This window comes from Daphnia pulex, chromosome 4, assembly GCF_021134715.1.
Source record: "Daphnia pulex isolate KAP4 chromosome 4, ASM2113471v1".
Lineage (NCBI taxonomy): Eukaryota > Metazoa > Arthropoda > Branchiopoda > Diplostraca > Daphniidae > Daphnia > Daphnia pulex.
In genome coordinates, this window is record NC_060020.1 from 1,337,523 (window position 1) to 1,582,488 (window position 244,966).

The 244,966-nt window shown below is 42.7% G+C and overlaps 29 protein-coding genes and 9 long non-coding RNA genes across 56 annotated transcripts; 17 read left to right on the forward strand and 21 right to left on the reverse strand.

Annotated features, from left to right (window-relative positions):
• The first annotated feature begins 3,772 nt into the window (after positions 1 to 3,772).
• On the forward strand, positions 3,773 to 18,619 carry LOC124191979 (leucine zipper putative tumor suppressor 3-like). The gene is made up of 7 exons (XM_046585060.1): positions 3,773 to 4,163; positions 14,439 to 14,688; positions 14,888 to 15,608; positions 15,788 to 16,004; positions 16,075 to 16,795; positions 16,878 to 17,345; positions 17,448 to 18,619. The coding sequence occupies exons 2-7, from the start codon at positions 14,608 to 14,610 to the stop codon at positions 17,703 to 17,705; spliced, it is 2,466 nt and encodes an 821-aa protein (XP_046441016.1). The 5' UTR covers positions 3,773 to 4,163; positions 14,439 to 14,607; the 3' UTR covers positions 17,706 to 18,619.
• On the reverse strand, positions 18,551 to 19,396 carry LOC124191980. Its single transcript, XR_006873525.1, has 3 exons — positions 19,255 to 19,396; positions 19,053 to 19,177; positions 18,551 to 18,966 (listed from the first exon to the last, which is right to left on the reverse strand). It is a non-coding gene; the product is annotated as an uncharacterized LOC124191980 (long non-coding RNA).
• A 233-nt stretch (positions 19,397 to 19,629) lies between these two features.
• On the forward strand, positions 19,630 to 21,976 carry LOC124192239. 5 transcript variants are annotated; one of them, XM_046585441.1, is made up of 4 exons: positions 19,630 to 19,691; positions 19,773 to 19,835; positions 19,911 to 19,966; positions 20,274 to 21,976. In XM_046585441.1, the coding sequence occupies exon 4, from the start codon at positions 20,403 to 20,405 to the stop codon at positions 21,720 to 21,722; it is 1,320 nt and encodes a 439-aa protein (XP_046441397.1). In that variant the 5' UTR covers positions 19,630 to 19,691; positions 19,773 to 19,835; positions 19,911 to 19,966; positions 20,274 to 20,402; the 3' UTR covers positions 21,723 to 21,976. The 5 variants fall into 5 exon arrangements, with proteins under 5 accessions (XP_046441397.1, XP_046441401.1, XP_046441398.1 ...); XM_046585442.1 differs by having other exon boundaries at positions 19,654 to 19,835; positions 19,911 to 19,987; XM_046585445.1 differs by lacking the exons at positions 19,773 to 19,835; positions 19,911 to 19,966 and having other exon boundaries at positions 19,650 to 19,691.
• Positions 21,977 to 22,553: 577 nt separating this feature from the next.
• LOC124192079 (GTP-binding nuclear protein Ran) lies at positions 22,554 to 24,035 on the forward strand. 3 transcript variants are annotated; one of them, XM_046585225.1, is made up of 4 exons: positions 22,554 to 22,706; positions 23,121 to 23,376; positions 23,435 to 23,623; positions 23,683 to 24,035. In XM_046585225.1, exons 2-4 carry the CDS (start codon positions 23,134 to 23,136, stop codon positions 23,896 to 23,898), a joined length of 648 nt encoding a protein of 215 aa, XP_046441181.1. In that variant the 5' UTR covers positions 22,554 to 22,706; positions 23,121 to 23,133; the 3' UTR covers positions 23,899 to 24,035. The 3 variants fall into 3 exon arrangements, with proteins under 3 accessions (XP_046441181.1, XP_046441182.1, XP_046441183.1); XM_046585226.1 differs by having other exon boundaries at positions 22,616 to 22,763; XM_046585227.1 differs by lacking the exon at positions 22,554 to 22,706 and adding an exon at positions 22,892 to 22,989.
• LOC124192078 (NFATC2-interacting protein-like) lies at positions 24,027 to 25,634 on the reverse strand. The gene is made up of 4 exons (XM_046585224.1): positions 24,927 to 25,634; positions 24,762 to 24,851; positions 24,549 to 24,693; positions 24,027 to 24,395 (listed from the first exon to the last, which is right to left on the reverse strand). The coding sequence occupies exons 1-4, from the start codon at positions 25,380 to 25,382 to the stop codon at positions 24,121 to 24,123; spliced, it is 966 nt and encodes a 321-aa protein (XP_046441180.1). The 5' UTR covers positions 25,383 to 25,634; the 3' UTR covers positions 24,027 to 24,120.
• A 332-nt stretch (positions 25,635 to 25,966) lies between these two features.
• Positions 25,967 to 26,847, forward strand: LOC124192040. Its single transcript, XR_006873555.1, has 4 exons — positions 25,967 to 26,208; positions 26,409 to 26,514; positions 26,576 to 26,675; positions 26,745 to 26,847. It is a non-coding gene; the product is annotated as an uncharacterized LOC124192040 (long non-coding RNA).
• A 298-nt stretch (positions 26,848 to 27,145) lies between these two features.
• Positions 27,146 to 27,914, forward strand: LOC124192041. The gene is made up of 3 exons (XR_006873556.1): positions 27,146 to 27,267; positions 27,329 to 27,466; positions 27,690 to 27,914. It is a non-coding gene; the product is annotated as an uncharacterized LOC124192041 (long non-coding RNA).
• Positions 27,915 to 28,520: 606 nt separating this feature from the next.
• On the reverse strand, positions 28,521 to 30,068 carry LOC124193247. Of its 2 annotated transcripts, XR_006874127.1 has the most exons (4): positions 29,984 to 30,068; positions 29,442 to 29,877; positions 28,995 to 29,329; positions 28,521 to 28,936 (listed from the first exon to the last, which is right to left on the reverse strand). XR_006874127.1 is itself a non-coding variant. In XM_046586977.1 (3 exons), the coding sequence occupies exons 2-3, from the start codon at positions 29,036 to 29,038 to the stop codon at positions 28,588 to 28,590; spliced, it is 393 nt and encodes a 130-aa protein (XP_046442933.1). In that variant the 5' UTR covers positions 29,039 to 29,877; positions 29,984 to 30,065; the 3' UTR covers positions 28,521 to 28,587. The 2 variants fall into 2 exon arrangements, 1 of the variants encoding a protein (XP_046442933.1); XM_046586977.1 differs by having other exon boundaries at positions 28,995 to 29,877; positions 29,984 to 30,065.
• A 1,583-nt stretch (positions 30,069 to 31,651) lies between these two features.
• Positions 31,652 to 36,345, reverse strand: LOC124193248. 2 transcript variants are annotated; one of them, XM_046586978.1, is made up of 9 exons: positions 36,058 to 36,345; positions 35,624 to 35,960; positions 33,712 to 34,587; positions 32,989 to 33,551; positions 32,769 to 32,914; positions 32,571 to 32,689; positions 32,315 to 32,505; positions 31,972 to 32,249; positions 31,652 to 31,896 (listed from the first exon to the last, which is right to left on the reverse strand). In XM_046586978.1, the coding sequence occupies exons 1-9, from the start codon at positions 36,095 to 36,097 to the stop codon at positions 31,831 to 31,833; spliced, it is 2,616 nt and encodes an 871-aa protein (XP_046442934.1). In that variant the 5' UTR covers positions 36,098 to 36,345; the 3' UTR covers positions 31,652 to 31,830. The 2 variants fall into 2 exon arrangements, with proteins under 2 accessions (XP_046442934.1, XP_046442935.1); XM_046586979.1 differs by lacking the exons at positions 35,624 to 35,960; positions 36,058 to 36,345 and adding an exon at positions 34,665 to 35,232.
• Positions 36,346 to 37,277: 932 nt separating this feature from the next.
• Positions 37,278 to 40,267, reverse strand: LOC124193249 (UV radiation resistance-associated protein-like). The gene is made up of 10 exons (XM_046586980.1): positions 40,000 to 40,267; positions 39,726 to 39,936; positions 39,380 to 39,650; positions 39,017 to 39,312; positions 38,763 to 38,935; positions 38,468 to 38,694; positions 38,207 to 38,377; positions 37,717 to 38,141; positions 37,436 to 37,651; positions 37,278 to 37,355 (listed from the first exon to the last, which is right to left on the reverse strand). The coding sequence occupies exons 1-9, from the start codon at positions 40,054 to 40,056 to the stop codon at positions 37,437 to 37,439; spliced, it is 2,046 nt and encodes a 681-aa protein (XP_046442936.1). The 5' UTR covers positions 40,057 to 40,267; the 3' UTR covers positions 37,278 to 37,355; position 37,436.
• Positions 40,268 to 41,307: 1,040 nt separating this feature from the next.
• On the reverse strand, positions 41,308 to 45,239 carry LOC124192200. The gene is made up of 12 exons (XM_046585400.1): positions 45,089 to 45,239; positions 44,744 to 45,027; positions 44,413 to 44,658; positions 44,159 to 44,345; positions 43,953 to 44,086; positions 43,762 to 43,881; positions 43,551 to 43,684; positions 43,256 to 43,475; positions 42,174 to 43,179; positions 41,996 to 42,088; positions 41,824 to 41,930; positions 41,308 to 41,748 (listed from the first exon to the last, which is right to left on the reverse strand). The coding sequence occupies exons 1-9, from the start codon at positions 45,115 to 45,117 to the stop codon at positions 43,079 to 43,081; spliced, it is 1,455 nt and encodes a 484-aa protein (XP_046441356.1). The 5' UTR covers positions 45,118 to 45,239; the 3' UTR covers positions 41,308 to 41,748; positions 41,824 to 41,930; positions 41,996 to 42,088; positions 42,174 to 43,078.
• On the reverse strand, positions 41,470 to 42,198 carry LOC124192515. Its single transcript, XM_046585874.1, has 4 exons — positions 42,174 to 42,198; positions 41,996 to 42,088; positions 41,824 to 41,930; positions 41,470 to 41,748 (listed from the first exon to the last, which is right to left on the reverse strand). Exons 1-4 carry the CDS (start codon positions 42,196 to 42,198, stop codon positions 41,470 to 41,472), a joined length of 504 nt encoding a protein of 167 aa, XP_046441830.1.
• Positions 45,240 to 45,608: 369 nt separating the features above from the next.
• LOC124192195 (tyrosine-protein phosphatase 10D-like) lies at positions 45,609 to 54,221 on the reverse strand. The gene is made up of 32 exons (XM_046585393.1): positions 54,080 to 54,221; positions 53,729 to 53,874; positions 52,942 to 53,055; positions 52,695 to 52,851; positions 52,515 to 52,615; positions 52,244 to 52,415; positions 52,060 to 52,163; positions 51,895 to 51,997; positions 51,633 to 51,801; positions 51,388 to 51,569; positions 50,982 to 51,320; positions 50,802 to 50,924; positions 50,604 to 50,741; positions 50,422 to 50,527; positions 50,196 to 50,359; positions 49,808 to 50,131; positions 49,522 to 49,746; positions 49,299 to 49,453; positions 49,040 to 49,237; positions 48,860 to 48,976; positions 48,635 to 48,794; positions 48,452 to 48,558; positions 48,256 to 48,375; positions 47,990 to 48,191; positions 47,729 to 47,924; positions 47,399 to 47,651; positions 47,132 to 47,326; positions 47,012 to 47,074; positions 46,729 to 46,941; positions 46,526 to 46,645; positions 46,325 to 46,460; positions 45,609 to 46,257 (listed from the first exon to the last, which is right to left on the reverse strand). The coding sequence occupies exons 2-32, from the start codon at positions 53,789 to 53,791 to the stop codon at positions 46,229 to 46,231; spliced, it is 4,848 nt and encodes a 1,615-aa protein (XP_046441349.1). The 5' UTR covers positions 53,792 to 53,874; positions 54,080 to 54,221; the 3' UTR covers positions 45,609 to 46,228.
• A 388-nt stretch (positions 54,222 to 54,609) lies between these two features.
• On the forward strand, positions 54,610 to 55,341 carry LOC124192209. Its single transcript, XR_006873612.1, has 2 exons — positions 54,610 to 55,010; positions 55,080 to 55,341. It is a non-coding gene; the product is annotated as an uncharacterized LOC124192209 (long non-coding RNA).
• Positions 55,249 to 58,311, reverse strand: LOC124192197 (caprin homolog). Of its 3 annotated transcripts, none has more exons than XM_046585396.1 (7): positions 58,093 to 58,311; positions 57,565 to 57,807; positions 57,341 to 57,496; positions 57,049 to 57,279; positions 56,860 to 56,990; positions 56,288 to 56,799; positions 55,249 to 56,206 (listed from the first exon to the last, which is right to left on the reverse strand). In XM_046585396.1, exons 1-7 carry the CDS (start codon positions 58,219 to 58,221, stop codon positions 55,752 to 55,754), a joined length of 1,857 nt encoding a protein of 618 aa, XP_046441352.1. In that variant the 5' UTR covers positions 58,222 to 58,311; the 3' UTR covers positions 55,249 to 55,751. The 3 variants fall into 3 exon arrangements, with proteins under 3 accessions (XP_046441352.1, XP_046441351.1, XP_046441353.1); XM_046585395.1 differs by having other exon boundaries at positions 55,249 to 56,221; positions 58,093 to 58,287; XM_046585397.1 differs by having other exon boundaries at positions 55,249 to 56,200; positions 58,093 to 58,286.
• Positions 58,312 to 58,487: 176 nt separating this feature from the next.
• LOC124192208 (UPF0547 protein C16orf87 homolog) lies at positions 58,488 to 59,440 on the reverse strand. The gene is made up of 3 exons (XM_046585408.1): positions 59,242 to 59,440; positions 58,892 to 59,125; positions 58,488 to 58,835 (listed from the first exon to the last, which is right to left on the reverse strand). The coding sequence occupies exons 1-3, from the start codon at positions 59,299 to 59,301 to the stop codon at positions 58,572 to 58,574; spliced, it is 558 nt and encodes a 185-aa protein (XP_046441364.1). The 5' UTR covers positions 59,302 to 59,440; the 3' UTR covers positions 58,488 to 58,571.
• A 163-nt stretch (positions 59,441 to 59,603) lies between these two features.
• Positions 59,604 to 60,978, forward strand: LOC124192202. The gene has a single exon (XM_046585403.1). The coding sequence runs from the start codon at positions 59,737 to 59,739 to the stop codon at positions 60,757 to 60,759; it is 1,023 nt and encodes a 340-aa protein (XP_046441359.1). The 5' UTR covers positions 59,604 to 59,736; the 3' UTR covers positions 60,760 to 60,978.
• LOC124192201 (presenilins-associated rhomboid-like protein, mitochondrial) lies at positions 60,872 to 65,082 on the reverse strand. 2 transcript variants are annotated; one of them, XM_046585402.1, is made up of 9 exons: positions 64,736 to 65,082; positions 62,070 to 62,192; positions 61,838 to 62,006; positions 61,677 to 61,772; positions 61,491 to 61,615; positions 61,316 to 61,417; positions 61,154 to 61,251; positions 60,988 to 61,091; positions 60,872 to 60,916 (listed from the first exon to the last, which is right to left on the reverse strand). In XM_046585402.1, the coding sequence occupies exons 1-8, from the start codon at positions 64,952 to 64,954 to the stop codon at positions 60,995 to 60,997; spliced, it is 1,029 nt and encodes a 342-aa protein (XP_046441358.1). In that variant the 5' UTR covers positions 64,955 to 65,082; the 3' UTR covers positions 60,872 to 60,916; positions 60,988 to 60,994. The 2 variants fall into 2 exon arrangements, with proteins under 2 accessions (XP_046441358.1, XP_046441357.1); XM_046585401.1 differs by having other exon boundaries at positions 60,898 to 61,091.
• On the reverse strand, positions 64,158 to 64,687 carry LOC124192210. The gene is made up of 2 exons (XR_006873613.1): positions 64,515 to 64,687; positions 64,158 to 64,416 (listed from the first exon to the last, which is right to left on the reverse strand). It is a non-coding gene; the product is annotated as an uncharacterized LOC124192210 (long non-coding RNA).
• Positions 65,083 to 65,147: 65 nt separating the features above from the next.
• LOC124192206 (ubiquitin-conjugating enzyme E2-22 kDa-like) lies at positions 65,148 to 66,380 on the forward strand. Its single transcript, XM_046585407.1, has 5 exons — positions 65,148 to 65,184; positions 65,297 to 65,478; positions 65,553 to 65,780; positions 65,837 to 66,008; positions 66,079 to 66,380. Exons 2-5 carry the CDS (start codon positions 65,416 to 65,418, stop codon positions 66,213 to 66,215), a joined length of 600 nt encoding a protein of 199 aa, XP_046441363.1. The 5' UTR covers positions 65,148 to 65,184; positions 65,297 to 65,415; the 3' UTR covers positions 66,216 to 66,380.
• A 592-nt stretch (positions 66,381 to 66,972) lies between these two features.
• On the forward strand, positions 66,973 to 69,020 carry LOC124192199. Its single transcript, XM_046585398.1, has 5 exons — positions 66,973 to 67,892; positions 67,966 to 68,065; positions 68,126 to 68,298; positions 68,374 to 68,586; positions 68,650 to 69,020. Exons 1-5 carry the CDS (start codon positions 67,074 to 67,076, stop codon positions 68,980 to 68,982), a joined length of 1,638 nt encoding a protein of 545 aa, XP_046441354.1. The 5' UTR covers positions 66,973 to 67,073; the 3' UTR covers positions 68,983 to 69,020.
• On the reverse strand, positions 69,008 to 72,207 carry LOC124192204 (SIN3-HDAC complex-associated factor-like). Its single transcript, XM_046585405.1, has 6 exons — positions 72,111 to 72,207; positions 71,430 to 71,598; positions 70,616 to 70,874; positions 70,173 to 70,326; positions 69,849 to 70,105; positions 69,008 to 69,788 (listed from the first exon to the last, which is right to left on the reverse strand). The coding sequence occupies exons 3-6, from the start codon at positions 70,687 to 70,689 to the stop codon at positions 69,482 to 69,484; spliced, it is 792 nt and encodes a 263-aa protein (XP_046441361.1). The 5' UTR covers positions 70,690 to 70,874; positions 71,430 to 71,598; positions 72,111 to 72,207; the 3' UTR covers positions 69,008 to 69,481.
• A 66-nt stretch (positions 72,208 to 72,273) lies between these two features.
• LOC124192205 (ras-related protein Rab-21-like) lies at positions 72,274 to 73,676 on the reverse strand. The gene is made up of 6 exons (XM_046585406.1): positions 73,493 to 73,676; positions 73,382 to 73,434; positions 73,244 to 73,313; positions 73,064 to 73,161; positions 72,878 to 72,996; positions 72,274 to 72,804 (listed from the first exon to the last, which is right to left on the reverse strand). The coding sequence occupies exons 1-6, from the start codon at positions 73,578 to 73,580 to the stop codon at positions 72,594 to 72,596; spliced, it is 639 nt and encodes a 212-aa protein (XP_046441362.1). The 5' UTR covers positions 73,581 to 73,676; the 3' UTR covers positions 72,274 to 72,593.
• Positions 73,677 to 73,732: 56 nt separating this feature from the next.
• On the forward strand, positions 73,733 to 75,449 carry LOC124192203 (GDP-fucose transporter 1-like). The gene is made up of 5 exons (XM_046585404.1): positions 73,733 to 74,063; positions 74,122 to 74,329; positions 74,394 to 74,532; positions 74,604 to 74,690; positions 74,761 to 75,449. The coding sequence occupies exons 1-5, from the start codon at positions 73,933 to 73,935 to the stop codon at positions 75,255 to 75,257; spliced, it is 1,062 nt and encodes a 353-aa protein (XP_046441360.1). The 5' UTR covers positions 73,733 to 73,932; the 3' UTR covers positions 75,258 to 75,449.
• Positions 75,450 to 75,453: 4 nt separating this feature from the next.
• LOC124192196 (ribonucleoprotein PTB-binding 1-like) lies at positions 75,454 to 85,021 on the reverse strand. Its single transcript, XM_046585394.1, has 6 exons — positions 84,521 to 85,021; positions 78,871 to 79,201; positions 78,451 to 78,698; positions 78,070 to 78,252; positions 77,900 to 77,993; positions 75,454 to 77,724 (listed from the first exon to the last, which is right to left on the reverse strand). The coding sequence occupies exons 1-6, from the start codon at positions 84,809 to 84,811 to the stop codon at positions 76,346 to 76,348; spliced, it is 2,526 nt and encodes an 841-aa protein (XP_046441350.1). The 5' UTR covers positions 84,812 to 85,021; the 3' UTR covers positions 75,454 to 76,345.
• Positions 85,022 to 88,125: 3,104 nt separating this feature from the next.
• Positions 88,126 to 92,553, forward strand: LOC124193184. Its single transcript, XM_046586882.1, has 9 exons — positions 88,126 to 88,926; positions 90,144 to 90,240; positions 90,334 to 90,400; positions 90,717 to 90,839; positions 90,927 to 91,091; positions 91,194 to 91,638; positions 91,739 to 91,986; positions 92,217 to 92,345; positions 92,444 to 92,553. The coding sequence occupies exons 1-9, from the start codon at positions 88,764 to 88,766 to the stop codon at positions 92,540 to 92,542; spliced, it is 1,536 nt and encodes a 511-aa protein (XP_046442838.1). The 5' UTR covers positions 88,126 to 88,763; the 3' UTR covers positions 92,543 to 92,553.
• An 81-nt stretch (positions 92,554 to 92,634) lies between these two features.
• Positions 92,635 to 95,416, reverse strand: LOC124193183 (uncharacterized protein KIAA2013 homolog). The gene is made up of 10 exons (XM_046586881.1): positions 95,189 to 95,416; positions 95,023 to 95,126; positions 94,392 to 94,899; positions 94,221 to 94,335; positions 94,041 to 94,157; positions 93,695 to 93,963; positions 93,120 to 93,622; positions 92,990 to 93,006; positions 92,739 to 92,905; positions 92,635 to 92,662 (listed from the first exon to the last, which is right to left on the reverse strand). The coding sequence occupies exons 1-10, from the start codon at positions 95,266 to 95,268 to the stop codon at positions 92,644 to 92,646; spliced, it is 1,899 nt and encodes a 632-aa protein (XP_046442837.1). The 5' UTR covers positions 95,269 to 95,416; the 3' UTR covers positions 92,635 to 92,643.
• A 180-nt stretch (positions 95,417 to 95,596) lies between these two features.
• LOC124193182 lies at positions 95,597 to 101,234 on the forward strand. Its single transcript, XM_046586880.1, has 5 exons — positions 95,597 to 95,724; positions 96,018 to 97,364; positions 97,458 to 97,521; positions 97,590 to 98,076; positions 98,144 to 101,234. The coding sequence occupies exons 2-5, from the start codon at positions 96,018 to 96,020 to the stop codon at positions 100,830 to 100,832; spliced, it is 4,587 nt and encodes a 1,528-aa protein (XP_046442836.1). The 5' UTR covers positions 95,597 to 95,724; the 3' UTR covers positions 100,833 to 101,234.
• Positions 101,235 to 101,402: 168 nt separating this feature from the next.
• LOC124192212 (innexin inx2-like) lies at positions 101,403 to 103,247 on the forward strand. Of its 3 annotated transcripts, none has more exons than XM_046585411.1 (3): positions 101,403 to 102,313; positions 102,372 to 102,814; positions 102,875 to 103,247. In XM_046585411.1, the coding sequence occupies exons 1-2, from the start codon at positions 101,633 to 101,635 to the stop codon at positions 102,768 to 102,770; spliced, it is 1,080 nt and encodes a 359-aa protein (XP_046441367.1). In that variant the 5' UTR covers positions 101,403 to 101,632; the 3' UTR covers positions 102,771 to 102,814; positions 102,875 to 103,247. The 3 variants fall into 3 exon arrangements, with proteins under 3 accessions (XP_046441367.1, XP_046441369.1, XP_046441368.1); XM_046585413.1 differs by having other exon boundaries at positions 101,418 to 102,313; positions 102,372 to 102,809; positions 103,046 to 103,247; XM_046585412.1 differs by having other exon boundaries at positions 101,418 to 102,313; positions 102,372 to 102,809; positions 102,875 to 103,011.
• A 1,010-nt stretch (positions 103,248 to 104,257) lies between these two features.
• Positions 104,258 to 105,314, forward strand: LOC124192214. Its single transcript, XR_006873615.1, has 4 exons — positions 104,258 to 104,571; positions 104,635 to 104,744; positions 104,911 to 105,099; positions 105,197 to 105,314. It is a non-coding gene; the product is annotated as an uncharacterized LOC124192214 (long non-coding RNA).
• Positions 105,315 to 105,414: 100 nt separating this feature from the next.
• LOC124192213 lies at positions 105,415 to 106,253 on the forward strand. Its single transcript, XR_006873614.1, has 2 exons — positions 105,415 to 105,688; positions 105,912 to 106,253. It is a non-coding gene; the product is annotated as an uncharacterized LOC124192213 (long non-coding RNA).
• Positions 106,254 to 109,785: 3,532 nt separating this feature from the next.
• LOC124192396 (transitional endoplasmic reticulum ATPase-like) lies at positions 109,786 to 110,931 on the reverse strand. Of its 2 annotated transcripts, none has more exons than XM_046585639.1 (4): positions 110,801 to 110,931; positions 110,504 to 110,606; positions 110,092 to 110,437; positions 109,786 to 109,997 (listed from the first exon to the last, which is right to left on the reverse strand). In XM_046585639.1, the coding sequence occupies exons 1-4, from the start codon at positions 110,818 to 110,820 to the stop codon at positions 109,915 to 109,917; spliced, it is 552 nt and encodes a 183-aa protein (XP_046441595.1). In that variant the 5' UTR covers positions 110,821 to 110,931; the 3' UTR covers positions 109,786 to 109,914. The 2 variants fall into 2 exon arrangements, with proteins under 2 accessions (XP_046441595.1, XP_046441593.1); XM_046585637.1 differs by having other exon boundaries at positions 109,786 to 110,028.
• Positions 110,932 to 111,005: 74 nt separating this feature from the next.
• Positions 111,006 to 121,853, reverse strand: LOC124192393 (chitin synthase chs-2-like). 3 transcript variants are annotated; one of them, XM_046585633.1, is made up of 16 exons: positions 121,091 to 121,853; positions 119,009 to 119,100; positions 118,526 to 118,692; positions 116,512 to 116,750; positions 115,940 to 116,446; positions 115,507 to 115,877; positions 114,803 to 115,414; positions 113,583 to 114,683; positions 113,210 to 113,515; positions 112,895 to 113,145; positions 112,681 to 112,835; positions 112,454 to 112,614; positions 112,207 to 112,383; positions 111,979 to 112,140; positions 111,669 to 111,918; positions 111,006 to 111,602 (listed from the first exon to the last, which is right to left on the reverse strand). In XM_046585633.1, exons 1-16 carry the CDS (start codon positions 121,443 to 121,445, stop codon positions 111,220 to 111,222), a joined length of 5,289 nt encoding a protein of 1,762 aa, XP_046441589.1. In that variant the 5' UTR covers positions 121,446 to 121,853; the 3' UTR covers positions 111,006 to 111,219. The 3 variants fall into 3 exon arrangements, with proteins under 3 accessions (XP_046441589.1, XP_046441590.1, XP_046441591.1); XM_046585634.1 differs by lacking the exon at positions 121,091 to 121,853 and adding an exon at positions 119,179 to 119,485; XM_046585635.1 differs by lacking the exon at positions 119,009 to 119,100 and having other exon boundaries at positions 121,091 to 121,270.
• A 493-nt stretch (positions 121,854 to 122,346) lies between these two features.
• LOC124192395 (importin subunit beta-1-like) lies at positions 122,347 to 127,708 on the reverse strand. The gene is made up of 12 exons (XM_046585636.1): positions 127,461 to 127,708; positions 127,293 to 127,351; positions 126,768 to 127,151; positions 126,551 to 126,703; positions 126,339 to 126,488; positions 125,930 to 126,271; positions 125,532 to 125,864; positions 125,250 to 125,468; positions 124,616 to 125,191; positions 124,334 to 124,557; positions 124,110 to 124,277; positions 122,347 to 123,889 (listed from the first exon to the last, which is right to left on the reverse strand). Coding segments are annotated over exons 1-12 (2,667 nt in total). The 5' UTR covers positions 127,519 to 127,708; the 3' UTR covers positions 122,347 to 123,888.
• Positions 127,709 to 128,996: 1,288 nt separating this feature from the next.
• LOC124192113 (D-aspartate oxidase-like) lies at positions 128,997 to 131,140 on the forward strand. Its single transcript, XM_046585279.1, has 8 exons — positions 128,997 to 129,330; positions 129,402 to 129,453; positions 129,510 to 129,707; positions 129,781 to 130,003; positions 130,072 to 130,139; positions 130,207 to 130,324; positions 130,453 to 130,551; positions 130,666 to 131,140. Exons 1-8 carry the CDS (start codon positions 129,192 to 129,194, stop codon positions 130,786 to 130,788), a joined length of 1,020 nt encoding a protein of 339 aa, XP_046441235.1. The 5' UTR covers positions 128,997 to 129,191; the 3' UTR covers positions 130,789 to 131,140.
• On the reverse strand, positions 130,271 to 151,668 carry LOC124192114. Its single transcript, XR_006873588.1, has 4 exons — positions 151,556 to 151,668; positions 151,266 to 151,391; positions 150,828 to 151,042; positions 130,271 to 130,397 (listed from the first exon to the last, which is right to left on the reverse strand). It is a non-coding gene; the product is annotated as an uncharacterized LOC124192114 (long non-coding RNA).
• A 27,144-nt stretch (positions 151,669 to 178,812) lies between these two features.
• Positions 178,813 to 223,075, reverse strand: LOC124192011. Of its 2 annotated transcripts, XR_006873547.1 has the most exons (4): positions 222,817 to 223,075; positions 222,144 to 222,360; positions 179,238 to 180,973; positions 178,813 to 179,102 (listed from the first exon to the last, which is right to left on the reverse strand). It is a non-coding gene; the product is annotated as an uncharacterized LOC124192011 (long non-coding RNA). The 2 variants fall into 2 exon arrangements; XR_006873546.1 differs by having other exon boundaries at positions 178,813 to 180,973; positions 222,817 to 223,072.
• On the forward strand, positions 194,555 to 201,481 carry LOC124192010. Of its 2 annotated transcripts, XR_006873545.1 has the most exons (7): positions 194,555 to 194,793; positions 194,853 to 194,928; positions 195,003 to 195,085; positions 195,149 to 201,026; positions 201,086 to 201,161; positions 201,236 to 201,318; positions 201,382 to 201,481. XR_006873545.1 is itself a non-coding variant. In XM_046585134.1 (4 exons), the coding sequence occupies exon 4, from the start codon at positions 195,334 to 195,336 to the stop codon at positions 200,797 to 200,799; it is 5,466 nt and encodes a 1,821-aa protein (XP_046441090.1). In that variant the 5' UTR covers positions 194,555 to 194,793; positions 194,853 to 194,928; positions 195,003 to 195,085; positions 195,149 to 195,333; the 3' UTR covers positions 200,800 to 201,201. The 2 variants fall into 2 exon arrangements, 1 of the variants encoding a protein (XP_046441090.1); XM_046585134.1 differs by lacking the exons at positions 201,236 to 201,318; positions 201,382 to 201,481 and having other exon boundaries at positions 195,149 to 201,201.
• Positions 223,076 to 244,966: the final 21,891 nt, after the last annotated feature.

The following is a 244,966-nucleotide window of genomic DNA, read 5'->3' on the forward strand; positions in this document are numbered from 1 at the left end:
GGTGATAATACGCTGGGTCGTATACGATATCAACTTTTCATGTCAGCAGCACATGTAAAGAAAAGAGCCGAGCGCTCTATCTGTCTGTCTTAGTTTCTTCATCCGGAATGGATGGAACGGGCACGATTGGCTCGCCCAATTGAATTGTGTCGTTGCGAAGTCAAGTGCACTCGCACGTCTCTTCGCAGTTATTGGCGATTAAACCGCTTTTTCTTCGTATTTGCGGTTTGGATTTAGGGAGGAGGCTTTCAATTCAAATACAATCTCACGTTCTCGTAAGATTTCAAACCGCCCAACTCGCGGGGGCTGTCGTAAATACATCCGCCGCGAGGGATGTCGTAAGTCGAATCATTGTCGACACTGACGGCAGGCTGCTCAGCCCTACCAGCCATTTCAACAGAGGGGTCGGGGCTCTCGACCCGAAAGCGTGGGCCCGGGACGTCGCAACCTTCGGCCTGCGATCCCGTCCGCGCCAAGCACATCAATTCGTTATGTGGAATTTCCAAGCCTTGGAGTTTCCTTGGTGGCTTCTGCGGTGGATTCGGCTGATTATCGGTCGACAGAGCGCCATCTGCTCCACCCAAAGCCAATTTGAAAAAGAGCATCTAGCAGAGCATGATGAAGTGGTTCGATCCAGCGGATCAAGTCTCACGTTCTCGTAAGCTTTCGAACCGCCCAACTCGCGGGGGCAGGTAATGTTAAGGAATAATAATAATAATAATAAAGGAATAGTTGGTAATGTTGGAACAGGGAATTTTAACATGTCGGGATAACGGGAGGGGGGGGGGATTTAACATTGAAGTCGGGGGGGTCATTTAAAAAAAAATGGGGGTGGGGCAGCCAAAAGGCTAGCGAGTACTACATCAACACAGTTCGATTGATGTCGGTCGTTTAAAAAAAGAGGCACAGTAACGGCTTAAGAAGTTATGTACCATTTCACAGGCCATCTCCACCTTTTGAAGCTGAATAAAAACTTTCTCCAGCACCCAAGACCCAAGACTCTGATAAGCCAAAATCGCTTATTTTTGCCAGGCGAACAATATTGCTATGCCCAGCCCAAGCAGCTATTGCAGAAGGCCAGGAATCAATTCCGGATGTGATTTCAGCAAGAGATTGACCGTCTCAATAACGCATTTGCGGTTTGGATTTAGGGAAGGGGTCGATTTTTAAGCGGGGGGTGGGTAGGAACTGGGAACGGGGTTGACCTGCTGGTTGCCGGAAGAGTTGCCGGACGGAGCTCCGCTGGAGCTGGAGTCGGAGTGTTGGGTCCGTTGGGGTGGCGGAGGTGATTGAGAGAGGAAGAAGATGCGGAAGTCGACGTAGTCATGTTGGATGACACGCCGGAATTGTTGTTGGGACCGTTCTCGTGGTAGAGGATGGAAATGATGATCGCTGGATATTTCGTAATAATGGTAAATTACCTGGTAATAAATGACCCCCCGTTAAATAATTAGACGGGGGGGTGGATAGAGGAGGAGGAGGAATTAATAGTAAAGAGGAGGGAGTGTCGCGCAGAGCTTCCCACTTGAAACCGCATCGTCTAGAGCTGGGGGAGAGAAAAATGGTCACCGTTCGAATCAGATGATTGTCCATTTAAGTCAAACGAACGGATGGGATAAAGACGAGATAAAAGGGTGGACAAAAAAGAAGGGGGGGGGGGGGTGAAGTTTCTCTCTATAAATACTATGTCATGTCATAATAAGACGAGGAATGTGAATATAAAAAAAGGTGAAACGACCATCAAAAGCTTCTTCTCCCCATCGTATAGTCGTCTCCCGATATCTTTCACAGTAAGTTGGGCGCTTGGGCACCACATATATTCGGCATGATGATGATGGCTGCTCTCCTCGCGTGTGATGGAATTGTTTTGTTTTTTTTTGAATTCAGACGACCACACCCCATCCGGTGCAGCTTCATACTTTAACCTTCAATAGTAGGTCAAATGGCAAATGCGTAACGTAATTTTAGCACAGCCGCGAGGATAATGAATGGGGTAGTATATAGTAAGTCCGCTATATGCCGTTGTTCTTCATTTTACAGATGAAGTCTGACTTCTGGGAATGAAATTCAGACCGAGTTTTTTCTCGTATATACGATGTAGGCTACACACTCCCATTGTTTAGCGCTGCCAGGTGCATCAATAATATTCTTCTTTTTGTTTCAGACGCTGGCTGTGGATGAACATTGTGATGCAATTTCCACCTGCACTTGAGACGATGCATCATGGCAGGAGGCTGCGCTCACGGCATTTCTCATCATCAGCAGCTGAGCTCTTTTCCTTTTTTACATCATCAACCATCAGACAAGAAAAAAAAAGAAATTAAACATTGGAAGGTGTGGCCGTGTGGCCTGTTGTCGAGGCCAAAAAAAAACGGCCCGGCCGGCAGGCAACAGCCCATCAGCAGCTCGGAGGTATAAATATAAAAACCTTAAAAAAGACTCTCCGTTTCTCCGTCTGTTTCTTTTAGTTTTTGATTCCATTTCAAACTAAACTGACCATCGCAAAAAAAGGGTCTAATGACCTCCCAAGTCTCTCTAGCTCTCCTTTCCTTCTATGTGCATATCCTCTAGGATCTAAACTCTTAGAGAGAACATTTAAAAGAAATAAAGTGTACCTAGAGACATGTCCAGGAAAAAAGAAAAACGGAGAAGGGAAATGTACAAATGACAACCGGAAACGGCCGACAAGTACTACGTCGTTTCTTTCATTCTTTTATTTTTAAAAACAAAAATGACAGACATGAAAAAGAAGAAGAAGAAGGGAAATTACCGAACAAGAAAAATAGAAGCGACCGGACACGGTGGGTGGATGCGCGAATGTGTGTCTGCCAGCGGAGGGGGTCCCGGGCTTTTTTTTCTTTTTAAAATGAGGCAACAAGTACCGCGGACTTTGACGTACACGTTCTATTCTTTTTTCTTTTTCTTGTGATAGTTACGTTGGGTTAGGTTACGTGTTAGCTTATTATAGACATTGAAAATGCTCCGAGTCATCATCATCACATCAAGCCTGCAGGTAAAAATATATAAAAGAGAAAAAAAAAAAAGAAACGGAAGTCGGTCGCCCGTTTAAAGTTACCGCGCGCTCGCATTTACAAAAATAGGAGCGCCGTTTTCCAACATGGCGTAGTATATATTTCTATACCAAAACACAAACGAAAAAATTTACATATATATAAAGAGCGATTTAAAAAAAAATCCACTCAACCCCGCAAAACACAAAAGAAAGCCGAGAAAATCTCTGGTTTTTAACCTAATTTATCGATCATTACACTCGCCGTATTTATACAAGATTACAACAATATAACAATTTCTTTTTTTAACAATCTTCTACAAGCCAAGTCGAGTCCCGCTTGATTGCGTCAAAAGTTCAATGAGAACGACAAGAAGGTGAGACCGTCCAGGTGTTGATCAACTTGATTGGCAGTTGTTTCTTTTTCTTCCGTCCACATGCTCGTCCAGTTCCTGTTGGCCAGTCAAACAACGGCAGCTGGACAACCCAAAAAGTAGGTGTACACGAAAAAGATTCACCTGGGCGTTGGGGGGGTTAAAAAATCAAAAAGAGGATGTGTAAATGTTTAGGAAGAAGAAGTTGAAATCAGGCCGATTGTCTGCTCTCTCTCTCTCCCCCCTTCGCGTTTGTATGAAGCGAAGAAAAGAAAGAAGAAGAAGAAGAAAAGATAAAAGGATAGAGAAATGGGAAAAAAGGGGAGGGATCAAGGTACACACACAGGAGGAGGCAGGGAGAGAGAGAAAAAAGGAAAAAGAAAAAGCCAAGAGCCCGCCAGTTGCCTCTCGGCCACTTTCGACTCACGACGTGTAGTTCTTTTCGCTCTCTCAAAATTCGAACAGAGTCCGGCGAATTATTTAAACATTTTTTAAAACGTGCCAGACTGTTTTTTTCATTCGGATTTTAATATTTTTTTTTAAACTGCGTAAAGTGAAAATTCACGTTGGAATTTGACGGTCATCAGCACTTCGTGATTTCGTACTTATTTTCGGATTAACCACATTCAACCGGACACCAGGAAGTTTGTGCAGCAGGTGGGGCGACATCACACACAGCCTCTCTCTCCTGAGAAAAAATCGTTTTTCTTCTCTCGTTCGTGTGCGTCCAGTTAGATTCACAAGGAAGGCAATTTCACGCAAACCTCGGCGGCCATCAGGTATGTTCAAAATCTGAGTCACGCTCTCTTCTTCTTCTTCTTGTTGTATTGAATCAGATGAGGGCAATCGATCAATCTCTCGGGCGACTTATTTGGTTCAGCCACCCAAAGACTCGATGACGCAATCGCCACAATAGATTAAAATGTGTGAAGTATAGTTAGCAATTTAAATTTTGAATCATCACGACAAGCGCGTGAGTGTGACGTCGCAAAATGGTAAAATTTTCTTTTTCCCCCCTTGGTGAAATGTTTGAACAAAACGGCCGGCGAAAAAATGTGTACACACCAATTCGAATTTCCCCCTCGAGGCAAAGTTGAAACTTTTTTTTTTATTTCTTCACGCCAGTCGTGAATCTCGCCCGCACATCCTGAAATGACTCGGTCGGTTCTTCTTTTTGCGTCATCGGCGCGCGCACTATGTGTAGCAGCAGCAGACACACACACAACGTCGAAAAAATCTAACAAAAGAAGAGCAGAGAGAATATCAAATTTTTATTGCCATTTGTCAGATGGCTGCCCCAGGCGAGGTTAGCGGCAACCTTGGCGTCGCGGTCGTGCAGAATGCGCCGCAAAAAAAAAATGGCAATGAAATGCGTGGGCTAATGTCGTGATCCGTTGAAAGGAAAAACTTCAAAAGTTGCTGTTTCTTTTTTTTTCTCCTTCAGAAAATCATTAAAAGAAGTTTGATGGCGCATGAAATACTTGATATTGCATTAAGCGCGTGGGTCATCATCACCACAGCAGCAGCAGATGCTGTTGCAGAGCTTTTTTTTTTCTTTTAAGCGTATCATTCCCGCACGTTTAAAAAAACACAAAAAAAAATTTTTCTTCGTTGTTTCGTTGTTCATCATCAAAATGTATAAAATTAACAATGCACAGCAGAAGACCTCCCGCCACGTCACGCGCGCGCGAGGCTATTTTTACAATCTCTCTCCGGTTATATTTTTCTTCTTAACTTCATCGGCCGGTTTTTTTTTCTTTTTTTTTCTCCCGGAGAAGATTTTCACGAGATGAGAGCGTTAATAGCCATCCCCAAGCAATTACTCTCGTACGTATCTCGGCATACAATACACGCGGGCGGAACCCCGTTAGACCCCGAAAAAAGTTGGGGGTCTTCTTCTTCTTGGAAAATATTAGCGCCGTCGTTCAGCGTGAATATAATCTAAACGCGCTGGATCGTTAATTCCCTTTTTTAAAAGAAAAATTGTATTTTTGTTTTTCCTTCCTCGGTTTCTTTTTATAGAACGAGGATAAAGATTATGTTGCACATCAATATTTATGTGTAGCGAAGGTATATAGCAGCGGACGTGAATTCTCTCTCCGTTTCCACCTGTTGATATTATACGACTGTGTTCTTTTCTCTTTCGTTTGTTCTTCTTCTTCTTCTTGTTGGCCTTGTTTTTATAGTTTTTCTCCTCCAGGGCTTTCCTCTTAATCAATCGATCAGAGGTTCCTTTCTAGAAGAAGCGGCAGCATCTCTGTTTTGTTTGTTTTCCAGGGGTTTTTTGGGCTTTTTTTCCTGGCCAAAGATTTTGTTGGGTCTTTTTAACATTCCCGTCGCGGGCGGTCAAAAAATCTTGTGCTGGGGGAAATGTCTGGAAAGAAACTCTGTGACGTCTAGAAGGAAAGAAGAAGAAGAAGCGCTTTTTTGTCTTTCCTGGGAATATGTGTGAAAAACGGATTCCCTTATCCAAATCAATCACTCACTTTTGCCCATTTCCCTGGGAAGAAGACATGGGGACTGGTGGAATGTGTACACAACATTCAAAGCGTCACACACGTACGTACGTCGTTCAAAATCATAACCGCAGTTGTGTTACTTTGTTTTTCTTCTTCCATAGGGCTCAACCCCCCGCCGCCGATTGACTTACAAACACACACACACAGACGGAATTCGTGAAACACAAACTTTTCTCTTTCACTGGAGCTAGGAGAAAGCCATTCCCCCCTCAAAGAAAAAAAGGAAATTTTTTTTTTATTTTTATATTTTTGGGCCCCTTTTTTGGGCAAACGCCGGATAGATTTTTTTCGCTGGGCCACCACCCGAAACCCCACAAAAGGTTATAGGACGTGTGTGTCGTTAGACAGCAGCTCAGCGTTGGCTCGTTCACTTTTAAACGCGTGAGGGTAAGAACAAACTGTTGACCCTCGTCGACCCTTTTTTTTTATCGTTTCACGACTTCCTTTTTTCTTTCTCCCGAAGCTGAGCCTTTTCTTTCCCCGTTGTAGAGCGTTTCCCATTGGCTGCTCTGATAATTATCGTGACCGAGAGGGAAAACAACCGAACGCTTCAGTTGCGCGTCTTTTCAAATAGAAAAAAAGGGGGACACACAAAATGCAAAGTACATCGACGAGAAAAAGAAAACGAAAACAACTGCGTGAAAAATGCTCAACGGTCCCCAAACACGAAAAGTCTCTGATGTATTCATCACGACTTTTTTCGAAAAAAAAGAACTTTTTCTTCTACTTCTTTTTCATTTATTTATTCCTCCCGTTCCTTGTTGTGTGTGTCATTTGACGAGAGCAGCAGAGGAATGTCGTTTTTTGGTTTGTTCCAGACGTCTTTTGTTTTCCGCAAGACTTGCGACAGAAACAAAAAGTGCTGATTAGCTGATGAATATAAAATGGAGAGGGGTCGTTGGCTAAAATTTTCTTATTGGATTTTCTCTCTGATGCCCTTGGCTTTTTCGTTCATCGCTTCATCGCGCCCTGTCGTATACCCCTAATCTTATAACCCGACTGGCATTTCCTGATGATACGCTCACCATGCAAAAATCAAAAATCCTGTTTTTTGAGCTTTGTGTGTGTGGGTGTCACCGCGTGACATTGATCGCTGGATCAACCCGACCCTACCGACCAATTTTCCCCCGAATTTCGTTTGTTGTCTCCGGTTTTTCACGCGGGATTTTTGTTTCAAGTTTCGCGCTTCTCGGTTTATTCTACGGGTGGCATAGAGCACGAGACGTTGCTGGCGTGAAATGCCATGACCATTTGCAGCTTGGTGTAAGTGTTTCTTTTTTTTAGACATGGCCATGTATGTAGCCGAGAGATTTTCAATGGCTGTCTAATGGAATTATGAATACTAATATCAGGAGGACCGAAATGATGAATATTAAAGACCCCGGCGTACTATAAAAATATTCGAATGTTTTGTTGGACGGGAGGGAGGGAGGGAAGGTTTTTTTTCTTTTCTTTTGGACGGTCACGCTCCTTGGTGACGTCATCGTGCGCTGGCGTGAAATGAGGAAGAATTCAAAAGAGCCGGTCGTTATCAATTCCCCCCCTTTTTATTCTACGACGTTTTACAATTTCATGGATCTGGATCACCAGCATGGAATAGATTCAATCGTGACGTCATTGCGTGATATTTCGTGTGGCATAGCACTTTTTCTCATTTTCAAGGTCGGCCAAAGAAAAATAAAATCAAGACAACAGCGTCGACTCGATGGCGCCACTTTTGAAAAAAGAAAAAGAAACCAACTACAATTTTCGTTCGAGAGTTCACGCATACAACAACTTGCACGCACGAAAACAACCGAAGAAGAATGGTAAAGTAAAGTACAATACAATCGAGTCTAATGCGATAGTAGTTGCGCAACAAGAGCCTCATAGGCATAAAACGTGAAACATTTTTCCAGAGTTCAGTGGCGCGCTTAAATCGCCTCGAGGGGCGTAATTTATTCATCGACAGAGAGAAGCCAGTTTTTGACCTTAATAATAATAATATAAAATCAACTAACATTCAAGTCTTCTTCTTCATCATCATCTGCATGTGTGTGTGTCTTTGGGGGCCAGTCGCAGCAATTGACAAACAAATTAATTGTGCATCCGGGCGGTTCCTGTGTCGTGTGGTTTTGTTTCGTCGCGCGTCTACCTGTCGGCCATGAAAAAAAGAAATGAGAGAAAAATGAATCCAAATGGACCGGATACCCCCAAATGGGGAAGAAAAAAACAAAACAAATAAATTTAAAAAAAACCTGTTTCTCGTTGTCGGGGGGGACGACTCTTTCCACCCACCATATGGACTTTTGGTGTGGGTTTTTTAGATGGATGGATGGATGTGAACAAATTTGTTTCGGACAAGTCTTAACTCTCAACTGGCAGGCAGGCAGTCAGACGCTCAGGTATATATAACGGCCGTCAGGAGACACAATTGAACTTGAATGTCCGGTCCGGTTCAAATCAACGTTGAAATAACTGACTTCCGTTGCTGGCGTGCTTATATTTATAATACCCTTGTTATTGTTCTCTCCTGCTCAATTTTATTATAGGAGCTAGACATTTCCTACTACAAGGCGTACTTCCTTTTTCTTCCATAATCTCTCCCCTACAGCTCCGCTTATTCCCAGCACAAAATCGGGAAAAGAAAAAAAAGGGAAATGTTTTTTGGGGTTTTTATCAAATAAAAAGCAAAAGGGGACAAAGACACAAGGCCATTTTGGCAGTTTTTTCATGTTCATAGTCACAGGGACTTTCGTTTGAAAACCCACAAAAAAGGAGGTTCTTCTTTTTTATTATTGTTATTTTTCCTCCTTGGGGATATGTACAACAGACCAAAGTTTTGCGGTATTATACTATATCGAAAAAGAATTGAGCACGGCAATTTCGGGTCGGTTAACTTGGCGAATCGATACCGGAGGAAGCCAACGATTATCATTATATTCTCCTTGTGTGTGTGTGTTTTTCGTTGGCCAGAACGCTATTGAAAGTTCAGTGAACGTCCCAAGTTAGATTCTGGTGTACAGGCCAAACTAGAAGAAAAAGAAGAAGAAGAAACAGATGCATGTATCTATGTGGCTACCTTGCGTGCAGCAGTATATCTCGAGGGCTAACGGGCCCAGCAAATAACTGAACGCGGAGAATAACCGAGCTATAGCATCAGCGCCAGACTTGGTAATAGTACATAAAAAGATAAACAGATTCGAATATTATACTATATACTGGCCCTCCTATATATATACTTGTGTGTAGTAGAAGAAGTATATAACTCTATAAAAATGGAAGAACACAAACTTGAATAAAATTTCGGGGGGAAAAGAAAAGGGAGAAGAAAGTCAAAGACTCTCTTTATATATTTCTTCTTCTTCTGGATAATAAAAAAAAAAGTAAAAATACAAAACAAGAAAAAAAGGGGGAGGTGATTAGAGCCGCTGTGTTGGGTTGGCTATAGTTCGTTCAACACGTCACGAATATTCGTTTGGATACGCTTCGCCTCTTTTTTTTTTCTCGGCATCACATCATCACGATCAATCAATTAAACATTTCACGAGACTTTTTTTTTTCTCCCAAACGTTTTCTGATATGGCGCGCTGAAAACTTTCTTCTTTTTTTTTTCCTATATAAATAAAACGCAAGTGTTATTTTGATTGGTTCGTGATTTTTATTTTGGCTAAATACAGCCGCTGGCTATATAGAAGAAAAAAAGCAAACTGTGTTGACCTTCTTTGACACAATCAGGTGAAAATGACTCGGTTCTTTTATTTCTTTTTACGTGGAAGAAAAAAAGATTCGGTCTGAAGATGGGAGTGAGAAAATGGCCGCGAATCGTTTGTTGTTGGTTCAACGGTATCTCGTGCCGTTTGCCGTCCTCCTCCTCTCATCGCCGAGCTCTTCTTCCGTGTTTTCGTGTCACGAGGGCGACGGGACGCAACACTCTATGTGCGCCATCATATTATTCATGATGCGGAGGAACAGAATAATATAAGGAGAGAGAGATGCTTTGGCTTATTTGGTGACGCGATCTTTTATATATACGCTCCTTTTGGTGAATCAACCGGTACATGACTCTGGACGGACGTCTAGTAATAATAAGTGCCATATAGAAAGGAAAACATTTTTTAAAATATTTTTTCTTTTTTAAAAGAAGAAGAAGAGGCTCCCATTCTTCTTTGCCTCTATCTATCTCTATCTATCTCCTTTTTTCTTTTACGTCTATCCTCCTATCCATCTCTCTCACACTCACCTGTTGCTGTGTGTGTGTGTGTGTGAGTTCAAGCCGCTCTATAACTCCGCCCATCAACCGTGATCTTGTATATTATGTATGCGCTGTGCTGCTGCTGTTATATCCAACCCGGAAGAAAAAATAAAGCTCTCCGGGCCACTATACTGCTGGCCTACAAAAATATCTTGCGCTCACAAACGAAACGAAAAAGCTTCTCTTTATATATTTTCTTAACCAATTTCTTTTATTGGAAAATATTACATTGCCCATTTCTTTAAACATATTAGATATCGATTGATCAATCCTAACTTTGGTATCAATATAGACGGTCTTGTCCTATTTTGGGCTAGCTACAACTTTCACAACAGCAGCAGCAGCATCAGCAGCAGCTTTAATGAATCATACCCAAAAGTGTTTAATTTCCTTTTTCTTTTCTACTATACGGCCGGGTTTTTCACATTAATATCTGCTTACACATGTGCTGTACAATAGTCGTGTAGAACATACCTGCGTCTTACTTTTCAAAACGTGAAAACATATTTTTTTTTGTATCTGTAAAGAAAGGAGAACCTGCCTGATGGTGCTGCTACTTATTCAGCCCAGCCTCTCGATCTTCCCTGCCATTTCATTGCATTGAAAGAAGAATAAGGTTCTTTTTTTTCTTCTTCTTTATCGTTTTCTTCTTCTTCTTCTTTTCTTTCGGCTATATTTGATACGCGTCAGAATAGATACTATATACCTCCTCCCCCCTCATTTCACGTTCTGACGCATCAAATTTTCTATTTTTCGTGAGGCGGCATTCACCGTTCGTTCGGGGTTTTTTTTTTTTGGTCATCGCATTCGATCGGTTGGAGGAGAAGAAAAAAAACTCACACACAAATTTTGCCGACCTATAAAAAGCCGCTCCTTGGTTTTCTCTTTGATTGTAAATGAAAAATAAAATTTTGCTGAAAAATGGAGAGAAAAATGGACAATGAGAGAGACGCCTCTGATCGTGTCCTTTTGATCGTCAAAGGCTATAGCGTATAGCGCTGCTGCGTTGTTCACGATGAGAGAATATAACCGGCGTTTTTCCGCCGATAATCTCCCCGTGTTGGATATGGTCAAAGCGTGCCAGCAAAGCGTCTCGTTCACACAACAGACAGACAGACAGGCAGACACTTGACTATTCCGTGTGTAATACATACACACACACAATGACTAAATTGTGTTTTTTTTTTCTCTTCTTTTTCCCACTGGTGGTGGTCGTGTGTCGTGAGTAAAAGTACTGCGTGCGGTCGGCCAAAATTGCCAATGGGAAATGACCATATACACAGTATCATCATCACGTATGTGTGTGTGTGTGTGGGTCAGTAGTAGGCTCTCTTGAATTTTTGATTATCAACATTTTCTTGGCCACTTTACAAAAGGAAAAAAGAAAAAGTGAATATAAGAATTTCACGATTTCGATTTCTTTCCTTTCTCCAGTTCGATGAGGACATTTTCTGGAATATACACGAAAAGACCTTTTTTTTTGTTTTTTTCCCGGGAATAACAAACGGACGCTGCAACCCATGTCATAAAAGGGCAACCTTGTACGGTAGTATAGGCAGCAGCAGGAGCAGCAGCAGCGCATAGTTCAACAGTTGAACGTGACCAAACTCGCTAAAAAGCCGAGCTCTTTTCTTCTTTTTCTTCTTCTTTTGTTTAAATTTGAATTTGATGGCGGTAAGATGCAATATAATGCGCTTGTAGTCTTGTACATGCTTACATTTTTCCGTTTTCCCCCCACCACTCGCTTCTTCTTCTTCTTCTTCTCTGTATTGTTGTTTTGTTCTTTTTCTTCTTCTTTCTTCTTCCATCTGCGCTTCTCTCATTGGCCTAATCGCCCCGACAGTCCTCATTTGGTCGGTGGCTTGGCTCTCTCGCAGTTATTATGTACTTCTCTACACTATGCGCAACATCTACGACGACTACCTTAATTACTCGAAGCCAAACGTGCAGCTGCACGATTTTCTCTCTCTCTCTTGTCGGGAGAGATTCAAAATGGAGGCGATTCGAATAGAATAACTATTTTTGGTTGTGTTGTTTTGTTTTTTCATTCCTTTTAACCCCCTCCTTTGAAACGGCTCACGATTCTTCAGTTTGTTTCGTTTCTCTTTTTTTTTTTTTTTCTTCTTCTTCTCCCTTTTGGTGCGCCGCGAGTGCAGAGTTAAATTCGTGTCGTGTCAAATCATCCAAACAAAAAAGAAGAGGAGAGAAAACACCAGCAAGAGTTCATCATCATTATCGTCTATTAAAACGTCGATGTGGGTCATTCCCCGGCATCTTCTTCTTCTTTGTTGAATAACAAACCAAAAAAAAAATAAATAATTTCGTTCTGCCGTTCGTGAAAAACCCGAAATAGACATCACACGAAAAAGAGTGATGAAAAGCAAGTCTTGTAAATGGAGGAGGAAGTTAGAAATATCGACGAGTCGTGAGGTTGTTGCTGTTGTTGTGTAGGTTGTACATTCACGCCCGGACTGATGGAAAGTGGGTGGCGTCGCTGTCGTCGTCGTGCGTATGTGATTCTTCTTCTTCTGATTCAAAGAGGAAGAAGAAGAAGAATCATTTTCTTCTTTCGTTTTCGGGGTTGTTATGTTGTTGTTGAAGTGAACATTCCATATGTCAAGGGACGGCCCCCAGACCCCGGCAATGCTGCGGTTTCTTCTTCATTCTATTCCATCGCCCCATGAAAATGTTGTTGCCTCCTCAACCGCCGCCGAGTCGTCTGTGCAACTTCTTCCATAACAACACAAGACGGATGGTGGCGATGACTCACGCTCTCATATGTGGCTCTTCTCTCTTGATCGCTTCAAGGGCCATCATCTTTCGGCTGTGTTACGTGATTGAGAAAAGAATAAGAATAAGAAAAGATGGGCATCATAGCTGTGTGGCATTTGCATCATCCGTTGAGCTCTGCCGGCTATGGGGCGACTAACGAACGAAATCTAACACACGCGGACCGACCAAATGAATGAACAAAACACGTATACGAATATAGTCAAACAAAAAATAGAAAAATAGAACGAGTAATATAGTAAAGTGATGATGGAAGACGTGATGTGGTTACAAGGTTAGGTAGTGCGTGTAAAAAATCATCGGGAGCGCGCGTCGGTTCTACTTGTAAAACCCGGCCGCGCGACTTGCACATAAATTCTCTCTCCCTCCCATGAAATAGGCGTGTCTGTTATTATATCCAACTCACCGGTGGTGGTGGTGGCTGGTGGGGGACCTAGAAAAGTCTAACTGTACGGTACATTACAAGAGGAGGGAAACAACACTGGGGGGATCTCACCACCAGGTGCACCGCCGATCGTGTGACGGCCCGCAAACCCGTCGTCATCATCAGCTGTTGACCTCCTTGTATCTCTCACATGTACGCCAAGAGACCTTTATCTTCTTCTTTTCTAGTCCTATTTTCCCCCTCCAGTTAGAGGTTACAAGACCTCCCCCTGCAGTTCCTGATTCACGCGGTAATTATCGTTTCATCGGTTTACATTTATTTTTTTTGGGCATCAACGTGACATGTCGTACAACTCTTCAACCGCCTTCTTCTTTTGCCCCCCAAAAAATGTGTAAATTTCAATTGTTATTACAAATTTCTTTCAGCAGTTTAGTTTTCCCGTCCTTCGTGTGTTATATTGCGCCGGGAAAAAGGAAAAACTTTCAAAACATTCTCTTTCGTTTGAACGGAGCTTTTTTAATTTGTCGGTTGGTTGCCGAAAAAGGGATTATTTCATCGTTTTACGGCATCGCCCTTTTTGATTTAACCAATGAAAATGTTTTTGGGTTGTTGTTGTTGTTGTTTTCTTGGCCAACACTTTCTTTCGCCGTGATGTTGTTGTTTTTTGGATAATTCCCATTCTCGCCATTTTTCGATATTACAAACACTAAACAGACGACTCCTTTTCTGACTGAAAATATAAAAAGAAGAAGAAAGAGTCTGCTGGTGTATATTTTCCACATTTTTACAAGCGTGAGAACATCGTTTATTTTTTCAGAGGGGATGCGACTTTTTCAATGGATGACGCGTCTCTCGAGTGCTCGTCTCTGTCCCTCTCATCCGCATTGTTCATAAATCAAACTGGGAAAAAGAGAAAAATAAGAGAGAAGCTAATCCGTAACTTGTTTTTCTCGTTCATCGTTCCGTCTCTGCCGACTTCTCTCTCTCTCTCGTGTGTGTTAAATTCCCGATATCAACATATACCGTTTCTGTTGAATGGCTCTCCACGATATGCATATTAACAAAACATTTGCGTGCGCATTAATGACGGATGACTTTGTATTTTTCTACCGACTTTTTTTGACAGGTTCCCGCATCGTTGAAGGGAGATCCCATTCAAACTCTGGCCACCGCCACCCCACCCCATACCGGTGCTGTTGAGTTTTTCTTCTTTACTTCTCTGCTGGTTTTGATCCTCCTAGTCGATTACACACACCTGGATTGACGTCGTCGTTGTGGTCGCCGCCGCCGCCGCCATGGAAACCGCCGGTAGTGGAGCCGGTGGAACGGCCATCGCTCCGCCCAGATTGGCGCCAGTTAGCGGCGTTCTCAGTCAGGTAACTCAATCTATCTTTTATAAGAGATATTTCACCTCATTACTCACGGCACAGAGAGATACTATATTATACGTCCTCTATAAGCTCTCGGGTCATGAAAAACGTGAATGACGTATGCATGTATAGAAATCAATCAATGCCCCCCGACCCCGGAAAACTGATGATGATTGGAATCGTGTCTTTTATGTTTCCTGTCCAGGGTCAAGGTGTGATCAAACCGATCGCTTGTCGGCCGGTCGTGTCCTCGGCCAACACGACGCCCATCCTGGGTAATCGCTGTCTCAACAGCAGCAGCAGCCAATCGGCTACCAACAACCAGCAGCAACAGCAGCAGCCGGTGACGTCATCATCTGGTGGCTGCAATAACGCGACGACAAACAACAACAACATCAACAACAACAACGCCGGCCGTCACTCGTGGGGTTTGTACAACAGCACGTCCGATTTGCGCTGCTCCGCCTTGTCGGCCGGGCAACAGACGCCCCTGGCCGCCACCCCCGCCAGAGGGCAACCGCATTTGCAGCGCTTCTCTTGGAGCAAAGGACCTCATGTGGAACCGTCAGAAATGGGCACGCTCTGCGCCAGGCCGGCAGCAGCAGCCGCCCAGCAAACGGCAGCGCCACCTTCCAGCGCCCAGCGAAAGTCACTGGACGCCACTCATGGCGGCCGACCGTCGGACAGCAGCAACTTACCGCCGGCCATCCAGCATCAGAACAAGGCGGCCGCCGGCAGTATCACCAGCATCAACAGCATCAGCTCGGCAGCGGCCGGACAGACGACTGGACCTAGCGGCCGAGTGGCCGATCTAAGTCGCCGATTCGGTGGCTCCCTCTCCAGCGTCGCGGCACCGCCCAATTCTCCCACGCAGATCCGTCAGCCGCCGGCGTATCGGCCACCGCCCTCTTCGTCACGCTCCTCCGGTGAGTTGGTTTTTTTATTCATCACGAATGATTGATAGGCCGTGTGTACTTAACAATGAATAAATAATTACTGGGCGCTCGCTTCTACACAATGTCACTGGCGGACGACTAAAATTGGAATTTTTTATTTTTATTTCATTTTCTACTTCGATTTCCCGATCATTAAAAAATGGGCGCAGTCAATAAAGGAAGCGCTGGCGTATTGGGCGGATCCGGCAGCAGCAGCAGCAACAACAACAGCGTCGGCGGAGTCACGTACAGCAGTTCCGAATTGCACCTGGACAGAGTTTCGTCGCTGCAGCCGTTCAATTGCGCAAGACCGGGTGTGCCCAACGGAACTTCGACGCCGCAATGGGTCCTCGGCGGCTCTGAAGTGAACCTCAGCAGTTTGGCGAGGTACGAACGCGAGTCGTAAACATTTTTTGTTCATTTGTTTCATTTGAAAATTTTTGTGTAATTCCGTCAGGTCGACCTTGCCACGTCATTCCCAGCAGCAGCAGCAGCAACAGCAGCAGCAAGACATTGAAAATGGCGGCCTGTTGGGTTTGAGCAAGAACAGCAAAGGCGGACTTTTATTGAGCGCCTACGATCCGTTGCATCATCACTCATCGGCCGGCATCCATCACCACGGAGCCCTGATGAGCTGTAATGGCAGTCGAAGCAGCTGGGCCGGCCTGCCGTCCGTCTCCAAGGGCTCGTCTCTGATGAACAGCAGCATGAGCAGCAACGGGAGCAGCACGACTCTGCTGTCGACGTCGTTCGAGCGTCGCGGGGAAAATGACGGAGGCGCCGTCACGCCGGTGGTCGAGGAAGGAAGAATCCGATCCATCCTGGGCGGAAGCTCCGTCATCAGCAGCTACGGGCTCCAGCGGATGAGGAAGCAATCGACGGGCTCCTCGCTGGACGAGGATTTCGACTGCTGCGACGGCGGCGACAATTCGCTGGCGGACGGAACTCCGTCGCCGTCCGACTCTGGCGTGGCCGAACTGGAAGTTCTGCTCAAGGAAAAGGACTGCGAAATCGCTCTGCTCAGGGAGACCCTGGAACAGAACGAGGCCGTCATCTTCCAGGTGTACCAGGAGAAGGAAAAGAGTTGGGAGCGGGAGCTCAAGAAATTGCGGTCCATCTATGAAGAGCGAATGAGAGCCGCCCAGCAACAATCATCTCAGGCTGAACGCCAATTGCAGGTAACAATGAAATAATAATTCTTTTTTTAAAAAAGAATTGAATGAATTGACACAAATTTCGCTTCGCCTTTTCGTATTGCAGACTCAGACGCAACAATGGCAATCGGATCGGAAACAATTGAAGCAGCAGGTGCAGCAGCTCAAGGGCCAGCTGGAGCAAGTGCAGTCGAGGCTGGACGAGACGTCGTGGACGCTTTGCCAAAAGAGCGGCGAGATGGCCTTGCTCAAGTCGCAGCTGAAGGAAGCCCAAAACGAGCAGAGTCAACGCTGCCAGGAAATGGCCAAGATGCGGGCCCAGCTCAAGGAGTCTCAAGAGCTGGCCCACAATACCAGACAAAGGCTGGAACAAGCCATGACTCACCAGAAGCCGTTGGATAACAGGCGCAGTATCACTTCGCCCATCTTGTCCGGTCGCAAATTGATTGGCGAACCCGAACAACAGCAGCAGCACAACGGATCCTCATCTGCCACCAGTTTGACCGTCGCCGATGTCCAGCGGCTCCAGCGGAGAATCATGGAACAGCAGCAGAGCATCGACGCAGAGCGACAGGTATATATCGTCATTCATATTTCTTTACTTGTCAGACAATGGCCAGTGTTTAAACAATAACTAACTGTCATTTTCGTTGTTTTCCTGGGGGGAAAAATAAAGGTGTGGCACGAAGAGAAGGCCACAGTGTTGGTTTATCAACGCCATCTCCAGCAGCAGTACGTCCAGGCCATGAAGAGGAACCAGCAGTTGGAAGATGCTTTGGGTTTGCTGGGCATTACGGGTGTGCCTCCGTCCTCTATGGGCCAGCAGCAGAAACATCCGCCCATGTCGTCGCCCAAATCCAACTGCAGCGACCCCATCACCATTGACCTGGATTCATCCAGCAATAGCAGCAGCACTGGTGAAACCCACTGCTGAAACCAGGCGGTGGTTATTTTTCTCTCTAGCTCTCCTTTTTTCTTCCTTCCTTTATCACGTCAATTTTAATCGCATATATAAATACTATAGACTTAATGACATGAATAACTTTTTCCCTCCTCCAAAAAGCCAAGCTTATATATATACATAAATATATATAACGAAATCGTAACTAACCACTATATTATAATGTATACTGTACTATATCATACATAAGAAAATTCCTTATATTATTAAACCCTGTGTATTAACCCAATAATCGGGTTCGCTGATGGATACACACCTATTCCAGCAGCCAAACCCCCCCCTGTGTAATAACAGCATGACCCATAAAACACACAGTACTTTTTGAATCACGACAATCAGCAGTCATTTTCAGCTGTTTGAATGTCGTTTTTCTTTTTTCTTATTTTTTTACCCCGGATGATGTCATCACGTGAACTTAATGATTATTATAGTATAACCAGATGTGACGGTGATATATATAATGTATACTGTGTACTACATTTCGCCCGACGGACGTAATTTTTACAAACGGAAGAACGGCCGATGATGATTGTTATTAAAAAAATACCGTTCCAGTTCCCTTCGAAAAAATTACCATTTACACACTGACATTAAAAATACTATACACACACCAAACTAGCCTACATACTAAGTACTATTCAATTCAAACTACTACTACCAAGTTCGTAAACAAGCATTTGGGAGCGTATAAATGTAAGATTATAAATATTATTTACTAGCGACGTATAACCAGTTTGTTTCTTTTCTTTTTTTCTTTTCATATCAAAAGAAGAGAAGAATGTACATTTCTTTTTGAACGGATCAAGTCTATTGAAATATGAATGATGAAACTTGTATTTTGTATGCCTCCATCAGCTTTACGTGACAAATAAACGGATATGCGTGAAGTGTGTTTATTTCTATATAAGCCGAGCGATTCGATAAATCACGTACGACATGAAAAGGGTCTCCAAGAGCTTTTTTTTTTCTTTTTTCTTTATTTGAATAGCCAATTATTTATGTCTCGGCCTTCACCGGTTACAGAGTCAGAAGAGTGTGAATACAATGACAAGTAGAAAAGAGTCATGAAGAAGCGCCTTTCACCAACAACAGCGTCGTCACCGGCCATCAACGAAATGGGAGAAAAGTTGAAGGCCATCAGCCTTTTGGACACGGGCAAAAAGGCGTCGTTATTCATTGGCTGGGACGCTCCTTCTTATCCGCTGAATCCAACGCGATTGCAGTGGTCGACAGCCTGTCGTATACATCAGAATCGAATTAATTAAAGTCGAGGAAATAAATTGGGTTTATAATGATATAATTGGACAGCGTATAGCGTACCCCTTGACCGCACAGCTGGGCGTTCTGTGGGCTTGCGCACCAAAAAGCTGGGCCGAAAGTACAACGATTACCACCAACCATCGGCGGACGACCGCCAGTTAGTTGCGGGGTCTGCTCCGTCTCGACTTTGAAAACAATTACGTGATTAGTTATTAATGTTCTTTGAACGAAATAAAGAATTATAAAATTAAAGTAAATTTACCGACGAAGAAGGCAGCGATCAAGACGACGCAGAAAATGATCAACAATGAACGCATCTTGGAAGACTAATGAATATGCCGACAGGTGAACAAGGGCCTTTATATACCAAATGGTAGACAGCGATGACATGGCAACAAAACTTGGTTGGGAAATCCAACGTCGCCATACCAAGGCCAGTCTACTTTCCAATATTATTTGTGTTGATTGTGCAATGCATGTTTTGTTTAACTTTCTATCGCCAAGCGGAAGGTAAAATGATAAGCACATTAATAAGACGCACCAAAAACATTTGATTGCAGATTTGGTTATTCCTGCGGTCAGCGCCATCTATTGGTTGGTGGTGATTGGAGGGGGTGGGACTTAGGCTTGACCTAAGGTCGACTAAAACTGATGGAAAATTCGCGGGAAAATGGCATAAAGTGCACCGGTGTGTCGCATGTAAGAGCTCTCCAACTTGATTTCCTGCAATGAAATGAACTTTTAACCAAACTAAAGTTTGATTGATCTTTCTTTTAATAGAAATTTCTAGTTTCAAAGACAACTTTGATAAGTTAAATAAGCATTTGCCTTGCTTCTAAACTGGTGATAGCCATTTTTATCATTGTCAATGTTTCTCAACATAATCTCAAAATGTCTGTTCTATTGTTAATTTTTCAGCATCTACCTCGACTTTTAATTCAACTTCAACTCTACCCCTATGTAAAATTATATTGGTTAGTATTACAGCTCATTATGTAAGTGAAATTCAACATTTCAGGCAGCCTACGTTAGCTCATGTGGTTCCCAAAACAGACAAAGCAATAATATGAACACATGCAAGTACTGCTCACACACTATGTGAAATTCTTTGTCATTGATTGTTGAATATTACCATTTGATGAGATTTAGCACCATTGATTTGGATGCAGCCTTTCTCCTTGCTTTAATTTCGGTTTTCAAAAAATACTTGTCAGTTTGTTTGCTCTGCAAGTGGACACTGGACATGGAATTGTACCAAAATGTGTATTCTTTTTATTTCAGATCCCTTCTTGACATCACATGCAAAGTTTATTTCAAGAGATTCTACAGTCTACACTACGTCAGCTGTGTCCATGTGCAGCACATCTTTTACTATTCCACAAAGGCAAATAACTCATCTAATTTAAATCCATGGCATCTCAATCTCCCATCGGTTGTTCTTCTCAATCTTCCTTCTTAACTGTTGACAAAAAACATGAGATAGAGATGGATAATCTTCAATATCTGGCACCTGCTTCCATTCTAACTCCAAGTCCTAGTCCTTTATTGATGCCAGTTGATTCAAATTGGATGACACCCTCAGAATATCCTGTTCATTCATCCTCTACCCATATGAAAGCACAGTTTACTCGTGTAGCATATCCGAATTCACAGGAATCTGTTACGAATGTTCCACCAATTCGAGAAGTTGTAATGCCAGATCGTTACTCAGCAACAGCAATGGAACAAGAAGTGATGATGGAGACCACTTTCCTTGAAGACTCCATGTCCAAGAAGACCCCTGATTTATCTGATTGGCATTGCAGTCCACCTTTTCAATTTGAGGATGTGTCGGAAGATGTTGACATCTCTAACAAGGATATGCCATTTTCCCATTTCACGGAGAAACCTCAAATACCTAACGTGAAGCTCGAGTCGCCCGCTATTTGTGAAGACATTTGTTGGGAAGGCAGCGCATTTGATCCACTCGATGACAGTCGTCTTTGTTTTACCCATTTCCTGGAACCTCAAGATGTCAAAGAAATGGATCAAGAAATGGAAATGGATCCATTATTCATCACCACTGTTGCACCAATTGCACCTCCATTTCTCGTTGCTCCCGTCCTTAACCCACCGTTAGCCGCTGGGAAAATAACTGCCAATCCCTTTCTTCTTTCCGATTTTCCCGAAACAACAACACCTCTTCAAGCAAAAAAACGATTGATCGAAACCAATGTAAGCCAATCTCCCAGAAAATTAACAAAAATGGCCCCGCATGTTATGCCTGTGAAAGTTGAATTACTTCAACACAATTCGCCGGTTTGGTTGGTGAAATCTGAATTCGAGGAATCCAGTGTCATTGATCCCGACGAGATTCGACTGCTTCCCTTCGCACCTTCACATTTGGAATCACCACAAGAAGCTACTACAAAAGTCCCATTGAGTCGTCCTTCTACATCTTCGGTACCAAAGTCAAAAGTTGACATAGACGTGGATGAAGAAGGTAATTTATTCGCCACCATTCGTCTGATTGCCCCATCGCCTTCCATCACATCAAACAAACTTAAGGCATCAAAGAATGTTAACTGCAAAAACAAGAGGACTAGTAATCACTTTGGGCACTCTGGAAAAAATCCATCATCAAGGTTAAGCACAAAAAAAGAAACAAGAGCCAAAAAAGAGGACCCATTTTCTGTCAAGAGTCTGATGGCAAAGTTCATTGAAGCTGCAAAAAATAAAAAAATCTCCTAACTTTGATAACTATATATGATAAAACTTGGAGTTCCATGTTTATTTCAGATTATTTTAGTTTATTTTTATGTGTGCATGATTAGTTCGCCAATGTGGAATGTGATGACTACTGAAACCCCCTATCCCCATATTCCCCTTTGTCTTGCGTTTTTTGTTTGGATCCTCGTTCAAGTAGTCAGTTTCGCGTTGAGTTACAAACGAACCGGTATCGCATCAAAATGTTCGTCATAGCTTTATCTCCCAAGATTTTATACACTGTGATGAAACCTTCCGAAAATTATTTTGTAATAGTTCATTGATATTTTGTTTGTAAAACAAAACTCGCCATTATTTTTTGTAACCCAGAAATTCATCGTATCAATAAATACAGATGCTTGTATGAATGATCGCCTCCGTTGTTATTTTTCTTCGAACGGTTGATTTTATAACATACAATGAAATAATGACTAACAAAAAAAACAGCAATCATAACTTTGACAGAAATATTCATCATGCTGCTACCACGTCTTTTAATGTCCTATTAATTAATTTATATACAGTGATGCTTATAGGAATTTCTTTCTTCTTTTAAAAGGTAATTTCATTTGAATTAAGTGCTACTATCCTTTTTATTAACACATTTAGCATTTTAATCTCACACAAAATAAATATATTGTTGATTAAAAAATTAAAAAACATCATCCCGTTAATAGGCCTGAATGAAATTCAACATTAATAAATTACATTCAAAGCTTTAGACAGGCTTTAGAGAAATAGAGAGCTACAGCCCTGCTACAGCCTACTTTCCATTTTCAAATTCCAACCGTCTTTTTTTCAAAGAAAAGGAAAATATTCCCGCCGTTTCTCCTAGTGAAATTTGGCAACATCTCGCTAGGAATTTTTTAGAGCCACCCATTTTCAGCCAGCCTTTACGCTACCAGAATTTTTAGAGACCAGTTTGGTATTAGAACCGCGCGATTGTGAACCTAAAGCTTAAAACCGCCGGTGAGTTAGATTTATCTTCGAATATTGTCCACATCCTTCATCTTTTCGTTGTTTTAAGTAAGCAGTAATGTTTCTTTTGCCAATCTCTTTTTAATTCGGCATGGAAAGTATTTTAGTCATCATAGTTATTTTATTCTGCATTTTTCAAGTTGTAACCTCTAACAGTCATCTTCCTCCATCAAAGACAACGCACTAAGCTAGTCAGTGGCGGTAAAACTGTTCTGTGGTAGTTGTTTGAAATAGTCCCTTTTTTCTCTTGACATTAAACATTGACAGTTAACTTGTAAGTGTTCACGAGTGTGTAAATTTTTAGAAAAATATATTTTGTTGTCGTTAGATTAAGTTCCAGTAAATTCTTGTTGAATGACGCAATCAAGTCTGATCGATTCACTTATCTTTTCTCATTATTTGTAGGATTTACAACAGAATGGCTGCCGAACCTGACATGCCCACTTTCAAGCTGGTCTTGGTTGGCGATGGTGGTACCGGAAAAACCACTTTCGTTAAGCGTCACTTGACTGGTGAATTTGAAAAGAAGTATGTGGCCACACTTGGTGTGGAAGTTCACCCTTTGGTTTTCCATACAAACCGTGGAGCCATCAGATTCAACGTGTGGGACACTGCTGGTCAGGAGAAGTTTGGAGGTCTCAGAGATGGATATTACATTCAGGTAAATGTCAGCATACTTGTATTCACATGGTCTCGACTGACTTTCATTTATCTTGCAGGGCCAATGTGCTATCATCATGTTTGATGTAACCTCTCGTGTCACCTACAAAAATGTTCCAAATTGGCACAGAGATTTGGTCCGAGTTTGTGAAAACATCCCAATTGTTCTTTGTGGCAACAAAGTTGACATTAAAGATCGTAAAGTCAAGGCCAAATCCATTGTCTTTCACAGAAAGAAGAATCTCCAGGTATGTTAATTGTGCTACTAAATTGTAAATGCAATTTGCTAAATTTTGGTTTCATTTAGTACTATGACATTAGTGCCAAGTCAAACTACAACTTTGAAAAGCCTTTCCTCTGGCTAGCACGTAAGCTAATTGGAGACCCTAACCTAGAGTTTGTTGCTATGCCTGCTCTGCAGCCACCTGAGGTGCAGATGGATCCTAATTGGCAGAAGCAAATTGAAGGTGAATTGGAGGAAGCTCAACACATTGCACTACCAGAAGATGATGAAGACTTGTAACATCAACATATTAGGATTTAAGCCACTACACCCTCCCACAAATTTTTCCATCTGTGTTTTCTGCCTTCTATCTTAACCAATTTTTATTTGCGAGGTATGAAAATACATTGTGCGTCATAATACAAAAGTCTTTCGAATTTTTGTTTATTAGTGCATAATTTATTTGCGCAAGGGAAAATATACAAAGTAGTAAAGTTAAGAAAAATGTAGTGAACAAATAAACTACTCTCTAATGAAAACATCGATACACTCGCCACCTTCAAATTCCAGACTAGACGGTGTGTCATCTTCTTCCAACATTTCGCCGTCAAATTTAAACTTCAATTTGGACAAATCAATCCCGGTTGCTTCCGCATACTTCTGCATCAAAACTGCCATAGGGTCTTCGGGGCGCATTGATATAACCACTTGTGCATTCCGGTTCTGACTCTGAACCTTTAACTCCAACAATGTTTCGTTGGAGCTGACGACAACTCCTTCTTTGCAGACTGAAGCATCTGTTAAAAAAAAGCACTGTTACAACGTTCGCTAATACCAAACCCAATCGTCCAAAGTTTTTACATTGGAAAACCAATTGACTTCATGCCAGGGTTGCTAAAACCGATTTATGACGCTGAAATGGACTGTAATTTGAATGACAAGTAACATACCAATGATGTCTGATATCCCAAGTGGCACTGTTTTGAGACTGTCATAGTCATTCAGTAGTTGATCATTGAAATATAGAATTATTTGTCCAGCATCCACATCAGTGATCTCTGATAATTTCTGGCAGATGGTTTTGAAATAATCAGCCTGAATAATAGTAATAATAGTAAAAATGTAGTGGACTAGTTATTGATATGTTGGATGTTGAAGGTTACCCTTTTGATTTCTATCCTCCACACTTTTTGGGCAATGAAGCGAACTTTAACTACCACTATTTCATCACCATCAAGGGTCTGATTCAATTGCTGCACAAAAATATAGAAATATATAGGCAAGAGAATATAAAAGATTATTTACCAAAACCATTTTTCACTTCTTACCGAATCATTCAACGAAGCACAATAGAGTGGGTCCTCCTCACACTCAATTTCATCTTGTATTGCTGCAGGTACTTTACTGAGTTTACGTGATGTAAGATCTTCTGAAAATGACACTTCAGGTGATATATTGATGCAGTCTTCTATGTCTTCTAGAGTTTCCACTTGTCTGTCTGTTTCTTCGTGAACTTCTGTTTCATCTAAATCAACTTCTTGAATTTCTCTGTTTGGAACTCTAAGTACTTCTTCATCACTACTTTCATCAATCTGCTGAACAGGTGTTGGTGATACGTTTCCAGCTGAGGTAAAAATTTTGGTCTCTTTTTTGTTGGCAAGATGCGGTTTTCCTGTAGAACAAACTGCTTGCTTTTCTTTTTTAAAACGCTTACAAGCCCCCGAATATAAAGAACTAAAGTCTTCGTCTTCGTCTGAGTAGTCGGAATGTTTCGCGACAGACATGATTCAACAGCTACAACGTGGATATAACTTGCGAATTTACGATGGAAAACAATTGTTTCAACTTACTAGATAACTAGAACAAGTGAAGAGAATCAATAATTCGCTTGCAATGGGTTTGATATTCGTTGACTAAAGCGTGAATAAAAAATTTTTGTTACGTCTCTATCTTACTTCAATCTATGTTTACTCGTCCAGACTTGTTAAATTAAAAATGCAAGGACCACTTAAGTACTAGGCCGGTCATTGAGCTATTCCATGGCGTAACTTTTTTCTATCCATCCATCTGAGTTCTGTCCGAAGCTAAGAGATGGCGTATCTAGTACGTCACGTACATTTACATTAGGCAATATTTTTATGCATATCATTATTTTGGAAAAGTAACGGAATTTTATTCTATTATTATTTTGATCCAAATAAAATGAATCGCTTGAACCTTGAAATCAATCAGTTCAGAATTTCACATTTCAAGTACAATTAATTGCCGCTAGATGTCGTTTCCCCTCCAGGTGGCGCAAATCAATGGCCAAATTGACAATAGAGCAAACCAACGCCATGGCAACCTCGCGGCGGCCATATTATGTGAACTTTCACTGTGGAGTGTGGGCGATGTGGAGTGTTCTTACGGGTTTTGGTTAACTAGGATTTACTTGTTAAATAACTAAAATAAGTGTCATATGAAAGATGTTGATTTCAACATTTATGGCTGATTAGTGATTACAGTGAGAAGGGCCTTCCCGCATTCCATTTCCAGCACGTGATCGATCCTGTTCGAAATATACTACCTGGCATATTCGATCTAATGCAACTCGCCGATTCATTGGTGGAGGTTAGTATTGAAAATCTTTTGTTCAAGTGTTGAGTTTCCTTAAGTTAAGTAGTTTTCTTTCGTTCACCATCATGATTTGTATAATCTTTGGTGGATTCATAGTTACATTCAAGTTTATTTTCTGTGCAATTTGTTGGTGATGTGATTTTTTTTTTATTTGTGTTGGATCATCTTTCAAATTTCTGATTCTAACACTGTAGGAAGGCATAGGAAGGAACAGGAAACATTGGCTACAAGTACTAGCCTACCATCAATTCTTCCAGTAGAAATCATTGTTTTGCTGAATGCATCATCCAGTTAATACAGGTAAAAACCAATAATAGCTTAGTCATATGGGAACATAATCAAGGCCATGTGTAATCTTCAGGTTTATTGCAGCAACTTTGGGGAAGTCACACCATGGTCACACGAAAAGATGCAGGACACATACCAACTTGTGGTGTATTCATCTGATTTTTACTCGAGCAGTAGGTAGCAATTAACTTTATTTTATTGAATTATTAATGTTGGAATATTGATTGAAATATTTCCCTTAGATTCAACATGACTGTTTGATGCCAAAGTTAGTTGGAACTCTAACTCAAACACCAATAACCGTTGCTGCTGCTGCCTTACAGCCACAGGCAGGAAAATTATTCTTTTCTTCAGAAAATTGTAAGTTTAATTTTTATCTTTGAGATTTTTATGTTGAAAGTGAAAGAGTTAAAAATTCTGAAAAGCTAACTAAAAACTTTGTGTATTCATGTTATAGGGAAAGTTGCTGGAGTAATCTGGTGTTCATGCTCATTTGATTCATTTCCTGCCAGCTAGTGAAAGCCGAAAGGCATATCGAATTCAATTGAGCTGCTGCGTGCTGTCTCGAAGCAAGCAATCCAGCCGTTGCGTTCAGTCATTTGGAACAGGAATCTAATGGCTGTCAATAGGTGGCTGTCAATAGTTGGCTGAAATGTCCACCAGGTAGCGCGAGTGTTTCCAGGAACGCATAGCGGCCATTTTGTTCCAAGACGCAGCAGAAATTGGTTGTCGGTTGTGACGTTTTTTCACGATGAAAATTAAAAGGTATTTATTGTTAATTTCCTATTGTTATTGAATGTAAAATGTTGATGTGAAAAATTTATAGGTGATTTAGCACGTTTAACCAATTTGCCAAATCATTCAACCCAGACTTGGAAGTGCCTGTACATTGCCGAAATGGCGTGCCTCGTGTGTCTCGCTGCCTGTTCTTAGGCGTACGTCTCATCCCATGCAACAGCAAAAAGTAATTATTTTGATCAAATGTCTTGAAAAAGTACTACTACAGATTTAGTTAACATGACTAGAGAGTAGACCACTTTGTTCCGCTACTATAGAAATTTTGAATCAGACACAAAGTTATTCTGTTGGACTGCGTAGTTTTCTGTTACTCTTTGTATTCTTTTGTTAATGAGTATGCATGTGTTCACAGTTTTGTTTCTCGAAAATAATTTTCTCTTCTGAAATAGGTATAACAACAACACTTCTGTAACACTGTTGGTTACCTTGTTGCAGCCAAATGGTGAAAGGTGTGGCGAAGACAGAATGATCCATTGCATGCAGCATGGGGTTGCAGTGTAATCCAGAAGTTGCTGTGCTGTTGTAGCTGAGCTGTTCCATCTCGGTTTCTGACTTAAAAATTTTTGTGTTGTCGTTTTTGTTTTTGACTTGAAAGTTGAAAGTGTTTGATGTGTTGTCTTTTGAGTTTTCATTCAATCATGCAGTATACGACTGAGGCAGCCTGATCAATGTCAGGTTTGACACAGTCGAGAACTGCTAGATCAAACAAGCTTTCTGCGCCAAACAAATAATAATTTGCATATAACTTGCATCATGTTATTATCGCGGTAGAGAAAGCGACAGGCCCCCCCCCCTGGGGGCCACAGGAAAAATATATGTATGTGTATATTAAAAAATAAATTTTGAAAGCAAAAAAATTTTTGAATCAAATTTTTTCGCGATAATTTTTTAAAAACTTCGTGTAAGGGGGATTTTTTTAAATTTTTTTTCAAAAACAAAAGTCTGGACTTAGCAGAAATAATGGAAGGTGGACTTTGGTTTTTGAGAAAAATATTGGTTGTTGGACTTGCATTTTTATTTAAAATATTTATAAAAAGGAAGGGTTTAAATATTATTCAAATGTAAAACTGAGTTTGAATTTTTATTGATTTATTTTGCAAGATCAATTATTTGTAAGTTTACATAGAACTCAATACACACACAAGGAATACTTTCTCACATCATGCGATTATCCGTAGGAAGAAAGGTACTTAAGGAGAAAATAGACACATGTACTTGTGTTTTAAATCAATCTTGTATTTCAGCAATCTTTCAACACATCCAGAGAAATACGTCAGTCGGGAGAATTTATGTGTGAAACTCAATTTGAAGCAGGGTAATACTTAAATTCCTCGATGTAGTATACCAGGCAGGGTACGTGGTTGTGTAATAGGCGGCTTTTTCGGTGTAGTACTTGGAGGCTGCGGTGTTACAGCTAGGTGTAGCGTAGGTCGTGGTGTAGTAGACTGGCGCATCAGTGTAGTGTTTCAGTTCAACGTAGCACGGAAGAGTAGCTTTTGTGTAGCAAGTCGGGACTGCGTAATACTTGGTCGCCTCAGTTGTGGTTGTGTAGATCGGGGCAGAGTAGTACTTTGGCGCTTCGGTGTAGCATTCGACCGTTTTGGTGGAGTAATCAGCGGAAGCCTCGGTGTAGCAGCTGGGAACATAGTGGTATTTAGGAAAATCAGTGCAATAAGTAGCTGAGAGAGTAATACTTGGGAGCCTCGGTGTAGTAAGATGGGGCAGCATGCGTAGTCATGTACTACTCCGTCACCTTGGTGCTGTAGTAACTCGGGGCAGAGGAATACTTCAGAGCGTCAGTGTAGCGGCCCGGGGCATCGTAAGTTGTGGTATATAACTTCGGTGCCTTAGTGGTGTAGTGCTGGAGGTCTCGGTGCAGTAACTGGTCGTTGCGAAAGTTGTTACTGTGTAGCAAGGCGACGGCGGCGTTGCGGTTTGGTATCCGCCATACCCAGAGACTTCGGTACACCAGTGGTCGATCCAGCCATCAACGATACAACACCCAACAGCAGCACGACACCATAGTTAACTAGACAATTAATAAATTTAATTAACATTAATATTGAATAATAACAGGCATATTAACAAATAGAAAAAAAAGGGATTGATACAGAATTCATAGTAAAAAACATAATATTTACCCATAATTGCGAACTGGGTACACGATGTGGAATGCAGTGTGTGACGGATAGGCCACTGCAGATCTTACCGTGTCGGAGATCCGCACTTAGGGTGTCGTAGTAATTAGGGACCTCGGTGTAGTAGGCAGGGAAAGCATACGTAGTCGTGTAGTATTCCGATGCCTTAGTGACATAGTAGTTGGGAGCCTCGATGTAGTTCTCCAGCTCTCTGGTGATGTAGCTCGCGGCAGAGTTATACTTCGGGGCTTCGGTGTAGCAGCTCGGGGCATCAGAAGTTGTGGTGTAACACTCTGGAGCCTTGGTGGTGTAGTAACTGGCTGTTGCATAGTAAGGCGGCGGCATTACGGTTTGGTATCCGCCATACCCAGGAGACATCAGTACACTAGTGGTCGACTCAGCCATCAACGATACAACTTCCAACAGCATACGACATTAACTAGACAGTAAAAAAAATTCAAACATTAATATTAAATAATAACAAATTAACACACAGAAAATAATTGACATTAATAGAAAACTCCATGTAAAGACAGAATATTTACCCATGGCTGTGAATTGGCAATACGGTGAAGAAGGCAGAGAGTGCGCTGCAGTTGTTGCCGTGTCGGAGATACTCACTCGACTGATTCTGCTTCACGTTTTCTCTCTCCTTTTATACGATTTTTTGATCACCCTCACCTCTAAAGCCTTGCGGCTATTGTACCTGCTTGATAATGGTGCAACACGTGCTATTCTCACCCAGCCTCTACTCCACTGCATGACACGTTTTACGTAAAGATCTCCGTGACCTTCGAGTGTGACTGTCCTTTCCTTCTGTAGGTTGGCTTTGCTGGGGATGGGTCTACAACAACCAATATCAAAATGAATACCAAATGGTTAATGTAAAAGGTCTCGTTCTCACCCAACCTCTACACCATTGCATGAAAAGTTTTACATAATGATCTCCGTGACCTTCGATTGAAGAAAATGCAAACTGGCCTTTCCTTCTTTGGGCTGACGTTTCCGGGGATGGGTCTACAACAACATCAAAATGAATACAAAATGGTTTTGTAACAAATCCCGTTCTCACCCAACCTCTACACCGCTACATGACACGGTTTACGTAATGATCTCCGTGACCTTCGCGCGAGAAGGACATGCAAACCTAGTGTTTCCTTCTGCAGGTTGACTTTGGGAAAGAAGGGATCGTTGTTGGGAATTGGAATGGGTCTACAACAAATATAAAAATGAATACCAAGTGGTTATGTAACACGTCTCGTTCTCACTCAATCAAGGCAGTGTCTCCCCCTGCTTTGATTGGCTGCGACTTAAACCGTACGGTCTGTTTAATAAACAGATCTATATAAATTTGTTTGTTAATATTGATGATTATGTTTTGATGTTTATTTGTTTAATAAATTATGCATAATGTAAAAATAAAATAAATTTACAATAATTTTTAAAATATAGATTTGTTTATTAAACAGACCGTCCGGTTCAAGTCGCAGCCAATCAAGCAAGATTTACATGTAAATCTTTCAGAACTGAAACCTACATATTAAAGTCCCGCTTTTACATTTAAATGGTTTCACGGCAAAAACATGAAGCGGAAATACATTCTGCAAACCGGGAATGCTGTCACTTGATGTCGATTATTCTCAATGACAGCAGCCATCTTGAAAGTAAAACAGTAAGGTGCAACATTGCCATTTTCGATTTTGCAATTAATAATTACAAGGAGTGAAAGAGCCAATCAGCCAAAGCGGAAAAATGTCTAACAGTAAATAACTGTGAATACAAAATGTTCAGCTTAACGAGTAACGACTAATTTAAAAAAAATAAAACAAAATTGTGTTAAAATCTTGCATTAAGCAAGTGCCGTAGCAGATCCGAGATCGACCTGACAAGTCTCGAATTCCGCTCTAGCTCGTTGACACTCACTTGAAAGAAGTAGAGAACTAACAAATATATGCAAATATTTTTTATACTCACGTACTATTCCAACTGTACTATTCCAACTATAACCTACTGTACTCCCCTCCAAATTAATATCTCGTCTACAAAAAGTGCCGAACACGAAAGTGGAAATGTTGGGAATGGAAATGTTGGGAAAATGATGGAAGTTCCCGTTTTAGAACGTCAAAGTTCACAAGGGACGATTGCCTTGCGGCCGAAACCGGTTAGCTAACGCCAGACGAGATCAGATCTTCGAAATAACAAAATACACGCAGTGAGTCGGAAAAACGATTGCATTTTTCAACCACAAATACACAATCCAACAGTCAATTTTTGAGTGTCTTTAAAACTGAGAAAACTTTGATTACTTTTCTTTTTCATAGAGAGATAGAGAGAGACGATATATATTGATTAGATAGGTTTCTGTAGACAGCGACCGGTTATATACAATCTCTTAAGAAGGCCAGTAGTTATTAGGGAACCGTTCCTTGTCCGATTGTAGAGCCTGAATCAGCGATTGCTACACAAAACGTAAAAAAAAAAAATATATAATCAAAAATGAAATGTTTCGATTGCTGTGTTAATCGTTGCATACTTTGTTTTGGTAAAAACGATCTAGTGCACGCAACTGATTGTCAAGACTTTGAGCCGTCTCGGCAATGCCGTTATTTTGACTAGCGACCGATGGATTGGCATCACTTGCGGCGGAAGTGTTGGGGGCGTTAGTGGAGGATGTTGGTACTTTGGCGCGGGACGGGCTATTATTGCTGGCTACGCTGATGGCACTCCCGCGTGAGCTACTTGGTAAGCTGGATACGCCGCTACTTCCTGACCAAGCTCCTTTGACTCCGTTTGTCGTCGACGTGGCGAGATCTGCTCCATAAAATGAAATTCTTTGTAAACAAACGATTTTTACGATTTTATCGTATTTTTGTTACTCATGGCAAGATGGCTCTCAAGTTGCGGTTGACTAGACTGCTGCTGTTGGCTGGGGTATCTGTTGAGCAGCGAGACCGACTCGGGTAATCCTCTCGTGGCTCCAAATGCTATTTCACGGTCCATGGAAGCGCGCTGAAGCAAATGGATTAGCATTTCTTTTTCGCTCAGTTTCGCTTCCAAATCTCGAATTCTTTGTGGTTTTCGAAACAACGATCGGTTATCCTGTTTGCCTACGCAAGAATTGACATTTAATACCTGATTTCCATATTCGCCATTTCCCGATGCGCCGCTGGTTCCGCTTGAGCGGATGCATTAGACTCGACACCAGTTGAGGCCAAAAGATGACGCGAGTCGCCATTACACAGACGTCGGAACTGAATAACCAGAAAAAAAAAAAACAGAAAATAATGATAAGAAAATAATTCATTATCAACAACATGTTTTTATTCTAACCTCATCTTCCAGTCGATTGACGTTTTGTTGGGCCCGACCCAAGGCCGACTCCAGAATTTCGATATGCGATCTCTGTTGTTGTAGCGTTGCCTTTTGGGCACAAAGCTCGATATCCTGACGCTCTTTGTTGGTCATCAGCTCTTTATCTACAAAACAAAGAGACAATTTAATACATTTTTATGGTTACCTTTTTTTAATCAAAATAGATGTGTTTGTGTACTTTGGCTAACAAGTTGAGCGATGAGAGCGTCGCGGCGGGCAATTTGATTTTGCCAGTCAGCGGCCGATGCGGATTCGGCGGTGCTGCCAAGAGAAGCTACCGAGGCGCTCCTGAGCGCCAACTGTGATGTCAACAGCTCGACTTGATTGCGCAGCCCCGCGTTCATGTCCTGTGCGCGACGCCATTCGGCTTCGAGTCGAATTCGGGCAGATTGCTCGAGCGATTCTTTGCGCTCAGAGGAGCGCACTAGAGCCTGATGAGCGACCTGGACAGCGCTCAATTCTTTTTCGAATTTCTGCAATTTGGCGATGTGATCCTGATGATTCTGCACTTGTTGACGCAATTTGAAATTCTCCTCCAGTATGGCATCGACTAGCTCTGGCGTACTCCAAACCGCTTCAGAATCCTCTTGCCTCACCACCATTACCTTGTCTCCACTAATTGCTATTGTTGCTGGTCCGGTCGGTTCTGCTGGAACAGTTTGAATTTCAATAGGCGGATCGATCTGGCTCTTTTCGGTTTGAGTATTGAGTTCTTCGGCTGGAGCAGCAGGCTCTGTTTTACTACAGCAAGGTCAACAACATTTTTGTGTGATTAGATTAGAATTATGACGACATAGGAATTTACGATGTTCATGTTTGCCTTATCTCTAAAACGGCTGTTTGAAACATGTGTTTTGATTGCGTTTGTATTTGTTTTGATGACTTTCTTTTTCTAACTTACTTGTGACGTAACGCTCTCCACGTATTGCTGGAATCCGAGGTCCCAGCGCTGCTCTTGTTCCAGCCGAGCTCTTTACCCAATTTGGACAAATCGGGATGGGAACGGGACAACGCTCGTCGGATTTTTATTCGCCGGCAAGAAGATGACGATGACGAATTTCGGCTGCTGGCAGGAGTTCCATTTTCTGTCGCGACAGCTGCCGCCGCCGCCGTTGCTGGGGCCGCACCACTGCCGAAACTTTTATTCCGCGGATAAGCAGGTGGTGGTTTACTCAAATAAGTAAAATCTCTGGTGTAGGACGACGGTGTCTGCAACGTCTGGTGGTCGTTGAGGAGTGTGTCACTGATCGACAGGGCCGAACAGGCGCCTTCACCACTTTCCTCGATGGATAAAGGGTAGCAGCTATCGCTGGGACCGGCAGCCGTTGTCGTATTTGTTGTCGTAATGGGCAAGCTCCAGTTCATTTCACGAGCGAGACCATGGAGCATTTTCAAGTGTTTTCTACGTTCACAACATCCATTTTGGTGATCCAGCTCGGTGTTTTCTTGTTCTTCGTGGTAGAGTGAAGCCAGACTGGTCAAATGGGACGACGGGTGATGGCGCTGGTAGGTAGATAGAGCGCTGAAATCTTTGGCGGATCGTGGAAGACTCCGAGTGGTAAATCCTCCAACACCAGGTGGTGAAGGTGGCGGAGGTGGTGGATGACCTCCTCCGCGACGTCGACGCCGATTGGCGCTGCCCAATAGCAAAAGATCCTCTGCGTCGTCGTTGCAATCGGACGACGCCGGTCGAAACGGTGGCGTTTTGGGTGTGCTGGTAAGATAATGCGACGAACCGGCCATTCCCAAATCGGGTATCGATCCTGTTCCAGCCAACCTGTTGTGAAACAACGACAACGAGTCAAGGATAAATAGCACACCAACAACATCCGCCAATCTCCAACGTCAACAAACTGGGAAAAGGTTTCGCCTGGTGATGGTTAGTTGGCTTTAATCTGGCCACCCTTTGATAACCCGTGGTCTACACAAAAAAGAAAACATCACCAGTAGAATGGAAGGGAGACGAAAGAGTAGAGTGAGGACGTGTGTCGGGGGAGGCACTCGATTTTAAGTGGCTCAACAACCATCGATTAAAACAGATAAGACTGGACTGGGACTCCTTTTTTTTCTTTTTCTCTTATCACCCACGCGCGCGCACAGACACAGCAGAGCTCCACAAACGCGCCAGGCATTTGCGGAATGTGTAATTTTAGACTGTACTACCCCTCTCAAACAGTCCCAGTCGCTCATTTTTCACTCAGCTCTTCTCCCGGGATCCCCGGCAACCAACTTTGCGCTGCTGCCATCTGATGATGAGACGGTCAGAACATTATGGTTCGATGCCAACAACTCGGAATACTGTAGTATATACATCTCTCTTTCTCTACACTCGACCATTTTTTTTTTCTTTCTCCTTCCTTTTCCCTTCTTTCTCTTTTCTCTATCCTTTCCGGTGAACGATATAATAATCAGCTGAGGCTGCACACCCAATTCCCTTCGATTCCCCCACACACACATACGTAATCATCCCAGTCCGGTCTGGTCCGGCTTTTTTGGATTCTGTGCGACGAATATTATTATAAGACGACAAAACGCGCGATGAAGATGATGAAACCGTGAACGTCAACAAAAAATGGGAACGCAACAAAGAAGAAGAACTCGTCAAAAATTAAAAAAAGAGAAAAGAATGAAGACGGGAGCGGAGGTGGGGTGGGGTGTCGGATTGAATTTCACCAGCGCAACCAACCAGGGTATTACTTTACAATGAAGTGACACTGACGCCATCTTTGATGATGATGAACGTGTTTAGGTATTATGCATAGATGGAAATATGCGGGCGATGGATATTTAATACAATATATGCTCGTAACTACCTTGCCCAGCTTTCATCCGAGAGGCTTCCGTGAATGATGAGCGTTCGACAAGAGGAGGCCGGATCGGGTCCCCCGCCGCTGCTATTCATCGATTGTTCTAGCGGGTTGACGCTGCCACTGCGTTGTTGATGTTGCTGGTGCTGTGCAAGTTGCAGTCCGCTGCAGCTGCGGCAGCTGGGCCGCGATTGACGTTGTTGTTGAAGCTGTTGCCAGCTCTTGCTCTCCTGACCTTGCGGTTCCTGACGGGCAGTGTGACGCAAAACGTAGAGCTTCTCCTCCCGTGTCAAATGCTCCGTTGATGACGTCGTCGTCGCGTCAGAATCACTCCCGTCGCTTCCTGCGGATCGAAAAATCATCAATCAATTCATTGAGTTTGTATAATAAAAAGCGCGACAATGTATTTCTTTTTAAATAGGTTGAAAATGTTTTCTTACCATCGGAATGGTCCTTGCGGCTTTGGTTGGACACGCTCATTTCACAATCGCTCACTACTCACGCACAAAAACACGCAACGCACACACACACAACTATTTTCTTTCGGTTTGGCACTCAAACGACGGCACTCACGACAAACGCCATGAGAGTTAGAGAGAGAGAGCGGGCGATGCGTCAGCTACGTCTCAAGTCCGGGCAGCTACTGTGTGTATATATGTGTAGGCTGGACCCTCCTCCTTTTTCTCCTACCCCCCTAGCGCGCCCACACTCACAGACTAATGCCAGAGGAATTCTTAGACACACACACACACACACAGTCTTTTCGCATGCGTTCCCTCCCCCCCCCCTTTGCTTTCGATTCCTATGTTGGTATACTATACTCCTGACACTCTCGAATGCACATATGGGCCTCACCCCTCCTCGATCGCATTTTTGTGTGTCCACCAAACTGGAAGCAGATGCAGCTGTTGCGCTAAACCCAACCTCCCCTTTTTTCCTTTTCTTTTTTGATATGTATTTTCTCTATTGAGAAAAATAGAATCCCTCCATCATCTACCAACCGCCACAACATCACCAACAAGAGGCAGCTGCTATCGGAGACGACCAGACCTACATAATAACTGTCAAACGATATCCACCGGTTCTCGTTTTACGTTTTCTAGGTTACAGGTTCCAATCAAATTATTGGACCGGACTGAAAAGGAAAGAGGAATGTAGAATATGTCGGATGAAACCGTTTAAACCCATCAGTCACGACACGAAAAAAAAAAGAGGTTCCTTTATTTGTTTCTTAAAAGGTTCCTCGAGTGACAACGACGGCGACGCTGTCGACGCCAGGGGATGCGACACGCACACATACACTCACACGTCCGTTTCTCTTCCTTCGACCCCGCAGGCAGTTCCCATCGGAAGAGAAAAGTCTTACGAAACTGGAGGGGGGAGAGAGACAACAACAAAAATGTTAAATACCCCCCATTGGTCGCCCTTGGCAACCGGAAGCAGAAATAGATTCGTGTCGTGCATGTACCACGTTCCGGTTAGGTTTGCTTGACTTTACGTTATGCGCGGCACGTTTGCGCATCTCGAAATACTTTTAGAAAGCCAACGGTCAAAAACCCATTGGGCACGCAGAAATCGCGTGCCAAAAAATCCCCGCCATTCCTTGGCGGCCAGATTTAAAATAGAAACATCTCGACGAATAACTATGCAAACAATTTCCTTCTTTTTTGTTTTACATTTTTCAGTCTGACGGAATTTCAGTTATTGCTTTATAGGTAAAGTTATTCTCTTTTTTTTACTGTAACAATGTAACAAACAAAAAATGTAGAGTTCGACTGGAATGATGGTGAAACTCGATAGAAAGAAAAGAAACAAAACCTCAAAAGTTTCCTTGCGACGAATTCGATGTCGTTCGCCCTCTTCCACGTAGCTTGAACGTGCTCGAAATGGCCAACGCTTCAGTTCGAGATGTTACGCTATCCATTCCATCATCCATGTCCAAAGGATTCGGTTGGCTGATGGTTATAGGTGATGATGAAAGGGCTATCTTTTCTACTTCATTGGCCTCAGGTGCTGGAGGCGCCTCGAAGGTAACTACAATAAAAGAAGAGAAATTTATAGATACAATTCCGACATTTATAACGCCTTTGATTTTGTACTTGGTGGAGGGGAAGGACTGGTGGTGAGAGCTTCTGATTCGGGACTGCGTAAATCAGGTGCAGATCCATGAAGAACTGATCCGACAGATGACAGTAAAGGAGAACTGGCCGAAAATTCCAAACGATCGACGACCAAATCCAATGATAATGTTGACGACGAGTGAGTGTTCCAAATTTGCTGTTGCGGAGGGGGTTGTCTGAAATAACCCCCGGCTTGAGGTGAATCCGTCAAGTTATCCAAGCTTACTGTTGACGCCATACTAGGATCCGCCAAACTCATCTGACTTCCAGCCAAAGATCGTGAGAGTCGATGAGGTTGCCATTTCGCCGATTTGAATAAGTAGTGTGACGCTGAAGCCATACTGTGGCTACGCGGTGTAAATCCACGTTCCCGACTGTCTGATCTCTTCATTTTGCTTTCGTCACTTTACAAAAGAAATCCAATAAACTGTTAATATGCAAAAATCAAAGTGCTTTCTAAAAATGTTACCTAGAAGGAGTAATAAGATTCTGCAGTAAAGAGTAGAGATTTGGTAGAGTGGCAGCAAGATCAGTTGTGTTAAGCCCACATAGCCATCGAAGTTGCGCTATATCTTTATTAAGGAGATAGACAGCGTATTCAAAGTATAGCCTATCTTTGCCTTTTGCAAATAATGGGAACCTAAAGTCAGCCAAAACGAGTATGGAATTTACCAAATGTTGTAAGTTGTAGGTTGCAAGTTGTAAACAAATTATCAAAGTCAATTTTTACTCTTTCTGTGCATCGGCCTCCCGTTGGCTAACGTCGTCTATTATTCGGCTTCTAGAGCTAAATACGGCCACTGGATAGCGATTGGGCACTTGAAGGAAGACGGAAAGCATTTGGACCAGATGGGTTACGTGACCAAGAGCCACGCTAAGCTGAATGTCGTCACATCCAGCAAAAGAGTCAGAATTCGGTAGAATAACGTCATTAATCGAATATACACCGGGCTTAACCTAATTATGAGGAAAATAATTGGATTTAATAATGTGATTGTCACTTGCATCATTAAAGCGTAGCCAACCTGAACAATGGGAAATATTTCGACTAATTCCAGGAATAATTGCCTTCGACGAGCAACGAGCTGATGTTTTAAACGGGTATCTTGTTCTTCGGTGCTAGCGAGGCTTTTCACTAATTCTGCCAATCGATCTTTGTCCATTTGCAGGTGAAAATGCTTTTCTTTCAAATGAAGAGCTTTAGAAAGAAACAAAGAAAAACAGACAAAAATTAAAAGGTGTTGGGATAAACTTTTAGCAGACTCAAATTTCAATATACCTCTGGTATGGTTGTCCACTCGGAGATTCTTTAACGTTTCTTTTAATTGCTCTAAACTCTTTAGTTGTCTACTTCGTTCCTGCTGGAGCATTGAAACTCTTGCCAATGCCACTTGACGTTTGGCTCTCATTTCTTGCAGGGCAAGAAGATCAGTAGGCGATGCACTCAGTGAAGAAATCGAGCGCATAGACTTGTTCCGATAACGACTGGGATTTGATTGAACTGACTGAATTTCTAGCTTCAGTCGCTCTGACTCTGCCCCCTCCTTGTAGATTGCTCTCTGCATTCGGTGAATCCTGCATTTACAAACATTTACGAAAATTACGTGCTTTCATCTTCAGTAACAACTTATTTAAAACAAACCTGCACATAGATGCGACATTATAGCTTTTGCTACTTGTATTGTCTTGTTGTTGAGTTGAAGGGCAAACAATTTGAGATTTCAGAGAATTTTCAGCAGTGAAAAATCCCCAAGACATGCCGAATATTAAGGCATTCTTGGTGAAGAGGACAGCTTCTTTTGGAGGCTGTGATCCTAAGTAGACTAGACCATTAAAGTAGACAGCCCAAACAGTAACCAGTTTTGGAGAAGAATTTTCTGTGTCTTCTTTGACCCACACTCTTACTACTAAACCTGTAATAATGGGAAAAATATTAAACAAAACGAATTCAACACCTTCTGGTTAATCTCATCTTAGAATGCACATACCTGGGCAAGAATTGACAATACTTTCAGGAAATTTTCTTGTATCCAAATCATTCCAATCAATATTTACTCCAGATTGATGTTCACTAGTATAAAATGGAGCTGACATGGTGGTGATATGTAGGGTATAATAAAAAACAGCACATTCAGGATCAATTGATGGATCCAAATAAACACTTCTAAAGCAGATTTTACGCAAGTGCCTGAGTCGAATCTGATGAAAGAAAGAAAATTATATTCAAACTCATCTCTTATCAAAATATTTTTTTAACAGCACTTGATTAGTATCTGTGGGTGTCCATTCTCTCATCTTAGATTTGTTAGCCTCAGCCATAGCTGTAAATTTAACAGCTTGTCAATTAGACTTTGCTGCATTTAGAACAACCTGTAGAACAGTGGATAGTGGGCGTATAACTTTAAAAATAGACGTGTTACTTTACAACAATTGGTGCTAAACATTCGAATATCTACAGCTCGTTGATAAATTTAAACTGGATCATATATCGACGATCCCGTGCAGACGAAAATTCCAAATTTTTGACGTATGACGTGAAGAATAACGAATGCCAATTCGCCAAAAGCTTTCTTTTTCCCCTTTAATTTCGGTGCGTAGCACTATGACGGAATCGCAGTAGTAAAAAGGCGCTTAAGTATCGTACTATAGTAATTTGTATCACTAGTAAAATTGAAAATGGCTACAGTGCATCACTAGTAAAACGTATCTCAAATAATACCGTTCGGTAGAAAATCAAAATTTTCTAAATAATTTATTTATTTCATACCAACAAATGGTCAATAGTAAATTGTTTCATAATTCTTTTTCAAAATTTCGTGTGAAAAGGGAAAGTGATACAGTAGTATTTTGTAGTATAACGACAACGTCTCGTTAGTAACAGGCATCAACAGTAACACCCCCTATGATCCAGTATGATATTCACGGCTTCGCCGTGATGATCCCGAATGTAAATTTCACGGCTTCGCCGTGGATGATACCGAATTTAATTTCACGGCTTCGCCGTGGATAATAATAAAATTATGTTCACGGCTTCGCCGTGATTGATAATAACTTGACGTTCACGGCTTCGCCGTGGATGATAATAATATGATGTTCACGGCTTCGCCGTGATTGTGATTCGGGAATTACCAATTTTATAACCTAACCTAACCTAACCAAACCTAACCTAACCTAACCTAACCTAACCTAACCTAACCTAACCTAACCTAACCTAACCTAACCTGATGTTACTTGTGAACAGAAATACTAGTGAGACAATTTATCAATGCAACGAAGTTCTTATGATACAAGAACCACAAGAACTTCGTTCTTATGAGACATTTTACTTAAAGAACTAGTTATTAATGGGTACTGTTTCGAGTTACTAAACAATGAAATTATTAGTGATATATTTTACTAATGAAACACTTTACTTTCAACACTATATATTTATGAGCAAAAAAAAAAAAGCTGTTATTTATGGCCACCTTTACTAGTGCGATTCCGTCACTGTGAGATGCACCCTTTAATTTAATTTACTGAATAATCCGATAAATAAAAAAAAAATAACAACAAAACATTAAATAGTGCTTCATTTCAATTATTTTATTGACTCAGTAAATGATCAATTACTTTTTCCGTATGTATACAAAATGCTATTAATAATTGCTAACAAAACAATCACTTGACAAAGTTTAAATTTCACCGATGAGACCAGCGGTTAACACTCACACCTAATTATTATTTAAAACACTAGAACTGGATATATCTCTTGCGTAGGTTAGAATTTTTGACCAATTGCGGCGTTTCAGGATCCTTAACCAGTTGTTGCTTTTCCAGAGCACTTCGTGAAGGAGCTTTAGTGGTTTCGGGAATGATGTACAAATCCTTGTTAACATCCGAGAATTTGCTGGATTTCGTGCAATCTACGTCGTAATACCATTCGCATACTCTTCTCTCTTGAGAGTAAATGGTTCCGTTTGGACAAAGGAAGGAATCCACCAAGCCTTCGAGACTGCAATAATGCCATACCTGTGTAAACAATCGGAAAACATATGAAATGAAGTGGGCAGGCTTTTTAACGTGTGTTAAATGGGGTTAGGTTACCTGGCAGCGGGCATCAGTGTCGGCATAATAACCAGGAAGCTTGCCCGAACATCCAAAATTTGTTTGCGGGATTTCGTGAAAGATCGGATAATCTTTCCCAGCAACACCTTATTGTTTTAAAAAAGTTAATTTGGAATAAGTAAAAAATGCGCGATTGTCAATAAATTTATACCTGGAATAGAGTTAACGTCCGATTCTTCCTCCTTTGTAAATTGTGATGATGTTGGTTGATTTTGCGACAAAACGGTCGCAACACTGATTAAAACTATCGACAGATTATTTTAATAGTATAGATTTAATTTCCAATATAGCTTTCGTCAAATATAAGTAAGTGTAACATAAAAATTTACCAAAAAACAGATGAGTATGAATCATTTTTGCAAGAGAAGACACGCTGCTGACGGTTTGAAGGTACGAATACTGATGATGCGAAAAGATGCAAGTTTTATGTATATATACCTTTTCAGACAGACCTTTCTCCCCTTTGGCAGCTTTCCTTTCGATTGTACCGTATCATCCTTGGAATGGGGTAATAATACCGCACCTTAAAACATAACATGCAATCTTTATCGTTTTCACCGAGCACTATTAACTTACAAACCAAGCTTTCTCTTCCAACTTCCAAACAAACACTGAAGTTGGTTGACTCGATCATCTCTCTATTGCAAAACGAATGATGTAGCATGACTAGACTTTAAATAGTTAAAAAATTTAATAGGGCTTCCAGTTTCGAATTTCGTACGTGTCTAAATATCGGGGTTGTTGAACGACGGAGAAAGTGTCGTCTCGATCAACGATGTTTTAGCCGTTCTCCTTCTTGAAATCGACAAAACTTTCACTTATTATCTGCGGGTGAATGTGCACGAACTCATAAATACTTGAGGTAAACGCAATATTCAATTGCGCTGTCACAGTAGAAATTTCTCTAACCACGTAGACCCTTTTTCTTATTCGCCACACAGTTCCTCTGATTTCATTAATTTATTTTGTTCCCTTTCTCCACAGACACTATCGATTATTACATTTCTTTTTAGTTTTTCCCAAAGGAAAGTCCTTTGAACAAAAGAAATTAAACAGGGAAAAGTACTGGCGCAAAATCCACAACAACTTACTGGATAACATTTTCTAATGACAGGGACTGAAGTTTTTAAAAGAACACTTGAACGAAAAATAAAGTGGAAAGTTGAAGCGTTCAAATCTTAAATAACAGAATGAAATAATAAAAAGAAGAAAACAACCGAATGGTTTTTGATTTTTAACACTTCTTCTGAGTGTAAGTCAAACAGAACCCCACATTGTTGATTTCGTCTTTGCCTTCTTTTGCATCGGTGATGTAAGTAATTCGGTCAGATGAAGCTATAATAAAGAAATATTTGATTGAAATTTTTCTTTAATATAGTTGCATTATTAAGTATTTGTTCTATGCACTTACTGCAAATGGGGGCGTCGCTTGTCGTATTTTGGTTGAGGGCTGCTCCACAATAAACTGATTCGCGTACGCTTCCACCGTTTGATCCGCCCGGAATAATAAGCTGGTCTGGACAGTTGGAACCATTAGTAGCACTTGTCGCATTCTCTGCCGATTTCGTTAAAAGGAAGCCTGGGACATTTTTGAACGTTTGGCAGGGTGTGAAGCAGACTCCACAGTAACCCTGTTTTAATGGATTCATTAACAAGTTAAGTTAATACTGATAGGTATCATCAAATTCTTGTAAAAAAAAATATACTGAAGGCCTCTTGAAACAAATGTTGTAATTCTGGTCTGCAAGTTGTCGGACGGAACCTCCGTATTCTTGCTTGAAGTTGAACGATTCAAGTGATCCCGCCGTTTTGGTCAAGTATTGCAGACAGTTTGAGGGAGCTGAATTCGAAAGTTAAATGTAAAATGTTAGAAAAATGAGAGAGGGATTAAAATAGAAGCAAGAATTGCGAACAAACCGAGATCTTGAGAAGAGCAAGGGATTCTAGTAATCCTTAACTTCCAATCTTTGTTGGAGGCATCCGTCAAGAAAAATCCCAATGTGATGTCATCTTGCTCGTCGTTGAATGACAAATAAACTTGAGAAGAAAGAAAACATTTAAAGTTTTAACAAAATCACGAATTATTAATGTATGAATTGTATAATTACGATGTTGATCGGTGTATGAATCACCGCACAATTTTTGCGTTGGAGTGGTACTTCCGACCGCTGCGAAATAATCTTCGTCGCAAATGGTAGTATTCGGATTGGGTGGAGCAAGTCGGAAGTTTTCAAATTCTATCCTGAATTTTAGAAAGAAAAAGAAATGGTGTAACCATCGGACACATACAAAAAAATAAGTTGCATAATATTACTTGAGTTGACAGCTGCGGATGCTATTGCTCGATGAAGTCAATCCACCACCGATTGTAGTTCCGCCGACCCTGATACCTGGATTAGCTGGGAATGTCAATGTACAAGATTGCTTACTGGACGCCCTAGATGGAGTCATCCACATCAAAGGGCTGCGGATTGCAGTTTCTGAGCACTTTTTAATCATAACTGAAAGAGAAGACAATAACAAATGAAATAACGAATAAATTCTTTCTCGAATTAATGAGCTACTTACATGAACAGCAGACTCCGGCAGAGCGGAATAGAACCGTTCCACAATCGCCGTCTTTGATTCCGCCTTGGTTGTCACATTCACTCTGAGATAGACAGGTTCCCTCATCACCGGAATTAGTCGTACACTTGGTACCTGATACTGGGAAAAGTGACGTAAAGGACGGGAGTGTACCAAACGAGGGAATGGAACCGATGCCAAAAATTGATGTTGTTGTGGGCGCCGTCTGCGATTGTGGAACTCTGGCTTCTAAAAATAATATAATTGAACAATTTAAAATAAAATGAGTCCCTAAAGGCTAAATGAAAATGAATCAGTGAAGATTTTGTCGTACGAATTTCAGCGCCGGCTAGGTCAACGGAAGGACTCGCTGGATAAACGGAAGGATCAACGTAAGGGTATTGATCTTGATTAGGGTCGAATACGTAATAAACGGGTTCGTCAACTCTAGCTTCCAGAATATGCTTTCGGTTACATTTCCTAGGAGTTGGATTGGCGAAAGAATAGCCTATGATGGCTAACGCGATCAATACAACACTGGAAAATCTCATCTTTTTAAAGGTGATGATGAGAGCCCGACCAGTAGTATGCGTGATTTGATCCAGGAAACTTGAACAGCTATACAGAATGAAATGAGATTAATATAAATACATCGATAAATCGCAATTGAAATATTTACCGATAGAAAACGTTAGGAGAACTCGTCATGAACAACGATGATGTCGTCCGAGAATATGTTGACAGTGTGACGAGAACATGATGATTTTCGGGTTTATATATAGAAGCGACGCTGGGTTTACCCCAGAGAATGTTGAACTCGAAATTGTGTAGCGGCATCAGTCAAACGGGATTTGACCAGTAGGAAGGCAATAAATAAAAAAAAAGAAATTTATAGATCTCATCAAATCATAAACGCTATCTTATCTATAACGCTCCTATAATCATGTCTCAAGGTGGGAATATTTTATATGCAAAACGCGATTCATCATTCGGCAATAAAAACAGTCAACGGCCGCCGTATAATTTAACAATTCTATTGTATTCCAACAAGGAAGAAGAATAAGACTAATGTTTCAGACATTGGCTCAGGACTATGAACAGATCAATGACACATTTGCAACTGAAGGTCATGGATGTAAATAATATTTTACGAGCCCCGTAAAATCATTATTCGATAGGTTAACGACCTGACGAAAATATTTCGGTCCAAAATGTTAATATTTATTCGTTTCCTTATTTACGTTGTCGCAATTACAATGTATACGTAAAATGTTTAGCAACACCAGTTGAAGGATACTGTACGTAAGATTCGTTACGGTAAGTTTTATTTTAAGTCACTTGTAAAAAGGTGCAAAGTATAAGGCGAGATGATTGTTCATTTGACCTGAATACGGTCAAAATCATTGTGATGAAAACAAGGGAATGGTAGAATGCTTCTACTGCATTCAGAAATACTTAAAATTCGGGCGATTTTTACAACCCAGACAGATCCTTAAAAGTTTAATAAAAAAGGGGACGTGAACAAGTGTCAGAGAAAAAGAAACAAAAACATGGATTGCATAACTATAAAGATTCCTCAAGGCAGTTCCAGTGAGGCTGGAGACAAATACAAGCAACTTTTGTGGACGGAATACAATTCAAGAGTTGAGGTCACACATATTTTCTTTAAATGTAAAAATAATCAAAAAAAAAAAAAAAGATAAGGCTTATAAAAAAATATTTAAATATGATGGCATAAAAATATACAAGGCTCGCGTTCAATCTATATGTGTCGTACATAGCAGGCGTACAGCTGCCATTAGTTGCCAATATCTCTTCATCACATTCCTGATTCGGCGATTCCCTCATCATCTGAGTGCAGAAAGAAAAAAAGACAACAAAATGTCTGTGCAGAAAGAAACAAGCGTTTTCCTACCTTCAAATCCTTGATTATCGTGCATTTCTCTTGTTAAAATACCACCAACCATGCCCATAGATGGATGTCCAACAGCGGCAGCACCATTTGAGCCAATTGTTCCGCTGACGCCATTTGTGTCAACATATTCAAATCCCTAAACGCCAGAGGGAGAGTAGGTTGCAATAAATATTTCTTCTTTGAATCACTGAATTGAAATACCTGAAGTACAGCTAAAATACATTGATGGATACATATATATTGTTGTTCCGTCTGAACCATCCAGACACGCTCACGGCGCATTTCTTGTACCACTCCAAAAACATCAAGATGATCTTGGCACTACAAATCAAATATTAAAATTAATTTGTGTTGTCAATCATAACAATCTGGGTTAGGTTGGCTGAACGGGCAAGTTTCAATACCTGCATCTGTTGAATTAAACGATCAAGAGCTATAAATGTTCCAGACCGACCAACCCCGGCGCTGCAATGAACGACAATAGGCTTGTGAGCATCGGTAGACACACGATCGCGGAAGGATCGGACGAATCGGATCAACGTTGTTGGTGGATCAGGAACTCCGAAATCCGGCCAAGTATTGAAATGGAAATGACGAATAATTCGGCTTGATTCACCCTGGATTAAAAACAAACAAACAAACAAAAATAAAAATGTTTTCTCAGATACAAGCAAATCATTTGCTTACCCTACACACGCGGAATTCAGAAATAGACCAATCCGCGTAGTGGCTCTCATTAAGGATCGTTACCTACAAGAAATAATTCATTAGCAGATGCAAAATGATGATAATCACTGAAAATCTTACTTGGATGTCTCCATAATAAACGGGTTGAGTGTCAAACGGCCAGTATCGATCACATTTTTCGCGACCCTTTTCCACACAGCGAGTGAGCATAATAATGGCACGAGAACCCGACTCCCATGTCATACGCCAGAAATCATCACGTGTCGAATGCAAGGGTCCTTGAGTCACAATAAACTCACGTGGTGAATTGAAGCCCTAGAAATGGTAATCCAAAGAAAAGATTAAGACAGAAACCCACGCACGATTTTTTGTCAGAAATCAATATACCGGAACATAGTTGGCATTTATGTAATCCGAGCCTTCTTCGTCATCAGTTGGAAGCAATTTGAAACGCGAGTGATCGTAAGGCAAAATATTGGTGAAACGATTTTTAGGTCGGTTCACAGGCAAATCAGCTGCAACGCACGGTTGGTCTCTTCCAACATGTTTCAAGCAATCAAACTCTTCCGAAAAACGGAAATCTGAATCAGCTGCCATGCGACGGTAATGATCGGCGAAATCCTTGAGCTTAACTGGTCTCCTGTCGAGTGAAAACATGTTTTTATAGCTAATAGAACGAGTGCGAAACACATAAAACACCAAAAAGATAGGACGTACGTTGTTTCCAAACCGTCTGACAGTGAAAGGCCATCCGGACCACGATGATTTCCATGTTGGGCTTTGCCCAAACATCCGGAAGCAGCACTTCCGTTGCGTCGTCCTTTTCTTCTCATCACGATAACAGTTGCAGCACCGCAAAGAAGCAGGATGACCGGGATGGTAACGCCAGCGATTACGGTCGAATTGTCAGGGTCTTATAGAATAACAATGAGTTTTAGCACATTAAGTTTGTAAAATAATAATATTAAAAAACTTTACCAGTGATTACTGGGGCACTATATAAAGTATCGTTGTATTTATCCTTGGCGGTAAAGGCACGTATTTTGAATTTGTAGGCGGTTCCCGGTTTGAGAGGTCCGTTACAATAACCCGTCAACTGGATTCTAGATTCACAAGTTTCACTACCAACAGTAAATACCTCTGTGGTCGAATTTGTAAATGGATTGTATTGCTCAACCACCTGGACGGGAAAATCCCATGATTTTAGTATTTATCTCAAACACAGTAACAGTGTACAATATTACCTGATAAGGTGGCCAAACGTTGTAGCTTTGAACGTCCTTCCACCGCAAAAGTAATGGTGTTTCCAAAGTTGATAGATCTTTGTTATCGTCTTCACTGGCAATTAAGGTATAGCCAATCACCTAAAACAAATTTTAATAAAAATAAACACAGTAGATAAATACTCTAAGATTGGCGAATATAATCTCAATGATATACCTGTCCGTTCTCATCTGAAAAAAGGCCCTTTTTGAACTGAAGTTTGACAGACGTAGTCGTTTTGGCTAGAACCTCTGGTACTTCTTTTTTACCGGGTTTGGGCGGAGCTAAATGAACAAGATAAGATAATTGGATTAAAGCTATTGATTTCCAAACAAATCCTATTATCCAAGGATTTCTCACCCCAGATAGGCATGACTTGTTCCCACTTGGTTGAATTGCCCGAGCCGATTTTCGTTTTGGCTTGGATGCGGAACAAGTAAGTTTTACCAGGAAAAAGACCACTGATTGTGCCCGAAGAGCTACCAGGTGGAAACTCCCGAGTTATGGTGGATGTCGAACCCTGTTGGATGTTTGAGGTAAATCAATTTTCATTTCTTTTTAAAAACAATGTAATCGTTGCCATACCAGTATACCGTATGAAACGGTAAATCCAATAAGCACGCCGTTCTGGTCATGGCTAGGTAGCGTCCATTCAAATCTAATTTGACTTGGCTGGATTTCAACAGGTCTAAATGTGGGAACCTAGGATGTAGAAATACGTAAATAAAACACGTTCTCCGACAAAAAGTTGAAACACGCATTAACCTTTTCGGGGACTGATTCTCTAGTACTGAAAGAAGCACTCATTGGTAAGGAGATACTGTTCCAAGATGATCCGTTGTCACCCGATTTTGTGTAAACAGTAAAGGTATAATTCCGATGAGGCCTTAGGTTAGTGACTGTGATAAAAGTCTGTTTGGTGGATTCTTCCACCAACATATTGTTATAGTCCAGGTATTTCAACTAAAAATAAACAAATGTAAACAAAAAGATAGACTAAAACAAAACAGCAGGGGGATGAAACCTCAAAAAAATTCCAGTCTCCTTGCGGGGCTTTCCAGGACAAAGTTAATTCAGTGTCACTAATGTCTCGTGCACTTATGGCAGACGCCGGTTCCGGATAAAGTCGAACTTGACGTAGAACAGGATGAGAGGTAACACCTCCCGATACAGTCCATGCTGTCAATTAGAAAGCGAATGTCTACATGAACAAATTCAAACGTTACATCAATTTTTTAGCTGCTTACCAGAGATTTCGTATAGTCTGCCAGGTACAAGATCATCAAATATGACCTTGCGATCGGGATCGTCAACAGTCTTTTCCTTGACGTTGGTTTTCTTGGTACTATCAGTCAGCGAAAATCGATATGAATTAAAACGAGAGATGGAAGATGGTGTTGGTGTATAGCTGAGTGTCAAGGAATTCGTTTCATGGCGCTTGACGATCACGATATCCGATGTAATAAGTGGCACTGCAGGATGAAAAATTTAGAATTGACGAGTTTAGAAATATCATTAATATTTAAAGATTACGAGTTCGTAAAGTGAGTAAGGTCTTGTTGCTTTCCACGCCGTAAGAGATGGATGTCATTTCGATGATGTAAAGGGTGCCTGGAAATAGTGTGTCGATGTACGATTGGTTTGAGTCACCATTGACCACAACCGAGCGTCTTTGTGGTTGATCTGTTTGTCTCTTCCTGCGATCATCTTGTGAGTTTACAGAAGGCGAAACGGGGTCCGATTCTGCTTGGTACCATACAAGTCGGTACATATCAACCCTACCAGGGGGTCTTTCCCAACTTAGTGTCACATTTGTAGCATCAACTAAAGGTGTCAATCTAGCCACAGGATTTGGATCTAGTGATGACGCAACAAACAATTATAAAAACTGAAATAGATGATTTGCGATAGCAATACTCACAGAGAGTATGTTGCAGCTCTATAGGAGCAGCACTTTCGACTCTGTGACTGGCAGAATTAATTAAAAGGACGTAACGTTCGCCGGCAGTTAGTTGTTTCAGTTCTGTATCCGTACTGACGACTGAACTCAATTCACTCCAACTGACATTATCCGCCGTACGATAGCTATGACAGAATAGAAAATGATGAGTCTAATCTTTAAAAAATGTAGCTGAAGAACACTATACCGAATTACGTAGTTGGTGTAAATAGAGTCTACTGGGGCGGACCAGGTTAGTCGCAAAGAAGATGAACTGGTAGCTGCCACGCTGAAATTACGAGGTGAACGAGGATCTGTAAATGATGTAAATTGTATTAGGAGATTTTTAATTAACAAAAGCTGATTCCACTTCATAAAAATTATACTTACAGACGGCTTGGAAGTGGGTGTTTGGCTCACTCAACAGACCGTGACTAACAGCAAAAACCCTGATTTGATAACTGGCGCCAGGGTAAAGGTTTTCTAACAAGATTCGCGGCTCCGTTACTTCACGGGTCTTAGGATCACCTAAATTAGTTATGATATTAATAAAAGAGAAATCTCTTAATTTTGTTAAGGTTTTTGTACCAGTGTCATTCCGGATGTAAATCACTGTATAATTATCTTGTTTGGAAGTTACGTCAGACTTCCAAGAGACATTCAGACCGTTTGGTATTGGAGTTAATTCCTCAATGATTGGAGACGAAGGTCCTGACAAAAAAAATCATAATGACAAATCCTCGTAAAAGAAATTAATTAAAAAATTACTTGTGGCTTGATAAACGGCAACAGAGTCACTTTCCATTCCAGCCATTAAGGCAATGACGGATAGAGAATAATTTCGACCAGGTAAAAGAGAAGTCATGACCAGTTGATTAGCAGAAGTCACTAGAACGCCGCTTGTATCGGCTGCGTTCAGAGCTGTCACGTCACCAGCGGAGGGAGGGTTACTATCGACCTCAACAACCTCTTGATATGCGACCCGGTAGGCATCTTGCTGAGAGCGAACATCAGGCGACCAAGCGAGAACTAAATCCGATACAGATGTTACGCCCTCGGTTCCAGGAGATGGAAGTGAGGCTGTCAGGTTCTGAACAGTGAGAGGACCTGGGTAATAAAATGTAACATGTAATAGAGGTGTTGCTCATCTTAGGAATGTAAAACGTCTACTTACGAGTGGTGACATTTGCTGTTGCTGGCCACGATGCCACGTTACCCGACAGAGTTTTGACCAAAACCGGATACGTTCTTCCAGGTTCTAAACCTTCGTTAAATAAGGCCATACGAGATTCGTCACGTCGAACAATAATGGGTGGTCGTCCTGTCCCCACGGATACGTGGTATCGGTCAAATTCGCTGCAGCCAAAAAGAATTAGTTTGATGTTTTAATGGCTGTGCGATAAAACGAAGCGAAAATACCTCATGCCTTTCGGCTCTTCCCATCGGATCTGGAAGGAATCTGAGGTGACCAGACGTCGCTCAAAAGTAACATTTCGCGGTCTTAATGGCACCGTCCGATACTGTGCCGTTGTTGGTAATGATATTTCTCCATTGCTGACTGTCTGAACCGAAATGTTGTAATTCCTTCCTGTTAAAACAATTAAAAAAAAGAAAAAAACGGAATGAGGAATTTCTCTTTTGATCCGTAATGGCATCTAGCCATGAGAAACTGAAAAGAAACCTGGAAGCAGGCCATAAAATGGAGCTTGAGCTGGGCCGGGTGGCTCCCCAACTTTTTCTACCTCCAACGTGCTTTCCACCGCATCTGGTGGATCAATCGACACCTGAGCAAAGAAAAAGTATGAAATGAAATAAGAGTTCCTTAAGATTTTAGTTTAACGTATACCTTGTAATTTGAATAGATTCCAGCTGGATACGGAGGTTGCCACAAAACCAATAGAGTGGTTTCATTTCTAAACCACACGATGAACCGTCCGGGAGTATTTGGACCTAGTAATTATGTAAGTAAACATTCTAGTTAATGAAAATAAACAGTAATCGAAGATGGGGAAAGAAAAAATCACACGTACGAGTGGTAAAATTTTGGACCACTGCCACTTCACTGTCTCGGTTTTCAAACATGGAGTGCAATTCAAGCCGATAACTGGCGCCTGGAGTCAATTCCCGGAGAGGGAAAGGCGAGGCATCCGCCGACAGGACGAAGGTGCGGATACCAGTCAACGGTTCCGAGAGAGCGTGAAGCTAAACGAGAGAATAAATAAACGCGCGTAAAGCGATCGTTATTTTTGGCTAAAAAGGGGAGAAAGAGAGCAAGGGAGCGAGAAGTGTTTCTATATGCACCTTGATTTTATATCCAGTTACTCCGCCCACGGAAGGAGGGTCCCATGTGACTTGTACCGCTTTTCGGACGCGGATGGCCAGGTTCGACGGAGGCTCGGGAGCTATTTAAGAGTCATATTCCCGTTGAAAACATTTAGAACGGAAAAAAGAAGCGACTTCACATCGGTATTTAAAAGAAACCTGTGGGTAATGTGAGAGTCCAAGCCGGCCAGGCGTTGAGCGTAGCGTTCCAGAAAAGCAATTTGAAGTGATAATTTGTGCCAGGCTGTACGCCACGCAATTCAATGGGCTGTAGAAGTTCTGTAGGTAGGAGTGTGTTGTTTGGAGGTGGCACTCCCTATAACGCATCATTTTGTTGTGGGTTGTAAAAAGAAAGTTTTCAAATGAAACTGCGGAAAGATCAATGCATATTTTTTTTAATACGCACCTGGGCCGGCCAAAAATCCAAACGGTAATGGCCTGTGCCTGGAGGGACGAGAGCCAAAGATGCAGCTTCATCGGGAAACCGAACGCTTAACGAAGCTGTGCCAACTTGCTGAGCCTGTAACAACAAAAAACACAAAAGACACGAATGTCAGAAAAAATTAACGTTCCGTTTCGCAAGAATCGAACCAGTCATTGATTGATCGCAGGGTATGTACAAGAGGATAAAAAACGAAAATGTCAAGATATTTCTGGGTTCATCCGGATAGTCTTAGTCTTAGAAATAGGGTGAGAAAATCATAGCACGAGACGCGATGCCGTGTACACTAGATTTTGGACGGGGGCCAATCAACACGCGGAAAAAGAATCTTATGAAAATAAAATGGGAGACTTTATTAAAAACAAATCGCTACGCTTCTCAACGTTACCATTTGTCACTTTAATGATGAGGCGATGCGTTTGAATCGCCGACAGACGTCGTACTCACCGCCGGCCTACATTTTACCACTGGGGATTGGCTGCAACAAGTTACGAAACGAAAAAGCACATTGACAATTCCGTGCTCTGTATGAATCTACAGTGAAGTCGAGCGTGTCGTTGGCTTTATTGGAGGATTATCTACACAAACATTAACTCTGGGCTGTTGCAGCTGTTATCCTTGTCTGGCTTCAGACACACATGCAAGCACACAGATTCGAACAGTGATTTTTCTTACTGGCATTAGACTTCATGAATGAGTCTACTTGTACTAAAAATAGCTGATTACATCCCAGAAAATATATATCACTCACCAACATCAGGAAAATCACAGCTGCATTTAGGCAGCCAGCCACTAGCTTTGAAATGTTGGTCATTTTCAATGGAGGGCAATATCCAGCTAGTGAGATTTAGGTGAAACCTGAGCAACGTTGAGAACCTTCAAAGGTTCTGATGACCACTATTTAGAAGAAGATAAATACAATTAGTTTCAACACTACAAACTTACTAGATCTTTTAAGTTAATCAAGTCAAGCTGAAATATAAAAAAAAACACACACACTTCTGGGATGGTAAGCCAAAGCATGCATGACATACTTTCCCCATTGCAAATGAGGAAAGGCACCTGCCCTACTTCCACCTGGCCAAAATAGAAGGTTATTTACCTGAAGACAAAAACTTGCCAGCCTCTCCACATTTTTTAATTTTGATGAGGACAAATTAATGGCACTGCGGTCGACTGATATTCCAAAGTGAAAATAATATTCCTCCAACACCAAGGCACGAATTTCACGTCGAAAAACCGAGAAGACTTGCAGTGCACTAAGATGTGTTTTCGCTCCTACTTGTTGTGGCACCAACTTGCTTGTGTGGGCTCCATCTGGCGGCGAGTATTTACCGCTTCAGGGTAAATAAAACTATCGATACACAGCTTGTATAGCGCGATACATAAGCCAAAATGCAAAATATAGATTAAAAAAACCATTTGTCACGGAGTGTCACGGTAGAAATTCTGAAATCAACGCTGTAAGATATTGCCACACCACGAAACCACCAGGTTCTGGCCGGATCGAATCACATTTTATACGTATGACGACACTATGGAAAAATTTTCATTTAGATTGTTTCGTATTTCTCGTCAATTGCAAGGAGAGAGAGAGTGACGCAAGAAAATTGAAAGGTGTAAGTAGCTCTGACTATACCTCGTCCGGCAATCCAAATCTCCTATACACTCACAAAAAAGAACCCGTGTGTCAAGGCTGCTTCCCGACTACGCCTTTCTTTGAACAACTTCCCCCGGATAATAATATCTTGTGAAAACAAAATTTATTCTAGTTCCCGACCAGTAGTATTTTACGACTATCGTTGTTGTATTCGCTCATTCATGACGACAGAGAAAATAACATTTCTAAAAATATTAGCGAAAACTTGTGGAAAGTCGAACCAATTTTTTTGTGGCAAGGCTACCACGTCTTGAGGGATGGGTTATTTCTCAAAATGTCTCCTTGGTTCGCCTTGACTAATCTAGCGTATTTCCTATGCTAATTATACGCCAAAACCATTATCATTTGAGGAAGCGGGCATTCCAAACTGAGGGTAATTTGGGTTCTATTTTTTTAATTATATAACCCCACATACCAACGAGTGTTGTTTGGAATTGTTTAGGTGAAACAAATAACTCTTTACTGGACCTTGAATCGAACATCTTTCTCTCCTTTCAATCCAAGGCTAAAACGTGATTCATCAATATGTAACGGAAGAACTATTTTCGATGATTCACGAGAATTTTTTTTTCCTCTTCAAATTTTAATTTACAAAGTCAGAATGCATTGGCTTTCACGTCATCTTGAATGTGTATTCTCCATACAGCCAACTTTCCGGTTGTGTTATTTATTCATCACCGCTTAGGTGACTAATACAGCAGCAGCAAGGACGCAAAAAGATTAAATTCTTGGCTAATGTGCAACATGACACAAGTTTCAGAATCGGGGAAAATAATTGGGACACGTGAAGATCGACGGAAAAGAAAGTAAACAAAAGATGTAGAAAGCTTTCACGCCGTAAAAATAGTAAGGTTTTCACGCGTGCGGAATTATTTGTTCTAGACATACGAAATTGATTTCTTTTCATTCGTGGCCGAGGACAAAAGAAATGATGACGGTGATTTGACAAGAGTAAGAAGGAGAAATAAAGTTGAAAATGATGGCGAATGCCCGTTTCACTGTCAAGATGGCGGAGGAGACGTTTCCGTAAAAAAAAAAAAGCCGGCATTTGAACTTCTATTTCAAAACAAAATAAGATGGGACGATTCTGGTTTGACCGCCGCTGTCCTCTTCTTTATTCCTTGGCGTACGCTGTGTTTCTGCCATCGTAATTACCACCACTTCCTCGAGATGATCCTCTGGGAGCTCCTCGGGGTGGACCTCCACGGTATCCACCACTGTTGCCTCTTGGCGCATACGATGAGTTTCCTCTGTCGCCAGATGATCGGTAGGAACCGCCCTGGTTGTAGTTTCGTTCGCCATTGTTGCCTTGGTAGCGACCTCCACCATTGTTGCTTTGGTAGGAACGTTCGCCACCCTGATAAGAGCCGCGTTCCATTCCGTTGCGATCACCTCCATTACCTTGATGACGATCATTATTCTGATAGTTCCTTTCGCCGTTTCCTTGACGATCACCACCACCATATCCACCTCTGGAGTTGTTATAGTAGCCTGATCCGCCACCACGTGATCCTCCTCTAGGCCCACCGTTACCACGACCACGGTAGCCACCGCGACGACCATCTGTACCTAAAATAGCCCATTCTAGACCAGTTATTAAGTTTCAGAACCAGAAAACCAGTAATAAACCAAAAATTTAACCACAATTACCTTGATCGTTTGAACGGTAATTTGAATTAGTCCACGTGTTGGATTCGTTACGACTCTGATCCTGTTGGAAAGCCGGAATATCATCTTGAGGCTCTTCAGCCCATGGTGAACTTGCTGTTGCCCGGTTTTCTTGGGCTTCCACCTGAGCGGTAAGAGGAGCTGGGTTTTCTTGGATGACGGATTCGATAGGGAGATCATTAGAAGGTTGTTGCTGTTGATGCATCTGTTGTGGAGGTGGTTGTTGTTGTTGCTGATGCTGTGTGGTTGGTAGCTGCATAGATGGTGGACCAGGCACAAGTGGTGCAGCATGGGCAGCGTACATCGAAGCTGCATAGTGAGGGTACGCCAGGTGTGGCATCTGAGAATGGACCATCACAACTGCAGAGTCCATCGATGCGAGAGAAACAGGAACATGAGCAGCGGTTTGAATGGGCATGGGGACGGATGCAGGGATAGTGGGTAAAACTGGTTTAGCATCAATCATTGATTCTTGAATGAAATTGAAATCCGTGCTACAGAAAACAAAAAATAGTTAAGATTTAAACAAAATCAATTTAGTAAAGGTTCAATACTCGATGTCGACGGGGAAGTACGCTGCAGCTTGTGGGACGACTTGTGGCTGAATAGGCAAAGAGACTTGAGGCTCAATGTACTCCATTCCAGTTTCAACATAGGTTGGCTCATCTGGCATGTTTTGATAAACCTAATACAAATCTGGATATTAAAAGAGAACAAGAAAAAACTTTTGCAGTAACTGCTACCGTTTCCATGTGGGTCGTCTGGAACGCTTCTGATTTCTCCATGACAGGCTCAACAATTTCAGGTTCAACAGGCTCAGGCTCAACTTCTGGAGGAGCCTTCCAATCAAAGTATCCGTTGTTGATAATGCTAAAGACTAGGTCTTTAAGTTCGCGATATGTGCTACCTGCTACTTCTTTGTTACGTCCCTCCATTAGATGTTGAAAATGGGTGGCTGAGTTTGCAACGGCATCCTAAGAAAAAAAATTGTAACTGTGTTCAACTGACATGGAATATAATTCAACAAAATAATACATTGAATTTCTTTGGAAGATTTTGACGGTCAATGGAAATCAGGCTGTAGAAAGTATCTAGTTTTTGGAGATCAGATTCTGTAAGTTGAGGTGAACCGTGCAGTCCATTCAAGAAATCTTCACGAGCAGAGGGGGAGCACAGGCAATTGAAGATTTCCTAAGAAATAAATAACACATTGTGAAACAAATCCAACACGAAAAAATTGTTTAAAATAATATACATACTTGGATTGTGAAAAGCTCTTTAAAGCGAGATAACTCATACTGTTGCCTCTCAAAGATTTCTTTCTTCTTCCTTTTCTTCTCTTCTTTGCTTGTTTCACTCCCAATTTTCTCAAAAGCTGTCAAGAACTCTTTAGTCAACTCCAAATTGGCAACAACCTCATCATAGCGATCAGTGGCACGCTGCTGTTCTTCTGACAGACCCTTTCCTCTTGCCAACTCTTCACGATATCCATCAAGCCTTATCTGCAATCAAGAACAAAGCATTCAGTATCAAGACACGGATTGTTAATTAAATCTCAACACTTTCATTGCCAACCTTGCAATAATGTTTCACATAAAAAATTTACTTAAAAATAAAACATGTTGATGTAGTAAGGTATGAAAACTAAAGCTGACTTGACACGAACTAGAATAAAGAAAGCCATGTTGAGACACAGGGAGCCGGCGTGACGACCGCGTGTTGCCACAGCCGCCTCCTTCAGAGATTTCCAGAACAAAAAACTATCAAGTTTACTGGTGATATATTACCTTCCGTTTTTCCAAATTTCTGCATTTCTTCTCTATAACAGTATTGGCAGATTTGAAAGATTCCGGAAGGTCCAAGACCGAAACTTTCTCCACTTTTACAGATGTATTGTTAGACGCGATCGACGGCATGTTCGGTTCAGTCGAAGTAGCTCTGACTTTAATCTATCCTAACCAGCAACCAGACTACCCGAGCTTCTTTCGCTTATGGGGCCATTTGAGTTGTCGGGTTGGGCAACCGTAGGCGAGTTGCCGCAATTCCTGTGACAGAAATGAGGAAATTTAAGGTTGCCAAAACCGATTTGATTACATATCGATTTCCTCGAATTTCAGAAATTATAACAAATTTCTTCAACTGATAAAATACCTAACTCAATAAATGAAATAAAGCAACACAGTTTCTTTTTTTTTAGAAAATAGCCAAATTGTTATATGTATTAAAATGGTCCAGACATAAATCATCATTTTGCATGAGAATGAAATCAAAAGATGGGGTTGACTGCAACAAGTTTACGATTAATTTCACATAGATTAATTCCCAAGCATAATTGTTTGTGGAGAGGGAGAACGGGACCAGCTTCATCATCTTCAATCTTCTTTTCATCATTATCTCCAGCACGAGTCCTCTTTCTCCTACGCCTTCCCCTGCCTCCTTTATTTCCAACTGTCTGGTCAAATTCGTCACCCAACAGATCATCTCTGTCTTCACTAACACTTGCTGCTAGTCTCTGTCTGGATGATTTAGGCTAAAGAAAAAAAGAATTTTAAAACCAATGAGTCTAAATTTAATGGAAAATATCACCTTCCGCTGCTTGTCATATTCTGAAGCATTGTAAAAATCTGGTTTATCTCTTTTAACCCTTTCTGTGCGCCTAATTCCAGATTGAGATCTTGATGATGTTGGTTCTGGAGGAGGAGGAGGACTGACACTAGTTTTTTTGTCATTTTCCTCTTTCATTCTGGACACTAATGCAGAGGATCTTCTTGCAACAAAAAAAATATGGCCACAAAGGCAATTTTTGCAAGCAACTGCCACCTTGAAAAAAAAAAATCAAATTTAAACAAATTGGTAATTGATTATCGTTTTTTTCACACAACACATTGATAACTAGCCACTTCTTATCTTGAAATACTTGACTTGATTCTTATTACATGTTTGGAACAAGATGGGCAATTTTTGGTGATGGCTTTATTATTCCCCTTTGGAGCCATGGTTTTCTTTTAACTTAACAATACAGCTGGAGTTTTTTGTAAAGATCCACTGTAATTAACGTTCTCAATCCCAACCGATAAACGGACAATAAACCTGGATAAATTACAAACTTAGGAGTCAAACATGGATCAATGTCAAAAAATGGTCTGCTAGAATCGTATACGTAGTGCCCCAGTCGCCCAATAGGCGTATGTTTGTGAAGGATAAAATTAGACAACGCGGATCGGGGGTGGAAATTTGCTCTTATAAGGGCATTGATTTAGATTTTTTTATGGTCAAAGATTTCTACAGTAATTTAAGATAGGTCTTCCTTTACCCGCATGTCACTTCCTGTGTACTATGTACAGACTTTTCTTCTTTGAACAAGAACATGAAACTCAGTCCACAATGAAAAATAGTATTTTTTTTTTTTTTTTGCTTGGATCCCGCGCGGAATGCGAACTCGACATTTCTATGTAAGGTTACGGCATAGAGGGCTAATTATAGACTGTTTTTTCGTATTGTGTATGGACTGGACCCATATGGGCATTGCTAAGCCATCCGCCGAGGTAGACGCATCTCCCTTTACTTCTCTTGCGGTAAATTTGGTTTTCTTCGCAAAAGCGTTTAGTCTAACATTTAAATTGAGTCTAAGTATGGCTAACATTTCAAGACCACGAAGTCGAAAGCGAGCCAAGGGTGAAATCTGCCACTTAGTTTCTCCTTCATCATCAACGTCGGTATCAGGAAACAACGGCGAACAACCATTGAATTTGTGTGTTCGGGATGAATCTTTGCCAGTGTTGCTTCATGGAACAATTACAGAGGAACAAGTGATCCGGAATCCGACCATTCGAAGACGGAAAAAACGCTCCGCTATCTTTCTCCCTCCGGAGAAGCTCGCCGATAACGACGTCTGTATTTGTAAATTTAAATTTGTTGCTGGCCACACGCCACGATTGCAAGAAAAGAAAATTCTTTCCCTTGATTCTGGCGGAAACTTTCGATTCTTCCCCGAGTTACAGCACCAGCAAAATCAAGAAAAACAACATCTGCAACAACAACAGGAAAAACGGAAGCAATTAGTCATTTCTTCAGTTGCTGTCCAACAGCCGCCAAATCAGCAAGTAAAGCCAATCCCTGATTTACTTCCAATTGATACTATCCGACCAACATGGTGTCCCCCACCTTCACCTACACCCAATAGTCCTCCTCTACTTCTCGCAACAACACCACCTCCTTCTTCGTTAGGCGCCAATCACAGCAACGGAAGAAGACTTTCACGACGTCAAAAGATGGAGCAGACCTTTGGGGACAAAGGATTTCTAATCCAAACACAACACGTTCCAGCTACGGAAGGATCTGCATTCTGCAAGTTTCGTCAGCTGAAAAAGTTTACTCGTTATTTGTATCGATCATGGCGGCATTATCTACCAGATGAAAACCCAACAGCTACTTCTCCTTCGATTGACGAATAGCTTTATAAAGCATCGTTAAACGAAGTAAAAATTCGGTCGGCGGACGGGACTGAATGCATATAGATTTCGAATGTGAATCCCTTTTCTTACCTTAAGTCATATCACTGCCACATGACAGAAACTGTGTGCTTCATTCGGTTCGTAAACACTTCTGCATCTGTGTAATATTACAATTGAATATTTTTTGTTGTCAACAAAATAAACACAGGGTGATATATATATATATACGTTATCATTAATCTGATTTGAATCCAGTTCGGAAATTGTGCCACATTTGTAAGAATTGAACTCGCTGATTCCATACGTCTCTTTGCCCCCAATGGCTCCAAAATCTGAGAAATTTCACCAGAGTAAGAATAATCCGATATTTATAGAAAATACTGAGGTTACTCACAGTCCAAACATGGCGCCACCCAAATGCGCGGCATGATCAAAAAGCTTCCACCGCATTATCAAGCCTACTGTATCGAAACAAAGAAGTGCCTTCAAACCCTAGAATAATGTATTTTTGTTAGAAAACGTTTTTCGTGGAGACAACAAAGCCAATAAAACTCACCGAATCTGCAGTGAAAGTGAATCCAGGAATAAAGGCTATTTGCAATAGGGCGTCGGGGTGTTGAGAACAAAAATAAGCAAGAACACCCATAATGGCTCCTGACTATAACATTTAAGATTATAAACAAATTTTAGGGGGCGGGAATTTTTAAAAACCGATTGAGATTTTGACTTACCGCTCCAAGGGAAATTCCAGGCATTCGCAACGCTGTCTTGAAGATGTGACTGGCCAATGATGATATCACACCGGCAGAAAGATAGAAAGCTAGAAATTGTTCTTTACCCATATAATGAGTAGTGGCTAAGAAATAATGTTGTTAAAGGAGATTTCTTTTCATTATGTTGCTTGAGGCTCACTGTACCATTCATGAAAGAATAAAGAACATACATGTTGGCTCCAAAATGCAAGAAAGAGTGATGAGAGAATGTTGAAAAGACCATCGGCCAGCAAACAGCTCCTTCAGGATTAAAAAAATATTAGTTATTAAAAATTTTTGATTCAACTTAATGTTAAGCTTATTACTTGCAAATGGATTAGAACAAAAATATGATATCATAAATTGTGTCAATGCTGGAATTCTCCAAGCTAACAAAACTGTTGTGTTGGCTAACAAGATGCAATAAAATAGTTTTTGCCCCTCAGTCATATTCTGGCTGTTCCACCAATGATTCATTTGGTTTCTGAAACTCCCCTGTAAGCATCAACAAATTAAATATAAGCACTAGTTTACAAATGATTGCTGGATGTCTATAACATTTTTAATATTATTCTGTTGTCTCTCAATCCAGTTATTAGCTTTTTGTTTGAATTGCAATGCTTTGCTCCTCATATTTTCATATTCCCAAATTGCACCCAAAGCAAAGCAGGATCCTGTAAACTTCAGAAGTAAAATAGGGTGTCCCTAAACTATGGACTTGGACAGTCCATTTTGGACTACTAAACTATGGACTTCGATCGAAAACTATGGACTTCACCAGATGGCGCTGCCTGTCCGAAACTATGGACTTAGGGACCTAAAATATGGACTTTAACCTGCAGAAACTATGGACTCCATCAGATGGCGTTATATCCGAAACACTGGACTTGGCGTCTAAAGTATGGACTTTAAATGTATAAACTTGGCTTTTAGATCCGAATATTTTCGCTTAAGTTTTAAACGGTTATATGAATATATCTTTTAATTAAATTTAAGCAAACCACAAATTCATTCTGAATGGTGTATTGCGAATATTAGGGGCTGTCCATATATTACGTAACGCGATGAGGGGGGGGAGGGGGTTGCAAAAAGTGTTACGAAATGTTACAGGGGGGAGGGGGGGAGTTTTGAAAACGTTACGTAGCAAGGCCGAAAATTTTTTTCAATTAAAAAAAGTTAAAACAGTGGCAAAAATATCGATTTCCCACGCTAAAATGTAACTAAAATGGTTCTTCTGTTTAGTTTTTTGTTTCCCACGAATAAACACAGGAAATACAATTCCCCTGAGTGCTGAGCTCGAGAAGCTAATGATCGAGCAAAGCCCTCAGGGGAATGTCGAAATAGGTTTTCAATGATTGTCGTCATTGCAGTTCAGACTTTGCGTTATGCCAGTCATCATTTAGCGAGCTCTTTTTCCAAACAAAATGGATAAAAACAAATTATATACTTCTCTTTTCCAATCGTACGTTGAGGCTCACCCTAAATACATGGCTTTAATCAAGAAAATTTTGTATTTTGTATTTTTTAATTCACCGGGGGGGGTTTTGTTTTTTGTTACGTAATTAGAAGGGGGGGTGTCTGTTTTTTTGTTACGATCCGTGACAAGGGGGGGAGGGGGGGTCCAAAAAGGTGAAAAATTGCGTTACGTAATATATGGACAGCCCCTTAATACACGATTTACAAGGTACATTTTGAACATTTCAAAAAAGGTTTTATTATTCTTGATTTGACATTTGAGAAACGAAATAAAACAAAGTCATTTAACGTTTAAATGCAAGATGAGCAATACCAGAGCACTTTTTTGCACTTGATGGCAGATTCGGGTATGTTCTCGCATTCCGGATGGAAATATTCTTTGCAAATGTTGCACTGTACCATAGCGTGAAATTTTTTAGGAAGGAGTTTATGAAATCCAAAGTCGGGCATCCGACACACACAGAAGAGGGGAATGGAAATTTGTTTCTTTGGTCTCCAATTTGAACGCGTTCGGAGTCCTTCGGTTGGAAAAGGAATGATTGCGCCGTCGGAAATGCATTTCATTAGATGGCAGCGCATTTGTGACCCATCAAACCTCAATTCAGATGGATTAAATGAAAATGCCAAGGCTGTCGCAAATGCGATGGCATATAATCCGCAACTTCCGCTTTCTTTTTGGCTTTCGCATTACCCATTATACCCATTATTTTTATCCCTTTATTTTTTTAAGATATGGTAGTGGTTTTGTTAATAATGGAGCTATTGATCTTTTAGGTACACAGTATGAACACATTTCTCAAAAGAGGGAATTAATTTTAAATGTGCTGCAGAACCGCTTATGTCTCTAAAGACTGTTCTTGCCCTATACGTTGTTTTATATAAAAGCAAAAGTCAATTTAAAAAAATGAGATCTTAAGTATGAATCAAAGATATAAAAAGCATAGCTCATCATCTGATAGAAAGCTTAAACCTATTAATTAAGCAAAAAAGATATGTAGCTCATGCTTCTCTTGCAGTTGGTGCTTTACTTGGACAACCCGAATTTTCAATTTTATCTTTAGAACCGGGTAAACTTAGTGAGAGTAATGTGGATATAGGAGGAAGGAATATTAGTTAAATTCGCAAATAGAAGCTTAAAGATATATAAGAGAAAAGAGATTTGGCCTTTAATTAACACGGAAAAACATCTTGTATTTAAACCGTTTTATAGATCGGATAAAGCAAGACAGCGAATTAATAAAAAATAATACTTTAGAAGAAATTAACAAAAAAATAGAATATTTTACAAAAATATATCCTACCGCCTACGGAATTCTACCAAGCAGTGTTCTGGCATTTGATACTATTATTATAATAAAAAACTATGAACCAAACAAATTTTTGCTTTAAAAAAGTAAGTGTCCCGCCAGCTCTAGAAAGCTCGTGGCTTCTTGTAGTTTATTGAACGGACGTTAAATATATAAAACAAAAAAATGATAGAACGATTCGTAGTTTATGTTTTACGTTGAATTTGGATAAAGTCCATACTTTTCAGGAAAAGTCCATAGTTTAGTATGGCCATTGGTGGAGCGTTCAGGTTCTAAAATATGGACTTTGACAGGCAGCGCCATCTGGTGAAGTCCATAGTTTTCGATCGAAGTCCATAGTTTAGTAGTCCAAAATGGACTGTCCAAGTCCATAGTTTAGGGACACCCAGTAAAATACATGTTATTAATTATTCATAAGTAATATTTAAAGAAAGTAAATACCCCAGTTGTAAACAAAACTGGCCCAAACAAACGTCCTTTGCCTTCGGGTGATACATTCGGTTTTGAAGGTGTCAATTCTACTCGCGATTGCAATCTTGAGGAGCCTCCTCGACCAGTCCATTTACCACCTTTAAAGACAATTTGGTGTAGATTTCCCTTCTTAAAAGACAATAGAGTTCGCCTGCTAACTTCACTTTGAAACCTATGCACGGACAGCATTTTGATGAGTTTTAAATAGGAAAAATCTTCCTTATCATTATCATTCGAAAACTAACATCAACTATTTATAGTCAAGCAGACCATAGCATAGAGCCATCAGCCATAGAGTAGACCAAGCAGACGACAGCCACGAATAAATACCCCAAAAAAATTTCAGCAAAGAAAGGAAGAAATCAAGAAAGTGATTTGATCTAAAAAAGAGATAACAATTAAATCTTCCTATAATTAGGGTATGTTTCATTTTTAAATATTTTTATTAGGTTTGAAAAATGAAAACCGTACCAATTTGATTTGTGATTTCTAAAATTTTCCCGTTAGGCCTATTATACTTCTTCTCACCAGGTGGTGTGGGAGAACAAATACAGAAGAAATTATCGGTACGTAACGAAATATCTCCTGGATTGCAAATTACTGTAAAAGTCGCAAATCAAAGTTTGATTGAAGATTGAATAACCCAAGTCATGGCAAACATCGCTGTGCAACGTATTAAACGAGAGTTGAAAGAAGTTTTAAACAGTGATGAGGTAATCGTAACATTTAAAATACAATTTTTTAAAATGACTTTTAAAAACATCATTACGCATTCTATTTCTGATAGGTCGCAAGGTGTTCTATCCATGTTGAACTGGTCGGCGAAAGTTTTGCTGAATTGAAGGGAGAGATAGCTGGTCCACCTGATACTCCATATGAAGGTGCAAGATTCCAATTAGAAATCAAGATTCCTGAGACATATCCTTTTAACCCTCCCAAAGTTCGGTTTGTCACCAAAATTTGGCATCCGAATGTTTCTTCAGTAACTGGAGCTATCTGCCTTGACATTCTAAAAGTAATTTCTTAATAAATAAGTTAAAATAGTTCTTAATGCCATGTATGTCAATATAGCATCAATGGGCTGCAGCTATGACTCTACGAACTGTCCTCTTATCTTTGCAAGCATTATTGGCCTCCCCAGAACCAGATGATCCTCAAGATGCAGTAGTTGCCCGACAATGCAAAGATAAGCCTCAGATTTTTCAGCTCACAGCTCAACACTGGGCAAATGCTTATGCAGGAGGTGGGTGAACAAGAACATGTCAATTACTTTTACCTGAATGGGATTTTAGTTCCTTAATTGTCTCAACTAGGTCCTTCCGTTAATCCTGACTATGAGAACAAAATTCGGCGACTAAAAGATCTTGGTGTAACAGAAATGAACGCACGAGCATCACTTTCCTCGTGTGACTGGGATTTAGAACGCGCAACTGAACAGATCTTTAGTTAGTGATTTACATCGTTTTAAGCCCTTTTTTACGTAAGCAAAATGTTATTGCCTACAGTTTTGTGAGTGAATGGCTGAGGTGTTTGATCAATTTATGAAATTTTTTGCTTTCTATAATGGTCTTTATTGTCATATCTTTAGATTAAATATAAGTTGAACTAAATTCTACTATGCATCTACCTCTTTAATAAAAATCACTAAGCACAATACTAAACGGGAGTTACAGCTACACTATTTTCTAATGGTTGCTTGTGAAGTTGTGAGTAACATTAAATATCAGTTAAGACAGTTTTAACGGCAAGGAAACACACATTCCAGCAGGGTTAGTTTTTTGTATAAAATATGAATACAGATTTCTATAGTAATACTTCTGTTTGTGCGGTTCAATATTCGCAATAGAAACATTGACTTTATACGAAGCCAGGAGCCCGCGCTTGTTAATTAATTGTTGAAGAAATTATTTTATACCTTGTTCATGTGTTTTTAGTTTTTACATCAATGTACTAACTATCGATTCTAGATTGATTTTAGACCAAACAAATAATTGTGAATGATAAATTAATTTAAAATGCGTTATCTTTTGTAGAACGGGCTCTCACGAATAAATATTCACTGCTTCAGACTCTCAGCTCTTTGCTTGATATAATTACTAGCATATCTTATGTGAATATGAATATGTTTGTAATTAATTAACTAATTATAAGTTTTTTCGGTTTTTTGTGCCAAAAAGTAAATTTGCTTATCCGTATCCGCTGATTAGTAGCATCCTGCTAATATAACAAGTTTGAATTTTTAGTCTGCTACAATGGCGCGGAATTGACATTTCTTGTGTTTGTTTTCTAAACAGTCTTAAATTTTATAATGAAATTTCATGAGTGGAATACAACAAATTCCAAGTGCCTTTTTTATTCTAATCCTAACCACATGCAATCCTTTACTTTCTCTGGAAATTCCTATAATGTGACAAACAGCTCATTCTTGGGGAAATGTGATCAACAAGGCAAATCATCTCTCCTTGAAGCTTTGTGTAAGGTGTTCCAAACCAACACTTCCAGCCTCAACTCTCCATTTCACAAGCTAAATCAAGATGAGTTCCTTAAAGTTAAGACATCACTTTCCCACTACAAGTCATGTTTACCAGCTACAGAAACTGCCGAATGGTTTATAGAGAGTGGAGAAAGTTCAAATTGTTTAATGCCACAGGCCGAAGCAACAAAAGAAAGACTTGTTTGCTATTTCCTGACAAAACAACGCAAGGTTGTGGGAAAATTTGTAGTCAGTAATGCTGAAAACAAACTTATTATTCCAAGAAAGTCAGTTGATAAGGGAAATAGCAATCTTCAGTTGCTTAAGAACATGAACCAATTATCCAGTGCAACAATCAAAGATAGATACAAGGCTCCATTTAATCACTCTAATTTGAGTGATATTGAATTCACATCCAGCCGGTTGCAGATTTTTGGTGTTGTCACAGCTGTGAATAAACTTCCAACAAAGACAACAAGCTCCTGGCATTCTCTAATTTGCATTTCAGACCCATCTCTCATCATGATTGCATCTGGTGATGAAGAAGAAGAGGATAAAGCCCCTGGTGAGTTCAAAATGTCCCTATTCTTCAATACATTAGAAGATCATCCAGAATTCCATCGAGGTGATGTCGTTCGATTTACCAATGTCAAGGTAAGGTATTTATATTAAATTGCATTTAAGCTAGGTTGAATGTTATTTTTATCTTGCAATGATTTCACCACAGATAGAGACTCATAAAAATCGTTGTGATGGACGGGTCTTCAACAAAACAGATGTCACCGTCTATTGTCATCCTGATAGTAAAGCACCTGTTCTCCGCGAAAGTAATATCTGAGCTCTATCATTCAAGTATTTAATTAATAATGTCGTGTATCTCGTTCTAGATTTTGATGACCGAGCAGCCGTTGTTCGCGTTTTGAGCCACTGGTGGACGTTAAACCATCGGTTTTTCGACTATGTCACGCCACATCCAATTTATCATCTTCTTTCCAGATATCCAGGCATTCGTACTTTTAGGGAATTATCTGATGAACTCATCTGCGACTTGTATTGCCAAGTATATCATTCAAACCTGGATGGATTCTTTTTTTTTGAAAGAAAATTATCAATGTCAAAATTGTATTTTTTCTAGGTAGTCAGTATATCGGATGACTCTTCAGATTTAAATTTTTTGTGCGTTCGAGACGGCACTATTTTTACACTCCAAAAGCAACCCACGGCTAATCAGTCTGAACCAGAGATCGAGCAAATTAACACCGACCCAAATGAGAGAAAACCTTCTTTCGGGTTCTTAGGACTCGCCATTTTTGAACCCGAACACTGGAAAACAATCAAAACACAAAACGTAGTCCCGTTACTAAATTTTGTCCAATTCAATTCGAATTAATTACTTAATAATTCTTTACAGATTTTTGTGAACGATTACGTGATTATGCGTGAAGTAAAAGTAGTCTTTTTGACTGAGGAGACGTTGGCCAACTTACGATCCTATTACGCCTACCACCATCCGTGTGTTTTGTTCCGTCCGGCTGGCGATAAAGTAAAGAAAATTTCGGCCAATCATCACGAAGCGTACAAGATCCGTGCTCGCTTGCACCGCCTTCCCGATGAATTGGAAAAGATGGATAGCTGGAAGTTCCCTTCACAAATTGAAGAAAAAGTACCTGAAGACCCTCTTTTAGTCCGGTTAAATGACTCTTCCGTACAAATGAACATTCTGAAAAGATTGAAACGTTCTTGAAATTACAGTAATAAATAGAAGCGAATTTTGGTACGATACTTGTTCGTTTATTGCAGCATTGCATTAACAAACGTTGTAGAAAACACACAACCACGACTATTGATTAATTAAGCTGCACAGAGTACAGTGACGCGCACAGAGCCATTTTTTTTTATTTATTTTTGTTTGTCTTATTTTGTAAAGTACGTGAGACGTAAAGTGTTAATTATTAAATTTAAACATTTGAACTAATTTGTGTTTGTTCTCTTTGGGAGAGAGAAAAAAGACCAACCACACGATACTAGATGAACACTGGGATGGGTTTTGGGCATTTTTTGTTTTTGTAACGAAATTGAACTATTAAAAGCCGAATTCCTTTTTTTCTTTTTGTAAAAGAAGGAATGGCCCGTCAAAGAAATTGGGGTCTATTGTTCATTTTGGATTAAAAAATTCAGGTTTGGGTTTTTTTTCGCGTCGCGGAAGGAGGAAGCGCGCCTAAATTTAAAAATTTAAATTGTTACTAAAATGCGGCCGGTACTGCCATTTTGGAATGGCCGTTTTGGCTCTCAAACGGCTGGTCAAACTCTGCCGTTTCTGGTTCTGAATCGCATCCACTCCCCTTGTCGGTGTCCACCTTGTAATGGATTTGTGACGACGAGGCAACAGGCGAATCGCTACTAGAAGGACTGGCTCCTCCGCTGGGCGAAGATGAACTGATTGATTCTTCACGACTTGACCGACGAGCCAAACACGGTCGAAAATTATTTGTGTCGATCACGATGGCGTTCATCGGGCCACGGAAAATGGTTCCGCAACAAACAGTTTCTCTGTAAAATCATTATTACAAAATTAATTCTTGTCTTAAAATCAATTCAAGCGAAACTCACCTGTGCCACAACTGAGGGTCGAGAAAACTAGGCATCTGGTTTTCTATTTTGGTTATTATTTTACTGCGAGTGCGATTCCAGTGTTTTTCTTCTCGTTTTTCTCGACGTTTCTTGCGAATTACTTTGGAGACTAATTTTATGTCGTCATCATCATCGCCGTCGTCAACACCTCCTTCCTCTTCATCTTCAGGCTGGTTAGCCTTTTGCACTATAGATATTTTAGGACGGACTTTGGTATTGGCCCGGGCATCGACTACCTGCAACATTGAATATCCAATGAATGTAAAATTTCTTAATGCATTTTTTTAATTTGATCAAACTGACATGGCCCCAGTGCCGCAGCAATCCGGTCGGGAGCTTGCGAAAGCGTTTAACAAGTAAGACGCAAGCGTTACAAATGTCACCCGAGCGTTCCTCTTCCAGGTGAAAACAAGCTTCGAAATACGGCTGATATTTCCCAGAATCGGTAAACCTGGAACTGTTGGATTTGAAGAAATAAACATTTTTATTTTTTTCAAAATAGATGCAACTCAAATTCGGTTTTGTCCGCTAGAGTGCGTTCCAGTCGAATTCGGGTCACGAACCGTAACCATCCCCTCCGCTTCTCTTCCCCAAAAAGGGGCGGAGTGAAGGGGTGTTTTTATCGATCATAGCTGCTGGTTCGCTTCTTCTTCTTCTCTCCCTTTCACAACGGACGTAGCCACCAATCAACTTGATCGGGTCCGCGATACACAAAATGAAATCAAAATTGCGCGATCAATATTCACCTGCTGGATTTTGCACGGCAAATGCAGCAGCCCGTCCCCGAACGGTAGATTTTTGGTTTGTGAAAACTGAACATTTTCTTATTTTTCCGCGGTCGAATTGGATGATGACTGGGTTTCTTGTTCGACAAATTGTTGTCGACAGTCTCCGAAGACTCCAGCCTTGTAACGAAATTCCTTCCTAAAAATAAATTCTAAAAGTCGAATAGTTTCGGGTTCGAAACTGCTGGGTTCTGTAGTGCATCTCTCGCTTCCGGAACGCCTGAACAAAAATTTGGGGAAAGTTAAAAAAGAAAATAAAAAGTTGTTTCACCATTTTAACATGCGCTAGTAGAGGGGGGAGACATTGTCCCTAGGAGGGGAGGGAGAAAATACATAATAATGAGATTGAACGTTGGGACAAAGTGCGTGCACAGCACACACACAGTACACCACACACAAAGTCTCTCACTCCAACAGCTCGGTCTCATGACGACTTTTATTTTTCATTGGGCCTACACATACGGACCACTTCCTTGTTTTCATCCGAATTTCTTTCATTGTCTCTCTTTTCTACTACCCCAAAACAAAAATGATGAACGTAACTAACCACGACCCATTTTCAGTCGCCATATTTTATATTTTGATAGACTCTTGATTTTTCCCATCCCGTAGGGTAGGTTTCTCCGAAGCGTGTCGGACGAAAGCCATGTCAACCCTCTACTTCCTTAGTTACTGAATTTTTTGGTGGGGGAAACGATGCAGTTTTAAAACAAGCCATAACCGAATTGAAGGACGATCAATGAAAAACTATTTTTAGATGATTGTAAAATCTTACCTGTTAAAGATAAGGTCCCTTAAACCAGTTCGAGAGATGGCACACGACGAGTGAATGCGTGGAAGTTTGTTTGGTGACTGAGTTACGTGAGCAGGGTTGAACAACCCCTGAGCTCCTGCTCCTGCTAGTACACAGCTCTACCCAAGGCCGAAATGGCCTAAAAAGAACCCTACATATGGAGGGAGAGAGAGAGAGAGAGAAGGTTCTCCGGGTTGTTATAATAGTAGGAAGGGGAGGGAGGGAGGAGCTGCATACCCTCGACGCTATCTCTCCTCCGTTCACAGGGGGAGGAAGGGGAGGTTGTTGGGAGTGCCAGAGAGGCGGCCATTGAGGTTACTCGACTCAATATCGTTTAATTTCTATGAAATTAACAGAAGAATAATCAGCGGCAATTGAAAGAAGCACGTGCGGAAGTGCTTGAGCCGCGTTCAAATCGCCGCCAATTTTTCTCTATTTTGCAAACAAACCGCGAAACGCCAGATGCCAAAACAATGCCATCTAGCGATTAGTTCCCGCATGACTGGCGTAGCTATGTGTTTAGCTTTAGGGGCTGAACCTTTGCTCGACCAAGAGGGAGGGGAGAAGAAGAACGAACGAAAATATACACACACACACACCACAATATTTCTAAAAAGAGAAAACAGCCCAAGACCGGTTTCGCTTCGGTCTTGAAACCCTTACCAAATGAAACGAAGGGACGATCTGGTCTTCCTGGGCCGTAGTAATAATGACGGGCGGAGGGATCGTTCATTCACCTTTCGGACAACCTTGGCCCTGTAAACAAAACAACAAAAAAGGAAGGCAAAAGTTATTCTTAGTTTAAGAGTGCGTTATACAGAGAGCGAACTGTTATTGTATCTGTATTTGAGGTTTTCATTTTTTAAAAATAATACAACATTCCATCAGATAATTACAAAAGAAAAAAGAAATCCCGTCACAAGAGTGACTATATAACGACCTGATTGCTCATTCGCCAACAATTTTCTTGACACGGATAATGCGACACCACAATCACCATGACTCTAGAGAACATTTTTCCGAAACTCTAGTTTTTTTACAATTAACTTGAGGGGTGAAACGGAAAAAAAGAATTATAACAAGGAAACGTTCATTTAATAATAAGTAGAAGCGTGTGTGTGTGAGAGATAGAGGAATAAAACGATACTAGCAACAAGATTTTTTGGGGGCGAGACTATCGTCAACAATAACCACTTCTGGATTGCGATTACTAGTCAAGTTTGTGGAACTATTGAGTTCATTCTGACTCTCTGCCATCCTCAAAAGCTGCTGAGTTACGTCCAAGAATAATTCCTCAATGCCTCGATTCGTCTTGGCCGAAGTCTGGTAATGTGTAGCACCAACCGATTTGGAATACCTTTTTTGTATAGGCAAAGGGGTTGGAAATGTTGATTAAGTAAACTGATGATTGAATATGACATGTATCTTACTCTAAGGCTTCTTCTGCTGGAACATTTCTTTCCTTATCCAAGTCTATTTTGTTTCCAACAATTGCCAAAACTACTTTGTCTCCTAGAATCCTTCTCAGTTCTTTAACCCAGTTTTGAACCTTTCAATGAGAAAACAATTGCATTGCATACACACTCTTCATTTGAAATAATATTTGACTATACTACCTTTACAAAGGAATCTTGGTCAGTGATGTCATAAACAAGGATGGCAGCATGAGAATCTCTGTAGTAGATGGGTCCCAATGCATGAAATCTTTCTTGACCTTAATAAACAAACAAACAATCACAAGTGTTGAAGAAATTTTCTAGACTACATTTGATTGATAAGATGTCATCTGTATTTACCAGCTGTATCCCAAATGGCCAGAGTCACTCTTTGTCCTTCCAGGTTAATTTTTTTAGTCAAGAAGGAGGCCTTTGAATTGAATCCAATTAATGTTTCATTGTCATTTGAAAAACATCAAATTTTATGAAATAACTTACTTGAATTGTTGAGAAATGTTTTTCGTGAAACTTATCTTCGACATATCTGAGGACTAGTCATTCAAATTAGTCCTCGCAAAATGTCATTCAAAATATCAATTTTAAACTTACCAAGAGAAGTTTTGCCGACGCAACCTTCACCGAGAAGTACAATTTTAAAATGTAATTGACCAAGGTTTGAACGAAAGTTACTCGACATATTTAAAACCTTTCATGAAATTAGCTGGTAACAGGATTTCCTTGCTCAATCACGATTAATTACAGAAAGTGGTCTGCTATCCGTTGACCGCGCCATCTACCAAAGGGAGATTTTATTACGTAAAAGGAGCAACAGCGTCATCTGCAATCGGTTCAAAACAATGGGTCGGAACTCAGCCCATTATGCACAGATGTTTGCCACATGTACACAAAAACATAAAGACAACCATTATTCTCTGTGAACTTAACGACTGCTGTCATTCCTTCGAATTTCCCAGGAAAATCCCTAAAAAGCCTAGTAGTATCTAAAACTGGGCTGGTAAAGGGTTGGACACAAGTTCGTTCCGTTTTTGATGTATCCACGTCAGCACTCGTCTTTAACAATCAGTTCTCCTAGTTTCAAGAGAAAGATGGAAAAAGCTACAGCTGAAGAATCCCTTTTAAAGAAATACCTGAAAATATTTGCAGTTGTCTCAGCATATTGGTAAGATTAATTTTATGAATCGGGAACTGTCAGGGCTTAATTTTTCTTAATTTTCTAGGGCCGTGTCTATATCATTGGTGTTCATTAACAAGGCCTTGCTGAGCGGAAGTACAAATGGAACCACAGTTGACGCTCCTTTGTTTGTCACATGGTTTCAATGTGTCGTTACAGTTGGTCTATGTGTTTTCCTAGCATGTGGAGCCAAATTTTTCCCTAGTTTGGGTAAATTTCCAGAACTTGGTTTGGACGTACAAATTATGCTCAAGGTATTCATTGCTGTCAGACTCTTGTCTCTTTGTGGCATTTATTTGATCTCTTGTTCATATTCAGGTTCTTCCATTATCTTTGGTGTTTGTGGCCATGATTTCCTTTAACAACTTGTGCCTGAAATATGTTGGTGTAGCATTCTACTACATTGGGAGATCCCTCACCACAGTATTCAATGTTTTGATGACATGGGTTTTATTGGGTGAGATCAACTCCTGTCGTCGGTTGTTTAAAATCTAAAAGTAAAATTTTTTTATTTCTTTTGCGTTATAGGCGAAAGGACATCTTTTAGTGCCCTTGTCTGTTGTGCCATTATTGTCGGAGGTTTTTGGCTCGGTGTCGACCAAGAGGGCGTAGCCGGTGGGTCAATGAACTGTTGGAATTTCCCTTTTAAAACTTGAAAACTTGGCTAAATCATTTTATTATGCAGGATCTCTATCGATTTCGGGGACTATCTACGGGGTGCTAGCCTCTCTCTTCGTGTCGCTCAATTCCATTTACACAAAAAAAGTGTTGCCATTCGTGGATCAAAGCATTTGGTTGCTGGGTTATTACAACAATTTGAATGCCTGTCTCCTCTTTTTGCCGTTGATGCTGCTCAATGGGGAATTACCGACGTTGATATCTTTCCAAGGCTATGGCAACCTCACGTTCTGGTCCATGATGGTAGCTGGAGGTGTTTTTGGTTTTGCCATCGGCTACGTTACTGGTCTCCAGATTCAAGTGACCTCACCTCTCACACACAACATCTCCGGTACAGCCAAAGCTTGCGCACAGACGGTGCTGGCCACCTACTGGTACAGCGAAGTTAAACCTTTCCTTTGGTGGATATCCAATTGGGTGGTACTCTTCGGCAGCGCCGCCTACACCAGGGTCCGCCAGCAAGAGATGGAGAAGAATCACAAAGCTAAAGTGATTGCATCTTAATACATTTTCTATTTTGGAAGTTACTTGTTAATGAGCTTATTATTATTTTCCTTCCAATTATGACACTATTAGCCTATTGCATATTTTTTTTTTCAATGTTGACGTTCTCCGTCCCAATCAAAAAGAAAACACACGTCTAGGAGATGCTCATTAATTAATGATAATTACAAATGATTTTTTGAAACATTCTAAGATATTTGTTTGGTTTTGTTTTATTCTTTTTTCTGTATTTCCAGTTTTACATGAGGGTAAAATGACCGACGATTACGCTTTATTTCGTGTGCAGATATGTGTGGGAAAAGAAGATTCAATTTTCGAGCGCACACGCGCATCGGAGAGAAAGAGACAATTTGTTTTTCAACAGTTGAATAAAGCCATTGAAAATGAAGTTAAGAAATTTGAATTTCAATTGAATTTCAAAAAAAAAAAAGCCTGACAGAGACACGGAAGAATAGTTTCACGTACATGAAAGCCTTGTTTGGAGGATCCTGGGAGTCAACAATAAGTGTTTAATTAACTTAAATTAAAATGCAAATTGGAGGGGGGAGGGGGAACACAATAAGTGGAGGAAACCAAAAGTCGGGCGATTCAAAAGTTTTGAAGGAAAAAAATGTTTGACAAGTAAAAACGCAAGACATATTCGGGATAAGCCACCAATAGATGGAGTTATATATATAAGTAACGGGGGGGAGGGATTGGCAAGGTAATTACAAATACACCGCCTCAGCTGCTCGTTTATTTCTTTTGCTTTTTCAGTTTTTAAAAATAATTTAAAATTGAAATCGGGTAGAGCTGCCGTCTGGATTAAAAGGGCCTCGATTAATTACCTCTTACACATGAATAGAGCCGATTTTTTTTTTCTCTTTTACAATCACTATGTTCACACAAGGTTTTATAAGGCCCCGTCTTAGATTAAAAAAAAAAAATCAAAAAATGGCGCACGTAAAATAATAACGTTAAAACATTTAAAAGAGAGGGTTCGAATTGAAGATCATTAAAATGGAGATTTAAAAATGCCAAATAAATTGTCACCAATACGGTTGGTATTTTTAAAACAAGTTGTGTGTTTATAGAAGGGACAAAACTTTTCAGTTTCGCTTCTTCCTCTTAAAATAAGAGTCAGCATAGTGTCCGCCAAGGCCTTGCGAGTGCTGGCCGATATATCCGGCTTCCGGAGAAGGCTCAGGCGATGGTAAGACGTGGTTACTGTATTTCCGTTTGGTGCCCTGCTGCTGAATGGGCGTTGCGAAATTGTTGTTGTTGCCCACGCAAATAGCTGTTCCACGAGCTGGGCTTGTGCTGGGACTGGACGACGAAGTCGGAGATGAGCCCCTGGAACCGGCTGAACCCAACGAACTGGGACCGCCACTTCCTAGAGAGCGAACTTGCCCCAGAATGTGGTTCCAGGTACCGACATTCGTGGAAGCGCCCAGGGAAGATGTCGACGACAGCGACGACTGACAAGAAGACGATGATGGGCTGTGGTTGAGTGACGGAGGTGGGAGGTAGTTGGCATAAGGGCCACCGGGAGGCGCTGTCGTCAGCAGACCGCCGAGATTCCCATACGAAGCGTTCGTGTCGTGATTCAGGGTCGTCAGGCTCAGCGGAGCCAGCGGCGACGGTTGTTGTTGTTGTTGTTGCTGTGGGGGAGAATTGTTGGGCTGTTGAACCATTTGAAGGAGAAGACCGAGCAAGGCTCCAGCCGCCGTTTGTTGTTGAGTCAAAGGAGGTGCACTAGAGTTGGGCGAGAGAGACTGGACAGCCGTGCTGAGCGTTCCCAGGAGGGCCGACAGTGTTTGCTGCAGGTTGTTGACAGCCGCAGGTTCCTGCATCTGCATAGGGGGAGGTGGCGGAGGCGGCGGAGGTAGAGGTCGAGTGGGTTCTGGTGGTCGATGATAAAGAAAAGGTGGCGGCGGTACGTTGATATTCAACGGCGGAGCTTCCATCAATCCGCATGGGAATGTCTGCTGCTGCTGTTGATGTTGTTGCTGCTGCTGCTGCTGCTGCTGAGCTTGGGTGGTAGAAGTTGCTGGTCGATAACTGTTTCCATACTGCGATGGAATCATCCGGCTATTACCAGCAGCAGCTGGTGGCGGTTGGGAACAAGAATTTGGCCCTTGCTGCTGCTGCTGCTGTTGTTGTGGAGGAGGACTAACGTGACTAAGAGAACCACTGCTACCACTGCTACTGCAGCTACCGGCCGGACTCGGTTGCGTGGTCTGCTGGGCGGCCAAGAGCATCGACAGGGCCGCCTGGGCACTGGCTGCTAGCGAAGCATTGCTAGCTTGCTGCTGCTGTTGGTGGTGGTGGTGCTGGCCGGATTGCTGGTGGTGGCCAGACTGAGCCCTCTGGGCCCCAGTTAGCGCCGCCCCCGAAGTGTTGCTAGAATTGCCTGAGCTCGTACTGTTTGCCGGGTTGTTGAGATGTTGTATTTGCGTTAGGATGATATTCTGCAGACTGTGAACAACTACACAATGGGAAGAGAGAAAAAAAAAATAAATTCAATAAAATGGAGATTACCATTCGCTGCTAGGAGTAGAGAGGGGAAAAGAGAAAAATCGATGGATCGAAACTATTGTATATCGCTATAATAGTGTTTCCTCTCTCTTTTTTCACTTTTCACTGCGCGTACGTCTACTTACATGCAGGGTTCTGTTTGGTCAGGTTTTGCAATTGATGGAAGACGGTATCGCTTGGTGGTTCGGGTAACAGAGCAGCTCTGCCTTTATTCTGACACTGATGAAACGTCGAAAGAGAGAAAAACAAAATGATTAAAATGTATAGCCAGAAAAAAATAAATCAAATCAAATACCGTGTCGTTCAGAAGCTTCATGTAAATGTTGATGGCCCTAACACCGGGTATAAAGAAAGCCACCCTGATGGGTGAGTTATGAAAGAGTTTTCCGTCCAGGACTCGGAGTGTATCCTCGGCTTCCTGGGCTTGCGAGAATTCAACCAGACCCCAATCTTGAGGAGCTCCACCTTTCAGCGCAATCTATAAATAAATAATATTCGAAAATAAATGTACAAGCGCGCCATGGAGGTCTTTTGGGGAGAGAGAGAGAAATATTAGAGAATATCCATCATCTGTCGTCTGTCAGATGCAGCCTGCAAAGCACAAGTAGCAGCTGCTGCTGCAGCTGAGCGGCTGGGTAAAGTTAGTATATTAGAAATAACGTCTTAGTAGTAGTACCTGGCAGTATGGTGGATTGGCCACTTGAGAAAAGAGCGTCCTAAATTGGCTCATGTCTCGGAATCCGCCCGGGAGGCAGTCGACGTAGAGCAACTTGGAGTGGAGACCGGCGAGGGTGACGATTGAAGTGTCGAGCCAATCGCAAGCCAATGCCTGACCCTCGTAGATTCTTCCATCGAGCTGGGCTCGGGCGCGCTGGCCGCAATCTTTGCTTTGATATTCAACAAATCCGTAGCCTTTGCTCTCGCCTGTCATCCCCATCAAGGAGAATTTTAAGAAAGAAAAAAAAAGATTAGATGTGTGTCAAGTCAATTGAAAAACTAACTGTACACTTTTTTAAAATTTTAGATTATCTTTTTTTCATTGCATCAAAAGAAAATATAAATTTCAACTGGAAGGGATGAAGAAAGAAATGCGAACCGGTTTTGTCGCTGTAGAGTAGGAAGCAACGGCGAACTGGACCATACGAAGAGACGAGCTCTTTGAACTCGTCGTCGAGGAGATCGCGTGGCAGCCGGGCAACGCAGAGCAGGTTTTCAGTCGGTGATGGGCTCAGCGAGATCTTGTGCCCTCGGATTGTGCAAGCGTCCAGTTTGTCACGGATGCACAATTGTTTCCATTCTTCCCAAAAATCTGGCTGACTTTCGGCGTTCACAGGCGCTGCTCTCGCCCAGTTGGGACCCGATCCGCACGGTGATAACGTCACGCTGGAAGATTTCAGTCCTCGGGCGTTCAGCATGTCTCTGATTTCCTGTTTTATTTTAAACAAAAAAATAAAAAAGAAACACATGTCATTTTTTCTCTTTTAGTTATTATTTTTTTCATAAGTATTGTTGGGGGGGAGTGCGTGACAAAATGGAACCCAGAGCTCAATGCGTATGCATTCCAATTGTTTTCCGACTTTTTTAAATGCAAGAGAGACCAGGAAGTTATGGTGGACCGGAACGAGGTGATGGGGGGAAAAGAGGGGAAAAGGCACAGATTATTTTTAGTTTTCGACACAAACTAAGCAACAACAACAAAGGGGGCGTACATCATATAGTATATATTCTGGACGTCTATATGGCCTTCCCTCTCTCTCTCTGGAATGTTTTTGAAAAAAAAAGGCCCTAAAAAGGATCTGCCGGCCGTGGCTAACGGGTTCCGACACACGAGTTCATAAAAATTCTCTCCACAAAGTGAACTTTTTGTTCAAAGAAATTTTACGAGCAGACGAAAAGTTGAGAGAACAAGACAACAACAACAACAACAGAAAAAAAAGGTATTGATGGGTTGTGTGACAGAGCCGAAAAACGGGGCGGCATAACATGGCAATAATTGGGCAGCCAAGGAAACGTCTAAACCAATTAACTTTGTTGAACTCTTTTCGTGAACGAAATAAATGAGATATTGATTTTTTCTTTTTTTCTTTCTCCCCCCATACAGAAAAAAGTTGCTCCGCCGAGTTGTGTTCACTTTATCAACGTCGAGTGACTCAAATAATGACGACAGTCACAACAAGTAGGTCAACTATTCCATATTAATTATACTAATGATGTTTTTTTCTTCTTTTCCTTCCTTCCTCAAAGGACGTGCTGCACACAAATGGGGGGAAAACAATGAACTCTGCCTGAATAAGAAACGAGAAATGTGTTTATCTCTATTTGGTTTCGAATAAACATGTAACCAACTTGTCTCTTGATCTACGTGTGTGGGTGTGTGTGTCAATAACAAGTCTTGAAGAAGAAAAAGAAAAAAACTAAATTTTTCTGGGGTGATTGAACGGACCTGACCTCCCAAAGTTATTTTTCTTTTAAAAAAACATTTTGCAAGAGATGCGGGGTCGGGAATTCCGTCCGAGCTGCTAGACTCCACCTACGGCTTTGTCTGTGTACAACAGACTCACTTTTTTGTTGTGTGTTGTCTTGCTCCTCCTTTTGGGTTAACATTGACCAAGTTTTTATGGTTATCGGGAGATCTTAAAAAACTTGAATAAAAATTATTTACATACACGTTCTTTTTTATTCTATCCACCAGTTCCCCCTTGGTTCTCTTACGGTCATGGTGGCGGCTCGGTTGAACGACCTCTCGACAGAGGGGAAAAAGAAGGAATCAAGACGAAAAAGTAACGGAACTTGACGGGCCAGCTCGCCCGAGGGACGGCCGCAGAGTCTTACGTGTGTGTCGGCGGATAATACCCGACCGTATATAATAAATACGTGACCCCCCTCGGTTCCGTCTCTCCCCGCCAATGAACGGCTCAGAGACAAAATGTCTTCTTCACCTTCTTGTCTTCCATTCTTCTATCCCCTCTACACGCAGAGAGAGAGAGATACGGTTACAAACATATTTGCCTTCAAAGCGTGGGATGTGTTCCCTTGCATCCCCACCTGTGGACGTCGTGATGTCACGGTGGAAATGAGACGCGATCGATAACCCTCGGCATGTTAATAATACACAAGGATATGACGTGTAACAGAGCATCTCTTAAGAAAAAGTGGGGGAATAAATATGCCAATTTTGATGTGGGAGCTAGAGAAAAGTTTTCTTCGGAAAGAGTGTCAGCTGGCGTCGGCAGGCCCAAGAAAAAAGACGGTCGACATCAAACTCGAAAGAGTGGGGGGGGGACGTCCCCGTTGGCGCGTGACAAGCAAGCTGATCAACTGGGTGGTGATCATTCAACATGGAAATGCGTACAGGAAAAAGAAAGACTTTCCAACAACTAGTATCGCTTGCGAGGCTGTTTCCTTTCAGGCAAAAGAAACAACTTTTGAATCGATCCAAAGAATTTGGTAAACAACACGCCCAAAAGGGTAAAAGATGGATGCGGGCGGATGAGCTCTCATCGATCCCCCAACACACACACACACATACAACAAACAGACAGACAGAACAGCAGTAGTACATTCGGAGAGAATCAATTCCAAAGTTGACACTCTCACTAGTGTACTGCCACTCTGTGGAATGGTGCTCTTCACGCATCTGTAAACTTCGGGGCAACGTTAGGACGTACATGGCGCTGACTTCCCTCGAGAGTCATTATCATCATCTCCAAGGAAATGAAACAGCCCAAAAAATGGGAAAAAAAGGGACGGGGAGAACGTGCATGCGCAAACATATCAAATGGGAAAAAAACTGGTTAAGAACCATACGAAAAGAAAATAAAATCAGACGAGTAACACGTACCTGAAAAGATCAGGCCCTTAAAAAGTAGAGAAGAATAATAAAACAAGATCCTTTTCTCCCCCTGATAGTCTGTCGAGTGTGCAACTCGACCAAAGGTGAGTGACGAAAACAAACACGAGAAGAAAGGGGGGGTAGACTCGCTCTCATTCACAGAAAATACGACAACCAAAAGAAGAAGAAGGAGAAACATGTACAAAATAGAAGGAAAAGAAAAAGAAGATCACATTTCCTTGTGTGACGACATTGCCAGGATGAAATATCATACCCAACCTTATAATAGTGTGCCGCAGTGCGTGTGAATTGTGGACTGGCCGGGAACGAGATTTTGAACAGAAGAAGAAAGATACGAAAAATTCCAAATTTTTTATCAAGTTGATGTTGATAAAAGAGACGAGCAAAAATGTTGATCTTGGCGTCGCAGCTCTCCTCTAAATCTAGTTTGGTTTGTTTGTGTGTTGAATAAACCGGATGATGCGAGTAGTCCGGCCTCGCACACATTTATATAAAAAAAAGACAAACATTTCTCGAGGGCAACATATTAACTACACAAAGGGCAGCCGGACGAAATCAAAAAATAAATAAATATACGAGCTGCTGCCGCCACCGCCAATTCTTCTTCTTATTATTATTTTTATCTCTTTCATTCGAGCTCTACTTGTTTCCATGTTGCCTTTTGCCGCTGTCGACCGGACGGCGCATTCCCGTCACGCACGGGATTAACGTCTTCTCACGAAGGGATCAACCCCACCCACTCCAACAACATCAACAACAACAGCGAAAAAAATAAAGAAAAAATTCGAGCAGAAAAAAAAAGAAAGAAGAAACTGATCGTGTGGTTTCGCATTTGAAATCCTCATTTCGATGTTATTTTTTCGAAGCTTTTTTCTCTCCTTGAGATGGGGGGATAGAGACCAGATGTCGTCCTTCCCGGGCGCCATTTTTAAATGGACGTCATAAGAGGATTTGCTCAACATCATCTTAAAGAAAGGAAAAAAAAGGGACAGAAAATAAAGGGGTTCGAAAAAAGGAATGCAATCGAATTTCAATGTGTACAAGATCCATCATTCAATTTCCAACAAGTACGACTGCTGAATCTCTTCTACTCGGAAACGGGTGAGAGGGAAACAAGCAACCCGACAACATGCAAGAAAAGGAGGAAATAAAAGACATCTTATATCCCTTCCTGAAAAAGAGAGAGAGAGACAGGATGGGCGTGTGTGCTCCGGAAAGATTTCTCAAGACCTCCCGAATAGAAGATTGATCTCGACGCGGGAGTTGTAGCAGCGCCGGCCGCAAAAACGAGTCGAGCGAGACGCCTTTTTTACTCCCCTTCTTCTTTTTTGTTTTTGGGGATTTTTTCCCCAGTTGTTCGTTGATTTGACTAGCAGACTCTCACAGAGATCCTTTCTAGTACTTGCAGCTGTTGTAGAAGAAGAAAATTAGAAAAAAATACGAGTTCTTTTTCTCCACGTCACATATGAAAACCTTTTGTCGATATCAAATGGGAAAGAGGAGGACTGACAGGACATTGTTGTGTGTATAGTCGTGTTGGAATTTTTCCCCTTTTTCTCCATTTCTTTTGATTGTTCAATCAAGTGGAAGAGAGCGCCGCTCGTAATGAAAAATAATCTCGGGAATAGCTGGAATGTCTCCGTTATAGAGGATCATAAAAACTCTTGGGCGCGGACGGTTCACGCACACACAGGCCCAAAGTCTTTTTTTCTTCTGATTTATGAAAAAAAGATATCACTGGTATTTTTTTCGGTATAGCTCTCTCTCTCTTGGCTTGGTGTGTGTGTGTGTGCGGTAGGAGTGGCCATCTTGGGCACAACATCAAACATGGCTGCGCAATCTTTTCTGTATCATCAAGTCAGGAGGGGCATCACAAAGTGCCACGAGTCATTTCTCTCGGCAAGAAGGAAAAAGGAGGATTTTTATTTGCTTTATTTCTCTCAAGACTTGATCCTCACACTTGAAAGAACAAAAATATTCAGGAAGCAAGTTCCGTTTCCTTGTGATCCATCAGGATCCAATCAGACGAATCCCTTACAGCATTCCCCAGCGCGGGCCAAAGTCTTCCATTTCGCTGATTGAATAACATTACAAGCGGAAGAAAGAAAGAAGGAAAAAATCCTTCACAAAATTCGAGAGTAAGTTGCTTTGCAGATGGTGCAAGATATCAAAAGAGTGACGCCATTCTTGATCCGGGTTGGACGGTTTCAACAAAAAAGCGAGAAAAAATGTTGATGGATGAAAGAGGAAATCGATCCTCATTATAGGATGAATCGATACTCTCTTCTTCTTCTAGTCGGCTGACTCATGTTCGTAATTAAGGATCGGCCAAGACTTGACCGAAGCAAAAGACAAAGAACGTTCAATTCTTTTGGTAGAAAAAAAAAGAGACACACACACACACAAATTCTAATTTTAGGCGTCAACTGGAAATAGAATTTTCTTCCAATTTTCGTGCAACACACAGCTGCCGTGGCGCCGAACGACACACTCACGCGAGACAGGTTGACGTGAGTTAAAAGTTCTAATTCAGGTGCACCCATTTCGACCGGAGAGAAAAGACAACAAACATTGGTAGCCACTTAATAGCCCATAATCAACTTTGATGAATTTTACATAGAAAATTCGCCATAGGAAAAGAAGTAGAAGGTTCGTCAAGGTCAACCAGAAGAGAATCTTCTTCTGCATGTCGTGTGTGTGTGTGGCCATGAGGAGGAAGACATTTTTCTTTTATTTAAAAAAACAACTTCCCAGGTGCGCCCTGAGGGTCAAGATGGTGGCTGAGACCTTCAAGGTCGTAAACCCCACCAAACACACACGAGACAAAAGTGATGGGGGGGACTACTACACAGACATATTTTTGCACAAGGAAAAATGATTTAAATATATTTACGTGTTCGTTGACATCGCGTGGAAGATGTTTCAACAAGAGGGTCCGACCAAAGTGGAAAAGTTTCTGGCTGTTTCGTCTGCGGCGCAGCTGCACGGCCTGCTGGCCGCTTTCGACCATTTGCCAGCACAAATCCGATGGGCCATTGACGACGACGCCACCGGCACTCAAAGCTGGCACCTGGGCCGTCCAAACGGCCAACGGACTCGTACTATTGCTGCTGCTCTGATCTTCGCCACTGTAAGACTGTGATGGCATCGTCAAAGTTGCGTGAGGATGGCCACCCGACGCCATGGAAACGCTAATAATCAAAACACTTTTGAAAAACGAGTAAAACACACACGAAACTAAAACTCAAAGCTCCAACAATTTCAAACAGACACACACACGAAAACACACCAAATTCTTTATGTTCCCCCCTTCAACGGTTCTCTGTTTTGTGTTAGTAGAGAAATAAAAACGTGCAACCTATCGCCACCACCGGTCGAAAGCAACTGTCCCCCAACTGATGACGGTTACACGGATTCTCTCTGTGTGTGCGCGCCACTGCCGCCAGCGCCGCCTAGCGGATTCATTTCAAAGCGCACCCCCCTCTTCCGGTTGACCAACTGGCGCGACGGATTTTCTTTTGAAAAAAAGAATTCTCTCCCAACTAAAAAAATTACAAAACAAAAAAACAAAATTGCATTTACACACGAAAAAAAAAAAATAGTCTTTTAAGTAATGAAAATGCGTTAAAAGTTTACGGTTGGTCCGGCCATCCAACTCTCCACTCAATATTCTCTTCCGGCCACTATAATATACAACATTGGGCTATAGCGGAGAGAGCCAACATTTACGCTGAGAGCATTGCTAGTGTGTGTACACACTCTCTTTTGGTGGTGGGGGGCATGTTGGGAGCTATATAAGAACGTCGTCGACGTCTAAGGAGAAGGGGGGATGGTGGTGTCGGTTGATAGCCGTCGTATTAGTATTAGAGCATCGAGTGACCTGCTCTCCCGATGAATAATACATCACGCGCTACACACTTACTCTCTCTCGGTTGCTGCTACTCCACTGCACGGAATAAGAGTGTAGCGATATAGCTCGACTCTTCTCTGTTTCTTCTTCCGTGTCTAAAGGAGACGCGTGTCGTTTGGTTTGTCCGTCTCCATTATAAGCACACAAGGGAGGATTCTAATTTCCTTAATTCTTTTGACTGTTATTTTTATAATCAGCGCCAATAGATAGATACTGTACATTCCTCCAACGGACCGTCAAATGTTATTTTTAACTAACAAAGTAACGTGATTTTATCTTCGTTTATTTTATTATTTAGTTTTTTCTAGTTTTTTTTTTTTTCGTGATTTACCGTTGTGGAAAAACATTAGCCAGAAAAAAAAATAGCTCTACACACACACACACACACAAGAAGTAATGACATTTTCCCATCCCTATTTTCCAATATAGACAAGTGGTCGGCCGGAGCGTGAATCGATCGATTTTTTTCCAGGACCGTTCAGTCTGTTCTTTTTTTGTTTTCTTCTTGTTCTTTCTTTTCTTTCTAACCTAAAAGAAATAAACGATGCCCAGCAATTTTTCTGTCGACGACTTTTCGTTTCTTTGTGTGTGTATGGGCCCGACGGACGCTGTTATACGACTGTATGGACGATACATGTAGGCCCGCCTGTTCCCATTTAGCAGATGTCGTCGCCGACCCAGCCGCGGCCCTATATACCGTGATGCACGCAGCAGCACATGTGCCGTAGAGTTGTGCTATTTTAATAGGCCATCATACGCTTTCAACTTTGGTCGTTATGCAAAGAGGTATATCCCTACTAGTAGTGTACACAGTATTACACATATATGCAGAGGCGCATACATACAAAGGGAAGAAAAGACGACATGGCAGCTGGTATTTATATATAGAGGAGAGATAGTCCTTGTAGTATCTCATCACACATATATACACCGACGTCCGACCCGTCTATCGATTTGCGGCGACTATACGCAGCACACAGCACACAACGGCAGGAGCAGCCAAACTTTATTCGGCTCCTTTCTGATTGGCTGTTGGCCTTAAAGAGTCTCCTTTTCCTATACAACACACATCACTCCTGCTGGTACACATAATGATTCGGCCCCCTGACTTGCTGCTACTGTGCCCATACTATACATTAATAGAGATACAATATAAATAAATGCATGTATATGTTTTTGATACAAAAGAGAACAGTCGCTCCTATGCACTATACTCCTGCGTGTGTGTGTGTGTGTATATGTAAGCTTTTCCATCATCCCAAACTCAATAAAAGCTCTCGCCCGGTTGATTCGATTATTACGGAAGCGAGCAGACATGATGCACTATGTGTTTTTCACTCTGTGCGTAGAGCGCTAGACTTTGTTTCTTTTTTCTTTTACAATTAGACATTGCACTAACGAACCGACGAGCCTCTCTGTGAAACCAACCCTGGAAAAAAAAATAGGAAATCACTGGAAATAAAGAAGAAATGAGAATCGATGTGTGCTAACCGCAAAATGACAATATGATCACGTATAGTACAGAAATGCTTCTCAAGAAATTAACCGGGAATTCAAGGTGAACGATCGATTGTTTGATTCTCCTCTTTTGTCTCTACAGCAACAACAATACACGCCTTGGTCCTTTGTCCTGCTGCTGCTGTTTGGATACAACAACAACGCAGATTGTGTGTGTTGCTTCTCTCTGCTGTTGCGTGATTCTTGTTGGCTGGCTGGATCGTATAATCGTCTAATATGGCCGGGAAAACAATAAGGATTTCCCATTATATCCAGCAATGTTTAATGACGGAGAGATTTGGAGTGGGGTGGGGGAAGCGGACGCGCACACATATCGTCTTCTTCTTCTCAGCAGCGCCGGAATTCATTCATTCCGTCGTCCGCTGCCGGGCTCTAACCAATTCGGAAGTCATTTCTGCCATTCGCTGGATAGTAGTGGTGGATTCCAAACAATTCAAGTGGATCCATTATTATATATCACGCGGGCCTCGAAAGAATATAAAGAAAAAAGGAAAAGAAAAATATAACGCCAAGATCTATTATAACCAAGCACACACACAAGAGAGCGGACCAGAAGGTATATAAATCGAGTTTTGCTGGGGAGAAGGGTGAAAGGCCTGCGGATATAGGCTCCACAGTGCAATCATTTCTTGCTGCTGTTGGAGAAACGTGCAATTCCATCTCTTTCACTAATGATGCGCTAGCTGCTGCTGCTGCTGCTGCGCCATATCCTATTATTAGAGAGAATGGGATTCCTTTACCGTCGTCTATACAACAATGTGATGATGATGGCAATAAGGCATCAAATGTGAGCAACAGAGTGCGCGTCTTCATATATACACACAACCGGCGTTCCTTATTGGCGCAATAGTCGTGGCCCGCATCAGGATCGATCCCTGCCATTTTGTCAAAACAATTCCCGCTGACGCGCTTTTCTCAACAACAACAACATGTATACACAGCAGCAGCTATAGCGTCGGGTATACACACACAAGCCTCTCTAAAGTAAACCCCGCGCCGTGTTGTGTGTAATTCTATTTATATTGACCCCGGCGATTCGAGAAACAAACTCTCGGCGCTGATCGACTCACGCTCCGTCCCCTACACCACAGTCGACAAAGAGCAGACCAACGTGACTTGTGTGTGTGTTCCAGTTATACGCCGCCAGCCCCAAAATCTATGAATAGATCATCTCTCTCAGACTTCTCAGAGAGACCCAAAATCATATTCGACCGATTCTTCTCGTTTTGGTTTGTTCTAATATACCTGCTGCTCCAAAAAACAACAGACAAATCCAATTTTCCTACTTGACGCGTCAATCAATGCACTACACTACTTGAGTGAAACTATTGTTATTCATTGATTTCGGAGGCTGTGTGACGTCATACACTATCAAGAGGGAAAAGGAAAATGTGCTGTTGGTCCTATCTGCTATAAGGCGTCCAATAAAAAGTCTTTGGTGCGTGTTGTGTGTGTTGGCAGTTTTATTCAGCCCACCCCTCATCACCGACGCTCTACTATACACACAGAGAGCAGTGCTGCTGCTGCTGCTGGCTGGGATCGTAAACATTTTGGAGCCCCCTAACAAAAGCTCGTCGTCGTCTTTGTGAAACAAACATCTTAACATAACAAAACACGACAGAGGGTCGCAAATAAAAATAAAAGAAGAAATAAAAATAAAAAAGTGTGTGTGACACGTCCGGCTGCTGGGCTGCTGGGCTGGGCCATCATGCCGCGGTTGAATCAACCTTTGTCCATGAGGAAATGTGCACTGCAAAGCTTGGCTCAGCAGTTCGAAGTCGTTTGTTATGGGACCACGCCGACACATCGACTGCGCGATCTGATCGAAGACGGAACCTATTTGGATTTTCAAGGACCTTTTACCCAATGGCGTGAGTACCGGGGGGTATCTCCCGACCGACGACATGATACGTAACTAGAGCGCATATAAGGGACTATAAGACAATTATTATTTCGGGAGCAAAAGCCTTGCAGCTTCTCTATAGTTTCTCTGTGTGTGTGTGTGTGTGTCTATAGTCGAATTTATGTGGGATGTCATCAGCAGTTATTACAGGCAAACGATAAAGAACTGCATTGGCCGAGAGGCCGAATCGACCGTGAATTGTGTGGTGGTGCTGACGGCACACACAGCAGAGCAGTGCGGGATTTATTCCAGCGTGACAACAAAAGAAAAAAAAGGAATATAGTAATACAGAGAAAGAGGTTTGCGGTCCTGCGTGCTGTGTGTACAGAAACGTTATAGAGAGATATTCCCGCCCGACTGGAAGTAGATAGTAATGTCACCTGCCTGATGATGTAACGGAACTTTAATATTCCTCATCATTTCTTGCACAATTTTTTAACTTGGTGTTTTGTAACGGGAACGGCTCCGCTTAAAATATTTGAAGACTTTATTTTTTTTCCTTTTTTCCTTCTGATAGTCATAAAGTACGTGATGTATTTATTTATATACTGGGGGAGGAGTCATCGGTCCTTATCGGTTGGCTACCAGGCCACTAGGATTTTCCTCCCGGAATATAAAGTACAGCAGGCGACTTTTAGCATTTGCGAGCGTCTCCTTGTCGTCACAAGGATTAAGTGGATCGCTTATATGTGATGTGTGCATCCTTTTGTCTCGGCCCTGATATGGCAGCAGGATGGAATGGATGCATTCCGTCGCGGCCACGTCAAACATGGGGCCTCTATCCTGACGATGTGCCCCAAGGAGCGTCTTTTTCACATCACAAAAGCGACTCACTTCACCAACTCGATGATCCCAGTCGAGTGAGAGGAGCAGGTCCAGTTGCTCCCAACAACGCGACGAGATATATGTCAACCGGAATAATCCTTCAACATCTAGACGTCGTCGTCGTCTTACCAGCTGTTGCCATGAGCCTATATAGAGGAACTTTTTTAGATTTAATTGGATTTTAAGCGTCGTGCGGATGGGGGGAGGGCGAAGGCATTTAAAATTCAATTTGTACCACTCCCTTTTATACATATAACACGACAATTAACTTATGAAGCACTCAGGGATTTTTGTGCTGTATAACTTTCTTTGTCCTTTTGTTTTTTACTATTATTTTTGGGCTGTTGGGGATGAGAGAAGCTTCGGATTTACTGGAAGAATTGTTCCAAGCGGTCGCCCAGCTGCGTCCAGTCGGCCGGGCCTATCTCCACCATTTGATTCAACCTCATCTGGAAAGGTCTCATATAATATTATTCATGTATTCCACATCTATTTGATTTACCAATGATGACATTTATTGTGATTTATTTATTCTTACATGATCTGTTAGCTTCAATTTGGCGTCGGGTATCGGAGATGTCTATTTCGCCATCCAATTCCTCGGTGATCGTTGCCAAGTAAAAATCGCTCCACCGTCATTCATCGATCCATGTGTCGTCTGGCTAGCCCCTATATGTATCGCATGCAGCCCCCAGAAATCTCTTTTTTTCTCATTTTTTGATTAAAAGCGGATTGTGTGCGTGTGTGTTGTAGACAGCGGCGGATGTTGGCCATTGTTGCCCTAAACATCCGTCATTGAATCATCTAGTATAAGAAACGTGTCCAATAATTCACAATGGACTACACAACAGCAGCAATAGCAATCGCAATCTAATAATCTTCTCGTATTATTTACTAATCACATTTCTTATACGTATATACGGCCTATAACAGAATTTGCAACGCTTGGATTTATCGTACATTTCCTATTTGGGCCCCGATCTACTCAGCCAGCTCGTTGCCAAATTGCCGTCGCTCAAGTACATCAACTTCCAGATGACACCCATCACAGATTCAGTTAGATAACCTCAATGTTTTTATTGATCTATAACTCCTATACTAACAGCAGTTAACAACAGTCGTAAAAATCAATTAAAAATTTAGGTTTTGGGTCAAATCGGCCAAAGTTGCCGCCAACTCCGCAGTTTAGATGTTTCGTCGACCAGCATTTCGGATAGAGGACTGGAATTGCTCAGCCGGAAAACGGAAGGCGACCCACCTTCCCTGCTGACTCGGCTCCTTCTTACAGACACTTACACTAGCCATTATGTACTATACCGTACTACTACTATCTATCTATATAGTTATACTATACATGTGAGGGTTATTCAAGCGTCGAATGACGTCAACATTTTTTCACGTGCCATCCAGGGAATAGCGACGGCTCTGCGGAGGCTGCCGCAACTGCGCCAACTGGAATACGAGTTCATTTTCCAAGTGTTTGATCATCTGACGGAATTAGGAAGTGACGAAGCGGCTCTTGAGCTCCTGATGGAAGAGGAGCCGAGTACCCTGCAGCCGTACCGGTTGATTAGTCTCAAATCGAGCGATCCATTAAACAACTCTGAAAATCTGGTCACGGCAATTCGGCTGTGTCCGGAACTGCAGGCGATTGCCTTGACGTCTGGTGCCTCGTTCCAGGAATCTTCGCTGTGGAATCTCACCCGACTGAATCAATTGTGCGATCTGTCGTTAACTAACGGCCCATCCGCTTATCCGCTGGATTTCTACAATAGTGTCGTTCCCGTACTCGAGGCTATCGGACATCAGCTCAATAATCTCATTCTGAATCGATTCGCCATCGTCGACGTCCACGGTATTTCAGAGTATATACATAACCGGTCCTTTTGTGTTAACTGGTTTGATTCACACGTTATTCTCATTTCATTGTTGTTGTTTTTATTTAAAAAAAAAAGTTGTTGGGAAATGTTGCCCGCGTTTGAAGAATCTGGCCCTGTCGGAAATTCGCCATTTTGCGCCAGTGGACTCGATTCAACCCGAACTTTACACTCAGCTGGAAGCTCTGGAATTGTGGTCTTTAGTCGGCGTCCAGCTTCCATCTCTCGTCATCAAACAACTAACGACTCCGTGCCGACTTGTTCAAAACTTACTCTTCCGTAACTGCGACGCTCTAACCGACCAATTACTCAACGAACTGTGGATGGTAAAGGCTTCCGCCCCAAAAGAAAGAAAAAGTTATTTCTCTCTTTCACCAAGTTGAAACGATATTTCCGGTGCATGGCAACCGATAAGAGAGCCAAGACGGTTGTTTGTTGTTTACAGACGCTATGTGTTGCACACAAGGAGATGTCTGTGTGTGTGTCGGGGTGATCAATGTAACCCTATCTCTGTAGACAGTGCCCATAAATATTTTTCTCTTTTATACATTATAAGGTCAATCCGATGACGTCCTTATCGCACGCCACATTCGACGGTTGCCGCAACGTTTCGCTGACTCTGCTGGTCGAGCTTCTTTGCAGAGATAGTGACCTTAATTTACTTCGTTTGTGGAACTGCCCGCAGGCAAGTAGCAATAATGAAACAGTTTCTTTTTTTTTGTTATTTTTTGGTGTAGTTTCAATAACCAAACAACCTCTATAATAAACTGTTACAAAACACAGTTGGATCAGGACGATTACGCGCTGATGCTGGCCACAGTCAAGAGCACCAACATGGACGTCCACGTCGACTGGTATCCGTACGACGCTGAACTGATGTAAAAAACAAACACGTTACTTTTTTTATATCGATAGTCATTTTGTGGCTTTATTTCTTCATTTTGATCTTCTGGACGAAATGTTTTCATTTTAAAAACTCTTGTTTAAAGATCAGAAAATTTCCTGGAAATAAAACAAAAACAGAAACGAAATTAAAGTTTTGATGAGGGGAATGAGAATGAATAATAAATAAAGGCACCTGGAGCGCTGGGCTTTGGTTTCCGGCTGCACTCCTCCGCAATACTCGTTGTAAATGAGTTTGAAGAGAAAAAGATGGAAGAGAACGATCAGGAGTGAGAAGGTGGCCCAGAAGAAGGTGGGCAGTCCACCGAGGGCGTGGCCGTGCTTATGAAGAGCTATGACGTGCTAGACGCGCGCAAGATATAAACAACAAACAAAACATTAATCATCCATCGAGAGACATGTCGTCGTCTGTTGGCCGGATCTTACCTGCTCGTGTGCCGGAGCTAAGAAACGCAAAAACAAGAAGGGGAGAATAAACATCGTTAGTTTAAAAATAGTTTTTTAAAAGGAGACTAGTAGGCCATGCCATATTTGTGAGTTATTTATTTATTTTTACCCTCGCCAACTTCATGGACGTGAATAGTATGCTTCAAATTCTCCATGTGCTGTTTATCACTGGTGATGTACAGGACGGCGGTCCTCGGCTCGGTCAACTTGACGGGAAACTGCCTCCGCTGGGAACTCAACTGGACGGGCGAGTCTAAACAACCGCCGTCACAGCCATAATAGTCCTTGTCGTTGCGATCCAGCGCCACGTACAAGGCGGCTCTGTTGTCATCCAATACGGCCACAGTGACGTTGACGTGCGTTCCGTTGCCGTAGTTGATCCGGCGGTAGTGAAAGTCTCGATGCAAATCCTTTGGCTCCGTGTTGAATTCCAGGTGCTGATTGCTAAACTTCCACGAGCCAAAACTCAGCAGCATGGCCTGCATGACCCCCTCAGCTCCCATTTTCACCAATTTATGACATCCCTGAGACTCGAGAGTCTTGAGCCACAAACTCGTGACTTGGACCACACGATCCATGGATGTCAGATCCAGCCAAAGCTTGGCCGCTTGCCTGGAAAAAAAAGGATATAAATGATTTGCCACGCATATTCTATAATATATGAGAGTCGTCGTTTGTTTTTACAAAGTGTGATGACCACCGTAGCAGCCTTCCGTGTAGGCGAGATGGGAATGGTGCTGGTTGAGCTCCTCCTGACTCATTTCCGATTCGACTTTCTGGGCGCGGACTTGCGACAGAGTCATGTACAGCGTGGCGTTAATTCGGTCACCGTTGATGGCGCCGGTTTTTTTGGAAGTGCTTATGAACAATCCGCTGGAAAATAGGTGGTGCCACACTTCCACGTGGGCGGCTCGCAGCTGGCGTGAAGTCATCGACACTACCGAATTCATCATCTACAATAACAAATGGGTTTTCCCACTTTATTATTATTACGAGGTGACACCAAAACCAAACAAAAACGTTTTAACACCTGTAAGGCGTCCATTTCCAGACTCTCTTTAATGGCCGTATACTTCCCCATATTCAGCATTGTCGAATACGTTGTCACCGTGTACACGTGAAATGTTTCCGAAGATTTTTTCTTCACCTAGAAATTTTTTTAAGGGTCGCGATTGAATGATAATAAAGGGGATTCGTGTTAAGTTAATACCTCTAGAGTGGCAGGTAATTTGGTTGTGGTTACAGCCACAACAAATTGCTTGGCGCCGTCAGTCAGCGAACCAGTTATCACCAAACAGTCGTGGTCTTCGCTACCGACTTTGATTCTAAAATTAATAAGGGGTTATTAATGAGCAAAGTGTGGTTAAATAATTGACAATACTTGTGCGTGTAGACGACGGAAGTGTGCCATTTAGAGAGACCACCCCGTTCCAGCGACAAAACTACATCCTCATCTGTAGGATTGGTGATTTTAATATCCTGGACTAGGAGTGATGAAATGGTCCGGTGAGCGTAAATTTGATGCGTGATGGTCAGGCATGCCTTTCCGATAGGAATGCACTGTATTTTGTGGGCGAGACCGTTTACGAATTGAAGCACTGTTGCTTCTCTTTGATGATCACTTCTGTCGGCTCCTGGCAGGAAAACTCCAGTGATGGGTTGGAAAGGAACCGCCAAGGACAACACTTTTTCACTTTTTATGTAAAGTGGTGAATCTGGTTTGGTCTCTGCTCCCACCACGCCATTGCCAACAAAATGTATGAGAAAGTTTGGATTATCTGATGGTGAACCATCAGCTGCAGCAGGGGGGTATATGATGTGGGAATCTGAATTCAATGACTCGAGCACATAGGAATCAATCTTGTCATTGATGCATCTGCTTAGCGTATCTAAAACGTAAATTTGTAATCAGTACTGATATTTAGTTGTTCAAATTAGTATTTTCTGCTGATTTGTAGAACATGTTCAGTTTGAACAAAAGACAAGGAGAGATAAATTTGAAAATAAAGTACCATACGAGTTGCCTTTTGAAGTAAAGAGCCATCGGAGAAAACTAGGCCCAAAATATAAAAACAAACCGGTGCCGACGAGTACAAATATTAAAGTCTTTCTGAACCTGCAAAGAAAGAATATTGACTTCTTATATTGGGATGATTGGACATGAAGTTTGTAACTTACGAAATGCCTTTATTGTCCAATTCTCGTTTCCATTTAAATTTGCGAAGCAAGTCGGCCAAGTCTAGCGACATCGTAGACATTGCAGCAATGATTTAATAAGGCATTGAACTAGATTGAAAAAGCAAAACCCGTGTTTTCAAATGATGACACTTACCCTTCCCGTGAATTCAGACGAAATCTGTCCTCGTCACAAGGTAAATATTTTCGAAAAAGTTCATTTTCGTATCGCTAGATGACTGTAGCCATCAATGCTAACAATGAAACAAATTCATGCATAAAAAAATTAGAATTCGAAAAAAAAAACCTTAACATTTTCAAAATTGTATTCTTAATAAATTTCCTTTGTTAAATTGTGTTACGTAGACATCCTTTAAAACACTTTTGCGATTGAAGTAAACCGATGAGAGTCAAGTCTGTTTTGGCAACTGTGTCATTCATCTATGGCCTCTCTCATTTACGGTTACACTGAAAACGAACCCTGATTGATGAAATTTAAAGTTTAAGTCATTATCATTTATCGACCGCTGTCAGCCACGGTAAATATTGTTTGTTTTGTGTCAGCTTGATCTTGTTAGATTTTGTGGTCCATCTACATCAACTTTTTCTTCCCCTGATTGCTGGTCACGGCCATGATCGATCTTCTTTAAATTCTTATATATTCGTTAAGGAAAACAAGCGTATTTACCTTGATTTTGACATGGCGGGAAAAAGATTGTTTGAATTGTTCAGTGTGGGTTTGTTTTGACTTCCAGTGTTATTTTTCTTTCCCCCTCCCTCCACTTTTGCTGTACCTGGGTGCAAATAATGTTACGATGCTTTAATCATTTAGATGGATCAAGGGCCTGTAGGGGCCGTTGAGGAGTGCTTCTCCGTTGGAGCTGAGGAGATGGTGGCACATAGTGAAGAAGTTGTTACCTCCAATGAAATTATTACAAATCCACCACCAGTCCCCACCACCATCCAGCAACTGCCACCAGCACAGGCTCAGCCTTCTACAGTTTACAACATTCCAACAGTTATAGCTTCTCCTGGTCCGATCATGCAAGTTGTCACTTTACAAACAGTCCAGCAACCCTCTGCGGCTCAAGTTGGTTTAACTAATGCCTTGAGAAACATTCGTTTAATTGCAATTCAGCCAAAGCTTCCACTTAATGGAACCAACGGTCGAGCTCAACCAATCTCTCTTCAGCCCAGTCCTAAACCACAAGTTAAAATTCAACCTCAGTTAAGTGACCCTAACAAGAAGGTGACTGTCAATAGCTTCTACAGCAAGAAACCATCTCAACCTGTCATCCTGGCTCCCAAGCAGCCACAGCATGTTGTTAAGCCAAGTCCCAGCTTCTACAAAGAGCAACAAAGAGAACGAGAAATGAAGGAATTTGCTCACCTGAGTGAGGAATTGCAGAGAGGTTTGAGAATCTTCTTGGACCTCACCATTTCCTTGCACCACAACACTACTTGGCCATTCATGGAGCAAGTGGATCCTGTCAAGGATGGCGCTCCTGACTACCACCAAGTCATCAAAAAGCCTATGTGGCTTAAATTGATAAAGGAAAAATTTCGAAAGAACCAGTACAGTTCTATAAGCGATTTTGTGAGTGACATGAGATTAATATTGGAAAATTGTTATCGCTACAATGGACCAAACCATCCCATCACGAAAAAGGCTTTGCGACTCGAGCAAAGTCTTGAACAGAAGTTGGCTCTATTGCCCAGTGATTTACGCTCTAAATGTGCCCTTGCAGAAGCTGATTCTGAGCGGAAAGCTCGTCCCGGATCATCCGACGCCTATTTCTCGGTGCTGTTACACCGAGTGAGACACGAACGAGAGCAACGTGAACAATTGTTAAAGGAAAAAAGAGCAGAAGAACAACGATTGAAACGAGAAGAGAAGGAACGTCAACGCTGTCTTTGGGCAGAACGAATGATGAACCCAGAGGTGAAAGCCCAAATGAAAACTATGTGGGAAATACCACAAATAGGACATTTTCTGCATCTCGCTCGTGGAGCTCTGCACATTGGCGAAATTGCTCAGTACGAATTGGAACACATGTTCCTCATGCCCGAGGCCTCAGCTTTATTGGCTACCCTCATGACATCGTTACTCAGTTCTCCCAATCAACGGGTTAAATTAGCTGAATCACCTCCGACGCCTTACGGTGTCTGGTCCGCGAAGGTAGCAAATAATTTTAATCTTAAATAACAATTAAATAATAATTCCGAAATATTAAAATTTTCGAAAAAAATATATAAAAAATAATTTTAATAGGTCAACAGCCGAGTCGCTGAATGGTACCGGAACTACAACCGGGAAGGACGACAATTTGTGAAATGTAATTCACTTCACATGTTATGAGTTGAGATTCATCCGTTGTTAATTATTTACAAATTTTATTTTCAGTACACGAACTACTCGGTTTGGAGCCCATGTTCTGGCGGGTTTGTGGCGATACAAATCCACTAGAAGGAGGTAAGCTCTACCACCAGTTGAGCTTTTTGAAAAGGGTCTGGATCTTCAAAGGTATCTGCGATACGGTGGCCCATTCGCACAAAACCGTGCAGGAAGCCATGGTGGAAGAGGAAGGGCCAGAATCACGGCAAGTGACTCTTGGTCAAGACGCGAATGGATTTACTTATCTGCACTTTCCGGCTGTAAGTGGGTCAGATATTCGCGTCTATCGGCAAAAAGCTTATGATGTTGAAGACGATCCGATTTGGGGACCCATTGTGGCCGAACGGCGTGAAGCAGAAGAGGAGCGAATCCGTGAAGAAGAGCTTAAAGCGGCCGAACTTAAGAAACGTAAACGAGTATCAGCAGCCTCTAAACGGAACTCAAATACTCCAGCGAAAAAGTCCACCCCAGCTAAAAAGAAGCCAGCTGCAGCACGGTATGCACAAATAATTCTGTTTATGTTTAGAGTTTACTCATTTTCCCATTGCTACCGTTTCTAATAGAACGCCTGTTGTCAACACGACTCCTGCTCCTCAGCGAAAGAGAGGTTCTACAGCAGATGAACGGCCTTCTCGAATCGGTACACGTGTATCTCCGCGAACTCTACAACGTCAAACGGGCCTTACTCTTTATAAAGACACATCCAGCGAGTCCGAGGACGATGAGGATAGTAATGAAGCTAGCGAAATTTCCGAAGAACCAGCCGATGACAAGGAAATGGAAGTAGAAGAAGAGATTAGTGAACCACCAGTTGGTGTTGCTAAAGTGGCCCAAAGAAAGAAACGCGGCCGTAGAACAAGAGGCCGCAAGAAGCCAGTTAAAAAGAAACTGCAAAAAATTGTTGAGGAGCCAGAAGAAGTTGTTGACAAAGATTCCGTTGTCGAAGAAGAATCCAAGACGAAGATGGAAACAGAAGATGAATCCAAGGAGAAAATAGAAAAGGAAGATGAATCTTTAGTTAAAGAGGAAAATGAAGAAGTCGTTTTCAAACAGGAAGAGTCACCAAAATTGGAAAAAGATGTCGAAAGAGTCGAAGAATTGGGAGAATCCAAAGACAATGACGACAAAAAAGATGATGAAACAAAACGGTCTTCACCTCTTCCAGATGGTCAACCTAGCAAGATGGAAATAGAAGAAAAAGAGACGAAGGAATTGGCCATCAAAGAGGAATCAAAAGAGGAAGAGACGACAAAATCGGAAATCAACGAGGAGCCAGAAGAGGAGAAGACGGCTTTGGCTAAGGTGGAAGAAGGGGGAACTTTGGGAACAACTCAGCGATTCACCGTGTCACAGCTGCTACAAAAATTAGCACCGACGGGTGAACCAGAAGAATCTCTACCAGCCTCTGAGATCCCCTCAACCGTTGAGCCGGAATCTAAATCTATCTGCGTTCCCGATCCTGATCGAGCGTCCTACGACCCTTACTTCTTTGAACTCATCATTTCCAGCGTGGAAGAATTGCAAGAATGGATCAATCGTTTTACTGATCCCAATGAAGAGGATAAACCTCGTCCACGTTGTGAAATCAAACTCCGTGAACATCTCCAGTCTTTGCTTGAGGAGGCCCAGCCACTGGCGTCTGATCAACAACAAGCCAATCAAAAAATTAGCCAACAATTATGGAAGGAATGGGAGCGTTTTCGATGCTCGTCATCGAACCCCCGTCAATCTGCTGATGTAGCTGAACAAAGCTATCATAATGAGGACTCTGGCGCTTCAGAGTCGGATGGAACTGAACCGGAAGATGGCTCTGCTGGGTCAGACGACGGTGTCCGGCATTCACGTCGACTTAGAGTTAAACGTAATCTCCACACTGTTAATGGCTCGCATCAGAGTACGAGAAGTTCCAGTCCCATGGACGAAGAACCAGCTACCAAACAAAACCGCAAGAGCTCATACAATTTTGATCCATCGTGGGACTCTGATCCGAATTCAACTCCAGAAACGCCTGTCGGTCGCAAACGTTCTAATTATGTCCCGGAAATGAAAAATCCTGGATTTTGGATTGGAAGAAGAGTAACTAGGGCAACTGCTGAATTTGTTGGTGTTCCGGAAGAAAGCGCAAGTCCGCCTCAGCAGCCACAGAATAGCCAACCGGTAACGACATCGACGATTGAAAAATCTCCTCCGCCGGGTGTTCAGTCTGGACAGCTTGCCGATCAACTCCGCCAACTTCGTCGACAGCAGGCATTACTCAGTAGCAACGATCCCCGCCCAGGTGGATCATCTGTTAGTTCGCCTAATGGCTCGCCAGCCATTTATTTCCCATCTAAAGATGGCCAACTGATTCGGATCACGAACCCAAAAGCAGCTGGATTTCTCACTCAGCTCAAAGTGAACCGGCCTTTACAGTCAGCCCCTAGCCCAATTGCAGCTCAACCAAGAAGGATTCTCATTCAGCAAAGACCGCCGCAACACCTTCAGAAACCAGACGGTAGTCCAGTGGCACCTGTCTCTATCGATATCACACAGTTAGTTACCCAGGCAGTCCAGAGTGGGCTAATCGTGACTCACGAACCTCGCAGTTTATCGTTCGATATGGGTCATCATGGGCATTTTATGGTCACTGCTCAAATGACTCCGGCAGGACCAAAAGTCATCAGTGCCTCACCATTGCCCCGAAAAGTGAAAATCGCGACGAACGTTCCTGCTCCCGAATCCATTCCTCCTGTCCTCAATTCTCCTGACCCCGCCTCTGAAGTGCCCGCTGTTCCTGAATCGACTTCTGCTAGTTCCGCAGTTTCGGAATCAGTTCCAGCGGTTCCCACTGAATTAAATCCCCCAACTTCTGTTGCTCACGAATTGAATCCTCCTGTCGTTCCTGCTTCTACAGGTCCAACCACCATTGCAACAGATATCCCTATCGAATCAACTCCTCCTGCCGTCACACCCTCTCTTGTCACCCCTGCCATAACTCCCAAGGCAAACGGATCGCCAGCCGTTTCGAAACAAATTCTTATCACTGATCCTAGACAAAGCAACATCATCAGTGCCGATATTTTACGTTCAGTTGCTGGACCAGAAGCTGTTGGGGCAAGACTGACCATCGTGAAAGAAGGAAACGCTAAGATGCTCACGTTAATATTGTCCAATGGTGAGATTCGACGACTTACCAATTCCCAAGTCCAGCAGATCCAGGCCGCTGTACGCAACAAAACGAAACCTTCAACCGATGAAGCTGCAACTTCTTGAGTTGGTCAATCGTTTGTTTTCTCCTGATTTCTTTGCTATTTATTCATTTCACCTGCGATCAAATAAACTTTCTTATTATGAGTGATGACCCAAAGCATGTCGAACCGTATAACTTGATCGCCCGCGAATACAAAATATTTTTTTTTTCGTATTTGATACAAGCTGTGAAGCATGTGTGAAGTGTTGAACATTGAAACTTTGAAAGAAAATCAAGCGGCCTCATACGTGATGGATTCAATTATACTATGTCTCTAAATTCACAAGGTTCTGTATTTTTCGTATCTTAAAAATATACTAGGGTAAATTCACAAATGTATACATACATTTATCTCAAACAAGCTAAACACGTATTTAAACTGTTAAGCTAAAATACGTTCAAGACCTAATACATGGTGACTCATATCAGTGTAACATTTTTTATCATACTTTGTTTATTTTGACTATTTTTGCGAACAATTTTAGGATACAAGGCTCTGAATTTATACATGATTTATATCTGAAAATCGAATTAATAATTTTTAAATTCTGCAAATATTATTTTTAAAGCAATCTGGCAATGTCTAGTGCACTGTTTTACCACTTGGTGTCTGAACGTCTGAACAACACAACATCTCGCGTGGTCGGTCGCAAATTTCTATTCGTCTAAAAGTAGTCTTATTCGTCTTTTTGAATGAAGTTACGAGTAAATTGCATTGCTTCATTGTAAAAACATTCTTTCTCTCTTTCACCCGACGAATTCTAAGTGATTATTTAGAGTCTCAGTTTTTCCAAAATCATTAGACAAGACACAATCGTACAAAATGTTCGACGTCTTCGGATCGTTGAAAGGCTTGTTGAAGCTCGATTCTGTCAACATCGACAACAACATTTTCCGACTGCATTACAAAGCAACAGTGATTATTCTCATTTCTTTCTCGTTGTTGGTGACATCACGTCAGTACATAGGCGATCCTATTGACTGCATCGTTGAGGGCATACCTAGCAATGTGATGGATACATACTGTTGGATCACTTCCACTTTCACCATTCCTACTTCCAAAATTCAAGAAACAGATAATTTTCATCCAGGAGTCCGTCCACAATATGAAGGCGATCAAGTTAAATACCACCAATACTACCAGTGGGTCTGCTTTGTACTCTTCTTTCAGGCTCTTCTATTCTATTTTCCATACCACCTCTGGAAGTCTTGGGAAACAGGAAAGATGAAAATGCTCGTGCTAGACCTCAACTGTCCCATCATTGCTGAAGAAACTAAAAAAGAGCGGATAAAACTGCTAGTCAACTACTTTGCTTCCAACCTGCACAACCACAACTTCTATGCTTTCCGATTCTTCGTCTGCGAAATTCTCAATTTTATCAACGTTATTGGTCAAATATATTTCGTTGATTTTTTCCTCGGTGGAGAATTCGTCACTTACGGCAGAGATGTTATCAGCATGACCGAAATGGAGCCGGAAGATCGCATAGACCCCATGTCTAAGGTAGTATTCGTCATACAATATTAATTTTCGATGCTTGATTTTTACTTGTTAAACATAGGTGTTCCCTAAAGTTACTAAATGCACGTTCCGAAAATTTGGCCCGTCTGGTACAATAGAGAGAATTGATGGACTATGCATCCTTCCGTTGAACGTTGTCAACGAAAAAATTTACGTTTTTCTCTGGTTTTGGTTCATCTTGTTGGCTGTGTTGAGCAGCTTGGCGCTGATATATCGTTTAGCTGTTCTCTCGGGATCTCGAACCCGGATGTTTCTGTTGAGAGCACAAGCCCAATTAGCACCTTGCAACGAAGTTGAATCGGTGTTTCGAAAATGTCAAATCGGAGATTGGTTTATCCTTGTTCTTCTCAGCAAAAACATTGACCCTCTCGCCTACAAAGAACTAATCTGTGATCTAGCCTGTCGATTCGAAGGAAGGGAAGAAATTCAACCGGCATAATTCTACATTAGGGCCAATCAGCAATTACTTCTAGACTTTGTAAGGTTGTATCTTGCGATAATTCTATTTCTTTTGATCGCCATTAATTTTGTTTTTTCATTTAGCACGTGGATTGATTATGTTTTCATCCCAAAGGTGGTACAAACGTTCTGCATTTTTAACTAAAAGTAGCGCGTTACAAAAGTATAGTTTCTGAACATGAAACCCAGAAAAGCATCAACCAGGGCATCAACTGAAATCAAAATTTAAATACGGAATTTTTGTTATGTTTTTAGGTATTTTACAAATGATCCTCAAGATTCCTTTGAATTGGACCTTGGAAAACTGATCACTTGCCTCATCGAATATGGAAATAAATCCTGGAAATGCGAGATAATCATATCAATAATCTAGTAGAACTTATAAAAAAACCGTTTCTCTGTTGGTGTAAAATGAGTGTATGAATTAGAATAATTGATATCACCGTTCTATTCACAAGTAAAAGTTGATCAATTGTTCTTAAATTATCGGTAGTACTGTGTTGGAGACTGCAGTCTAGCAAACATAAACGCTAGCAGTGTAGACCGACGAAGTAAAAATCAATGGATGAAAAGTTTAAGAATGTGAAATATTTTTGTGTGGATTTAATAATTTCCACTGGTCCAAATCATCTGATGAAGTTGCCTCCATTTTTCCGATGTCATCTCTTTACAGTTTATTACTCATCTCTAATTTATTTGTGTATCTGAAGCAGTGATCAAGGTAGTGAAATTATATTGGTGCCAATCACTGCAATTCCCACCTCTCAATAGGAAACACTCAACAAACCTCCAATGACAGATAGAGGTATAAACTGGTAAAGGTGTGTTACTTATTGTTTGTGCCCTAAACATAATTGAAGTTATTTGTTTCAATAGTTAATTTCAGCAAATGCATCATCAACAATAAAGAAGTTTCAGTTATTCTTGCAGTTGTTGCTGCTACCCTTTGAATACTGCTAACTGGAGTGCAGTCCTTCCGTCGCCCGGAAGCATAGAAGGGCGTTCTAGCAGCATCATTCGACTTCTCAACCGACGGCCGGATGGTCACCCTCCATTGCCTCCTACTACCCCTGCTCTCAAACACAGCAAGTTTTGATCTTCAGATTGTTTGGCTGAATTTTGTGATAAGTGATGACGCCATGGCGGTCTCTTGGTGAAGAGGAGATGATTATGATTTTTGTTCAGGAGAATATTGCGTGAGTATCAGCTTTTTTCTGTCTTTGCTTTTATTGCTGTTCGTTCCCACCTCATCTTTCTCTACTTATGGGCATACTGTTAAATAATTTGGGATCTGGAGGTAAACATCTGTAGTAAAATGTAAAAAGTAATCAGATCGAAGGGTTGAGAAATCTGGTCAAGCGGTATCCACACATTGGCCTGCTAAACTTGAGTAATGGATTTGGTCGAAGAAGACATCTGGCGGCCAGATTTGTTTCCAATTTTGGGGCATAGGCTAACCGCTAGCCCTTTTCTTGGGCTTCTTTTTTTCTGTTATTAGTTGAAGCGTGGGTTTTGAGAGAAATCGAAGCCGTTTTCCTTTGTTGTGGGCTTTTATGTTAACAAGATTACTTCGCAGTTATATTTCTATTTCTGACGGGTTAGCGATGGGGATCGCAATTAATTTTTTTTTTGCACGTGGAATAACCCCGAAAGTGTTCAGTGTAATTTTTGCTGTTGAGGAATCTTAAGTTTATTGAAGATTTGAAAACCATGCTGCCCATCACTCTGTCTACCATGCCCTAAAAGCTGAGTAACATTTTACATGCACATTGTTCTTAATGGTAAAGTTATTGATAAAATTTATTAAAAATTTGGATAATGACATTTTAAATGTTTGATTGCAGGCACCATTATGGAACTTCACTTCAGCCATCCAATCTAAGACTTGCATCAAGTTGTGCAAATTAACATTTACCTTTGCTGCGAACATCAGTGTTATAATGGTTGTAGTCCAGTAAGATGACTAAGATGACTATCTTTCAGAACTTTTATTTATAAATTAAATTTGTTGAGTTGGAAGCAAAACTTCAGTAGGTTTCAGAAACAAAGCTTTGCTTCTGTTTAGTTTTAATATCTTGGGGGATTTCATCAAGTTAACAGCTCTTTATTTCAATCACAAGCAATCTGGACATCCGTTGCGTTCAGTCATTTGAACAGGAATCTAATGGCTGTCAATAGGTGGCTGAAATGATTAATGATGTCCACCAGGTAGCGCGAGTGTCTTCAGGAACGCATAGCGGCCATTTTGATCCAAGACGCAGCAGAAATTGGTTGTCGGTTGTGACGTTTCTCACGATGAAAATTAAAAGGTATTTATTGTTAATTTCCTATTGTTATTGAATGTAAAATGTTGATGTGAAAATTTACAGAAGTACAGATACAGATTTATTGACATATTTCCTTTAGATTCAACATGACTAACTGTTTGATGCCAAAGTTAGTTGGAACTCAGTACTCAACTCACTGTAGGTACTCTAACACAGATAACTGGTGCTGTGCCTTTCACTTTTCAGCCACAGGCAGGAAAATTATTCTTTACTTCAGAAAATTGTAAGTTTAATTTTTTTATCTTGAACTCCAATGTCCACCAGGTAGCGCGAGTGTCTTCAGTGACGCTTAGACGCCATTTTGTTCCAAGACGCAGCAGAGATGGGTTGTTGGTTGTGAGTTGTGACGTTTCTCACGATGAAAATTAAAAGGTATTTATTGTTAATTTCATATTGTTATTGAATGTAAAATGTTGATGTTAAAATTTACAGATGATTTAGCACGTAGAAACCAATTTGCCAAATCATTCAACTCAGACTTGGAAGTGCCTGTACATTTCCGAAATGGCGTGCCTCGTGCGTCTCGCTGCCTGTTCTTTGGCGTACGTCTCATCCCATTCAACAGCAAAAAGTAATTATTTTGATCAAATGTCTTGCAAAAGTACTACAGATTTAGTTAACATGACTAGAGAGTAGACCAATTTGCTCCGCCACTATAGAAATTTTGAATCACATATCAAAGTTATTCTGTTGGACTAGGTAGTTTTCTGTTACTCTTTGTATTCTTTGGTTATAATGAGTATGCATGTGTACACAGTTGTGTTTCTCGAAAATAATTTTCTTCTCTTAAACAGGTACAACAAACACTTCTTTAACGCTGGTGGTTACCTTGTTGCAGCCAAATGGTGAAAGGTGTGACGAAGACACATTGAACTGTTGTATGCAGCATGTGGTTGCAGTGTAATCCAGAAGTTGCTGTGCCGTTGTAGCTGAGCTGTTCCATCTGGGTTCCTGACTTCAAAATTTTTGTGTTGTCGTTTTCATCCATGCCATGAAATTGCTCTGTGTTAACTGCTTGCTGAAAAGTTTGATCTGTTGTCTCTCGAGTTTTCATTCAATCATGCAGTATACAACTGAGGCAGCCTGATCAATATCAGGTTTGACACAGTCGAGAACTGCTAGATTAAACAAGCTTTCTGCGCCAAACAAATAATAACTTGCATATAACTTGCATCATGTTATTATCGCGGTAGAGAAAGCGACAGGCCCCCCCCCCTGGGGGCCACAGGAAAATAAATATGTAAATATTATGAAATAAATTTTGTATGCAATAAAATATTCGATAAATAAAATAAATTTTGTTGCAATAGAATTTTTCGCGAGAATTTTAAAAACTTTTTATAAGGGGAATTTTTTTAAAAAAATTTTCAAAAACAAAAGTCTGGACTTAGCAGAACAATAGGTATTTTTAAAAATATAACTTTGAATCTTAGAAAAATATTGGTTGTTGTTCTTTTAATGATAGAAAAAAAAATTTATAAAAAGGAAAGAGTAAATATTATTGAAATGTAGACATGAGTTTGAATTTTTATTGTTGTATTTTGCAAGATCAATTATTTGTAAGTTTACATAGCACTCAGAAATATTTTCTCACATCATCATGCAATTATCAGCAGAAGGAAAGGTATTTAAGGAGAAAATTGAGACATGCACTTGTTATTTATCAATCAATCTTGTATTTCAGCAATCTTTCAACACATCCAGAGAAATACTTTAGAACTTCGGTGTATAGTTCGGAGCACCGTAAGTAGTGGTGACATAGTCGGGAGAATTGCTGATGTAATACATATGAACCTTGGTAGTAGTTTGGAGCAGGGTAATACTTAATTCCTCGATGTAGTATACTAGGCAGCGTACGTGGTTGGGTAATAGGCGGCTTCTTCGGTGTAGTACTTGGGGGCTGCGGTGTTGTAGCCAGGTGTAGAGCAAGTCGTGGTGTAGTAAACTGGAGCATCAGTGTAGTATTTCTGTTCAACGTAGCACGAAAGAGCAGCTTCTGTGTAGTAAATCGGGACTGCGTAATACTTGGCCGCCTCAGCTGTGGTTGTGTAGATCGGGGCAGAATAGTACTTTGGCGCTTCGGTGTAGTATTCGACCGTTTTGGTGGAGTAATCAGCGGGAGCTTCGGTGTAGCAGCTGGAAACAGTAGTATTTAGGAAAATCGGTGCAATAAGTAGCTGAGAACAGAGTAATACTTGGGAGCCTCGGTGTAGGAGGATGGGCAGCATACGTTGTCAAGTAGTACTCTGTCGCCTTGGTGGTGTAGTAACTCAGGGCAGAGTAATACTTTAGGGCGTCAGTGTAGTGGCTCGGGGCAGCGTAAGTTGTGGTATAAAACTCCGGTAGTTTTAGTACTTGAAGACTTCGGTACAGGAACTGGTCGTTGCGTAACTTGCTTTTGGATAGAAAGGCGGCGGCGTTGCGGTTTAGTTTCCACCATACCAAGGAGACATCACTACACCAACGGTCGACCCAGCCATCAACGATACAACACCCAACAGGAGCACGACGCCATAGTTAAATAAACAGTAAATAAATTTAAACATTAATATTAAATATTAACAGGCATATTAACAAATAGAAAAAACATAGAATTGATACAAAACTCAATGTAAAATAAGAATATTTACCCATAATTGCGAATCGATTACACGATGAGGAATGCAGTTGGTGACAGATAGGGCACTGCAGTTCGCGCACGACTTCTTTTTTTCTTTACTCCGGGACGTTGGTGTAGTAGCCCGGGGCAGCGTAGGTTGTAGTGTAGTACTTGAGCGCTTCAGTGTTGTAGTAATGCAGGGCCTTGGTGTAGTAGTTAGGGGCAGCATACATAGACGTGTAGAATTCCGGTGCCTTAGTGATGTAGTACTTGGGAGCCTCGGTGTAGTACACTGGGCAGCATACGTTGTTGTGTAATAGGCTTCTTCGGTGTAGTACTTGGGGGCTGCGGTGTTGTAGCTAGGTGTAGAGCAGGTCGTGGTGTAGTGAACTGGAGCATCAGTGTAGTATTTCTGTTCAACGTAGCACGAAAGAGCAGCTTCTGTGTAGTAAATCGGGACTGCGTAATACTTGGCCGCCTCAGTTGTGGTTGTGTAGATCGGGGCAGAATAGTACTTTACCGCTTCGGTGTAGTATTCGACCCTTTTTGGTAGAGTAATCAGCGGGAGCCTCGGTGTAGCAGCTGGGAACAGAGTAGTATTTAGGAAAATCGGTGCAATAAGTAGCTGAGAACAAAGTTATACTTAGAAGCCTCGGTGTAGTAGGATGGGGCAGCATGCGTAGTCATGTAGTAAGTACTCCGTCGCCTTGGTGGTGTAGTAACTCAGGGCAGAGTAATACTTCAGGGCGTCAGTGTAGTGGCTCGGGGCAGCGTAAGTTATGGTACAAAACTCCGGTGCCTTAGTAGTGTAGTACTGTAGACCTCGGTGCAGTAACTGGTCGTTGCGTAAGTTGCTTTTGGGTAGTAAGGCGGCGGTGTTGCAGTTTGGTATCCGCCATACCGAGGAGACATCAGTACACCAGTGGTCGACCCATCAATCAACGATACAACACTCATGAACAGCATACGACGCCTTATTAACTAGACAGTAAACAAATTCAAGATTAATATTCTATAAGAATTTGCATATTAACAAACAGAAAATAATTGGCATTAATAGAAATCTCAAATGTAACAAACAGAATATTTACCCATGGATGCGAACTGGCAATAAGGTGAAGAAGGCAGATGGTGACAAATAGTACGCTGCAGTTGTTGCCGTGTCGGAGATGCTCACTCGACTGATGTCTCTGGCCTTTTTCGTCTCCTTTTTATACGATTTTTTGATCACCCTCACCTCTTAAGCCTTGCGGGTATTGTACCTGTTTGATAATGATGAAACACGTACCTTTCTCACCCAACCTCTCCGCCGTCGCATGATACGTTTTACATAATGATCTCCGTGACCTTCGAGCGTCAAACTGGCCTTTCCTTCTGCAGTTTGAAGTTGCTGGGTGTGGGTCGACAAAAACCAATATCAAAATGAATACCAAATGGTTATGGCTTGCAGCTATTTTACCTGCTTGATAATGATGATCCCGTTCTCACCCAACCTCTACACCACTGCATAACACGTTTCACGTAATGATCTCCGTGACCTTCGAGCATGAAGGAATGGCGGACTTCCCTTTCCTTTTTTAGTTTGACGTTGCTGGGGATGGGTCTACATTTCACTCGACTGATTCTGCTTCACTTTTTCTCTCTCCTTTTATACGATTTGTTTTCTCACCCTCACCTCGAAAGCCTTGCGGCTATTGTACCTGATTGATAATGGTGCAACACGTGTCGTTCTCACCCAGCCTCTACACCACTGCATGATACGTTTTACGTAAAGATCTCCGTGACCTTCGAGTATGACTGTCCTTTCCTTCTGCAGGTTGACTTTGCTGGGGATGGGTCTACAACAACCAATATCAAAATGAATACCAAATGGTTGTAACACATCCCGTTCTCACCCAACCTCTACACCACTGCATGCCACGTTTTATCTTTTACGTAATGATCTCTGTGACCTTCGAGTGTGAAGGACATGTAAACTGGTCTTTCCTTCTGCAGGTTAACGTTGCTGGAGATTGGTTGGTTACGGTTGCGTAAGTCTAGCAACCAAATTTGGTAATAAAGTCTTGCTATTTTTAAAATTTATCTTGGTTTACTCGCATCAAGTAGTTACTCGGGCCAAAAAAGTGTAAATTAGTAAAAAAAAAAAAAAAAACTTTAAATAATCGCACAAAAACGCATTATTTCTTCGAAATTAGGTTTCATAAGTCTTTCTTCTTTTTCACGTTGAGACTGCACTTCAACGATGCATTCTGATACCGTGTCTGGAACTGGAACGACGACGCTGTTGAATAGAACAAGTTTCTTTTCATCAACTATGTGCATTTGAAAAAACGCCTTTAGTGAATATAATATAAATGGAGTTTTTAAAAATGTACCATTTTTATCCACATCAGATGTGTCACCCGAAGGACCTCCCAGCTCCAAATTTGGTAGTTCTTTCACAAGCCCATCTACATCACTAACATCAGATTTTGCAATCATCGCATAGTCTTCATTCAAAGCATGAATGATTTTGCCAAACTTGTTGTACTTCACAGGAGACAATAACACTTTATCACCCAGGCTAACACGCAAGTAGTCTCTGATACTAGAGTCCATTCTAATTTCGTTGAAATCAATAATGGCATCATCAGCATGTGGAATACTGACTGTCTCTTTATTCTGTTTTCCTTTAATAAGAACTGAGTCTCCTGAGGAGAGCTCAAGTGAATCTATTGCTTCCTAAAATTGTACATCAAAGCTAAAATAAACCACTTCATAGAAAAATGTCCTTCTAAACAGACTTACCTTAGACAAATAAACAACACCATCCTCATTAAGATCATTCTCAACCGTCAGCCAAACAGGGTCAAATTGTTTGTTTGCAATAGACATAGGCAATTTTCCACTTCTATAAAAATGAAACAGTAATTAGAATCAACAAAAACTCCTTTGAGAGTATGAGCCATTTCATGGAAATCTAATTCTATTGATGAGTCCAAAATGATAATATGCATGTGAGAACTAAAAGTTGCAGACTCTAGTTTTCACCGAATAAGGCCCCAATGTTTTCACAAGCAATTTAATCCACAAAACAAAACTTACTCAAAATAGTATTCGTCCATTACTTTAAAACTTCACAATCCCAGCAACAGTTCGACATAAATCGTAAGCCAATTCAAAGCAACATCAGACGGAACAACTGACTACACGTGTTCTGCAGACTAGCGGAAGGATTGGCAATTAAATACAAATAACCTTATCTTCATCACTGATTTATTTACGAATGTTTTTAGAAAAGAATAAAAGATTTTAAATTTTAAAATGTATTTTTTTTTGTACATGAATAGTCCATCTTTTAAAAATTACAAGTTAATAAGATGCTTATGCAAGCAATCAATCGTAAGTAAAACCCATTATGGTCGATAATCAATTTTGTAAAAAAGGGAAAGGGAGAGACAGAAGAGTAGTCGAATTCAGTCTTATAGACGGTGATTCTTCAGCATCAATTGAGCATCATCGGCTCACAACTGACTGTTACGCACTTCAGCCAGGACGGGCTGCGGCGTTGGTTGCGTATGGCGCACTGAGTTGCGGGTGACGTTTGAACGCTCGTCGTCCGAGCTCATTTCATAGCCTTCGTTGGGATTTGCGGCTCCATTACCGGTACCTACCACTTGGTTGAGTTGAGCGTTGAGTGAGTATATGCGCTCGACAGTGTTTCCGACAACGGTAGCTTTAGTACGATGCCGGGCTTTGTTACGGTTAAATTCATTGTTGGCTCCAAGTGTCTGCATGGTCGATCGTTTACGAGCCTCTCCCATAACTGTGTTTCGACGGACCTCAAGGGCCTTGATGGTCTCACGACGCATGGGGATCTTGCGCATATTGCTCATTACCGGGGTATCTGTGGAAGTGATGGAAACCGTTTAAATTATTTCATTGTAATTGACATTGGATTTTGGATGTTTACCTTCAATCTCGCCTTCGGCAGTCATTGAAAAGAAGCGCTTCTTGAAAGCCACATCCAACGTGCCAGTAACGCGTTTCTTCTGCTTCTGTTTTTCCAAGTTGTGAATCGTTCGTCGATGACCAATGCGATCGCGATAAGAACCGGATTCGTTATCCTCGTCAGCGTCGTCAATGCCTCGCAACCGTTGTAAATTACGAACAATTTCGACAGCGTTTTTGTCAATAAAAGCATCTTCGGACAAGTCGTCAACCTAATTTAAAAACAGTATAATTAAGTCAGACCATAAATACTGAAAGTCGAACAACGGTACCTTGCGACTGCAGCTAAGTTCAGTAGAGGCCAAAATGTGGGACAATGTTCCAAAACGATGGAACAACATGGCCACAAACTGGATAATAAGAATCAAGCCGAAGAAGAAGACGAAAACCAGACCAATAGGTTCGAGTTGCAAGTACTCTTTAGTGATCAAAACCTACATGAAATTAAATAAATGATGTTAAAAAAATCTTAATACAAGAATTAAATTTTCATCACGTACCTCGGAGGTTTCTTCGATGTAGGTAATGTTGGTTTTGACACCCAGAGGCCAATCAACGTGCAGAGCACCTTTGTTCAGTTGCAGCAAGAACACAATCAAGATGAAAAGAGCATTGAACATGAAGAAGAAGAAGACGGACTTGTTCCGCAGCTCAATCAAATCAGACGCAATACGAGCCTAATTAAAATATGGATGAAAAAATATTCTTTACACGGTCAATGACATGAACCAAAAACAACAAGCATACCTGTTCTTCTTTGTTCTCGTCGATGGGGTACAAATATTTGTCAAGCAAGTCTTTCCAGAATTGGATTTCAGGGCCAGACAAGTAGTCCACCTCTCCACGCTTAAGATCCTTATCTTCGATCCAGTAGGGATTGATTAGGTCGTCACGTTCAGTTTTGGGTTCTTAGAAAATGCAAAAAAAATGGGTAAGAGATTCACACGAAAAGCATTTATTACCAAGAGCCTTACCAACGCTATCACTTTCGTCATCACTGTCGTCAGAATTGGATCCACCATCATTTTCATGAACGGAAGCCAATCCATCGACACCGCCTCCTCCGCGGTGTGAAGTACGCGACATGGAGCGACGGCGAGGTGCCATCAAACCGTGCGGATCGACAGCTCTGTTTATACCAAGAATCGATATAGTTTTTGCAATATGTTAAGAATTAGATCGAATTACCTTTCAATGACGTCTAATCGTTTGTTGAGGGATTCCAAAGTGTCAGCTATGCGAAGCAACTGTTGTTTCTCGTCGACAGCTTTCTGATGGGTACAACACATGATCTTGAAAAGTCCAGCAAAGCTCAGTTCTAGCGATCCTTCCTCCGAATCCGTCATAGAACTGTTGAAAAATCCAAGTAAGCCAGATTTCTTTTGCATTTTGGCTTTTTTAGCATCTTCTTCAGCTTCTTTCTTTTCCCTTTCAATTTCCTGAATGAAAACAAGTGGAATTGTTAGTCAAAAGCTCAAAGTAGTTTACAAAACGAGTTGATACCTTTTTAGATTTTTTGGTTTGGACTTCACGTGTTCCCCATGAGACGACGTTCAAGTTGATGATGGAATAGAGAATCAACAGCAAGTACATAGAGGGAATCATCATCAAATAGAGAAGACCCGGTACGACGCACCAAAACTCTTGCGGATGGAGACAGGCTGCTATAAAGAATGAGCCCGATAAGGCTATCAAGAAAATAGCTGAAGGTGAACCGATGCCGTCCTCGCCTAACTGTAACGCTGTACCAACAATTACAGCCATCATGATTAAGGCATAACAGGCTGATAATATTTGGGCCAAAAGTAGCTGTAAAATAAATAAGACAACGTTAATTTGGTTGATCAATTTAAATAATAACGTTAAATTGTCTCACCTGAATTTCTGATTTAGCGACAAAGCAAATGAACATGAAAAGGAGAATGGGGACCAAATTGTAGATGAAGCTAGTCCAGTTGTCAATACGGAAAGCGGCGACGAAAGCACCCACCAACATGAGGAAAATGGTACCGGGTCCAAGGATCGTACCACCCATCAACATGCTCTGGTAGAAAATGTAAGGCAGCGAAATGTTGTCGTTGATTTTGATGGTTCGTTTGTAATCGCCCAGCAAATCCATAATGTTGGCCATGGTGGATGGAACCCAGCGACGACGTTGGTTATAAAATTCATTGAAACCTTCGGGACAGTGAGTGTAGGCGTCACTAGCGGCGGAGTATTCGACACGATAGCCACGCTGGAGGAGTAAGGTACAGAGCCAACGATCTTCGCCCTGATCGTACTGGACGTAATGTCTGGCTTCGTCGGAGCGGGTCGTGTACTTGCGCATAACGTTGTCATCCATAAGAGCTTTTCCTCTGAAGAGAGAGAAGCAACCAGGACTACACAAGACGCAGCCAATCATATGTTCGGTAGCCTTTTGGAGCCAATGGCCGATAGCGTATTCGAAGAGTTGGTACCACACCATAGGGCCGGATCCGACGGGATGAATGCGTCCGCAAGCGGCGCCCAGGTTACGGTTCTTTTTCATCAAATCGACCAAGAGTTGTACAGCGTTGGGCAAAAAGTCAATGTCTCCGTCAAGGGTGAGCAAGTACGTGTTCTCGGCAACAACTTCCTTACGATCGACCGAGATAGGCAACTCCATAAGTTTGTGTCCCAAAAGGTAGTACATGTACATGACTTGACTCCATCGCTTCCTGTGACGGATTTTGCCCTTGTCCTTCAAGTGAGCAATCATCTTGGTCTTGCCGGGTAGGGTCCAAACAAGGCGACCTCCATAGGGTGTTGGGTACTTTTTAGGCGGGCGAAGTCGGATGTTGGTCTGATGGACGTGTGATGCTGCCTCATCCATGACGTTCATTAGCAACTTTACGAATCGGTTAGCTACCACGTCTTCGTCACTGTGGTCACTCAACTCGAAGGCGTCATCGAAAAAGATGTGGGTTTCGTATTCGTAATAATCGGGATCGACAATCTAATTGAAATAATAAATCCATTATAGAATTATTCAGGGTCGATTAAAATTCAACGTCAGATTTTCAGACAAAACAAAAACATCCATCGGCGATTCCAGTGAAACTGGGCGTTGCTTACCTTGAGATATTTTTGAGCGACACGACGGGCAGACTGGTCCTCGTCCATATGGAAGATTGACTTCAAGAAGGTCAGAATCTCTTCAGTTGTTTCGTGCCACATAGTTGCGCAGGTGTAGATGCGAGTGATGTTATCGGAGGCCTTGATGGTTTTGGGTGTGGCTGTTGACGATTCCGTGCCAATAGATATCGTTTCGTAATATTGAGTCATGTCCGTATCGGCAACTCCGTCGCGTTCCAGTTCAATGTCTTCCGTTTTGACATCGCTTTCGTCGTCACGTCGCCGGTTCATACCCATCGACTGGTCGATTAGAAGCGAGCAATAAAAGGGATTGACGAACAATTTCTCGGTGTGAGCCAAACGTTCGCATTTCGGAGTCCAGATGTGCAACGTGATCCAAGTCTGCGACAGGAGCCAAAGGAGCCAGACCCAGGCGTATTGATTGGTGATGACTTCGGTAAGGAAATCGCCGTTGGGACAATCCCAATACAAATAAGGTGGAATAGTGTCAGAAAACATGCACGGATTGCCAATCCGCAAGCCGCAAAAGGCAATCAAGAGAGAAATTGTAACTGGAATAGTCAAGTTTACTGGAAAAGCGTAGCTGAAACCCTGGATTGGAAAAAAAAGAGAAAGGCCAGTGTCAGTAAAATAAATGGACAACTCAACCACCTTGAGCATTGATTCATTTTTTCATAACATACCTGGATGCAAATTTTGCAAGCGAATTTTCCGAGTCCAAAGCAAAGGAAAGCGGCGAATGATTGAATAACGCAAAGGTAGATGGCTGTATTGGGCCAGGATGAGATGGTTTCCGTTTCAGTCAGACGTCCAGCACCGGGAATATCCAGCTGAGCAAATTTGTTAGAAATAATCTCGGTCAAATTGACCTTGTGATCGCCGAAACCCGGTTGGAAGAACAGGAAAATGTTGTCCATTTTGCCGACAGTGAGGAGTTCGATCAAGAGCATGGAAGTAAAAAAGACCATCACTTTCCACACGCTTACAAATATGTAGGTGAAGTAACGGGTCGATTTCATCTTTTCCTTGATCTTGCCCAAATATTTGACAAACCCTAAATAAAGAAATGACAGAGTTATTGCCGTTCCGGTCCAAACAAGTTAAAACCGCACGAACCGATTGGTGAATGTTTGTCGACGTAATTCTCCCACCATCCAAACGACGTCAGAATGAGCGAAGTAGGCAACATCCAAACGTGCTGCCAGTTCGTCTTGTTCAATTCCGGAATAACCCAGAGGAAGCATCCACTGAGCTGGGCCACGATAGCTAAAATGTCGACAATCGATTTGGCGAATCGCTTCGATTCCTTGGAATTGCGCGACAGCATGCCAAGAATGCCGGGAACGAGGCAGACACAATTCGTGAGCATAGCACCCTGGACCACCTTCATGTTGGGTAAGACGGCGTAGATGAGCATGGCGACACCAACGACGTGAAATGTCTCGAAGAGAACGACGATGATAAAATCGAAGAAACGAGGCCTTTTCCATTGTCGAAAGAAACAAATACGTGACGAACGGAACCACATGAAGAATTCGGGAATGACGAAACTGAAAAGTAGCGCCCACATCCACGAGACGCGCTCCTCTTCGCTCACGTGCGCTTGAAACGATCGCCCATCTCCTAATTTGTAATAAAACCAACAGTTAGAAGATGCAGGTATTTGATGGCCGCTGAAAGAGATTTACGTCGAGTGCAGTATTCAGTTGAGCGTCCAGGTTTGATTTGAGAGGTCATAAACAAGACGGTGCCTTTGGAGATGACTCCGGCCGAAAGGACGATAATAAATGTCAACAGGTAGGCCACTACCTTGAAGATTTTGACTGTCGCCTCGACAACCTTTTGATTGGCAAGAGAACCACTCACATCTTCCGGTGGTAAATTGCGAAACACGTCCCATCCTTTCGTGTCGATTGCGCTTCTTTGGCTGCGAGTGGGAAAAAAAAATCACGTTTTAAAAAACCAAATCATTAGCAAAAACAAAGCAAACGGCTTGGAACAGTTACGAAAGTTTTCCGATTATCGTTCTTGATAAAGATCATGAAGGTCTTAAAAAAAAGTGGAAAGAACGGGTTGAAAAAGAAAGCAATTCTTTTGTTCTCTTTTGACCTCGGATTTCTTTTCGAAATGGGTGTGGTCCCACATCAGACGCAAGTCCCTCGGACATTGCCAAGCGGGTAACAACAACAACAGTCAAATAAAGAAATGACCTTAATTCATTTCAATACCCAAATAAATAACATCCCAAGTTTAGAAAGGGTTGCTACTCGGGGGAAGGAAGAAAAATAGGGCGCGGTTTGTCTGGCCGTGTTTTATTACGGCACATCATTTCAACTAGACCACCTTCTTCCCTTAAAAATTTTTTTCTTGACGTTCCGGAATTGCGACAAAAAATATACGTCACGAATGAGGGGGAATGGTTCCAGGTGAAAAGAGTCGCCAGCACGACATCGTAATGTATTGCGTACATACCTCGATGACAACAGCGTCGATAATAGTATGTACAGGTGCACGTACACAAGGTAAGCTTGAAATTCAAAAACCCCTTTAAGAGTACCCAAAGAACCAAAACCAGGGTCCCACAGCAACCCAGCAAGTCACCAAATACTAGAAGCTTTCCTTTCTAATCAAGGCGTGACGTGATTCAGTTGGAATGTTTTTGGTTCACGACCAGCCAAGGTTCGTTACTTAGAAGAAAGATAATGAAATGAAAAAAATATATATATGTTTCTTTCACGTTCTTGTCGTTTGCTAAGCTGGAAGTCGAGATATGGATGAAAATTCAATGGGTAAGACTACGTGTAGAGAGAGAGAAAGAGAGAGGAGTTTTACAAAGAAAAAGACCCATTTAGCTGCCGGGCTTATGCTTTTATTTTTGTTATTCAGTCTTCTTTTTTCGCTTCCCTTTCACTCGATTCGGCCTCGTTCTTTTCTTTTTTAGACGACAAAAATAAGAAAAAATATGAGCTAACTGCACTAGAAAACTTTCACTATGATTGCCAATTGGAAAGGACGTGCAAGGTGTGTATCTCAGGCAAAACACCTGACCTTATCCGTCTGTGCCATTCACATTTTTTTGTCCGTCTGGACACTGATATGCTTTGTCGGTGGGGGGCCAATCTTTATTTCAAAAAAGGCTATGAAGCCAGCAGTGAATAATATGATGACTCTTAAACTATACGCATGCCGTGAATTCTTAAAAATCTCTAGCTTCTTTCTGGCGGAACACGGCCAGTGATGAAACAGGACGCAAGTCTTAGGCCAACCGAAAATGAATTCAAATGTAACCAGTTCCTTACACAAAGCATTGGAATTCTTCGCCACAAATATAAAGAGGTTAGGCGATCTAGTTAAAAAAAAAACGAGAATTTCCTCAACACAAAAGTATTGAGAATCCCGTTTGAATAACCCAGACTAGCTGCAGAGAACTACTACTACCATCAAGTGCTAAGAGATGGGTTAAAACAGATGTTGTCTAACTTTTTTTCCTATATAGGCAGTGATTACGTATCCTGTTACGGCTTAAGAATCCCAGATGCGAATCTCAATTTTTCTTAAACTAACGGTGGAGTAGGGGAAACAGGTGGCACACGTTACACATTTATAACGGTAGGTGAACCAACGTGACCGTTCTCACATCTTCCTCGTGAACGGTTCCGTGAAATGATGGTTATATGAAGTCGTTAAGCGTTTTTTTCTTACCTGCCGCCATAGATATCGTTATTGGTCAACGGACTTTCTTCGTCTTCCGTGTATTCCTCATCGTCGGAGACGCCTGGGTCATTTGCCACGTTCATCAGCGGCTGTTGAGGCGCCATCGTGTTAACACTCCGCGCCCGTGCTCCTCGGCTGCTCACGCTGTGTTTTGACTATTGAAAGAAAAAAAGACAAAAGAACAATAAATTAGCAAATTAAGTCGAATAATCTAAAACAACTACACCGTCACAGCATGCAACAACTAGTCTGAAAGAGCATCATCTTCCGGCCGACCCATTTCATTCAAAAAGAGAATACACTGCGGTCGTGAGCATCAACGGTAAAAATTGGGTCAACTACTAAGGCGGAACATTCTACTTTTTTGTTTCCACCTTGCGTTCATAACAAAAAAATAATAATAATTTCACGGGAAACGGGTCAACGGTTTTATGGTATTTGAATCATCCATAAAAATAAAGGAGAACTTACATCAATATTAATATCCAAACTGACGAGCGGTTTGTTGACTGGGCTTAAATCTTCTAGGGCGCTCCTTCGACCAGAGTAAAGGGCACTGGGTCCTTCGGCAAAATGAAAATTACTGTGAATCACCCGTCCATAATCTGATATGGAAGTGTCTTGCGAGCTACTACTCCTACCAGGGGTCACTCGTTTACTATACACAGCCCGGTCCTTGTTGGCCATCCTTGATTGCTAGTAAAGTTTTCCCTTCACGATTCAAACATGAGTTTAGAAGCAAATCATTCAATCCCTACTTTTGTTTAACAGTGCACACTCACAGCACACGCATGCACAAAAACCGGTACGGGCGACGCACCTTCACTGGTGAGTGGTCAAGACACCAACTGACGCTCTCTCGGGTTGGGACACTGTCTTATTATGTATGAAACCCCTCCCGTTTGAATGCAAGTTTTTTTGTTTTTTGTCTTTCTTTCCCGTTCCGTTTGAATGGCTGCAGGGGAGAAGAACAAGTGTAACAACAGCTAACTCCCGCGGCATATCGATCAACCTTTATGTATACATAGAGAGAGAGAGAAAAAAGGGATAGGAAGGGAGTTTAAATAATAGTGAATACACCCAAAAAATGCTCGGTATTTTCTTTTCCGCGCCTCCGTCAAATAGGGGGAGCATTTTTTTATCTTTTTTGGGTTTTCCTCCATGCAAATGATCAAGTTCCGCCCGCCTATTTTTTTTTTTTTTGCCCCCGCAGCACAAAGATGGAATATGTGTCAGTCACGAAGTCTGAGACTCTACGAATAACCTCTAAAGGTGCGAGAAATCTTCCGACAAGATAAAAACGAGGTTAGCTGCATTTCCCTCTTTTTTTTCTACGGTTACTTAGAATTATGGTGGATGTTTTGGACATATCCTGCTTTTATTGATTCTTTCAGAGAAGGAGAAAACGTAACTCAGTCAAAATTACTGCATGATGTTTCTTCTTTAATTGGTGTTATTGACGAAAGATTCGTTGTCTAAATGACAACAGATTACCTTAGGTCAAAGAGTATTATTACGAAGAATGAAAATAGCGACCAAGAAATAATTGCACAAGACCTTGATGACGAAAGAGCTTCCGGTCCCCAGTTGGGTGATTCCAAACAACGCAATGACCGTATAGAATCTACAGCCTTTTCCTTTTCTTGATACTTCCATTAGACATATCCTCCTATTATGCTAAAACGACCTTCGTATTTTACTTTAGACAAGAATTCTAGGAGCTTGAGTAGTTGAGTTTGCTTTCCTCCTCCGCGAGCATACCCCGCCTACACTAGAATCAGTTCGTTTCGTTACGAAATGTTACACCAACTTTCTCCCTTTCCTCATAAAAAGAATTTGGTTACATGAATTTTTCAACAGCAAACGCCGCAGCTTTTACTTTTACCTACAGTATTTTTGTTTTCTTTTCAACCCAAATCCTGACATGTAATTGTAAGAAAGCGCGTCAAGATTTAACAAAATTGGGTGCAATTACTCTTCTGTGCTGTGCTTTATTTTTGTATATCTTAAAAAGTTGGAGCTCCATTCGTTCGTCAAAGTCGTCCATGCAATAGACACCGTTAATTTCGTCCTTTCACCATACAGAACTTAACGGCTATGTGGTAGGGTAACCATAAACGCGATTGCCGGACTGAAGAATATAAAACGGGAACTCTAATTGACATATACAAGCATCTACAGGACATGTTAAAAAAACAAAGGAATCAGATGTCTCGACAGCTTGGCTCAGCGATGAATGTATCTGAACCGCGGGCACACACACTGAAAATATGCTTGAGCAGCTAATCCGTGTCGAGAGATCTGAAAACGGGAAAGTAGGTCGTCGCTCCAACCGTAAGTTGCCGTACCTCAGTGGAAGGCACAACACCAAGAAACGGCTGGACAAAACAACACGAACACAGCATTGGCAAGGGCTCACACACTGAGGAAAGAGACCCCAAAACCGCAACTACCCAGTACCCCAGATGCCGTTCAAGAAACACCGCAATATTCACAACAACCAAGACAACAGAAAAAAACCAATGAAATCTGATCAAACAAATTTTTTCTTACCTTTGAATGTGTAAGGTATGCTGCCGAAATTAAAATCCGGTCCAAGAGGACATCCTTGTTCTTGTGATTGTTGTTGAAAACCGGGGAGAGCGAAGTGAAGGGGATTCTCAACTGCCGTAGCGACTCGACTCGACTGAATCTCTTGTAGCTGCTGCTGAATGCTGCTAGCGCCAGCCAGACCGAAATGCGCTACCAACCGATAAAGTGAAGGGGAAGAAGAAAGCGGGTGGAAAAGGAAACCGGAGGAAGAAAAGAAGGAGAAAGAGTAAGAGATGATAAAGGAGAAGAGGCTCAACAGGTAAGAGAACCCGTCAGGTAAGGGAATCGGGCAAACAGCCATGAATGTTATAACCATGAATATATACTTCCACCCTCCTCCATTCTCTCATTCTTTTGCTACTCCCCAAGCAGGGAAAACCGTCAACCAAAATCCTTTCTATTTCTGCTTAATTCCTACTCGGTTTCCTTGTTCAGGTGCCATTTCCCAAATGAAATGGAGTGGACGACCATCATCTCCGACCTTCTAATTTCCTACTCTGGCTTAGATTATTATCTCATACGGTATTTTTATGCTATACACATGTTGGAATCCGTTTCCTTTGGGGGTATTTTCTGGGTTAACTGCAGGTCCGCATAACATCCTCTAATAACATTCACTGGACCATTTAAAAGAAAAATTCACTTTGAACATAGATGATTACTCCACAAATGAAAGAATAAAATGGAGAAGATAAAAGAAATGTGTTATGTGATCGACACACTTTTTCCACAAAGTTCGCGATTGTGAACGAAGGCCAAAATTTTCTTGTACAGTTTTCCGGGATATGAATAACTGTACGGTACATACGGCCTTCGGGCTACTCCAGCTGGCCATGCCTATGCCCTATACTCACGTGTTTGTAGGCGACGCTGAGACCGAGACGGGAAAAAAGATGATGCCCTTTTTCTTAAAAAAATACGGCTTTTTCGTCCTTAACAATGCATAACAGTCCAGCGGATTCCAGCACGGTAAAATCTAACATAGCACAGAGGTGTGTATTAAATTGTTTGATATATTTACACACCTTTACCGTAAGTCGACCGATGCTGGCTTAACTGCTGCCAGCTACCTCTACTTCCTGGTTACAAAAACTTTTCACCATTAACTATTTGGATAACTGATTTAACAACCACAAAATCTAAAGCTTCATTAATCAATCGTGTGAAACGTTAAGGTTTTTCTTTTGAAACCTGTAAAAAAAAAATTAGACCGAAAATCACAACTTGAATATATTTATTTTAGAAATGACAAGAAGTAAATCACATTTACTCTCGACAAAATCAACATTGGTTTAGAGTGAAAAAATGGCAGGCATCAACACATTTTTTCCACTGAAAATAGGGATAACGATTCCCAGTAATTGAGCATTCAAATTTAAAATATCATACAAACCGAAGTAAAGAAGATTGATTCAAAACCGATTAAGTCATTTTTTGAAAGGGAAAGGAATGTCCCGTCTCTTTGATTGCTTCATCATAACTCGATCGTGTTAAAATACCGTAATGAAGGCGAGTAAATTTTGTGTTTTTAAGGGCCCGCACTTCGCACATTTATTAGTCACGTTAAGAAGTAATGTCCGTCACATTTACACAGTTTCAGATACACCGGAGAAGATCCATTCACACACTTTGCTTTCATTACATATAAACCACCCTTGTACTTTTCGTATAATTAAGCAAACTCACAATCACACCACCTGTTCCCCCCACAGCCAACCAAATATCAGATATTTAGTCATTTCAAAATATCTACCTATTCGTCCTTTCTTAAACGACGACTATTTTCTCAAGGTACTTGGTATTCTCATTTACAAAGCGAATGACTCAACCAATCGAGCGAAACCTAATTCCCATTAGAATTTCTGAATTTGTTGACAGATTTTAAAACAAATAAAAAATAAAGATTTTTAAGACTAACTTGGGACATGGAAGATATTGATTAGCAATTAATTGGAATGGTACCGAGAAGCACACATAATCCCTTTCAGTAGCTGATATCTTTCCCAATGTTAGTCGGGGGAACCTTTAAGTTTCTTGACTTGCCTCAAGAAACCTCCAAAATACACACGCACGTTCACACATACACACACACACACACACACACAGAATGTAGTCAGTATAAAGTCGTTTTTCTCGTTATCAGTCGTTGATTAAGCTAAATGTGCAAGCCCTTCCCTTTTTTCTTGGATTAAGAGGAAAACCTTAACTAGATAGAAAGGGGTTTAGGAAAGAAGTTGACAGAACAGGTTTGACACTAGGATGTCCTTGAGTGCAAGATTCCTTTTCGCTCACCCATTTACTCGCTTTTTTCCCTTTCAATCAAACAACTATTTCGTCTCATTTTCTCACATCCTTTCCAAATAGATCAATTGGCCGACAACGTCCCATTCACACACATACAAACATCATGGATACATACATACACACACTCTCTCATACATCCGTTCGGACATTCGTACAGCGTTCAACCAAAATAAATGAAAAGTGAAGGGAAAAATTAAGACTGAAATGGAAGGGCAAACAAGTGCTGGCAAGGAGGAATAGTTGGTGCGATGGTATCCGTAAAAAAAGAAGGAAAGACAGAAGAGATAAGAGGATGGAAGACTGCGTGAATGTGTACTGAAGTGAGGAATAAGTTTTGAAAAGAGATACTAGTAGGCAAAGTCCGATTCACTTTCATCCACCACTCACGCTTCATCATCAAATGTTCACGTTTTTCTCTTTTGCCTCACGCGCATGCGTACCAATCATTTGGCCAATCTGTAACAGATAATAAGACAAAGAATCGCATTCATATCCATACTCTTTCACTCTCAATCAACCTTACAACCAATATTTAACATACTGTACGTACCTAACCTAAAATAAAGTAAACTTAATCTTTTAAAATAAAGTAAGGTATTTTAAGTAGAAAAATAATAAAGAATTTTGCGTTCCTCTGATTTTAATATTTAAAAAAACTAGCAGCTAAAACACTCACCAACTCGAAGTAACGGTGGCCTTCAGTCGGCGGATTTCCTTCGTGGCCCAGTTAGACAGAGTCTTTGTCTTTCCCGTTTTAGATCGTCGTCCAATAGTCAGCATGTCGGTGATTGGTTCAGTGTCAACGAAAGGCAGCAATTGATGTCCAAAGGCAGAGCAAAGATCGCTGAGAGAGAATTATATTAAATACAAGTACTAGCTAAATAAAAAATGATCCTGTACCCAATAAGACCAGCGGCGGCAGAAATGGTGCCATCTGATTTCTCCCGGTCTCTCGCAATCGTAGTGATGAAGTTTATCATGTGGGGAACATGTGGAAGTATAAGCTGGACATCATTTCCAATAGTTTCTTTGTCTTCCCCTTTGAGACCCTGAACAATTCCAGTGTATGCTTCAAGGCAGCATTCGCGCAGTTCATTCAAATAATCCATGATATCAAAATCATTCTGCAAATAACCAAACATTAAAACCAAACACTTTCAAATTAAACGAAATTGTAATTACTCGGTTGACTTGGGCTTGAGATGCTTGGTGCAGCATGCCAATAACCAATTCAAGATACTTCTTGAATTCTGGGCCGATTGCCAAAGCCATATCTCCGAATACAGCCAAAATCTGGGGTTTGACTTTTCTATCAACTTCGTTGTTGCCAAGGGTCTCCAATAGAAGCGACATGATTGAATCACAAAAAGGCAAGATCTTGGCGCCTAGAGCTCGGCAAATGTCGCCAACCAGTCCGACGGACGCCTGGCAGATGGTAGTCTCGGCGTGGTTTCTCAATCCCATGATAAGGTAGGGACGGAAGGCTTCCATGTACTTGATGAATCCTTCGCCAAGGACTTCCGTCAATGTTGCCACTGCCATCAACGCATCTTCCTGAACACCACCAGCACGATTTGGCCCAGCGCTCGAATTGAACATCTGCAGCAAGGCCGCCATGATCGGGTCAGAGATCTTGGGAGCATCTTCTGGGGTGACTTTACGAAGCACGCTCTGTAATGTGGCGCAGAGCAGCGACTGAAGATCGTTGTATTGGACTCTATCCGAATGCGACGACACGTGGGATTCCATGTTAAGAACCTAAAAAAATTTATCCGTTTTACAATGCCAAAACATGCTTTAGAGTAAGTGATAATACCTGTTGCAATCTCTCCAAGATGACCATTGTGGTCTTCTGTACAGTAATATAGCAATCTTTGGGCGAGTTCTTGACCATTTCCATCAAAGCTTCATAGGCAGCAGCACGGAGGTTAGCTTGAGCAGCATCAGGCCGATCAGTCGTTTCCAATAGCTTTTGAACGATGGGCTCAAAATATTCAGACAGGCAGTACGAATCTGGTTCATTTCCATCGGTAGCCTATTCAACTCAAGAACATAAATTTAGGTTTATTTGAACGTAGTTACAAATTTTCAGTGTTACCTGTGAAGCAGTTTCATAGGCAGCTTCAGCCAGGCTCGAGAAAGCCCAGCAAACATTAGAAGCGACACGAGGCTCAGCAGTCAGTCCAGTAACGAGAGCCTGAAGCAGTGGCTGAAGATTGGGGGGAGCCACAGCTGCATCGGGGATGATTTCACAAACTCGTCCAATCGTCCAGGCTGCAGTGTCACGTACATTAACGCTTGTATCATGCATCAATTTGAAAAGGAAAGGCATAGCTTGTTCAACAATAGGTTTTAACTGAACAGCATCAGGTCCTTCAAGGATAGAACCAAAAGCCATTACGGCGGCGTCACGGAAACGCCAGTCTGGATTCTAAAGTTGTTGAAAAACGAAAATGTTATTGTACCAAAAATGTGATTTCAAGAACTGTATCCAACCTCAATGTTCTCCTTGACGAAAGGAAGGACGTGAGGAACGATGACATCTTCACAGCAGTTGGCTAACAACATGAGACACACACCGGCAGCCTTACAGGGATTCCAATCGTCTTCATCATCATACTCTTCTTGTTTAGTCAACGTTTGCATCAACACAGGAACTAGATATTGAAGAGCTCCCTTTGCGTAGAATTTAGACGTATGTTCAGGCGGACGGCCCATTTCAGCAGCTTCGCTGGCCTCGATAGCCAAATCCACCTCTTCGTCACAAACGTTCGACCAGAACTCAATACCTTGCAGTGCGATTTCATCAATCTCCGACCTCATCGCTTCCAGTGTAATCTATTCATAATAATGAGTAAAAACTTTAAAATTTGTATAAATTTTTTTGTCAGTTTGATTAACTCACCGCAAAAAGTGCTGGCCCCATGTAGTGCTCCATGTATTGGTAATATAGGGACATAATTTTGACCAGACATTGAAGTGCTGCAACCCGTACTTTTGTGTCGGGAGATTGCGTTGCTTCACACACAACTTGCATGATGAAGTGCCGTTCACTCTACACAATTAGAAAGCGATCAGTAATAACAAACGTAGGTATTCAAATAGTAAAATACATACTTCTTTGTCGAAGTTAGCTTTAGTGAACTCCAATGAATTCAATAGCGCAGTTGTGGCAGCCAATCTGACGTGATTGCTTGGTTCCTCACGTTTCATGCCATGTACGATAGCAGTGAGAATCTCGTTCGACTGAGTAGCTAGTACTTCAGCATCCTGCATTTTTAAAACATATTTTATAATTTTCTCATCCAAATTATGTAATACTTGAATCACTCACAATATCCTGGCAAATATATCCAATCGTTTCCAGAGTGGCTTCCCGAACCATTTCTGTGCTGTTAGCTGCAGTGACATTGGCAACAAGTACAGATATCAATTCTGGCCACTGACTGACTGGTAGTTCAGCAACTGCCATGTACGCAACACATTGAGCAGCAGAGCTAGGGCGGATGGTCTCTGTACCCAAAGCAGCTAAAATGTTCTTTTTTACATAGGTCCTTAGATCGTGTGGGAATGACAACCATCTCTGCTGGTATTCCAGCTTGACATCGGTATCTTTTGAAGTCAAGCAATTTTTCAACTGCAGACCAGCTGCCATGCGGGCAACAGGGCTATTTGCTCCATGGGCAAGAATGTCAGACAAGGCTCTGATGAACTCAACCTATGTGAGAAGTACAAGTTTAGCAAAGTAGAGACTTAGTTTGAATTTTAAATTTATCTAGCCAAACCACATTTGATACAAGTTTTGCTTAGCAACACAAAAATGGGAGAAAAGTTGGTTGAAACAAAGAAAGTTGCTTACCAGATTGCCTCTTGCTGCCTGTTCAAGATAATTTTGGGCTGCTTCCAATTCATTCTTCTCTGTTAGACAAAACGTGAATGACAGTTACTAAAACCATTCAGTGTTCGGGAAAAATCAATGGCGTTGTAACCATGCCGTTGTAGAAAAAAGTAAATTTAAGTAACTAACCTGACGATACAGTTTTCTCCAAAATTTGAATTAGTTGAATATTTGGTTCGGGCACCATTTTCCCTCCTTTTATTAATAAATATCACAGATCTTTCAGTCGTAAAAAAAACTTCTAGGACTTGTTAATAGCTAGGCGTGAAAGAATCAGACGGTTAAGTTCGTCTCAACCGGCGAAGGGCGAACACATGTGGCGAAAAAAAAACCACCAGTTTTTCTCAAGGAAAAGCGACCTCTATTTGAAAAAGAATTACACGAATTTTTTATATTCAACTAATGACCAAAAATAAAATATATTAAAACGACGTACTGTGAAAAATAAAATTTTTCAATTATTTTAAATCTAATCATGAATCTTTTTGTTAAAGAATGTAGTATTTCAATCGGATCTATGTAGTCCATGCGTAGGGTTAAGTTAACTTCCGCTCTCATAAAATGGCGGCAAAGTGATTACGAAAAAATGTGATTGTTTAACCAAGAGTATCCAAAAATTATGAAAACTCTCCGGGGAAAACTGCATTTGATTAATTGGAATTAAGGAAACGCCATTTTGCCACTACAGTTGAAATTTGATTTTCAACTTTAAAATAATCAACTTGCTATCCTTCGAAGTTAAGAAAAGCGTACTGCCCTACATAGTTTCTTAATTAGAGTCAAATTTCACTAAATTATAATTTTTGTAGGCTGCTATGATATTTATGAGTCCGTCAATCCCACAGGGAATTGGAAGCTTTTTCGGTTAGTAACTGTCAGAATAGATGGCGCCAATTTGAAATTTGAATCAATAGAGCAGATTTCTATATTTTAAAATATTGCTACTGCTTTAACTTTTACGAATAAATTGTTATAGTTCCTAAAATGAAGAATAATTCGTTGTTCCTTGTGAACCATGATTAAAATGCAACCTATTCTCAGCTGACGACGCCCGTTAATGCTGCAACACGTACTGACTTGAATTGTATCCAAGCATTTCGTCATAGATTCGACAGGATAGTCAAACTATTAAAATGTAAAAAAACTTACATCAAAATGAAAAGAAAAATTGTCCTACGTGCGAATAGAAAACATTTATTACAAGAATAATCCAAATTAAGTATCGTTGTTGAAGGACGACAGGTACCGCCACTATCGCGGAACCAGGTAGAAAGGCAAAAACGTAACCATACTGAACGCTCTCTGTTTGTCTGCAGAAAATCAGTAGTCAATAACTTTGATAACACAATCTGTCTGCTGTCTACGTGTTTAAACATGGCAACGAATAAATAAATTTTGTATTTTTACTTCCATAAAAATGAGCCATTTCGTCACTGACGTACTACTCGTGATTCTAGGATTGGTGGCTTCCGTTATTATTGTTTTGAGCATTGTTGGAATTGGTAAGTTGTTTACGCAATATTAATATGCATGGGCGAAGAACATCAACAACAGTTATCTTTATGTCTTTTTTTAAATTCATGATAAAAATTTTGTCCTTGATGCTTATTTTTAATCATATGCTTAAACCTAAAAAACATTCTAATCTATTGTGTTTCTAATCAGGTTGGTTTCTAGTTTGGAAATTCTTCTTGTCACGATTCAAGTTTGTTAGGGAGTTGCTGGGAACTGTATCTGACCCTAAACCTGAAGCATCTGCTGCTGAAGCAACAGGCAGTCGCATTAGATCAAGACCCAGAAAATCTCGATTGGATTGACTTTGTGTATTCATCATATTGTGTTGTATTTAAACTAATCACTATGGTTGTGAAAGTAGCAGTGATTGGAGCAGGTGTGACTGGCCTGAGTGTTGCAACAGTACTTCAAGAGAAATTCCCCAATTTACCTATTACCCTTTTTGCCGACAAATTTAGCCCTGGAACAACAAGTGATGGGGCAGGTATAGTTTGTTCATCAACAAAAGTTTTTTATAATATAAGACTACATTTCTGTTTTTGTTTACATTATTAGCTGGACTTTGGATGCCTTTCTTGTTGGGAGACACTCCTGAAAAAGATGTTTAGTAAGTTTCTTTCTAAAGTTAAAGCTATATTTAACTTTTAATTCTATTGTTTGTAGTGTTTATTCCAAGGATACATGGATTTTTTTAAAGAAACTATGGGACTCTCCTGTAGGAGGAAAACTTGGAGTCTCTCTTGTGCCATGTTTGCAGACTTCTGACACGGTAAATCCCGTGCCCATGTATAGCGATTTCGTCTATGGATTTCAAGTTCTTACAAAAGAAGAATTGGCATTGTACAATAAGCCTGAATGGAGGTCTGCTAATATTGTTATACTGCTACTGCATCGTGAGTCACAGTGAAATTTATTTTTAAATCTTGAATCACAGGCAAGGCTACCGTTTTGTCACCTTTATTTGTGAAGGGTCTAAATTAATGCCCCACCTGCTGGAAGAATTTCGCTCAAAAAATGGCATCGTCATAGTCAAACGACTTGAAAGTCTCGAAGAGATTGCTTCCGATTTTGATGTCATTATCAACTGCTCCGGAATAGGAGCCAAAGAATTGGTCAACGACATATCAGTCCACCCAATCCGGGGACATATCTTTCGCGTAATTAATTCACTGCATTTAGATACACATCGAATTTATTTCAAGACACTTGTCGCTTTATTCAACAGGTGAAAGCTCCATGGCAAAAATCGATATTAATCGATGACAGCGACAAAGGAAACTATATTATCCCAAAGTATTATCCGCTAACATAGATTCCCTCTTTTAATTCAATTTTAATTTTTGCGTTCTTACCTTGACAGTCAGGACAGTGTTGTCCTGGGCGGAACGCACGACAAAGATCAGTGGGACATTGTTCCAAGAAAAGAAGATGCCAAATTCATCCTGGATGGTTGTACTTCCTTGTTTCCGTCTCTAGAGGTAAACGCAAAGCAAATCGCCAGCCCTTTTGGGTTTGCCTGCAGTACCCATCTATTTTCCACTTTAAATTTGCCTATTAAAAACAAAAAAAACTTGGTTATTAACGGGTACCGTTGAACATTGTCTAGAAAGCGGAAATTTTATATGAGTGGGTGGGATTGCGACCAGGTCGCAATCAACTACGCGTTGAACTCGAAAAGAAAACAATCAACGGCAAACCTCTGACTGTACGTACTACCTTACTACTGACTAATTTCTCTGCCTAATGTGTTGTAACCGCTTAGGAATCATCTTAATTGTTCTTTTTTTTTTTTCCTTCATTACGGTTGTTGTTTCGGCAGGTCATACACAATTACGGGCACGGAGGCTCGGGTCTGACCACGTTTTACGGATGCGCCTTGAAGGTGGCTAATCTGCTTCAAGGGACCTTAACTTCAGAAAATTATTTGGCCTCGAAGTTGTGATACATAATCATGCAATAGAAGAAAAAGAAAAGGTGTCTACACATTTTTTAAAAAAGGTTCGTCGTGCTGGTCTTTGCGTCATTCGCTTTTTGTTTGGTTAATTCACGGGGAACGAGATATATCACAATCCCTTTCCGGCTCATTCTGCGAATTACCTCATCACGTACTCTGGGACCTTTCACATAATAGTTAGTTGTTTCATCTATTAGATATCACCCAGCTATAATTCTAGAAATGATGGATTTGTCAAGTTGAACCGCACTTGTTGTTGTTCGCCGATTTTGTGGGGTAAAACTGACTGTAATAACATAAAGAATACAATAACCCGTGTGTTGCATGGATTGGAAAGACATGTGTCTAAGCTGTCGTCTATTGAGGGGGCGTTTCCAGGACAAGAGGATATCATCCACGGTTTTATACGTGTGAGGCCCCCACACACACATCACATTGCCAGCGGTCCACAAACATGGAAAAGCCAGAATGAAATCAAAGGAGAAAATAAAATAAAAATAAAGGATGAGACGACTGTGAGAGTTATAAACGCGGAGAGAACAGAATTGTGTGGAATGTCGTTGTCTCTGTTGGTGCACCGCCATATGTTGGTGTCTTACTGGCTGTTGAAAGAGACGCCACAAGGACCCCTCCCTTATTTGTTGAGTAGCTTTTGTCGACCATTGTCTAATAAGAAGAAGAGTGCGAAGTCAAAGAAACATTTGCGTGTAGTGTCTATCAGTTAGAATGTTGTATAATGCTGCGGGGGGAGAGAGACGGACTGGGGGCCATACATATACATATAAATATATTGCGATGCCATAGAGCTTGGGCGGCGGCCCCCAAGGCTCGAAATCTGCCAACGTCATTGTCGACGGTCTCTCTTGTTCTTCTTCTTGTTCTTCATTCCTATCTGCCACCAGAAACGTGTGTAGTCGACATTCGTTATACACATACAAACACACACACAGAGACAAGAAAAGCCTTGGATCCGTGCATCTATATAGGAAAAAAAAGGGGGTGAAAGACACGAAGGCCGGAGAAGAAAGGCATTTATTATAAGAGGTGTCTGTAAAATGAGAAAGAAAAAAGAAAATGCCACACTATCAAATATTTAAATTGAAATCCAAATGAGCGAGAATAGTGGCGGGGAGGTATATATAGTGAGTGTGTGAGATTTTCGATTATTCCATCGCGAGAGTATGTATAAATACATAAAGTTCCACATAGAAGAAGAAAAAGACGATGATTTGGATTTCTTCTTGTAACGTGTACATATAGGAGAAGAGGTATAGTGTAGCAAGAGCGCCCGAGCCCCTTTTGTTGGACGGTCCAGTCACGCGGCATTGAACAATTTTTGAACCTCAACTTCTTCCTCCTTCTCGCCAAACAATCAAAGGCTCTTAAGCAGTCCTCTTGTCTTTTCTGTTGTTACAGCAACACAGGGCAGGCCGTGTTTTTTCTTCTTCCAACACTTGTGCCAACCAACCAACCAACCTCCTCCATAAGAAGAAGCTAACAAGTTTTAAAAAAGGAGACGATGGAACCTTCTTCTTCTTCTTTTTTCCTATCTGTATTATAACAATAATCAAAACTGTATGGCACATTGTGTGTGCAGCCCGTGCTGCACGGCGCATTCCAGTCCACATAGCCTTTTTTTTTTCACCAAGACCTTGAAAATCTTCTTCTTTTATTCTCTCGTCCTAGCGTTCATTCTTTTCTCGTTCTTTTTTAAAATAAAATATTAGGACGTGTGGTGTAGTAAGTCTAGATGCGAGAGCGTGTGCCGGACAATGCGCTAAAGAATCAGGTGGTCTTGTGTGCTGTGGTATCTGGTGTTTCTTTTGAACTGTGTGGAGGCCACACAATATCACCGTGTCTTTTTGATTTGATTGGAATTCGTCTTTCTTCTGTATCAGCACATTTTTCTCCTGCGGGTATTAAAACAAAAAAACACGCGTGAAGGATGGCGCTAGGAAGATGAGAAATGGCAGCAGCTCAACGCAGTCATCTGTACGGAAGAATGCCAAAACCCACCAAATAAGAGTCGCCTGATGCTGCTGCTGGACGAGTGGCGCTAGAAAAAACAAGGTCTGTCGTTTCGTTTGGTGTAGAGTGCACGGACGCCGAGGTGTCAAATGTCACTGGAAACTTCTCTCTCTCTCTCTCTCTCTTTGTACACATGAATTGCTGGATACCACTATACCACACTCTGTGTGTTCGAATATACATATACACACATACTCGAGTCGACCACAAATTGGGCTTTGGTCAGACACGATGACCAGAAAGAAGAAATAAAAAGAAAAGGCTTATTGCCCAGTCACTGGCCGTAAGAGTATAAGGAATTGCTCCTCTTGTTCTTTGGTCTGATCTCATATTACGCACTTTTGGGGGTCGGGGGTGGTGGGTGGTGGGGTCTCTAGCTCCGTGTCACGATGGATCGTCAAGTCGAAACCAACTATAAATTAAATTTCGAAATATTTTCGGGATGATTGAACGATCACACTTATTCTCGGGTCGGTCCCTATACCGAGGAGAAACCCAACTGTCACCTTTCCGCGTAGTCTGAGGCATTACAATTTCAGATTTGGCGCCTTATTGTTCTATCCATATTTCCTTTTTTTTAAAATTTTATTATTTTTCGACTTTGCGATGGAGGTCGCGACTGTCGGACCGCGTCGCACCTGTTTGTGGGTGGGAACTTGGCCAGCCGGTGTCTCCCTCGCGATCTTTTAAGTCTCTCCCCTTTGGGTTGGGACGGGGCAGGAAAAAGTTGTGCGCGCGGTGTCGAGTGACTTTGAATTTCTTGCCGTGTCATTCAAGTGTCCCGGCTCTCTTGTGCACCGCGTCGTGAATGTGCCCGTTCATCTTCTTCTTTTCACCTTCTCAATGTACTCCGCATGTCTTTCTTTCTCTCCTGGACATGAGAAGGGGGCCAAAAAGGCGGGCTAGATTCCGCCGAACCCAACAGCTGTTTGCTGCTGCTTTTTTTTCTCAACCGTCCATCCGCGTTTATTTCGCCTCCCCCATTATTATTACAGTGCACGGCGGACGCTTGAACTCGTCCGCACAAGATGCCCGCCCGCCCGACGTGTTTGTACACCGAAAAAGAAATTAAAAAAGAAAAAAAGACGCACCATCGCACATTAAATAATGCGCACTCAAAAGTATTGTGTTGCATTTTCCTTTCCTTTTCTTCTTATTTCTACATGTCGTCGTAAATAAGAATCAACGCCAAAGGAATTCGGGTCGGTCGTTCTCGTTGTCTCCGTTTCACGCGCGTACACATGCAAAAGTATAGATACTAAAACAACTCACGACGAAAAAGAAAACTGGCGCTTGATATTTGGCTGCCAGCGCCAGCCCATCACTAACAATAAAAAGCCCTGGATAACAAATAGATATAACACACATATTACATCCATATAAAAAGAAAAGTCGAAAAGAAGAAAACCAAAAATCTCTCCTCGCCAGCTCAGCTCTTATGTGTGTGTGCTGTGACATTGTATAGATGTTCTTGTAACTGAGCTCTAATTGATGGCCCGAGATGGGAATCGCTCCCGATCTAGATGAACGCACTCAACGAGACTGCGGTTGGCTGCTGGCACTTTTTTAGACATTGTGGTTGACTTTATTTATTCTAACCTTTATTTTCCGGGGTTGTTTGTTGGTTGGGTTTTTTCGCTCGCTGTCTTGATGCAACTCAACTGATGACTGCTTGTAATAATAATATGTTGAGCGTCTATTTACTGATGTGGCTCTCTGCTGATGGGTTGGGCGCGCTGGATTGTCGCGATTTATGTCGGCTCCGCTCCGTTGCGGAATGCTCCTTTCTGCTCCTCTTATCTTGTCAAGGACTTTTTGGGGGGGGGGGAGCCACGGGGATAGAACCAGGATAAACATCTGCACACACACACACACCGCTGGCCGGGACACACGCTGGACGTATAGAGAGAGAAAGACGGACGGCCACATACGACGACGGCGACCTCGTGACGACAGTGGACGACGACGGATGTGTGCGCGGTTCAATAACACGTTGAACTTCGGACGTTCAAACCCAAAAGAAAAAGAGTTGATATGCGATACAGGACGACAATGCGGTGCTGTAGAGTTTTTTCGGCTGGATTATTGCCTTGATGGGACGATTTATGGGGTGAAAAGTGAACCTGTCAACTATAGACGGTGACGAAATGAATCGCAGACCGCCATGGCAACTTTTCGTCCATCGACGAAATCTAGTACTTTTGTGTATGTGTGCTGGAACTTGGAAGGATGATTTGCATTTGCCAGATAAAAAAGACGACAAAGAGAATAAGATCGATGATGACCATCCTTGGATCTAGATCCCCTCGAATTCAAAGTCTACAGGTGAAGGATATGTAAACGTTTGACCCGCTGCATTATGTCTGCCCGTTTGTGTCGGCGCTGCTGGTTTGTACGCACGTAAGAGTTTAACGCCGGCCGTCAAAGCGAGCCCGTCCGCCAGCATCCGCCAACACATCCGTCAGCGTCTTGACTTGTCTCTTTATTTGCATTCAAATGGGTTTGAATTTAAAAAAAAAGTCCAGTTTATGTATAACCGCATTTGTATGCTGCTGCCTAGCTGTCGACACCTTTGTGTCCCAATTGAAAAAGCGGATTACATGTATCATAAATGAGCTCAGAGAAAATCATATAGAATTTCCCGGGGAAAATCCTGTCAACTTTGCTCCTTGGTAATGAGATCACCGGGACCCTAATCGCAGCGGACCCTGTGCTCACTTCAAATAGACGATAGAAAAGCTCCTGACAAACGGAAGGCTCTTCATTTCACGGTGAATGGCTTTTCTCTCGTCTCGATCCCGACCCCAGGGCTCTTTCTTCTTACATTTTTAAGTATTTCTTCAAATGAAAAATAAATAAGTAAAGTGCGTCCGGCTTGAATGCGAGCAACGGGCGGTGTGAGTCATCATCAAAAAAGCACCACTCGGACCTGAATCGGATGCCCAGCCAAAAAGTCGGAGCCCGACCGTCCGAGAGAAGAATAATATAATCAGCAGCTCTCATACGAATTCTCACCTGTCCATTTGCGCGTGAACCAGAAAGGCAGAAGAATCAGATGACCATCTTGGGGGGGTTCAACTCTTTTCGCGGCGAATGGGAAAATAACGGACGGGTTTTTAAAACACAATAAGCGCGCGCGTTTTTGGTTCTACGGCGAATCAAAACGGAACGAGAGAAAAGGAAGAAGAAGATTTCGATTTGGCCGATAGGAATTTTTTTGAAAAAAAAAAACGTTTGACCTGCTCACCACGCAGCGGTCATTCCGTACGGCACGACTTTGCACGCAGCAGCCCTTGCACGCAGCAACCTCTATAGAGAGAGAGAGGGACATTTGCGCTCGTGTGGTGTATGGACAGCGCATCTCATATTCAAAAAAAGATGAAAAGAAAAGAAAAAAATGGGGGAAGTTGATTTACTGTCATTGCCTGGGCGCCCGGCCATCACGGCCTCGAAAGCTTTTACACACATCACATACACACACAGAGCAACAAGGAGCGGATTGAAAAACCATCTTTTCTCATCTTCTTCTTCTTCTTCATTCTTCGTCCACATTGAATACAAAAAATAGATGGTCGTCTCCTCCCCGTTGAACCAGATTTATTAGATTGTTATGGCGCGTTTTGGCATCAACATTGGTTGATGCGGCTCAAAAAGCCTTTTCTTTCTTTTTTATTTATTTATTTATTTATTGGATATTTTCTGTGAAGAGAGGCTTTTCTCTCCAACATGCTGTCCTATTTCATTGATATGTCTGCGCGTGGGTCGTAGTACCTGCATATTCTAAATATCCAGTCCGTCGTCGTTTTGGTGGTGCTTTCCCCCTCAACCGAGTTTTCCATCTCGTCTGTGACGCGCTCGGCTGTTGTTGTGTAATAACACACACTTGTTTCTTTTATTTCGTATTGCATTTTTATTAAAAAAGAAAAAAGAAGAGGATGGCTGCCGTGATGTCCGGGAAGACGGAAAGTCACACAGCTGGAGATGTGAGGAGGGAGAGACGCACTCTAACGGCCAGCTGGGAGAAGAAGAAGAAGAAGAACAAGTCCGTGATAGTCATCTATGACTCTTGAGAGAGAGAGAGGAGATATATGTGTCCGCGATTGAATGGACGGGATGGTCCACTCGACTCTCTCTCTCTCTCCTCCTTAGACACTGGAAAAGGAAGGGGGAAGCAAAACTTTTCCTCCCCGCAGCCCTTTGTGGCTCACCGAGACCTTTTAACCCGTAAACACACACACACAAGGCAAAAGAAATAACCAGCGAGGTACAACGGAGAGTCAAAACTTTTTTCGTCGTGTGGTTCAACATTTAATCTCTCGATCGGGGGGGTTTAATGAGGCAACTGCATACATCCAGCAGTTGCCTTGCTGCTCCTTGCCGTACCTGATACACACACGTGTGTGTGTGTTCCTCCTCCAGCTAGCGCATAGCCTTTTGCGTTATGCGCTGGACTCGGGGGGGTTCGACTGGGAACGAGTTGCGTAATAAATCCAACGTTTTTATGTGACCGCTAGCTGGGTGAGATAACCTGAAGATAAGCGCTGACAAGTGCCTCAGCAGCCAGCAGCAGCCCAGACGTTTTTTTCTTTCCCTTCTGCTGTGAATATAAGAGAGAGCATATTCAGCTATAGGCTACGTGGGTTCGACCTTAAATGTTTCCCAGTTTCTTGTGATATAATTCTGTCAAGACTCCCTATCTGATATTGCCCCTTTTTCTCTCTCTCTGTCGTGTCGTCTTTTCGTCGTGTTGCTGCTGCTGCTGCTGGCCCGGCCGTGACACACTTGGACATTACACTGGATGGCCGGAGCTGATGGAGGATATCTTGTTGGTAGAAAAATAAGAATCAGTCCGAGAGAGAGAAGCTCAGACAGACTAGAGAAATGAAGATGCAGACTCTGTTTCACTCTCTCTCGTCGTCTCACGGGCTTGAAACTGCAGCAGCAGCAGCAGCCCCCCAGTGGCTAATTTGGTAACGGTCGAGTTGAGACAGCCCATGTGATGGAGTGCAAAGCATACACACAGCTGGAGATATTCTTCTTCTTCTTCTGACATGAGAGAGAACACGTCTTCTCATTTCTTTTTTTCTTTTCGAGTGCTGGCCCTTCTCTCTCTAGACGATTCCGTCCGTCTTGAGCCGAGAGTGTACCATACGTTATAAGACAAATCCGGCAGTAGTAGTCGCGCTCGCACACACATATAAATCCATGAGGGATGAACGTGAGTCGAGGCCATGGCAAAAGAAATAAAAGGTGAACGAAGCTCTTTTTTTTTTCAATATGATCGACTCCCCTTTTGTTCCGTTCCACATTTTCCCTTCTTCAAACATTTGGATGTTGAATCGCCCGTTCCCCCCATAACAATAATCTATACGACGTACTTGTTAACCAGCTGGCCGCCTTTTTGTTTCCAGGCACAATGTTGCGACGTACATTTCTCTCTCTCAAGAGACAAGCGCAATATAAAGAAACTTTCTACCATGTAAATCCGCCGCTGTGTGTGACGTACAAGTGTATATCGATCTCTTGCGTACTATTTACATTAGCGCCCACATTTATTTAGGAATTTCGCCGTTGTGTTTTTACGGCGAAAATATTCAATGACTTTCAGATTTTGTCCCACTATACGCCAATAATGCGCTGATTGGGATTCTCCCCCCCTTGGCTGTGTCTAAATATTGTTGGCTCAAGCACAATTTATGGATTTGGAATAACACTCTTACGTCCGACCGGTTTGTTTTGTTTCTTTTCTGTCGACAGTTGGGGGGTCGCTCAGTCCGCGGCCGACGTGAGTGTGTGTGTGGGAGCCGACGCTCATCGATTCGACCTACGCAGGTGAATAGCAATCAACGGTAGCGCAACGTCAGTCAGTGGATGGTCGCAGACCTCCCAGCAATGATGGCGCGCCCGAATCATCAGAGACCCCCGTCATTAAAATACGTCTGACGTCATTATATACATGTGCGCCATTGCGTCTTTTTCCCTCCCAAATACATCAAAATCCGGAGCTCATTTCCTTCATTTCGCCTCCTCCTACTCAGACTCTCTTGATGGGCCAACACACGATTCCACACACTGCGGATTGAGAGACGGCCGCTCGTCCATCACTCGCGGGTTATCCGTCGAGCACCGCGGTCCCGATCGTGGCCGTCAAGTCCATTGCAGCGCGCCGAGCACAATGGGATGAAATAAAGTACTAACGACCGCACTAGACACAATCATCTGAAGAAGAAGAAGAAAACAGCGATAGTCGAAAAGACAATCGCAAAGAGAAAACTTCTGAAATGTAGTACTATAATAATTCTTCCGTCTTCAATAGGAGGCGGAGGATAAATCTAAAAGAACGATGAGAATGGGGAGGAGGGGGTGTGTAAATACATATACTACGTGATGGGTTAGAGGTTGAAGTGGAAATTCCATAGAGCCGACGAAATTCATCACAGGTTTTTATCTATACGCAAGGCACCAGCACCACTACGTTATATGAAATGTAAAATATCGTCCATTCCCGTTATGTGGGCGCAAATGTCATCATTTTGATTTTGATTTAAAAATTATATGAGAATATAACATCTGCTACAAGTTGGTTGAGTAGCAGATCAACCGGTTCATCGACTCGAATTTTTATAGAGCAATTTTTTGTGCGACTCCCGCGTGATAAATTGATGCGTTCGTGATGAGCTGTCGCCTGTTTTATAAGCCTTCCATATATTATAGACGGCAGACTGCCGCTGGGCCGTGTACTACATATTACGTACATTATAAATAAATAAGATGAGATAACAAGACTTGATAAAGATATGCAACTGTCAAAACGTGACGTTATTCCGAATCAAGTCCAAGACAACAACAACAACAGCAACAACCTCGGAACGAAAAAAAAAAAATGTTCTAAACATTCAGAAATGGGTATGGATATGATGATGATGTTGATAAACACACACACACATAGCCGAGTTTCCTGTGGCATTTTTCACATCGGAAACCCCCCGCAACGCCCACCTTATTCCCCCACCCCCTTTCACCTGTGGACAATCAAGTATTTAGATCAAAATGTCAAGATTGGGAAAACGTTTTTTTATGTTTATCCCCCCTCCCGTTTTCTTTTTTGACTTGTTTAAGTTGTTTGTTTTCTTCCAAAGGTTCTCGTTCTTCTATTTTTAAAAAACTTAATATATTTGAAAAACGAAAGCGGCCAACGGCGGGCGACACTCTCTGGTCCGCGCAGCGATCTGATATATTATTATATTGCTCGTCGGTGTAACTCAATTGATTGTCGGACCTGTGACTGGCGTTTATGATGACGGATTCAACATTGATCGCTCACGGTTTGCGCCAAAAACTTCTTTCCCTCCAGCAGGTGAGAAAAATGTTATATACTTTGAAAACACACGACTCACTCCGGCGTGATTGATGAAAATTTGGCGAATTATTTACCCCACAGAGAAGGGAAAAAGAAAACAGCCCCCGCCTGTCAAGTGGTTTTCATTTCCACCTTTTTTTTTTCTCTTTTCTTTCCGTCGATGACACAATCAAAGGAAATCATCCATTTGTGTGTTGACTCTCTCACCAAGTGTCCATCATATTCTCTTATCCAACAGGTGACGATACTTTCTCTCTCACCGATCTCTCTCAATCCCCCCTCCATGTCTGACGTGTCTGCTGTCTGCTGTCTCTCTCTCCGCCGTGCCGTGTGTGGCGCAAATCAAAGAGAAAGTTCACGTCTTGTTATTATTACGACTCCCAACAACAAAAACAACAGAAAATTAGGAGAGCGGTAATATTATACCGCGTAGTAGTAGTAGTAGTCGTCGACGGAATAATATGATTCCAAATGGAAATTGTGATGAGCAAGTGGCTCCCGAATCTATTCGGGCTTGTAGTATAACGAGGGTGGAAGCCAAAGAGCCATCACACACACAACAGTAGCAGAAAGAAACCCCAAAAACAAGAGGTCACACTGATGGATGTACATGTGTGAGTCGAGTTATATATTTAAAGGATGCGGAGAAGAGAGCGCCAAATGACGGTGCACGCAAACCCCGAAAGAAGAAGAAGAGCTGGAGGAATCATCATCATCATGTACCACCACCACCGTGAAAGGCGAGCTCTATCCCCCCCCCTTTTTTTTTCTCTCCTCAACATTTGACAAGGTAATTATCACCAGAGAGAGCCTATATACCTAGTATATACAGGTAGGCAAGGGTGCAGTTATATTTCTCTTTTTCTTTCATTTTCTCCTCTGATTGCCATCAGTCTCGGTCCTTATTCCCCCCCCCCCATACTTGCTGTTGTTCTACAAAGCCGCAGACACGCAACTGATGGCGGGCCCAGCCAACTCACACATGTGAATCTCTCCACCAGCAGCGCACACAGGTATAATACAAAGAGAAATGTATACTATATGATACGTATAATAGATTCATTTTCATCAAGGCACACGGCGTTATTACATTCTCTCCTTTTGTTTTCTTATTGTGTTGTCTCAACCGTTTCGTTGATTGCGCTCTGAGAGAGTAACAACAATCACCGGGAGCTACCGGGACCTATATTATATAACCTCATATAAATAGAAGAGAGAGAACCAGTAGCTCCTGTGCTGTTATTATAACAAAAAGGTTAATCAGAGGCGAGAGAGAGAGCAGAGAGCTGACCATAAAGAGAATCACTTGGCCCTCCTACCTACCAGCAGCGACTTGATAATGATAAAAGAGAACAACCAGTCCGCCTGTTGTTGTTGTTGTCTTGATGATGATGATGAACCGCGTGAGTTGATATAGAATCATCTCATTTTTTTGTTTTAGTTTTTGTTTTAGTTTACCGTGTGTGTGTGGTTGCGGGGGGTTCTGGAGGGCGTAACACATTTATAAATGTGTGTGGAGCGTAATAGTAATGAGTTATTATAAGTCGGACCGTTTTATAGAACACCGGCAGGGGGTGGCCGCGCAGCCGATCCATTAGCTCAACCCGTCACGTTCACACACACACAGCAGCAGCTAAACGCGTAGCTTCAAGAGTGTAGATTAAATATATAAATAAATAAATAAATGTGTGTGGCTCTCTCGCATTATTCCATCACTCGTTTCCCCCAGCTGATTTGATATGTCAAATTGACCACGCTTAAATATTCATTTCTCTTAAATATCTCATTAGAGCCGCATTCGATCCGGATTCACATCTAATTTTACAAATCTCTTCTCAGCACACCATTTGACTGTTGATGGGGGCCGGCCGGCTAATGTTAGACAAGAAAAACAAAAGGCCAGCAAACTCGATTCAATTTCGATTCAACCAAAAAATGAGACGACCGGTTTTATTTTTTTCTTCATTCTAATAATATCCGACGGAATCTCTTTTCTCTTTGAAATGTGGAACGGACGTGTGATGAATGGAAGCGGCAAACCGAATTTTTTATTACCTTTTTTAAAATTAAAATTGGGAAACATTTAGCGTTGTTGGTGATGGGCGATTAGACTTTCTCGCGTACACAATAAGAATTTGGCTGAGTGTACTACACAAAAGTGCGGTGCTGGTATGCGACGTGGCAGCATTTTGTGTTTTTGGGGTGGACGAGTTACATTAAAAGTACAACACAAAAAGAAAAAAAAAAGGGAACGGCCATCGTTGCTGTTGCCCGGCAGGAGTTTGTGACACGGCTCGAGTGGTCTATGAGTATGCGATCTCACGTCCGATATTATAATCACACGACGACAAGCGAGCGGACGGACGGAGGGAGGGGGAAATGGCTGGGCCCTGGAATGGGAGGAGATTCCTACCAGCAGCAGCAGCAGCACGGCGTCCAGCAATTGCTGCTGGTGCGTTTCACCCATTAAAAATATGGAAGAAAAACGGAGCTCGTTGACGACAACGGGAGGACGACCATGTCGCTCGCCCAGCAGTCCAGCCAACTGGGGTGGAGTCCAGCCAAACCCGTGCAACAGCACTAAACTAAACCATATGCCGGCACACAGCAGCATTATTGTGTGCTATGTGCTTGCTGATGGGCCACATGTTTATGGGTTTATAATGCAGAAGAACAAGAAGAAGAAGAAAAGAGAAGCATAGCAGCGCAAAACGCATGCGCTCGCCTTGTTGTTGGCTCGTAAATTACCGGCTGGACCCACATCAATCCTTCGTCATGTTCTGCTGGCTGGCTGGCTGCTCCAACAGTTGTTGCTTTTTGCATTGTGTGTGTGTGTGTGTGTTATGTAGTGCTGGAAATTGTTTCTTTTCTTTGTGTGTGTGGATATAAAAGAAAAACGGTTCCATGGCCAATCGAGTTTACCCATGACCTGGCATGAACATCACATCACGCAGGTAAAAAAAAAAGAAACAGAAAAAACAGAAAGAAATTGATGCAGACCACCGAGTGTAACATATATAAGAGCAGCACAGTTGTTTTAAGGTAGCTACCATATTATATTGCCGCTGCTGAGTTTGGTCAAAGTCATTGGGAACACACGAAAAGGAAAAGGAGAACAGCGCACACAACATTTCAAGATGAATCATCATCGGATTGTCTCAACTGCTGTCCGCCGTTGTTATTCGAAAGGATCGAAAAAGAGGAGACGGAAAAAAAAAAGTGGCCAACGACTTTAATTGGACGACTCGTCGCTGCCCATATCGGGCCCATTCGACAACAAACACACACACACATCTATAGTGGCACTCTCACACAAAATATATACATAGCCGACTATACTACCCATTTTCAGATGGTGGCAACTGTTCTACGCCGCGCATTAGCTGCAACACACAACCGGGTCCTTTCCTCTTTATGTGAAAATTTCTAAATGTTGCTTACGGACGTTGAAATTCTCCTCCCCAAAAAATAATACACGACACAATGAATATAGAAAATAAAGGACGAGAGAACGACTGGCTGGCCTATCCAGCAGGGCGAATCTTTCACGAATGAATAAATAAATAAATAAATAAACGGAAATATCTCTTTTTGACATCAGCCAGCCAGCCAGCACGGACGAGCTCGGGTCGTCGTGAGTGTGCGCCATCTTTTTCGAGATACATCGAAAAGAATAATAATTGTACACACGAATGCCAAGTAAAAAAGGAGAAATGAGATGGACACACAACAACGGGCGCAAAAAAAGAAAAAAGGCCATTGGAATGCGCCTGGACGCTCATCATCACAATTCCTCATTGCAGCCAGCCAGCCAGAGCCAGAAAGGATAGAAAAAAGATTCCCAGGAGGAGACCACCTTCTTCTTCTTCTTGTTGTAATATGATACGCTCAAGACCGGCCCAAGCGATAATCGTGATACATGGCTGAAACGGCGGCCACGACCATAAATCGTCTCATCCACCATCGCATCGCAAATCGTAGCCGCACACACATTCGTATAGGTCCCAGCGAACGCTCACAGACTCAACCTTTGTACACATCATATACCAAAAGGGTTGACTGCGGGGATCTAATATACGGGACTCGTGTGTGTGATGGTCTATAGCTATGGACTCGGAGCTAGCAGCTAGCTAGAGAAAACGGGGTCGGTTAAACGGTTGGCGCATTTCACTGTTGTACAGATATGAGAAAGTTCAACATTGCGGCGGCCGCTCGATTATCTTAAAGAGCCGCGTGACGATAATAAACGAATAATTTAATCTCTCGAGCGGTTGGTTGGTACGGAGAATTCTTTGGCGCACATAGAATACGATCTACGTACACATACGTGCTCTATGACAAGAGAGATAAGGTCGGGAAGAAAAAAAAAAGAGTCGCCCGTCATGGAGTTGCTAAGGCTCTCTGTGTGTGTGTGTGTTATATTGCGGCTGCTGCTGTTGTTGCTGCCTCCCCTATTCTTTTGTTGCACAAGTACACACGGGACATGTTATAGTGTATATATTGTTGCTGCATTGTGTCTTGTTTCAGTGGCCGGTTGGCCGGCCCCGCTGCCTACGTGTACTACCCACTGCTGGCTGGTAGATGTGGTCAAAGACAACGTCTCGCTCCCTCTCTCCATTATCGCAGTGCTTTATCTTTTGGGTCAGATGGGACGAAAAGGGATGAATAAGAAAGAAAGAAGGAAGAATTATGTCCAAAACTTTCAAGTCCTTGGGAAAAAGAAAAAAACAAACAAAACAAAATACAATAGACAAGAGCGCGCGGATCTCTAACCGGCGGCACACACAAATCCCTCCGACAGCATCCAGCGGACAAAACCAAAAGAAATCAAATTCGAGGGGAAAAAAATGAATAAATGTTGTACGTACAACTGCTGTTGTTTTTTTTCTCTCTACCGATTTGTTATCAGTTTTACTGTTAAAAAACAAAAAAAAAGTGCAGCGCCATTTGAACCTCCAATTTGGAGATATGAATGCAAAAAGGTTAGCAGCAGCAGCAGCGATTTACGGCTCATTATTTTGCGCAGGTGTCGATTGGCGTCCACGACTTTCTCCGGGCGCCATTGACGTGTGATGTGGGGCAACGTAAACGTACGTCATCATCCAACCTGTCTCTGTAAATCTTGTCTTTTTATGAGCGCAATATCTAAACACTCGACTGTTTTTTTAAGACAGGGCGCCATCAAGAGACTCTCGGACGATGTTCATCATCCCAACAGATTACCCATCAACTTTTAGGTTGGACACATTGTCTCTATCTATACTAACGTGGGAAATGGTGATGTTCAAAAGGCATGCCAGAAACGAGGACTCTGTAACCTCTGCTGCAACTTGAGAAGCGTAACGTTTTTGAATCGATAATTGTTGTCGGGGGCTTATTAAATAGAAATTACCGACTCGCCAAGGGATTGAGGTACCGGCGTGAGCACACGGATGTATAAGAGAGAGAGAAAGAGATTGAGCGAACAAGTCCATGAGAAAAGAATAATAATAAAACGTATTGTACCATCAAGGTCGCATCTTATAAGTAGCTGCTGCTGCTGCTGTCAATTTCTCAAATATACAACGCAGCATCAGTTGGAGAGTCGACCCATTTGGGGTTAGATTCTAACCGTTCTAAGTTGCTGATGGATGTGTGATCCGAGTCTCCGACCAAACAGCAGCAGCAGCTACCTCCCCCCTCCCTCTGCAAGATGATGATGATGATGATGACGACTTCGATCGAGAAAAAGAAGAAGGAGTCTATATGGTTTTTTTATTCTTTTCTATCGGAGATAAACGCTGGAAAGAATAAAAAAAATACAATGGGATAAAGAGGCAGTTGTTATCACGATCTCGTACAGTGCCGTTTGCAGGGTCTCAGCTCTGTACCGTACGGGATACGATGGGAAAAAAAGAGTGTACACGCCGATGGGTTGAGAGAGCCTCAGCAACCGCTGGGAGCATCAAATCAAAGCCAAACAACCGCCAACATCAAGAGGAGGAGCCGCGCCCTATCGATATCAACGGCCCAAACGGTAGACGACACACGGGCCTTTCGATCAATTGTGAGGGCTGGAAAAGGTAAAAACAAAACAACAAAACAAAAAACAGACATCTAGCCACCCGAAATACCTGCTGCTGATGATGGAGAGCTTTCAAAAGAAAATCTTTCCTAAAGGGGGCTGGCCTATGAGAATCTAACCCCGGTGGATTATTTCTTCATGGGGTGTAATAGTGTAATAGAGGAGCATCAGGAGCTGTGGGTCCGTCTGTAGTGCACAGTCGCCCATAACTCAGATAATAGATGGTTTTGTACAGTCTAGGCCCACACTCTTCTAATCAAAGAATTATAGATGACGCCATCGCACAAACAGCCCCCAACTTGTTGTGCACAAGGCGCCTCCATTTCTCCTAATGTTGTTGCTGTTGTTGTTGTGGTTTTTTACATTACTCTACACTGGATTCTCATTGCGTTTGGCGTCTCTAGTTAGTCAGAGTCTGAGAAAAGGGCAATAAGTCGATGACGATATACACACACACACACAAGACATGAATCTTCTTCTTCTCTTCTTCTCACGCTTTCACCCCGGACTTGCGCTCATCATCTCTTGCGCAGTTCGTGTTTCTCATTTTCTCGTTTCGGTTATTTTCCCTTTTTTTCTTTTTATCTCGTTTGACCAGTTCGACTGTATTTATATATCCGCGTACGAGAAGCTAATCAGACGTCGCTGTGTATGTATAATACTCTCCGCTGTGTGTGTGTGTGTGTGTGCAACTTGTTTATAATAGATGGACACCTCTGGGGCGATAAGGAACCACAACAACAAAAAATATATGTGTTTCATGTTGATTTTTTTATTCTTTCTACTCTCGTGTGTGTGTGTATGACTGTTATTCAATGTCTGATTGGTTATCCCGACTGGAAAAAAAACAGAACTTTTGACTGTGTGTAGTTATAGACGAATGGAAAAAAAAAGAATCCGCACCTCCTGCTGTTGGCGGCGACTGTGTGTAATATTCCATTCTCTCTTCTTTTTCTTCTTGCTAGTAGATCTCTGAGCTGCTTGCCCCTTCTTCAAATAAATGTTGGCCGAGAGACATCCATCTTGTCGATCGGGACGCAACGATATTCATCAAGGCTATTCGTCTAACAATGTCTCTCTCGGCACTGAATGGCTCCCGGAAGACATCTCCCAGAGTTACACTGGATCCAGTCTCTCCCTATATACACATATACGACGGGCGGTGTGTGTATGTGTATACACCCAGGCACAGGTTGGTGGTTGGGGGGGAAACAAACAAATACATATAGTGTGGGAAAAGGACCCGACCATTTCCAACCTTTTCCATTAATGCCATATAGGCCTATATAAATACGTACAGATGCGTCTACCTCAACGTCGAAGCTTCATTTCGAGTTTGGACCATCTATCACCCGGGAATGATGCCGACGCGGACCAATATATAATACGCAGCCAAAGAGTTTGTCTTCTTCTTCTCTCTAATGGAACCAGCTGCTATCAAATCCGATCCGCCTTCATTCATCACCTGTGCGGGTCTAAAAATTCAACTTTGACTGGGCGGCCCTGCAATTGTGTTCCCAATCGATTTTCTTCCGAACCGATAGAGCGAAAACAGTTCACGATCAAAGCCGACGCGATACAACACGCATATTTAAAAGCAATTTGCGGTCGATAACAACCAAAAATAAGAGATCTATCCGGTTGATGACACATAAGAAGAAGCCCCCACGATATGCTGGTATATAAGGTAAAAAAAGGCGAAAGCAATTAAAAAAATTTGAGATCTGATAGAGGAGTGAAGCCACAAATAAAAAAGAAGTAAAATAAAAAATATGAGGTACAGATTTCGATTGCGCTAATGATAGGCTTTGTTGTTTCTCTTCTTATTTTGGGCTTGATGGCGGCGGCGCTCTATCGGAAAATGGGAATATCGTGACGCGCCCATATCTTATAATATCCCAGCCAAAAAAAAAAGGAAAAAATATCGAAAAGAACAACAACATACACACAGGTGGATTTTCCATCTATTACCAAGAGTGTCTAGTACACATCGGCGGTGCGGTTGTTTTTTGAGAGGCTAGCGGGCGCGCCGATTGGAAGGAATCCATCACGCTCGGCTCAAGAGAGAGAAAAAATAAAAATTACAACACTCGAAAAATGCGAACGAAAAAAAAAAAGAGGTAGACGCCAGGGCCGTGGAAGTGAAAACAAACGAAGAAACCCACGCAGAAATAAAGTTTGACGCGCGGTGCGCGACTCGAGTTTCACGCAGAGAGACGTGGCCTTGTCAACACAACAGCGGTCGGCTCTAATAAGATTTTGAGGGGTTGGAAAAACAATTGGAAAAATAAACATTTGTCAGTACATTATTTGAAGTTATTATTTAATTCTAAAGGGTTTTTCTTTTTATTTGATTTTGATCGTGTTGCTGGATGACTCCCATCGGAGAGCAGTTCAATCGAATAAGCATTTTCTCACGTGTAGATGGCGTAGGTGTTCCATAAGTTACCGTGAACTATGGAGAGAGTGTAAAGAAAGTGAATGAAGAAGATAGATAGAAAGGGCTGGCTGATTGGTCGGTGATTATATGAGAGTTAGAAGAGAAAAAAAAAGGAATAAGAGAAAGAAAAATACCGAGAAAAGTGGGCGCACCGCTACATATATAGCCCTCCCGCAGTCTCAAGGGTTTTTTTTGTGTATCCTTCTTCTCTTCATCATCTTTCCTCCCATATCTCTCATTGTTCATGTATTTCGGTTTTGGTTTTGTTTCAATTCAAATCCCTCCAGCTTCTTTTTTTTTCCACCTTTCAATTTTCTCATCGTTTTTTCTTTTTCTTTTTCTTTCTGCTGATGGAGAGGAATGAGCATCTCGGCGGTCTCTTCCCACGGTGGCCGATCGACAAACGAGTGGAATCCCGAACCCACCTCGAAATAACCTGTCGCCCTTTTTGTTTTTTGTTTTGTTTTCAAATCTCGCAGCCTTCACGATCTTTCTCAACACCCAAATTCAGGCAATTCACGACGCTGTGCAACTCTTGTCGACCCGCCGCATGTGCACACGCAGTCGTGGATGTGTATGCTGTAATAATTTCGGCTTTCGCAACTCTCGTAGACCACAGCTCCGCCGAGTCATCATCGGGCAGCAACCAATACAGGAGGGAAAAAAATGTAGACGCAGCCCGCCGGCCATAAGAAGAAAAGTATATCAGTCACACCATCGAGACGACGACGAGTTGTAAAAAGAAAACTGGTTCTTATTTCTGCGCTCTTTTTACGCTTTTACGACCGGACCCTCAGCTCACTCCTGTCACTGACCATTTCTGAAGCGTCCACAGTGTGTTCCGTATGTGTCGTACCGGGTTCACTATTACATCTAAGACGGGAGTGTCTAGTATAGACCAACAAGGGCCAGCAGCAGCATCAGTCAGTCACATATACAAGGAGAGAGAAGAAAGAATGCGTGTGACAAATCTACAAGTCCTGCCTCTTTCTTCTCCCGTGTTATACGAGCGCCCTGTTATATAGCAGCTCCGATATTTTGAAAGCAATCAAAATGAACCGCCCGTTGTCCGGCAACCAGGTGAAATATAATATTCACGCCCGGACTATCCCACCAGCAACAGACGTCAACAGAAGGGGGACAGGGGACACTCACAACAAAATAAAAGCCCGTAGGGACAGACACAAGAGTCGGAAAAAAAAGAGAATGAATATCAACAACAGCAACGACATCCATAACACAAAAAAAGTAAATAAAAATGTTTTGGAATTTATTTTTTTATATTTTCTGGGGGTCTTCTTCTTTTCATCACGCGCGCCTTTGGACCGCTCAAAAGACGCAACCAGACACATCAAGACGCAAGAGCGTTTAGATTTTTACATGATGATAAGACACCTGAACCTGTTGGACGAGGGGCTCGGTCTATTCGCTTCCTCCGGCGGCTGATGTTTGGAGCGGATGAGGTTATTCTTTTTTTTTTTTTGTTATTTTGGCCTTGCGTGTGTTGGATGTGGTTTGTTGTGTCACCTGACCAGTTGCGGAATCTCTTATTCATCGATATATTTATTCCTCTTGACGCAGAAAAGGTGGGAGTCGACCGCAATCACACAGCAATACCACTATACATATCCCCCCACGTCCAGCATCCGCCCGCGCTCTCTCCTTGATGCGCCCTGGCCGTTTGTCCTTATGCAAATGCCGACCGAATTTTTAGTGAGTCAATAAAAAAACAGGTTGTGGCTCTTCTTTTTTTTTCCAAAGTCACAGGTGGGTGATTTTTCTCAATACAACAAAGCCGAAAGAAAAACAAAAAAAGAAATCCAGGAATTGCCAGTGTGGTGGCAAGACCCTCTTGGTGGAAAATTTTTTTCAAGTTTGATTTTGTTTCAAGTTCAAATTTCTGAATTTGATTTGTTTATCAACAGAAAAAGTTGCGAGGTAACAAAAACAGGCCTGATCTGTTGTCGTTCTAAACGTGAGCATGAACCCTGACTGAGAAAAACAAAAACTGCAAGATGAAAAAAGTTTCAGCCACTGCATGGCCCAGGAATAATCGTACTCCATACTCCGCAACGGTTTAAAAATCAACGCCACCAAATTGTCAAAAAAGAAGGATAGAGATGAATTTGTCCTACCTTTGCGCCTGGGAAATACAGCCAGGCATCCAAAGGTGCTCCATCCACAGACAAGTTGAATCCAGCAGAAGAGGGATAGGTAAAAGGGAGTCCTCGTGAATACACCCACACTCGCATGGGCGTACACGAGGACCTTTAAAGAAAGGGGAATTGAAGATATCCTCAACTCGGTCGACACTGGAAGTTTCCCCAATTAAACGGATGATGCTGTTTATCTATAAATAAAAAATTTATAAGTTACGAAAAATATTTACAGAAGCAATAACAAACAAGGAAAAGTTGAAAATAAGGCATTTGTAAACCAGGGGTAAACCCTAATTGTTAATAAAAAGGGGAATTGAAGGTTTCCCTGTAATACATTGCATTTGTGCAAGTCATGCATCATTAAAAAAATCTGCAGGTCACATGCAGGTTAATAAAAGTAACGAAAATTATTACCTGAGTTATGATGCTGTGATTGTTGCTGATGACAGGAGGTCATCAGTCAAATCATACGACTGGAGGTCCAGCACAAGCAGCACAAACAAAACTTTGCTGTTACGATGGCTGGCTCAGGCCCTAAATCTGCACAGAGGGAAAAGGTTACATGTAGTGCAGAAAAACTGTCATGCATCAACAAGGGGATAAATAATACAGTCAGAAGTAACAATTCACAAACTTAGAACAAATTTAACTCTTCTATTTAAGCTCATCTAGTCGGTCATCCCATTTCTATTCTGAGAATTTACCCGCCAAACTGCACAGAGTGGAGAGCATGCAAAAGCTGGCGACACCAAAGTTGACATGACGATGACCACATTTTTTGTAATTTTATTTTCGTGCATCCACGTCCCAAAAGTGATCCTTTCGTTTTTCTTTGAAATTTTTACGTAGCTTAAATCTTTACGTAGCTGTATGTTGAAGTCTCCTTTTCGAAACTTAACGAAAACAAAAGCAGCAGACGACACTAATATTCTAATTAGCAATACTTAAGATATCGATTAGAATTTATTAAAAATCGACCCCCCTCCCCCTAAATCCAAACCGCAAAAAACGATAAAAGCGGTTTATCGTCATCAAATTGGAAAACCAAGAAGGAATAAATAAATAACAAAAATTGTCTAAATGTTTTCAACTCGTTTCTTCGATGAATTCGTATGCGTAAATGACCGCCGCTGAAGACCAATTCCACTGGAACTAAGTTTCATTTCCCTGGAAGGAATCAGAGAAGATGACTGACTATAAGATGACAATTGTCAAATCGGTGACGTCATTGCAGCCCAACATCTCGAATGACCAGCAGGAGCAGCGCAGGTGAAATGTTTCTGTATTAATTCTCAGATGCTGATTCAATTTTCCGGTACATGTGGGGAAAATAATTGCCGACGGATCGCTGTCACCCACACAATGAGACGCGCAGCAGCCGGGCGACATTTGAGAGTTTGTCTTTTGATAACGCTCGGCTGATTGCCTATTCATTTCGAAATCTTCTCTCTCCTCTCCTCTCCTCCTCTCGCTCATCTCGGCTCGAATCCGATACGCCCGGCCGTTTCATTCGGTTTAGATAACTCTTCAATTGTGTCCCGTGTTGTTGCCACAGAGAGTTGCCAGCGCGGCTCTTTTTTCCAACCCCTCTTCCTTCTGTCCTGTCCGTCTTCTGCCGGCCCGGTCCTGTGTGTGCTCGCACACAATCTCTCACACTGAGAAGAGCGACACGGAAAAGAACTTTGTGATTGGACGTTGTACATTTTAAAGATGAAAAAGGACTCTCTCTCGCTCTCGAGTGGACGGAATCAAACAGTTAGAATCATTCAAAAGCTCACAACCAAAAATAGAAAATAAGTTTCTTTTGCTCTTTCATTCGTTCCAGCAGCGCAGCACACACACAGAGTCCGGCAACAGTATATATCTGTCTATATACTTTTGCCGTCTTCTTCTTCTTCTTCTTTGCGCTCTCTACTTGATAATGACAGTCCTTGGAACTTTGTGTGTTGATGATGATGATGCCCCACACACACACACACACGTATACACACACACATACGCTGCTGCTCATATGCCGGCCCTCGTTCACGGAGTGACGTTGCGCTCCTCACTTTTACTCGGTCCCCCCTTCTTCTTCTTCTTCTTCTTCTAACTTGTACCGTCCGACATTGTTAAAGAACACACACGCGTTAGATAGATATAAAAGACTGACTGTGGACTTTCTTTTGTCGTCATCGTCGTCTCGGTAATAATAATCGGTAGAGCAACAGCAGCAGCAACAGCTGAGTGTGTATAGGAGTCGGTATATTAAAAAAGAAAACTCAGAGAAAAAGAAAAAGTTAGATAGAATGGAATAGTTATCTGAAATAATGTCAGTCTTAAGTGTTACTTGAATGGGCCGCCTCCTTTTCTTCTGCTTGTCTCTTTTCATTTTCTTCTTATAATATATTTTATTTCCCCCCCCTCTCCTTTTCCTATAGCGCACGCATATCTCGGATGTCATGTAGCGGACGGTGGCTCTGCTGGCGGATTGGTCGCCTTTTATTTCCAGAACAAAAATTTTTATTTTTATTGTTGCCCCAGCAGCGCGCAATGATTAAGGATTTTTGTCGACTTTTTATTCTTCTGCGCTTAAAACAGTTCACACGGCACCGATGCCATCACACAAACAAAAGAAAATGAACGTCATTCTTGTTGAACTAACCCCGAAGCAAATGACGAAATTATAATACTACAGGCCCAGTTGTATATAGACACAGTGAACCCCAACAGATTGCTTTGAAATTTATTCGCTAAAAAATGAAATCAGTACACAGAAATGGAAAGCCATGCAACACAGCACACAGCGCATATCAAATGATCGCTTTCAAAATACTCGCTCTTGGATGTTGGTGCTAACGCGCAAATGTATGTACGAGATTATACGGGAGTTGAACATAACATTTCACGCTTCGCAAGTGCCCACAGTACCGTACATAAGTAGTCGTGCTGCAAGTTATTCGCTCTAAACTTAGAGAAATAAATGAATCACTGTCGAGTGCAGACGACATTCGGTGTAGTACTTTGGCGGATGTAAAGTGAACCACTCGCTTATTGCCGGGCACAGTTTCTATGTGTGGTTGTATATTTACGTGGCGATTTAGCATCGATTTCCCAATTGTGTGTTGAAATGGGAACTTTCACGGTGCTGTCTGTCTCCCATGCGCCCAGCAATGTTATGTAGTTTTGGTAGTCTATACGGAATAAAGGACTTATTTGGGACGACTCCGTAGACATATAAAAGCACCTGTGACTTGGAAAGACGTGCTGGGACTCTCTCTCTAAGGAGAAATTGATGGTGTCCAACTGGCGATCGGCCAGCACGCAGGTGACAACTTTTGGAATTACGGCCGTTTGTTGGCGTCCAATCGCTTTGCCGAGTAGGTGCTGGAAGTAGTCCGTCAGGACGTTCTGCTTTATGGTTCTTTGGTCTACAACTCTAAGGGGCAATAAAACAAAATTTAGATGCTGGACAATATGATTTAATTAAGTCAATAAACACGGGGTCTGGGGAGATGACCGTTGATCATTGAGTGCACATCTAAATGTGAATTTGATCCACTCAGAATTTTGTCATCACCAATTTTATTTTCATTACAATAACGTCCATCTAAAAATGAGAATCCCCCGTATTCGAATTCCCTCTCACCAATCATCAAACAATAATTTATTCATACGTGTAAATATACTAGATCTAATATTGCCAGCTCTGTGTTGTCCTTTTTTGGGGGAATATAATGTTAACAACTTTCCTGTTAATGTTGTTTTCTCCACTTTTTATACTGCCCACACCTTCGACTGCTGCTGCGAAGCCTTTTGTTGAAATGCGTGTGTAATCATTCTTCATTGACTGGCGAGACTGATTTTTTTCCGAACTGGATTTTTATTTGTGCATTCAAGAGAGAATAGAAGAAGAAGAAGAAGAGCAAAGAAGGGAAAGCCATCGCTCGTCTCGTTTTCTTATATTATTTGCGTTTCCATTCTTTGTTTATTTTATTTTTTATTTCATTTTATCTATTTCAAAAAGGAGAAGAGAGAAAGAAGAAGAAAGAAATGGCATTTTCAAACTGACCGTGCGCATTAAAACGAGAAAAGAAAAAAGAAAAAACGAACCAGCAGAGAGGAGAATATAAAGGGGTATCATAATAAAAAATTCAAAAAAAAGGCAAAACAAAACGAAAACTATCCAAATCGGGTAAATATCCAAAGCGCTAATAAAAAGAAGAGCGCCGGGATATCAGTTGCTTGCTGCTGGCCCCCATACAGCCGGATGAAACGAACGAAAAGAAGAAGAAGAAGAAGAAGGTTATATAGACTGAATGAGTTAAAGAACATGAGGAGGGGGGGAGAAAAAGAAATAAATCTATAAAATAAAATGAAATAAAACGCGGGAGAAAAAGAATAAGAAAAAAAAGGTTCGATCCTTAAATGGCCAGCAGTCCGGCTAAACGGTCAAGACATCTTCGGCGCATCTCCTTCTCTCGTTTCGTCGTTTTCTCTGCTGACCGCCCGGCCCACAGCATGTGGGTTAAAGATGCTGTCTACGACGCTATACGCTCGGTAATAATCCGGGATTCTGCCCAACATTTTCTATAAGACTATAAAGCGGAGGAGGAGTCAACGGGGAAATTAAGATAAAATAGGAATTAAATTGGCAAAAGACAATAAAAAGCCGCAATAAAAAGAATTTGAAATGGCCAGCAAATTCTTTACGTGTTTTCATTCGTCCTACGATTCATCAATGTATCATTAAAGACTCTCCAAATATATTCAAATGAAGGAGAATATACAATAAAAACAAGCCAAATATTTGCTAATCTTTCTTTTATTATTTTCAAACAAAAACAAAAAACAAATCAGGTTTTTTAAAGCAGCGCCGTTGTTGCTAATCTACGAAATCAAGGACACAGCACGAAGCTAATTCTCGACTTTTTTCACGAAAACCGGATCGTGTTGCAATCGCTAAACCCGCACACACACACACACATACCGCCCACGCGCATCATATAGTCTCCCATGTGTGTTGCTGTTTGCGCAGCACCGGATCTTTGATGTGCAATTGAAAACCAAAAAAAAATGCGGCGGCGTCGCTAGATTACGTAACGCTGGGTGACGTCTGACGCCACTCTGCTGCCACATTACCGCGGAGCGCACCCTCTCCTTTCACGCCGGGTGTCTATTATATATTTCTTGATATTTTTAGTTGGCTCTTCTTTCATCGACGAAAAGCACCAAAGTTATATAATAAGTATCGTTGGTGGGTTTTTCGTTATTTCGCTGCTGTGTTGATCGACTTTCACTCGCGCCGGCATCGAGGTCAGGTCATTCGTCGTCGATTTTTTCTTTCTGTTGCCCGTCGTCGTCGTTGCGTAATCATAACATCCTATATACGCAAGATGTCGCTCCGCTGTGTTCATCGTCACGACGTTGATGAGATGCGCTGGATATACTCCGGAAAAAGAAAAACCCCAGTGACACTTTGATTGAACTGTGTAATTTCTTTTCTTTCTTTTTCCTATATAGACGCGCAAGTGGTGAGTGTGTCTTTCTCTTTTATGGCCCAGGTGTCTTGTATATACACGTGGGGAGGGTTCGTTCGTTCTCTTTTTTCTTTTTCTCTTTGAAGAAGAAGAGAAAAGGCGATGGAGGACGACGAAAGGAAACGATATGGATGTGTTGAACTTTCTTCGTGCTTCTCTTTGACGGCACCCGAAAATTGTTGGTGAACTACTTCGCCATAGCCAGAAACAACAGCACACACACATCAGCCATCAAGCAGCTATACAAGAATTCAAACAAACGGAGTCGAACAAAAAAAAAAAAAATTTCAAAAGGATCGCGACAAAAGTGGAATTTGTGTTGCGCAAAAAGGTTCGTTTCGGCTGTTTAGGAAGAAAAAAAATAAAATAAAAGAAGAAAGGGGGGCCCAATTTCTTCTACCTGCGGAACCCTGCGGCTTCTGTATTGACACCATCAAGCTCGTAAATCGCCGTCCGCTCTCTCCCTCCTGTGCTGGCCGCCGCGCTGTCCGTAAAAAGAAGAAGATTTTTTGTTCTCTCGCTCCTTTTTATTTTACTTTTTTTGTGTGTTACGAGAAAACAATATGGCAGAAGAAGAAAAAAAGACAGCAGAGTCTCTCGTATTGTTACCCAGGTGATTGGGGGGAGTGCCGTTTGTATAGGGCCAGCCAGCAGTATTCTCCTTATTTTTTAATAGGTGAGACATGGCACCACACATTTACACTTTTTTTGACTTGACCGGGTGTGTCTATATAGAATGGGGGAGGGAGGCGAAAGGTATACATATATTTTAACGACTTTTCTTTGCAAGGTAATTCTTCTGATTCTTTTCGCCTTTTTTTGTGCGAAGCCATGAAATGAGTCGCTGGCCAGCTCGCAGAGTTTGGGTTAAATTATTTAGGTGCCGACTTGACGAATGGACGCAACCGCTGCTGTTGCATAGATCGAAACTTGTTCTTCCAGTTCACGCCAAGGCTTCAAAGGGGGCCATCCAACGCTGGGTAGAAGAAGAAGAAGAATGTTCACGTTCTTCTGTTTTTGGCGAGAGAAAGACCAAGAAGAAGAAGAAGAGAGAAAAGATGTGCGCCTGTTGTCGTAAAAACGCTCTGCTCTATACGACGAGACAATATGTGTAATCACCATATTTTGGTGAGCTGTGTGCGGCGCTGGTGCGATGAGCTTCTATTGTTTTCTCTCTCTTAATAAGATATTCCTCCTCTTCTTCGGGTGCTGCGCTATATGCAAATGGCCGGGCGCCTTCTCTCTCTCTCTCGTCCCCCCTGCTTTTCTTTTGTGTTCTCTTCTTTGGCACATTCCATCGACTGATTGAAAATCATCTCCCACTCATCTCCATGACTTTACATGGACACCAAACTATGAATGTAACCAGCCAGTTACTACCGGGTCCTCCTGCTGACTCCCTGAATATTATTATGAATAATACACTACACTACACACACATATGCAAAATTTGATTATTAAAAAAAACCAAATCATTTTCAATATTTTTCTCTCTTTGTTGTTTGTTTGTTTTTATTTTGATCGGGTGTACAAATGTGTCGTCAATATTAGTCTGAACATTTTCGAGTTCAATTGAATCGAAATTCTTTTAAAAAATCGCGTGACGTGAGCGCTTGAGCGTTGAGCCGCGTTAAGAAAGATCGAAATCGATGTGTCCATTTATACGATCGGTCAGCGGCGTGCTCTGAATGTTATATTAAATTCCTGAAAGAACCGCGGCGGCGATCGATCGTTTTTCTCCGCTCCTTTTGGTTTGGGACAGGAGAGGCGGTTATATTATTATTACGCGTTGCGGGGAATAAGAATGGAGAAGAAACAAAACAAAAATATTTACACACATTTCTAAAAGGGAGCTATAATAATGCGCAACACCAAATCGGATCGCGACTGGGACGTGCCAGTCATAAAACGACCGCCGAAAAAAACGTTTATAAAGAAAAACAAAAGGTAAAAAGAAAAACAACAACAACAACAAAAATCAAAATGGGGAGAGAGATATACAGCCCGGGCGACCGCCGTGATGCCTATTGTCTAACCCAACAGCAGGTCAAATACAAACAACCAACAAAGTGTTACACAACAAAAATAATCTACCAGGTAGTATAAGTATGATCCAGTTAGCGATCGTTTTTTTTTCAGCTTGTATTTTTTTAAATAGCCCGCCCGTGAGGTGCCAGATGCCCCATTTACACGTCATCATGAAAAGAAAAAAGGGAAAAAAAAGAATCTCTTTTAGATTGGCTTTTTCTCTATACATTTTTTCCTTTGGCTTATATTTATAAACGCGTTTTTGTTTTGTTTTTACGGTTGGCCAACACAAGAAGGGGGCAATCGCTTTTCTTCTTCTTTTATAAATCAGAAATTCTTTCGAGATAGAAAAGGAGGATAGCTCGCTCGGGTCAAATGAAATTTCCAAACCCAAAAAAGTTAAACAATGGAGGTGAAACGTTTTTTAAAAAGTGACTATTTTTTTTTTTCGCTCGCTCTCTCTTGGTGAATATATAAAAGCGCACCGGCCGATTATTATTACGTATGAATAGGTCCATCAGATTGGAAATATGGGCAGCAGCAGCAACTTATTTCACCGCGGTCGAGAGCTAAGAAGCGCAATCGAATTTTTGTGGTTATCTTTTTCTCTCCTTTTTCTTTTTCGCCACATCTTTTAACTTCTTCCTTTTTCTCCTTGTGATCAAAAAGGAATAAAGAAGAAAGCACTTGTCCGCCGCTCTTTACCTTTTTCTTTACTTTCGATCGGGTCTGGACGGGCAGCGCGGAATAATACGACGATCGACCAGTCATAAAATCAAACACCAGCATCCCCCCCGAAAAATAAGTTCCTTATTCTTATTTGATGATTTTGACATTTGCTGTGCTTCTGCTGCTCGAAAAAAGTTCAACACGTTCGAGTCATTTAATGACGTTGCTATTCGGGTTCTTCTTGACGAGGTTGGTGCTCTCCAATAAAGAGAGGCTGTTGAAAAAGGCCAGCACACGGCGGAGAGTTACAGTGTATTATATGTAGGCATATCCCGACCATCAAACATTTCGTCAGTTGATTCATTCGTCCATATTTATTTATTTATTTATTTATATATTTATATAGCACTCTATGCACACCTTTGCATTTGAAATAGTAGTTTGATGATCGGTAATAGTATAGCCCCGTTAGTGGTGTTATATAGCGATTCGATTATAGCGCGCCGGGGGAAATTTAACGATCTCCATATTCTTCTTCTTCTTTGTGCAGGAGAAAAACCTAGAGACACTACGTACTATACGAGCTCCTTGAATCTTGATTCTTGTTCGGCACACACATAATATTTCCCCCCGTCATCATCTCCGTTTTTCCTCGTCTTCTTATATTCTCCGTCCAGCAGGTTTGATATAAAAACGCTTTTATACGTTTTTCATTTAATACGAATATCAAAACGGGGGGATATTCGAAATGGTCATGGCGCGCTCGCATCATCTCCCGATGATGTGATGGCCGTGATGATGATTGGCCTTGGAATTCTATGAGAAAATTATCACCTCCTTCTTCTTCTTCCTTTACCTGTCTGCTGCCCTGCCTGTCTCATCCGATGCGGTTGTTGTCTGAGCGGCTCACGTCGCTATGCTCGCACTTGCGCATCATCATCATCATCATCAACAGCAACAACGTCACGATTTCGATATATATCCCGCCAAAACCGATCATGTTCTCTACTGTACTCTGCATATGATGAGAGTATAATACACCTCTCTCTACACACACACACTGTGTAGTGTACATCACAGAGCCATAAGATAATCTATTTCGTTGTGTTCCTTTTTTTATTTATTCGGAGGGGGAAAAAGTTGGCCGTCGATCTCTCATGACGGCCAACGAACGTGAAGGTTCGAAACAGTTACAAGCCAAAAAAAAGATGAAACGTTGATGTACTGCGATATTATTCTATATAGACGAGCACGTAATTGTTGGGTCCGCCATCGCCGGATGGAGAAGAAGAAGAAGAAGCCAAAGAGGCAGTTGTGGAAGCGTAGCATCCATCGTGACCTCCACCAGGAATCAAAAAGAGTATACTACACAGCGCACAAGCATAGATCTAATGTTCCATCTCGTTATACTTCGTTATACTCGTTACGTGTCCACCCACCAGCGACCCCAGCCGCCCACGCCCGCTCTCCTCGACTCGGAGAAAAGATTATTTCCTTATAATTGCCGATGGATCCAGAACTGATGAAGGTAAAAGAACCCCAAAAAACAAAAAAAACAAAAAAAAAACTGCGCATCATAACATCCACTTATTTTAGATTCGGTGGTTTTGTGTTGGAGGCAGAGCGAGAGAGAGAATATGGGTCTATATATAAGATATAAGAATAACAAAAGAACGAAGGAGAGAAGAAGCGGATGATGGATTCTTCGCCTACGCGTGGACTCTTGTATAGTGCTGTGTACCATTCCGATGATGGGATGCGATCCGGACAAGTTCAGAGGATGAAAACGCCCAGCCACCCCCGCTATTCGTCTCTCTCTCATTCCCTTATCGTTGTTTTGTTTTCGTCCTTCAAATTGGCTCTTCATGACTACGTCTTCTGATTCTTTTGGAAAACCTTTTTAGATTCTGCACTTTGTAAATCTTTCTCTTGTATTTTGAAATAGGTTATATGCTGCCACGTAGTAACACATATTCATCTATATATGGCCGCCTCATATGTGCAGCAATAAGCAATAACGAAAATATTTTATCTGACGGTTATTATATATTTTTTCGAAGATTTTCCGCGCAGGTTATTTAGGAAAATTTGGTTAGCGCAGTTTCGATTTTTGTTTTTTCGTGTAGGAGAAAAGGTTGGCCCGTGCTGGAACGATCAAAGAAAAGGAGTGGTGATTTATGATCCCTCCAGCACACACATCCGGATGCCTTTTTTTTTCTTCTTCTTTTCTACTTTCGCTATTTCGGATTTTGTGTTTGTTCTTTTTTTGTGTGTTCGGTTTCCTTCGTCCAACTGCTGGACATGAACATGTAGAGAAACCCGATGCACCAACACGACAACGGCAGCTAACAATACAACGAGAAGCTCTCTGACTTATTTTTTAAATTTTTTGCCAGCGAAACAAAAGGCATAGACAAACTCACGCGAAAAAGCGACGTGCTTTCGGGAATAATTTAAGAGGTGGATGAGCTTCTCTACCCGGCGGATCAACGCGGACAGGAGACGGTAAATCATCGGACGACGACACTCGAGAGAGAAGCTGGAAAGGGCCAAAAAAGAAGAAAACCAACAAAGATGAATAATAAAGTGAAAACATTAAAATGAAATAAAAAAATATTAAAAATTGGTCGAAGAAACAAAACAGACAAAAGGGAAACCCATCACCGCGGCTGCTGCTGCTGTTGTTGTGTATTATATTATATCTTGTCTTTTTCTTTTTCTTCTATCCGCTGTTGTGGCGCATTAGCTCTTCTGAGGATATAGGCGCAGGTTGACGTCCCCGGGATGTATGATTATACTCAACAACTGGCCGAGCACAGCAACAACGCCGCTGGACACATATAACTATAGGAGCCATTCTATGCTGAGGAGCTGAGACTGGAGCTGCCTAGTCGACATGTCGATGACATAATGACCGTCTCATTACGTCGTCATCAGACTCGATGGCTCTGGGCCAGTGAGTCTCTCTCCAATAAAAAGTGAAAAGAAATTTAACTGAAGGCATAATAATAATGGATGGAGGGGAACAAAAAAAAAACGGCCAAAAATCCACATGGCGCATCTCCTCTCTCTCTCTCTCGCCTAGATAGTATATCCCCGCGCGTTTTCTTTTTATATTTCTTTTCTTTGCCATAGTCCTTTGCTTTCGGCCGCAATTAGTCCGGAATGTGTTCGACTCGCGTCTCCGAAAATTTTCATTTTATTTCCCCCTATTCTTTTCTTTTTTTTTCCCTAATAAATAATGACTCATTTCCTCTCATTACGTCGTGAAAATGAGTGCACGAGTGACATGTCTATTATAAATATATTTATATTTCTTTTTATTTTCTTTCTTATCTTATATTGGCCTCTCTCTCGTCGTCGTCGTCAAAAAAGGCCTTTGGAAAAATCCAAGTGGGTCGCCTCGTCGCCGGTCGCCGCGTCAACCAAATTTTCTTCTTCTTCTTCTTCATTTTCTCCGGCTCATTCCAGACGTAAAATAAATCATGGGCCAGCAGTACCGAGTGCCGCTTTTTCTTTTTTCCTAGCTCTTGGCTTTCAATTGGAAATGGTGTCGAGCGATTAGCATGGAAATGGAGTCGTTAAAACCCGACCACGTTCCTTACTTTATTCGTTTTTTCAAAGTAAATTAAAAGAGAGAAAAGAAAAGAAGGCGATGACGTACACGTTTGCGCACCGGCAAAGTCACACACACACACAGGGTCCGGTTCTGGACGAGGGGAAATGACACGTTAAAAGTCTCTAGACGATGATTGACCGCTAGCCATCATCATCACGTCCGTAGTGAATCGGTTGGTCGGTCTTGTTCCAACGTTTCACACAGTCATTAGCTTCACGCGGTTGCGACTGCGGTCTTATGTACCTTAACGACTCGGCAAGAGGTTAGAGGCGATTCTTTTATGCGCCTTGAGACAGTCTGGCTGGTCTCTGCGGTGTCGAAAACGGAATCAGTTTAGACTTTTGAATAGAACTCAATCAACACGCAATCAAAAAAGATTTTTAAAAAAGATTTTTGCATTTCCGTCACGACAATAAATTCAGATAAAAAGTGGCCAGTGCTCGAAATGCTTGGACAGAGTGATAGCAGGCAAAGGCGACAGGGGACATCCAATTGAAAACGGCGACTAAATCAAGAACAAATAGGCAGGTGCTTTTGTAAATGTCCCACAAACCCCAGAACCAGCCGGAGCAGACGTGTAGATTCATTTCCATCACCGGGTAATCATCGACCAGGAAGTCTGGGCCCTGGACTCGGATGCCTTGATTCCCTTGGATTTGTCCTTTGCTGGCGAAGACGCGGAAACTGGTGAACCGTCTGGAGCACAACGGGCACTCCATCCTGATGCGGCTCCACCTCGACAGACATCCGTAACAGAAGGTGTGGCCGCAATCGGGACGCGAGGGGCTTTCCTGCGGGCCCGACATGCAAATTGCGCAGACGCCGTCGTCGAAATGCGAATCACACGACACATCTGAATCATTATTATTGTCGTCGCATTCGCGGAAGCGACGACACCCAATGAAAATGATGTAACGGACGATGACGTAGACGTGGAGGTAAAAGACGTTGGCACTTGAGAATAAAAATGACAATTCACTGGAAATAACTGGGTCGGAGTTCTTGGTCGAACGTGACGGATCTTGCAGGGCCGATATCTCATTGGCAAATCGGTTGAGTTTAAAAAGAATCAAGAATCCGTCCTTGTAGACGGCGGAAGCCAATCGAATTGTCTGGCGACAGTTTGGCATCGAGAAGAAAATCAAGTTGAGCAAGCAGAGGCTGGCGCAGCTCATCGACAACGAAGGCGACGTGAACTGGTAGAGGCCGTGCCACAGGGCCGATGTTAAAACGCAGATGAAGAGATTGGCGATTCCGCGCGTTGTCAACTGGATCTGGATGACGCAATCCATCTTTGGGTCAATATGAACTAAATTTGACTGACACGAACGAAAAAAAGGACTACCCTGCAAGCCTGAGACTCATTTGAAAATGAGTTGTGACCAATGTGAGCCGGTCTACATTTATCTGAGACAGCTAGACCAACATTAACAACAAGTGGGGATTAATTTAGGCGTAATGGATTCTGGGTACAGCTATTAGGCCTACTAGATTCTCCCAGGAACCATTCCTGTGTCCTTAGACTATACGCGGAAGTCGACCTTGACGAGTTCAACAGAACGGGATCACACGGCATATGAAGACGGGCGCAATAGACTGGAACGATTACAAAAATGTGTCATAGAGTCCAGCAGACTCGGGTGGCTGATTTGTTTGGTACAATAACGATTCTGTTCGTATTGTTTGACTGGAATTTAATAATGGCGCTGTACGGAGGATATGTGCGACCAGCAGGAGGGATCGACTCCATTGCAGAGTGTGTTGAGTGTTGCTGCTGGGCATCTGTTGCAAGTTGGTGGTGTGGTAGGACCTGTATGGGATACATTCCGAACGCGTAATTTATGAGTTGTGATGGCCTGCCGCTGGTGTTCCGGGCGATTAACGCTTTCGTTTTCGACGGAATCGGTTCATCTTGCAAATGCTCTTCTTCCTATATCCCCCGATCTCCATGCACTTTTTTTTCAATCGCACAGATGGGCCCCCCCTCTAAAAAGCAATCAGACAGGGAAAATCGATTCATCACCTGGGATACTCTGAAACGGGTGAAAAACCAGTTTGAAAATTGCGCTCCGGCTTTGGGACATTGCTCCCCCCCACCATACCGACACCTTGAAAAGAGAATAAGAGAGTCTAGTATCTTTCTCTGCGGCCCCTTCGACCTTTAACGCTCTATAAATCACCGGCCACACACACAGCACCAAATAGCCATTGAGAGTGACGTGTTTTCTGGGGCTCCGCTTTTATGACCCTATTGGAATTGTACGCCGTTTTTGTTTGGGGTTTTGTTTGGGGGCAGCAGACAAGAGAGGCCGGCGGACGGGCATAAAGCGCGTGCGTCCATACATTGCTCTACACGACGCTCTATGGGGGTAGGTAGGTGTACATTATATTATAGGAGCCGAGAGTGTAATTTGGACCGTTTGAGAGCCGACCGAAGACAAGACACACACCACTGAGGCGGGCTATTTAAATCAGGTTCGGAACGAGAGAGATGCCCAAAATATCTTGGAAGAAATGAATATGGATGAATCCCGCGCTCAGCCGAAATGACGGACGTGTGTGCATAACCATCGCCAGCTGGGGCTGCAGCCAAAGTTTAAGCCATAACCCATAAGACACAACAAGAAAAGCGCAGCAAAGGGCGCAGCACGCGTCATGTTCCAATTAGAATATCGCTACACCGACACGACCGTTACGTAGTTTTTTTGTTTCTCTCCTATTATTATTATTATTATTATTTTGTGGGGGGTTTCTTTTCTCTTTTTGTTTTTGGTTTCCATTCCGTTGTGGCTGTCCCGAAAACGATAGAGCATAACAGTTAGACTGCCGTTCAAATAGCGACAGGTGTGGCGATTTATTAGACGCGCAACTCAACTGCCGAGAGAGTCTTGCGACGGAAAAATCATTCAGACCATCAAATTCTTTTGCAACGGCTAATCTCCTATAATAGCTTGGCGCCCATCTTTGTCTTGATTTTTACAAGCTGTACAGCAAAAGCAGCCCAGAAAGTGTCCGCTGCTGCTGTCTGGACGGCCGCGTTTTGAATTTTTGTTTTTTTCCTGCCCAGCAGATTTGTATGCGCGGCCAAAAAAGTTACGAGCAGCGACAACTTAACAACAGCTGCTGGAAAAAACAAAACCCAATTCTTTTTTATTTTTTGGTTTTTTTTTCGCAAGCGCCGTAAAATAAACAAAAAGGAAAAATGTATGTCCAACATTATATTATGCAACCGCATTCCTCCTCCTTCTTGTTTTTTCGGACGATATTGCCGGCCGGCGCGCTCCATCAGGAACAACACGATTTTTCCAACAGTCTGGAGGAGAGGTTATATTCTCTCCCGCGGGAAAGACACGCCGCGACAGTCGGCGCGGGGATTATAAATACACAAATAGATTTAAAAAAACAAAAAACAAAAAAAAGAAGACGCTCCATGGGTTTTTGCGTTTGTATATTTGAGAGAATATCGATTTTCGTTTGTTGTTGGTGTTGTTGTTGTTGTTTTTTTTTCGGGGTGGTTTAATGACGAGAGCGGGACCCGTTTGCATTAGCATAAAAGGAGGCGTGCGTTATGATGGTATATAGGCCTAATATTTCCTCCGCAGAGAGTTTAAGGAATTCCCGGCATACACAACACATAATAATGCACACACACACACACACACACATATATATTCATATATTGTACACACGGTGAAATCCCCTCAGCAATCGGGACCGTTGGAGAGTTGCGCGCGCCACATTTGTCCATATTTTATCGATAGATGCGCAGCAACGGCTAATGGTTTTTGTGGGACGAGCATCAGCTCTAGCACCATCAGCAGCTTACATACATAAATAGCTTGGGAATATACTGTATACCGACGTGTGGAAGAAGAAGAAGAAGAAGAAGAGAAAAATATTTTGAGAGTCTTTTGAAGAATTATTGGATACACACAGAAGCGCCTCCTTTATGGACCACCGTCTGAGCGGTCAACATATTACGGCATCAAATCCTTTTCTTTTCTTTTCTTTCTTTTTTTTCCCCGTGTGTGTGTTATCAGTTTCCCACACGTCATTGCAGGTTCCAGGTGAATCTCGAAACTATGTGGAGCCTCTAATCGTGTCGATCAAGGAAAAAAAGGCTTTGATTGTATGGGAGCTTAACATGTATGCACTCTATACCAGTCAGTGCTGTGTAGTTACACATACCACCTTTTTACCATCTCATTCACCCACTATTAGCTGGACTGTATTTAAATTTATTCCGGTTCGATCTCTAGCTTCTATACAAATTCCCATAGTCTGGTCTTGTTCTTGAGACTTTTTCCATGGGTCTGATCTTCCCTCGACCGCCTCTTCTCTTTTCTTTATAAATATTGTGATTATTACCTATACCGATCGGACTCATCTCATTTGCATAGACATCCAGAATTTTTTAAAAAAAGAGAGTCTGGATTGACTGGCCCGACCAGAGCATAGCACAGCAGCAGCAGTAGACCAGCCGACACATTTTTTCTCACATTTCTTTATTTCTCTATGGCCATCCCTTTTTATATTTTTCTATTTATCTGGCTGCCCGTGTCTCGAATCATAGACCCAAACCCCACCCCAATCTTCCTATCTCTTTTCTCTTTTTTTTGTTTTCTCATAGGAGCACTCATCGGTCGTGATCGAAAACTTGCGTAACACGCCCCGGGTCTGGCTGCTACATTCTACCACACGTTGGGGCCGTACCAGTTCGGTGAAAGGTCCAGTCATCTGGGAATTCTCGAAGGGATAGCGCTGGAGATCAAGAATGAGGGGGTCTATAATTTTCGGGTGAACTATCTCGATTACAGTTGTAGTTACGAGAAAAGGGCGAGCAGGGATTGCCCAGCAGCAGCCACGGCGGCGACTGGCCGACCGAGAAAAACTGGTCAAGTCCACAACAACAACAACAGCAACAACAAAAACGAGTGGGCCCCGGGAGTATAGTACGTACAGTACACATATTTATCCACAGCAGATCAAGCTGAGTTTAATATTTTTGATCGGCGTGAGAAGAAGAGAAAACCGGGACGGCCACGATTTCGATCATGTACGCCATTATATGGAGAGAAAAAAGAACTCCCTTTTCCCACGCCATCTTTTTGTGCGTATCACAAGAGAAACACAACACGGACAATAATAACTGCCGGTTATTATATCATCTAACACATCGATAACACACGATAGATCTGCTAGTGTAGTTTATACACACACAGAGGGACCGATTTTCCGATAATCGGATCAATTTGCATCTCTTCTCCGGGCATTATTTATTTATACAACTATATACACACAAGTATGTACTTTCATATATACAGGCTAGGCGCTAGGCTAGCTATATGTAGCTACTACATATCGTCTCTGGTATAACTCTTTAATCATCATCATCGGTCTCTTTCTCTTTATACTGATTCACATTCCCGGGGTCTTTTCGATCGGCATCTCAGGCCTGGAGAATATCAGTTTTCCCACAAATGAATGTGTATACATAAATAAATAAATAAGCAAATGCGCGCTGGAATGGAAACGCGCATCGCATCGCCGTCCGTCCGTCCATCCGTCCGTCCGTGAAAGAGGTTCATCCCCCGCGCTCGTTAAGATATTCCGATTATATGACTTTTTTTTTTCGTATAGGAAAATTGAGTTTCTTTTTGTTAAATGCAAATAATTTTAGCGATTCATGGGTATATAATGTGGTCGAAACGAGAGAGAGGGATGGGTGCATCTACAAAAAAAGAGCCAAACAAATTGCTAGCCGATTACCGATAACAGGTATATAATATGCATGCGCAGGTAAAATGCGTACGCCATAGTAAAAAAAAAGAATAAGAAGGAAATTCCCGCCGATGAACCTCAAACCCACACACTCATTGGCTGGATACTGAATACATACACAACAATAACAGCAAACACGCCGTACATCGATAAGCCAGCAACGATAATACAAATTCAAAACAGTTTAACGATTTTTGTTTCTTTTTTTTTTGTCCGGCTCACGACGCTTCGGCACGCGGGACTATTGGGGTCTCTCCCATTCAAAGGCGCTCAGTCGTCGTCGTCGTCGTTACGGAATGGACGGCAGTTGGTCGACGGTGCCGGACGCAATGGACAAAAAAAGGTTGAAAACTGAAATAAAATAAAATGAAAATATCCATCATTTATATTAGGCGATTATCTCGCCCGCGAAAAGAAAAAAGAAACGGTCCGTCGACAATTTGTTGAGAGACCCCGGACTGGACCATCTCGGAAGAAAAAAGGGAAAAAAAAAACGTTTTTCTTTTTATCGCTGGCCAAGGTATAATGTTACAAGTTACAACTCTCAAAAGAAACGTATGCACACACACACAGGCTGACTGTGTAGCTCTGCTCGATGGGCAGCCGGCCGTCACTTGTTATAAACTTCTTTTTTTTTTTCCGCTTGTGCTGTGTATATTGTATATTTTATTTGAAAAGTTTTTTTGAGTTGAAACTGCTCTTTTCTTTCCCATTTTGTTTACATTTCAAAACGGGCTATTTAGTGGTTTGGAACCGTTATACGACATAAGCCATTTCCCCCAAAAAACGCGTGGATGCGGATGGATATAGGAGACGATGTGGATGGATGTTAAAAGCAAATGAAAGAAGAAGAACATCAACTAGAAATTTTTTTCGCTGGCCAGCTCATGCTTGGCATACGAAACGCGCGATTCGAACGTGAAAGCAAAACCCATCACAACTGTTTTCTTTTCTTTTTTTATATTTTTCTCGTCAATATTATTTTTCTTTCTTTTATTTTTATGCATTATACGGCCGCGAATAAAAACAGTGTGTGTGCTATGAGCCCGCACAAAAGCCGGGTGGACTCGTAGTATAGTACATTAACGGCCGGGGAGAGAAAATCAAATCCGAGAGTTTTGTGTGTGTGTGTCGTCATCCACCCGCGTTTTGAGTCAACGTTATTGCGCAATTCCTTAAACGGCCGCTAGCTGTTACATTAGAATGATGAATGAACTGCCGAAATACTCTTCGGCGCCAATTTTAAAAAGAGTGACTAAATTGTCTGCACAGATAAAGTAGAAAAAAAGAAACCCCGGTACCTGTATAGACGCGGTTGGTTGACCAACAAATTTATCGGCGTCTTGTTCAGGACACCGCGGAGACACCCACAACAAACAAACCAACAACACCACCAACCGCAAACACATAAGAGTCTATATACTTATAAGAAACATCAGAAGAAAACCTAAAAAACAACAAGGGGCATTGTATCAGTATAAATCATGTCGATTTCTCTACACAAAGTAGTCATAAGAACTGGGCGCTAGTTTCATCACGGCGAGTGAGACTGAGAGAGAGAGAGAGCGCGTCCAACTGTTGTATATGCTAATTCCCTGGGCTCTTGTGGAATTGGAATTTAAGTAGGGATGGGTGATGATGATGAACAGCATCCAGCGCGCGACCCTTTTGCTGCTGCTGCTGCTGCTAGTGCGTATGGATAGAAAAACAGAGGAGATTCCAATCTCCCTCTATTATTCCGAATGGAGAATGAGACGAGTCGGACGAGAATTCAAGGAAACCCAAAGGTACAGCACAATCAAACGAAGAAGAAGAAGAAGGCCGTGCGAGATAGAAAACGTCTCAGTGATGAGAAAAGAAAGGTGCGGGCGATACGGTACGGTCATCCGGATTCCGCCCGAGCTCTTGTGCTGTCGTCACGCTCAATCGAGCGCCCAGCAAATTCTACCGAAAGATTCTCTTTTATTTTGTTTTTTTTTTCTTGGTTCTTTTTCCCATCTTTTTTTTTTCTTACTCCTGTCCGGCTCATCAGCAAATAATCGATTCCGCCCGATTTACATAAACTGCTGTGTCTGTGTGTAGACACACTTGAATGTGTATACGTATATAGACACTGGAGCTGCAGAGAAACGAGAAGATGGTGGTGGTGGTGGTGGTGGTGCTATATCCGAGCGCTAAATAGGCTGTTGAGACGGACGCGATTAGCCACGCGCCTCGGCTCGTCGTTGTCGATTTTGGTGCTGGCCATGATGATGATGATGGTCGTCTCTCCCCTCTTTAGCTCTGACGCGGTGAAACGTACGGGAATAATTTTTTTTTTGTGGTGCGGTGATGCGGTCGTCGGGACTCTCGGTCGGTTTATTGAAAAAAGAAGAAGAATAAAGAAGAAGAAGAAAAATCATAAATTAATTCGGTTCGCTGGGTATTAAAGTAGGTTTGAATATTGCGGTCGTCGCATTGACCGGACTCGGTGGCTTGTAAATCAATGAATAATATGTAGATATTTATAGACTTATTTATACCTTGTGTGTGTATGTATGCGTGGGTATAATATAGCGCTGTGTGTCCCTTCTATATTTCTTTTGAACCGTCTTGGCCTTTTTTTCCTTTCTTTTCCTCCCTTCGTCGTTTGTGTATAGATATATATATATATATTCTTCTTGTTCCGATGTTGTTGTGGCTGTGTAGTTGTGCTTGTTTTGGCTGCCGACACGCCGCTTATTTTTCTTTTCTTTTCTTAAAAGCCGGACGGCCCACAGAGCTGCATCATCAGAGCCAGAGCGCCGGTCCCGCATAGAAAAGAAAAAAAAAATGGAGAAATGCGCGCAACCGCAGTGAATAAGCCCTGCGCGTGAATTTGATGAAGGTTGCGACGTGCATTCAAATCGCCTACTTATCTATAACTAGGAGAGGACTATACTACTATACACAGCAGAGACCCCGAAAGACTCTTTCAGTTAATACTATTCTACAGGCTAGGCTATTTTTAAAATATTCAATGTATTTGTGTTTATGCAGATAAACTATTCGTAGAGTACCGTATCTACACCATTGATGGAGCTTTGACACGGGGTTACATCACTCCGGTGTGCGCATTGTTGCCGCCTCCCATGACAATATCCAGTTGGTATGTCGCTGGGTTTGTTGAGAATAAATTCAAATCTGTATCCTTTCGCTTCTTCTTTTCCTACTATGCAACCTCAGATTCTAGCGAAGTTGCAAAATAACTGGAGGAAATTCAGATTTTGTCTTTGATGGGAATCGAACCCGGGACTCCGGCGTGCCAGTTGCAGGCTATGCCACTAAGCTATTAAGTGATGTCAATCGGAAATGAAACATTGTAAGAGTATATCAGCCAATACTTTTTTAGGATATGATCGATATCCGGAAATAGTTTAGTACGGACATGCGACCATGGTATAGTGGTTATAGCATCTAGCGTTGTATGCAATTGTCCCGGGTTCGATCCCCACTTCCGCCAAATTGTCACCTCCCCCTCATATGTCTCCCATATGTGTTCCCCATATCGCCATGTATAAAATAACTATGTATGTACTAACCCTTACTCACCATCTACTAACACTAACACTAACACTAACTACTTACTACTAACTAATTGATATGCGCTGTAGCATATTGAAAAAAAAATAACCTTGAGATACATTCGTTGGGGCAAGTCAGCTCGCTTATCATCGTAAGACGTGGGACACTCTTGTACGCCGTAGTACTCGAGGGTTGGCTACTGCTGTAATAGACCGGTATGAGAGATGACGAACCCCGAACGAAAAACACCTTTTTTAAATGTTTTTCCTTTTTTGAGCGACATTAAAACCCTTTAACTAACTCGGCAAGAATGCGCTGAGAGGTCTAATGATGATAACGACGCTAAAAGGCTGGCGAGAGAGAAGAGTTCAACACCTTGTCCCATCAATTTCTCCAGCTTTCATTCTATAATTTCTCCTATATAGAAAATAAGAAATAGGCAAACAGAATCGTTACAAAAGCACTGCGAGAGAGCCAGAGAATAAAACTCGGGCCGTGTATATAAAAGAATGTACAGGGGAAAAGACGAACAAGATATATATCTCGGACACACAAAAGAGCAACAAGTTATAGGTCTAATATAGCCCCTTTTTTTTCGCCCCTATAGGTCTTCTCTTTGGGCTGTTGGGGGGGTTGAGACGAGGGCAACATACCTGTGGGATATATTGCGTGCCGTCCGGTCGTTATTATCAAAATCCGAGAGAAAAGAGGAGAGAAAAGTGCACGGCAATAAAAATAGCTGAAACCTACATATAAATCAATGATGACGAGTGCTTGCAAGATTTTTTAAATCCACTCAATGGACTTTTTTCGGCCGTCGCTGTGTGACCCGTACGCGGTGCACTATTGTATATGGCGCACATAATAAAGAAATGATCCGTGACGAATGTGGTAATTACTAGCGCGTACAATGGAGCAATAATAAGGTGATGCTGGGAGACACGGCAGACGCGCTTATATGTGTGCAGTTATGGGGACGGCCAGAAATCGTTTTTATGTTCCCCATTTTTCAGTTTTCTCGCCCATTTTTTCTTTTTTTTTTCATAAAAGTCTGTCGATGAAAAGGATGGCATCGGAAATTGCCCTGGTCGGGGGTGCGCCATTCCAGTCGATCATTTGAAGGATGGATAACCCCCCCGAACTCTTCCTCACACCCAATAAACTGCCGAGCGCTATTATTATTATCATTATATCAAGGCAATTTAACGACGATTGCAGCAGCTATACGGCCCGTGTGGATGTATGTGGCTGGTTCCTTTTTCCAATTCCACCTATCCGCCATCCATCGCCTCATTTCATCATTGCCATTATCATCATCATCATCATCGTTGTCACTGGAGAGATTGTAATGTTGGCCCGTTAGCGTTCCGCCGCCAATGGAACCTCCGCGCGTTATAAATCATTTCAAATGGGTTTCTCTCTTTCCATTCTTCTTCTTATTATTATTATTTTAAAAAAATAAGGAAAAGAAAAGATTCATTCGTTTATCTTCTGCGACTGACAGCGCCCGCTGCCGCTATAGTGCCAAACTTTCAAAGACACTTTCTCCGTTAGATGTACCAAGCGACTATAGCTTTCGTTCATCTCCGTGAAAACACCTTGGGATATTATGGAAAATGAACAAGCAATGCAGTGGTGCTACTTCTAAAATCGGGAAGTCATATAATTTTTTGTCGAAAGACCTTTTTGCAAGATCTCTGTTGAAAACTTGTATACTTTCTCGAAAAAAAACCTGCAAAAAGGTATGGCGACAATAGAACTCCACCGACAATATAACCCCAATATTTTAAATAATTTCTAAAAATGTCTTTGTATGCGACAGTAGAACTCCAACGACAGTAGAACTCAAAGACATAAGAACTCTTTTTTTTTTAATATTATTAAAAATACCCGACAATAGAACTCCACTACGCGACAAATAGAACTCCAATAATTGTTTTAATTCTTTTCATGACCGACAGTAGATTCCCATTGAATTATAAATATTTTAAATGTCCGTCAATAGAACTCCAACGATTTAAAAATTACATTCTTCTCGGTCAATCATTTATCGTATTGTTTGGCCGGTCTTGCCGAATGAATTGGATGTATCTCAGATCAGGAACATGGCGTTGTACGGGCAGGTCCAGTGAGTCAACTTTAATCATACCATTGACCCACCGCTGCATCGCCTTTTTAATAATCAGTCCGCCAAATTAATTGATCAATCGCGATCCGGCGTATTTGGCTTACGCGGGAATAGCACAAAAATTATCCTCTTCACCGATAGCTGGACATTGGGACCTTTCGGGAAAGAAGAAGAAGAAGAAGAAAGGTGAAGAAATTATAATGTAACCGAAAGCGACGGCCTTTTGACCTCCCGTTTTCTTTTTCTCGTTCAAGTCTTTTTCCTGGAAGAAAATCAATAGAAATAAAAGAATAAAAAAAGAAAGAAAGAAGAAGAACAAGATCCCAGGAAAGGAGTAGGAAGACGCGGCAAAAGACCCACCGCCGCCGTTGAATGCGTTTGCCGCCGCTCCGGCCATAACTGATTAGCGAAGATACACAAAACTCCTCAGGTGTGTGTGTATAGGATCCCCACAACATCTCCACCTTCTTCTTCTCTTTTCAATCTCCTCCGCTTTAGAGACAAGACAGCCGACGAAAGAATGAAACGGATATATATATATATAAAAGGTCGATAGGGAATAACGAACGAACGAGAGACGAAAAGAAACCAAACTTGTAAGTTAACGATTGACTAATTTGGACGAATTTATCGCCCGGACCCTTTTGAAAAAAGCCAAACTGATTATTAATCTACATAAAAGCCGTTAAACAAAAACAGAAAAGAAACAAAAACAACCAAAGAAATAGAGAAGAAGAAGAAGAAGAAGAAAAAAAGGGTCGATCGTATATATAGCTTTCGAATTTTTTCCCGATGGATAGTCCCGGGCAAGTAAAAAAGAAAAAAGGAACCTCCTCCGCATGCACACACATACCAAATATGGGGCTGGGTCACGCGAAAAAGAAGAATAAGAATAAGAAGAAGAAAAAAGATTTATTTTATTTTTGTGTATGTTTCCCTTTTGTTAAACGGATGGGGGTACATACAGGCAGAGATGAGGCCTCGCCGTATAGCAGCGGAGGATATATAGAAGTAGAGACCAGAGAGAGAGAGAGAGAGCGCATCGCATCGCAGCCATATTTATGGCTTCTGTAAAGTGTCCGCCAAGTGCTTCCTGTCGAGTCCCGCCACGTGGCATCCGCGCCATTCCAGCGCGCACCGTGCGGGAATTTATTGGTATTGCTGACCGAGCCGCAGAAGAGGAAAAGAGCCAAAAAGAAATAAGCCAACGAGAAGAAGAAGAAAAAAGAGAAAGAAGAAGAAGTAGAGGAGAGTCTCTTCGGGGGGTCACAAACTATAGAACATGGCTGACTATGCCAAGAAGAAGAAAAGAAAACCATTTCACCTTCTTCACTGTCGTAATCGTCTTCTTCTTCTTCTTCTTTAGTTTAGTATATACGCACACACACAGCACACACAGAGAGAAATACGTAGATCCATCTCCGTGTATATAAAGTGAATAGCTCCGCCTATCCGCCCCGGTTAATCTATTTCACCCAAAAAGGGTCGGCAGCAGCAGCAGCCCATCAGCAGTAGGAGTGTATATAGGTATTAGGAGAAGTAGTTTTATTGCAACGAATCGTATAGATTTTTCCCTTGATTTTTTATTTCGATAAATCAATAAAAGGGAAATACACCAGAGAGAGAGAGTCGTAACTCAAGCGGAATGACCCTTTAATTCGGGATTATTTTTTTTTCTTTTGGAAATTATTTTTTCTTTTGGCTTTTCTTTATTTCCCTCCACCTTCTTCGAGTTGTTTCTCTGTTTCGGTGCGCCGAGGGAAGAAAAAAGGGCGGCGAATGGTCCCGACCCCTGCAAGAGAGAGAGAGAGAGAGAAAACCATCAAGCCATTGGTTACGGGCTGTTAGCCGATACAAAGCGACGACATTATACAGATATATTACAGTTTAAAATCGGCGCGCTCTTTACAGCATTTCGAAGAAGAAGAAGAAAAAACAAACTTCGTGTTGCGCCAGATGGTCGCATCTCTCTGGGATGGATCCCAGTAGATTTTTCTCGTCTTATTCTAAAATAAAAAAAAGAACAAACACACAGTTATTTGAATATTATTACGTCGATCAATAAAAATGGCGGGGTCTCCCTGATGTTTTTTTTTTCTCCTCTTCGGGTAGGGTCCCGGTTAGATAGGGATCCACTGCAGTGTGTCTATGGGGTGGGTATATCTATTTGAATAATGATCGACACTTTTGAGACGGCGGGCCGACCAATGATGATGATGATGATGATAATGGTGATAATAATGATGATAATGATGATCACCATCATCACATGTATACTACACACATACACCTTAACATTTTTCCCTGTATAAGATCGCGGCCGTATTGTTGTCGGCTGTGCCGTACCGCTATACGCAGCGTACGGGAACAAACGCGGGAGACGTACAAGCAACGCAGCCGGGCACGGAGAAAATATACACAAGAAAAAGGACTCACAAGCAGATATCTACCTCTTTGACTGTGAATGGCAAACAAGGGAGTGGTTTGTTGTTGTTGTTGTTGTTGCTGCGTTCATTTCACCGATCGATCATCGGACGTTTTGAAAACACATGGACGCCCGTCCGTGTACACTTTGGTGTGCGACGGCCATTTCTCTTTTTCCCACAATTCTAGAACACGACAGCATCGCAATAAGCACAGTAAACTCGAAAGAAAGAAAAAAGAAAGAAATACCATACGTGGTGTCATCAATCCCCCGCCTTTTCTTCTCTTATTTTTATTTTTATTTTGTTTTTCAAAATTATGATTGTAATATAAGGACCAACATTGGCATCGCTTTACTTCATCACCCAGCACACACCAAGTCCGCAAAGGGATGACTGGTCGTCAACATCACGCGCTCCGGGATCATATTCTTATGATGTACACACATCACATTATTATAAAATACGCAGCCCTTTGTTTTTTTTTCTAGTCTCTATTTGATTTAACATGAAATGGAGTTCGTCTGATGTATAAATATAACACTAGCTGTTCTTCAGTTGCGCAACGCAATATAAATGGAACTCTAGCGAATTGCTGATGTATAATAGTGTTTTTCCATGTTAAACGTATAGCCGTGTTGTTTTTGTTGGATGACTCCGCTTCAGCTGATGAATGGATAGCAGTGCATCATTTCGGGGTTGCGCTCAGTAGATTTATTAAGTCTGATGGGTCTTTTTGAAAGGGAATGCTTGTCAAACGACACCGTAGACTTTGGTGGCATTTCTTTGGACAAGAAAAATAAAATAAAAATAAAGGAAAGATAGCAGCAGATGAGAGAGAGAGAGGCACTGAGCACGGGTTAATTACACGCGATTAGCATGATTATTTACGACCGGAGTTGTTAAGGAAAAATAAAGGAAGACAACAGCGAAACTGTTCATACGTTAACCTTTAGCGCTGCAGACACAGCACACATGTCCAGCCAGAAGCGCACAGTTATGTACCCTGTGGCTCGACAAAAACCCGGTCTTGAAAATGCTGCTGCTGTTGCTGGTTACGCGCATCTATACCTTTTGCCTTTTAATGGCTTTTTTTTTTCTTAATTATAGCGCACTGGGGGATCGCCGGGACGCGACTAGACGGGCGGCAGTCCCGGAACTCATCTGCTACTCGTTGCTCTGCTGAGCGCCTGGCGAGAAATGTTTCCGACAAAACTTAAACCGCTTACCGGGGTCCTATACCCTTCTTATTCTTATTTCCCTCCTCAACAGTTCAACTGAATTCTTCCACACAAGGCGGAGGTGATGAGAAAAAAAGGGGGGGGGGGATGTGTGCGTTATGGTGAGGCCTTAACCTTTTGATGTACTGAGATTTATAACTCTCTTTGCTCCCAAAGAGAGAGAGCAGCTATAGCAGAGGCCATTGAAAATCAGATCTGACGACCAAGGGCGACGACTTTTGCTTTGAATGGGTGCGGAATAAGCCGATCGGGCTGGATGGCTGGCTGCAGTGCTCTCTCTCTCTCTCTCGGTCGTCTGATGTGCTGGGCTGTGGAGACTCTTAGCCCTTGTGATAGTATGATGACCTATAAATCTCCGAACCTCATCTTTCTCTTTTTGATGTCTTTTTACAGGTTTTTTTTTGGTGAACCTTCTTGGCGTTGTAACCGTGTCGTCTCTCTTCCCAAAACATCTTCATTTCTTGCACACATTCTTCACCTATCGCCTCTGCTTATAGCCTCCTTCTTCTTCTTCGTCTATCCTTTTGGCCGAGAGAAGAAGAAGATTTCTCTTCATCGTCTACAGCTTGGTTGCTGGTGCCGTGTGTGCCGTGTTGGTGGACGCGATGGATGGATGGGAGCACATTGGAAGAAGGAGGGAAAACTCCACCACCAAGCAGTCTCTCGCCGAAAATGGTTACAATATAATACCTCAGCCTGTGTATACAATGCTTTATAACCGGCCATTACAAATGTCTAATGGTCGGATATTATTTATAGCAGGGGGGCTGTATCATGTTGTATATTTGTGTGTAGCCTTTTTATTCTTTTTTTTTTTCGAAAAGAAAAAAAAATAATATAAGAAAATGTCGACAAGGACGACGGCGGCGGCGACCGATTCAATCACTGCATTGAAAAAAGAAGAAAAGAAGAGGCAAAAGGAAATAAAATGAAATAATATCATATCGTATAAATATATACACACGTATAAAAATAATAATAAAAATGAAGAAGAAGAAGAAGAAACGATATGTGTCCTGTATGCCCCCGCTCGGCAATATATTTCCAGACAATAAAGGTGTGAATTCTTCATCTCTTTGACGAGGAATGCATCACTTCATATAGTAGTATTCTCTCACGGAAAAAGAAAAGAAAAAAAACGATACACTATGTTATTTTGAACGCCGCTTCGGGTCGATATTGAATATTAAGTTATATAGTTGCTGGCTCTTACAATAATAACCCGCACCATAAGAAAAAATGATATACCAGAATGTCGGGCAATCGACGCTGCCGGGGTTGCGGGTCGGAATTTCCCTCCCTTGGAAAAAAGAAAAATAGAAAATCAAATCGAAATTGAGGGAGGAATAAGAAAAGACGTGTAATTTTCACTGATAGGTATAGTCCAAACACCAACTATATAGGCTGGGTATACGTCTGAAAAAAGATTATTTACTATGTGTGTTCTCCATTGGAATTACTGTATATGATAAAAGCGCGCTCGTATGTGTGAAGCCCTTTCTGAAATATATCGAAACACTTGAACGGGCGCGCGGAGGAGAGAATCAGACGAAAGTGGAAACAACTGGAAAGAAAAGGAGAAATGAATTATATACCTTCAATGCTAATTGCGGTTCAGGAGAGGAATAAGAACAATTCATCAGGTATACATACACGTATGTGTAGTACGGGTATACTCTGGAGAGACTATATATGTACTAGTAACTATACTATGTACACTGTAATTAAGTGTTTATCAAAACACTGTCAAAATGGGGAAACAAAAGAGGGAGGCGGATGAGAGTCGAGGAAGAATAAAAACGGCCCCCGCGCAGATGTTGTTGTGTGTGTCTGCAGCAAGCAAACGCAGCAAAAGGTCAATGCAGATTTCTTGGTGAATAAGCGAACAAGCGCCGGGCTGTACATTTATCCTGTGTACCAGCCCTAATTATATACCACACAGAGAGAAAAAGAGAGAGAGAGAGAGACCTTGTTCTTCTTGTTCAAATTTCCCCCGCATAAATGGACCCCATGGGCTGTGTGCTCTGTCCTTATACTCTGTCCTGATTTAAGAGCTCTCCTTCTTCTTCTTTTTCTTCTTCTTCTTCTTCTCGGAAAAAATCACTTCAAGTCGTTTCTCAAGGTGACGGATTGGATGACACAGCGCCGCATTTGAGGTCGAAGGTGTACGATGTCACACAAGCCACGCAATTTACACGGCGCACCGCAGAAGTTTTTCGTTCGAAAAAAGAAAGAAGATAGTTTTTTTTTTGTTTTTTGTTTTTTAAATAATGAGGAACGAAGATGAGCAAAAGGAATGCTTGTGTGTCGTCTGCCCGGCGGATGCTCCACTCTAATTTCAAAAACCGCGCCATCACCCGAGCTCTATAGCTCTCTCTCTCTCCCCCCACCTCTTCTTCATAAGAACAGACGAGGAATGCGTGTGTGCTGTCTTGCCCGACCCTCATTGATTTCACGATAGTCTGGCCATCATCAGACTTGTAATTAGATTACGAAACAAGTCAGAGGACTTAGTATAGTACCAGACAGTCCACAGAGAGGGCCGTTTTGAAATGCAGGTAAATTATATCATAGCGACGCAATTGCAACTGCGGGATTGGATCGTGAGCAGAGGAACGGTAATAGATGATACGAAGCTGCTGGGAAACCACCAGCAGAGAAGGAAGCCATCGGTGGGTGGCTAAACGCTGACTATAAGGGTTTTATAATATCGAAAGCAAAAAAAACAAAAAAAAGGGGGAAATAATGAGTGGGGGGTAGAAGTACAAGACACACACACAAATAAAAATCCGGCTTTTGAAAGAAAAAGAATGAAATCGTGAGGCAGTGAAACCCTTAATTAATTGAATGTTAATTGCTTAGCTTGTGTGGTGATGGCCGCGCCGCTCCGGAGGTGGTGATGGATCGACAAGCGCAACCAAGGCGGTCTATTCTTTTTTTTATTCTTCTTCTTCTCCCGTACAGCAACAACAACAACAACAACAGCACAAAAAAAAGTTATTAGATAAATAGAAAATCAAAGAAGAAAAGAAAAGAGTCGGTCGTGCTCGGTGTTTAGTTGTTCGTCTCTCTATGGCGTCCGTGTTTTCAGTTGTTCATTTATTCTCTCCAGATAATGGCCGCTCGCACTCGGCAACATATCGCCCCAGCTTTTCAACTCGTCTCGTCTATCTAAAGAGAAAAGAAGAAGAAGAAGAAGAAAAAAAACGAATGGGGAATTATTACATAATAATAATCGTCCATCTGAGCATCTATATAGTAGATACTGTGCTGCTGCTTCCCTCGCATAGCTGAGCACTTATTCATCTCGCCATTATTTCCCACGGTTTATTAAGTTGGGCTTTCACTCGTCGATCGCAGCCGAGAGAGAAAGAGAGAAATAACTGTTCCAAACACACAACATGGCGCAATATAATTCGTATAATGCTCCGTTTAGCGGCCGACATCACTCCACAAAAAAATTACTCCTGCGGGGGGGGGGGGGGGGCTCGTCTATGGAAAGAGATTGAAATATAACTATAAGGTATGGTATAGACACACACACACACACACAACCGATAGATATATAAAGTCATGTTAAATAAGCACATTGAGAGAAAGGGGGGGACGTGGAGGCCCGGAGCGACGACGACCCAACTGCGGCGCGGTTGAACTACTTCACTCGATGAATTATTCAATCGAGCGAAGAAAAAAATAAAAATAAAAAAAAATCTAACGCAATCTCCACCCTCTCCTTTCCCCCTTCATCCCGTGGGTCATCATTTCGATGATGGTGTATAGTAGAGAGAGAGGACGAAGAGGAGGAGGTGGTGTAGTTCACGAAACCACCGAAGAATTTCACCTACGCAAGGTTTTGATTTTCTCACAAGGGGGAAAACACAGTCGGAGAAAAGGTTGGAGAAATAGATACGGTATAATGTGTAGAGTGTGTGTGTGTGTAGTCTACATGTATAATACCGTAAACTATATTTAAGAAAGAAGAATAAGAAAAAAAGAATTAAGAAAAGGGAAAAAGAGTGGGAGAGAGAAGGAGGATCATGTGGGGCCGGGAAACATTCCCCACAGCACAAAAGGCAATCCATCATTCCAGTAATTCCGGTCTAGATTTGAACCGGTCTGTCAATGTGATGGATTCGAAATCATTCACATCAATCGAGTGGGATTTTGAACGTTATATACCAAACAAAAATAAAAAAGGCCACGAAATGAAACCGACGAGGAATTCCCGAGTACTTTTTTTCTTCTTCTTTCTTCTCCCTCTAAACAATAACAATACCACCGAGTGAAAAGAATGGAATAAGTAAATAAAATAAATCCCCCCCCCCCCAACAACAACAACCAGACGAAAAATGAAAAAGAAAAAAGTTCGGATCGGATTTCATCAAGCGTTTTTCACCAAGATGGATGACGTGGTGACTCTAATCTATTTGGATGTTACTATAAAGTTTTTTTTTCTTCTTCTTCTTCTTCTTCTTTCGTTGGTTGGGGATTTTCATCATCATCATCATCACGCCCCATCCGATTTAATCCGGTCTCCTTTTCTTTCCTATCTATCTCGTTCGCTCTTGGCTGACTCTGTTTTTTCAGGTCCGGCAGTTCCGTGAAGTTGATCGATCCCGACGACGACTCGCTCTTGCTGTTGTTGTTGCGCCAGCGTCATCGCCCGTGTGTTCCCCATTGGATCTTGACGGTCGACCTAATCTCCAATCCCCTCAACAAAGTCTCAAAAGGCTAATGGAATAATGAAGGGGCTTATGCGTTTTGGTAAATGCGGAGGGGCCATGCAGAGCATCACCAACCAAACGCAAACAAGAGGAGAAACGAAATCAGATTACAACTTTGCAGCCCAAAGACCCCAAAAAAGGTAACGGGGAGGGTTATATATTACATACACAATGTGCGTTAGAACCTGTGAAAAGAAAAACAAAATGAAATCAACTTACAAGGTCAGAAAAAAATCTAATGCGCGGACGAGATAATAATAAATAATAATAATAAAAAAGGAATCAACGCGCACCGCTCGTCTGATTTTAATCCCCGATTTGTTTTGAAGGCTTTTTTTCCCCTCTCCATTCTGCACGATTATCACATTTACGTAAAATCTGTCGAGACTTTTTGATCAAAAGGTTCAAAAAGAAGAAGAAAAGAGCTAGCGAGGGGCTATAATATCAACTTGGAACTGAAAACAGACCGGCACATCATCCGTCTTCTTTTGTTCCAGTCCTTTTTGCAAAAATAATACAAAAAGAAGAAGAAGATAAAGAATACTTGGAATGTGTAAATAAATAAATAACTATCAACAAGGTGAAAAGAAGAAGAGATTATATGTTCACTTTTTTTGGGGTGTTTTGTTGTTGTTCAATTTCAATTTCTGGATTATACATTCAACTTTAACAAGAAAAACAGGTTCCATAGGGCCCGACAAGTGTTGACTCGCTGATTTCCTCAACACTCCTCCCCCATTCTTTTGTTCCATTGTCAGCTGCGGCATGGAGCTGCCGACGTCCAGGTGAAAGGATCTCTCGCTCCTTCCAATAGATTTTGTTGACCTGCCTCTTGTATAACATTCCCGCAGAGCCTCGACCGTATGCCGGTGTATGTTGCTGCTTTTCTCCTGTCGAAAACCAACACCCCCGCCATTAACTTTGAGTTGCAAAAAGGGCGAAAAAGGGAAAAGAAGATGGGTTGGAGCTCAAATGGATGCCAAACCGATCGTCGGATTGGATCCACATCGATTGTCTCCTATAAGGGCGGCTTTATTCATTCGCCGCGTTTCTATATATCTCCCCGAAGAAATCGGCATTTGTTTTTATTGCGCATCTAATACACCACTGCGGTTGTGTCTCGAGAGTGTGCACAAGGGGATAGAGTCTCTCTTCTACGGTGTATGAGCAACACCTGACCATTTCGATTTTGTTTTGGAAGGAATCCAAAAGAAAACGGGGTACCGCACTACAACTCCTACTACTACTACTATAGACCTCTATATATCTGCTATCGTGATTATTTTCTGGAAAAGCTGATCCATGTTATCCATCTCTTTCTTTCTTTCTCTCTCTTTTTCCTTTATTATTTCTCCTCTTTTTTCGTGTTTTTTGCTCGTCGTTTTGTTGCAGCAGTTCAAAGTGTTTCATCAGCAGCAGCAGCTGAGAGTGGGGAATCTCTCTTTTTGGGAGATGGAACAAAAAATAAAAAACAAAAAAGAGAAAAAAATAAAATAAAAACTTTCTGGTGTTGGTGCTGGACTGGTGAACTATGAAAGGAAACTTTCTACAACAACCTAGATACCATCAGATTCGATACTCTTCTCTCCGAGACTCTATAATAGCGACGATAATGACGGCGGGAGATCCTTTTCTGCGTGTGTACATGTACAAATACCGTTTAGCCCAAACGCAACGTGACGCCCGAACGTTGAAACCTTTTAGTGATTCGTTTCAATTAGACGGGGCTCTTCTTCTTCTTCTTCTTTTATTCGTCTCACCGGTTATTATTAAGGCATTGGAGGGGAATACACCGTGCGCGGACTCCTCCTCTCCATGTGTGTGTGTGTGATGGCTCGCATTTATTTCTCTCTTCTGTGCCGTGCTGTGGGGATGGTCCAGCCAAAGATGATGGAGCTCATCAACAACCAACGACCGTCTCTTTTATGTCTATTATTCTCGGCTATATAGCCAGCACTTGTCTGTGTGTTGAAAATGGCATCAAACAAAGAGCAGAGTTTCTCGGCTCCCTCCATCAATCGCCGCAAAAAGAGCCGAATGTTAGAAACGCAGATAAAGAAGAAGAAGAAGAAGAAGAAGAAAACGACAGAAAATGAACATTCATTAAAATGACGTCACTCTGCCCCGTTACACACAACACAGACGGGCAGATGCCTAGCGTTGTACGTACAATTGCCACACACACAACACATCTAATGCAATACTAGACGCGCTATACGGCTCGGCTTTTGATTGATTGATGACAGCGTTTAGTTCAAACGGGCAGGTACTATTTATTTTGCTCTTTGATTCTTTTCTCTTGTATTACACGTCGTCTCACTCTCTCTCTCTCTCTCTATCTCTCTGGTAGAGTCCACTTTTGATTCAATGGCGCGTAGGCGAAGTGCTCCGAGTCAAAACGGTGCGAACCCCTTCGAGTCCAACTAACGACGAGGTCGCCCACAGTCTCCATTCTCTTCTTCTTCTTGTCTGAGTTCTCAATGACGTCACCCATATGAAGAATCAGACGACAAGTCTTTTGGCTCTTATCGTTGTCTGTCTGTCTGTGTGCTCATGTTGTGTTGGATGCTGCTGGGCGCGCGCGCCCTGGCTGGAGTTCGCGCAGGGCGCCCGGGTGGAACCAATTGAAAGCGACACGTTCAAACTCTCCATCACACACGTCGTGAAAAGAGCTGCATTCATTCGATTGTCGTCTGTATGCCAAGTGAGTCTAGTGCCGGGCAGAGAGAGAGAGTTGCTGGTATATTATACTATATAGAAGAGGGACGATATTGGACTTTTCCGACTGGAATAGTTAGAGAAGAAGAGAAACGGAATTCCAGCAGTGGATATCACGAAAAAGCCATCGAGCCACAGACATAGCGCTGAAGAACAGCGGAAGATTGTGCAGCCCAGCACACACGGTGCGCAATGCAACAACAACAACGCGACCTGACTTGGGCGAACATTGGAAGGCGAACGCGCACGCTCTGGAGTTTGTACACAGGGCACACCAAAAGAATTGCGCCATAAATTACAATCACACAGACACAACACGGCGCGCGTATACAACGAAAAAGAGCAGCGCATACCACACAGCACCAGCACACCGAAGACGTCCGGTTAAATATACAGCGGACCGAAATGAATCAGTTCTCCAATAATCGTATATATGTATACTATAGTCGTTGTGATATTCTTTATATATCTTCTCTCCTCCGCGTGATGGCCTTTTTTCTTCTTCCCCCCTTGGATGTGGACCCCAGCATCCAATCGATCCTTTCTTATATATATTCTCTTCAGACTCTCAAAAAAACTGGCCACATTTGAATGAGAAAATCCAATGAGCAATCAAAACGCTCTCGATATGACGATAAATCAGCGGAATTTCGGGGCTTTCACGCCGTTCACGTCTTGCCCGCTCACACCTACGCTCGCACACGGATCGCTGGGCAGCATACTACATCGTTTCTTGAAAAAATGCCCAGCCACAGAAAAAAGGGGAAAAGAAAAACCAGCCCACACGACGTGGACAGGGATGAGACGACGGTCGACCACACTGGCGCGCTCTTTGAATAACGCACACGGCGTGACGTCACGCAAAGTTTAATAATGAGCGCCCATGAATAAAACCAATCATCGCGCCCAGCCTTGGTCCTCCTCATCATCGCTTCCCCAGTGCTGGATATTATATGATCCTTTCTTCTTCATTCCTTGTCTTCATAGTTCAAAGTCATTTGCATCGTGTATGTCGCCCAACAATGGCACATAGAGAAACGCGCGCTGGTTGTTACATCGGATCGTCCGTGATGGATGGGACGCATCCGCCATGGCTGATCGATAGTCTTCCACCAGCCACCAGCGTATAGGCAGTGGAAATCAATTAGGACTTTAGTTCATTACGCCGACAAGGGTGCAATACTATATGCAAAACAAACACATCTGCGGCAACACCTGAGGAATTCAATACTTTTGGGCTGATGGTTGCGCGCTGTGATCTTACATGTAATATAGTTGCGCGCGGTTAGTTAGTTGGTATCTAACTTTGGTTTGACTGGAATCGGATGAAAGTGCGGCGCAATGGTCTTTGCGCTGATATCAAAATGCAGATGAGCTAAGCAGTATGGAAATTGCCGTCCATCCGTTCCCTTCTCTCTTTTCAGACGCACCGGACCGATCATCCGAATATGATCAATTCGACCATTCAAATGCGATGCCTTTGTGTTTTTTCTTTCTTCTTTTTCCGTATAGGATATAAAGGATTTGTGCGCGCTACAAGGTTTATACAATACACCAAGTAAAAACCTATTCAACACACGCAGAGCTCGAGAGAAGAAACAAGACAAATTATTGCTGGTTTTTTCTTTCTTTTTCTTTTTTACCTTGAATTTTCATTGTACGCCATCATCGTCATCGCGCACCTAATTCATTTAGCTGATATATATTTATAGCGGTTAGGTATGTAAGTAATCAGGCGGTGGAAGTGAGCGCGGGCCGAAGAGAATATAAGTAAAAAACAGATACTACTACTCCATGCCACGGAGCGGGGCGCGCGAGTGTGCGGTAATATACATGAATACATGAATGAAATCAACCAATCAATATAGTTCTGATGGGGGCTTATAGACGAGTTGAAAGTATCAGCTGCATTTATTTATATGTACCCGAGAAAGAAGAATAAATAATATTCAAAGTTCTCCTTATATTCTTTTATATTTTGTTTCTTAGATGTGTCTCTACCCCCCCCCCCCCCCCCCCTCACAGGATCTATAGAGCGCGTGCGGGTCACGCCGTGATGGATGGCGCAACACACAAACTCCACTACCTTTGTTTCATTCACTAGAGTCTCCTACGTATCCAAAAGAGAAAAGATATATAATATGTGAATTGAATTAAACATCGTCTCAAGTTCTTCTTCTTTTTTTTTTGTGGGTGGTGCTGTGTTCTCCTCCCATGTAACAGCAGCAAGCGGCAGCACCTCCCGTTTTTTTTTCTTTTTCTCCCGGCCCTGTTTATACAACATTACAGTTTTATTTTGAATTTATTCCGTGCGGTACCGAAAATTCCAATTCAAAAATAAGGGACGAGAGTATTACACATGCTGGCCGAAAGTGTATAGAGCTCTACTGGTGTAAATATTTAAAACAAGACGTAGCCTAGAGTACTACTAGAGAAATGACTCCAGACACGTACGTACGTATAGTGCCGGCTCTAGACGCAACATCGCGTCCGTGATAAATTCATCATGTCTCGGAGCTGCGTATGTATACTATGTAAGCCGGGCGCGGCGGCCGACGCCAGAGAGAGAGAGAGAGAGAAGAGATGTACGAGATGCTGACCTTTGATGCTCTTAGAGATTCTCTCTTCCCCTGCCAGCACGTCCCCTCGGGTGTTTTAATTGCATTATAGCGCGCGTTGATTAATTTCACGCGGGGGGCTCGAATGGGGGTCGGATGGGAGCCGCCCGGAATGTACAACACCGCGTGCAGTTGGAATGGAATGATCGGGGGGTTCTGACAAATAAATAAAATTTCCAACTCCTTTTCGTAGTTAGAGAGTTAGAAAGCGAACGACGATTGCGGGCGCAGCTCAAAACAGATTGCTGGAACACCTTCACGTGATGTGCCTATCCCTGGATCCTGTGTACGTGAAATATCGGTACGGCACTAGCCTACTATGATGCTACTCTCTTCTAAATCAAAAGTGAGACTGCGCTATGTACTTGGTTCCGTTTCCGTCCGAGTGGAGCACGCGAACGAACGACGCGTATGGCTCCGAACAAGATGGAGAAGCGGATGGCGTGGGAAAAAACGCTTGCTCTCCGGCCTGTTTTACATGCGTACGCGATGTACAGAGAGCGTTCTCGCCATCAGCCCTCACGTTGCGCCATCCGTCACGCGGGACCGCGACGAGAAAACCCCATAGCAAACTGGGGGGAGAGAAAAAAGGGGCAGCAGCAGCGAAAGGTATTTTGTGGAATGAAAATTTCGGGAGAAAAAAAAAAAAAAAATCTTGTGGAAGAACCACACACAGCACACACCAAGGTGTCTATGAACACAAAAGAAGAAGAAGAAGAATATGGGGCTATAACCTAATGTGTAGGAAGAAGAAAGGGGAGAGAGAGAAAAAAAAACGAACGTCATTTCATATCAATGAATGATGGGGGGGGGACTAGAGAAAAGGTAAAAGGTAAGAAAGAAGAAGAAGAAGAAAAAAAGAGTCCGTCGAAATATCTCTTGCCGGTATAATACAAATGAATGAACGCTATTTGGAAAGAATGAAAGTTTACGAGCTCTGATGGCTGGCGCGCGCGCGCGCGAGTTTTTCCAAGTGTTAACTGACCTCCTGCTGGGCTCTTGCCTCCTTCTTCTATACCCTCTCTGGCTCATATATTGCCTAGATATAACCCATGGCAGGCAACCCATGCGCGCTGGCCAGGGAAGAATACAAGAAGAAGAAGAAGAAAAAAATGGGTTCTTGATAATATATCGGCTCGATTTGACCCTTTCGGTCACAGCAGCGGGCGCGCTTCTCCCATTTTCCAGACGAGCCCCAGAGAGAGAGAGAGAGCGTCTATAACTGGAACTCTTGTGGCTGCCCCTTATTCTATTCCGGCCCAGGCAACAACTATGGATGATGATGATGATGATGAAGTCAGGCTGCCCTGTGTGAGCGCCATGTCTTTTGCGCGGGGGGGAAATGAAATTCAGTCCATATTTTGTGCTGGCCCGTAGTATAGACGCGCACACACAAAAGTGTTCATCCACAAAAGCCATTTGGGTGCTGTGGTTCCTCTTCTTTCATCTTTTCTTCGCTCCTATCTCGACTGGCCCGTCTCCTCTTTTGTCGAAAATGAATTTGGAATTGAAAATTGCCCGATTCCGTTTTCTTTTTATTTTGGAAGAACGAAACAAAATAAAAAAGAGATTCTGAATCAAGTTGCAGCTGCGCAGACTGGAATCACGGCGGGATTCACGCCGAGCTGGACGCCTCTCATATATACCCAAGAATGTCGAGTGAATGAGATAAAAGGAAAAAAACAAAAATTCGAAAACGTAAAAGAAGAGAAAAACTAACCGGGATGTTGTTTTTGGTTGGATGGAATTTCACTCAATCAACGAGATAACGGATGTAAATTTCCAGCGATGATTGCGCGCTCTGCACTTTTAATGACATGATGGATTCACGGATGATGAGGTCTAACCTCTTCCCTCAACTACTCATTTGATTCCGTATGGCCGTCTCTCTCTCTCTCTCTCTGCTGGGCTGCTCCCGCTTCGTGTGCGTGTGCCAACGTCGTAATGATTCATCCGGGTCTTCAGACGCCACGGAGAAACAAGAAGAAGAGAGAGAGAGACCTTCTCGCTACAAACCGATGAAAAAGGAGAAGACCATCAAGTAGTTACTCCGGTACGTGTGGGGGTGGAGGGTGTCGAGACGGACGAGGAGCTGCTGACTGGAAGCAAAGATCGATGGCATTTTCCCAGCGTACCCATTTTATTCGCTTGCCATTTTCTTTCCCATTTGGTCTTCTTCTTCTTCTTCTGCCACAGAAATCTAATCTGTTATCCCCTTGCCGGCCGTAATGCGCTGCTCCTGCTGCCTCCACGTCCGTGGCCCCCACTGGAACGGCAGCAAAAGCGATCAGAAATTTGATTTTCCTTTCCTTTTTCCTTTTTTTTTTTTTTACCTTCCAGCAGCTCGGACAAGGACGGAAGCTTGTTGGCTGCCGTCGGTGGCGTTGTTTCGCTTGTTACATTCGACGCCGTGGTGCTGGCTGAAAGTGCTGGCCCACCACCACCACAAATAGGGAATCCGTTCACGCAACAACCAGACACAACAAGGTAAAAAAGGTGAGGTGGGAAAGGGAGGCAAAGAGGAAGAAGCTGCTAACGTGTGTGTGTGTGTGTGTTGCACCGAGTCCAATCACGACCGATCGTGACCGACCCGAGGCCGCCATGGCTTCGTCAGCAGCCGATGTTACATTATGCTACATGTAATCTTCTCGCGGCTGCGTTGACTAACTGCTGCACATCCCTGAGAGAAGCAGGAATTCTTTTTCGTTTTGTTGAAATGAATAAGAAAAACATTGGGTAACTCACGACCTCCTACGTTTCACGCAGCGAATAATATATATCCCAGATGTAACAAGAACAGAGAAACAGCCAGAGAAAAGGAATAACACAGCGACCGCTTTAGTTCGATTTTTATAGCGCGTCAGTATGGCCGCCCGGTTATACTATGTACCCCAAGTTTTCCATAACATCTGGAATGATTCAATTCAATCGAAGGAATATAGAAAACGTGCCTTTTATTCCTTTTAGAGCGACTTCTAGGAGCTCCCAATGTTTTCCTTTTGAAAAAGAATAACAAGGACGTGCCCAGGGGATCGAGTTCAATTCCAATGTCTTGGGGTGCTGTCTACCATCTATATACCAAACAATACACTTCGGTTAATTGGAGCATTGATTCCACCACACACCTGGGACTGGCTGTCATGGTCTTCGTGCAAGAGTATACAGACAGAAATTCATCGGAAATTCAGTCCCGTTATGTTTTTGTAAGATCGTTGCAGCGCGTTAGATTCGTTTCGTGAAAAAATAAATCGGCTATTACTATCCTTGTAGCGAATAAATGTTTTCGTTCGCTGGTTTCCAATTTTGAAACGGAACAAATGAAGGACAACCAAGTCGAGTTTTTGTTGTTGTTGTGTCTAAGCTAATGGACGGCATGCAAATGATCGGCATCCCTCCTACTTTTCTCCCTGTTCGCCTTCGCCTTTGCGAGCACAGCCAGCGCTGGCATCTGTCATAATGTCTAAGGGATTATTCTAATTCTGGGATCTCTCGCCTTTGGGTTGGCACACGGAAAAAAAGAAAGAAGGAAGAAGATGAGGCTCCCACACTCTCAACAGCGCAACTCTTTTTTTTTTTATCTTCTTCTTTATTACGATTATGTGCGTGTGTGGGTGGGTTGAATCATATACCGGATCAGTCCAGTGAAGCGGCAGGGAATTTCCAGTATTAAAATGATTTTCTCAAATTTTTTCGAATAAAATAAAATAAAAAAAAGAAGAAGAAGAATGTGATGAACTTGGTAACTCAGTGGATAGACGCTGTAAATCCAACTGGCACTTTTCTTCTTCTTGTGTTTGTGCCGTGTTGTTTCTTCTATAAACGGTCAGACGGGCGTCTATTATCAATCTCTCAAACTCCCTTCAGTCCTCGCTCTTTGCCAGTTGTTTTTTTATATATATATATTTTTCTTCAACCCCGATGGAAACGGAAAACTAGCCAGTGGTGAATGGATGAACGATAGAAAAATAAAAAGAAAAGAAAAAAGAGACAGACACACACACAAAAGTCGAATCGCTTTGAATTCTAATTGGATTTCGAGACCGTTTTGACCTCGAGAGAAAACAAAGAACCAACCCATAAGTTATCATCCCTCCTCCTCTTGCATCAACAGTTTTTCTATATGTATAATATGTCTGATAACAGTTTGATTGCGTTTCTTTCTTTCTTTCCTTTGTGGATAAAATTGGGGGAGGGAAAAGAGATCGAATGTCATGAAAATTGGGACTAGCTCCGACTTGGCATCCAACCCATTCGGTGCGGACGTGATGTGTGCCATGTCTTGTTTTTTTTTTCTTATTCTTTTTTTTTCGCTTTGATTTCCGTCTGTGGCCGTTCTCTCATCCCAAATTGAGAAAGACGGCCGGACCCTGTCGACTTAAAAGGCACGAATAAAGAGCAATCTGGAACGGTTTAGAAAAGAGCGGAGAATGGGAGAGCGACAAACGAGCACGGGCCACAATGTCGACTTAAAAAGAAAAAAAGAAACAAACCTTTTTTTATTTATTGTCGTCATGGAAATCGAACACAAAAGAAAATGGAGGTGACCGAAAAGACTCAACTGAGATCACGATCACGTGCGGATCGCTCGCTCCAAGGATTTGTCGTCTGTGTGTGTGTGGGTTTTGTTTGGCATTTTACCTGGACTTACGGCTTAGAGACGTTATGTACAGAGTTGCAGACATCGAGCAAAAGGACAAGACACTACTATACGGCGACGTATATGCGTAGGAAGGAATGGCGCGAGATTCAAACGAAGGGTTCGGCTCTCCTCTCTTCTCCGGGGGGTTTCTCGACTTGAAAAATGAGTTGTAGTTCCCGTTTTGTCGGGATGAATGATCGTGACCCACTTGTCGCCTGACATGCCGTTTGTATAGATATTTTATTCTTCTTCTTCTTTTTCTCCTCCTTCTACTCTGCTGGTACTGTTGTTACTTGTTGGCTTGTCGTTTGAATCGCGAGCGCGCCCGGTGGTGCTACGCGTGTAGACACATTCCATTCGGTTTTTTCCGTCACTTTGTTTTACGACCGTCGACAACGACAAAACGACGGCCAACGACCGCGCAATGAATAACAAGATCTTTTTCGTAACACATAACCCTTTTTTTCACTATTAGATTATAATGTGGGATAAATAATCCCGCTATATAAAAAGAAAAAAGAGCATTTTTTTTAATATGCCAAGAGACGGATGTTACGTATATTTAAAAATTCAATTTCCCAAAAAACGATAATACGATTCATCCCATTTTTGTGAGTGAGGCGGTCATAAGTCGAAACACGCCCGTTTTCGTCATGGAAGAAACAAGAGAAGAGAAAAAGAAAACAACAATCCCAACTTTTGTTGTGACTTTTTGGTTGGATTCCGATAAAAAAAAAAAACCCTGGATGCCGATTCCCGGAGACGGAACATAACACAACCGAGTCTATATTGCTGCGGTCGAGATCCGCCCATCGTGCTATACACCAGCGAAAGCCTATATACCCCATCACCTCCTCATCTGTCTGTCTTCTTTATTGTTGTTGTTTTGTTCTTCTTTCTGGTGATGCTGGCTCTCTCTCCCCCCTCCTCGTTTCCAAGTGAAAGACGTTGATACGATTCCGAATGCAAGTCAAGTGGGGTTTGACTTGGCCGCCCTTTCTACATACGTGTCCGTGTTGGAATGTTTTATTTTTTCTTCTTCTTCCTCCTTTTATGCTTTTATTTTTTCTTTCAAAGTTTTTTGGACGCGCACACAATACATTCATTTATTCATTGATAATAACGCACGCAAACTCGGCCGGGAGTTATATAAGATGAGGATAGGCTCCCAATAAGAAAGAATAAAAAGAAGAAGAAATGATGGGATGAAAGAAGAAGAAGAAGAAAAGGCGGCTAGCTCTTTCTGGGAATCTGCTGGAGTTGTTGGCTGTTGTTGCGGTGGCCAACGATTTCGCTGTGACGTATATCTGTGCGGCGTTATTTTTTGTTTAGTTGGTTGTTTTTATTCCATCCGTATGGCACGAATAAAATAAAAAAATAAAATGGAGAGAACGCGGGATAACACAACAACAGCAACAACAAAAAAATCACGTGAAAGATCAAAGCGTGTATGTACAATACAGGACGCGCGGACGAGAGGATAATCTATGATGATGGATCGCTCTCGGCCCATCAGCCGCGCATCTGTCATCGCGCACACCGGTCTCCCGCCGATGCCATCGAACCAGGACAGTACAGAGAACGGCGGTACACCACCACCAACACCGCCCGCTTTTCCCCCCACCGGGTTCTTCTTCTTCTTCTTATATACCTCAAATGCGGCCGTTTTATTTCATTCCTTCCATTTTCTTATTTCTTTCCTTATTTCATTTTTTTTCTGTTGATTTTTTTAAATTCTCCGCCGCAGTCGCCGCCAATCCCTTAGCCGAGCACTTGCGGCTTGGAATGCGGTTGATGCTCTTAGATCAAATTATATTCTCAAGAAAAACGGAAAGAAAAAAAGAAAATAAAAATAAAAAAAATGATAAGACACACAACACGCCAACCGGCCGTTCCACCTGTCGGATCCCTCTCGTCGCTTTTGATTCTCATCATCTTTTAAAATGCAGACCGTATTTCATCCGGTCGATTTACAAAAAGCCCAATGGGAAAGAAAAAGAAATCGTGAAGAGTCACTGGTGCCATTGATCTCAATAGAATGTCAACAACTGGAGCCGCGATTTGATTGTATTAATTTTATTGCATGTCCAGATGGCGTTACAGACCGCTTTTTATTGTTTTAGGCCGTTGGCCCTCTAATTGTTGCATAGAGGGCAGGCCTGTAGTCATTGAGTTTTAGGCCTGAAATTACGGCCGTTTAGTAATCGTCTGTAGCTGTCAGTTGACATATTGCGTCTTGACTTTTACTCTTCTTTGATGTGAATCTTTGTGCTTTTCCGTGGCTTTTAAAGGGTAACTTAATGTTTTAATTGTTTGTTGAATTCCCCTTTTATATTTTGTTAATTTTAAAGATAAGGATTGCCCGGAATTTCATGTTGCCTGTCTGTAGACTTGAATTGAGGTGCATGAGAAGCACATGTGGAATTGGTGAGACACGTTTTAGATTGTTGGTTACATTATGTTTTATCCCTGGCATGACCTAATTGAATTTGTATGTTTAGACACTATTTGTCTTCCCCATTGAATTGAAAAGGCCTGCGTTGCAGGATTAAGTATTGACTCACCCAAGCCTGGTCACTTCCAGGTATTCGTAAAGTGTTGTTCATGTGATTTGTGTCATTATCTTAATTGTATTTGTATCGTATAGGATTGGTGATAGCTTTTGAATTGTTGTTTTGACCCAGTGTGCCTTACACCCACACTTTGACGTGTTTTGAAGTGAAATACAGTCCACTTCCTACCACCGAGCTACCATCTGGTCCTTCGAGCCGGAGCTTTGAATCAAAATTGAATTGACCTTAGACTGACCTTGATTCGAAGCCTTGATTGAAAATGGCCAACCCTCCAGTATCAACATGGACATTGGATGTCTGCAAAGGACGACAAAAGGTTGTCCGTTCCCGCATCACTGGCTGTCACACTCGCATCAACCACATCGTGACAGCTGGATTATCTCGTCGTGATGCTGAGAAGCTTCTAGCTGACGCAAGAGTCCTTTTGGGCGAATTGGAAACGATTCACGATCGCGTTATCGAGTTGGTAGACGACAACGACGTCTTGACCCAACAAAATAATCAACATCAGCTGTATGCCCAAACCATCGACAACTGCTCAGCTTTAGTGGAAGATTACCTGCTCCACCGTCAAGACGATGCTCCATCAGTTGTCGTCGAGACCCCAGAACAGATTGCACGTCGACAGGAATTGGAGACCGCATATCAGCGTCTACGAGATCTCCGAGAGCAAGTCGCAGCTGCTGAACAGGCCATCATTGATCTAGGAGGAGATGTTTTGCCTACAGACGGATCGGAGTTGAACCCATCCGACTCCGCGTCGCAAGTCGGAGACAAGCCGACCAAGAAGATTGAATTTTATCCAGCGGAAGCCCCTGATGCTTGGATTGATACGTATCTAGCCGGAAAGGAGAGACCGATTGTTCGTGAGAAGGGAGCCAAATCTTCGGTCAACGTTCAGCTGGAAGCTTATACGGGCCGCGCACTTGATTGGTTCTCTTGGATAAGTATGTGGTTCGCGCTGGTCCACATTACGAGCAAGACTCCGAGTGAGAAGCTGGCCATATTGAAAAATTATTTGAAGGGCGACCTAGCTGACATCGTACATGGCCATGGAGGAGGGGAAGCTGGATACAAGGAGGTTCTACAGCGATTGAAGAGCACGTGCGGGAGTCGGAAGGTGATTCGAGCGGCCCATCTGCGGGAATTGGATCGGATGGAGGCGCCGCGTAATGACCCGCAGTCTTTCAAACGCTTTTCTGAACGTGTGCGAACTCATCTCTTCAACCTGTCGGTGATTGGTGAGACGGGCCACGTTGACATCATCGAGAGACTGTCCCTCAAGCTGCAGCTTACCGATCGTTTGGCCTGGAACAATGGACGGGGAGGCGAAATCGATAATCGGAACATCAACGATTTTGGCCGCTGGTTGACGGCTAGAGCAACGGACTATCAGAATGCTTATGCAATTGCGGATGACCAGCAACGGTCGACGAACGGAGGAAATAGGAACGATCGCCAACAACCATCCCAGGTGCCAAATAGATTCCAGCAACCACAGCAGCAGAGAAGAAGTGCACGCACTTATCATGGAGCATCAAGCTCCCAGAAGAATCATGGCTCGACTGAGCAGAAAGAGAAGAAACCGACTGAACCACACTGCTTTAAATGTGAAGGATCGCACCGCCTTGAAGACTGTACCTTTTTCAAGGACCTTCCCATCAGTGATAGACTGACCTTTACACAACGTCGAGGATTGTGTTATGGCTGCTTCGGCGTCCGGCATGGCTTCATGAATTGCACACTCAAGAAGGAGTGTGGCATTGACGGATGTAAGCTGTCCCATCATAAACTTCTCCACAAGGAGAATGGTCCGGTAGAAAGAAATGCCCGGCCTCACACTCTACGTTCCGACCGACGACAAATAGCATTCAAGATGCTCCGCCTGGACGCGCTCGACGCCGACGGGGAGATGGTGCCTGTGAACATTTTGATGGATGATGGAAGCGATTCAACTCTCATTCGCGAGGGGCTGACGCGTCGACTCCGGCTTACTGGCCAGCGGCAGACCTTATTTGTAGGTGGCGTCGGTGAAGAATCTTCCGTCCATGTAAATTCAGAGTACCTGGAGTTGCAGTTAAAGACATCGGCGGGAGAGACAGTGTCGATCCAGGGATCTACTATCCCCTCCATCACCAAACCAGTACCGGTCATGGAGTGGGAGAAACTACGCGGACGATGGAGCCATATGGAAGACTTGCCGCCGCTTCGAGACTGTGGTGGACGTGTCGACATATTGATTGGCTTGGACCATGCCGCACTCATCACAGCGAGTGAATCTCGATTCGGAAAAGATGACGAGCCGACCGCTTCCAAGACTAGACTGGGATGGACACTGCAAGGAGCGGTAGCGACCAGTGGTGGACCCGATATCGTCCGGATTCATCATGTGCAGACCTCAGCTGATTCCACTCTTCAACTCGCCGAACAGGTCCGACGGTTTTGTGATACGGAGTCATTTGGCACCGAATTCCAATCGGAATGCATGTCGGCTGAACATCGGAGGGCGGTGACCAAATTGGAAGCGGAGACTGAAAAGCTGGACGTAGGATATGCAGCCCCGGTGCTTTGGATTGACGACATCCCTCCTGAGATTCCCGATAGCCGCCGCACGGCGGAATCAAGAATGAAGAGTATGCGGAATAAATTTGCCCGCGAATCAGGAGACTACGAGACCTACTACCGTGCAGCCATGGAGAAAAACTTTAGCGAAGGCTACGCCAGACGGCTCACGCCGGAAGAAATCCAGCAGCGCCCGACGAAGTATTTTCTCCCGCATTTTGGAGTGCCAAAAAAGGCTGGGCGGCCTGAGTTACGTCTCGTATTCGATGCTGCTGCAAAGTCGAACGGCAAATGTTTAAATGACTTTGTCACCAGTGGTCCGGCCCTGCAGAACCCCTTACCGGCCGTGTTGATCCGTTTCCGGGAAGGAGAGATTGGCTGGTCAGCCGATATTGGCGCAATGTTTAGCCGGATTCGTTTGAAGGATGCTGACCGTCCGTACCACCGATTCCTATGGCCCGAAGTGGATGGAACCATATCGACATGTGAGATGACCAGGGTGACTTTCGGTGTAACGTGCTCGCCCTACGTCGCCATACGAACCACTTGGCGCGCAGCAGACGATGCTGGACCGGAAATGAAGGAGGCGGCCGATGACGTGCGAGAAGACATCTACGTCGACGATTACCTGGCCTCGACTAGCAGACTTGAGGATGCCGTAAGGAGAGCCACCGGTGTAAATAAGGTCCTAGCAGACGGCGATTTCCACCTGGGGCACTGGGTGTCCAATAGCAGCCAGCTTTTATCAGCAGTCCAGCCGGATTCGGACAATGGGACCACTGTCAAGACCCAAGTGCGCAGCATTAGTGATGACCCAGAGTTGATCCTTGGAATTGTGTGGAATCCTTCTACTGATCATCTGGGATTCCGAGTGAAAGTGTCCAGTGTGAACTACACCAGAGTGGGGTTACTTGCCCAAGTGGCTGGTTTGTTCGACCCCTTGGGCACGGCCGCCCCGATGACTGTTAAAGCCAAGATTAAATTGCGGGAATTGGGCGTGAAAGGACTTCAGTGGGAAGATCCAGTGGTTGGTGACGAAAAGGAGTGGTGGGAAGAATATTTCCAGAAGATCGGACGTTTGAAGGAGATCGAGCTGCCCCGCTGTCTCTTCCCAAAGGCGGAAGAAATAGTCCGGACCGAATTGCACACTTTCGCGGACGCGTCGGAAGAGGCGTGTGCCGCGTCCTGCTACACCCGTGTGGTTTATCAGGATGGCCGAGTGCTGGTCCGGCACATCAAGACAGCGACGAAGCTTGCTCCTTTGAAAACAGTTTCCGTTTGTAAACTAGAGCTCAACGCTGGGCTCATGGGCGCCCGTTTGGCTAAGTTTGTCCAAACGGCCCTGAAAAGAAAAATGGATTGCCGATACTTCTGGACCGACAGCAGCACGGTCCGGAATTGGGTCCGGGCCGTGTCCTCCCACTACCAAGTTTATGTCAGCCACCGGATCGGTGAAATTCAAACCCTCACTGAGCCTCACGAATGGCGCTTCGTTCCTGGACGTTTAAATCCGGCCGACGCTGCTACCCGATCGCAGATGGAAGAAGAAGAAATCCCAAGTTGGTGGTTAGATGGTCCGCCTTTCCTTTATGAAGAGGAGCCGGCCTGGCCAAAGGACTTGCCATGGATGGCCGCAAAGGAAGAACTCCGGTCTGTCCACGTCCATCTGAATTCCACAGCCGTGGAGCCGCCGACCGTGTTCAATTGGAAAGACGTCAAGATCTCAGCCCAAGATATTCCGGCCCTAATCCGGTTGGAAGGAGAATTTCTGAATCTCGTGAAACAGAGTCAACGAGAAGTGTATTCTGAAGAGCTGAAAAGATTGCAGCAGACGAAGCCGCTCCGCTCGACCTCGCCGTTGCTGCCGCTCACACCTTTTCTGGACGAATCTGGAGTATTGCGACTTGGAGGCCGGTTAAGCCGGGCCAAGTTGCCCTACGATGTCATGCACCCTCCATTATTGTCTGGAAAACATCCGCTTTCTCGGATGATCATCCGAGCGTTTCACGACAGCATGCATCACCTTGGCACGGATTTTGTATTATCTCACGTGCGACAACATTTTTGGGTGACGGGCGGACGAGAATTGGTTAAACGTGTCCGCAATGAATGTGTGCCGTGCCGTCGATTTCGTCCGAAAGCAGCTCTGCAAATGATGGCCGACGTCCATCGAGCTCGCTTGGGCGCCGGTCATCCTCCTTTCACCTACACGTCGGTGGACTATTTCGGACCAATAGACGTGACACACGGTCGTGGAACAGCAAAGAGATGGGGCGTACTTTTCACGTGCATGGTGACCAGAGCAGTTTATGTAGACGTTGCAATTTCCCTCTCCGCCAGTGATTTTTTAATGGTGCTCCGACGTTTTATATCAGTGTATAGAAAGCCGGCGCATATGTTCTCGGACAATGGCACGAACTTGACTGGCGCTGAACGTTTATTACGTGTGGAGTTGGATCGGCTGAAAGATGACAGTGTGCTGACCACGGAGTTGAAAGCGCTCCGGATCGAATGGTTTTTCCAACCAGCGCAAACGCCACATTTTGGAGGCTCACATGAGTCATTGGTGCGATCAGTGAAAAACGCTTTCTATGCCGCGTTGGATCAAGAGAAGAGTGTATTGCGTACACCCAGTGATGAAGTTCTGCGCACTCTTCTTTTTGAAGTTTCCGGATTGTTAAACTCTCGGCCTTTGACTTATTGCAGCTCCGACCCAGACGACTTTCGTGCGTTAACCCCAAACGATTTCCTTAATCGAGCTCCTGTAGCTGATTTACCGGCCGGAGATTTTAACAAGGCCCTTCCGCGTGATCATTATGGATACGTCCAGAGAATAACTAATTTCTTCTGGGACGTGTGGCGCGGATCTTTCCTGCAGTCGATGACCAGCCGGAAGAAATGGAGAACACCCGCGCGGAACTTTGCCGTCGGTGATTTCATTTTGGATGATTGGAAGAATGCTCCACGCGGGCGTTGGAGAACCGGCAAAATCGTCAAGGTCTACCCCGGTGCCGACGGATTAGTCCGAGCAGCAGATGTGGAATTCTCCACCGGAATCCTGCGACGTGGGACAAATCAGCTGGCTCTGCTAGAAGCTTACTCGCCGGATCCAGCGACGGAGGCGACAGAATCCGGCTCGGGGGAGAATGGAGCCGCGATTTGATTGTATTAATTTTATTGCATGTCCAGATGGCGTTACAGACCGCTTTTTATTGTTTTAGGCCGTTGGCCCTCTAATTGTTGCATAGAGGGCAGGCCTGTAGTCATTGAGTTTTAGGCCTGAAATTACGGCCGTTTAGTAATCGTCTGTAGCTGTCAGTTGACATATTGCGTCTTGACTTTTACTCTTCTTTGATGTGAATCTTTGTGCTTTTCCGTGGCTTTTAAAGGGTAACTTAATGTTTTAATTGTTTGTTGAATTCCCCTTTTATATTTTGTTAATTTTAAAGATAAGGATTGCCCGGAATTTCATGTTGCCTGTCTGTAGACTTGAATTGAGGTGCATGAGAAGCACATGTGGAATTGGTGAGACACGTTTTAGATTGTTGGTTACATTATGTTTTATCCCTGGCATGACCTAATTGAATTTGTATGTTTAGACACTATTTGTCTTCCCCATTGAATTGAAAAGGCCTGCGTTGCAGGATTAAGTATTGACTCACCCAAGCCTGGTCACTTCCAGGTATTCGTAAAGTGTTGTTCATGTGATTTGTGTCATTATCTTAATTGTATTTGTATCGTATAGGATTGGTGATAGCTTTTGAATTGTTGTTTTGACCCAGTGTGCCTTACACCCACACTTTGACGTGTTTTGAAGTGAAATACAGTCCACTTCCTACCACCGAGCTACCAACAACGTTCGATCCGTTTTTTCCTATCGAAATAAGCGGATGAGAAAGATATCGGTCGGGGTATCCGTACGTCCTTTGTTTCTTTCTTCGTTCTCGTTATTCTGTATGGTCCTTTCCCATTTAATTTTCGACTGGGGCTGCGCTGTTTGGGGGTTTTGTATGGGTCATCGCCGGCATTCCGCCACGAATTACCCCGGAATGATGGATGGACCCTCCCACTCTCTTTGCCTCTGGACTGCTTTGCTTTCGCCCCTTATCTCTCTCGATGTAATACACAGAGTCTCTACTTAACCGAGTCGGAGTAGTAGATTTATTTATATATGTACGTACGTATATGTAGTATATATTTATGGTATAGATCGAATACAGTAGGGGCTATGCGGAGAGTGGCGATAACGGCCGCATATTAGGGAGCAGTAGAGTGCGGCGCTACTTAGATTCTCTCTCCTCGCGCATTCTTCTTGATAGACTTTTGTGCGCTGGGCTCCCATAATTTGCATAGAGATAACTTGTCCCGACGACGGCGACGACGCTCTCTCTCTTATATTTCTAGACTTTTGCTCTGGAACTCTCTCCATCAGAGATTATCAACGTGACCAAAATGGGATCGAAAAAAAAAGAACAAAACCAAAACGAAGGAGAAGAAGAAGAAAATGTGAAAAAGGAGAAGCCACTTTCTTTGTGATAGAGTCGATTTATTCTGCTGCATCTACTTTTGTGTACGCGTTTCTTCCTTTTACCGTCGACATAATGTGAAGGGTGGTGGAAGGAGCGAGAGGTAACACAATGAACCAACCAACCAACGGTATATACAAGCCACCCCGTAGAAGGAAAATATCAAAAGTAGGAATCGGCTGTTCACATCTGATTAGCATATTACGTACCGGTGCGACCGGAAATCCTATCACCTCTCCCATCGACCAAGCCACAGTCGATGACGCAAGAAAGAATGCAAATAAATTTCAAATGAAATTTGTGAAATACAAGAGAGGAGAAAATACGAATAAGGTAAAAAAACAAAAATGAGAAGATGCGCCGCGTTCAGTTCGAGGTGGAACATATTGGGCAAGAAATATTTGAGAAAAGAGGGAAGAGAAAGGAGGTCTCAACAAATTATTACACACAAGAAATTATACAAGCAGCCGCCGTGAATGTATTGATGAACCGTCTAAAGCTACGGCAGGTATGCAAATGACGCTGACTACATAACAAACCAGTGCCACTTTATCTAAACACAAATAGCCCACACAACAACAACAACAACAAAACGTCCTCACGGCTCTTTCTCACTCCTCTATATGCGTCTACACACACATACATGTATATATGCAGTCTATAGATGTGGCCGAAACACCAGTCGACCGGAGTCTACCGGTCGATCACCATCATCAGGCGAATCTTTTCTCGTCGTGATTTATGAATCTCGTTAACCCCTCCCCCGGTTAGACGGCAGTGTTGGAGGCCTTTTGGGTTTCCAACTAAAACCAGCCAGCCAGCGAGCTGGTGATTGAAATAATCCACTCAGCATATGATCATCATCATCATTAACATGTTTTAACAGCGAGAGAAGAAACATAGTCGGGGGGAAAAAGGCACAAAATCAGACGGATGGCCATTAAAAAAAAAAAAGGAAAACTGCGGCGCTGTAAAAATAAAAATGGCATCGTCCAGCTCGCCAGCACAGCTGCAATAAGAGAAGAGAGAACAAATTACGAATTATCCAAATGCCGAGTCAAATGATTCATCGGAAACCGGAGAACCGTGAGAGAAGGAATCATTCTCGCCGTGTGTCAACAGGTCTTGTGGGCCGATGGGGAGTGTGTCCATCTCATGTTGTTATTGTGTAATAAAATAAATTTGACATTATCCACGGCGCTCGTGAGTCTTGATGTGACTAACGTGTGACAGGTTTGATCCAATTAAACCGGTCTGGAAGTTGTTTTTTATTTTATTTCAAACTGTCGCGGAGCTGGTGGCCTGTTAAGCTGAGGTGACGGGAGACGGAATTGTGTAACGAAGCGAATGAGTAATGAGTTCCTGTGTCTCTCTTTACGTGGGACACGATAAGGCGGCGATCGAAAGAAGACGGGTTTGGATAAAGATCGGACACACACGGGAGAGACGAGAAAAAGAAAAGAAAAAGAAAGAAAAAGAAAAATGCCTAAACGAGCCGGTTGGTTGAGAAGACTTCCAGGAGAGGGCCAGCCAGCTCTTTCTAGAACTTGTCACAACGGGAAAAGACTTGAACGAACGAACGTGCGACCCGCGATTTCAATGCAATACACAGACGACAAGTGGTCAAATTTTGACAAGAAAAGTAGATCTTATTTGAATAACCGGTTCCGTCATCGGTCTCGGCTGCCGGTGGGTGCTGCTCGGACAGTACACACAACACACACACGGACACGGACACGGTCGTACGACGACCGAATGGGTCCGAAAAGAAAACATACGGGTAGGTGGTACTGGTATGCATCTCCCTCCATCAAAGAAGGCGGAGAGGACGATGTGTGGGAATGAGATCAAACAACCCAGCCCTCCATCCAACTGCGGCACCAAAGTGTAGCAATCCATCTCTCTCTCTCTCTCTCTCTTTCTTTCTCCGGTTCTAATCTTATATAATATTATATATACCTTTATTTATTTTTTTGTTTCTTCTGTCCGAGTATTTTTTTTTTTTCTTGTTTGTTTGGACTGCCGTTTATGTTGTCTTCTCTTCGGCGCACACTTTTATGCGCCTTCCCCTCCCCCCTCTCCTTCTGATTTCGACACAATTCGATTCGCCTCTTTGTCGCCGTCGCTGTTTCGTTTGTCGAGTTCCGGCTCATTTCGCCACGAGTCCATGAAAGGCCAAAAGACGACCAACATCGACCCGAAGAAGTTGCGCTGAGCAGTGTTCTCGATTCGGATCGTCTATGTTGCCCGATGTTGCCCCCCTTTTTTTATATCCCCCCTATCCTTTTAGAAGAGAGAATGGCCAGCAGAAACAAACAAACAAACAAAAAAAAACCCCGAAAAAATCGGCATCAACATTGATATGCAAACGGCGTCTTGTGTGTGTGTGTGCCTGAAAATGCTCTCCTTTGCCCGTCCTGCGTCGTCGCTGCTGTCCGAAAAAGCCCAGCCAAAGGGCCAAGACAAGAAAATGTACGAATGTTATAAAGAAAGGTTCAATGGCTTTGAAAAGTGGGTGCTGCTGCTCTTTGATTTCACGTGTGTAGAACTGTAGATATATATTATTGTTGGGCTGAGAGGCGCGTGCCGCTGCCGCCGCTTTTGCTACCGCTGTCATTCTCGCTGTCGTCGTCGCAATCTGAGCGGCGCGGCTTTCAAATGCCTATATAACGGGCCGCGTTGAGATGGCGCAGACTTGTCTCTTCTCAACGCTTTGACCATCGCGGGTGAATCAGCGACGTAAAAATAAAAATAAAAAGGAGAAACAAAAAACTACAAAAAAAAAACAAAAAACAAAAAACAAAAAAGACATTAAGTGCTTTTTTTGTTTTTTTCTTAGCCATCGCTATATAGTAGCTCCAACTTTGGGGTTTCAGGCTAAAGGGTCGAGATACCGCCAGCGCTCTAGAGCCACCGGTTTATACCGGCAGAGGGTTGGCTTGCTCGACTGTTCTTCTTTTGTTCGCCATTGAGAGCGGACCGTGACGCACGCGCCCGCGACCTGCTCCATCGCGAAACAAACGAACCCAAACAGATTGAAAACAACCAAACCAAACCAGGCGACGGTGAAGAAAGAAGAAAATGGTCTAAAACATAAAAATCCCATTCGGAAGACCCTGAGAAGTCTTAAATGGAGTGCGCTCTTTGTATCACACAGAATAAGAGAAGAGCGATGGCTGTGCGCGTGGACAAAGAACGGCAACCTATCAACGGGTACAAACACACGCAGGTACACGCAGGGTAACAGCGAGCGCAACGCACGCTTGTACTGTGTACAGAAAAGGAGATTGCGCGTAATGATCTGTCCATTTCGCGCATTTAAGGTCAATGCCAGCCAAATAAATGAATAAATAAATAAATCAATAAAACGAACGCGCGGAGAAAATCAACTTCTGTTTGTTTTCGCAAGACTCGCAAAGCACGTCTATAAGCAAAGGGTCACACGCATTTGGTAATTGTCTTTTGATTATTCTGTTTCATTTGTTTCACGTTTTGGTTGTTGAATATCAGTCGGCCATAGGAGAGAGAAACACGGACTTAAGACTCTCTCTTATTTCTATTCTTTCTTTCTTTCTTGGCCAACTGCTGATGGATGAGCCATTTTTGTACAAACTCCTCCCTCCCGAAGAGTCCGGCGAACGTTGACAATTTAAGTGATCCACTTGGATCCCGCGTGACTCGACTCGACAATGACAGTAATGCGCTCGATCCATAGTCGTCAGTCCATTCCACACAGAGAGCGTATTAAAAAAGAGAGAGAAAGAGAGAGAACAGATTTAAATGGAAGTCTGTGCGACAGTGGAGAGAGAGCTCGTTTTTCATTTCCTGCCCAATATGCAGCAGCAGCAGCAGCAGCCGAAAGTTTTAAGCCACTATATACTGGCTGGCCTCTGCTCTCTTTAGTGCGTCGCCTTCTTATATATTTTTTTCTCTCTCTCTGTCTCTTCGGAAGGCGAACGTCATTTTTCACAAACAAACTCAAAGAGTCCAGCCGAGCGGATTCTATTTTTCGGCCGTGAACGGCTCCGACTTTCTCTCTCCCCTCTCCAACGGTTCCAACTTGTCAAAAGAATAAGATAAGATGTGCGCATTTTGTGTTGTGTCTGACCACACACACACACGTCGTCCACGGCACGAAAGGAAATGCCTAAACAGGTCAAATGGAATAATATAACGGAACACAGTCGGATTCAAGTCAAATCGCCATTTCTCTTCTTCGTTATTTATTTTACGTTTTATCGCGTTTTATTATTTTTTTTTTCCCCCTTTTTGTTTTCTTCTTCTCCGAGCGGCTGCGGGCCCTATTATCAATGACGGAGATGATGCGCCCCGTCTGCTGGAATCACGTTCCACGCAGTTCATCTTTTCTTTCTTTTGCCTGTCCGTTCTCCATTTCTCTCGTGAATTTTCTGCTGTGGTTGTCGCAGAAAAAAAAAATTTGAAAAGAGACGCGCTCGGTGGGTTTTGACGATGGCAAACAATCTCGGTGCGGCGCGCTTCATTCCATCGAAAAAAAAAACCGAGGGGTGAGTGTATATAGAAAGTGAGCCAACCAAGTAGAATCGAAACAAGAGTTGAAATTCAACCGCCAAGGAAGATTCAAAAGAATACGAGAAAAAGTGTGTGGACGACAACATCGATATTCAATCCCGCCACTCGAGCGACCGCAGTTTTGGATAGCAATAGCCAAATTTATATGACATTTCGCGATATTCGAGCCGTTATCTATCGTCGGACGGTATCTAATAGCAGCGGCGGCTCTCATTCGGTTACTTTTGCCTTTTTTTCCTTCACTTGTTTCCAAGTGTCTTATCGAGAGACGATAGGCGCCGGGAGGAAGAAAAACAACAACAACAAACTCAATTAAGCTCAAAAGGTAGAAAGTAAGACACAAGTTCACTCGGAGAAGAGTAAAAATAAGAAGCGGATTCAGGTAAAAAGCTGAAAATAAAACAAAATAAAACGGCAAACCAGTTCGATCGCCATCATAAAACTCGCAACCACATTCAAACTGTCAGTTGAGATAATCCATCACACGACGGGACCGACTCTCTCTGTTTCGTGAGAGAGAGACTCTATATAGCGAAGACGACATACCAATGGTAAATTTGGCCGTACGTATACGCGTGTAGTATACTACCTTTGACCAAAATGCTGGACGCTGTACACGCCGAGATGTCCCGAACCAAAATGGCATAGAAAACAAGTTAGCGAGGCTGTTGCTGCAACAGTACTGCCCGGCGTACTACTATACTACACACTAAATAATGCACATACGAAGTTTTTGAATGCAAATCCGGTTGGCGTCTATCTTTTTTTTTCTTCTTTTCTTGTCTTTTTCTTTCTCTTATCTGAACGAAAATTGTTTTGACACGAATCTTTTTACAAGTCCGGGTTGCCTTGTGAAGCAGCCGACTAATTGCTCTCGATTGTCACGAAAAAAAAAAGAAGAAGAAGAAGAAGAGGACCAGTCCCTCTCTCTCTTGCCGCCCTTCTCCTCTGTGTCGTCGTCGTCGTTTGGCTCTTTTGCTCAGGAGGAATGTGAACGATTGCCCACCCATCATCGGCAGGACCAAGTTGGAGACCATCCATTAGGATGAAGAGACGACCAGAACCAGCAAGTCGCCCATCCATTTCTGTTTATGTCGAGATATTTATCATGGTGACGTCATCGAGATTAGTATACATCCTGTCTGTGTTCCCTGTCCCCCCGCCGTCTGTGTGTCTTTCATTTTCTTCCAGAAAAATGACCACACCGGTCGAGAATCGGTACGTGGAAATGGGAGAAGCGCCGGAGATTATTCGGTGGGAACCGAAAAAAAAAATATCTTTTTGGCAAAAGAAATTGCTGACAAAACCTGGAACAATTCCGGTTTTTCTCCTTTTTACCCAACCATCCCGCCCTCCGCTTCTTATTTTTGTTTTATGGACTTGGCTGTTATTGTTGGACTGCACACGAAAGTTTGGTTTATTTCGATCAGATTAAGTCTTCTATTTTAATGATGATAACTATTATTAGCAGATATTATTACGTAGCAGTTTCGCTTTGGCTATTTATTGCCTTTTCGTGACGCTGTGTGTCGAAACTGTGGAGAGTGAGCCAGTTAAAGAAGGGGAGATAAGCCGTGCAGTTATTGGGAGGAAAAAGAAAAAAAGGCGAAACAATGTCAAGCGTGCGGGCAGAAACGCTCGCCGTATTAATGTGCGTTGATGGTATTCCCGGGAAATCTCATAATTATTTTTGACAACTTTTTAGTTCCATTTCGGGAATCGATTTTTTTTTCAACAAAAAATTTTCAATCGTTCATTTTATTTGGCCTTGTCTTTAAGCACGACTGGCAGCAGGTGCCGCAGAATGTTTTCCTTTCGTTTCTTCGTCGAATTGTTCTTTTTGTTTTCGGCGAAACGAAACCCCAAATAAGAATTGATGATGGCACGTCCGTCAGCAGGCACTCACTGCATGGCAATTGTTTCCCATTTTCAGTGAAAAAAGGGCCAAGGAATAAAAGAAAAGTGCCAAAGAAGAAGATGAGAAGCTCATTGAAAATCCGATTCTGTTCCACAAAGCAAACATCAACATTTCTCAAACCCGTTGGTATATTCAAATAAAAAAAAACACCGAAAACACGACGGAAAAAACAAAAAAAAACGAACAAGATGGGAAAGATGAGGCCCCCCTGAATTGGATGGGCGGTTTTTCAAATGAGTCGAAAGTTGACAGGCGAAGATTTGTAGCGTGAAAAGAAAAACGAGCAAAAGAATCTCCACTCTCCAGAAGAAAACAAACAAACAAACAAAACAATAAGAGGTGATGCAGTACGTGTGTGTGCAGAGCGGGCAGCACGCACAGGCAAATATAGGCGGAGCGATGAGAGGGGGGGAAACGGGAAACACAAAATAGTTAAAAAAGAAAACAAAAAAAAGGTGCTCGAGTTATTTTTTTTCTTTTCTCTACCAACAGACTCGGCCCATGACCACACACACGCACGCAGGGCCACATCACAGCAGCTGTATAGAGCTGCCCCGGCGGATGAGGTCTCTCTCACGCTATTACCATTTACGTGTACATAATGACGGCCGCTAATGCGTTCCATTCCAACAAATGAATTGGTTTAACCCGCTCTTCGCCCGGCCCGGCACCCGCCTCGAGCACCGTGTTATGGAAACCCTTTCCGCGCCTGTCTGCGCATGTCCCGGGCTCCCGCTGTCTGGCTGCTCTAGCTGCTGCCCGTTTGAAATAATCAGGCCAAGTCATGAATCATAACTGTTATTATCTCGGCGATGGACTAATAATCTCCATGAGGCTAACCGCACGTCGACCCAAAACTGACCGGGAAAGGGTCGGTTCATCTCTTAATGAGACGGGCAAGTCTGACGGCCGTGAATACACAAACCCTCCCCCTTTTTTTCCTTTCAAAATGTACAAACATTCGGGATATAACCGGGCGACTGTTTTGCCTGGAAAAAATTGAAAGTATGTACACAAAGAGGCCATAGCGCGGTGTCCGACTGTCAACCGGTGAGCGGCGTGTGCTTCCTGACGGGGCCGTGTTTGCCTCCAAGGAAAAGTCTATTTCAGTCCGATTCAATGATGGATGACGGGCAGGCCCACCGGGTGATGGACAGCTTTTTTTGGTATGTACCAACAGCAACAACAACAAGAGTTGCCCCTTCTATTCTTTCACTGGGCTGCGTAACGTGACCGCTGTTCGGGGTTCTGCCGCGCTTGCCCACTTATTTGAGAAATAAAGGCGGTCACGGTTCAAACTCTGAGAGAAGAAGAAGAAGAAGAAAAGGTAAACCAGTTCTGATCGATCGTACCAGGGCGTCCAGTCGAATCAAAGAGAAAGAGAGAGATCCACTTTTGATTACACGTCTAAAGCGCATCGTACGCATCCCGCATGTCGATCACAAATGGAATTTTTCTTGGCCCCTTCCAATTCTTTATTTTTTGTTGTTTCTGTTTCTGTTTTTCCACTCGACGGTGGGCATTGCGTCGGGCAGCAACTCTCACGACCCGCCGCCCATGCCGCCACCAACGTGAATAGCTCATCGTTGCGTCATCATCTCATCGCAAACACAACGAGGGGAAAAAAATCCCCGAGTCTCTCAGCGCAACTTGCACCAGCACCAGCAGCTAGGCGATTCCCCCAAAAGATTTGATTCATTAGCAGTCGGTTAGTTTGGACATGTCAGACAGCGTCTTCGTCGTCGACGTCACGATTTTCCACCAGTCAGTCGGCCCCTTTTTCACGATCGGTTTCTTTTTTTTTTCTTCTCCCTCAGTCAAAAGTTGGTACTGAACTTTTTTTTCCCAGTGGGACTGGGGTTTCTTTTGGTTGTTTGTTGTATTATTAGTGAAATTTGTAAAAAGAAGAGGCAACCCAACGCCATCCCGTTTTTTCTCTAATCTTACGTAGAGTTCTCGTCCCGACGATCGCACACATACACAAACATTATGTTAAACAGCGGCGCGGGTTTGTCTGTGAGGCCAAGGTAATTGATACTCTACGCTGCTCATCGCGTCGTGGATTTATCAACAAAACAAACATTCAGAAGCGTTTTTGCCCCCCCCCCCCTCACCTCCTCCTCCTCTTTCTTTCCTCTTTTGGCCGTCTCTCTTTCCTGCCTGTACAGTATTTTTTTTTTCTTCTGCCGTGTGCTGGCCGTCCCGGTGAAAAGGACCTGCCTAGTAGTAAATAGTAGATATCTATACGCTGAGTCTGTGCTCACGCATGAGCTGATCCATCATCTCTTTCATGATCAACAACAGCCACAATTGGGTCTTGTGTGTGTTTTCTCTTCGATTTTCGGCGGGTTTGCTTTTCCTCCGAATTCTCAAGAGTTTTTTTTTCCAACCTCTATACCTCCCCCGCGATCACACACACACACACAGAGCCGCACAAGAATAACGAATCCACCTGATCTATTCTTCATCTTTTCTTTCTCTTTCAAATGTCCCTCCCTCTCTGCTCCATCATCATCTTCTTCTTCTTGTTTTGGCCGCTGCTGCTGCTGCTGCTGCCTCCTCTTCATCTGTTTCCATTCGACGACTTCCCACCGCCACCACCCTTCATCTCCCCCCCACTACCAGTCGACTCTTGGCTCCCACTTTGAGAGCTCGAACGGGCAGCAATCAATTCAAATTCAAATCTACTCTACATGGGCCAGCCTCAATTATATGTATTGCGCTTCGGAATGCGCGCTCTGCCCGGACGCGGAGCAGCGGCAGCCGCCGCCGCCGCTACCGCACCAACACATCGCCGCATGAGAAATTATTCAATGCATTTCATATTATATTCCTTTCCGCCCGATGGAGATGCCACACAATACCAACACACAGACACATCGGGAGAAAAGGAACAACTTACAAAAGTAAAGATAGACGTAACCCGTTGATATTTAAATACACAAAGCATATCTGGGGATGGATGGATGGATGGATGGATGGATTAACGGACGGATGGATGGAATGCCCGACCTGCATCATGATGTGCATTATGTGTGTGTGTGCCCCCGCTGATGGACCCGCTAGATAATGTATAGAAAAGCCATTGATGGGATATTTGCATATCAAATCAGCTCTTATACACTTATGCGGCCATGTGATACGGTGTTGTGTGGAGTGTAATTATTATTGCGCCGGGGAATATTTAGTAACTGGCTGCACGCAGCCGCCGTCTCTCGACTGTCCCACGCCGCGCAACTTCTTCTCTATATAGCTCTTGTGTGTGTGTGTTTTTCTCTAGCTTTGATTCCGTGCAAAGCCCATGCATTTCCACGGGTTCCATCATTTTTGGTTTTGTTTCCCCCCCAGGTCCGGGCATATCATCATCCAGTATATACCCGCGTGTATATCAATGCGTAATATCTCGTGTTCTTGATCGATTATCAGTGGGATTCCTCGATTGCCTCTTTCTCTTTTGTCCGTTCTTGTGTCATTGATAAAGATATATGTACATCCAATTCGATAATAAACGGCGAATGAATGAAAGAGAGCCTCACCTATTCCCTTATTCCCAATAATAATCCTGCGCTAGAGGAAAAACGGAAAAACATTCCTTCGATATTTTTTTTTTGTTTTTTGTTTTGACAAAGAGAATTGGTTGGAGATGTTTGTTGTCTACATGATATGCCCGCGGAGGACGGGTCGCGTGTCCAGTCGCCCGCCGAGAGAGACACGGGCCTCGCTCATCGACGGTCCTCCGATTTTCTCTCGGCTGACGCCAAATGAAGCCCGTCAGCGACAATTTCGGTCGAATCGAAGGCTCTCCTTCATTTTCTTCTTCATCTTCCTCTCTCGGATCCTTCGTGTTACATTCACAAAGTGGCCGTGCCATTTGAAATCTCCATGTGCGCACAGCCGAAGCCTCATCATCCCATCTTCATCTTATTTCGAGGTTTTTTTTGAATACCGACATGATGGCGCAGCCGAGAGAAAATGGCATGCCCGACTCGGAGAAGAGCCGAGAAGAGAAAACGCCAAACGGGCGCGCGCGGGTTTCATGCAATTGGGCATCAGCATGAAACTCGGCGGGAGTTTAAACGGAGGGGGGAGAGAAAACGACGTCTGATCTCGTTTAAAAACCAATTCCCGAACGAAACGAAATGAAGCCAGCAATTGGGAACCGACAAGCGGAGAATACGAATAAGGCCCGCCGCGAGACAACAATAAAAATAAATCTGAATAAGAGATGGAGAAACAAAACGCGACGAGAGCTATATACAGATAGAGGAGGATCAGCAGCAGCACAGAATGGAAGAAACGAAATCGGAATGAAGCAATAAGACCTCTCAACGTGATAATAAATCCGGCATTTAGATATAATAATGAACTTGTCAGCTGTTGTGCCGAGAGGGGGAAAATGGAAAAAAGAAACAAAAACGTATAGGCTGCGCTCAGTCCCAAATGGGGAAATGTGGCTGAGATTCCGGGCCACGGTTTGGAGAGTATCCCGTTCGCCCGTCCGCCGAGCTATTTTCGAGGCTTTTTTATTCTCTTTGGGGGCCGCCTTGAATGGAGCCTGGCTATAGATATTGCCTGAGCTCTGGAATCGAATTTGTGTTATTGTATTTATATTAGCCAGATAAAAAAGGCAGCCCGGCATCTACTATAGATGGCGAAGACACGAAGAGGAAAGAAGATGAATAAGACAAAAGAGGGGCTATGCGCTGGGCCGCTGGTCTGTGTCTCTATAGTAGGCAAGGCTTATAGTTTAGGTTAAAAGTATACAAGGTAAGAAAGGTCTCCGCTCTCTCCGTCATATCGCGACGGGGGAGAGTCGGGCCGGGGCCGGGGTCTTCCTCCGATGAGGTATATGCAAATGATGGGCATCGTCGTCCACCTGCCTATTAGAAAAACGGAATGGAAACAAAAGAGCGCAGCGCCCAGCATCACGCCAGTGGAATTATTTTTTATTTCTTTAATTCCGGTGAACATCTTGCACACAAACGCGCAGTCAAAAGAGGGGGAAACACACACACACACAGAGGAATGCATCGCGTTTTTTTTTCTTCTTCTTCTGTCCGAATTCCCTCGGCTCCTATACATGTAGAGTCCCCCATCCGACACACACACACGGCACAGTCGGGAAAATCACATAGAGATATAAATAAATATATATCTATCAAAAATTGTTGGAAACACGCAAAGGAGTATAGGGTCACGCGTGCCGAGAAGACCCCGGTCCAGCGGCTCAAAAAAACAAAACAAGAAGAAGAAATGCTCGCCGTCGTCCCTCTTCCATTACATCCCCCCCTCCGCATCTCTCCATGTATATACGTAACCTATAGGATACGTGTATATATATCTAATATCTATCTATCCCCCCTCGATTCGTTATTCGAGCGGCGGCGGGATTCACCACACTCGCGCGGTCCCACCTTCTCACAGCCACTGACGCCAACCACCGCCAGCTCCGTTCGTTTTTTTCTGTTTTGTTGTTGTTGTTGTTCATGATAGAAGCGCATTTTCATCATCACAACGCGCAAGGGAATCGAGGAAAGAAGAAGAGAAAAGACAATCACGTGATGGATCAATGCGTCTTCTTGCCTCATCCTTTTTCTCTCACTGGGAATATACAACATGCGGACGATTCCGAATTCACAAGAGATGATTGCGGCGGCGGCGGCGGCCGGAGCGCCGGTGACGGGGCTCGGCGGCAGTGGCGGCAGCAGCAGCAGCAGCCCTCTGCGTGCGCGCCCGTTTTGTTTTCTGGCGTCCGCGTGTACAGCTCGCATCTCACGCATAGATATACCTATAGTCCCGGTCGATTCTTTATATATAGTATTGGTGCCCCTCTCGCGTGGCTATTTTTTTGTTGTTGTTTTGTTTTTGTTTTATACGTTTTATAGAGTCGCACCACGTGGTGTCATCGATTCCCGACCGCGTTCGATCGATTATGATTACCAGGGTAGGGTAGGCGTTATACGTGATTTATTGGGCGGATCGAAACGGGGCCCGGCCACATATAGCTGCTCACCTCATGCGATAAAGATCAAACGAGATTTTAAACAGCAGTTAGCTTAAACCATCCATGCACGTAGGATATTGTATATTATACACAACACACAGAGTGTGTGTGTGTGTGTGTAGATATAAAATTCCTGGACTGTAGTAAAAAAGGCGCTTCACTTGAAATAACAGCAGTCTGATGATTACATAAGACCAGCGCGTACACAACATGGACTGGGACGAGTTATTTTGATTTTTATCCTGCCTTTTCTGGGGTGTATATTTATACTATGTCAACAATTGTTGACATAGTATTTCCCGGCGCATTTCTTATTTATTTACGACAACAACCAAAGCGACTCGGAGAGGGGACTAGGCTCGTTGCTCACCGGCAGCTTCACCCGTCCGAATTTCAGGATAACACACTGCGACTACAGCGTCCATCGGCAATGTATCATTTCAGGATTTTTGTTTTGTTTTTTGGTTCGACGCGCAACTTTTGTTTTGGACTTTTGGGTGAGGAGGGCACGGGGTACACATGCAGCCATTTCTTTATCATCTCCTTTTTGATTTAAACGCTGACGATTACGATCAGACAATAACACGAAGTGAAGGAAACACACACACAGACGGTGGAACCGGTGAGTCGTCCTCCTAGGGGTTTGAGTTGGACACAGAAACAAGACACACACGGAAGAAGAATTCCAAAGGGGAAAAAAAAAGAAAACAAATGGCTTCGTCCCAAAAAACAGGCGAAATGGAAAAGAAAAAAAAACAAAAGAAAACTAACACGAAAACTTTCTTTCTTCTATTTCTTGTTATTCATTTTTTTTGCCCGTTCACGCGTTCAACCCACCCCTTGAACGCAGTCAGTCCTTCACGCGGGTCTCAACGGCAATCGCAAAGCACAAAACGGAAGAATGTTTTTCTTCTTCTTCTCGGCTCATCATCATCATCTATCGCCCAATATTCATGCTCGCCGTCACGTAGACAGACATTTGCATATAAATGATGTGCCGTGGCTGTCGAAACGCTCGTGTCGTCATCATTGATTTGTTATTCGACGACACCAGCAGCAGCGACGACGAGAGTCAAGGCGCAGAGGCGACGGCCCTGACGGACGGGTTATGATAGCCAACAGTGTGGGCGAAAGGGTTATTTCGGGTTATTTCCCTTTCAGTTAATTCATTTTTGTTTTCATATCCCGTACGGATTACTGGGCACACAATCTTTACTATTAGCGTCTCCGCAGCACAGCCCGGCGCGTGCAGTCGATGAACTATTGCCTGGGTGTTTTGTGATTACAGAGACGCGCATGCAGACACGGAATATCCATCCGGGTTGATGGGTTGCCCAGTCAGCAAAGCAGGAGTCCAATACGATTTTTACAAGACGAAAATAAGAAGGAAAAAGAAAAAAAGAAAGAAAAAAAGGTCGTGGCCAGGGGTTAATTGAAGGAGCGGCCGAGCGTGGCGGCGCGTGCCGGATCGCGCATCCGACGCCAGCAGTCCCGTCAGGAGTGCCTTTTCATGGGGCCTACGATGTGCGCTGGCGAAAGCGAGCGCGGCCGAGCGCAAACGCATCTGAGCTGCTGAGCACCTCAGCGGGACCCGCCAGGGCTGAGGGGTCACCATCTTTTCCCCTTTTCTACGGTGTATAGATAGATAGATTCTCTCGCTCGCTCTACCGTAACACAAATCTAAAAAAGAGCCTCAAATCCCTAACCAGAAAAAAAGGTTTTGTGGCGCGCTTGTCTATTAGCTTTTTGGATTTGTGTTCAAATGTTCATTCGTCATTCGTCATCGCGACAAACCAAGCGACGACGACGACGGCCATCACCACAACATTATCGGAGGAGCACTCGGTCCGGCCGAAAAACCACCCATGCAATGGGACATGACGGCCATGTGGAATTGTGAATGTGACTGGCTGGCTATATATATATAAATACACTGTAAATATTAGATTACGATGATATGCCCTTTTACGCGATTCAAATGTTGCGCCGAAAAATGTTTTGGTTTTTTCTATCTTCTCCAGACTGCGTATTATAACTACCAACCGGAAAATAAAACACAATAAAAAGAATAATAACAATAAGTAGAAGTAAAGTAAAAAGAAAAAAAAAAGGGAAGAAGTATTAGTTATAAATAAATAAATAAATAAATATGGCGCTGCACCTCTCTATATATGCCAGGCAAACGAAACAGTCTCTTAATACTTTTTCCTTCTTCTTCTTCTCCCGGACTGCGTCGCCCGGGAAAAAAAAAATAAGCTGCACTCACGCCGAGAATTTTATTCCTTATCTATTTACAGTGAATATAAGATAAAGAAGAAGAAGAAGAGTTTCGCTCGGCTGGTTGGTTCAACCTGTCCATCTTCTCCTCCACTCAATTTGCATGATGCGCCGCAATATTATGTAGACACACACACACACGTACGCATGAATAAATATGATGTTAGCATCGTAAAAAACGAATCCAATAAAATCCGATATACGAGAGAAGAGGCTCACACACACATACACAGAGAGAGAGAGAGAGAGAGAGAAAAACACAACAAAGTGACGTCGTATCATAACTGGCTGGAACTCGGCACACACGCAAAGACGCTTCGACGCAGCACCAAACACAATCGATCGGAACCGATTGGGAAACATTAAAAAATACCGTAATTGATTACAACTTGGACACGTCTCTCTCTCTCTCTCTCCTTCCTATTCGTCCTCGCTCGTATACACAGTCTCGTGTGAATGTTATTACAGAAGAAGAAGAATAGTGCACACACAGCTCGCAGAGTTCTGACTGAACCATCACCCAGAGCTCGTAATATTCGATTCATCTGTTTAACCGCGTGATGCATGATAATGATTACACCGTGGCTTTTTGGTTACATTATATAAGCAGCTATTCGTTTTCCTTTTCTTGTTTTTTTTTTCCGCGCGATCACGGAGATGAGATCGTATAACACACACAAAAAAACAAAAAGGCCTCGGCCATCAGCAGCCAGCGAGAGGGAAAATGGAAAGAAGAATCAGAAAACAAGTTTCGATGATTTATTAGATTAGATTGGAATACCGACAGCCACAAAACGGGTGGGATGAGCGTAATCGAAACTTTTTGTTTTATTCCTTACGAGTTTTTCTTCTTCCTTTCGACTTGTCATCACGACTCTATCTAACAAACGATCCGAACGCCAAAAAAACAAAAAAAGAAATTGGCCAATTCTCCGCTTTCACATGAACGAAAACCCACGTGTTGCTCACAAACTGTTGGCCCTGGATTTGATATTTAGTGCTACGATAGTTTTCGATATTCCGAAACGAAAAGCAGAAGAAGAATCCCAGGAAATGTTATACGAGCCTATACAACCTATTATGTGTCGGAGGGTTTCGCTGTGGCTGCTATATCGCCCGTGTCAATATAATATCATCCATCGCTGAACGGCTCGCCAAAAAGGAAAGGGAAGGCCATACGTAAACGAATGGCATTTCAAGTGCTGACGCGTTGAGGATGCTGCCTGCGCTATAGCTGCAGCTCGGCCATATAACGTTTGAAATAAAATCAGAGACTTTATTGGAAAGAAGAAGAAGAAAGAGATAGAAAGAGAGAGAGAGCGTGATGAAGAGAGCTTGCAAGATTGCTAGTGCTACATCTCCAAACAATCGAAACCGCCGCCGACGAAAGAGAAGAAAAACTTTTTTGGCTCTTGTTGGAGGTTTTTAAGACAAGAATTCTCAGTTTTTTGGTGGGGGAGCCATCAGACGATCGGTATATGGGAAAACGAGAAACACCTGACGTTATTACACGTATTATGATTGTACTAAATAATATTCGGTCCTTTTTTTTGTCTATTTCTGCGAGGTCCAAGCTGTAAAAACAACAACGGGAAACAGTCAAAGGGCAGCAATAGTCTTTATTTTCTACCCTTTTTTTCTTATCGTGTTCATCAGCGGTCCCATCGACCGCGTCTACTCACTCCGAAGGTAACGGCCCCTCAAAATCATCTCCGTCTCGTCACAACTGGCGAGCGCGCAGAGTTTATTTCCCAGCTTTTATTTTCGGCTGGATGGTGGGGGGAAAAAAAGGGAGATGATTTTGTTGTTGTCCGTTTCCCCCTTTTTAGCGGCTTGTCGAAACTGTCTGCCAATCCATTCGCTTCTTGTGACTTGAATGTTTCTTTGGTATCTCCATTTGCTTGTTCTTCGCAGAGTGGAGAGAACCTCTTGCCCCTTTCCCCGTACCTACACGACACAAGGAACGGCGGAAGACAAAAAGACTTTTGGGTGGAAAAAGAGAGGTCCGATTATCAGCCGAGATTGGTTGTCGTTCAACCTGTTGCGTCCTCGTTCACGACGGACGTCTCCGTTCCCGCTCAGGTCCCATAGTCCCCCCCTAACAGTTCTTAAGAGTCGACCTTTGGAGTATCTAAGCATAAAGGACACACGTGTGCATGTTATTTCGTCGTTAAAACATGGAAACGCTTCCCAAAAAACAAACTGGACTGCGCATTTCTCTCTCTTTTCAGAGAGCATTCAGCATCGACTCTTTGGAAATCGTTCAGGTTATTGAGTACATGTTCACGAACTTAACGCAGATGAACCTTCCCGTCGTTGCTGGTGGATGCGGACAGCAGCAACGGCTAGGCAGTTATGCCAGTTCGAATAGTCATTTGAATCGCTTAGAAATTGAATAGAGAAGAAGAAAAAGAAAAGGGGCAGCTCTTAAACGCAGCTCCGCCGGCGGAGGTGGTTTCTTCAAAGTGCCGTGCGAGTCTGCGCTGTGGAACCATTTGAATTCAAAGTGCTCCCCAATCTTGAACGCTATCGGGAGGAAATGTTTTCGTCTTCTTTTTCTTCGTGTATTGCAGTTAGATATTGGGAAGGGGTAGAGAGGTAGAGAGAGAGGTAGAGAGAGAGGTAGAGAAAGAGAAACAGCCCGAAACGGATGGCGACGGCCGACGAGACGACGGTAGGTGGGAGTGTTTTTATTACCGTTTCATGTGGAGGGACGATTGGCGGGGATCGCGCGGTACCCATCGAGAAGAGGCTGTTTCTCTTTTTCTTTCTTTTTTTTTTTTAAAGAAGGGATATACACTCTTTTCTCTCTCCTCTCTGGGGCGCGGGCAGGGGGTCCTTCTCCCGGGGCACGGCGGTTAAGGAGAAGAAGAAGGGCCGGGACGATTTTTTCGGACTCTATCCGCACAGCGCAAGTCTTCTTCGCTTTTTTCGATTCTTTCTCTTTTTTCTTTTTGAACATTTACAACGAAATTTTTATAACTTCATATTGAAATATTTGTTCGGATGGGTTCAGGTTGCGCTATGGATTTTTTACCCGTTTTTCTCCTCTTTTTTTTTTAAGACTTTCATTTTATTTTGTTGCCTTTTCTACAGTATAAAAAACGAGCACGGCAATAAAAGAGCAGACCAGACACCAAAGTTGAGAAAAGATGTGAAAAAAAAGGAAAGCGGGAGATGAGCCAACCCCAACACGAGAAGAAGAAGAGGTGCTGCTATACATGACCGAGAAAACATCAACCAGAAAGAAAAAAGAAAAAAATGAAAAGAAAGGTCTGTCGATATTTATACAGCATCCGCTCGGGAGCCCTGCATTTAATCGCCTCATCAAAGTTAACACATTTCCTCTCTTCGAAAATTCTCAGGTTTGAAATGTAAAATGGCAGTTACTATATAGCACCAAAAGTGATAAAAAAAAATAATAATAATATTTTTTTTTTCGTCTAACTCTCCTCAACTTTAACTTGACCCCCTGTTATCTTTCTGGCGTTTTTCCCGCTGCACTTCTCGGAATCGAATAAAAACAAATGACCTTATCTTTCTTTTCTTTCTTTTTTTTCTCGTTCTTTTCTTTATCCATTGCGCCGCAATAATCAATCGAACAATAGACCACCACCAACACTGAAATGATCATGTTTTAAACATTCAAACGGCCTCAATTATGGACGAGGCGCAAGGCCATCGATTGTGTTCGGCGTGTCGTTCCAAACGGCTCACGCCGGCCTTGGTCTATTCTCTTCTCTTGTTTTCTTCTCATCTCACATCTCTCACTTCTCCTCCGTTTCATTCCACGTGTAATATGCGCCTCTCATCCCGTTCAAAAGAGTCTCACACCACGTCGCACGGTATACGCCTTCAAAAGTCAGCTATCAAAAAGTCAAAGAAAGTGACAAAAGAAAAGAACACAACGTCCAAGTCCAAAGCAATTCAACCGGCGGATGTGCAAGGAAACAGATAATGCCCTTTGTTGCAAATATAACGGCCGATACGCAACCCCGCGGGAGAAAAACAATTACAAACACGACAGCCAAACAAAAAAAAAGGGGGATGTGCTGAAGAAAGAGCGTGTTTTTTTTTTATTATTTTAAATATCTATTGGCTATTCTCTGTGCGGACGGCTTCGATCGTGATCTACCGCGGCGCAGCATAGAGTCCATATCGTTCACGCTGTATCGAGACCAATCGATTCAGCCACGCCAATCGCTATATGCAGCTACACGCACTGACAGTTTGCGGCGACACATTTCGGTCCGAGGCGGAACAAAAACATGAACGGGAAAAAGAACAGAAAAATACAAAAACAAGATGAATAATAGAATCAAAACGGAATTTCGTGGCACGACCGACGATGACTTTGACTTGAGTCATCGCCTTTTTCTTTCGTTTTCATTGAAAGTATTTTTGTTTTTTTGTTTTTCCCCTTTTTCCTTCATTCCATTGGCCGTGCGACCGCAGCGGAATCAATGGGAATCCACTCTTCTCCCTTTCTCACTCAGAAAAATTGAAAACGTGTAGCGATAAGCGTCTGACAGAAATGCAACTAATAGTTAACTGGGTCAACTGCGTGGGAAACGATTTGGCGATGTGGTGTGCTGGTGCCAGTGTCTGGTGCTGTGTCCAACCGTGTTTCACGCCGGAAAAAAAAAAGAAAAAAAAAAAAAGAAGAAAACCCAACGGTCGTCGTTCGGAGAAAAATGAAACAAGATCCACACGTTGGACGGAATGACGCGGTCTGAACTCGGTCGTGTCCTGTGCTCCGTCTTTGATGGACATGGAGACCATGAGACACAAAATGATAGAACACGATAAATCAGGGGGATACACAAAAGATGCAAAGAAATCAATAGTGTGTGTGTATGGGGAAAAGTAGGAGACCTTCAAAACCTTCCCCAAGAGTTTCGACATAACGCCAAAGGAGCTATGCACTAAACAGGCATCTCGTCGATATTTTATTCAAGTCGAATGTTTCTTTCTTCTTCTCTTTTTTTTTTTCTTTTTCGCTTGTTTGGTTTTCAACCCCCCACAGACCCACAGACAATGTGTGAGGTACAAAAACAGGCCTGATCAATAATGTCGTTCGACAAACAAGTTATTACATAAAACCTTACTGAATAAACAAAAACGGTCTGAGAAAAAGGCATAGCTCAGGAATAGTCGTATTCTATGTAACGATTTAAAAATCAACGCCCCCAAAAAGTCAAAAAGGAGGAATAGGGAGACAGTTTTCCTACCTTTATGCCTGGGAAATACAGCCAGGCATCCAGAGTTGCTCCATCCGCGTAGTAAAGTTGAATACGCCAGGCAGGATCTGCAAAAGGGAATCCTCGTGAATACACCCACACTCACATGGATGTACACGAGGACACAGAGGATTTAAGAAAAGGGAAGAAGAGATACGTAACTCGATCGGCCCCAGGAGTTTCTCCAATGAAATGGGATGCTGTTTATCTAAATGAAAATAAAAAATTGGTTACGAAAAAAAATATTTACAAAAACAACAAGTAAAGAAAAGAAAATGAGACAGTAGGTAAAACATAATTTTGATAAATGGGAGAGTGGAAGATTTCCATGTAGTACACTACATTTAAGCAAGTCATGCATCATTCAAATATTTAGCAGATAACAGAAATAAAAGAAACACAAATAATTATCCCAGCGATAATAGTGAGATTGTTGATGATGCAGGTCAATACCAGCACAGGCAAAACTTGCATATTATTTTGTTACGATGGCTGGCTCAGGCCTAAAATGTTAAGGTTACAGCTTGCAAACAAACTGCTATGCATCAACAGGGGGCTTACACGATAAATTCATGTCAGGAACTAGCATTTCACTATTTTGGAGCAGATTTATCTTCTATTTAACCTCCCATAGCCATTCGATTATATTCTTAGTTTTATTTACCCGCCAAAATGCATGAGGTGGACGAGCACGGAGAGCCAAGACGCCGAAACAGAGTTCACACTGAGATAACCAACAGAGTTCACACGAAAACCACACTTCTGTAATTTGATTATTTGTTCCATTTCTCGTACAGCCACGTACATTTCCAAATTAGTCTTACATACGTTACACATGTACGTTTTCTTTATAATCTTAAACTTCGTCTCGTTCTCGACACTTCTTTCTAGTCAAAAGTCTAGACAATAACGAGAGCAGACGACACTTTTCTTCCCGCTAATTAACCATGGTTACCTAAGATATCGATAGGTAATTAAATCGACCCCACAGTCACCCCCTCAATATATAATTGATTAATCAATCGATAATTAATTACAACCCAAAGTGTCACACAAGACCTTCCCACAGGACACTCTATCCAAGAGGGAATAAATTTATCCGGTTACGTATAACACCGGAAATACAGTTATAAAGATTTAAAGAGAAATCTACCTAATAAAATTTCATGACGGATTCGTCAACTTTTTTATACGAATATTCAAACATCGAGGAATAACAACATTATTGTGGAAAGTACCGGAAAATCTCGGACGTGGACATCAGTTCTGCTTCTCTTGAATAAAAAAAAAACAGATTAGTGAGGTGATGCGAAATAATAGTTGTTGAGCTAATATGATCGCAACGAATAGAAATCTTTTTTTTTTTCCTTTTCTTTCCGTTTTTTTGTGTGTGTGTTTTACATTGGGTCATTTTCTCACCGAGATTGTCGCGGTGCCTGTGAACTTCATTCAGCGCCCTGTTATCAGCGCACGTACTACCGCGTATGTTCGTATGGACATGGCATTATATTCCTCACGGCTGATTGAATCTTAAGGCGACATAAACTACTACTGTGTAACGTACCCCTCTGCAATGTCAAATGTAAAAAAGAGAAAGAACTTTCGAGGCGAGAAAAGAAAAAATAAGCGGAGAAAAAAAAATAGAAAAGAAAGCCGAGGGTGATTTCCCTATAATAGCGGTGCCGCCGTATGTACTTATACCGCCGATGCGCATTATAACAACAGGGGAAAACTGATCCGATAGGAGGCGAATGAAGCTAAAAATAAAGCAAGTATAGATCACCTGCTGCGACGCCCGATCATTCAATGGACTGTGTAGGATGCAGCGCTATTATTGTGTAAAATCTCTCTCCCCTCGTTGGCTCGCTCTCCCTAGTCATAAGGCGCATACATGAGGTGTGCCCCGTGTGGGGCGCCGAAACGGGCGGCGTCGCCGACAAAAGACCTCGTTCGCGTCCGGCCGACCACCGGCCGCACAGCGTATATACAGAGTACTGTAGGCTAGATTACACAATAGACCATTTGCGGGTGAGGAAGGAGGGGTTTACTTTTTTATTCTTTTTTTTTATTTTACTGATTGACAAGGCAAACTGAACTCGCTTGAAGAGATTTGTCTTTCCAACCAACAACGAGTTTTTTCTCTCCTTTTGTCTCCCTTTTTGGTTTAATATTGTGATTGTTAAAAGCTCCGTAAATTGAATGTATCACGATCGAGTGGGGCGGAGACTGCGAGGCTCGTTATGGCGAATCATGGTGTGTGTAACCTGTTCATTCCTATTCAGCTCCTCCTCTATACGCCTCCTATATGCGAGTTCCTTATTTCGTTTCTTCATCAGAGTTTCATTTCTTTTCTTTTTTTTACATCTGTCCGTCCGTTCGTCCGTCCGTCTGTTTTTTTTCCCACTTCTTCTTTTTCCTTTTATCCCCCAATCAAGTTAGATTCGCTTTGTCGCAATGGACCTCTCGGACAGAAAAATTTAAGCTCGCTCCGTTCCGCCTCGTTCCCTCAACTGATTTTCTCTTCTCATCTTTTTCTTTTCTTTCGGTCTCCGCGTCGGTTCCTGATGGGAAACACTTATCGACGCCACAAAATAACATGAACAAACGTTAGTTTCGTGTTGTTTGTGCCCAATGCGCCCGGTCAAATGCTCGGCTCGTCGTCTATAGCTGAGTGCTGCGGTGAGAACGAACCGGAAAGAAACGATCCGACACTGGCACCATCCAACCTATCGCAATTAATCCTCCTAGTTACGACCCAACGACCGGCCGGCCCAAGCGACTCATGACTTGTTATTCACGATAAATGTCACATTGATACGGACATTACAGCAGAGAGAGAGAAAAACATTTTTTCCCCCACCGACCACAACAAAACAAAACCGATTTTTCTTTTTATATTTAAGTCGATTCGCCTTTTAACCTTTTTCTCTCTCCTTTATTTAACGAACAGCACGACAGCGTATAGACTAACACACACAGACACCACACACACACATATTTATTCGAATCAGATAAGAGCGCGGGCTCTAGTATTATGTGTGTGGTGTGTTGTTGGTTGGCTCTGTCACCGTGTGACGGGCTCGCTGCTGGGAATGTGTTGCCCGGGACCGAGAGGTCAAGGGGGGAGGGTGAAGGAGTGGAGATTTGTCCGTGTTATGCGCGCATCATCATCATCATCAAGTATATGGAAGAGACACACACACACACACACACGGGGGGAGCAGTTACAGTAAGAAAGAGAATGAGACTGCACTTGCATCCCGCCAGGTTGTCGTCGTCGGTCGTATAGGCTGTGGTGCGCATTTGCTGGTCGTCCAGGTGCCCAGGCAAAATCTAAAAAAAAAAAGAACGAGAAAAAACAAAATGTACTACACTACATATATATGTGGAGCCCAGCATAAAAGATGGGGCCGGATGACACGGCTGGAAGATATTAGCGTGACAATCGCCGACATCTCTCACGCTGCTTGCTGAACGCTCCTTTTTCTAGCTCTCCCCCCTTCAAGGGATAAGCGACTAAACTCTTCCACAGCACCTTTCAAAACTCTTATTTTCTTTTCTTTTTTACCTCTCTCGGTTATTATTATCTATCCGTTTCGTCCGTATTATTCTTCTTTTCCTTATTCTCTCGACGAATTACCAAGTCAACTCGAAAAGGTCACATGAATATTAGAGGCTACGATACTTCAAGGTGGGTGGAGAGATGTCTATGATGCTGGGTGTCTGCCTTTTTTGTGAGTTGTCGTGTAGCTGAGTTTGTTGGTTATATACTCGTTCGTTTCATACATATCAGTTGGTGATCTCGGTCAGCGATGTTGGCGGCCGATCGTCAAAATGAACTTGATCCCTTTGATATTATTGCCCTTGTCTGTCGTTTTGTTGTCGTTGCTTTCCATTCTTCTTTTTTTTTCCCGTTCGGCCCTGTCAAATAGTGGGGGGTGACCGCGCGGATTTTTTTTTTTAGTGGCTTGGCACACAAACGCCAACCGGAATTATGAGCCATTCGGGCATCTATACCCCCGCGCGTCTCTTAAAGGGGGGATTTTATTTGAGTCGATTTATTTATTTTTTCAAGAACATTCTTATGTAGCGACACAGTCCAGATGAAGGAGATGATGATGTTGATGATGATGATGAATATTCTGATAAGGCACCAGCTCTGGGACACACACGTCCATACAATATAATATAGGCGCATGAATATTGAATTAGCTCAAGACGGAGACGGAACAGAGTTTTTTTTTGGCATGCTGCGCTGGGCTCTCCAAGTCTTCAAGACTTCAGACAAGAGGATGACGTTGCTCCTCTTCTCCAAATCCATCGCTCTCTAGCGCACTCGTTCAACTCTCTTCGGGCGGTTGATCGTTGGGAGACAATGTCTCCAAAGTCGAGAGATTTGTCACATTCTCACGCGCGTTCCGTTTGGGGCTCTCTTTGTGTGTCCTGCCCACGTCTCTTTTTTCTTTTCCTAAGAAAACAACCAAATCATTCCAATAACTCTCGCAGCCAGCGACACAGTTGTTCGCTCGTCGTGTTTAACTGGTGATTCTCAATTTTCTTGTATTCATCATTCCTCTGCCTATTTTCATATTTTTATCTCAATGACTTTCCCATTTTTCATGGCGCTCTATTGTTTCTCCCATATTCCTCCGTCTTCTTTCTCTCTCGCTCAGATGTACGCATTACATATTGCGTGTACTACACGTATACGTAAGATAAAAGTAGATTACAGACCCGTTTTTTTCACGACATTCAATGCGGATTACTTTTTGATCCGCTCCGTTACACCTTATTCCTTTTTGGAAGGATTTCTTTATTGATTGTATTTATTCGGTTTGTGGCTTTTTTGTTTCAGCGCGGATGAGCCGAGTGGAATGTGGCGACGACGAGCTTTATAGCGTTCGTTGGACGTTGAAACCCAATCTTCTTCTTCTTCATTCCCCGGGCCCCGCCTTCTTTCGATTTCCAACTATCTCGGCTATTTAGATTCGACCGAACTGCAGTCTGCACTTTAAGGTCGACGTCATCAAAAAGGAAACGAGAGAGGCGGCTGTGGTCGAAGAAGAGGGGGGAAAAACCTAAGCCCTTATCGAGCTTACATGTACATCCTGTGGAGTTGGAGAAACAACCGAAGAGGAGACGGCAGAAAAGAAGAAGAAGAGAGAGAAAAGTAACTATCGAATCTACTTGGAAAAGTTGTTATCTCTTTTTTCTCGTGGCCCAGTCGTCGTCCTATACCCCCGTTGGACTCTTGTTTGGCTCACTTTTATTTGTACATTTTCTCTTATATTGCATATTTAGACGTGGCTTTTAAATAAAAAGCGGAGACGCTATACAACATCGGACAGGACAGATGGGAATGCGGCCGTTTTCCCGAATCGATTTCAAGTGTCATCTCACGCCGTTGGCCTTTTGAACTGGAAAACTTTCAATCAACCGCAGTAACAAGTTTTTTTTTCTTCTTCTTCTTCTTTTCTCTCTCGACAAGCTGGGAATAACAACAACGTCACCGACGACAATATAATCAGAAAAATACGGTCCGAGCCCCAACACAACTTTCTTTCTTGCAGAGCTGCATTATGTATGTATACCGGCGTACATGTGAAACTTGCATTGCCAGCCTCCCACTAATTCATCGCGCTCATCATGGATTTTGATGACTGAATAAAAAATGGAAAAAGACAAGCGAAAATCGGAGACGACGACATCATGTAATGGTAATAATGCGCCGCTGCGCGAGTTGTTTGTTGCCGGCCGTTACTCCTGATGGCCAACGAATAAACGTAATAATACACAAGGCAAAAAGAAAAGAGCAGCATCGAGGAAAAGAGAGAGAGAGAGCAGAAAAATGGGGGAAAACAAATGACCTGCGTGCGCATACAACGACGTCGTGGCTTCAGCTCCAAAACGAAAAAAAAAAGAAACAAAAATAATACCCAAGACCCCCCTCCGTTCGGGATTTTTTTCTTCTTCTTCGACGACGACGCATCCGACGACGACGACTACCACCGGCTGTTATCGTTTTAATTCTTTACGATGTTGGCGATAGCCGAATTTGTGTCAATGCCTTTCACTCGATCCCCCAGCTCTTAACAAATACACTGTGCGCACACATCGCCAGCGTCTGTGGGGGGAAACTTTACTTCAAACAAGATTGTGGGGTCTAGATATTAATACAATGTATGAAGTACAACTCTCTCTCTCTTATATGTAGTAACATTGGTCGGTTTCTTGCTACTTACCATAGTTGTGATATCTGAACTCCCCCTCCGCTCTTTCCCAGTCCGGAGCAAAAAGAGTTATATAGAAACGAGAGTCGTGATTGAGTGAAACTCGTTATTTTGTTTGCTCTTGCTCCGGCTGCTATATGTGTGTGCACTAGTCGTCGGTCGGTCTCGTCGTAGTGGTGTCGATTTTCAAGAGTGCTTTATCAAATGACTTCCTGTCCTCGTTTCCCTTTTGCTCTCTTTGGTTCATCCTCCCCCTCATCCGACTCTATAAACACTGTTGCTACATAACACTGCTGATGGAAAGAGAAAGAGAAACGACCGAGAGCGACAACCAAAAAAAAATAAAATAATGCTTGATATCTCATAATACAAATAAAAAAGAAAAAGTTACCAAAAATAAAAACAAAAAAAAAGGGGTGATTTCATGATCATAAAAGTACTACACTTCCTCCTGCTCTTATATGAACACGGACGACATCATCATCACAACGAGCGGGGGGGGGGGAAAGGACTGTATCTTTTCCTTTCATTCTTTTTGTCGAATTTTTGAGTTTGATTGGCTCACTTTTATTGCGTCATTAAAATCCAGCGGCAGCTCAGCGACGACAGGAGAGGAGCCCAGAAGTGACCTTTCAAGGCAAAAGGCAACAAGAGAGAGAGAGAGAGCTGAGCTGAGCTGAGCTGCTGTACTCTATTGCTTGATCTCCATTTCGTTTTCACTCGTCGACTCTATAGGCCAGTGGTGCTAGGGCAGGCCAGGCAATCAGGTTGAGTTTTCTCTTTCCTTTTTATTGTTGTGAGTGTCGTTGTTTTGCTCTTCCTTTTTGTGGTTGGTGACGAGTCCTATACGGTGACCGTGTTTACCATCTGGATGGAAGAAAGGGAGATCCGGTTGCGTCATCCGGGATGGATATAGACGAGCAGGGCACGTTGTTGGGGGGGGGAAGGAAGGGCGCGCAGGACATCATCATCATCATCATCATCAGCCCACCAAATTGAATGAAGGGGATTTCGAAAAGGGAAGTTGCTGGCCAGCCAGCAAACTGATTGCTCCAAATAGGCCTCGTCGGCTATAAATAGATATAGTTATACTGCCATGCACAGTATAGACTCTATAGAGCTGTGTGTCTATATGGCCCATCGTTATATAGTCTAATGACTATGATACACTCTATATGTACAGTATGCTATTTTATATACGCCGGATCAACTTTCTCTCCCTCACCTTCGTCTGGTTTTCACCCAAAAGTGAACGTGGCCAAGGTGGGAGGTTATCTGTTAAACCTAGACCGCCGCGGACCCACTAACACAGGTACTTTTTTTCCAGATTTATGTACACAGGAAAAAGAACTGGGTTTTCCCAATAGACATCTACCCGTCCACTTCCCACCTTTCGTTTTTTCCTTCTGATAATAAAAGAAAAATATTTCAAAGTAGGCCACAAAAGTTAAGTCAATACCGAGTCCGTGTCTACAAGAACGACTGAACGGTATCATGGAAGAAAAAAAGCGGAATTATCGCGGAGAAAAATAAATAAAGTCACCGAGAATGAAATAACATCCAGAATTGCGTTTTCAATAGAGGGCGTCGGACTTTGGAAAAAGGACTTGTCCATACTCGGTCACTCCTTTTATCCTCTTGGCGTGTCACATTTATTGTTATCAGTTGCTTATTCTTTCATTTATTGTAAATACATTTTCCGTTGACTTTTCCTACTTGCGTTTTTATTTTTTGGCGGGTTGAGAGAGTTCTACCATCTTTTTTCCCCATATACTGCCTATAATGTATCTTTCGCCGTTTGTTATTTACCACGCCGACCAGGTCCGCAGTTGTTACACAGCCCTTTTTGTCTCATTTTTCCACGAAAAATTCGGAAAGATTCGAGAGACTCATCCGTTTCGCTTGCTTCGACTCTTCTTCTTTTTTAAATGAGGATGGAACACATATTAGGACAGAAGAAGCCGACATCATTTTCGTCTTTTCTCGGATCCAACATCGGGGTATGGTGTCTATTTGATTTGAACGCCTCGGCCGAGAACCAACAGCGGACGGTCAGAGACACACACACAAACAGTTGTATACAACAGAGAGAATATATATAAGAATTGAAAGATGGAATGGAAAGAAGAAGAAGAAAAAGAAAAAAAAAGAGAAGCTGCCATGGCGAGAAAGGTGATTGTGCAGCTGGCTTCTGTTCGCTGCTGCTGCTGCTGCTGGTGGCTTATTTTTCGGCTTCTTTTGAGCGTTGCTTACTCGGCAGAAAATCAAAAAATTATACCTTTGCCTCCCTTTAACCCCCCCCCCCCCTCTTCTACCTTGGATCCCATCACACCATCTCGCAGAGAGACCAACACCACCACCACCCACGAGTGAGAGAGAACCAAACAAGTCGAACAGCAGCCCGAAAAACCAGCAGCAGCAACGGCAATGTGTGGAGGATGCCCTTATGTGAACGTGCAGGGTTCCTGTTATGTTGTCGTCGTCGTCAGCGATCGGGGACGGACGGATGACGGCGGCTTGTCTCCTCTTTGCTCTCTGCCGCTACACCACCACCACCAGCCCACACACTACACTGACCATACAACATAATTCACCCTCCACTTACGGTGCCATCCTTGACCGTTTCTTATTTCTTTTGTCTGTGAATTGGAGGCTCTTATTCGTCTCTTTTCTCTTGTAGAAATTCTCTCTCTCTGTCCTTTTCTCGTTTTGTTATCGCCGGAATATTCCGCTCCACTCTCCAATTCCATTATGATATGTTTATCTAAATGATGCCGTACATTGTGCCATGCCACAGGGAACGAAATGGCCGAATCCAAATCGTCGACTGCGCCATCCACGACTCTTTTTTTCTTTTTTTCGGTGGAAATTTCTCTTTTTTTCACTCAAAAGCAGTTTGATGTTATCCACCGTGTATGTAATAATATAATACGCATACGTACTAGTGTACAAGAAGCTGGCGATATAAAGCTCTATACCCGTGTGTGTATATTTTCCTCGTTTTTTTTTATTTAGTCCATTTGCCGTCATCTGTGTATATTTCTCATGCACGCTTATTATTGTTATTTATAATAATAAAAAAAAAAGTTCTCGGATTTTTTCGGCGGTCGTTTGTGTGACGCGCGGTGCGTCTATAGATGCAGACAGTTTGATAATAACAAAAAAACACACACACACTGCATGATGGCGCTACACATATTTTTGTGCTGCGCAATCAAAAGAGTGGAGAGAGAGACGAGAGAGCTCCGGAGAAGTGAGAAGATAAAACAGGATAAAAGGCAGTGAAAAGTAGTTCACTTGTTGTGGAATGGCGTGGAAAGAAGGAATGAGATAGTGAGCCGAAATGTGTTTTATAGATGTCTACGCGTTATAGCATTTTCGCCTGGACGACGGACACACAGAGGACAGAAGGAACGCTGGTTAATGCTTCCACGAATCGGAGCTTTTCACGAAAATACTGACTCACTTTGGTGATAACAGTAATTAGCGTACTCCTTCTTTGGCTTCTTGCATCTTGTTTCGATCACATTTTCGACTCGTCGACTGCTCGCTCCCGCATTCGTTCCATATAGTCCCCTCCTCAGCATTTCTCTCTAATTCATCCCCTGGACGCTCGAACAACGCCACCTCAGCTCAGGTGGTGTGGGACAAGAAAAAAAAAAATAAAATAGGCGACAAGGAGGGACCCGAGCGGAGAAAAGTGGCGATTCAATCAACTTCTCTATACAAATTACTAACGTCCGCGTCCATGGGTAAAAGAAGAAGAAACGGCCGCTTGCAACAGAAGGGGCAAGTAGCATAACGGCCACCCCCTTTAGCTGTTGACTTGATTCTCTTTTTGGGGTCTTTTTTTCGTTTTGGGAAAGCCCATAATCATAATAACAACCTTTGGGGACAGTGCGAGCGTTGGAGAGAAAGAGGCGTCAGCCTACATCAGAGTGCATATCGAGGAGTCATACAGCTGCGCGAGTACGTGGTAGCCCTACATGTAAATCGTCCAGTACAACAAAAAAATATAAATAAGACGAAATGTTTTATTTTTATTTTATTTTTTAAGAAAAGAATTTCAAAAAGAGAGGGCGTGTTCTGATGGATTCCCTTTTGAAAAAAATATTTCCCATCAGCTTGCACGGCTCCGCCTTTGCTCCTTTTATATAAAATAAATATAAACTCTCTTTTACTTTTGATATATTAAAACAAAACTATTAAGGCGAGAAGTGAAAATATTCAAAGTGTAAAGAAGAAGCTTTTGATCGACAAGCCCAGTGAAGCGTCCGTGAGAAGATGTCAAACATATTTGAGAACATACCAATAGGAGAGAGCCCGGCCCAAATGTTGTAACATTGGAAATGAGGAAGAAACCTGGGCCGCCGGGGAAGGCAATCAAGTAGCTGTAGGCTTCTCTTCTCCAGCAGCTCCATTAGTATACTACCACATTGCCACACATATCACACAGAGTATACAGAGGCGAGATGGGATCATGGGAAAGAGAAAAGTACCAACTGAACATTTTTCCAGATGAGATCGAAGCCGAAATGATCATTCACCAATCAGCACGCACATGTCAATCGAGGCCTATACGTCAATCGTGTCTAGCTGCAACCAACTGATCATTACAGATCTCTGGGAAAATTGAGGAGCGATATGATTCGAATCGAAGAAAATCAGCTTGTGAAACAAAAGAGAGGAGAAAGGAAAGTTTTGTTTTGTCAAGTCTTTTTCTCAGACTAATCTGTCTGTATAAACTCGCTGCTGCTGGAAGCGCTGGCGAGCCTTGCTTATAAAGCGCTGATTGAACCGAAAGCTCCTTTGCCATCATCATCATCATCATCATCAACAGATAAAGTGGTGGATTTCGGTAATGGCGCGCTGCTGCTGCTGCTATTGCTGCCCTGCCTATAGGCCAACAACACCTTGCATTCAAAATGACTGTTAAAGAGGAAGGAAAAAAAAGGGCTATCTCTTTTGGGTTTCTCCGCTAGGACGCCAAGTGCTAAGATGCCATTCTCTGTAACATTATAAGATTGCGCTTTGCGATATTTTGTCACCATCAACCCAATCGATCCACTCAACTTTCACGATGGCCGCCATTTTATCGGATTGAAATGTTTGATTGTATTCATGAAGGGAATATCTACCACCCCATTCTGATGCCCTGCCAGTCGCCGTGGCTATATAACCTGTTGTTAATTGATCCCAGCTTGTTGCGATGCTGATGTCATTCTTTCTGTCTACTCAGTGCGGAATTTGAGACGGACGGAATTTCCACAGCATGGAAGAAAAACAAAAGATAATACTACAAGAACTGGATTATCTGTTGGTTCCGTTGTTCTGTACAGACTCGGCCGACTCTCGAGCGCTGTGATGTCTATCAAGAAGACAATCGAACTGCTTTGAAAGTCGACAAGAAAAATTTCGGGCGGGATCGTCGCGTGATGAATGGTTGGACTGTAAATACTTTTCGATACGCCGTACACCAGCGAACTGGAGGAACCCATCGAGTTATTCTTTTGGCTGCACAGCAGCAGCAGCAGAGAAAAAAGAGCACTGCTGTTATTGGGAGACACAACAAGGGATGATGTGAAAGAAGAAAGAAACCTGTGAAAGGTTTGGCTCTTTCGGGAATGTGGAGGTTACACCTATATGGACAAATTCCACCGGGCGCGCGGATAGGTCCCGCACAGACCCAACAGGTAACCGCACGGAGCAGCCACAAAAAAAAAAGATGATACGAAAACTGAACCAGCAAACAAGACAAGAGAGAAAGAATTGAAGCGAGGTCCTCTGCATATGGACGTCACACAATAAAAAGGAAAAGAAAAAAAAAGGAGTCTGAGAAAGAAGAACCCCGTTGTGACGAGCCCTCCTACACACCAGGAACACACACACATACACACACGTACGTAATAAAAATCTAAGAAGACGACTCGAGTCCAAGTCAAAGTCAAAGAAGAATGAAGCAGAGGACATTGGAAGAAGAGAATATTGACCGAATGCGGACGTCACTTTCATAGCCTCCTGCTCCAGCTGCCCGCTTGTCTCGACAGGAGGTCCCAGACCCGCAAGGTGGGACTTCTGGGAGAGTCCAAGAGTCGTCGCTCTTGTGTCAATAAATATTGTCGTGCTAAGTGATCTCGGCGCGGCCGAAATAAATACAAAAAAACCCGCAACTCCGCGCGTCCGGAAGAATAAAAAAACAAAAGAACAAACAACGCAATAAGAATAAGACTTTTGAGAACTACAAAAAAATAATAAAAATGTGCAGGTCGTCTATATTACTGCCCTACACACGTGTGTGCATTATATCAAATATAATAAATCCAGCATCATCAGGGCCACCGTGATGGACCCTGGTACTAGACAAAGATTGACGCATCTGCAGCAAATGTGGTCACAGCACATCTCTCAAAAAGAAAATGTATGTATAACAGGTTTTCTGTTGAAGAAGAAGAAGAAGGAGTGACCCGGAGAAAGAGGGAAAAGGTGGCACTGAAGAAGGTGGGTCGCCCAACTAAAAAAAAAAATGAAAAAGCTAGGAGAAAAAGAACAGAAACCTCGCCCCCTTTCATTATGCGTTGTGTGTTACTCTGACACTTTCCCACGCTCTTTTATACACACTCACATACATACGTAGTACAACACACATATATATATATATACCTTACGTTATTTATATATACAAACACGGGGACTACTCCAAACATGGTCGTCAGAAAGTTGCCAGCGGCGGGCGAGTTGGAGAGAGAGAAGAGAAAAAAGCTGCGGAGTCGAGTGGTTGGTTGGTGGTGGTTCACCGCGCAATCACTCATTTCAATCGTATCATTCATCAAGACCTCAAACGGGCAGCACATATCATGCCGTTACTTCATCGTTATATCACCGTCGACGTGTTTATGATGACCAAACGATCGGATTCCGATGACAAATCGCAATCGGCTCGGCCAGCGAAGGTTTTCCGATCTTGTATGTATGTACAACGGCGGATAGTCTATTCCCGAGCTCTATTATGGCGCGTATGGAAATGTGTATGCATCATGTGAAATCTCTGAGTTGTGTGTACATATCCACCGGGAGTTATAGATTGCGAGTACGGACGTTTGGCATTTAACTCTCGTCGGAGGATGACATACACCACAGCAGCCTCGCTCAACTCAATTCAATGCGGCTCATTGTATAATATTAAGTAACGGGTCGTTTTCGTACATCCGCATCTCGCTGTATACACCAGTCAGTTACGGTTTGATGCCTATTACTTGTGCATTACCGGGTATATCTATCTATCAATCTATCTCACTTGCATAGCAGTTAGCATGGGGTATGCAATTCAGACGCAGCAGCAGCAGCGGTTTGCGTCATATACCATAGTTACTTGAGCGTCTTTGCGGCCTCGGCTGTCGGGTCAACATCAGCCGAGCTGGGCACACCACCAAAGAGTTGCTGCTGCTGCTGGTAGTATATGGAGTGATGATTTATTATGGCGAGGCGCGTTTCGGTCGAACGCGGACGAGGCCGTAACAAATCAAAAAATAAAATAACGAAAAAAAAAAAAAAATTTTAACGGGGAAAGAATAGTCGGGTGGGTGGATGGGTGGGAAGAAAACTGATCTGTTATGCATACATTTTCATTTCTTTCAAATCCTCTCTATATAGCTCTGTTTCCTACAATACAACAAGACACAACAACAACAACAGAGGATATGGCTGTTGTCTTGTGAGCCTATCTCGAGCTCTTCTTCTCCAACCTCTCTCTCTCCCGGGATGCGATAACGACAGTCGTCGATCAAAGTCTCAAAAGTCTCCGAATCGTTTCGTATTTTTGTTTATTTTTTATTTCTTCCTGTGCTGTGTGTAGTATGGCTGTTCCTCTTCTTCTTGGTCATCGCATCTTCTTTTTTTATATGACTCTATGCTGTTGTAGTTCTGTGCCCGTGTGCTGCTGATGCGTGATACTGTACAGTATGTATCATTGTCTCTTTTTTTTTCTCTCTCTTGTTCGTTTCTCCCATGCAGGACCCCGTTAGCCTCTTCAGTCCGCGTTACATCATTTCATGTTCAGTGCAGTACATTGTACAATTAATACAGCATGGGGTCCCCAAACATTTTTCAATACTGGCAATCATCAGTTATATTCGTTTCCATCTGACTCTCTCTCTGATACGGTGGGGGGATGGAGTCGTGGGGAGGAAGGCGGCGGATGATTCCGCTGCTGTTCTGCCGTTCCATAAAATCTCTCTCCTATTTTTCATCTTTTTTCTTTTTTGCATTCCACATCATTGATTGGTGGAATACAAGACTTTTGGGAGTGCCCAAGGATCAACGGTCAACGTAGCTTGGCCAAAACGTTAAAACGGGAATTTCTTTTCTTCTTTTCTTTTTCAATTATTTACGTGAGGAATTGAATGAGGGAAACCAATAGGCCGGATACGTCCGCGTATAGATTTCCTTAAGAGTCTGACACTAAAACTCGATCGGTTCCGTATTATACGTCACAATAATAAATCAAACCGTTTAACACATGGACAGACACGTAGTACAAGATCGTTACGTTGACCAATATAAATGCGCGTATACGAATACGCAACGCGTTTTGAGATTTATTCCGCGCGGATTTCACTCTCAACTCGGTAGATTCTCTTAACATTTCTCACCCCCTCAAAGCCTGGCGAAACGAGCGGAGCACATAAAAACTTCCAAAAGCCGATGGGTTTTTCTTTCTTTTTCTTTTTCCGTTTGATTTATTCCCTTGGCATTGTCCGGCAAGTCAGGAGCTTCAAGGCAAAGGACGAGGGGATGAAAAGGTGAAATAAGACAAGAAACGACTCACAAGATGAGAGAGCGATAGGAAGTTGTGGAGCTAAAGTCAGTCGTCAAAAAATCGTCCCCCCGACGAGTTTCAAGAATAAAAGGTGAGGCAAGTGCGAGAACCAATGTCATGTAGAATTGCGTTAAAATCTCGTGGGTGCGACGTGGGAGGGCTCCTCCTCCTTCTCCCTCCGTTTGGTATATAAGGCCAGCACTTCTCAGACAGCCTCCTTTTGTATTGGCAGGTAGGTGCCAATTGACTCGATTGCGGGCGTTCGTTTCTATTTGGACCCGATGCTCCCCCGGCCAACTTTTGCCACCACCATTGAGACCCGACCTTCTACTACACATACAGGTTGTGTGTCTGGCAGTAAAGCGGAATGTTACACGGACTCACAAAGTCGTAAAGACCTCAGTTCAGTTCTTTGCTATAGAGAAGATGCAGCCGGGCCCTTGTGGGGGTCGCATTACATCCCGACGCGTCGCCAAAATGACAGACAGACAATAAGAATCGAAGAACTTTAGTCATCTCTATATATGCAACACCCTAGCTCCTATGTATATCTTTTCCCTTCTTAATTCAAAGAGAATTTTATTCCGGGATTCCTCCCTTTTGGTTGGCCCACCACTTAGGGTCGGCCGAGAGACGAGTCAACCATCCGCACCCAGAAATATCTAAAAGAACTAAATAAATAAAAATCAATATAAGGCAATGGAGAAGAGAAGCCGCTCGCCGTTGCCACAGAAGAACATGATAAAATTCGACGGGTTCCTTTCCCCCCCCCCCCCTCCAAATGTCTATATTTTATAGGCCTAAAATGCCTTAAAACAAAAACAAAAACAAAAAGAATTTGAATTCTCTCGAAATAAGACGAATCCTTTTTCTTGGCGAGTTAAAATTATTCGAATATCAATGGCCGACTGACTAACTGCAATAGGTTTAGCTTGTTTTGACTGGCGAGAGAGAGAGACAGAGAGAAAGAGAGAAGAAGACGAATAAAAAAGAGGCGAGAATGATTTTACCAAATAGAAATGTCCATTGCTTATTCATGGTATTGTTGCAGACTGCGCAACACCCACCACACTGTCCAACAAGCGACATGTACATGTACAGATCGTGTCGGTTAGAAACCGAGAAAAATCCCAGCAGCGAATGAGATGGAACCGAATGGAGTAGAAGATGGAACTGTTGCGACTACTTTTTTTTCTTCTTCTTCTTCTCCTCAACATTTTTGCTCTCTCTCTCTCTCTATCTTTTTTATTATTATTATTATTTTTCCCATTTTTTGGTGAAAGGCCTGACGTACACGTTACATGTGTGAACCTGTTTTTGGTGTTGTCGTTGTTTTTCTCTCTCTCTCTCTCTGGTGATGCTGGGCACACGGAGCTGGGGGATTTCGGCCCGGCGAATAAATACGTATGTATATACAGATAGACAGCGCGGATGGTATGTAGACGTAATACATAACGCACTTCCATGCGATTCTCGCCGAGAAGAGAGAGAAGCAGAGAAGAGTGATGGGTCTCTTGGTTCTCTCTCACTCACTCTCCAGGGCCAGCTATCCAGCCAGAACGTCGTGTATAACATATACAAGCGGGAACAACCTCTATATACTGTCGCAGCCAATGAGCTGGACCAACCACTCAACTGCTGTACAAAACACCCACGCACCTATTCTCTTCTCTATACGTGTCTCTCTGCTGGAAATGAATAAGAAGAGGAAGACGGACCAACAAAAAATTCAAGTCGCTGTGTGGTGTGTGTGTGTTGCATCTCGCCTACTATATTCGTTTTGCCATCAGATAAAAGAAGAGGAAGATGATGAATAAGGAAAACAAGGTGACGCAGGTATACACATATCGCTGACTTTTTTGGGGGGAGAGTGGAGAACTCACGTTATATGCTTATTGTGAAGCCTGACGGTTGCTATGGCCTCGTTGACGCATGATCCCGTGATAGTGCAACAACAACAACAACAACACTATATGTAGAAGAGCGTCCCTCGTCTACATATCTCTGCTGTACTACATCTAACTACCACACAGCGGAGACGACCCGGATCTGACTGATGCTGATGATAGCTATCGAGCAGCAAACAACTCGATGGTGTTACCGAATGTATAAATATTCCCGGGTTGTGTCCCTCTGGCAAACCCGGTCGCAGCACGGCAGCCAAGCAGCCGTCTGGCTTCATACAAAACAACAACAACAAAAAATATACAAAAGGCGAGCAACGGACAGAGAGCCGGACGTGATGACGTTCCCACACAAATAAGAAAACAATAAGTGGGAGGAGAGCATATCCAAATAACCCATCGCTCTGAGGAGAATAATTGAAAAAAAAAAAAAAACAACTGCGCGCCGACAGCAATCAACTTGCTCGTGAGGGAAATGATAAGAAGAAAAAAAAAATAACAGAATAAGGCGAGCAGGTAAGAAGAAGAAGAGCAACGGCGGGGGGTGTTGTGTGGAGGAATATAATAAACTTTTTGATATAGGTACTATGGGTCTTGTAATCACGGTACACGCATCACGCTAGCAACAAGCACAACACAGAGAGGTATGCAGCGGCGCGGTGTTCTAATAGTCTAATGCTTTTGATGGAATTCGTCCATCATCAGCTGACGGTCCCATGCCAGGCGGTGTAAATGCTCTAGACCACATTGTCGGTGCTCTGACGAGCGGATTGGAGATGATCTTGACATGTTCTGTCTGCGCCGCGTGCGTTCCGTCTCATTCCGTGATTTCATGGACTTGAAAATGAAATGGATTTCCGCACCGTTTGATCCCCTTATCTTCTTTTTTTTTATTTTACTCAGAGAAGGAAAGTCTTATCTTTGTTGAGATAACAAAATGGATATCCAATTGAACGATTCGTTATTCTCTCATCACTTCTCACGTCATCCGCGGGTGGACGGCCAAACAAATAAATACAAAAAACGGAATTTTTTGTAAACTCGTATTCATATTCCGGCGCGGTGTGCGTATAGCTACTTCTGGCTTTTCGATATTTCCCACCTGAATGCCCCATCCACCTGACATGTTTTCAATCATTGCCAATCGAAATGTATTGACTGGAGGCTGATGCGAGCGCGGAACTCTCTGCGGTGTTTATTCTTCCCTTCAAGGCGGCGTAATCACGAAAGCGGCGGCGAGGTGGAAGAAGATGATGAAGAAAAAGAAAAGAAAAGAAAAAAATACCAACACATTCTTCGACTACTTTTTGTGTGTGTTTGTTGGAAAAAAAAATTTTCCCTGCTGGATATAGTATATATTCCTAATAAACATCAAGCGCATTACCATAGCCGAGGCATATCCAAAGCTATTGATAACAATCGCTGGAGCCATTCAACTGCATTTAAAAAAAAAATGGCCGCGACCTTAGCTGGACTGCTGCCTTATACCCTCTCGTTCCCAGGTGAAAATTTACGAAGTAGAATGGCACTCGTCAATGACCTCGGCTCTAAACAATCGTTAGCTTGATTTCCGAAACAGCAGCCATTCTTCTTCTCATCTTCTATCAATTTTTTTATTTTCAAAAATAAAATAAAAAAAAAAAAAAGAGAAAGAAAAATAAGAAAAAGGAAGAAATGGAATGTGATTTTTATTGCCTCTGACAAGTGGAAAGATTAAACCGAGCGTAATGGCGGGGCTCGAGTTATCGAGATGACGCCTCACGGCGCTAACCAATCATAGGCGTGGGTTTCCTCTGGCTTTCAAGTATTACTTTATTCATTCCTGTTTTTATTTTTCTAATTTTGGACTTTGTAGTTTTGTTTTATTTGGTTATTTTTCTTTACTTGTAGTTTTTCAAGGAAATGTATAAAAGGAAAAAAAAAAAACACAATGGGTGCGACGAGGAGGCACGCGGGTGTGGATATGTGGCACGGCCGCAGTCCGTTCGGTGCTCTCACATTCCCCACAATGCAATGCACCGAATCCGGTATATACACTCTTTAACCGAACGACGCTGCATATGAATCATTCACGAAGCTATGCACACACACACAGCACACGTCGGATTGCAACAAAACGATACGGGACAAGAGGGGGCACCATCCAATTCACGGCGATGGACAGAAAAAAAAAACAAAAGAGAAAAGGACCAACAAAATTCGGGGGAACGTGAAAAGCGGTAAATTACATTTGAACGCGCTCGCTTTTGTGCGCGTGGATAATGTATGCAAGCTTCAGCCGCATATCCCGACACCGGTCCTGCATTTATATATGTGTGTGTGTGCCACAGGTATGTATTGTAGCGTGTAGTGCCCCACCTGCGCGGGGTGGTGTTGGAGAGAGCAGCGCGAAAGATATATGACGGCAACGCCAAAGTTGGGCGCCCGCATCACTTCCGATTCCAATTAGAATCGAATTCCGTGGAACGAAAGCGATAAAGGCAGCAACCTTTTTTCCATAATGCACAACGCAACAGCAACAAAAAAAAAACTCACTTCCCAATTATTGTTGCTCGCAAAAAGAAGAAGGAAAACAAGGTGGAACATGGGGCATTACCCAAAAAACCAGCCCACACGCAAAATTCGAGCGCGCATGTGATAAAACAACAAAAATCGACTCCACATTTCGTGGAACTTTTCCAATGGCAAATTTTTTTCCCCTCCTTCTTATTAGATGGGATGACGTCAGCTCCCGTTGGGGGCCTCTATTGAATTTGTCTTTTTTTTCCCCCCACCGTCCTTATCTCTGATTTATTTATTTATTATTTTCGGTGTATTTTGATTTTTTGGTCGGATATTTCTTTTTCTCCCATTTTTTTTTTTTTTTTTTGCGCGTGTGATGGGATGATTTATCGAGTAGCGGGAGTGAAAGTGCGTCCACAATTTCTCTCCTTTTATTTTCTTGATTCGCTTTGAAATGGAAGAAAAAAAGACGCCGCCATCGATGCCTGCCGCCATAGTTGGATCGAGATGAAGACGGACGGGAGAAATGCGCTAGAGGCATTGCGTAATGAGAATGATGGCCGAATGTGTCAAAACGTCAATGGCCTCAATTCCCATTCCATTTGCCAAACAATGTGGAACAATTAAGAACCTATAAGCAATAAGCGGCGTTTTCCTTTTTTAAACTATACGACCCGCCAAGTTCAAATATCAGCAGGGAACACATCAAATTAGTGGATACGCAGAGTCAATTTCTCTCTCTCTCTCTGAACGAAATAGTTGACCGGCCATCCGTGACGTCATTTGGTCTGACCCACATGTCACGGGTCCAAGTGCGACGTTATTTAACTTTAGGACACATACACACACAACTGCATTCCCTGCGATTGCTGGATGCTGGACTGTGGCACACCAAAGAATGCGGTGATCTTTTTTCGTTTTGTTGTCTTGTTTTTATGGCCTGTCTCTTTCTCTCTCTCTCTCTTTTCTGTCACACGCGCTGCTCACCATTCTTCGTCACCGCCGTGAATCTGAATCACGGCCGCCGGTTTCCGCTCGCTCTTAACCGCCCGTTTGATTTCGCTTGACCGCGAAGGGAATTTCGATTGCGCAGATCTCGGCGGACTATATACACCGCGCCCAGTAACTATGGCCCGCGCCAAAGATCGGATCAATGTATGTAAGAATGAGTTATGTGCGAAGGAACTGTGTCGATTGGAATCGATATCTCAAAAATTAACAAGCAGAGACAAGGAATAAATAATCCCTCAGGTAGTACACACATGGACAGCTGCTGCTGCTGCCGCCAAATTCCTTCCGCGTACACTGTGTGTATAAACCCGTCGGAATTTCCCTTTCTGGCCATTAGTTATATCTATCAATACACGCGTTTCAATTCGTCTATACATGCACACACACACACATGTGCTGGCGCATACCGTATACGTCTCTAAGCTCGTTTGCATCTAATTGCATAGCCTGGATCTATTTGCTGCGATCGCTCTCTGTCGTCTCTCCTTCACGGAGTGTGCAACAGCATCCACGCTATATAATAAGCTGGCGATCGAAAAACCATTTCCTACAAATGAATTACACCATGTAGCTGCTGTACTCCTGCTGTAGAGGAGCAGTCAACGGTTATTAAAGGCCATCGAGAGCGAGCGAGTTGCGAGTCTCTGTAGTTCTCTATTAAAGGGAGGTGCACCGAATAAATCTCGGCTGCTGCTGCCGCTGTTGCTGCTGCTGCACAGCGGCGCTCTGTACATGATGAGGGTCGTCCAAGGACTTATTTCTACACCGTGCATTTCTGACAGGTGTGCAACAGCAGACAAAAAGAGAGAAAAGAACGAAGAAAAAGGGGAATTTAACATGCGACGGCGACCTGATCCCGGGAATCATCCGGTGGCGGCGGGGGTGCGGCGGCTGCAGCAGCAGCAAGCAGCGGAAAGCCAAAATATAAAAATAAAGAAAAAGTGGCGAACCTGTAATTTACACGTAACCTGGAGCGGCTCTATATATCTCTCTCCTTCTTACTCTTTTATTTTTTTAAAGCCGGGACTGAATAAAAAGAGATTCCTACACGGATGAAACGGGAAAAATGTAATTAAAAAAAAAGGGAGAGAAGGAGAGAGATGTACCCCAAGTATGTGAAGAACTAGAAAAAGAAGAGTAGAAAAGAAGAAAATATTTTTTGGGAGAAGAGGCCACTCTCTCGCGCGTGCCCAGCTGGGGCTCGTGCCCACCGTCCCCGCCACCGCCGCGCTCTTGAACCGAAACAAATGAATGCCTTCCAGCTGCGTGTGTGATGATGAAGATCAAGAATATAAATAATGATCAAGAAAGAAAACAAAAGCAAAACAAGAAAAAAAAAAGAATCAGAAAAAGGAAGAGCCCCCAGAAGAAAAATAGAAGAGGAGGAAGCTCTTTTTCTGATAGAAGATGATGAGAGGCTCGTGCCCGGACTCAATCTGACCGATGAACGGATTCCACCGATCGGTGAACAACAAGAAATCTAACAGCTACCTGAGCAGGGTCTCTCTGGACTCACCTTTCAATGGTGGTGGTGGGGGGAAAAAAGAAGAATATAATATAAGAAAAAGGTAGTTCATCCGTCAATGGATGGATCGGGCGAAGCACCTGCACTGCATTCCGTTCGCCCCTCTCAACCCTCCTCGCGTGTAATTACATCGGTAATGATCTCCGATCGCATTCCTCTCACCACCAGTCGATCGCCTCGGGGATTTCCTTCAAGTTATAGATTTCGACGTGAATCAAGTAATACGGTAATCCTGAATAGAAACTGGATGTGTGTGTGTCTCACATTCGTCAAGGTTATGGGTCAAAATGATGTTGCTTATCGGGTGACGGATGCTGGTTACTTGTTGCAACACCAGCAACATACAAGAAACCCCAAAAAATAGAGAGCAACTTTTTTAACCACTAACCGACGCTGTGCGGGTTGTATCCATCATCCAAGAGCTGAGGGTTCTCTAAAAAGACGAGAGCGGCGGAGAGTCAAGTCACGCTGGCATCAAAGCAGAGGTAGGGGAGAATAAGAAGAGATAATAAGAATAGAATAGAGTCGAATGATTACACACCAATCAATCTGTTTTGCGTGTACAGCCATCTGGAACAAAGAGAGAGAGAGAGAGAGAAAGACAATTTAGACCCCCAGTGATGGAGGAGAGTTGGTTCCAGTTCCAGTTCGTTGGAGATTTGCCCCTCTATGCGCAATTTCTTGGTTAGATATTTTATTATTTCCCATCTTACATTTCTTCACCCCCGGCTTGGTGCTGAAGATACGAGGGTCGAGACAGCAGCAGAGTTCTGTGAAAGACGCAGGGTCCACCTCATGAATAAATCAGGGTCCGTCCACCCAACAAG

Coding starts and splice junctions, on each gene's coding strand:
- LOC124191979 (XM_046585060.1), top strand. CDS start 14,608: ATGGAAACCGCCGGTAGTGGAGCCGGTGGAACGGCCATCGCTCCGCCC. Junction 16,005..16,074: donor AACCTCAGCAGTTTGGCGAG/GTACGAACGCGA, acceptor TAATTCCGTCAG/GTCGACCTTGCCACGTCATT. Junction 16,796..16,877: donor AGGCTGAACGCCAATTGCAG/GTAACAATGAAA, acceptor TTCGTATTGCAG/ACTCAGACGCAACAATGGCA.
- LOC124192239 (XM_046585441.1), top strand. CDS start 20,403: ATGGCATCTCAATCTCCCATCGGTTGTTCTTCTCAATCTTCCTTCTTA.
- LOC124192079 (XM_046585225.1), top strand. CDS start 23,134: ATGGCTGCCGAACCTGACATGCCCACTTTCAAGCTGGTCTTGGTTGGC. Junction 23,377..23,434: donor GAGATGGATATTACATTCAG/GTAAATGTCAGC, acceptor TTTATCTTGCAG/GGCCAATGTGCTATCATCAT. Junction 23,624..23,682: donor ACAGAAAGAAGAATCTCCAG/GTATGTTAATTG, acceptor GGTTTCATTTAG/TACTATGACATTAGTGCCAA.
- LOC124192078 (XM_046585224.1), bottom strand. CDS start 25,382: ATGTCTGTCGCGAAACATTCCGACTACTCAGACGAAGACGAAGACTTT. Junction 24,852..24,926: donor GTGCTTCGTTGAATGATTCG/GTAAGAAGTGAA, acceptor ATTTTTGTGCAG/CAATTGAATCAGACCCTTGA. Junction 24,396..24,548: donor TGGGATATCAGACATCATTG/GTATGTTACTTG, acceptor TTTTTTTAACAG/ATGCTTCAGTCTGCAAAGAA.
- LOC124193247 (XM_046586977.1), bottom strand. CDS start 29,038: ATGACTACGCATGCTGCCCCATCTTACTACACCGAGGCTCCCAA. Junction 28,937..28,994: donor TACTACACCGAGGCTCCCAA/GTATTACTCTCT, acceptor CTATGTTCCCAG/CTGCTACACCGAGGCTTCCG.
- LOC124193248 (XM_046586978.1), bottom strand. CDS start 36,097: ATGAGCGTGTCCAACCAAAGCCGCAAGGACCATTCCGATG. Junction 32,690..32,768: donor TCAATCGACTGGAAGATGAG/GTTAGAATAAAA, acceptor CTGGTTATTCAG/TTCCGACGTCTGTGTAATGG. Junction 32,506..32,570: donor ATGGCGAATATGGAAATCAG/GTATTAAATGTC, acceptor AAAACCACAAAG/AATTCGAGATTTGGAAGCGA.
- LOC124193249 (XM_046586980.1), bottom strand. CDS start 40,056: ATGGCTGAGGCTAACAAATCTAAGATGAGAGAATGGACACCCACAGAT. Junction 38,695..38,762: donor AAATATTTCCCATTGTTCAG/GTTGGCTACGCT, acceptor CCTCATAATTAG/GTTAAGCCCGGTGTATATTC. Junction 38,142..38,206: donor AATCTTATTACTCCTTCTAG/GTAACATTTTTA, acceptor TCTTTTGTAAAG/TGACGAAAGCAAAATGAAGA.
- LOC124192515 (XM_046585874.1), bottom strand. CDS start 42,198: ATGATTCATACTCATCTGTTTTTTG. Junction 42,089..42,173: donor TCATACTCATCTGTTTTTTG/GTAAATTTTTAT, acceptor ATCTGTCGATAG/TTTTAATCAGTGTTGCGACC. Junction 41,931..41,995: donor GGACGTTAACTCTATTCCAG/GTATAAATTTAT, acceptor TAAAACAATAAG/GTGTTGCTGGGAAAGATTAT.
- LOC124192200 (XM_046585400.1), bottom strand. CDS start 45,117: ATGACGAGTTCTCCTAACGTTTTCTATCG. Junction 44,346..44,412: donor TGCCGGAGTCTGCTGTTCAT/GTAAGTAGCTCA, acceptor CTTCTCTTTCAG/TTATGATTAAAAAGTGCTCA. Junction 43,476..43,550: donor TTTGTTTCAAGAGGCCTTCA/GTATATTTTTTT, acceptor CCATTAAAACAG/GGTTACTGTGGAGTCTGCTT.
- LOC124192195 (XM_046585393.1), bottom strand. CDS start 53,791: ATGACCAACATTTCAAAGCTAGTGGCTGGCTGCCTAAATGCAGCTGTG. Junction 51,321..51,387: donor AACAGCAAATGTCACCACTC/GTAAGTAGACGT, acceptor TTTATTACCCAG/GTCCTCTCACTGTTCAGAAC. Junction 46,258..46,324: donor CGATAATCAAGGATTTGAAG/GTAGGAAAACGC, acceptor TGCACTCAGATG/ATGAGGGAATCGCCGAATCA.
- LOC124192197 (XM_046585395.1), bottom strand. CDS start 58,221: ATGCCGTCGATCGCGTCTAACAATACATCTGTAAAAGTGGAGAAAGTT. Junction 56,991..57,048: donor AGACGACCCACATGGAAACG/GTAGCAGTTACT, acceptor GATTTGTATTAG/GTTTATCAAAACATGCCAGA. Junction 56,800..56,859: donor TACTTCCCCGTCGACATCGA/GTATTGAACCTT, acceptor TGTTTTCTGTAG/CACGGATTTCAATTTCATTC.
- LOC124192208 (XM_046585408.1), bottom strand. CDS start 59,301: ATGGCTCCAAAGGGGAATAATAAAGCCATCACCAAAAATTGCCCATCT. Junction 59,126..59,241: donor GCCCATCTTGTTCCAAACAT/GTAATAAGAATC, acceptor TTTTTTTTCAAG/GTGGCAGTTGCTTGCAAAAA. Junction 58,836..58,891: donor AATATGACAAGCAGCGGAAG/GTGATATTTTCC, acceptor TTTTTTCTTTAG/CCTAAATCATCCAGACAGAG.
- LOC124192202 (XM_046585403.1), top strand. CDS start 59,737: ATGCGAACTCGACATTTCTATGTAAGGTTACGGCATAGAGGGCTAATT.
- LOC124192201 (XM_046585402.1), bottom strand. CDS start 64,954: ATGCTGTCCGTGCATAGGTTTCAAAGTGAAGTTAGCAGGCGAACTCTA. Junction 62,193..64,735: donor CAGTTTTGTTTACAACTGGG/GTATTTACTTTC, acceptor TTACTTCTGAAG/TTTACAGGATCCTGCTTTGC. Junction 61,773..61,837: donor TTGTTCTAATCCATTTGCAA/GTAATAAGCTTA, acceptor TTAATCCTGAAG/GAGCTGTTTGCTGGCCGATG.
- LOC124192206 (XM_046585407.1), top strand. CDS start 65,416: ATGGCAAACATCGCTGTGCAACGTATTAAACGAGAGTTGAAAGAAGTT. Junction 65,479..65,552: donor AAGTTTTAAACAGTGATGAG/GTAATCGTAACA, acceptor TATTTCTGATAG/GTCGCAAGGTGTTCTATCCA. Junction 65,781..65,836: donor TCTGCCTTGACATTCTAAAA/GTAATTTCTTAA, acceptor ATGTCAATATAG/CATCAATGGGCTGCAGCTAT.
- LOC124192199 (XM_046585398.1), top strand. CDS start 67,074: ATGAAATTTCATGAGTGGAATACAACAAATTCCAAGTGCCTTTTTTAT. Junction 67,893..67,965: donor TTCGATTTACCAATGTCAAG/GTAAGGTATTTA, acceptor ATTTCACCACAG/ATAGAGACTCATAAAAATCG. Junction 68,066..68,125: donor AGCACCTGTTCTCCGCGAAA/GTAATATCTGAG, acceptor ATCTCGTTCTAG/ATTTTGATGACCGAGCAGCC.
- LOC124192204 (XM_046585405.1), bottom strand. CDS start 70,689: ATGTTCAGTTTTCACAAACCAAAAATCTACCGTTCGGGGACGGGCTGC. Junction 70,106..70,172: donor TGCTGCGGCACTGGGGCCAT/GTCAGTTTGATC, acceptor TCAATGTTGCAG/GTAGTCGATGCCCGGGCCAA. Junction 69,789..69,848: donor GACCCTCAGTTGTGGCACAG/GTGAGTTTCGCT, acceptor ATGATTTTACAG/AGAAACTGTTTGTTGCGGAA.
- LOC124192205 (XM_046585406.1), bottom strand. CDS start 73,580: ATGTCGAGTAACTTTCGTTCAAACCTTGGTCAATTACATTTTAAAATT. Junction 73,435..73,492: donor CGTCGGCAAAACTTCTCTTG/GTAAGTTTAAAA, acceptor TTGAATGACTAG/TCCTCAGATATGTCGAAGAT. Junction 72,997..73,063: donor ACCAAGATTCCTTTGTAAAG/GTAGTATAGTCA, acceptor TCTCATTGAAAG/GTTCAAAACTGGGTTAAAGA.
- LOC124192203 (XM_046585404.1), top strand. CDS start 73,933: ATGTATCCACGTCAGCACTCGTCTTTAACAATCAGTTCTCCTAGTTTC. Junction 74,330..74,393: donor ACGTACAAATTATGCTCAAG/GTATTCATTGCT, acceptor GTTCATATTCAG/GTTCTTCCATTATCTTTGGT. Junction 74,691..74,760: donor CGACCAAGAGGGCGTAGCCG/GTGGGTCAATGA, acceptor TTTATTATGCAG/GATCTCTATCGATTTCGGGG.
- LOC124192196 (XM_046585394.1), bottom strand. CDS start 84,811: ATGGCGTCGGGTGGCCATCCTCACGCAACTTTGACGATGCCATCACAG. Junction 77,994..78,069: donor TGAAGCTTCTGAACGACACG/GTATTTGATTTG, acceptor ACGTTTCATCAG/TGTCAGAATAAAGGCAGAGC. Junction 77,725..77,899: donor GACCAAACAGAACCCTGCAT/GTAAGTAGACGT, acceptor CCCATTGTGTAG/TTGTTCACAGTCTGCAGAAT.
- LOC124193184 (XM_046586882.1), top strand. CDS start 88,764: ATGCCGCGGTTGAATCAACCTTTGTCCATGAGGAAATGTGCACTGCAA. Junction 88,927..90,143: donor AGGACCTTTTACCCAATGGC/GTGAGTACCGGG, acceptor GGATGAGAGAAG/CTTCGGATTTACTGGAAGAA. Junction 91,092..91,193: donor ACACTTACACTAGCCATTAT/GTACTATACCGT, acceptor CGTGCCATCCAG/GGAATAGCGACGGCTCTGCG.
- LOC124193183 (XM_046586881.1), bottom strand. CDS start 95,268: ATGTCTACGATGTCGCTAGACTTGGCCGACTTGCTTCGCAAATTTAAA. Junction 95,127..95,188: donor TTGGACAATAAAGGCATTTC/GTAAGTTACAAA, acceptor CTTTCTTTGCAG/GTTCAGAAAGACTTTAATAT. Junction 93,964..94,040: donor TGGAAATGGACGCCTTACAG/GTGTTAAAACGT, acceptor TTGTTATTGTAG/ATGATGAATTCGGTAGTGTC.
- LOC124193182 (XM_046586880.1), top strand. CDS start 96,018: ATGGATCAAGGGCCTGTAGGGGCCGTTGAGGAGTGCTTCTCCGTTGGA. Junction 97,522..97,589: donor AGGACGACAATTTGTGAAAT/GTAATTCACTTC, acceptor TTTTATTTTCAG/TACACGAACTACTCGGTTTG. Junction 98,077..98,143: donor AAGAAGCCAGCTGCAGCACG/GTATGCACAAAT, acceptor CGTTTCTAATAG/AACGCCTGTTGTCAACACGA.
- LOC124192212 (XM_046585411.1), top strand. CDS start 101,633: ATGTTCGACGTCTTCGGATCGTTGAAAGGCTTGTTGAAGCTCGATTCT. Junction 102,314..102,371: donor GCATAGACCCCATGTCTAAG/GTAGTATTCGTC, acceptor TGTTAAACATAG/GTGTTCCCTAAAGTTACTAA.
- LOC124192396 (XM_046585637.1), bottom strand. CDS start 110,820: ATGGACGAATACTATTTTGA. Junction 110,438..110,503: donor GTGTTGTTTATTTGTCTAAG/GTAAGTCTGTTT, acceptor GTACAATTTTAG/GAAGCAATAGATTCACTTGA. Junction 110,029..110,091: donor ATCTGATGTGGATAAAAATG/GTACATTTTTAA, acceptor AAATGCACATAG/TTGATGAAAAGAAACTTGTT.
- LOC124192393 (XM_046585633.1), bottom strand. CDS start 121,445: ATGGTTATAACATTCATGGCTGTTTGCCCGATTCCCTTACCTGACGGG. Junction 115,878..115,939: donor CGACAAACATTCACCAATCG/GTTCGTGCGGTT, acceptor TTCTTTATTTAG/GGTTTGTCAAATATTTGGGC. Junction 113,146..113,209: donor AAACCAAAAAATCTAAAAAG/GTATCAACTCGT, acceptor GTTTTCATTCAG/GAAATTGAAAGGGAAAAGAA.
- LOC124192395 (XM_046585636.1), bottom strand. CDS start 127,518: ATGGTGCCCGAACCAAATATTCAACTAATTCAAATTTTGGAGAAAACT. Junction 127,352..127,460: donor GGAGAAAACTGTATCGTCAG/GTTAGTTACTTA, acceptor TTTGTCTAACAG/AGAAGAATGAATTGGAAGCA. Junction 125,865..125,929: donor TCGTCAAGGAGAACATTGAG/GTTGGATACAGT, acceptor CAACAACTTTAG/AATCCAGACTGGCGTTTCCG.
- LOC124192113 (XM_046585279.1), top strand. CDS start 129,192: ATGGTTGTGAAAGTAGCAGTGATTGGAGCAGGTGTGACTGGCCTGAGT. Junction 129,331..129,401: donor AACAACAAGTGATGGGGCAG/GTATAGTTTGTT, acceptor TTACATTATTAG/CTGGACTTTGGATGCCTTTC. Junction 129,708..129,780: donor TACAATAAGCCTGAATGGAG/GTCTGCTAATAT, acceptor CTTGAATCACAG/GCAAGGCTACCGTTTTGTCA.
- LOC124192010 (XM_046585134.1), top strand. CDS start 195,334: ATGGCCAACCCTCCAGTATCAACATGGACATTGGATGTCTGCAAAGGA.